Source organism: Ambystoma mexicanum, chromosome 1q, assembly GCF_040938575.1.
Source record: "Ambystoma mexicanum isolate Mex_15411 chromosome 1q, UKY_AmexF1_1, whole genome shotgun sequence".
Lineage (NCBI taxonomy): Eukaryota > Metazoa > Chordata > Amphibia > Caudata > Ambystomatidae > Ambystoma > Ambystoma mexicanum.
This window is the reverse complement of record NC_090922.1, coordinates 817379585-817667942: the sequence shown is the minus strand read 5'-3', so window position 1 is coordinate 817667942 and position 288358 is coordinate 817379585. Positions and strand designations below refer to the sequence as shown.

Genomic DNA, 288358 nt, shown 5'->3' with positions numbered 1-288358 from the left:
TCTAGGAATCCTGTACACTTCGGCCTTCAATAGTTCTGTCAATCCCCAATGAAATAAAGTAAGCAAGGCATCATTGGGCCATGCTGTCTCTGCGGATAGCTGTTTGAATCTTGTGATATAAGTGAGTAAATCTTGGTTCCCTTGCCTAAGGTCCAGTAAATGTTCCTGGGATGAGATGGTCACTTCTTGATGATTAAACATTTGTTTCAAGCTATTTACGGATGCTTGATAAGAGTTCAGAACGGCGTTTCCGGAGGTTACCAGAGGAGTGGCCCAGGCTAATACGGCTCCGGTCAGATGTGAGATTATAAGCCCCACCTTGTCTTTACCTGAAGGAAAGTACTTGGGTTTGAACGTAAACTGAACAGTGCAGCTGTTCAACAATTATTTTAATTTATGAGGGCTGCCATCATACTTGCATGTGGGCAAGGAGGAAGGGGGCAGCTCAGGATTAACTCGGGCTACCTATTGACGTAGATGAATATTTTCCTGTTTGAGGTTCTGTACCTCATGTGACATGGACTGCATGGCAGACATTAGCTGCTGCATCTGCTGTTCCGTGATCCTTGCTGAGTATGTAATGGGCATCGCTAACTGTAACAAGTATAGCAAAGATACACAGCAGTACCACTTACCTTGCATGCAGATTGTCCTTGATGACAGGAAAGATCCCCCTGGATGCCTTACCTCCATCTGCCTGAACTGTGACAGGAACCGGAGGGAAGTAAACTACCCAGGGAAACCCTCTGGGAAAGAAAACCCTGGTCGGGAATTGAGAGTGTGGGGGATGATGTCTTCTTTCCTTCGTTAATCACGATCGGGCTGAAACTGGTTCTGAAGTCTCAATGGGCCAGCATCGAACCTTGTCTACAGAAAGAAGGCACAGACAGTAAGTATTGATAAGAGTTGGAAACAGAATTATGAGGACTAGAGAGGGAATGGAACCGGCACCTGTTATTAGCATAAGATGTTCCCTGATCAGAAGTCTACTCAGGAAGAAGTGATGACACGTCTTGCTCACATATCAGGATGGATCCCTGGAACCCAAAGAAAGAATGAGAGGGGTCCCTAATCTAAAGGCTAATCTCGCCCTCTATATCCAATTTAATGCGGGAGAGTCGCAAACTTGACTAGTGGCTACCGTGCTGGAGGCGTGGAATTCGAGCGCCAATGAACAGTTCTCTGAGTACGGCCTCTGAAAGGAGACACAGGATTACAGTATGCGGTGAACAAGGAAAAGATTCCCCATTTGATACAGACTGAAGCCCGGACTCACATCCGGAACTGCTTGTGGGGAAGAGCTGCTGCTTTGATGAATGCTTCAAAAGGCTGCCGCGGACAAACACATGGAAGTAGAGGATCTAAAGATAAGAGAAGGTAAGTAATAGAGGAAGGATAGAATGTTTCAAATCAGAAATCCCTGGACCACAAACTTACAGAGCGTCTTCTAAGGGAGTAGTGACGCAAGTGTAACCAGGAACTGCCGGTATTAGAAGTGTCACATGACCCATGGTAGGCGGGACAGGCGAAAAGACTGGAGAGGATGCAAGCAGCAAAAAAGGACCGCGCAGGCCGGTGCCATGTTGGAATCCCTAATAGTGGCAGCAAAACTAACAAGGCCACGGTGCCACCAAGACCAGCGTCCGTAGAGAGATGTAACACATGTAAAGAACAGATGTAAAGAAATCAATAGACACAAAACCCATGTACATTTTGTATTGCATTATGATACCAAACACATTGTTTGCTGTACCTTTGCAACACTTGGGTGTTCTAGGAAACCAGAGAAACTTCCCCCACAATATAAGACTTAAACAGGATATATTAATACATTCCACATATTAAGACATTTGCATGACTTTATTAACTTTGTCATCTTTAATACCACCAAAGTGTGTGACACGTCTACAGATGCAGGTTCAATCTACAATCTCAAAAATGTATGCTATGATTATGGGAAAAATTCAGAACAAAAGGTATGGAGGAAAGTTGGATTTGAGTCCAAAATTGAACTGCACGGCCCCTTGTGACATGTCTAAAATATGTTGGTCCTATCAAATAAAGGGACGTTTTCTCTGGCAGTATCAACTTCTTAAGGTATCCAATGGAAAGACTCAATCAATCACAATTATGTCAGGTGACACTCTGTGGAAACATTTTGCTGATTTATAAGTCCAAACCAAGTAGCAAGAGTTCTGGTATTCTGTAAAGTTTGCAGACCGAGGAACCCTGCCAGAGTGGATGAGTGCTGAAGTGGGATAATACTTTGTGATGATGGTAGGTTTCACCATGGCCTTGTGCTGAGGAAGCCTGAAGTAGAACTTTGCCTGAATAGGACCTGATGCCCTGAGACAGATTGGAAAACAGAAGCCATAAGGTATTGCTGAATGGGTGAAGCTGTATTGAGCTAACAGATGCCATGCTGTTTATGTGCATAAATGACCAACCCAGAAGTGAGTATAAAATCCTGAATACAGTTAGATATATGTCCTCAGAAATAATTCCTCTGCTAGGCCACTAAAGGGGGTGGGATACCATTGAAGTCACTGGGGAAACTGGTTCAAAATGGAATGCTCTAATATTTTAATTGTTAAATGCACCTTAATTTCTGACCAGATTCAAAGTCGCTGGTCAACTGATTCAAAATAGAGGGTGTCATTACAAGTTTGGTGATATCTCGGAAGGAAGATCCACCAAGATACCACCAAATGGATTTACTGTTACTGCCTCTTGGTACAGAGGAATTACTGCCAGATTACAAGTGGTGCTATAGTGATTTTAGTACCCATTTACGGAGTCCACAGGGTGTCATGGGGATTTTGGGAGAATTGCCACTGGCAGTAATTCTACCAGTGGTAATTCCGCCAAAATAGCTTTTTCTTTGGTGGTAAGGTGGCAGAATCAGCTCCAGCACTTTGCTGGAGGTTTCTCCTGCACCCTACTGCCAAATCCATGGTTTGGTAGTGTGGTAATGTAGTGTGGTAATGCAATGGTAATGCGGCTGTCCGCCCTTTTGAGCCACACCGCCCAACTCATATTGAGTCTCAGAATACTGTAGCATGTGTACTGTAAATTATGCATTGTCTTTTGACAATAACTAAAGTGATTTAAACCCCATATTTTCACAGGTACATTATAAGACAGGAGCCGTGGACTGGTGTGCAACATTCCACAGTTTGACAATGTGTTAATACATTTCTACCTATGGAAGCCATAGTCAATTTAAAAAGAAATTCTGAGAAAACTCACACAATTTTAGTTTGTTGAGAGGGAGATTAGTTGGTCCACTTTCATTCCCAGAAAATGATGCAATTCAACATGAACATTGAAACTCTTCTAATGACATTGCAAAGAAAGGAAATTACCCTGAATTTAGGGGACTGGCAATGTGAAGTGGAATTGGGTTCTATTATCCTTTCAGATAGTCATATTTTCATGCTCCTATGCTATTTGATAAAACTCATATTTTGTTCTCTTCAAATTGAAAAAACAGATTCCCCAAACCCAAGTCTAAAGATTCTTAATGCAACCCACAATGGTTTGTATTTTACATACATGAATACAATTGAATCCAACAGCACCATATACAAATATGAAAATACTACATAAATGCAGAAATATATTTTGAATATCAAACATATATTTGAAGATTATTTTCTTTAGCGCCAATACTTATCAACTCCAATTGAATGTTATGTGAAAATGTACTCTTATTGCAACACTTGTCGATGTCTTTAAAACGTACACTGGCCCACAAGCAGCAATATAGTATATTGTTTATTATTATCCCGAAATTTAATTTAAGTAGATTTGATTTAGATGACTGGATGTTTGAGTACTGGTTGTAGGCCAACTGGTCAAAAGCAAAATGATCAAATGACCATTTGATTGAAGTCAAATGGTCGAAAAAAAAAGGTTGATTTTTTTTATTTTATTTTTTTATTTTATGGGGGGGTTCCCCCCCTAACCTCCCTTTTTCTTTATTAAAAATATTTTTTAACCAACCAAAACTAAAAAATATATATATAAATAAATAAATAAAATTGACCTTTTTTTTTTCGACCATTTGACTTCGATCAAATGGTCATTCGATCTTTTATTTTCGACCATTTGACCGGACAGCTTGAGTACTTTATAAATTACTGGAGAAAAACAATAGGCAGGTTAAATTCCTATTTGTAGACACACTGTATTTAAATTGTATAATACAGGTCAGCGACTTCCCAACCATAAAGTTAAGGCATTACCTTTGGTTGTGATTTACTGTTTTGATAAAAGACAATATTAAGCCCAAAATACAGCCAGAATTTTGCAGTGGGACTGTGTAATTCTTTTTCATTTGTGTACTTTTTTTTGTTCAAAATAACCTTCAAAGATCAATAAAAGGATAGTAAAGAAAATACAGAGACTACAAAGAAAAGAATACATATATATAAATATAAATTTACATAAGACATAAATAGTATAAAATCAATTCAAAAAATGAATTCTATCATCTTTTGATTAGCATGCTATATCTATATAAAATGTCAACATGGTTGGATTGTTAAATAACAGGCGCCTAATTCAAATTCCAATGACATATCCCAATTTGACAAAAGAAGCAATATATTACAGTTTTACATGAAAAGTAGAACAATAAGTGCAGATTTGGCAAATAAGATAGTGGGTTTCATTACAAGTTTGGGCGGTATCTGGGCACATATACCCGAGCGGTATTTGCATTAACGCAGTGAGTTGTGGCACAAACAACACCCCATCACAAGTTGGCGGGCACGCGCACATGGCCCTGGCATTAACGCAAATAGCGTTCGGCGGTAAAAGTGGCTGAAAACCCAAAAACGCAGCGAACATTGCGTTACCGTCAGCGTCTCGAGCTATTAGTGGCAGCCATTTTGGAAATCAGAATCCATCTAAAACCAGAGGCCTTGGAAGCAATCCATTCGAATAAATCTCAGAAAATCTCCCAGGACCGTGTGAGGTGCAAGTCTGCTCTTGACAGGGTGCACAAACCTATGTTCTCGGACTCAGAACTCACAGTACTAGTGGCAGAGGTTATTTCCCACCATGATGAACTCTATGGTCCCCAACAGAAAAAGACGGGCTCACAGCGGCGTAACCACATCTGGGCAGACATCAGTCAGAAGGTCACTGCGACGGGGCATGTCCCCAGAGATGGAGAGGACTGCCACAAGCGATTTAACAACCTCAAAGGTCAGTGTCCTGGGCCTCCTGGCACAGCACAGGAGTGAGAGAATGGTGACTAGTGGAGGACCACCACCACGGGAGCTGGCACCATGGGAGGAGCAGTGCACCACCCTTATTGACATGGCATCCATTGAGGGAGTGGAAGGAGCGGACGCAGGCACTGGTACCCAGGAGGCTGGTGGTGAGTCACCCTCCCTTGCAAATTGCAATGTAAATAGGCCACAACTCCATCCCCAGTGTGAATGGCCAAAGCCGGGGGGCATGTATAGTAACAACCCCCCCCACTGACTGCGGCATGCCAGCTGGGCATGTGCATCATGTGCATGAAAAGGCTATTCCAATAATTCCAAACTGTGTCCCCTCTCACATAGTATGCCCCAGTAATACCAACACCGGGAATACAAAAAAGGGCAGGCCCAATCATGATTGAAACTGTCCTGTAAAACCCCCACCCCCTTTAAGCACTGAAATGCATGAAAGTAATTTGAGGAGCCCTGTCCTCATGCCATACCTATGTTCCCTAAAGGTACGCAGGCATCATCCGAGTGCAACGTGGATGATGAGGAGGCAGGCCCATCAGAACGTCTGCCCAGATGTGCCTCCACCAGCATCCCGGCAGGACACGCCAAGGCAGAGGACCCACCCGACCCCACAGCAGCAGTGTCACACCACCTCGGCACACACAAGCCACCAAGGGCTCAACACCTTGGTGCACAGAAGCCACCAGGGGCTCACCACTTCGGCGCACACAAGCCACCAGGTGCACAGCACCTCGGTGCACACAAGCCACCAGGGCTGCCTCACCAAGCCCGTCCCAAGCCACCGGGGGCTCACAGGATGTTGAAGTTGCCAGCCCAGAGGAAGGTGCCTCATCTGGCAAAGAGCAGCATGCTGTACCTGTCATAACACCAATACACAGTCCAGTGCAGCAAATGGACACACCCAAAGGCACCCCTGAGCATGTGGAGACTCCCACCCACAGTCCAAATGTCGGTGCACGCCGCCGCGCACACACACTAATGGCGGATGAGGACACACCCTCATATGGGTCATATGCTGGCAGCCCCTCCATCCACAACAGCCACACCAGACAGCCCAGCACCTCAAGGGACAGCAGACCCACAACACCACACAGCCCTGCCAGGATCAGCAGCCCCACAACACTGCGCAGCCCTGCCTGGCACAGCAGCCCTAAAATACAGCATAGACCTGCCCGGCTCAGCAGCCCCACACTGGACACAGGAACAGATCCCGCTAATGCTGTTATGGCACGCCTGGATGTGATGGACCTGGATGTGATGGAGGCACGCCAGATGAGGATCGAGGGCATGGTCAGAGAACACAACTGCCACATCAAGGCCATCAGCAGTGTAATTAGGGGGGCAGCTAAAACCATGGCGCGTGACAATGCACGCACATATAAGGTTGTAGAGGCATGCACTGAGTCCCTCATGGGGTTTGGCCAGCAAGTACGTGAATTATGCGCGGGGCAATCTGCGCATGCAGAGCAGATGCGTGAGGCAAACAATCTCCGCCGCCAGCAACTGCAGTTGGCTGCATCGATGCCATCCACCTCAACCATCTCCACAGAGGGCTCCCAACAGGGGTTACCCAGGCGTAGGTCACTGTCTCATTTGCAACGCCGCTCACCTCAAGGCGGTGAACGTGTGAAGCGTCAATGCCCATGTTAGATGGACAATGCACTGCTGGCATGAGGGCCGGGCATATCAACCCATATGCACTGTGTTGGGGAGGGGGGCCTTTGTGTGATGAGGAGTTGGTGGGGAATGGGGGTATGGATGCTGGAGAGTTTGTGTGAGGAAGGGGGTTTGGGAACTGGGGAGCTGGTGGGGGGAAGGAGTAAGTTCCACTTTAATTAAAGTCTGTTCAAACATGACATAAAGCAAGGACATTCATGATTGTTTACAAGTGTTATTTATTTTACAAGTGCTCTTCGTCACATGTGCCCATCCACCATCAATCAACACCTGTCTGGCCAACCTCCCATCAGGGGGTAGTGGCACATTCCTACGGCAGCAGATGTTGTGCAGCAGGGCACAAGTGAGTACAATCTTTCCAACTTTTTCTGGCGCACAAATCTGTGCCCCTTCCAGTCCAGGCACTGGAACCGTGCCTTCAACAAACCAAATGTCCTTTCTACACATATGCGGGTACTACTGTGGGCATTGTTGTTTGCCAGCTCTGCCAGAGTTTGTGGATTCCGCACAGGGGTCATCAGCCAGGTGAGCTGCGGGTATCCTGAATCACCTTCATCGGATGAAATGTGTACATGAGGCCTAGGTCACTTCAATGGGTGTGCAAGGGCTAAGCATCAATAGACTATACACTGTGGTCATCTTTGTGTGTAACAGGGTCATGCAATGTGATTTGCTGATTGGTATACATTTATCATCTCTCAGGCTATGTATCATCTGACCCGTACATGCACCCTGTGTGATTGAGTGGGCTGTCCTGTGGCAGATTACATTTGCCTGCACATGGGATTACTGGACTCGCACCGGTGGATGATGGCCTATGTGTATGGGATTGTGTGTGACACTTATGCTCAACAAATACCGTAATGTGGTCCTTTGAATATGGTGTATTCATGTTCCACAGGTTTGCTCTGCAATGTGCGCCATGTCCCTTGTAGCCCACTTTCTACATGCAGCGCTCCCTGGGTTTGATTGGCACATTGGGACATCCATACCATCAGGATGAGGCTCCCTTCATGACTGGCTGTTCAAGGCTAGTGGTGATTTGGTTGTGGCTGTCTCAGTGGATGCTGGAGCTTTAGCTACATGCCACCAATTTTTGTTTCGTTTCACATTCATGTAAATGTGCATTCACGGGTCATTCTCTCAGGGATGTTCATGTTCGGGTTTGATCCTGATCATCTACAGTGGTTTAGAGGATGGTTATTACATTCTTCTCACTTTGCATTGCTGTGTTGTGCCCTGGGTGAGGTTACTCGTGTGTCAGGGTGTAAAGCAGCACTGCAACACAGGAAAGGTGCATTCTGGTTGTTGCAGCCACATGTATTATGGTGTTTTGTGAAGTGTGTGGCTGTCACCTTTTGTGGGTTCATGTGTGGTGGACGTGTGCAGGTGACCTTGTGTGCCACACGTATATGGTACTGGTGCTGTGATTGTGCTGGCTGTGGCTCCTGGTGGCATGCAAGGCTTCCTGTGGCTCTGCCCCCCACTACATTTGTTGTACTTTGGTATGCATTTCAGGCAGGGTTTGCACTCACCCACTATCCATGTGCTTTCGCCTCTGTGCCTCTCCAGTTAGGCTGGCAGTGTATTGTTGCGCAGCACCATGGAGTCGTGGGTGGATCCGGGGCAGCGAGTACAGCAGTGGCTGATGGTCAGGTCTGGGCTACAGGTCATCTGCACGTTCAATAAATGGAAATGCTTCCGATTCCTGTAGGCTGCCTCATGGTCCCGGGGAGCAACCAGTGCAACAATTGTGCAGTCTAAGGCTGCAATGACATTGGGCACCTGAGTAATCACATAGAACTGTGCCTTGAGTTCATTCACCTGTGCTTGGGTGGTGGGCAATGCAATGTGTTAGTTCAGATGGCGTAGCAGTGCATAGAGCACCTGGCCCAGGACTGCACTGAACATGGACTGGGCCATGCATCGTGGCAACTGTGTGCTGGAAGCTGCCCGTCCCAAGGGATTGCAGGACTGACACCAGCTTCACGTGTCGGAGCACAGCGGTGCTGATGGAAATCCTGCTACCAATGTCACCTTGGATTGTGTGCAGCAACTGGGTGATGGTAGCCCTGTCCAGCCTGTACTTGGCTACCAACTGACCCCCCCTTGTGCTCCCTGTGCCCTGGCCTGGTTGTCAGGCCTCTGTAGCTCCTGGCGCAGCATGTATAGGTCCATGTCAAGGCTCCCTGCTCCAAATGGCAACATGGTGTTGGGAAGTGTGTTTGGGACCTGGTTGCGTCTTTTGTAGGCCTCTAGTGTTCATTGATACCACCTGTGGCTTTGTTACTCTCACCTGTGTTCTTTTGTAGGCCTCTTGTGTGCATTGTTTGCACCTTTGCCTTTATTAGTCTCACCTCCCTGCTCCTAATAGCAACATGGTGTTGGGTAGTGTGTTTGGGGACCGGATGAATTTGTGTGCATTGTTTGCACCTGTGCCTTTATTACTCTCATTTCCCTGCTCCTGATGGCAACATGGTGTTGGGTAGTGTGTTTGGGGCCTGGGTGGGTCTTTTGTAGGCCTCTTGTGTGCATTATTTCCACCTGTGCTTTGGTACTCTCACCTGTGTTCTTTTACCTCCAGCATTTGGCCGGGGGTATTTTCAGCGCCGATATTCTACTTGTGATAGGTCTGTGACAGCGGGTTGTGTTGTCGGCGCGATTACAGCCGGTGCTATTACAGCTGGCTGTAATAGCGCCTGGCTGGAATATCGCCGGCTGGATTGCAGTCGTGATCTGGCAGAGCGGTATTAGCGGCGCTAATACCGTTGCCGCCGGATTCAAAATCTACCGCCAAACTCGTGATGAGGCCCAGTATCTAATGATTCAATGCAAGTACGATGACATAAATAAATATGATGCCATTCCACAATGAACCCTTGGTTAGAATAGGTAAAGGGAATTAACTGATCTACCTATTTGTGAGTTTCTAGTTTCAACTTGTCTTAAGTCGTTCCACAGATTTTTGCAAAAGAGGTCCATATACGATTGTGATGCTGGAAATGCATTGGAGGGACAGGGCCTCCCTGTCCTTGTCTGTAGTTCCTTTATCATATCTGTTCTGTGTTATTTTCTGCACAGGAGTCCATGTGGGACGCCTGGCAGAGCAGCTCTTCCTCTTTTTGGTTTGGTGAACAGACCCTTGGCATACCCTTATGGCACCCACGGGTGGGGCTAGAAGCCTGTACCCACAGTGTATGTTTTTGGACACCTGTGTATGGCCCACAGAGATGGGTATGGGCTGGTGGCAGTTCAATGCTGAATTTGAAAGCTGCTCTGAGTATCCTCCATTTTGGGATACCCAGGTCCCGCCATTGGAATCAGTTGATTCCTGATAGAAGACAAGATGGCCCCTGTGGCCTCTTGATTTCTATTGCCTGTTACCTTGTTTTCCCAAAGTCCTGGGAAGCCCTGAATCTGTCCCTTCCCTTGACTGGCTGTTGGGTGGAAGTTCCATATATGGTATTGTGGGGAAGTCCAGGCCAGACTGGCTGGAGCATTCCCTGCAATTGTATGTTGTGGGTACACCCTTTGGGTGGGACCTGGGTGAATGGAGTGTGTGACCAATGTAGATTTCATGTTATGGGTGTCTGGTTTCTGGTGTGTAACACAATGACTGAGACAACCCTGCCCAAAACGGGTATGAATGCAGTGTGGAGTTCTGAATGGCTGGGTGCGTGTCCACATTCCGTGTTGTTAGTGTCTGGATGGAGAAGAATGGCCTGAATGCACTGTGAGCCTGAATGGTTGCCTGCCTGCAGAATGCCCTTCTGAATGATTGGGTGCCTGAACCTGGCTCAGCAGTGTGAATGAGAGACAGAACATTATATCTAGGGACCTCTCACTTACTGGAATTGTTCAGAAGCTGAAGTCGAAACGTGATGCTTACCTTGAAGCCCAGCTGGAAGAAGAAGGCTTTGCTGCTGCTTTCCTTTGATGCAATCTGAAAGTTGTGTCTTCAAGAATCGATCCATGAGAGGACCTGGCTAGGAGACCTCTTCCCGATCTACGGGGAACATGGTGCACCAGCTAACCTTCACCAAGGCTCCCTGAAAGTCAGTCATCGAAAGGCTGCCGACCTGAGATGGGAACCGCAGAGGAATCTGAAGCAAAGCACCCGGATATTGAATTTCATCGCCTCCGACGATCATCATCTTTGCCCGGAGCTGCAAGCTCCATTGCCTAAGGCATTTGAATCAAGGACTCCCTTGCTCATCACTGTCGACTGCTTTGTCTTGCCAGAGAAAGTCAAGGCCGTTGCCGAACCGATGAGCATCCACCAGTGGGTTTCCCGCCACCCAAAGTCCTCAAAGATGCCAACGAAGATCTGAAAGCCAGCTGTGGTTCGAGTCCTGATTGCCGACACCAACCGTCGATGACCTGACACCCTTGCTGGGCCTACGTTCTTCATTGATCTGCTTTGTGGCAACAAACTATCGTCGTCGAGGTGCACCTCATGCCTCATCTTTGCAGGACATCCACTACCGATCATTGACGAGCATTTCAAGGACCGAAGCTGCTGCCTCGACAACATTGTTCACCGCTTTCTGCAAGGAATCTCGACGATCCATGGCTCCTGCCTTAAAGGGAGTGCACTGCTGAACCAAGTACATTGGCGTAGTAGAACATTTGTAGAAGGAAATAAGACTCTCCAAAGCAATATATGGACTGGACCTGTCAATATATCTTATTTACAGGTTGCCCAGGTGGGGGGATCCTCACACAAAACTGTGCCTAGTGGTGGAAGCCCAGTATTCTGCTAATTGTTTAACCAACTTGTTTTCCTCCCAAGTCTATTGTTAATACCTTTAGCTATTGTTTCGTATGCCATTTGAAACAATCAACAGTTGGTGCATTTTAATGGAGTCAAAGAGTAATTGTGGTACCACAAAGAAATGGTACATTTATCATTATAGTATTGCCTGAGCACAAAGTGTATTTTGGTCTCTGTCCGGCCTGAATCAGCTTAGCTCGTCCCTTGCTCTGAGGCTCGAGGCCTGCTGTCATTTTCCTAAACCTTATAATGAAGGTTCTACAGTGTTCATGCTACACTACATTTCCATGGGTTAGTCACACTTGGCTCTGTCAGGTCCCATAGGTGCTCCTGCAGTTCCATAGCGTTATTTGCATGTAAGCATCTGCCAGCTCTGCTTAGGATCACTTGTCTTTTTTTGTTTCTGCGTTGCTGCGTTTGGCTAATGGCAAAATAATAAAAGCAACAACAATATGTATATGTATCTGTCCTCTAATTTATAGAACTGTACGCTTGTTTTCTTCATGTATTCGAATGCGTGTCCTGAAGTGAGATGTGAAAAGTGCTTCATGTCTAATGCTGCTATGTTGTGGTGTTTCTAATAACGTCAGCAACATGGCTTCTTGGTGTCTAGTTCAAGCTGTTCATATAGGTGTCCTTAATCATAGCCTATGGATCTTCATTAACACATGGATAGATCTGTATGTCCCTTAAGTGGTATTGAAGGGGCCCCTGAGGGACCCTCGAATGTGGAAACAAGGCACAGTCACCACACACTAATAGATATGCCAAACACAAGGTTCTGTTCCCAAAATCTAGAGTTTATTGCAATACAAATAGTTCCAATTTGCCAAGTGGTCCCACGCCCCGCGACGTGTGTCTAACAGACCTCGGGGGATGCAAGTCAAAAAAGAGTTGTACATCAGTTACATATATACAAAAGGAGCACCTTACAATCAGCAATGACACAATTGATGCCGCCCCCAATTCATTTCCCTTTGAATTAGAGGCGATGATTGACCATCATGACAAATATGACACTTCAGACCGCCATATTTAGTAACAGGTTGCAATCTCCATTTTTACAGACACCATTCTTTGTTTGTGAGAACACAGCATTTCTGTTTTTCATAGGCAAGCTGTGCGTAGGAGACTGGCACATAGCAGGCCTCCCTATCTCTAAGTTTCGATTCTCGCTCTAGAAGTCAGCCCGCTCTCTGGGGCTTCACTGGGCTCAGGAAGGGGGGCCGTAAAGAAGAACATAATTCAACTCTTTAAATGCTAGATTTGTACATTGCTATTCTTTCAAGAGACTCACTGGCATTCATGTACTGATTAAATACCTTGCTCCCTGACCTCAAGGATATATGAGGGAGGGAATCGGACATTTCTGTCTGGTTCTCCAGCGTGATGTTTCAACATGTTTTCGTAGCCTTGGACCATTGAAGCGAAATAAAATCTACAGCAAAGCAGTTTTCCATGAGGCAAAGTGGCAACGTTAGAGAGAGCAGATAGAGAAAACAAAATGGCGATTCTGGTCATCTTAAAATGGCTTCACTCTAGTTAAACTAATAGCTACGTAATAACGAATGACTAATGAATATATATTCTTACACTGTAAATGAGGCGGTTGGTCTTCGGCCAACCAATTATCATTCATTTCTGGACCCTCAAGGGGTGCTTAGTTTTTCTGGACTGACAGTATAGCTGGCTGAGGGGATACCTCTCGACATATTTGTCAATTATGAGAATCCATCTGGAATAGAATGGGTGATTGCAGTGCTTTATGGCCTTCTTCCTTGTCATGAATCTAGTAGGAGGGGGCGGCAGGCTTCCCCATCCCTCTTCAGTCTCCCCCTTGTCAACCTGTCAACCACATCCTTATATAACAGTCCTTTTCTCTTGGCTGCAACATCTTTGTTATTCCGTCGAAAAGTAATTTGTGTGGTCATCGAACGACCAGTTCATGTAACAGCACACTCCTTTGGGGTTGCACCAACCCACTTCCCTTCATAGTACTTTGCATCAAATGGGTTGTCCAACTTCATTGATTCAGTTGGGCACAGTTGGCATTGTGCAAATCTTTCTGTTATCTTGTGCCTTTCTGCCACAATCTTGTCCTTAGCACCTCCTATATTTACATCCATCAGGATCTGCATCCCGATAGCTTCCTCTGCCGTTTTCTTGCACCTGGCCATGCAGATTTTGATCCACACATCGATGTTGCAGGCAGCACGAGGGCTCCCATTATCACCTTTAGTCCATCTGACAGCAATGATGGCATCCATGACCATATGTATTCTATTCAGCTCTGGTCCTTTCTTGTCCCCCTTGCTTCATCTTCCATCTTCCATCTTGGCATGCATTTGTGCCAGTTGTGCCACCGCAACTGATAGGGTTCCATTATCTTCATTGTTGGCAGGTGTGACTGTGCAACAGGTACTCCCAATCTTTGTGCAAACTCCTCCTTCCATAGCTGTGAGTAGATCCAGAATGTACCTATTCTGGAGCGCCACCAACCGTATTGCTCAGAGCTCTTCCTTTATTGCGTTGAACCCATTCACTGTGGAGTTCACTGTGGAGTTAATAGACACCATCAGCTCCCAGCGAGTGATTTGCAAACACTTTTCCTTTGTGTACCTCTGTACAGATGGTATTATTGATGCAAAGAACATTTGTGTCCTGTTGAAAAGCCTGTGCTCTGCCTGAACTTCATCAAGTGTGGTTTCTGATGCTCCTGAGACATTATTTCCTCCTCTCTTTACTCTGCTTAACCCTTCTGGCTTCTCTGACTTCTCTTCCTTAGTTGTTGGTACTATTTCAATCGATCTCTTCTTTCTTTAGTTATTGTCCATCTTCGGGAAGTCGTCAAGCTTAACATCCTTCCTTGGCAAAACCAACAAAGGTATGTTGATGTGTACCAATGAACAAACACCTCCCTTGTCAGGTGGCAGCTTCTCATATGCCTTCAATCTGCAATCTCAGTAATGATCCATCAGTACTGCTGTTCCTGCCTTCATAGTAGCGTGTTGTTCGATGTTTCTGCACCCAACATTCTCGCCAACTTCAAATTCACCATTGTTCTGATAGCACAGCGCTGGTGTCTTCAGAGGTATTATTGGCATTGGGCCAGCTTCAGTTTCTTCCCATTCCTTCAGGCACTTGTCATTTTCTTCCTGTACCTTGTTTGTATTCATATTTGGATTTGGGATTTATATAGCAGAGAACCACTTACCCTAAGGCTTAAGGGCACTGACAAGTACACAGAACAAATAAAACCGCGAAAAGCCACAAGAGATGAATACAGGTGCAGGAGATCTAATGTTCAGACCGTGATATTTTTAGTTAAACAAATAGGTTTTCAATCTTTTTCAGAAAATTCTGTTGGAGTCTTCAGTTCTCAATTTCAGGGGGAGATTGTTCCAGGCGACGCGATCCGCAGAGTAAAAGGCTCCCACCTTAGTCTGAGATAATCTGCAGCCTGGGACAATTAACTGGGAGTGACTGTTTGATCTGAGACTGTAATTACTCATCTTAGGCCTTAATTCCTCATTGAGATAGATAGGACCAGAGTTTATCATACAGTTGAAAGAGATAGACAGGAGCCAAAAGAGAATTTGTTTCTTAATAGGGAGCCAGTGAAGCTGCCTTCTCACCTTAGAGATATGATCTGATATCTTCTTCTCCAGGACAACCCTGACAGTGTTGTTCTGCACCACCTGCAGTCTGTTCACTTCGCAGTTTGGAAGACCGATAAGGAGACTACTGGCTATGGGCGACTGTGCTAGTGTCAGTACTTTGCTTCCCACCACTCCATCCTGCCATCCATCCTTAGTGTATACCTGCCATTAGACCAGTATCTGTGGTCTTTCCCAACAACCAGTCTCTCATCCTGTCTCCCTCATTCTTGTCCAGGAAGATGGTAGCTCCTTCAAAGTGATAGTCTTTGTTTCTCCCTTGTCAGGTCCATCAGTTATGTACTTTATGGCTTCATCTAGCTGCCAATTATTGTTCATCATGTCTAATGTCTTTATGTTATTATCTTCATACGGGAACGTTGCTTTAGACATCTCAACATGGCTGTCTTCCCTTGAAATCTTCCTTGAGTTTGCACCAGCGAGAGATACATTAGACATTGTGCTCTGGCTGCTGGTATTTCAGTTGCTATGAACATTCTGGAGCCACTCATTGCATAGGGGATTACGGAGCAAACATAACAGCTCTCCCCAGTGGTTTCCTTACCTAAATCTGTCATGTGTTTGAATCACATGTTATTAGACACTTGAGCAGTGTCAGTGAGATGCATGTCTACCCCCTTTCATGTATGTATCAACACTGCGCTTACCTGTCCTTACCTTATCAGCAGTGTTCTCCTGTCCACCTGACATGGTTGTTCCACCTGCTAGGGTTGGGGGAAGGTTAGTATCGGGTACCGCGGTAGTACTAGCAACAATGCATATTCGCCAAAATGTGAATCCCATCAACCCACTTGGAAATAATAGACACAACATAATAATAATGTTCTTTATTGTTTCCTTCATTTTCACTTGCGCTGCTTGATCCTTGCAACTTGAAGATATAGTTGCCTGCCTGAAATGCATGAAGAAATGTGTTATTTTGTTAGTTGTGTAAGTACTTCTTAAGCCCTGGAGACCAAATAATCACTGATGGCAAAGGCAAACACTTCTTCCCACAATTTCCTTACTGATGGGTCTCTTAGTGTGACGAGGACTGGGGGATACTGTGCTCAAGCTGTGGGAATGTCTAGCCCAAGATACAACAAAAGGTGTTCCCGTGTGCCTGAAGTTAGAAAATAGCTTAGGAAGCTATCAGTGATTATTCAACTGGTAGCTAAACAGAATAAATCATTCAGTTTGACATATGCACTATACCACCTGTCATGCTAAACTTCAATTATGCCTATTGTTGATAGCACATATCACAAAAAAACTCCAAAATATAGATGAAAATATTATTATTTATGAAAGTGAACATAAAGATAACAACTTGTTGACTTCGTTAATGAGAAAATATACAAGAATAAGTAAACATATATAGACAAATCTTCGAATAAATACAAAATACATTAAGTGTTTTTGGGAAGAAAAAAGGACGGGGGGAAGGAGAGGGATAGAAGGGGAGAGAAACAAACAGAAGCAATGAGTTTGACAGAAAACACTAGATCTAATAGAAGCCCTTATCTATCCGTACTGTTGAGTGAGCTGAGTTGGGCATGAAGCAGACTGTAGCTAACTGGCCCTAACTAAATCGAGGTTGTTATTTTTTGACCTTGAGATTTACACGGTAATTCATAGAATTCGGCGCACAAGTGGCGCATGCGGCTGGCGCGCAGTGTGCACGTGTGGCAGACTGCACCAGCCGCGTGCACCGAAACCCATGTCAGCGCACAGTGTATTCATGGATTCTAACATCCAAAACCAGCCTAGGCGCAGAGTGCCGCAGCGACCCTGCAGCAGCGCCAGTTACGCCCCCAACCCCGCCCCGTGCGCCATGAACAGCGCACAAATCCAGTACATGGCGCAAAGGCCAGTGGACCAGCATACAGCCCCCAACCACAAAAATGCGTGTAAAACACCCTGCGCGCCCCTCAGAATACATGTCTCCCTCTCGCACTAGCGAAATCGCATGTAAAACTCCCCGCGCACCGCTCAGAATACACATACACCCCTTGCGCTAGCGAAATTGCGTGTATAACTCCACCCTGTGGTGTGGGCAGCCAGTGGGGCATGCACTGGGGTGATGGGCTGCCTGTGGGGAATGTTGAGGGTGGATGGGGTGCATGCGTGTAATCCTGGGGTGCGCGCGGAGTTCCACACGCGATTTCGCTGTCTGAGCAGGGTATGTGTATTCTGTGGGGTGCGCAGGGATTTTCACACGCAATTTCGCTTGGAGAGCGGGGTAAGTGTATTCTGAGGGGTGCGCGGGGATTTTCACATGCGATTTCGCTTGGAGAGCGGGGTAAGTGTATTCTGAGGGGTGAGCGGGGAGTATCACATGCGATTTTGCTTGGAGATCAGGGTACGTGTATTCTGAGGGGTGCGCAGGGATTTTCACATGCGATTTCGCCTGGAGAGCGGGGTACATGTATTCTGAGGGTTGCGCGGGGAGTTTCACACATGATTTCGTTTGTAGATCGGGGTACGTGTATTTTGAGGGGTGCGCAGGGATTTTCACACGTTTTCGCTTGGAGAGCGGGGTACGTGTATTCTGAGGGGTGCGTGGGGAGTTTCACATGCGAATTTGCTGGCTGAGCGGGGTACGTGAATTCTGAGGGGTGCGCTGGGAGTTTCACACGCGATTTCGCTTGGAGAGCGGGGTACGTGTATTCTGAGGGTTGCGCAGGGAGTTTCACATGCGATTTTGTTTGGAGATCGGGTACGTGTATTTTGAGGGGTGCGCAGGGATTTTCACAGGCGATTTTGCTTGGAGAGCGGGGTATGTGTATTCTGAGGGGTGTGCGGGGAGTTTCACACACAAATTCGCTGGCTGAGCGGGGTACATGTATTCTGAGGGGTGCGCAGGGAGTTTCACACACGATTTCGCTTGGAGAGCGGGGTACGTGTATTCTGAGGGGTGCGCGGGGAGTACCACATGCAAATTGGCAGTGTGGGTCCTCCCAGGTGTGCCCTCTACCCCCTCCCCAGGCCCTGCAGGCAGGCCACACCACAGGGAACTACCCAGCACACCTGGCCATGTCCCACAGGCAGCCCATCCACCCTGGCCATGACCCGCAGGAAGCCCCTCCACTCAGGGCATGTCCCCCAGCCAGCCCACATGTCACCATGCACTAGTGAGAACTAACACGTGTCCCCCTGAACCCCCACCCACCCAGCATTGACGGGCAGGCCCCGACTCATGTCCCCCTGCACCCCCACCCACCCAGCATTGACGGACAGACCCCGACTCATGTCCCCCTGCGCCCCTACCCACCCAGCATTGACGGGCAGGCCCTGACTCATGTCCCCCTGCACCCCTACCCACCTAGCATTGACGGGCAGGCCCCGACTCATGCCCCCCTGCACCCCTACCCACCCAGCATTGATGGGCACCTTCCAGCAGGCCCTGACTCATGTCCCCCTGCACCCCTACCCACCCAGCATTGACGGGCAGGCCCTGACTCATGTCCCCCTGCACCCCTACCCACCCAGCATTGACGGGCAGGCCTCGGCTCATGTCCCCCTGCACCCCCACCCACCCAGCATTGACGGGCACCTGCCAGCAGGCCCCGACTCATGTCCCCCTGCTCCCCCACATACCCAGCATTGACGGGCAGGCCCAGGCTCATGTCCCCCTGCACCCCCACCCACCCAGCATTGACAGGTACCTGCCAGCAGGCCCCGACTCATGTCCCCCTGCACCCCCACCCACCCAGCATTGACGGGCACCTGCCAGCAGGCCCCGACTCATGTCCCCCTGCTCCCCCACATACCCAGCATTGACGGGCAGGCCCAGGCTCATGTCCCCCTGCACCCCCACCCACCCAGCATTGATGGGCACCTGCCAGCAGGCCCCGACTCATGTCCCCCTACCCAACCAGCATTGACGGACACCTGCCAGCAGGCCCCGACTCATGTCCCCCTGCACCCCCACCCACCCAGTATTGACGGGCAGGCCCGACTCATGTCCCCCTGCACCGCTACCCACCCAGCATTGACAGGCGGGCCCCGACTCATGTCCCCCTGCACCCCCACCAACCCAGCATTGACGGGGCACCTGCCAGCAGGCCCCGACTCATGTCCCCCTGCACCCCCACCCACCCAGCATTGACGGGCACCTGCCAGCAGGCCCCGACCCATGTCCCCCTGCACCCCTACCCACCCAGCATTGACGGGGGAAGGAGAGGGGTAGAAGGGGAGAGAAACAAACAGAAGCAATGAGTTTGACAGAAAACACTAGATCTAATAGAAGCCTTTACCTATCAGTACAGTTGAGTGAGCTGAGTTGGGCATGAAGCAGACTGTAGCTAACTCGCCCTAACTAAATCGAGGTTGTTATTTTTTGACCTTGAGATTTACAGGGTCATTCATAGAATTCGGCGCACAAGTGGCGCACGCGGCTGGCGCACAGTGTGCGCGTGTGGCAGTCTGCACCAGCCGCGTGCACCGAAACCCATGTCAGCGCACAGGGTATTCATGGATTCTAACATCGAAAACCAGCCTAGGCGCAGAGTGCCGCAGCGACCCTGCAGCAGCGCCAATTAGGCCCCCAACCCCGCCCCGTGCGCCATGAACAGCGCACAAATCCAGTACATGGCGCAAAGGCCAGTGGACCAGCATACAGCCACCCAACCACGAAAATGCGTGTAAAACACCCTGCGCACCCCTCAGAATACACGTCTCCCTCTCGCACTAGCGAAATCGCATGTAAAACTCCCCGCGCACCCCTCAAAATACACAAACACCCCTTGCGCTAGCGAAATTGCGTGTATAACTCCACCCTGTGGTGTGGGCAGCCAGTGGGGCATGCACTGGGGTGATGGGCTGCCTGTGGGGAATGTTGAGGGTGGATGGGGTGCATGCATGTAATCCTGGGGTGCGCGCGGAGTTTCACACGCAATTTTGCTGTCTGAGCAGGGTACGTGTATTCTGAGGGGTGCTCAGGGAGTATCACACTAGATTTCGCTTGGATATCAGGGTACGTGTATTCTGAGGGGTGCGCAGGGATTTTCACACGCGATTTCGCTTGGAGAGCGGGGTACGTGTATTCTGAGGGGTGCGCGGGGAGTATCACATGCGATTTTGTTTGGAGATCAGGGTACGTGTATTCTGAGGGGTGCGCAGGGATTTTCACATGCGATTTCGCTTGGAGAGCGGGGTACGTGTATTCTGAGGATTGCGCGGGGAGTTTCACACACGATTTCGTTTGTAGATCGGGGTACGTGTATTTTGAGGGGTGCGTAGGGATTTTCACACGTGAGTTCGCTTGGAGAGCGGGATATGTGTATTCTGAGGGGTGCGCGGGGAGTTTCACATGCAAATTCGCTGGCAGAGCGGGGTACGTGTATTCTGAGGGGTGCGCGGGGAGTTTCACACACGATTTCGCTTGGAGAGCGGGGTACGTGTATTTTGAGGGTTGCGCGGGGAGTTTCACATGCGATTTCGTTTGGAGATCGGGGTACGTGTATTTTGAGGGGTGCGCAGGGATTTTCACAGGCGATTTCGCTTGGAGAGCGGGGTACGTGTATTCTGAGGGGTGTGCGGGGAGTTTCACACACGAATTCGCTGGCTGAGCGGGGTACATGTATTCTGAGGGATGCGCGGGGAGTTTCACGCGCGATTTCGCTTGGAGAGCAGGGTACGTGTATTCTGAGGGGTGCGCGGGGAGTACCACATGCAAATTGGCAGTGTGGGTCCTCCCAGGTGTGCCCTCTACCCCCTCCCCAGGCCCTACAGGCAGGCCACACCACAGGGAACTCCCCAGCACCCCTGGCCATGTCCCGCAGGCAGCCCATCCACGCTGGCCATGACCTGCAGGAAGCCCCTCCACTCAGGGCATGTCCCCCAGCCAGCCCACATGTCACCATGCACTAGTGAGAACTGACACGTGCCCCCCTACACCCCCACCCACCCAGCATTGACGGGCAGGCCCGACTCATGTCCCCCTGTACCCCCACCCACCCAGCATTGACAGGCAGACCCCGACTCATGTCCCCCTGTGCCCCTACCCACCCAGCATTGACGGGCAGGCCCCAACTCATGCCCCCCTGCACCCCTACCCACCCAGCATTGACGGGCACCTGCCAGCAGGCCCTGACTCATGTCCCCCTGCACCCCTACCCACCCAGCATTGACGGGCAGGCCCTGACTCATGTCCCCCTGCACCCCTACCCACCCAGCATTGACGGCCAGGCCCCGGCTCATGTCCCCCTGCACCCCTACCCACCCAGCATTGACGGGCACCTGCCAGCAGGCCCCGACTCATGTCCCCCTGCACCCCCACCCACCCAGCATTGATGGGCACCTGCCAGCAGGCCCAGACTCATGTCCCCCTGCACCCCCACATACCCAGCATTGACGGGCAGGCCCCGACTCATGTCCCCCTGCACCCCCACCCACCCAGCATTGATGGGCACCTGCCAGCAGGCCCTGACTCATGTCCCCATGTCCCCCAACCCAACCAGCATTGATGGACACCTGCCAGCAGGCCCCGACTCATGTCCCCCTGCACCCCCACCCACCCAGCATTGACGGGCAGGCCCCGACTCATGTCCCCCTGCATCCCTACCCACCTAGCATTGACGGGCGGGCCCCGACTCATGTCCCCCTGCACCCCCCCCCAACCCAGCATTTACGGGCACCTGCCAGCAGGCCCGACTCATGTCCCCCTGCACCCCCACCCACCCAGCATTGACGGGCACCTGCCAGCAGGCCCAGACTCATGTCCCCCTGCACCCCTACCCACCCAGCATTGACGGGCAGGCCCTGACTCATGTCCCCCTGCACCCCTACCCGCCCAGCATTGACGGGCAGGCCCCGACTCATGTCCCCCTGCACCCCTACCCACCCAGCATTGACGGGCACCTTCCAGCAGGCCCCGACTCATGTCCCCCTGCACCCCCACCCACCCAGCATTGACGGGCAGGCCCCAACTCATGTCCCCCTCTACCCTTACCCACCCAACATTGACAGGCACCTGCCAGCAGGCCCCGACTCATGTCCCCCTGTACCCCCACCCACCCAGCATTAACAGGCACCTGCCAGCAGGCCCCAACTCATGTCCCCCTGCAACCTCACCGACCCAGCATTGACGGCTCCTGCCAGCAGTCCCCGACTCATGTCCCCCTGCACCCCCACCCACCCAGCATTAACGGGCAGGCCGCGTCTCATGTCCCCCTGCACCCCCACCCACCCAGCATTGACGGGCACCTGCCAGCAGGCCCCAACTCATGTCCCCCTGCACCACTACCCACCCAGAGTTGACGGGCACCTGCCAGCAGGCCCCAACTCATGTCCCCCTGCACCCCCACCCACCCAGCATTGACGGGCAGGCCCTGACTCATGTCCCCCTGCACCCCCACCCACCCAGCATTGACGGGCAGGCCCCGACTCATGTCGCCCTGCACCCCTACCCACCCAGAATTGACAGGCGGGCCCCAACTCATGTCCCCCTGCACCCCTACCCACCCAGCATTGACGGGCATGCCCCGACTCATGTCCCCCTGCACCCCTACCCACCCAGCATTGACGGGCACCTGCCAGCAGGCCCCGACTCATGTCTCCCTGCACTCCCATCCACCCAGCATTGACGGGCACCTGCCAGCAGGCCCCGACTCATGTCCCCCTGCACCCCCACCCACCCAGCATTGACGGGCAGGCCCCGACTCCTGTCTCCCTGCACCCCCACTCACCCAGCATTGATGGGCACCTGCCAGCAGGCCCCGACTCATGTCCCCCTGTACCCCTACCCACCCAGCATTGATGGGTACCTGCCAGCAGGCCCCGACTCATGTCCCTCTGCACCCCCACCCACCCAGCATTGACGGGCACCTGCCAGCAGGCCCCGACTCATGTCCCCCTGCACCCCCAGCAACCCAGCATTGACGGGCACCTGCCAGCAGGCCCCGACTCATGTCCCCCTGCACCCCTACCCACCCAGCATTGACAAGCAGGCCCTGACTCATGTCCCCCTGCACCCCTACCTGCCCAGCATTGACGGGCAGGCCCGACTCATGTCCCCCTGCACCCCTACCCACCCAGCATTGACGGGCACCTCCCAGCAGGCCCCGACTCATGTCCCCCTGCACCCCCACCCACCCAGCATTGACGGGCAGGCCCCAACTCATGTCCCCCTCTACCCTCACCCACCCAACATTGACGGGCACCTGCCAGCAGGCCCCGACTCATGTCCCACTGCAACCCTACCCAACCAGCATTTACGGGCACCTGCCAGCAGGCCCGACTCATGTCCCCCTGCACCCCCACCCACCCAGCATTGACGGGCACCTGCCAGCAGGCCCCGACTCATGTCCCCCTGCACCCCTACCCACCCAGCATTGACGGGCAGGCCCTGACTCATGTCCCCCTGCACCCCTACCCGCCCAGCATTGATGGGCAGGCCCCGACTCATGTCCCCCTGCACCCCTACCCACCCAGCATTGACGGGCACCTTCCAGCAGGCCCCGACTCATGTCCCCCTGCACCCCCACCCACCCAGCATTGACGTGCATGCCCCAACTCATGTCCCCCTCTACCCTCACCCACCCAACATTGACAGGCACCTGCCAGCAGGCCCCGACTCATGTCCCCCTGCACCCCCACCCACCCAGCATTAACAGGCACCTTCCAGCAGGCCCCAACTCATGTCCCCCTGCATCCTCACCGACCCAGCATTGACGGCTCCTGCCAGCAGTCCCCGACTCATGTCCCCCTGCACCCCCCCACCCAGCATTAACGGGCAGGCCGCGTCTCATGTCCCCCTGCACCCCCACCCACCCAGCATTGACGGGCACCTGCCAGCAGGCCCCAACTCATGTCCCCCTGCACCCCTACCCACCCAGAGTTGACGGGCACCTGCCAGCAGGCCCCAACTCATGTCCCCCTGCACCCCCACCCACCCAGCATTGACGGGCAGGCCCTGACTCATGTCCCCCTGCACCCCCACCCACCCAGCATTGACGGGCAGGCCCCGACTCATGTCGCCCTGCACCCCTACCCACCCAGAATTGACAGGCGGGCCCCAACTCATGTCCCCCTGCACCCCTACCCACCCAGCATTGACGGGCATGCCCCGACTCATGTCCCCCTGCACCCCTACCCACCCAGCATTGACGGGCACCTGCCAGCAGGCCCCGACTCATGTCTCGCTGCACTCCCATCCACCCAGCATTGACGGGCACCTGCCAGCAGGCCCCGACTCATGTCCCCCTGCACCCCCACCCACCCAGCATTGACGGGCAGGCCCCGACTCCTGTCTCCCTGCACCCCCACCCACCCAGCATTGATGGGCACCTGCCAGCAGGCCCCGACTCATGTCCCCCTGTACCCCTACCCACCCAGCATTGATGGGTACCTGCCAGCAGGCCCCGACTCATGTCCCTCTGCACCCCCACCCACCCAGCATTGACGGGCACCTGCCAGCAGGCCCCGAATCATGTCCCCCTGCACCCCTACCCACCCAGCATTGACGGCCACCTGCCAGCAGGCCCCGACTCATGTCCCCCTGCACCCCCAGCAACCCAGCATTGACGGGCACCTGCCAGCAGGCCCCGACTCATGTCCCCCTGCACCCCTACCCACCCAGCATTGACAAGCAGGCCCTGACTCATGTCCCCCTGCACCCCTACCTGCCCAGCATTGACGGGCAGGCCCGACTCATGTCCCCCTGCACCCCTACCCACCCAGCATTGACGGGCACCTCCCAGCAGGCCCCGACTCATGTCCCCCTGCACCCCCACCCACCCAGCATTGACGGGCAGGCCCCAACTCATGTCCCCCTCTACCCTCACCCACCCAACATTGACGGGCACCTGCCAGCAGGCCCCGACTCATGTCCCACTGCAACCCTACCCAACCAGCATTGACGGGCACCTGCCAGCAGGCCTGACTCATGTCCCCCTGCACCCCCACCCACCCAGCATTGACGGGCAGGCCCCGACTCATGTCGCCCTGCACCCCTACCCACCCAGAATTGACAGGCGAGCCCCGACTCATGTCCCCCTGCACCCCTACCCACCCAGCATTGACGGGCACCTGCCAGCAGGCCCCGACTCATGTCTCCCTGCACTCCCATCCACCCAGCATTGGCGGGCACCTGCCAGCAGGCCCCGACTCATGTCCCCCTGCACCCCCACCCACCCAGCATTGACGGGCAGGCCCCGACTCATGTCCCCCTGCACCCCCACCCACCCAGCATTGATGGGCACCTGCCAGCAGGCCCCGACTCATGTCCCCCTGCACCCCTACCCACCCAGCATTGATGGGCACCTGCCAGCAGGCCCCGACTCATGTCCCTCTGCACCCCCACCCACCCAGCATTGACGGGCACCTGCCAGCAGGCCCCGAATCATGTCCCCCTGTACCCCCACCCACCCAGCATTGACGGGCACCTGCCAGTAGGCCCTGCCTCATGTCCCCCTGCACCCCTACCCACCCAGTATTGATTGGCAGGCCCTGACTCATGTCCCCCTGCACCCCTACCCATCCAGCATTGACGGGCAGGCCCCGACTCATGTCCCCCTGCACCCCTACCAACCCAGCATTGACAGGCACCTGTCAGCAGGCCCCGACTCATGTCCCCCTGCACCCCCACCCACCCAGCATTGACAGGCACCTGCTAACAGGCCCCGACTCATGTCCCCCTGCAACCCTACCCAACCAGCATTGACGGGCACCTGCCAGCAGGCCCCGACTCATGTCCCCCTGCACCCCCACCCACCAGCATTGACGGGCAGGCCCCGACCCATGTCCCCCTGCACCCCTACCTACCCAGCATTGACGGGCGGGCCCTGACTCATGTCCCCCTGCACCCCTACCCACCCAGCATTGACGGGGAGGCCCCGACTCATGTCCCCCTGCACCCCCACCCACCCAGCATTGACAGGCACCTGCCAGCAGGCCCCGACTCATGTCCCCCTGCATCCTCACCCACCCAGCATTGACAGCTCCTGCCAGCAGGCCCTGACTCATGTCCCGTTGAACCCCCACCCACCCAGCATTGACGGGCAGGCCGCGTCTCATGTCCCCCTGCACCCCTACCCACCCAGCATTGACGGGCACCTGCCAGCAGGCCCCGACTCATGTCTCCCTGCACTCCCATCCACCCAGCATTGACGGGCACCTGCAAGCAGGCCCCGACTCATGTCCCCCTGCACCCCCACCCACCCAGCATTGACGGGCAGGCCCCGACTCATGTCCCCCTGCACCCCCACCCACCCAGCATTGATGGGCACCTGCCAGCAGGCCCCGACTCATGTCCCCCTGCACCCCTACCCACCCAGCATTGATGGGCACCTGCCAGCAGGCCCCGACTCATGTCCCTCTGCACCCCCACCCACCCAGCATTGACAGGCACCTGCCAGCAGGCCCCGAATCATGTCCCCCTGCACCCCTACCCACCCAGTATTGATGGGCAGGCCCTGACTCATGTCCCCCTGCACCCCTACCCACCCAGCATTGACGGGCAGGCCCCGACTCATGTCCCCCTGCACCCCTACCAACCCAGCATTGACAGGCACCTGTCAGCAGGCCCCGACTCATGTCCCCCTGCACCCCCACCCACCCAGCATTGACAGGCACCTGCCAGCAGGCCCCGACTCATGTCCCCCTGCAACCCTACCCAACCAGCATTGACGGGCACCTGCCAGCAGGCCCCGACTCATGTCCCCCTGCACCCCCACCCACCAGCATTGACGGGCAGGCCCCGACCCATGTCCCCCTGCACCCCTACCTACCCAGCATTGACGGGCAGGCCCTGACTCATGTCCCCCTGCACCCCTACCCACCCAGCATTGACGGGCAGGCCCCGACTCATGTCCCCCTGCACCCCCACCCACCCAGCATTAACAGGCACCTGCCAGCAGGCCCCAACTCATGTCCCCCTGCATCCTCACCGACCCAACATTGACGGCTCCTGCCAGCAGTCCCCGACTCATGTCCCCCTGCACCCCCACCCACCCAGCATTAACGGGCAGGCCGTATCTCTTGTCCCCCTGCACCCCCACCCACCCAGCACTGACGGGCACCTGCCAGCAGGCCCCAACTCATGTCCCCCTGCACCCCTACCCACCCAGAGTTGACGGGCACCTGCCAGGAGGCCCCAACTCATGTCCCCCTGCACCCCCACCCACCCAGCATTGACGGGCAGGCCCCGACTCATGTCCCCCTGCACCCCCACCCACCCAGCATTGACGAGCACCTGCCAACAGGCTTCGACTCATGTCCCCCTGCACCCCCACCCACCCAGCATTGACGGGCACCTGCCAGCAGGCCCCAACTCATGTCCCCCTGCACCCCCACCCACCCAGCATTGACGGGCAGGCCCCGACTCATGTCCCCCTGCACCCCCACCCACCCAGCATTGACGGGCACCTGCCAGCAGGCCCCGACTCATGTCCCCCTGCACCCCCACCCACCCAGCATTGACGGGCAGGCCCCGACTCATGTCCCCCTGCACCCCTACCCACTCAGCATTGACGGGCACCTTCCAGCTGGCCCCGACTCATGTCCCCCTGCACCCCCACCCACCCAGCATTGACGGGCACCTTCCAGCTGGCCCCGACTCATGTCCCCCTGCACCCCCACCCACCCAGCATTGACGGGCAGGCCCCGACTCATGTCCCCCTGCACCCCTACCCACCCAGCATTGACGGGCGGGCCCCGACTCATGTCCCCTGCACCCCTACCCACCCAGCATTGACGGGCACCTGCCAGCAGGCCCCGATTCATGTCCCCCTGCACCCCCACCCACCCAGCATTGACGGGCACCTTCCAGCTGGCCCGACTCATGTCCCCCTGCACCCCCACCCACCCAGCATATACGGGCACCTGCCAGCAGGCCCCGACTCATGCCCCCCTGCAACCCTACCCACCCAGCATTGATGGGCAGGCCCGACCCATGTCCTCCTGCACCCCTACCCACCCAGCAGTGACGGGCACCTGCCAGCAGGCCCCGACTCATGTCCCCCCCAACACGTCATCAAGATCCACAATCATGGGCCTCATGTCCACCAAAATCCCACTGCACGCCACCCCACTCTAAAGACCCAATCAAGTATTCCATCCACCCCACATAGAAATGCCAATTACATGACACAACCCAAATATCAAGTATGTACATCAACATATGTCCGTCACACACACACACAATGGGTGCCAGTGATTGCGAAAACCCACATTGTGACATGCATGAAACCAATGAGAGAATACCACACATCGAAGTAATAAACCAAAGTGTATTACACATAAAATGAAGGTAATGAAATGAAAACATAAAAAATTTCAAACAAGAAATGAAATGCAGCATGTCCCAAACAGAAAACAATGAACGAAGTCTCAATCCAAAATAATCCAAATGAAAATTTGTCCAAAGTCTCCGGTCACCAAAGCAAATCCAAAGGAAACGAAAATATTAAAATCCATTGCTCCATGGTGAGAAAAAAATAAAAAATAAGATAAATCCACTGTTCAACTATGTACAACGAAGAAATCCAGGGTCCATGAGCCCAACGAATGAAATGAAACCTATAAAAAAAAGAATACCTAATAAATAACTGTATACAAAAAGGTGGGGCATAGTCCAAGCACCCCAAATCAATGCAAATCAAAAATGAAACCTAAAACTACAAACTATATACAATGGCGGCGGGCAAGTCCTACGGCTCACTTTTCGATTTCCCAGGCCAGGGCATCATCGAACTCCTGGTCTATGTCCTGGAGGCGGGCCTGTTCCATGGCCCTGAGGTTTCGCAGGGACGATGCCATTTTCACGTCCAACTCCCTGCGAATTGCCTCGAGGCACTCGGCCCGCCTCAGCGGCCTGTGCATGGAGTTCCCCGCCCTGATCATTGTGAGCCGTGCCTCTTCCGCCCGCCGCCGCTCCGCATTTATCCGCTGGTCTAACCGCTGCCATACGGAAGACACTCCCAATCCAGGGTCCTCCTGCCCTCCGGCTGATGCCTGCCCCTCTGATGTTGTTGGCCCCGAGCCATCATCACTCCCACCTTGAGCCTGCTGCTGCTGTGCATGTGCCCTGCCTGTTGTTGCCTGCACGTCATCCTCCCGCTGGGGTCCAGTTGTTGGGGTGGCCACCCCTGCTGGACCTCCAACTCCCGACTATGGCAGGGATGTGTCCTCCACCAGCCTGGCCGCTGGGTCAGGGGCAGCTCCACAGGGCGCCCAGGTGACACTTGGGCAGGAAGATGGCACGGAGGACGACTGGCGCATAGAGGGTTCTGTTGAGGAGGGGGTTGGTAGAAGCTCCAGCACACAGAGGAACCTAGCGCTGGTGACCCCACCTAGTAGGTTGACGCGGTCTTCGACACATTCAAAATGACGTGCACTGTCCTCACAAGAACCCCGCACGTTATCCTGAATGTCACGAACACGCAACGCCACCCCACCCAGGACAGGCTCAAGCTGGTCCCGGATTGCCACGTCCACAGGGAGAGGAATGCCAGTTGTTGTGCGGCTATCCCCTCCCTGATAACGGGTCTGGACGAAAGCATCCCTGCTGGTGCGGGATGATGCAGTCACAGGATTGGGGACAGGATTACACACAGGCACCTCCGTGGCGGCCTGTGCTGCCTCCTGTTCCTGGCCCTGGACTGCACCACTGGCGCCAGTGGAATCCCCCCTCCAGGCCCTGTGTGTGTGACTTCCACGGCCTCCTCCTCAACCAAACCCCCCACCAACCTGGATGACTCCGTGCCATCTTTCTTCATAGGCCCCTATGGGGTCTGACCTGGCCGTTCTGCTGCCGAGGAGTCCACCTCCGACTTCCGCCTCTTGGACCTACCCCCGTCAGCTGCGGCTGCGGAGGCAGCACCAGACTCCTCACTCCCCGACGAGATGACCACCTGGGAGGGGAGCTCGGCCTTGCCTCTCCGGCTGGCGGTGGGATCCCTGCCTCTGTGCTCCACAGCACCGTCTCCGCCCTCTTCATCAGTTGACGCTGCAGACAGGGAGAGACAGAACACAGGCATCAGGGCTATGTACAATGGTATGATACACACATGACAGTTACACATGAGTGGCAGTTCCAAAATGCACACATGCCATCACACTCCCCAACCCACATATCATTTGAACACACACACATGCGCAATTTAAGAGGAATCATGCAGCAGCATCCATACACATACAGCAGCAAGTACATCCGCAGGTCAGCCTCACGTCACATACAACATGGGGACTGCCAAACACATGCACACACGTCACCAGACATAAATGCATCTGTACAACTCCACCACCTGTCACAGTGAAATCATCAGCATCCATGGCACATCTGCAAATTACTCCCCTACTTTTGGGTGTCACATGCATCCATGGTGTATCACAGTTGCACATTGCGCAAATACACACACATGCGCATGTGCATGGTGCAGATACATGCAGGTGGAACCAGCATCCTCGTGTGACACCACAACCATGGCACAGTACATATACCGAAATTCAAACATGTGTGCACCCACCCATGCATTTGGCCAGCAATCATTTCAACACATGCACCATTGATGTGTCTCACACATGACATGACTCACATGCGGCAGGCTCATTTCCCTGTACATACACATTCACACATGGCCCTACAAACACATTTGTCCAACATGCACACTCATGGCACACCTCTACATGCACAGTGTCCAATCAGTACGCATGTACACTTACCGCTCGACTCCGGATGGGACTGCCTCTCAAGGACCTGGATGTGGAGCTCTGGCCGTATACGTTCCAGGACCCTCATATGGATGTCGGTTAGGCGGACCCAGCACTCCTCAGCATCCGCTGCCTTCAAGAGGCGCCGGGCCTTGCTGAGGGTCCTGGACCTGAAGTCTTCCAAGCGCTTCCGGACGCGTTGAATGTCGCGGGCTGCCACCTCCTCCACGTTGATGGCAGCCACAATGTCCATCCAGATCCTCTTCTGTCCTTCATTGTTGGCGCGTGAACTTCCAAAGAGGGCATCATACTGCCCCAGGACTTGCTCCACCAGGATACCAACCTCTTTGGCACTGAAGCTGGTATCCCTCTGCCTCTCTGGCGGGGGTTGCCAGTGGTGTCCGATGGTGTTTGCCCCGACATGGCAACCCCCGAGGCAGGTGTGGGTAGGCATCTGGGTCCTGGGGCTGGGTTGTGGAGCGATGGTACTCCAGTTGGGAGTCTTCATTTCCAGCAGGGGTGGACCCCTGCAGATGGCTGATGTGAAAAAAGTGCATGTCAGCGTGTAATTTGAGGAAAACTCTTAGCGCGTAAGCGCGTCTGTGATGGGTGCATAGTGATTCAGCATGTGAAAGAACAGCATGCCCGCGTGTTAATGCGTGTAATCCGAGGAAAGGGCCTAAGCGCGTAAGTGACATGACGGGTGCAGGCGTTTCCCTCAGCACGGGTTAAAGGTGAGCAGGGCCAGCAGTTCGCTGTACGTGCCTTTCGTGGAGAACGACGTGTGTGTTGCTGCTTCATGTTGTTTTGCGCACCATCACAACTTCACAGCGGATCAAAGACGTATCTCTTCTTTTGGCTGGGGTATTGGCTACACGTGTTTTTCATTATCACGCTAGTCTGATAGTGAGTCGCACACGCTATTTTTCCCACTGCGGGTGCCCCTGTGTATCGCGTACCTGTTTTCGAGGTCATAGTAGCCTGCATGTCCCGCGCATATGTTTTGCAGGTGTAGAGGTGCTTTTAACATCTTGTATCCCACCCCCTTCACGCCAATTGCCCAGGACAATTGTCGTGTACACCTCCCATTGGCACTTCTCCATCTGTGCAGGCACTACTCCATCTGTGCCATGGTTGGGAGGCCACCAAAGGTGAGGGGCACCTCAGCTGGGTGTACTCCTCGTGGCGGGCATGGTCAGGGACGTGGCCGGGGTGACCAGGGAGTAGGGGGACTCCAGGGTGTCCAGGGTGGCTGCAGAGGGGGAAGAGGCAGGGGTGCGCCACTTTGGCATGATGTTGTGCCATGTGTTGGTGCAGTCATGCCACCACCCCCTGTGGTTCCGGGAGATTCAGTTTCTGCATCTGGTACTGGCGCCCATGTGACCCGGCAGTCCGTTTCATCGACTGCCACGGGCCCAAGGGTAGTGGTAGCTGCAGGTGCAGCTGTGGACACCACCACCCAGGCTCAGGGTCTGCCAGCGCAGGCTGCGTTGGCACTTGAAGAGTCCATGGGAGATTTCCAGCAGGTCAGGAGGAACACTGTAGGTGCACGCAGGGCTGCACTGACCGAGACACGTGTCCCCGGGGCAGTAATGTCATCTGCTGCCCCGACCAGCCGGGTGTTGGCAAGTGCAGGGGCAGATGCAGCCAACAACACCCCGGTTGTGAGTCTACCAACCAGGACAGTCGCGGTAAATGACCTCCTGCACGTCGAGGAAGAAGCCTTTCTGTGTGCAGGAACTGGACTTCCTCGTGGACTACGTGCGGGACCACAACCATTACATGCTAGTGGGGCCTAATTGTCAAACTACGGCTGCCCATCGTGATACCCACTGGAAGGAAGTTGCGGAACATTTGAGTGCATTTGGCAATGAGGTGCGCACGGCGCAAGAGTGCAAAAAGCATTGGAATGACCTCAAACGCAGCGCTAAGACAAAGCGTGCCTCAAATTACAACATGACTCTGGTGACTGGCAGTGGGCCAGCACCTGAGGAGGAAGACCTCACTCCACACGAGTCACTTGTTGCGGAGTTCATACCACCTGAATTGTTGGAAGGAGTGGGAGATATGCAGGACTTTGATGCCCAGTCCAGTGAGTGTTGCTGCGTGTTTGTCGAGGCCATGTGTGTTTTACTTGTGTGATGTGCTGTGCATGACTGCCACTACATGTCATGTGTACATTGTTCAGATGTGCAAGTAATACAATGCTTCACTGATGCATGGCTGCTCTGCAGGATGGTGGACATGTGGAGCAGACGGGCACTGTCCTCATCATCATGCTTGCACCCTACTCACATGCTGGTCACCTCGATGTCCCTCCAGTCCATGTACCAGCTCACTGGCCCTTCTGCATGTAGCCTGGGGTGTCCTTCCTCTCTGCACTGGGACTATGTCATGGCATGACTGAGGTGCATGTGTCCTCTGCCTGCATGCGGGTACTCCACGTAGGCATGCTCCCTTGCCCCTTCACCCCCCCCGCACCACAATTTCACCTTTGCACTGGTGTGCATAATTTTGCCATAATGCAATGGCCTGTTCATGCCTCCTGTGTACATGCTAACTTACACCAGCCAACCTGCCAGACACATGCAGTGGGGTACATCCTTTGTCCTTGATGCAGGGTGTCTCACTTGGACTGTGCAGATGGCAGATGCTCTGCAGGGACATGAGTGCCCATTCATGCTCCATGTGCATTCCATGCATGCCCCTATGTGTCCTTAGTTTAGTTTAGTTTATTCATTTGTATTGCGCACCAGACCCGAGGGTATGAGGGCGCATGAGCAGCAAGGTGATTCAAAGCTTGGTTACAGGATGCTTATACTTTACATTACATAATTATACTTTACATTACATAATTACAGTGTGACGATGAAGGAACATGTATACAGTTTGGCAGGAGAGAATGCAGTAGATGTATTTAAAGAATTACAAATATATACAAGTTTAGTATTACAAATTTACAGAATCTCTTAAAGCATGCAACGCGGAGAGCAGCCGTGTGGTGTTAGAGGTGTTAGTGGTTCGTGTTCTTTAACCAATGGATGTAGTTACGTCTAAAAAGTGAGTAAGGTTGGGGAGTTCTGAGCGATGGTGGTAGGGAGTTCCAGTGTTGAGGTGCTTTCACCTGGAAGCTGTTGCCACCCATTTTAGTGCGTTTAAACCTGGGGACGGTGAGCAGATTAGCATTGGAGGTTCTGGTGGGTCTGATGGGGGTGTGTTTGCATATTCTGTCTGCCAGATAGCGTGGGGCAGCATTATTCAGGCATTTGTGGGTGAGCGATGCTACTTTAAGTAGGATTTTGTCTGTTGTGCTGAGCCAGTTATGGGATTTCCTGATATTGGAAATGTGTTCCCTCCTGGGAATATTGAGTGCTGCCCTAAGGGCGTTGTTTTGTAGCGTCTGAATTTTGTTGGTGATTTGTTTGGTGGCTCCTATGTAGAGGGCGTTACAATAGTCCAGTTTGGATAATACCAATGCTCTGGCTAGTGTAGTGCAGCTGTGGGTGGAGAGGAAGGGTTTGGCTGCTCTTATGAGCTTACATGTGTAGGCCGTAGAGGATGCCATCGAGCTAACCTGTTTGTGGAAGGTTAGGGAGGAGTCGAGGTATATTCCTAGGGTTTTTACTTCTTTCGAAACCTTGATTAGGTTCCCATCTATGATGAAGTTGGCATAATTGTGGTCGAGTTTGGTTAGGTTGGACGTGGAACCAAGGATGATGAGTTCAGTTTTGTCATCATTCAGGCATAGACTGTGCGAAGCCATCCATGCCTGGATGATGAGATACACCCTGTTCACCAAGGCCAAATCCTGGTTGTAATCTCCCGTCAACGGGATGAGGATCTGTGTATCATCGGCGTAGTTAGTGTAGGTGATACCCAGGCCATCTAGATCATCAAACAGGGGCTTTGTGAACACGTTGTACAGAATGGGGGAGACGCACGAGCCCTGTGGGACTCCACATGTAATGGGGATGGGTTCGGCGGCGGCAGAGGAGGAGAAGACTCGCATGGATCTGTTGTTGAGGAATGACTCAATCCAACTGATGGCTTCTTGTGAAAAGTGGGCAGCTGAGTCTAAATGATTACATAGGATTTTATGGTCAACTAGGTCAAACGCTGCAGAGAGGTCTAGCAGGAGTAGTAATGCAGTTTTCCCGTTATCTCTAAGGACGTCTATTTGGGCTTTCAGATCTATCAGGGCTGTTTCAGTTCCATGTTGGGGTCTGAAGCCGGATTGTCTTATTCCTAGAAGGTGGTTTGTTTCAAGATACTTTTGAATTTGTTGGTATGCTGTCTTGTCTAGTATCTTGAGCAGGAATGGGACGGTGGTAATCGGTCTGTAGTTGGTTGGGATGGACGGGTCAAGGGAGGGTTTCTTGAGGAGAGGGAGGACCCAGGACTCTTTAAGGTTACTGGGGACTGTTCCTGAGGAAAAAGAGGCATTGATGAGTCTGGTGATGAATGGCGAGAGGTCTCGTGCCGCCTCTTTAATGATTTGTGGGGGGCAGAGGTCACCTTTGCAGTTGGAGGGTTTAAGGCCAAGAATTATTTTTTCTACTTCGAGGGAAGAGACTTTGGAAAAGCTGAAGCGAGCAGTGTTAGGTGTGTGGTGTGAGGGTGGAGGGCTCGAGTGGGCGTTGATGGGGTTGGTAAGATTGGTGAGGGAGTCTTTCTTATTTTTAATTTTTGATTGAAGGCCAGTGACTTTGTTGTTTAGTGCATTTTGGACACTGGTGCACCATTGTTTGTTTTTAACGCAAGTATCTGGGATTGTTACCGGGGTTTCCAATTCTTTCAGGATAGTAAATAATTCTCTGGAGCTGGAGTTGGATTGGGAGATTCTCTGGTTATAGGATTCTTGTTTGGCCGCTATGATTTCTTTTTTATAGTTGGCCGTTATTTTGTTAAGCAATAGTTTGTTGTGGTCAGTCGGAGATTGTCTCCAGACTTGTTCCAGTTTACTCTTTTCCAATCTAAGGGTTTTAAGATGGCTGGAGAACCATTGGTTGAGCTGCTTTTTTGGTTTGGATTTTCTAAGTTTCAATGGTGCAATGGCGTCTAAGGCTATGCGCATGGTGTTGTTATAGCCTTCTACGAGGTCATAGGGATTAGAGTCTTGGAGTTGGCTTAGTGTAGGAAGAATGAGTGGGATCAGTTTTTTTACTGTAATATTTTTTTTGCTTCTCGTGTGGATGGCTGGGGCTAGTGCCATGTTGGTTGTAGGGCTTGAGGCCTCAAGTGAGAAGGAGAGGAGGTGGTGGTCGGTCCAGGATTGGGGAGTGTTGTTAGTGATCGATACGGCACAGTTATAGTCTGCTATCCAATCAAGGGTTCTCCCTTTGTTATGGGTGGGGCTGGTTACTTTTTGTGTGAAGCCTAGTTCAGACAGGGTATTACTGATGAGAGTGGCTTGATTGTCTTTGGGGTCTTTGTAGCCTAAATTGAAGTCTCCTAAGAGAAGGCATTGTGAGGAGTTTTTTAGGTTGTCGGTAAGGATGGCATTGAGGTCTTCCTCGAAAGATCCCGGGGGTCCGGGCGGTCTGTATAGTAAGTGAATGGATATTGTTTGGGAGTTAGCGATGGGTAGTTTGGCTGTAAGTGATTCACATGATGGGAGGTGTGTGGCGGAGTTGAGTCTGATGTTAAGGTGGGTCTTGGCAATGATGGCCAAACCACCGCCTTTAGCTTCAGTTCTGTCCGCTCGGATGATGGTGTAGTCAGTGGGGATGGCTAGCGAAAGGGCTGGGCCTGCGGCTGCATGAAGCCAGGACTCTGTTATGGCTAGGAAGTCTAGATCTTCAGCTAAAATGAGATCAGCGATGTCCGTGGCATGGGCAATCATGGAGCGTGCGTTGATGAGGGCACCTTTTATAGGTAGGGTTTTGGCTTTGGCAGGGGTGGGGGTGGTAGCTGTGCTGAGCGCTCTATTGTTGATTGTAGTGGAGTTGACGGGTTTAGGTTCGGGTTTTTTTAGCGTAAGGTTAGCGCAGGAGCTAATGGATGTTCGGTGTGTGAGTATGGATTGTGTGGAGTCCCTGGCTCTAGGCTCGTGTATTTTGGGAAGTCTGGATAGTAATCTGGTCAGCCTGTCCGAAAGGCATGGGGGAGCGAGTAGGGTAAGCATGATTGTGGTGCTGGGCTCTGTGAGGGTGGGTGATGCGGTGCCTAGGCTGGTCAAGTTAAGGGGTGAGCTGGGCAGGCATGCGGAATTGGTGATGTGGAGAATGGTTCTCAGTAGTATAGAGTAAAGGCCCGGGAGGAACATTGTGTGAGGGGGGTAAGGTGCAGTGTGTGTCCTGTCTAGGGTCGAAATCTAGCAGTGGACAGTGCGGCCTGCTTGGAGTAGCCGAATACTACCTAATCCATGTAGTGCAAGGTTGCAGATTGGCATCTGACTCAGGTACAGGTAAGCAAAGTGGTCATAGTAAGCGTTTGTCAATTAGCACAGCATTAGGTTTAGAATTGCGCCAGTGTACCAATTAACATCTTGGATCAGAGTAGCATGTATTCAGAATAGCGCCTGAATTGGGAATAGCACCTAGGTTCAGAGTAACACTTAGTTCAAGATAACACCTAGAATCAGAATAACCCCTAACTTCAGAATAGCACTTAGAGCAGATTAAGCACAACATTGAGTTTAGTGGCTATAAAAGTATGTTGAGCGGGGACACATTGGGCTGCAGGTCAACAGATCTAGAGGCAATTGGTGAGCAGATCAGCAGAACAGAGCAGATGGTCACAATGCGGTTAAAAATGGCAACTAGAATTGCATAGGGTAGCCGAGCAGCAGTGAGGCACAGTGCAGTTATATGTTACAGGGATGACTAGCGACACAATAGTCTAAATACGACTGAGCACCTATGTACTGGTAATGGCAGCAACTTTGGGCACAGATACAGCATGCAATAAGGCCTGAGTGCACGAGAGTGGCAATAAGTAGCTTGTGGTAACAAAGCCTTTTCCAGAGTCTAGGCAGTTCAATTTAAAAGCGAAGTGGCGTTTACCGTTGAGGTTGGTCTGGAATCCGGCAGGGGGTCCGGGCGAACGGCGAGGAAGGCTGAGGACAGGTGAAGACAGGTATTGGCCTTATTATCCTGGGCCTTGCTGGGAGTGGGCCGGCTTCGCCTACCGGCTGGCGATAGGCTGCTTAAGGTGGCTCAATGGCCAATCGGATGCGAGGACAGTCGGCTGTGCTCAGTTAGGCACTGGGGTTCCTTGAGACATGGCGGGCGGCCATCTTGGAAGTGTAAAAACCTCGTGGTGGCTAATGGTGGCAGGGGCAAACACAGCAGCTGTTGGCATCAAGTTTAAAACATGCAGGCTGTGTAGATATTCTTGCAGGTCGGCGGATCACTGGTGCAATTAGCAGCGAGAAAAAACGAATCTCGCACGGAATAATGATTCTTACCCGAATTCGAGGGCAATTCAGGATGGATCCAGGAAAGGGAGACCACTGCTCCTGCAGGGTCCGGGGGAGCTCCTGCTCCTCTGGTGAAGGAGGGGGTCTGCTTGAGTGGATGATCATTGTAGTACGTGTCCAGGGTGACCTACATTCCATGGCATTTCATCAGCCTTCCCATGCCCACTGTGGCTCAGACCTGCGTCCCACACATGTTTAGGGTGTGGCAGTATGTGTGGCTTACAGGCATCACCATGTTTCTGGCCCACTGACTCTGTCCAACTGGTGTAGTGTCTTCTGCACACATGGGTGTACTACTGAGGGTTCATCATGTGTCCTGCTTACTGTCCCATCATCATATGCTGTGTTGTCAATTGACTAAGATGATGCAATTGATGCTAGTCAACACTGTCTGCCAATACACAGGTCTCTGGTCATCCTTTTGATACCATGCAAGGCATCCCTGCATTTCCACTTAGGGGGAGGGGTGGTTTGCTTGTAGCCATGCAACCCATTGCATGCACATTGCACGTGATGCCTGAACTTGACCTTGCACTGCCTTCACGTTTTCTGATACACATCATGAAGTACTTGTACATGTAGATAGTGAGTAACGTACACATGTTCTGCACTGCATCGACCCACTTCTGAGCCGTATAACACCCTTCTACATGCCTAATCACTGAAGCAATGTCAAGTTGACCCGGCATGCATGGCAGGTTCTCTTTTGTGTGAGACATGTCTGCTTCATGTGTTGGCTGTCTGTGTGATGTCTATGTGTGTGTGTGTTGTGTGCTTCTAACATGTGTAGTAATCTTTTTTCTCTGTACTTTTCAGATGATGATGCAATGGAGCCAGAGGATGGTGTTGCCATGCCAGGCACAGGGTTGTTATCACTACAGCAACCCGGCACAAGTGGGGGTCATGGGATGGTAGGCCACGAGAACACACATGTGCTACAGACCATCTTGTCTTTGGCTGGCCATGAGTCCAGCCCAGATGACCACGCTGACGTCCATGTCGAGTTGGATGTGCATCAGGTGCATACGTCAGGGGTGAGTGATTCTGATGTGGACACACCTCTGTCTGAAACACCTGCACTGAGGGGTCAGACAGTGGTGGGACCTCCACCTGTGGTGGATCGGGACGCTGGGTCACCCTCCACACCAGTCGCTGATGGGCCTGGGCCATCACGTCGACGGGGGCATGTAGTTGTGCTGCCGCGGGTGGTGCCAACCCAACGAGAACGGCCGGTCATTGGGTCCCGCAGGTGTCAAGCCCAGCAACGCGGTGGACGCGCGCCTCCGAGGTATACTGTGTGGGAGCAAGACATGACTGCCAATTCATAACGCCTGGGGGCAGCAATGGAAAACATCGCTGTGAGCATGGAGCGTGTGGCCCAATCCATGCTCCCCCCTGCTAGGCAGGTGCTTCTCCAGCAGCGGGCGGCACAGTCCACGGCCGCTCGCTCAGGCTGGGCATGGCGGCCTCAGACAGGGCACATCAGGCTGAAATGTTGTCTTTGTGTCAAGCAATTGCTGCTCATGCAGAGGCACACATGGAGGCCATGAGGGGTGAGTATGAGTCCCTCAAATCCACTCTGGGTGTCCTCTTGATGTCCCAGAGGGCGCGGTCAGAGGAGAGGTTTGAGCAGCTTGAGCGTACCATCTCGGCTGAGCTACGTGCTTGCCGGGAGGTGCATCATTTGTCCATCCAGGCCTTGCAGGAAGAACTCTGTGTTACACGTGTTACCTTGCAAGAGGAAGCACGCGTATCACGGGAGGTTCTGCATGCAGACCTACGTGACATCGCCACACAGAACCAGGCTCAACCGTCTGGCAGACTTGCTGCTGACGAGGGGCAAGCTGCAGCTAGGCGTGGTCAGGCTCCTGTGCCATGTCCTCCTTTTCAAGATGAGCCAGACTCGGACAAAGAGGTATCTTCCACACAGGTCGGACTGTGCAGGCGTTGAGCCCATGGAGGTTTTTTTTTACTCAACATCATCGCATGTGGGTGTTGAGCTGCACCCTGTACCTCCCTCCTCCTGGGTCCCCCCCCCCGGGTCGTATGTGGCCATTTTTGATTTTTCATTTTAGTTTAGTTGGTTCACATTCGATTTGATAGTTAGTTTAATTAGGTAATGTAGGTTTTTATAGTTAGTTTAATTAGTTAATATAGTTTTAACTTGCTTGTCTATTGTGCTTTCATGTGACGGTGTGGTGCTTTGTGGCTTTTGAAAGTATCCACTATCTGTTCCAGCTGGGCCCTTCAAGCTTGTCTCGTGTATGTGTTGGCAGCTTTGGGGTCCTGACTCACATAGGCCACTCCTGCTTCCCTTATCCATGGGCTTGCAAGGATGGTTCGGTGTTACAGTCAATTTCACAAGGGCTTTGGATTGTCATATCTGTGGCCTGTCTGCTGCTGTACTACTTGTGTTAACACTCCTAGTGGGGATTGTAGGGGTCTTATCGACAGCATTTCAGCATTAGAAATGGGTGGTTTCATGAATCAGGTGTCCATTAATTTCTATACATTGTGTTGTATGTTTATTTTCTTTACTGTACATGTGCTTGATGTACTTCATGCTGTAGAGAGTGTCCGCCACCCTTTGCCTGTCAAAGTCACACTGATGGTGGGATAAAATCTGATGTACGTCTCTGACATGGGCCAGTCACAACCAGCATGAGGAGACACACACAGGGGACTTTCCAGCATTAATTCTGTGTTTTCTGCACTTTCTGCAGGATAATGAGCCTCCAGACCACCTTTGCCGGCAGACATGGGCCAGTGCACGTCTGGCAGCTGGCCACGTTCGGTGGTGCAGACATGCGCATGTGTGCGCAAGCAGTGCCACAGGGCTTGTGCTCATACATCCAACAGAAGCAGACGTGTTTCCAGGAACTCCAGGCAAGGTGAGCAGCACAAGGGGCACACACCACAGCCAACCTTCCACCAGGCCTGTTGCACATGCATGCTAAATAGCACCAGTGACGGTGAGCTTGGACATTTATTGGTGTTGAAGCGCACAGTACAGCTAAAATGAGTTGGTGGACACATGGCAAGTTGCTTTCCAAGTTGTCAGGGGCACATGCAGGGGCTGTCACACATATCCTCCAGTCCACCATGCTCCATAGAAGCAGATGTATAAGCCCAGTAGCGTTCAAAGCCAGAAAAAGAAACTGCGCACAGGGACACCCAGCGAAGGACAGACTCATGTGCAGTGCATATCATTTGCATGTTCAAAATGACACATGCACTACCTCTTTTATTTGGGGGATGCCAGAACACTACTTGTACTGATGTCGTACCTCACTATATGCGTCTAGCTGCTTACCCAGGGACCATTGCATGATGTGTGAATCTTGACACATTGGTCTTCCATTTGCCACGCACCCACATGTGCCTGACTTACTGCATTGACAGTGTATGAACCATCAGGGGGGAATCTTACGTATGGGTACAAAGCAGCAGACAAGAGTGTTTGTTTGTGGAGGAGTTACTTGCTTTGGGGCATGTATGGTGTTGTGTGTGTGTTATAGACACACACAGATTATTAACTCTTACTATCTTTGCAGCATTGAACTGCTCCTGTTACCAGACCTGAGAGTGCGCAGGCAGAAGGCCAGCACTCACCCCAGAGATAAGTCTCTCTTTGACTTCCATTTGAGTCATTTGGTACAATGTGCATTATGTACATGGTTTCTCTGATTGAGTATGTGTTATTGTGAATAGTAGAATTTTGTCTTTTCCCTACTTTCCCTTGACAATCTGACTCCCCTCTCCTGCCCCTCTTTCCGGTTATCCTGAATAACAATGCCTGTCCAGACAACATATCCCTGACCCTCCTTTCCCACTGTAGTCTCAGAGGCTTGTGTAAGTTTGACCTTGCAGGTGCCCAGACCACGGAGGGGGTGGTTGGTTCGTGCCACTCCTGCTCCTGGACACTGGAGCAGTGACACTATCCATCAGTTGGTGCTGCATCATTGTATATTATGTAACAAACATGGTACACATCCTGTTGTAGCATTGTTTAAGTGTGCTAACTTGGTTGTTCCATCATTGTGCTTGTACGTGTGCTTTGGAATTTACTGCTACTTCAAGTCATCTACTGGAGACCCTTCAAGTGTTTTTTGCTGCCTACAGGCTTTTTGCTTGGCTTGTGTGTTTGGCTCCTTTGAGTTCTCTTCGATTTGGTATTTTTGCCAGTCAAGGTGGCCTCTGAGGGGTCTGGACACTATTTACACGCAAGGTGGGAGATGGAGAAAAAGGGGTAGGGTGATCCTGTGGCCAGGTAGACTTCAAGGAAGAAGGCTACATACCCCAGACACAGTTGTTCAGTAGGTCATGGTGATATGTGAATGAGGGAGGGTGTTTGGTGGTTGGACAGTTGTCTTGGCCTACAGTGTGATGGGCACCCTGACATTGTTATTGTGGTGTCCTATGTACATGATGTGTTCTGCTGGTCAATGCCTGTTCCTGTGTTGTGTTCAATTTTCAGGTGTGAGGGGATTAGTGTGGTTTGACATGCTGGGGTGTGCATGTGGGCAATGTTCACATGTGATGTTTAGAGGACACTGATGGTCACTTGATTGGACATGCATGTATTGAGTGCATGTCCCTACTGACACACACAGTCGCACTATGATCCACCACATGTACATCCACCCTTCCATGTCCACATGTGCACACAGTTTGCCTTCTGGGGACAACTGTGTCCCTGCAGCACATGATCTATGACCATTTGTGGATCCTGTACATGCGTCAATTGTTTATTTATTTGTTTATTTTGTCCTTTTCATGTGATGGTCAAGGTGTGTCTCTGACACAATGGCTGGTCACTATGATGTGTGCTGAGCAGTGTGTTGCAGGAGACGCACACAGCACATGGATTCAGGAGTAGGGATTTTGCCTTGCCCAATGTGCATGTGAACATGCATTGATTGTTATGTTCATGCTACAACTGTTGGAATGCATTTGGGTATGACTTGTTTTGTGTGGGAGGTTGTTGGTCAGTCATTTCATCTGATTCCATGACAGGCGTTATTGTCTGAAGTAACTTTCCATTTATCACATGTCACTTCGTATATTATTGGTGTTTGGCTTTTGCTATTGCTTGCCATGTCATGGTGTGTCAGACATGGGTGATGTGGTTTAGGAGGGTTTGGATGACATACCAGGGATTGTGATGGCCTGTTTTGCAGGGGTGTGTGATACACACCTTGCATGTGTTCCTTTTGGTCACACACAATTGTTTATGTTTAAGTAGCTAGGTGATGCACACAATGTAGCACTTCCATGGCAACATTCTCAGGGTGGTAAGGTTGTGACAATTGACTGTCTCTTTGTCATCATCGATTGTCACCTGTTATGTTCCAGGCCTGTGCGCACTCCGCAGGAGTGGGAGTTTAGGTGAAAAATGTAGCCACAAGCTGGGTATGGGCTGCCTCGCCACATGACCTATCCTCTCCCATGGGCAGCGCCTGTGCCTGTGGTTGGGGATGTGGGGTCACCACCATGTCCACCGGTACACTCTGCCGTGTAGCAACATTGTGCAGGACACATGCTGCCACAATGATCCTGCACACTACTAGGGGTGCATAGAGTAGCTGCCCACCAGTGTGGTCAAGGGAGCGGAAGCGTGACTTTAGCACTCCGAATGTGCGCTCCACTATGCCCCTGATTGCAATATGGGCAGCATTGTATCTTACCTGGGGTGGTGTGGTGGGGTTCCGGATAGGCGTCATCATGTGGTTGCTCAGAGGGTAGGCACTGTCCCCTGGAGAGGTGATAATGGTTGTGATCATTGGGGTTTGTGTATTTGTCTGTATGTGACATGCATGCATGTGCATGGGCATTTGTACTCACCTAGGAGTCATGTGTCGCCATGCTGCCCAGCTTCCAGGGCCCGGCTCAGGGCGGACATTCTGTATATGAAACTGTCATGGGTGGAGCCTGGGTAGTTTGCATAGACAGAGGTGATGATTCCCTTTGCATCGCATACCACCTGCACATTGATGGAATGCCAGTGCTTGTGGTTTCGATAGATGTGCTCAGTGGCCCTAGGGGGGAAGTGTGCCACCCTGTAAAAGTCATGGACTACGGCCTGCCTTTCTGTGGGTGTTCTGGGCATGTATATGTGCCTGCGGACTGAGGGGCGTGCAGTCATGATTGCCAACATCTGGTGTAGGCAGCGTGACTGCGTGGCCTGTGAGACCCCCCCCCCACTATGGCAGTAGTCCACTGAAATGACCCAGTGGCCAAAAAATGGAGGACATTGAGCACCTTCTCCAAGGGGCTCAATGCTTGGGAGCAGAGGGTGGGGGATGTAAGGTCATCTTCCCACTCCCTGACCAGGTCTAGGATGATACGAGGTAGAAACCTATACCTGCCGTAGACCTGGTCGTCAGGCATCCCAAAAAGGCTAGTCTGGGTGGAAGAAATGCGGGCCCTGGCTATTCTCCTCCTCCTGTGGTGTCCCACGATCAGTGCTGCGACAAATGGGGCATTCATCGTAGCTGGATATACGTGTTTGTTGTTTGTGCGCACTTTCATACTGTGCGTGGGGACGCTTATGCCTGCCTTCCTGTGGTGGATGTGTTGCCGCCTTTGCGCGTCTTTTTGTGTGCGCTTGTTTCCCATATTCGACTCCATGAATACGTGTTGCTCGCGTGCGTGTGGGCGTTCCGTGTATTTCCCTGCAGTTCTTCCCCAGTTACGCCTTCTTTTTCGCGGGTTGTTCCCCATTCCGTGTGTTACTCCCCGTGTCCCGCCCCCTTTTTGGTGTGTGCGCTGACGTTGTGCGCTTTCCCTGTGAGCGTCGCGCACGCCGTTCGGGTTGTTGCAATGACGTGTGCGCCCCTTTGCGCCACGCACAGATTTGGCGCACAACCAGTGGAAAACACACGCAGGCCCTTCCTTGAATCGCACGCATGCGTGTGCGCTTGCTTTTTCACGCTTGCGCCACCTTGCGCCAGCTTGCGCTAAGATTTTCGGCGCACATTTGTTCCATGAATTGGCCCCTTAGTTATAACATAGGTGGCAATTAAATGGTAGCCTTATTCATGGGAGGAAACAGAAAACTAACTGGAAAATTTTACAACAGGCTGAAATGATGTACCATAGCCTTATTGATGCGAAGAAACATACAACTAGAAGATTGTACAACAGACTGAAATGATGTACAAAGTGTCTTTTGATGAAACAGCAAACTAGAAGATTGTACAACAGGCTGAAATAAAGTCTGGGCCAGGCACTCTATAAAGGCAAGATAGTATACTCTGGGGGACCGGGCTCGGAATCTGCTGGGTCTCCTTGCACCGTCAACAAATTGGTTGGAGAAAGTATCTGGGTGACGGGTAGAGAGCAACATGAATATAAACAACTGTAACAGTTATATTGTCTTTCCCATAGATTGTGTGTGAAAAAGGAAAAATAACAAACAGACAGTTTACCCTAATCAATGTCAATGGGTATTCCAATCTCTACTTCAGCTGCTTGGGAGCGTGTGATCATTGGATGCCCTCCTCCTGGTCGTGTAAGTTCAGAACGCGCTTGTAGCTCTTCTAGGTGCTGAACATTGGCCCTGTCGGTTAAGGCAACCTTGTTGCCAGGTGAGGCCTCTGCTTTGTAGGGCTTCACATCGCCAAGTGGTTCCAAACTTTCTTCACCTCGAGTTTGACAGCACGGTCAGCCACATTATCCACTGCATGAGGGCCGGTGAACCTGGGCGCATTCCAGCACCTCGCATAGTTCCTGAGGAGGACAATGTCCCACACACTCACAGGGTTTTTAAACTCAGAGCCTTGTGATGCGCCGTCACAGTTGCTCTCTTCGCTGTCTTCTGGGCCTCCCCGGTGTCATTGTATCTGGCGACAGATAAAAGAAGCGCTAGCCACCAAAGAAGTAATATAGTCATTCATGTTCTGTCCTTACACACCTGCACTATTCTCACAACCTTTCAGTTCTCTTGTGAGAGGAGCCAAGGAAGATGCATGCACTGTCCCGTTACCACCTCATGGGGCATTAAATGGTGGTCGGACCCAGGCTAATTGTGCAATGCAAACAGTGCAAGAGGTAAACAGTGTAGCCAGTTGATTTTGGTACTCTGCTGTGTCTTGGCTATGTACTCTTTCAGGAGGCAGTTCAGGCGTTCACACATTCCATTTGCTTGTGGGTGGTATGCACAGGCAAACCTGTGTTGGATGCCCAACAATGCTGTAATGTGCTGAAACACTTTGTTGACCGAAGTGAGGCCCATTGTTAGACCGCAGGCCCTCACACACGCCCCATCTTGGGAAAACCATCCTGACTAGGAACTTGGCTGCTCTAAGGGCATCAGCATGTGAACAGGGTCAAGCCTCAATTCACCTGGAGAATGGACACACAACCATCATCATGCATCGGTATCCTTGGCAGACCTGGATCATGTCAACATTATCCATGTGTAAATGCTTAAAAGGGCCTACTGGTCTTGGTATGGCTCCTTTCACCACTCTGTAGTAAGGAAGAGAAGAGTCATCAGCTACCCCTTTACAACCGTGTAGGGGCGGTAGGCTTAAAGGAGGAAGGTAGCTAGTTTATACTCGTACTAGCTATGGTAGGTCACAAGATGATTTCGAGAGAGTTTTATGATCATTGAATTTATTCATAAACTCAGACACACATCTAAAAACTGTAGGTTCACAAAAGAAAAACAACAATTGAACCTTTAAAAACACATATAAGCCCAATTGAGCTTGACCACGAAATTGCAAACTGTTCCATATATCACAGTTGAGTGAGTGAGGGTTAGTAACATAAGTATATAGTGCGAATTTTGTGGACTAGTAGTATTTGTTGTCGACACAAAATTATGTTTCTGGATCGGGATGGAGTCAGCCTTCCCTTGGATTAAGCTGGTCACAGGTGAAGGGTCCGAACTGTCATCAGGACGTAATTCAAGGAGGTGAACGCCTAGAGGGACAGATAACACATGAGTGGGTGTGTGGGAGAAAGGGTGACCTTAAAGGAAAAATGTATTTTTCTTGTGTAGAAACTGTGTGCTGAAAGCCTACCTTGGTAGTATCAGCGGTTGAACTTGAAGTTGTTGAGTGCCTGCGCTGGTTGCTGGCAGGACGTCCGTAGCTACAATCTACAGGGAGGGGGTAACAATGAGTTACCTGGATAATATGGTGATTCATAGGAACTTAAGTGGGTAGCAAAAAAGGGGGGGCATACTTTAGGATGAGGGTATGTCCAGATCCAGTAGTTGAGGCTGGAGGGTGCACGGTCTTAGTGCCGGGATATCAATGACAGGCGTAAAGTTCATAGAGGATAAATCATGGTCACTGAATGGAGTGAAAAAATTGAGGAAAGAATTAGAATTAACTTGCTGATGGTGGCAGGGAGCCGTGGGGGTGCCTAGAGTGATAAGTACACGAAGGCTGTGCTAGAGTGATAAGTACACGAGGCTGTGCTAGATATTGACTAGCTGTAAATGGCAGGGAAGGCACCTAACCGTGGAGGTGCCTGGAGTATATGAGCCTAGAGTGATAAGTACACGTATGCTGTGCTAGATATTGACTAGCTGTAAGTCACAGGGAGTGCACCTAACCATGGAGGTGCCTGGAGTAAATGGGATGGAATTGTGCAAAAAATATATATATTGCAGTGGCTATGGAACTCGGCATAGGACCAGACACGGAATGAAGTGAAATACGGGTTGGAGATAAAAATTATAAAACCGCTGTGTAACTGTTGCCGCTGGAGAAATAAGCTGGTGAAAAAACAGAGCTAAGGTGGCAAAGCCGGTCGTAGTGAACCACTTACCTAGTGGGGAGTAATCACAACATCCAAAGCGAGCTGTGCGAGTAGGATGGAAGCTAATCTATATCGCAAACCTACAGTAAAAAACACCCTCCTGGAGTTCCACAGCTTCCATCGGCAGCCCTAAAGGAAAATTTACCCTTTGACCAGTTCTTACGCCTCAGGCGCAACTGCACCACCCGAGAGGACTACGATACAACCAGCAGAGACCTCTCTACAAGACTCAAAGAAAGAGGATACTCCAGTCACATCATTCGACGAGCTAGGAAAAGAGCTAAAAACAGAAGCAGAGAATCATTTCTTTCACCCACCCCACAGGACGTTTGCAAAGACAAAATCACCTGCGTAACGACCTTCTCTCCCTTAAGCAACCAAATCAAGAAAAGTATCGTACGACACTGGAATATTCTCCACACAGAATCATTTTAACCAACCAAACCACGTTTTGCCTTCAAACGCAGTAGGAATCTGAGAGACCGCCTAGTCAACACCTATACTGAATTCATCAAACCTCCCGAACGACAGAACACTCTGTGGAACCTACCACCCGTTAAAGGCCACCACAAATGCGGGCCGTGCTCAGTATGTTGCTTGACTTAAGATATGAAATCCATTGAATTGAACGGAAAAACCTGGCATTTCAACACATTTACAAATTGCAAAAGCAAATGGACAGTGTACGCAATACAATGCCCGTGCAAGCTACTATTCATCGGGAAAAGTAAGAGAGAAATACGGCAGCGCATTTGCGAGCATCGTTCATGCATTAAAAACGGTATCCCAGACAAGCCAATGGTGGCACATTTCCAAAAGAAAAAATACACCCACAACGATATGTTTTGGTTCATCTTGCAAACAGCCAGAAATCCATTCAGAGGCGATACAGATCTATCACTTTGCAAACTAGAGCAACAATGGATTTATCACCTTAACTCAGTCAAGGTCTAAATGTGGCAATCGAATAGAACATCTTGTTTAAATAAAGTACTATATACTCTCTCCCCCTTTCCCATAGTTTTCCTACAACTCTGTTAAAGACAGACAGCGCCCGCACCCTTATTATTAACTAGCCAGCATCCACCATGGATCAACAATAGTCCTGAGAGTATTTTGTGACTTTTGATGTACTGCTCTCCCGAAAATGCATGTGTCTTTTCCTTGAACATTTTTTCTTCAAGCAACTCTTCAAACCATGTACCTTAACCTCTGTATCCACCTAACAAGATACAAGGCATTTTTGAGTCAGCCTAACACACCCACTCAAATGAATTTTCGAGCATTTACCACTATGTAATTTTTCCGCCTTACAATAACCACACATGTAACCTTTTCCTTTCATGCATTTTGTGACTTGGGAATGTACCATTCTATGGTTTTTTGTCTGTAACTATTTGCCAACTGCATCATGATATAATCTCTGATATTAGTGTGTTCCACACATCTTGTCTGTACACTAACAAAGCTGTACTGTACACCAGGTCTCCCTGATTTTGAGACTTGACAATGTACCTATCTGTGTGTTTTTCTGTTTTGAAACTAATAGCCAACTGCACCACGTTATGATCGCTGACTTCAGTGCGTTTCTCACATTTTTCTGTACACAAACATAGCTGTGCCACTACCAGGTCCTCATGACCCTTGTGTTTTCCATGCAGACTCTTGCATTGATATGATTCACCATACAGACCATGCTGCCCTCTCAATATGCTGCCCTTCGTTCTGCTATTTATTTTTGACACACTACCCTCTAAGCACCTCCTGCAGCCACCAACGCTGCCCAATTACCCATGCGTGAGCTTGACCCAGATAGTGTTTCCCCTCCTGCATCAAACCACTCATGAGCAGAGTTCACCCAGGCAGTGCCTCTGCCTACATCCTACGCATGCGCGCGTACGATGACTCCGCAACCCGATTCCTTCTTTATTTAGTGCAGCTACAGCTTCCATCCTACTCGCACAGCTCGCTTCGGATGTTGTGATTACTACCCACTAGGTAAGTGGTTCACTACGACCGGCTTTGCCACCTTAGCTCTTTTTTTTCACCAGCTTATTTCTCCAGCGGCAACAGTTACACGGCGGTTTTATCATTTTTAACTCCAACCCTTATTTCACTTCATTCTGCGTCTGGTCCTATGCCGAGTTCCATAGGCACTGCAATATTTATATTTTTTGTACAATTCCATCCCATTTACTCCAGGCACCTTCATGGTTAGGTGCACTCCCTGTGACTTACAGCTAGTTAATATCTAGCACAGCCTTCGTGTACTTATCACTCTAGGCTCATTTACTCCAGGCACCTCCACGGATAGGTGCACTCCCTGCCATTTACAGCTAGTCAATATCTAGCACAGCCTTGTGTACTTATCACTCTAGCACAGCCTTCGTGTACTTATCACTCTAGGCACCCCCACGGCTCCTGCCACCATCAGCAAGTTAATTCTAATTCTTAATTCATAGAAAGTTACCATCTACACAGGCTGCGCTGAGTAAACCAATTTGAAAAAGCTTGCTGTGGCAAATTTTAAGCAAACGTAGATGGGGACGTAATCACAAATATGCGCATCTGATGTTTAATTCAAATGAAGTGGATTCACAAAAGAAGACACACATTTTTGAAAAAGTACATATGTTCAAAAATTCAAACAGAGCAAAATAACCAAGATGACTAAAAGGATTCCATTATGTCATATGGTGGACACATGCTAGGGTTCATGTGTTTGAAATTTGATCAAAACAAAATAGACACCAATACTAAAGAAATTCCATTATACCATGCAATGCCTCGAAATTTGATCAAAACAAAATCAACATCAATACTAAAGAAATTCCATTATGCCATGCGATGCCAACACGTGTTTCAACCTAAAAAGGCCGTCTTCAGGGCATACAAATACATTTCAAACTAGACCTGTAATATGTTTCTTGTAACATTCACTGTTATTTAACCAAAAAACAGAGTTGGGGGAGTTGGTCGGAGAAAAAAGGCATAAGGATGCAGGAGAGAAAAAAATAAATAAAAAATAAAAAATAAAGAATAAAAACATACCGTTAGAATAATGCATATAACTACTAACTCCAGATGTTAACATATTAAATAAATAAGACAGGGCATACCTTTTAGTGATAATGCTGGATTTGTTCTGAGTTGTGATTAGAAAGATTAGAAATTGGGAGATCCACGGAAACGTTTACTGGCCAAGTCAGTGGGCTGTAAAACCAATTAGGCAACTCATGAAGTCAAAAGTTCTACACTGCCAGTTAATTAGTGCAAATGTCGTTATGCTATTTTTGGAAAAAATGTAAAAGCTATAGTTACCAGACTCAATTCTAGCCGTAGTTGTATCACGAATGGTGTGCTGCTGATGCAGCAAGCGGTAAAATTGTGAGCACGTATTGAAAGTGCTTTCGCCTTTAATTTTAGCCGAAATCTACAAAACAAGCAGTACAACGTGTATGCGTTATTTGATATTGTATACAGCCTAAGCGAACTGGCAGGGCAAAAAGTGCGTAACTGGCTTACCGGCAAGAGCTCTGAATATGCGTGCACAATGGCGGGTTGCTTCTGGAACACTACGAGCATCGGCATTGACTGGGGGTTACAGTAGTAACCACCTCGGAGATAGTCAGGTGACGAGGTAACGTGACCTGGTTGCTTGGTAACTGGTGTCAAGCCGGAAGTAAAGGAAATGCTCTTTTAATGTGCGCTTGTTAAGACCATGCACATATTCTGTGTCTTGTAGTAGGACCGTATACTTAAAAGGTAAAGTACTAACTTATAGTGTGTCACAATTGGAGGTTTAAGGTTAACAGTTACGTACTGGCACGGTATATGACATGGAATGGATCCCGACTGCACGGAGAATACGCATTGTTAAGAAAATAAAGCAAACCATGAAAATATTCATTTCTTGGCGGTCCATTCGGGAAATACAGTGTTTTTTCTAAAAACGATTGCTATGGGCCTCATCACGACCCTGGCGGTAAGTTACCGCCAGGGCCGTGACTTTACCGCCATGGCGCTAACTACGTTTACGCCATGGCGGTAAGGGGATTTACCGCCCCATTCCGACCTTGGCGGGGCGGTAAATCCCCAATCCCCATTTACCCTTCCCCATTCCCATTTTTGCCCCATAGGGCATAATGGGAGTGGGGAAGGCGTTAATTACGCCACCGTAAATTACGGTGGCGTAATTAACACCAAGTTCCCTTACCGCCATGGTTTTTTACACCCGCTAAAAGCAGGTGTAAAAACCGCCATGGCGGAAAGGGAACTCATAATTGGCGGAAAGGGGTTGGCGCAGCTAACGCTGCCGCAAACCCCTTTCCGCCAGGGTCGTAATGAGGCCCAATGTCTTGTACGATAAATGTATATTACCTGAATGAGCATGATAACTGGGCTAATGTGTGAAAAAAAAGATAATTAGAATGTAGAAAAACAATTGATTGCAAAAGTGCACTGACCTATATATGGGCACCTGGGACTTGCCGGTACGTATTCCTATTAATCATGAGCCTGGTGGCGTGTGTCAGGGCATAAAACTGCAATATCAGCACAAACTGAAAGCCAAAATGGTTCGCATGGGAGCATGACAGATGCAATTTAGCACACATTGATAGACACTCATAAAAATAATGATCTGTTTCCTGTGGGAACCAGATGATATTAGTTAAGTTTACGACCAATTGGGCTATCATAGTTTATAAAAACCCATTCAGTTCATGGTCTTGGTTCAAGCCTAGTGACAGGCAACGAAGTTTGCAAATCATCCTTGCTTCCTGCTGTCGTAGGATCAATTCGCTGTTGCCACCTCGCTGATGTTGTTTAATGTGTTTGAGTCCGATGAATTTAATGTCTTTGGTATTGTCCAGTTGATGGTGTTTCTGCCAGTGGGAAGCCAAAGGTAGTCTGACGTCCTGACTGCTGAGATTGTTAAGGTGTTCTCGAATCCTAAAACGTACTTCTCTAATTGTGCTGCCAATATACATTTTCTGACATACACATTGTATACCATAGATGACGTATTTCGTTCGACAATTAATAAAATCGATTATTTTGGTTTTCAGTCCATTGTGACAGCTAAAGATTTTGGTAGGTGCTAAGGCATGCTGACAGAAATTACATGACCCACATTTATAAAAGCCTGCTGGTTTGGTACTTGCGGTGAGCCAATTTTCCTGTTCAATTGGGTCAGGTTTGAGGAAAGAGGGACTAAGGATGTTTCTCAAAGTAGTTGCCCTCTTAAAAATAATATTAGGACGGTCAGTAATATACGATGTCAAATCCGGATCTAAATGCAAAATATGCCAGTGCTTTTGTAATATGTACTGTATAAATTTGTGATCACTTGAAAATTTAGTGATGAAGTTAACATGCAAAGGATATTTCTCGATAGACAATTTTGTCTTTTCTATCAATAACTGCGATCTTGGTACTTTCTTCACCGAATCTGCGGTTTGCCTGATTAGTTGGATTGGATAACCTCTTTCCCGAAATCTGTGTCCAATAGACTTACATTCTGATTGGAACATGGTATCTTGGCTACAATTTCTCTTGGCTCTTAGCATTTCACCTCTAGGTATGTTTTGAATAACTTTGGGTCTGTGACTACTGCTGGCATGCAATATTGAGTTAACTGCAGTGGCTTTCCTGAACGTGCAGGTTTCGATAGTGTTAGATACAATATTGATTTTGAGATCAAGAAAAGTAATTGCTACAGCATCCATATATCCTGTGAATTTGATATCGAAAGTATTATCATTGAGATAAAGCATGAATGCTTCGAAATCTTCCCTGCTACCTTCCCAGATGGCCAGAACATCATCAATGTACCTTTTCCAACTGATAATATTATGATTGAACGGATTATTCTGAAAAATGTATCTTTCCTCAAAAAAGGCCATGAATAGATTGGCCAAAGAGGGCGCATATTTTGCCCCCATTGCAATACCTTTTATTTGCGAATAATAGTCTCCATTAAAAAGAAACTGGTTATGCGTGAGTGTGAATTCCAAAAAACTTTTGATCATCTGAACATGTGTATAGTGGGAGGCTGAGTAAGTTCTGAAACTGAAGTCAATCGTGTCCAAGGCTAGTTTGTGTTGAATTGATGTATATAGAGCTGCCACATCCAGAGTCACTAAATTGTAAGTAGGCTTCCAGATTATCCCTTGTAGTATTTGCAAAGCATGTGTTGTATCTTTGAGGTATGCTGGGATCTCAGATACCAGGTGTTTGATACTACTATCAATGTAATCAGCAAGTGCTTCTGTAGCACCTCCCAGGGAGCCTCCCACTATACACATGTTCAGATGATCAAAAGTTTTTTGGAATTCACACTCACGCATAACCAGTTTCTTTTTAATGGAGACTATTATTCGCAAATAAAAGGTATTGCAATGGGGGCAAAATATGCGCCCTCTTTGGCCAATCTATTCATGGTCTTTTTTGAGGAAAGATACATTTTTCAGAATAATCCGTTCAATCATAATATTATCAGTTGGAAAAGGTACATTGATGATGTTCTGGCCATCTGGGAAGGTAGCAGGGAAGATTTCGAAGCATTCATGCTTTATCTCAATGATAATACTTTCGATATCAAATTCACAGGATATATGGATGCTGTAGCAATTACTTTTCTTGATCTCAAAATCAATATTGTATCTAACACTATCGAAACCTGCACGTTCAGGAAAGCCACTGCAGTTAACTCAATATTGCATGCCAGCAGTAGTCACAGACCCAAAGTTATTCAAAACATACCTAGAGGTGAAATGCTAAGAGCCAAGAGAAATTGTAGCCAAGATGCCATGTTCCAATTAGAATGTAAGTCTATTGGACACAGATTTCGGGAAAGAGGTTATCCAATCCAACTTATCAGGCAAACCGCAGATTCGGTGAAGAAAGTACCAAGATCGCAGTTATTGATAGAAAAGACAAAATTGTCTATCGAGAAATATCCTTTGCATGTTAACTTCATCACTAAATTTTCAAGTGATCACAAATTTATACAGTACATATTACAAAAGCACTGGCATATTTTGCATTTAGATCCGGATTTGACATTGTATATTACTGACCGTCCTAATATTATTTTTAAGAGGGCAACTACTTTGAGAAACATCCTTAGTCCCTCTTTCCTCAAACCTGACCCAATTGGACAGGAAAATTGGCTCACCGCAAGTACCAAACCAGCAGGCTTTTATAAATGTGGGTCATGTAATTTCTGTCAGCATGCCTTAGCACCTACCAAAATCTTTAGCCGTCACAATGGACTGAAAACCAAAATAATCGATTTTATTAATTGTCGAACGAAATACGTCATCTATGGTATACAATGTGTATGTCAGAAAATGTATATTGGCAGCACAATTAGAGAAGTACGTTTTAGGATTCGAGAACACCTTAACAATCTCAGCAGTCAGGACGTCAGACTACCTTTGGCTTCCCACTGGCAGAAACACCATCAACTGGACAATACCAAAGACATTAAATTCATCGGACTCAAACACATCAAACAACATCAGAGAGGTGGCAACAGAGAATTGATCCTACGACAGCAGGAAGCAAGGATGATTTGCAAACTTCGTTGCCTGTCACTAGGCTTGAACCAAGACCATGAACTGAATGTGTTTTTATAAACTATGATAGCCCAATTGGTCGTAAACTTAACTAATATCATCTGGTTCCCACAGGAAACAGATCATTATTTTTATGAGTGTCTATCAATGTGTGCTAAATTGCATCTGTCATGCTCCCATGCGAACCATTTTGGCTTTCAGTTTGTGCTGATATTGCAGTTTTATGCCCTGACACACGCCACCAGGCTCATGATTAATAGGAATACGTACCGGCAAGTCCCAGGTGCCCATATATAGGTCAGTGCACTTTTGCAATCAATTGTTTTTCTACATTCTAATTATCTTTTTTTTCACACATTAGCCCAGTTATCATGCTCATTCAGGTAATATACATTTATCGTACAAGACATAGCAATCGTTTTTAGAAAAAACACTGTATTTCCCGAATGGACCGCCAAGAAATGAATATTTTCATGGTTTGCTTTATTTTCTTAACAATGCGTATTCTCCGTGCAGTCGGGATCCATTCCATGTCATATACCGTGCCAGTACGTAACTGTTAACCTTAAACCTCCAATTGTGACACACTATAAGTTAGTACTTTACCTTTTAAGTATACGGTCCTACTACAAGACACAGAATATGTGCATGGTCTTAACAAGCGCACATTAAAAGAGCATTTCCTTTACTTCCGGCTTGACACCAGTTACCAAGCAACCAGGTCACGTTACCTCGTCACCTGACTATCTCCGAGGTGGTTACTACGGTAACCCCCAGTCAATGCCGATGCTCGTAGTGTTCCAGAAGCAACCCGCCATTGTGCACGCATATTCAGAGCTCTTGCCGGTAAGCCAGTTGCTACGCACTTTTTGCCCTGCCAGTTCGCTTAGGCTGTATACAATATCAAATAACGCATACACGTTGTACTGCTTGTTTTGTAGATTTCGGCTAAAATTAAAGCCGAAAGCACTTTCAATACGTGCTCACAATTTTACCGCTTGCTGCATCAGCAGCACACCATTCGTGATACAACTACGGCTAGAATTGAGTCTGGTAACTATAGCTTTTACATTTTTTCCAAAAATAGCATAACGACATTTGCACTAATTAACTGGCAGTGTAGAACTTTTGACTTCATGAGTTGCCTAATTGGTTTTACAGCCCACTGACTTGGCCAGTAAACGTTTCCGTGGATCTCCCAATTTCTAATCTTTCTAATCACAACTCAGAACAAATCCAGCATTATCACTAAAAGGTATGCCCTGTCTTATTTATTTAATATGTTAACATCTGGAGTTAGTAATTATATGCATTATTCTAACGGTATGTTTTTATTCTTTATTTTTTATTTTTTATTTATTTTTTTCTCTCCTGCATCCTTATGCCTTTTTTCTCCGACCAACTCCCCCAACTCTGTTTTTTGGTTAAATAACAGTGAATGTTACAAGAAACATATTACAGGTCTAGTTTGAAATGTATTTGTATGCCCTGAAGACGGCCTTTTTAGGTTGAAACACGTGTTGGCATCGCATGGCATAATGGAATTTCTTTAGTATTGATGTTGATTTTGTTTTGATCAAATTTCGAGGCATTGCATGGTATAATGGAATTTCTTTAGTATTGGTGTCTATTTTGTTTTGATCAAATTTCGAACACATGAACCCTAGCATGTGTCCACCATATGATATAATGGAATCCTTTTAGTCATCTTGGTTATTTTGCTCTGTTTGAATTTTTGAACATATGTACTTTTTCAAAAATGTGTGTCTTCTTTTGTGAATCCACTTCATTTGAATTAAACATCAGATGCGCATATTTGTGATTACGTCCCCATCTACGTTTGCTTAAAATTTGCCACAGCAAGCTTTTTCAAATTGGTTTACTCAGCGCAGCCTGTGTAGATGGTAACTTTCTATGAATTTGTAATATTTTAAGGTGATAGTGGTAGATCACCTCACCACCTACACGATAGCAGCTAAACAAATATTTTTCTCATAGCCATTTAAACTATCAGGTGTGCGCATTCCTGAATAGGGCTCTACTCCCACAACTTCTTCATTAATTCTAATTCTTTCCTCGATTTTTTCACTCCATTCAGTGACCATGATTCATCCTCTATCAACTTTACCCCGGTCATTGATACCACAGCACTAAGACCGTGCACCCTCCAGCCTCAACTACTGGACCTGGACATACCCTCATCTTAAGGAATGCCCCCCCTTTTTTGCTACCCACTGAAGTTCCTATGAATCACCATATTATCCGGGTAACTCATTGTTACCCCCTCCCTGTAGATTGTAGCTACGGACGTCCTGCCAGCAACCAGTGCAGGCACTCAACAACTTCAAGTTCAACCGCTGATACTACCAAGGTAGGCTTTCAGCACGCAGTTTCTACACAAGAAAAAAATATATTTTTCCTGTAAGGTCACCCTTTCTCCCACACACCCACTCATGTGTTCTCTGTCCCTCTAGGCGTTCACCTCCTTGAATTACGTCCTGATGACAGTTCGGACCCTTCACCTGTGACCAGCTTAATCCAAGTGAAGGCTGACTCCATCCCGAACCGGAAACATAATTTTTGTCGACAACAAATACTACTAGTCCACAAGTAGTATTGAAATTCGCACTATATACTTATGTTACTAACCCTCACTCACTCAACTGTGATATGTAGAACAGTTTGCAATTTCGTTTTCGAGCTCAATTGGGTTTATATGTGTTTTTAAAGGTTCAATTGTTGTTTTTCTTTTGTGAACCTACAGTTTTTAGATGTGTGTCTGAGTTTATGAATAAATTGAATGATCATAAAACTCTCTCGAAATCATCTTGTGACCTACCATAGCTAGTACAAGTATAAACTAGCTACCTGCCTCCTTTAAGCCTACCGCCCTACATGGTTGTAAAGGGGTAGCTGATGACTCTTCTCTTCCTTACTACATAATAGTGCCTTTTTGAATCAAGCCCCCTATAACAAAAAAGAAGGCTTTCCTTTGCCCCACCTTTCTCCTTGTCCTTTCACCACTCTCAATGTATGCCCTGCTGTAAACTGCTGGCAAGTTAAACAGTTGCTTACAGATTCAGCCACATGTTCCACCAAATTAGGACAGAACCATGTTTCTCCAATGCGTGTAGTAATTACCTCCTTCCCTCTATGTGTTGGATAGTGCAATTGTTTCCATGCAGTGTTCAATAATGCTAGTGGCGTCACCACTTTCCCTGTGTTATCTTGCCACCATAGGGCATCTGCCTGAGACATTGAGCGTTCCCTCCTTACCCACAGCTCATTCTCTTCCTTGAGTACAGATCCCTGCAACTCCATGACTTGTGCTTCTGGCAATACATTGTACCCTTCCTTAAGTACCATATATCTTGTGCACTCTCTCACATTGGACGCTCCTCCTAGTTCCCATTGCTTCCCAAAATATGCTGCACACTTGGCCTCAAAGTCTGCTGCTTTGTTTCCCCTTGAGATGGGATCTTCCCCTTTTTGTGTGTGCTTGGCACTTCATTATCTCCACCTTGGTTGGATAAGCAATTACTTCAATCAGTCTGCTCAGTAAGAGTGCATGCTGTAGTGGAGTACCATCTGACATTCTGAATCCTCTCCTGAGCCATCGTGACTGTCCAGAGTGTACTGTGGATGTGACATAGGTGGAGTCAGAATAGATTTTTACCACCTTCTCAATGTTGTTTTCCAGTGCCAGTATTAAGGCCACTAGTTCTGCTGCTTGTGCTGAATAATGGGATGGCAGGCGCGCAGTGGCTATCACTTCACTTGTCCCGTCTTTCTTCAGTCTTACCACTGCAGTCCCAATATGTCTGACCCCATCTGTCTAGTCAATTGTTGACGACCCGTCAATGTAGAGCATGTCTCTCCCCTCAAGTGCATTCTCCTCTACCTTGAGAGTGGCACTAAACATCTCTATGATTGCTGTGCAGGCATGTGCATAGTCTCCTGTCTGTAGGACTGCTGCTAGAAATATTGCTGGGTTGATAATCCTGCATCTCACTATCTTCAAGCATACATTTGTTAGTATAACCTCATATCCTGATGCCCTTTGTGTAGTCAGAGTGCTCTTTGGCTTCTGCAGTATTGCAAAAAGGGAGTGCTCCATGTAAAGAGTGGTGGCTCTAAGCATTATGGCTGCTAACATCTCCACTGTGAATGCGGCAGCTGTCAAAGCTTGTTCATAGTGATAGGGCCCTCTCATTACTGGGTCGAGTTGCCCACTGTAGTAAGCTATTGGCTTGTGGCCCATGCTTGGCTTTTGTGTCAGTACTGCCTTCACTACAACGTCAGTGTGAGAGAATAGGAAGAATTCCTTGTTGTAGTCAGGGATCCTTAGCACTGTTGCAGTGCTTTTTGGTTCCTTCAGTTCCTCAAATGCCTCAGTCATCTCTGCAGTCCATGTCAGTGTCTTATTTCCTCTCTGTGCTATCTTCAGAGCGCCCAGGAGTGGCCTTGTGTATGTGCTGTAGTCAGAAGCCCCATGCTCTGCAGTAGTTGCATAACCCCAAGACCTGTTGCATTTCCCTCACTGTCGTGGGCTTAGGTGTTTTGCGTATTGTTTCTGCTCGATCTTGGTGATCTGTGGGCCATTTTGGGATATCGTCTGTCCAATGTATAGCACTTACTTCTGACAGTACTGTAACTTGGCTTTGTCCACCTTGTATCCCTTGTCAGCTAACACAGTCAGCATGTGTACTGAGTCCTCCCTATACTGATCTTCTGTCGTGCTGCAGATCAAAATGTCATCTACATATTGCAAAACTGTGCTTTCCATCTGTATGTTGCTCAAGCCCATCTGTATCTCTCTGTTAAAGATAGTCTTGTGAGTCTGGATGAGTGGTAGTGTGAAGAATGCATTCTTCAAATCAATGACCGTGAAGCAGGCAGCTGTATGAAACCCCATGACCCTCCTTTTGCCTGGCCACTGGGTACACCATGGTATTGCATGGGGATTCTGATGGTACAAGAATGTATCTCTCTTGATCAGGGCTGTGATTGTCTCATAAATGCCCTCATCTGCTTCTTTAGTGAGGGGATACTGCTTTACTCTTGGTAAAATTGCTCCTTGCTTTAGCTTGATTTTCACTCCCCCTATGCTTTTTATGCAACCCACAACATAGGGACTTGTGGTCCATAGGGTCTGGGTACCATGGCCATGTCCACCTCCCGGAACGGGTGCGGCGCCTCCAGCACCATTGCCATTCTCTGTAGCACTTCTCTGTAGTGGATTTGTATAGGTCACACTCATTTCGAACACCATCTCTATTTCTAGCCTCTCTTCCCTGAACAGCTCTTTGTCTGTCACTTTGGTCAACCTGCATCCCTCTGCCACTGCAATCACTGTCCTCCATGCTCGTCCTGAGTCATCCATCCCATGTACTGCAATCCAATCCTCTCTTGCAACCACTGCCTCTATTTCTATTGGCACTAAGGTTCCCTCTGCACCGTCCATTGGTTGCGCTGGCCTGAATAGGTACTAGTTTGGAACTCGCCACATCTTCCCTGCAATGCCTGGAAGCCATGCAATGGCAATGTCAGTTCTATACTGGAAAATTTCTGGGTCCACTGGCACCCCCCTCTGTACCTTGTGTATGCAACAGGCTTGAACAATCTGTCTTACATTGAGCATGTGTATACCTAGTGTGGAGCACACTATTCCCTTGTCTGTGAATGCGATTGTCATGTTCAGTCTGCTCATCCCAGTATGTTTACAGGTGTCTGTTGAGAGTAAAGCAAAGGTAGTAATAGATCATGATCGCCTATAGAAAGTGAGATATTGTCTATGAAAGGAACCTCTTTCCGATCCCAAGAGGATCCGTGAGCGTTCATGGCATCGCCTGACAATTTAAATGCTCCTTCCATAATGCAGGACCTAGTCGCACCTGTGTCAACAAGAAAGGAAAACGTTTCGTCACCTATCGCCACCCCCATGCGAGGTTCCTCCACAGGGATGGGTGTGATCGACAAGATGGGACACATTAAGTTTGTTTGTGGGCTGTCCTATTGTGGGTACAGGGACATCCCATAACCAGTAAAGGGGTAGTTCCCCACCATGGTAACTCCTCCGAGTTGCCTGTCAGTAACTGTCACCACTGTGTCCATGTGTGTTGGCGCATCATTGGTCTGTATCGTGTTAATTTCTGTGTATTCCTTCAAATCTGTGGCTCTTGTAAATACTGTGGTACTGGTGCTGGCATCTGTGGTACCTGCATTTGTGTCTGTGGGGCTTGTACTTGTGGCATCTATTTATATGTGCCCTGCATCTGTCCTTGCTGTTGCTGGTCCTGTGCATAGTAATCATCCTAGTCCCCCTGGTAGGGCTGCTGGTCTTGCCCTCCCCAATTCTTCTGCATTCCCCCATATCTACACACTCTTGAAATATGCAATGTCTGCCCACAGGTCCAGCACTGTGGTGGCTCGCTCCCTTGCCCCTGGAAACTCCCCAAAAAGTCCCCTGGGTTCTGCTGCATCTGTTGCCCATATCCTCGAAACCCCCCTGGAAAATCCCCTTGGTTGTGATGAATCTGTGGTCAAAGCTACACCCTCTCTGTTGCCCCCCCCTTCCTCGGAACCCTTTCTGTGGGCCACCCCACCCCATGAACCATCCTTGCATGGGCAGTGCAAACTGCTGTGGTTGTGGCTGCTGCTGCGGCTGCTGTGCCTGTGGGTAGGTCAAGTTATGACCGCCCCTTCCATCCCATACTTCAATAGTTTTTTCTGCACTAATTTTGCTTCGTTCATCTTCCTGTCTTCCTCCTTTTTCTTAATCTTCTCCTGCCATAGCCTGCAATGGTGAACTATCGTGAGTTGTACTTCAGGCCATCCCCTTGCTTCCATCCCTACCAGTTTTTGTAAACTCTTCTGGACAGGTTCTGGCAGCCCCTGTACCAGTATGTGATAAAATATTGCCACTGCTTAGTCCCAAGGCTCTTGAGTTTTGAAGCACCAGAGCTCTTGAATCTCCTGAATGTACTGAACAGGGTCTTCGCCTTCCCTCATTTTCCGTGACGTAATCGCCCCACTGTCTGACGTGTCTGGGTATTGTGTCTTCTATGCTTGCCATACTGTTACCTTGCAGTTTGCAAATGGTGAACCCTCATGTGCAGTGTTTTGTGTCGTCACCCCTAGGAACCCGGCCCATTTCCATACGTCATCATCTGTATCTCCTAAAATTGATACTAAAAGTCCCTTTATGGCACCGGCAGCTAACCTATGGCCCGCTGTCATTTTCTCCATCTCATAGATCCATTTCCCAGCCCCTGCACTCAACGACAGTAACCTACACTTCACATTCTCCTTGTCTGTGTGCTTTCATGGTGCATACTGAGGTTGCACCCCTCCTCTCTCCAGTAAGGGCATCTGTGTAAACGCTGTCTCCTCCTCATGCATCCTTTTAGTCAGCCTGACTTGTCGGTCCCCTCCCTTGCTCTTGATGCCTGCGCATACATCTATTGGCTCTAGTGTGGGCACTCTCCTGCTGTCGTCATACCTCCTCGTCAATCGTCCCATTGAACAAGCCATTGCTGTCTCCCCTTTTCTTTGTCCTGGGTGGTCTCTAAGCCTATATATATATATTTGTTTGTTTGTTTGTTTGTTTGTTTATTCATTTGTTAAGCGCACCAGACTCGTAAGTAAAAGGGCGCAGTGACAAGGAAATGCAAGGCTTACATGGTTACGCATACACAGGTTACAGAATTTACATATATCAAGATGAACAATATGCATGATTACAGGATATATACAATCTGAACAATAGGACTAAAGCAGGGTACATGCACTAAGGAAATAAAGCTTTTGTGGTTGCATATGCATAGGCTGCCATATTTACATAAAGAGAGAATATAGCAGGATATACTGTTTCTTAATTGCGGGATGGTGTCATCAGGGGAGAGGGTGATGGGAGCTAAGGATTAGTGGCAGTGATGTGTTTTATTAGGTTTTTCCTGAAGAGTGGATATGGTAGGTCAATTCTCAACTCCTGGGGCAGTGAATTCCAGCTTTTGGCTGCCTTAACAGTGAAGCCATTACCCCCAATGGTAGTAAGTTTGTATTTAGGGATATTTAGGCAATTGGTGTTCCCACTTCTAGTGGGTCTGAGAGAAGTTCTTCTCTGAAGTTTGTCAATACGGTAACTAGGGGCCGCATTGCTCAAGGCTTTGTGAGTCAGAGAGAGTGTTTTTAGAAGTATTTTATTGGATGTGGAGAGCCATTTGTGTTGGCGTCTCAAGGCAGAAATGTGGGTTTTCTTATTTATGCCAAGGGCTGCTCTTAAGGTATTATTCTGTAGCGTTTGGAGCTTATGAATGGTGGATTTGTTAGCCCCAATGTATAGGGCTTTGCAGTAGTCGATTCTAGAGAGTATAAGGGCTCTAGCCAGGATCAGACAACTATTGTCAGAGAGGAACGGTTTACCAGCTCTAAGAAGATTGCATGTATAAGACGTAGCCGAGGTAAGGGATTTGACCTGCTTGTCAAAGGATAGTGTGGAGTCCAAGTAGAATCCCAAGGTTTTTACTTCCTTGGAGACTTTAATAGTATTGTCGTCAATATTGAAAGATGAATATTCTTGACCTAGTTTTTTGATATTGGCCTGCGAACCCAGTATTATTAGTTCAGTCTTATCATCGTTCAAGCATAGACCGTGTGTGGCCATCCATGCTTGGATGATAAGGTAAACTTTGTTCACTAGGCCCATGTCCGTACCGTAATCCCCAGAAAGTGGTAGGAGAATCTGAGTATCATCTGCATAGTTAGTGTAGGTGAGACCCATCTTGTCCAGATCGTCGAATAGTGGCTTAGTGAAGATATTGTAGAGGGTAGGCGAGACGCAGGATCCTTGGGGAACACCACATAGGGTGGGTGTAGGATCAGCTCATGCAGAGGGGGAGAAGACTCTCATGGTCCTCTCGCTCAAGAAGGACTCGATCCACTTGATAGCGTCCGTGGAGAAGTGAGCTGCAGAGTCGAGGTGCTGACATAAGACCTTGTGGTTAACCAGGTCGAATGCCGCGGAGAGGTCAAGTAAAAGCAGGAGTACTGTCCTTCCTTTGTCTCTCAATTCGTCTATTCTGGACTTAAGGTCAATTAGGGCGGTCTCAGTTCCGTGCAGTGGAGGGAAGCCAGATTGTCTGCTGCCCAGGAGTTTGTGCAATTCTAAATGCTTCTGAATTTGAGTGTAGGCGGCCTTGTCCAGTATTTTTCTGAGGCTTGTTGAATCTGCTTAGATCACATGCTGTGCATAGGCCGACATCTAGTGGAAGCTGCAGAGTATTACAGTTTGTTTTTCGAAACTCGAAAATGGGCGTCGACACAGGGCGTGCCAGTAATACTATCCCTAGTGTGACGTCCACTGTACCCATGATCCCTCACGCGTCTAGGACCCTCAGATTGTTTCTTTCCGCCATACTGGTGGGAAGCATTCCGTTGAGTTCCCTGGCTTTAGCCATACTTTTGCTAAAATATTGTTATATTTCCCCATTTCTCCACCCCAACGTCAAGTCACCGAACATCCACTCTCGACACCGGCACGGAGAAAGAATCGCCGTCGAGAGCTGCACGACGGATTTGGGCCTCGGAAGGCCTCTGGCCTCAGCCTGAGCCTAGAAAGGCCTCTGGCCTCGGCCCTGCAAGTAGGGAGAGTGGGGGGTAGACATACTCTACACTCTTTTGGTATATAGGTACATTCTTATATATTCCTACACTTATTAGCCCGCTGCCACAAGGTGCGTATGGAGGGTACCCCTTTCCAATTTTGCCCCAAGTGCAACCGCAAGTACCCTTGGGTTGACAGGCACGCCACGTGCAATCTCTGCTTACCGAGGGACCACCCCGAGGCTAACTGCAGAGCGTGTAGTAGGTTCAAACCGAAAACACTCAAGGACCGTTCGATCAAGCGTTGGGCCCACCACGCCAGGCGTCAAGAGGCCATGGCAGCGGCAAGGCGGCAAGAGGCCGTGCTTTCGGACGGCGAGGGCAAAGTGGCGTCAATTCACAGCTAAGCGCAAGTCCCCGACCTCGGAAGGTCGTCCGGCAGGGCGGCTATGGGGAAGACCCCCGGCGACACAAGCGCTACTCACAAAACACACAAAGTCCAACCGAGACTCGACGCGCACGCCGAGTACTTGGAAAGAGGCACATACAGAACGGTCCGATTCAGTGTCCTCTGGGCGTTCTCGATCTAGATCGCTGCATGACTCCAGGCAACCATCCACTGTTGCCAGAAGTGCCTCGCTCCCCAAGGTAACAGAGGTTCGATCGTCAGAAGACGAAGCCGACCTCTATCCCCAGTCCGCACTCCAGGAGTCGGCGTCAACAGGCCACGCAACGGCTGCTCCAGAGTCCCAACCTCCACTACACAGATATAGGGACACTACTCCCGAACCTCAGCGCCAGGCGTCGAAGGACTCTATTCACTATTTCACACACTGGGAAGGTGAAAAACAACAGAGAAAGCAGTCTCAGCCTACTTCCACACCTCAAAGACTTTCTACCCCATGTAAACAGATGGACAAGTCTCGGTCTTCTGTTATCCCAAAGACCCCTATTCAAACCAGTAGGTCTAGTCTAGATAAGACAGCGAAAAGCCTTCAAGAAAGAATAATTCCCAGTTCAAGAGAGTGGTCTACTGATGACATAGACAGAGTAATGTCAAGGATGTCATCATTGGCAGATTTCTACGCCAAAAACCCTGAACACTTTCTCTCTTTTACCCCAGACGGGTCAACTCCCTCAGGTTCTAGGGAATGATACCCCCAAGTAAGAAGTCCCGGGTTGAAGCTCCTACTTCAGACCCCTTCAGTATACAGCCCTATTCTCAACATCAGGGAGATCCATCCCTTTATGAGGATCCAGATTTGGGCATGGTGGAAGAACAAACTGGGACAGGCTACTATGGGGATGACGAGGACCAAGAGGAGGAGGAGGAGGACAACCCAGAAACCTACAGGCTAGATTCCCCGGTAGATAAAGAACCCGCGGTTACCGACTCCCCTGTCGATAACCAGCCTCTTTTGAATGAAGTGCTGTTCAGAGCGGCAGAACACTTCCACATTGACACCCAGGGTGCACAAGAAGAGAGGGATTTTGCCGAGGAGTTAGTGGGAGAAAGGAGACCTGTTGCCCAGGCCATCCCTATCCTTAAGTCTATACAAAGGAGGATAGACCCTTCCCTTGTTAATCCCTATCTCACTAGGGCGGTAAACCCCAGAGTTGAGAAGCTTTTCAGGGCAGCCCAAACAGACCCACTGTACATAAAATGGCATCTGAAACCGGACTCCCTGGTAGTTACTAACACCCGTAAGAGGGCAGGAGCACCCTTCTCATCGTCGGAAGCTCCTCCCGACAAGGAGAGCAAGAATATTTATGGCTTGGGCAGGAAAGTAGCCTCCACTTCCGCCTACCAGACAAGGATTGCCAACTCCACCACCCTACTGGCGAGTTACAACTACCACCAGTGGGAAGAAGTCGCGGCACTCATAGATTCCGCCCCAGAACCCTTAAAAAGCCAATTGGCACGAGTTTCGGCGGAAGGAAGAGCCATGTCCGGTTGCATATTAAAAGCAACCTTGGATGCCGCGGATAACGCCGGCAGACTGATAGCAGAAGGTACTGTTATCAAAAGGCATGCTTGGTTGCGACAGTCTGGGTTCAAAGCCGAAACCCAGGCTTCATTGATAGACAAACCAGTGGAACCGGATCTATTGTTTGGAAAGGCGGTCGAGGACGCGCTGAAAAATGCCAAGGACGAGTATGAGACACTCAAATCCCTAGGCCAACTAACCAATAAACCCCCTAACCAGAGAGGGAATGGCAATTTTCGTCGCCCATGCGGACAAAGTTCCCAGAGAGGGTCTAACTATTCCCAGGGGCAGGGTACACAATGGAACAACAACAGCCAGCAGTCTACCCAGGGTAATGGCAGGGGTAATAAGAGAGGGCATGGTAAGGGTAGATGCAGCCACAGTAGAGGCGGCGGCACGCCTCCACCAAAACAGTGACGTGCCGTTCAGGGTCCCTTCTCACACATCCCCAGTAGGGGGACGCATTTCCAACTTCACCCAAGCTTGGGAAGGGATCACTTCAGACAGATGGGTGCTGTCCACAGTGTCCGCATGATACTGCATAGAACTGTTAGAGCGTCCCCAAAACCACCCTCCACGACAAAGAATACATTCTTTGGACCACCAGAAGATCCTCCTCGAGGAGATCGTCAATCTTCTAGCAAAGGACGCGATAGAACTCGTCCCGGGATACCAGGTAAACAAGGGTATTTATTCAACTTACTTCCTTGTGCCAGAAAAAGATTTAACAATGTGCCCAGTATTGGACTTACGGCCTGCAAACAAGTAAGTCAAGCACCAAAAATTTCGCATGACTACTCTCCAGGAGGTAATCCCCCTCCTAAAAAAGGGGGATTACATGGCAACATTGGACATGAAAGATGCCTATTTTCATATTTCCATGTTCCCAGCACACAGAAAGTACTTGCGCTTCAAGGTGGACTGTCGGCACTACCAGTTCAAGGTACTGCCTTTCGGGATAGCGTCGGCTCCAAGGGTATTCACCAAGGTACTGGCGGTGGCGGCACCACACCTACACAGGGAGGCAATCCCGGTGTACCCTTACCTGGACGACTGGCTCATCACGGGGGAGACCCCAGTAATTTGCAGAACAAACATTCAAAGGACGATCGACCTCCTCTTCGAATTAGGCTTCTCAATAAACGAGAAGAAGTCAAGTCTGGTTCCAAGCACCTCCAAACAGTTCCTAGGAGCTATCCTAGAAACTCAAGAGGGGTTGACCTTTCCATCAGAGGAACGAATTCGGAATATACTGCTGCAAATTCCGCAATATCAGTCCGGTCGCCAGATAACAGTACGCAAAGCAATGTGTTTGCTAGGCATGATGGCGTCATGTATTTATCTGGTACCCCACGCGCACCTGCGCATGCTTCCCATGGATGAATGGTTGGCGAAACAGTGGTCTCAGGCAAGTGGTCAGTGGGACGATCTAGTGGTCGTTTCGCCAACACTGGTACAAAGCCTTCACCGGTGGACAAGAGAAAATCTGTCCAAGGGGAAACCCTTTTACGATCCCGAGATACAGGCGGTAGTCACAAGCGATGCATGCCTGACAGGGTGGGGAGATCACCTCCTCCACCACACAGCTCAGGGTTTCTGGTCTCACTCAGTGCCCAAGAATCACATCAACCTGCTAGAACTTCTGGCAGTATTCAGAGCGCGTCAAGCGTTCGAGCCGAACCTGCTGAATCTGTCAGTGCAGATCCGGACGGACAGCACTACATCCATGTTTTACATAAACAAGCAGGGAGGGACTCATTCGCCAAATCTGTCCAAGCTTGCCCAGAAAATTTGGATATGGGCACTCAGACGGAAGATCTTCCTGTCATCTCAACATGTTCCAGGGGATCTCAATTCTCTGGCGGATGCTTTGAGCAGAGATCCCCTTCCAGAGGAACACGAATGGTGTCTACACAGAGAAATCGTAGAAGAAATCTTCTCTCAGTGGGCTTTCCCCACTATAGACCTATTCGCCACAAGCGAAAACAGACATTGCCCAGGATTTGCATCCAGGTTCCCCCAGCCAGACTCCCAGGGGAACGCCCTGTGGATGAACTGGTCAGGGATGTTTGCGTATGCTTTTCCACCAACACCTCTCATCAGGAAGGTGGTCAACAAGATGAACAGAGAGTCAATGACGCTTGTCCTAGTTGCACCCATGTGGGCGAGACAACCGTGGTTTCCACACCTACGCAGACTAGGGGTGTGCGAACCCATCAAACTCCCGGGCTGTTACAACCTACTGTCCCAGCACCAGGGTCAAACAGTGCATCCTCAACCCAACTCAATGAACCTAGCAGCATGGCTCCTGAGGTCATAGAGTTCGGACATCTCAAATTACCACAGAGATGTATGGACATCCTAAAGGAATCTAGGAAGCCAAACACGAGGCACTGCTACTTTGAGAAATGGAAACAATTTGTTAACTGGTGCCAGAACAAGCAAATCAACCCAGTTGATTGCACTCCCTCCACAGTTGTCACGTACATGCTCCACCTGCTGGATGCAGGACTGGTATTTAACTCACTGAAGGTACACCTGGCAGCGCTGTCAGCATACACCACATCCCATAATAAGGTGTCGTGGTGGAAGATACCAGTGGTTAAAGGTTAAAGCCTTCATGGAAGGAGTAAAGAGACTTCACCCTCCTATTTCAAACCCACCACAAGGATGGGACCTTAACGTGGTGCTATCTAAACTCATGGGCCCCCCATTTGAACCCATGCATAAAAGCAGTCTCAAACACCTGACTTATAAGACGGCCTTCTTAGTAGCAATAATATCTATAAGAAGGGTCAGTGAAGTTCAGGCTCTGTCAGTGCAGGATCCATTCTTTACAGTTCATAAAAATAAACTGGTTTTACGTACACACCCTAGGTTCTCACCTAAGTTTATTTCTAAATCGCCCGTGAAGCAGTCCATCGAGCTTCCGGCTTTCTTCCAAGACCCACAAAGCTCGGCTCAGGTGAAACTACACAGCCTAGATGTGCGTAGGGCGGTCCTCTACTATGTAAACAAGACCAGACCGCTAAGGAAAACAGATCAGCTGTTTGTCTCCGTAGCTACAGGCAGAGAGGGAGATCGTGTCTCTAAAGGTGCCATCTCTAAGTGGATTGTTAACTGTATCCAGCTGTGTTACTCTCTTTCTGGAAAGACTCTGCCTTTCACGCCGAGAGCCCACTCTACTAGAGGCATTGGGGCCACTTTGGCTTTCATTGCAAATGTACCCCTTGACACCATTTGCAAAGCAGCTACTTGGAGCTCTATTCACACTTTTACTCAGCACTACTGCATTGACACCCTTTCCAAGACAGATACTCAAGTGGGACAAGCGGTTTTAAGACATTTATTTGCTCATGACCCTTCTCACATCCCACCTCCTTCTTCTAACACTGCTCGCTAATCTATGCACAGCATGTGATCTAAGAAGATTCAACAAGCCTCAGAAGAGATACATTACTCACCATAATCATATTTCTGATGCTTCTATCTGCTTAGATTCACATGCGACCCACCCTTCCTCCCCTCTGAGAGAAGGCGCATGGATGCTTGTAGTCTTATCTATCTATCTATCTGCTTGGATTATCTGTACTCACGCTACTCCTCATGCTACCTCATGTCAGAAAAAATACAATCTGAGGGTCCTAGACGCGTGAGGGATCATGGGTACAGTGGATGTCACACTAGGGATAGTATTACTGGCACGCCCTGTGTCGACGCCCATTTTCGAGTTTGTAATACTCCACAGCTTCCCCTAGATATCGGCCTATGCACAGCATGTGAATCTAAGCAGATAAAAACATCAGAAATACGATTACGGTGAGTAATGTATCTCATATGTATTGGTGTCATGTAGGGTGTGCAAGTCACTTGTCAGTCGTGTCTGCTCACTCGAGCTGCACCCTCCTTCTCCCCCTGTGTGTGTCCTAAACACCCGTGGCACTCACTTGTCTGTTCCTGCCCCCATTGACTGGGGCCGGGACTGGTCCCCCCTCTCGTCCTCACCGTACCTGCCCTCTTTGTCAGACCCTGTGTCCATGTTACTACAGAAATCATCTGCGAAACTCAGCCTCCTCAACGACAAGTCTGTGTTAGGTCTTGTACTTAGGTCAATGTCCCTCAGATCGTACCTGCTTGCCCCTGCCCAAGCCCCTAGGCCTTCTCCTTCCTTGTCTACAGTGCTCCTGCCTCATAAACTAGTGCTGTCTGGTTCCATCTGTCTATCCTCCTCGAATCTGTGGCCTCCCTTTCTAGAGCTCCCTGTGTCTTTACCGCCCTTATTGCTCGCTCATCTTCCTCTTTGCACACTCGCTCTCTTGCCAACCTATCCAACTGTAACTTCCGCTGTTCCCACTCAGCTAAAGTGCGTCTTTCCCGCTCTGCTACTTCTCTTCGCCTTTCGATCTCTTCAACTTCCCTCGTCTTTCTATCCTGCTGCTCCTGCTCTGCCCTCTTCCTTTCCATGAGGTCTCCTTCAATCCTCTCCTCTTGCTCCCTATCCATGCTTTGCTTCGACTCCTCCTTCCTCTGCTCCCTATCCTCTTTTTCCAATCTCTCTTCTCTTCTCCTCTCCCTGTTCTCTCTCTTTCTCCTCTCGCTCCTTCTCCTTCTTATCTTCCTTATCAATTATCTCTGCCCAATCTCATGCTTCGCTGCTTCTCTTCAGACCCTCCATTGCCTTGGCCACTCCTTCTGCCTCTCCATCTGTTTTCCCTTGCAGTTTTAATGGTATCTACCCTCCTATCATTAATTCGTGGCTATGCTCCTGAGCCCCTCCTTCGCGTCCCCCTCTCGCTCGATAACCTGCTGTCCTGCACCTATAGGCCTTTCATCTTTAATGTATGGTGGTTGCTTATATTTCGGGTTTGAATACCCCTATGCTGCCCTTAATTCTTGCATAGGATGCATCCCCTGCTCATCTTCTGTGTTGTCGGATACTACACTTGGACTAACATGGGGAGGTGCGCAGGGATGAGTCCCTGGCTCTTTCACCTCCTGGTGGCTCAGCATCCACTGACGTCTCACGGCATCCAACTCGTCCTCCTGAAACATGTGCCAAAACTCAAATATAGACATGCACTTTGTTAATTTCTTCCCCTTATTAGTACCCTGTATGTCAATAGTGATTGCTGCACGTCCTTGGAGAAACTTTCACAAGGTGGCCATGGTTTAATTAACTTTCCCTCTGTACTTTTGGACCATTCTGTGCTATACTTGCAAATGTTTTCTTGATACGGCGCGAGTCTCTTACACAATTGCTGGAGGGGCGTGTCCCCCTGCATTTCCCCTGATACATGTTCAGCGCCTTTCCCTGACCTCATGTCGAGGGTTTCGATAGTCCGTTGTGTGGGGCAAAAGGTACAGTATAATGGCAATACCTTTCAGTTTCTACGAGCTTCTCCTGCTCCAGAACTGATCAGGAGTGCTCCGTGCACCGCCCCGCCTTTACAATTGCTGCCTCCTCAGGCACACCCACACTCTTGCGCATGTGCTGTCCCTGGACCTCCACTGGTTCACCTCGTCTACCAATCCCAAGTTTCCAATACTAGCTCCTCACTGTCTCGTGCTCTTGGTGTCCTATGTGCAAACCTACGGGTGACGTCACTGGTCTATTAGCCTAGGCAATGCAAAATAATCAAATACTGTGCACACACTATAATATCCTGTTACTCCCAACCCACACAAAACCCCACAGCTGTCTTCCTGCCTCCAGGAAGAGTGTACCAATATTCTCTTGTGATCGAACTGTACCCGCGGCATCGCCTCACATGCAAAACGTCTCACTCCTGGAGACTTAACCAGTCGACTCATCTTCCGCAATCTAGGCCAGCTCCCTTGCTAACCCTTACAGGGATACCGTCATCTATGACCTGAGCTAAAACACCCAACCCAAAGGAATACCACAATTTACATATCTTGTGTCATCCGTGCCCTTGAGTCAATAGTCTAGGTTATTCACCAAAACCTTTTACCCCTAAAACCGAATGTGCCCTAAGCATAGAAGAAGGACTTCTACCTCCGCTCTTGTCCCTACTAATTTGACAATGCTAAACAATACTTTGACAATACTCGACGATACTAAACAATACTTCACAGTACTCAATACCCTCCCTCAAACCCACAGTTGCCGTTAGATGGGGTCAATACTTACACTCAGTGGTTTGCTGGCACTGCTCGATGCCGACACCTCAAGGTGCTCACCTCCCCATCCTTGTCTGCCTGGACTATTCGCTGACTTTGGGCAGGATGATTTCCAAGGGGTTCCTGATGGCCTTTACACGGGCATGCGTTTTCCCATCTTCTCGAAATATGCAGGGGTCCTGTGGCCTCTCAGGTACGGCGGCGAAGGAGACGACCTGGTGCCAGGCTGGCGCAGCCAAGCATCACCTCTGCTACCAACCTGTTGGGGATAGACCCCCAGGTATGCCAGAGGGACACTGGAAGTCTGCAGACTTTGAGGGCCCAACACCGTCCCCCAGGATACACGCTGTACTCAGTCAACAGCAAGTTCAAACTGCGGTTTATTACAGGCAAAACCAACAGGGATCAGTACAGGAACAGGAAAAAGCCATGCACATCTCGCTCTACCTCAGCTCGCAGGCTGGTTTTGCTACCCGTTTTCATCAGCATGACGTCACAACCTGGGCGCTTCTGTAGAAAACCTATGGGACCAAAGGATTGGGTATTGAGCATTCTACCACATATAGCGGACATTTTAGATGTTACTCTACTGGCCCTCGCATGTCAGGTGGCTGGCCTGGTCCATCCCCATGTCACTAACTATAACATTGTTGCAGTGTTGTGTACTTACCACTGGTTCTTGCTACTCACCCCTATGGTACTAAACTCTGATGTGCTCTAGCTGACGTCCCCAGGGCTGGGATCTGCAAAGGTTCTCAGATCACTGTGTACCTCTTCAAGGTAATAAGAATGACTATGTGTCTGCGTTGTAACTTTTGTTTTGCACCTTAGCTCATGAGAGTGCTCTCCTGATCGGCGCAACACTTGTTGCATATTGTTGCATACTTGTCGCTGTCTGTGTCTGGCTGCCTGGGACCAGTTCTCCTTTCCCACCGCTGATCGATGTCCATTGTCTGCCTCGGCCACGTCACATGTTCAGAGACCACAAATTTGAGCTGTGCAACTCTGCATTATGATGATTATGAGGATTTATTAGTCTTATCTGCAGCTGGTCCCTTTGTCTTCTGGGGATTAGAATGTCATGCATATCTCTTGGCCTTGGCTGCGGGTCCTGTCTCATACGTCTTGCGCTCTGTCCAGCCTGAATCAGCTCCGCTCGTCTCTTTCTCTGAAGCTCGAGGCCTGCTGTAATTTTCCTAAACCTTATAATGCGGGTTCTACAGTGTCCATGCTACTCTACATTTCCATGGGTTAGTCACACTTGGCTCTGTCAGGTCACATGGGTGCTCCTGCAGTTCCATAGGGTTGTTCGCATGTAAACATCTGCAAGCTCTGCTCAGGATCTCTTGTCTCTTGCGGTTTCTGTATTGCTGCGTTTGTCTAATGGCAAAATAATAAAAGCAATGACAGTATGTATATGTATCTGTCCTTTAACTTATAGAACTGTATACACATGTTCTTCATGTATTCGAGTGTGCTTCGTGTCTAACGCTGCTATGTCGTGGTGTCTCTAACAACGTTAGCAACATGGCTTCTTGGTGTCTAGTCCAAGCTGTCCATACAGGTGTCCTTAATCATAGCCTGTGGGTTTTCATACACACATGGATAGATCTGTATGTCCCTTGAGCGGTATGGGTGGCTGAGGGGATACCTTTCAACATATTTGTCAATCATGGCTCCAATTGAACCACCAGATAGCTGTAGCTTTCAGTATAATTTAGTCTAGTCTCCCCAACTAACAATACAGTTTGGGCGATTTTCCTTTGATTGAATAGCATCAGTTGTGTCTTTTCCTGTAATCCAACCCCCGGGCTATGTGAGGGGGAGGTCTCCCCTCACTGCCAGGGGGCTGGTTTACCTTCAGTTTCACGTCGGCGTGCGTAAAGCACGTCGGCGTGAAACTGAAAGTAAAATCACAGCAGCAGCCATTTTCGGCTGCTGCGTTGAAGAGAGAAGGTAAGAGACCTTCTTGCTCCGCCTCGATCTCCGGCTGTATTTCAAGCCGGAGATCGAGAGGCGGGTATCGTTGGAAAGGGGAGATTCTCCCGTTTACAACGATACCCATTGTGTGGCATTGCTGCCGCGGATCGGGTGCAAGGTGCGCGATCCGCGGGCAGCAATGCCACCGGATCAATACAGATCCGTTTGTGATGCGGGGGAGGGGGGGCTGATTACTAGGTAAGCGGCTCCCTTCCCCCCGTGGCCCCAAAGCATGGGGCCACAGCACCAGAGACCCCTGGGGGCAGATGATCACTGCCCCCAGGGGTGAAAAGAAAAAAAAAATCGAGGGAAGGGGGGAGGTGGGCAGGGGTTTGGGGCCCTGGGGCCCACTAGACCACCAGGTATATGGCAAAAAGTGGTGTCCTTGGAAAGGGGAGGTTCTCCCCTTTCCAAGGACACCATCTACATGAGGCATTGCTGGTCACGGATCAGCGCAGAGCGCTGATCCGTGGCCAGCTACCCACTTGGACCACCATGGATCCGTTTGTGAGTTGGGGGGAGGGGGGCTGCTTCAAGTAAGCAGCACTCTCCCCCCTCCCGGCCCCCAAAGCATGGGGGCACATGCATGTGAACCCTGGGGAAGATGGCTGACCATCTGCCCCCAGGGAATGTAAAAGAAAAAAAGAAATGAAGGGAAAAGGGGGTGGGGTAGGGGTGGGGGACGGGGGCCACTAGCCACCATGGATTATTTACTGAATTGGGGCCTAGGGTGTCGAAGCCAGCAAGGAAAACAGGGAACCCCATGCATTTCCCAAAAGAGGACACCCGTGGGAATGCGCAGAGGTCTTACTTGCGCGAAGCGGCCCAGAATTTATTACCCAGAACCCCAGACAAAGTGAACATTGTGTTTTTTCCCCACCAAATATCACACTTTGTCGGGGATTGTGGCTAATAAAAACTGGGGCAATTTGTGCAAGGCAGACTTCTGTGGATTCCCACGGGTGTCCTCTTCTGGAAAATGCATGGGGTTCCCTGTTTTCCTTGCTGGTTTCGACACCCTAGGCCCAAATCTGTAGGTTGCCCACATGAACAAAATGGGTAGTGGCGAAAGGCTTGGGGTTACCAGTGGGTTACCCTTTTCCTTTTGCGCCCCCGGTAGGTGCACCCACACAGGTGAGGTACCGTTTTCATCGAGACACGTGTGGGGACGGGGGAAGGTAGGCCACGTGTTGTTGGCGGTGTGTTTCGATGGGTGGCCAGAGCGAAATGCCTGAGGATTGTCTGCATTTCCAGCCAATTTCAGAGACATTTCCCTGTGTCCACTCACCGAAACACGTCGCCAACAACAGATGTCATACCTTCTTGTGTTCCCACAGGTGTCCCGACGAAAAAGGTACCTCACATGTGTGGGTGCACCTACCGGGGGCGCAAAAGGAAAAGGGTAACCCACTGGTAATCCGAAGCCTTTCGCCACAGCACAATTTGTTCATGTGGGCACCCTAGAGATTTAGGCCTAGGGTGTCGAAGCCAGCAAGGAAAACAGGGAACCCCATGCATTTCCCAAAAGAGGACACTCGTGGGAATGTGCAGAGGTCTGACTTGCGCAAAGCGGCCCAGAATTTAGTACCCAGAACCCCAGACAAAGTGAACATTGTGTTTTTTCCCCACCAAATATCACACTTTGTCAGGGATTGTGGCTAATAAAAACTGGGGCAATTTGCGCAAGGCAGACCTCTGTGGAGTCCCACGGGTGTCCTCTTTTGGGAAATGCATGGGGTTCCCTGTTTTCCTTGCTGGCTTCAACATCCTAGGCCCAAATCTGTAGGTTGCCCACATGAACAAAATGGGCAGTGTCGAAAGGCTTCGGGTTACCAGTGGGTTACCCTTTTCCTTTTGCGCCCCCGGTAGGTGCACCCACACATGTGAGGTACCGTTTTCATCGGGACACCTGTGGGAACGCGGGACGGTAGGCCATGTGTTGTTGGGGGCGTGTTTCGATGGGTGAGCCGAGCAAAATGTGCGGAAAATGCGTTTTTTTTCCCACATTTTGGACTTTGCGGGGTGTCTGGGTAATACATTCTGTGGCGATTTGCCCAAATCATACCTCTGTGGATTCCCACGGGTGTCCTCTTTTTTGAAAATGCATGGGGTTCCCTGTTTTCCTTGGTGGCTTGGACACCCGAGGCCCATATCTGTATGTTGTGCTGGTCGGCAGAGCGTCTGAAATTCCGGTCTGAAAACAGACTTGGGGTTACTTATGTTTTAGGCTTTCCCCCTGGCGGCCAGGTAAGTGCACCCACACATGTGAGGTACCATTTTCATCGGGACACCTGTGGGAACGCGGGATGGTAGGCCATGTGTTGTGTTTGTGTGGTTTTCATAACGTTTTGACCCATTTGCTGGTGCCCTTTGTCACACACCCCTTTCATTTCCCAAATGTGACCTACATTTAGTCGCTGCTTTAGGCACCATACTCTTTTGTAACCTGCACAAGTCACCTACCCTTGAAAAGTTCTGTCTGTGCTCTTTCAAAAAATGTATGCTTGCCGTTCCTCACCACATTGGTTTGCCGATTTACACATGCTAAGTGCGTCTGTTCAGGCCGTGAGCGTAAAACTCCTGTGTACCATGGCTCAGTGTTTGGCTTGTGGTATTGCTTGTTTTGTAAAACACTACAAAAAATGTGTGCTGTCCTAACTGCAAGAGTCAGGGGAATGAAGCGGAGCATTGCTTTTCTCAAAATTCATAGAAGCCATTGCCGTACCAAGCCAACCATGTTCAACACATTCCTTTTTTTTCGGTCATTTTCCTGCTTTTCCCCCAATCTATGGCAGTTTCCCCTACCTAGTTGTTGTCTGACCTATGCAAATCACCCCTTCCTAAACTTGGAATTTTGTCTAGAAATATATGCCTTTCCGTCCTCCAAATCGGCTTTCCTACCCTTTTCTTCCATTCCGTCCATGCATGTCCAATTGGCCAAAATGGGCAAAATTGCCTACCTCTCACAAAACGGTTGATAACCACATCAAAATAATTGTTTTCCGTTTCCACTCAACCTGTTCTTGAAAGCCAGGAAATTGGGGAATTCAGCACAGCAAACCATTCGTTCCTAGCTCTTACAAGGAAAAAACCACAGGCTACTTTGTACATCAGTTTATTGGCATTTTTTGAAAAAACCCAACATTTTCCCCCTTTTTGGCTATTTTCTCTCACCCCCCTACAGCAACCTAGGATTCCTGGGTGGCCTTACGACCGACTACATGTGGGGAAAAAAGGAGCCATATTTGGCCGAGATATCTCATGTAACAAAAAAGTTACAAGCCATTGAATGGCCACATACTGAAATCACCAAAAAAGGACGTATAGCAGCATCCCTTTCTCCAGTTGTGCTGTCAGAAGTCTTAACTTTATTTCAAAGGCACAAACTGCCTCAAACAGATCAGATATTAGATTTTGGCTTCCTTGCAACTTTAAACATGAATCATTGAGTCTCGGGAGGATAGCTGAGGGGCAACGCACTTGCCTTGGAAGCAAGGCGACACGAAGCAACACAGGTTCGATCCCCGGGTCTGCGCGTAGAAACCTCTGCGTATTAAGCATGTTATAAATAACCAATCATATCACATCATATATATCATACCATTTCAAATGGCCAGTCAGGCAGGTCAGAAAAGCAAAGTCAGCTACCCAGTAAATATCTTTGCATTCGTTATTGACCCCCCCCCCCCCGAATTAAAATTAAGAGTTGGGCTGTGTCACTTGCATCTGTGCCCTCATCAAGAGCAGTTGAAAAGAATTTGATATCCTTACATTGCATTTTCAGTTGGCTGTAAAAATTGTCAGCCGTGTCTACAATAAGCCGCTGGATACTTATCCGTGAAAGGGGAACATTTGTAAAAGCATCTTTTTTTTCTTTACACACTGCCTCACAAATCTCCATCAGGCAGTCTTTTACGACTTCCCCGTCTGTGAAAGGACATGCTGACCTTGCAATAAGCTGTGCAACCTTATAACTCGCAAAGGTGGCACATTCAGATTCTTTTTTTTCTGTTGCTTAGTCAGCTGTGTTTTTAGCTCCCCAGCTTTCTTAACTCTCGCTTCCCCCTGCAAATCCTTATATTGTGAATGTTTTGCTTCACAATGGCGGCAGATGTTATAATCCTTCCTTGGGGACTGCTATGCGCTCGAGACAAATGAGACACAAGTACACATAAGGTATTTATTTTATTTCACATGCTTATCGAGTGCCGAAAGCCTGCGGGCATCAGGCCGCAAAACACAAAACATGTAATGAAGACAAGATTAAGACAATCTAGCAGAGTTAACAGGCTATCCGGAAGTCTGGTATTAAATATTTAAACAGGTAAGTTTGAAGGTGCTTTCTGAAAACCCAGTAGCTGGATTCAAGTCGGAAGGTTAGAGGCAGTTTATTCCAATGCTGGGCTACCAGCACGGGAAAAGCACTATCCAATCCAGTAACTTGACTGTAGGAGGGGACAGAGATCCGACCTTTTGCTTCTGACCTCAGTGACCGATTCAGAGTGTATCGTAGAATCTTTTCCTTGAGGTATACTGGCGCAGCGCCGTGCATGCACCTGTGCACTAGACTCAAGGATTTAAAGTGGACCTGACCTTGATCTTGAGCCAGTGCAGTGCTTTCCTTCCCTCGGAAATGTGGTCTCTTTTCTTGATACCTTTAATAATGCATACAGCATTATTTTCCATAATCTGGCATCTCTCTAAACATTTCTTCGTAGCCCCGAGCATAAGGGAATTGCCATAGTCCAAATGGGACAAAATGGTGGCCCTTGCAATGGTGGCAGTATTCTCTTCACTCAGCAACGGGCAGATGGATCTCAGTAGTCAGAGATAATAAAAGTTGTTCTTATGTAGTAAATTCACCTGCGCCTCTACACCCAGAGATGCCTCTATGATCATCCTGAGGGTTTTAACCTTCTCTGACACTTGTATATAAGTGTCTTTAATATAGAAGGACTCATAATCTGCCCCTAATTTAGCTCTTGCTTGACGGGTGCCAAAGATCATCATCTCCGTCTTTTTACTGTTTGGGCACATCCAATTGCCCTCCATCCATTTTTCTATAATGTTGTATAATGGTGAAATTTTAGCACTCCCTGTAAAATGGTCACCATCCAGTTCCATCACCAATTGGGTATCATTGACATAGTTTGTAAAAAATGCGCTGACGCTTTCCAATAACTCACACAGACATTGCATGTATAAGTTAAAAAGGAGGGGAGATAAGATAGCTCCTTGTGGAACCCCATAGCTTATGTGGGCTGCCTTTGAAAATGTTCCCCCCAATGTATTTTTGCCTTACGGTCAGCCAAAAAGGATGTCAACCATGCCAATGCTTCCTTGGAGCAACCAGCCATTTTATCCAGGACCTGCTGTAATAATTGGTGTTCCACTAGATCAAAGGCCGCACCTAGGTCCAAGAGCATTAGTAGCCCTGTCTTACCCCTATCGAGAATGCCAAGCATGAAAGTGTGGAGGTCCAGCATAGCGGTCTCCATGCTGTGTGCAGCACAGAAACCCGATTACTGGTCGTGCAAGATGGAATTAGCTTCTACATGTTTCTGAAGTTGAGTTGTTGCTATTTTATCCAGGACCTTAAGAATAAAATTGCAATTTGTAATAGGACGCAAGTTGCCTTGGTCCTTATGATCTAGGCATGGCTTCTTAATGAGGGGAGTGCTAGTGACTTCCTTAATGAACTTAAGTACTATACCTTCTTGAAATGAGGCAGTGACTATTTTGGTCAGAACTGGTGAAAACATTTCTTTTTTAGGGTTGGACTCGATTAAAAAAAACTTCTCAGTCCGCTCATCCTTAAATTGATGGTGCTCCTGGTCAATCTTTCCTTTTTTTAACTGCACTGAACATTGGCAGGGACGACTCTGGGGAACAAACAGTGATGCAATGCACCCTGGGACCTGTGTACTGAGATGGAGTACCAACAGTAAAGGGCAGGTTGAATGGTACTTCGGGGAAGATACAAACTCCACTGTTATGCTCGCACAACAACGGTCCAAGTCTAGAGTATATACAAATGATATACTTTTTAAAGAAGCCTAGAAGCGAGAAAGAACAAGATCAGATAAAGAACATAGCCTTGCTAGCATACCTTTTCATGCACTTATTAACAGATACATCCTTCAAGAATAGTGGGCTGCATAGCATATCAAACTGCTATGTTTGAGATTTAGGTGGTGAATGCAGGGATTGGCTGGCCCCACTATAGTAGCCATTTGAAATTGTGGCAGAGCTGCGCCATACAAATTCCACCTTTGAAACAAACATTGAGCCAGAGCACAAAATGTAGAAACCGGCACATATGCACTGTCAGAAGCCTCAACTTTCTAGAAAAGTCATTTTTGCAAAACTAAAACTGCCATAAGATGTACATGCCCTGGAAAGTTAGTGTTCAATATAGGAGAGCAGTGGCGGGGACAGTGTGGAGCAGCACTACCGCAGCCTTCTGTGTTAATGCTTCAAACTTACTTAGACAGTGTTCTTTCTATAGGGATGGATATTTGCAGTTCTTTCCATTTAGTTATTGCATTTGGTCTGTTTAATTAAAGTATTCATATTGTATTGACCCTTGATTGGACATTCGGTTATTTTGGACTGCGATACTTTGCTGTTTGGGTTGGCCATACTCTTGGGAGTGAAGCCTTTGTTGGGTCAGGTTTCAACAAAAGGTGAAGGAGGTACATCTCTTAACTTTGTCTGTTTTAGCTTTATGTTGTGCAAAGAGCCACGCAGAAAACCCAAGCTACTGTAGTGTCACAAGAAACAGATTTTACCTGGTCGGGAGTCTGAAGGCTACATTTTTCCCAGTTTGTAGGCTGACTGCATGAAGGTGGATTCAGGCACTTTCTTGATCGGTCCCCTGTCTGCTGCCTAGTCTATCTGAATTGGAAGTTGGGATCGCAACCTGGAGAAGCAGATAATAGCAGGAATGAGCTTTTGCTTCCCACACGAAGCTGGGCTGTTGCACATGGAGGCTTCAGCCATTGGCACTGTTCAGTGGGAAATGTTTTGTGAAGGATGAAACTGTCCCAGAAGGCATCTCCGGATAGGAATGGGGAATGTTATCATGTATGTAGATATGCGAAGTGATGCACCAGGGGAAACCTTCTGCCCAAAATCGTACCATTTGATGGAAGTGATGAACCCATGACTTAGTTACCCACTATCTCCTTCTCCATTACAACACATTTCCCAAGTGACCAGTGGAGAAAAAAAGAAAAGTACCGAGTATGCTCCATACAATGACTATAACATTTCTGAGAAATGGCATTGGCAGTGACCCTTGAGAGGAGGGGGGCATCATATGCACCTGCCTAACAATCCCTCCACCGCCTGAGGGTTAGTGAGTTGAAGTTTAAGGACACCAGAGATATTTTCTTCTCCCACGGTTACAAATCTAGGCCCCACCAGTAGCCATTTCCTGTGTCAAACACGCGCTTTACATTTGCAAGAACCTCCTAGCTATGGATGACAGAATGAAACAATACTCATACAGTTAAAGACTGTTTGTTTAAGTTAGCATGGTACAAGGATGGCCAAGGACTTCACAGATTTTTGTTACCAGGGCCAGAAAATGGGAACGGTTTGGATGAAAATGACCCGACCCCACCCCCCATATGAGCATACACGGGGCATACACAGATTAACAAGCATACATACATACAGACACGACCCCCCACATCCCGCATCTCAACATACACGGGCCATACACAGAATAACAAGCATACAGGCAGTGCAGAGAGACAGACCCAACAACCCCCCACCCCCAAATATGTACTTACCAGAGTGGACAAGCTTCAAGGCAGACGCAGGCAGGCTAGCTGGATTGCCTGGCAAGGTTTTGCAGTGGCAAGCAGGATTCTTATACTCCGGCTGGCGTGGCAGGCTGAAATGCCTTCCAGCATCAAGCCTTATTGACCACGCCAGGCGTAGTGCTGGCCATCCATTGGTTCGGCACACACGCACCACGTAAATTTGTAAGAGCTATGTGGTGTGTGTGCACTGAGCCAATGCTGGTCAGTGTTTCCTCTTGCCCGGAAGACGAACAAAGACTTTCCTAATGGAGGGCGGCCGATGCTGCTTGCAGGCCGCACTCCATTAGGAAATTCTTTAACCCTGGCGGACCGATTAAAACTGGCCATAAGTTGTGCACCCGCGATCTAAAGTCTACAAACAGTACACATAGGCCGGGTCTGGGTTCCTAGAATGGGGAAATACCGGGCCATTCCGACCTTGGAGGGCCCAGTATTTCCCCATTCCAGGAACCCATCCCCATTCCCATTAGAGCCGCCATAGGGCTCAATGGGAATGGGGAGCATGCTAACAACGGGCCTGTTAATGACGGGCCCGTTGTTAGCATGCTGGTCTGCTCGCAGGACCCACTAAGGATGCCTGGTAAAATCAGGCATCCTTGGCGGGTCCTGCAAGGAGAAATCGTAATGAGGCGGTAGGGAGTTAACGGGGCCGGCAGCTCTACTGGCACCATTAAACCCTACCATGAATCTCGTAATGACCCCCATAATGTCTTCTAGTGTGTAGCCATTTTTCCCAAGATAGATGCAATCAGGTGTGAAGAGAGTAGCAAATAGATGAAAGCATGACCAGTTCAGACAAACGCAGAAAACAAAAGTCAAATTGAAGGTGGGTAACCATTTTTGTATTTATGGGATTTCAAAGGGGGTCGACTTGGCGAGTGTATAAAAGTGTTTAGAATAGGCAAACAATGTAGTTTTATGATATAATATGAAGGCACATAGTAAGAATTGGTGTTATAGTTAGTCTAGAAAAACAGGGGTAGACTAGATTAAGTATAGTGAGATAAGGAGGAGATATTGTGCAGCGAAACGCTTCTGTTTGTCTTAACAGGATGAAAGCAAAGCACAGAAGAAAAAGACCATGGTCCAACATAATTGTGAGAAAGATGGAGAAGCAAAAGAATGAAGCATTTACAGCATAGCGGCAAGCATTTACAGCATAGCAGCAAGCACATGCAGCAAAGCAGAGAATTAAACATCAGTCCTAGCATCATATCAAATTAATGAGAAAATGTGATAATTTTGTGCACCAAGAAGTTAGGGAAAGCATGGATCCCTGATAAAAGATATCCTCTTCTGCTACGGATGCGCCGAGAAGATGTAGAAAAACAATGAGATGTTCTTTTATTATTATTTGTTTTAAAAAATGTGTTGTTCAATGTTTTCAGCACCTCTTCATCTGAAAATGTCGATCTAGAGGAAAGATAAAAAAGTCCCCTGAAGGGACAGTGATTGTATATATAAAAAGGAAGCCCTGAAGACATAAGGGCAGATAAAATAAGACAGACAAATACATTCATTGCCTAAAGATTTTATGACAATTGAATATGCTTATTGTAAACAAATCAGGTGCCAGCAGGCTGACCATACAGTAGAATAATTGTGAAAAAAGGGGAGCGAATTAGTAGGTTTGTATACACAGAACTAAATTGTCTGATATCTTTGTCTAGGAGGCAGGTATGTCCAGAAAATGTTTAATTATAGCTTTTTCTAGGAGGTAGGGTGTTCAGAAAATAGGATAATATAGATTGTTTAGAAGGCAGGTAAATTTCAATAGAACCCACTAAAAGGGATTTAAGGGGATGAGTTGACAAGAAATGTACTGATAAATAGAGACATACTTATTTTGCAATGAAAACTCATTCAGTTTTATATTACAGATAGACAACGAGGGACCTGTATGCCTCAGAAAATTGAAAAGGAGAGAAGTCACTGAGGAACCCAACGAAAAGCCCTGTTAAAGTAACCATTTGTCTGAATGTTTCTGCAAAAGACTCCCCCATCCTTGTGTTGCCTTGCTAAAATGCCCTCTCTTTTGGACTTATTCAACGAAAATCTGAACAATGTATATGAGTGCTCTATGGAAAGAAAAGACACTGAAATGCGAAAGGACTGGCCTTTTGAAATAAAGGGTCCAAGGACTTGCTACAAGGCATCCAAAAAAAAGAGGACAAAATCGACAGGACACAGATGGTCCGCGGATGCCAAACCGAGGTGAGTCGGGTGGAAGATATGCGAGGGGAAAATGTATTGATGAGAAGAAAAATACATTTTATGAACACTGAAAATATGCCTGGGCAAGAGAATGGAAGCAAGGGAAAATGTCATGGGGTGGGAGTAGCAGAAAGGATGTGGAATATGAGCCACGATATGGACAAAATGTATGAAGACAATGAGCTAATGGGTTACCTCAAAGATTGACCGAACTCTTGAGTCATAGTGGCTGTAAAATTATCTGAGGCATATAGTTCATTTTAAATAAATTGGGGAATAGAGGTGGGGCTCAGATAGAAGTAAATACAAGTAATTTATAGGGACACATACTTGTTTAGACTAGGAGAGTATAATGTGTTAGTACTGACATTGTAGAAATGTGTTAGGATACCTTTCAGATTGAAGGACATTATCTATGGAAAAGGGTAATTAGGTCAGAAATGTGTAGGTACATTGAAAATTGAGGAGGGTGGACATGGTGTAGTTGTAAGTATTGAGTAGATGACTAAATACTATACAGAGGGGGGAGTGTAAAGGGATGAGTACCCCCGCCCTCAAACTGAATGAGGAGTAGGTAGACCCCCTCTACCTCAAACCAATTGATGATAAATTATTTGGGTGATCAGTGACTCTAAATGGTGTAGAAATCAGAATTGTAGTGTTTCACAGGAAAGCTCTTTAAGGGATGATTTAGTTTATGAAGTCCGAAAGTTATGTGGGGTAGAGAATGTGTCAGGTAGTAAATGTTATGATATATTATTAAAGAATCTAGGTCCAAATCGGAGCAGGTCACAAGTTTTAGGCAAAATTGGGGATGGTCAGGTATTTCATAATTGATCCGCCATTTTGGGTTTTGTGACAAGGTCAGGCACTTTAAAATGGATACTTGCTTTAGCAGACAAAATGGTTGAGTTGTGCTAACTCATTATGACCTCACTGGACAGTTTTTTTTATAAAGGTTCATGTAGGGGGCACTGGTAGGGGGAATGGGTGAGTAGAACAGTCTAGACTAGGTCTGAGTGGCAGATAGGCCAGTGAATCACAAGTAGAAAGAGGAACAGCACATTTATCATGCCATATCATGCCATGTAAATCAATGAATCACAGACAGGAAAGGGGCTGTACTTATGATCAGGCCATTAGCTCTCCTCCCTAGAGTGTATATAAGGAGGGACATTTTATAACTTTTAGCAGCGTCCCAGAGATGTTTCTGATGCTGTATCCTGTGTATCCTGTGTCATGCCTTCTGTAAGAAACAAAACCTGATGACTTCCTGAAACCAGTCTGAGTGTCCTGCTTTGCTTCAGAGTGTCTTCATGACCCCGAAAATGCCAAGGCCCAGAGAGTGGGGCTGGTGGGACCCTCATGAACATTAATATCCTATTAACCAGAGAACAGCTCTAAAATCTCTTTTGGTCTTGGGGGTTGGTGTATCTAAGACAGCTTTTACCTTCTCATGTTGGGGCTGTACATTTCCATTCCCTAGAAAGAAGCCAAGGTATTTTACGGCTGACTGGGCTAATCTGCACAGAGGACTTTTATGGTGGTATAAAGAGATGGTCCTCCCAAGTTTTACCATAAATGATGATATCGTCAATATAAGCTCCACAGAAATCGGAATAGGGTTGTAGGATTTGATCCATGAGACGTTGGAAAGTGGCTGGCGTCCCGTGTAAATCAAAAGGAAGGACTTTAAATTGAAATAGTCCTATAGGTGTTGAAAACGCGTCCTTTTCCTCATCCGGGCCAGATACAGTTACTTGCCAGTACCCTTTGGTTAAATCTAGGGTAGATAGAAAGGTGGCTGCTCCGAATTTATCAATTAGCTCATCAATGCGTGGCATGGGATAAGCATCAATGTCTGAAATTACATTAACTTGATGGAGGTATATGCAGAATCTCCAGGAAAAGTCAGGTGACCAATATGATAGGAGAGGACCATGGGCTTGAAGAGGGCTCAATAATATTGTCTTTCAACATTTAGTTGACTTCCTCAATTATTATATGTTTTCAGGCTTCTGGAAGTCTATATGGTTTTAAATGAACCACTTTACCTTTAGGTGTTCTAATATAATGGTATGTGCCTTTAACTCTTCCTGGTTTTTCTGCGAATACATCGGAAATGAGACTACTACATCTTTTAGATCTTCTTGTTGTTGGATAGATAGCTTGGGAGTGATTAAGTTAAAGTTATCTATTTCTTCAGGAACCAGAGAGACTAGTACTTTGGCATGGGCAGCTGACAGGTTCTCTTTCCACTCTTTCAAGTGATTTACATGATACAAATGGACCTTCGGTTTTCTTTCCGGTAGGGCTACTTGATTAGTACAGGTTCCCTCCCATTCATTCTATTATCTTATAAGGTCCATGCGACTTGCAGACAAGTTTGTTTTCTGAGGTGGGTAAGAGGACCAGTACTTTTGGTCCTATGGAGAATTATCTTAAATTCACTTTTTTGTCATGAGTGGATTTGTGTTAGCTCTGAGCCTTTCCCATATGAGTACAAACTAAGTCTCGAACCAATTTCATATATTCTCTCATTCTGGTGGCGGTTTGCGAGATGGGAATGGGGACCTCCTCCCGTTCTTCTCAGGTTTCCCGGAGCATCTCCAGGACATCTCAGAGCAGTTCAAAGGAAGAGACCGGTGGAAGCCTGGGGGGTTTTGCTCACTGCAAATAGTGCCCACTGGATCATTCAGTCCCAGTCCTTTCCGTCCTCTGGTCTACCAATTTTCGAAAGATTAGTTTCAGGGTTTTATTGAATCTTTCTACCAAGCCATCAGTTTGGGGATGGTACACAGAAATTTGCAAGGTGTTAACATGGAGTAGCTCTTTAACTTCGGCCTTAAGCTTATTCATACAATTAGAACCCTGATCTGTTAGTATTTCCTTGGGAAAGCCGATCCTGGAGAAATACGGTCGAAGATTTTTAAGGATCTGCTGTGTGGTATTATTTCGCATTGGGAATGCCTCCGGATATCAGGTCATAATCCACAATCACAAGGACATATTTATTGCCTAATCTAGATATCTCTAGAGATCCAATTATGTCCATACCGATTCTTGAAAAGGGATCTTCTATGATCAGCAACGGGTTCAGAGGGGCAAGTAATGGGATGTGCATGCTGGTCTTTGACATATTTCGCACGTCTGGATGAAGGTTTTAATATCGGCATGGATACCTGGCCAGTAAACATTCCCACTAATATGTGCCTGGGTTTTAGATTGTCCTAAATGCCCCCTGGTAAAATGGGAATGCGCGATCTCCAGTACAACCTTTCGATGGCTCTTGGGTACTACCAACTGTGTTTTTACTAATCCTTCATAGATGTCTCTCTTCAGCAATCCTTATTTTAAGAAGAAAAAGGGACTTCCTTTCTCTAAGCCTTCTCCTTCCAGAATTACTTGTAGAAAAGCTTTAACGAGAGCTGGATCATTTCAATGAGTGAAGGCAGGAATAGATGGTGGGCTCTTCCCCCTTCCTTTCTTCAATGTTAAAAGATTTATCAGCTTTCCCAAAGCATAAGTTACCTCTTTCTGTTTCATCAAGTTCACTATCTTTAAAATGATGGAATAGAGCTCTTTCCAAAGTTCTCTGGGCAATTTGATCTCCATGACGTACCTCAAAAGGGATCGCGCCATGATTCTGTAAGAGAACCTTCACATTTCCCTGGAATTCGTAATCAATAATGCCTGCTAAAATGTCTATCCCAAATTTCCATGCTAGGCTTGATTTTGGGGCCAATCGTATGTAGCACCCCATAGGGGATATCAAAACCAAGTCCGTAGGAATCATTCCTCTTTTCCCAGGGGGTATAATAGCTTCCCTACTGCTACAGATATCAAACCCTACTGATTCCATGGTCGCGATGGAAGGGCCAGAGGCTCTCTGACTAAGAGTTGAAATTGTAGAGTGCCCCACTTAGTTTCAATTGAGTAACATTCCACTACTGACACCATGTATAAGGAACTCATGGTGGCAACAGTAAAGACAGACACAAGTGATCACAGTTCAAGTGTGTTTATTAAACTGTATAATAAGTAGGTTGGAAAAACACTTAATCTAAACCTAAATCTAAGATGGGAGTAAGCTATGACCATCAAATAATAAGGCAGTCCAAGGGGCTATTGTCAATCTTTATGACTAAATACAAAAGGGTATGGGATAGTGTTCACAAGAAAGAAAGTGTTCTCAAATGATAAGTCAGGATATGGTAGCTGGGGTCTGCCTTTCCCACGTTTCCCAGGCGGGACTCCAGAGCTCAGAAAAAGTCTCTTTCCTTCGAAGACCTGATGTGTTCAAAATAATAAACAGAAAGTCTGATTACACTAGGGTGATGGTTCTTCACCCCTCGGTCTCCCTCTTCCAGGCTCAGACCCCTCTCAAAAGTCAGCCCCCCTTCGTCGGGTTCACTATGGCTTTTGTTCACAATGTACATTGGGCATCATGCTTTGCCCCGTTCTACCGGCATCCCTCCGTCAGGCTCACGTTTGCCAGTATCTTCTACTTTCTTATTATGCAGGATTCACGTCCCTTAGTTTTCCAATGGTTTGTCGGTCAAAGACTTTTGACTGTATAGCCGATTTTGCTAGACCCCTCTATGACCCCTTTGACCTTTTCTTTCGGCTTTCCAAACACCTTCTGGTATCGGTAGTTTCAACAATGGGGGAATTAACCAGAATCTCTTGAATGAGCACCCATGTGGTTCTGGTCTCCTGTGCAGCTGGTTTTCTCCTTTTGGAGTTCTTTGATTTTCCCTCAATTTGCCATTTACAACTTTCGTTCAGCACAGTTCGCTTTCTTATCAGTTCTCCCCTCGACTCACCGGCTGTAATGAACCGCTTGGCATTTCGTGTCTCTGCAGTCAAGGACGGTACCACGGTAGCAAGTGTATCTCCCTGTCCTGCTTATCAGAGTAGGAGGACTTTGTGTACCGTTGACATGTGCTGCAACACACACTGGCTATTGTTTGCAGTCTTACGATTCCTTTCATGGAGGCTTCGCAGGTCTGGGTTGGAAAGGTCGCTTCTCTCCTTGTTGCCCCTTCGGTTCTAGCCACCTTTCTCCTCCTCTTGAATTGCCATACTGGGATAGCTGTGTCATCGTGCGGTCTGCCTTGCTCGTAGTGTGCTCTCGTGCTCCAACTTTTATGCCTCTGGAGAAGGGAAAGGGCCATCAGGTGTGTGTGATTCTGGTCAATTTCCTGACTTTGCCTGACACTTGTATTGGGACGTGTCACGTAAACAGCTCTGGTGTTAGTCCGTTGTATTTCGTGGTATGCAAAAGTATTCCTGTCAGAAAAGGGGGGTAGTGTTTCTAGTATCCTACGTGGTAGAATGGGGAAAAGCTGTTGGAAGAAGGGGGATACCGCGTCTCACCCGTCAGTGTCCCACTTCCACTCCCAACAACCCCCCCATACAGGTGATCCTCCCTCACTGCTGCACCCCCAGGAACTGGATCCAATAGCGATGAATGTGTCCTGGCCACCTGGATGACAGATCCCCAGGGACCAGTCAGGGAGACACCTTCAGGTTTCTCACACCACCTAGACACCCATAACAAGGAATGTGTATTGAGGTAAGCATCCAGCCTTTCAGCACACCACACTGCATTCATGTCAGTTACAGGTAGGGCTGGCTCATTCATTGTGTCACACACACAGAAACCAGACACTCATAACAGGGAATACATATTGATCACACACTCCATTCACACAGGTCCCACCCCAATGGTGTACCCACAACATACAGTTACGGGGAAGGCTCCAGCAAGTCTGGCCTAGACTTTCCCACAAGATCATATATGGGTCTTCCACCCAAAAGCCATTCAGGGGAAGGGACAGAGTCAGGGCTTCCCAGGACTTTGGGGAGTCATGGTAACAGGCAATAGACACCAAGAGGCCCCAGGGGCTATCTTTCCTTCTATCAGGAATCCACTGATTCCTATGGCAAGGTCTGGGTATCCCAAAATGGGGGATACTTAGAACTCCTGTCGCATCAGCATGAAGTTGCCACCAGCCCATACCCTGTTCTGTGGGTTACACAAAGGTGCCCACAAACATACACTAGCCCCACCCACGGGTGCCATAAAGGTATCCCAAGGGTCTTTGTTCACCACAAACATAAAGAGAGAGCTGATCTGCCAGGGGTCCCATCTGGACTCCTGTGCAGAAAGTAACACAGAACACACATGATAAGGGAGTAGAGGACAAGGACAGGGAGGCCCTGTCCCTCCAATGCATTTCCAGCATCACAGGCCCCCAACCCCAATCATCATAGCCCCAACACAGACCCAATCCCCAAAGCCCACCCAATACTCAAACCCTAGAGTATCCAGCAGGCCCAATCCCCATAATCCCTTCCAGATCCAATAACCATAGCCACCAAACCCTAGATCAAATCACAATAGACCCCCAGATGCAATCACCTTAGCGAAGTTTACTTAAGAACCCAAAGCTTCCCCAACCACCAGACCTGAACTCCATAGCCCCCAAGAAACAAGCATTAGTTAACTCAATATTGAGCTTTTATACTCTGCCAAATAACCATCATAGTGTTCTCAAGGTGCCTTTCCTGGTCCAAAATGTTAGGGTGTATTTTGTCCCTACACAGCGGTCATCAGATATTAGTCTGCTGAGGAAAATAAAAATAGGGGATTAGTGATAGACAAGGTATAGAACAAAGGATAGAAAGAATGGACGGGAACTTGAACTTAGGGAAAGAGTGAGTAGATAGATGAAAATAATGTAACTGTAAATGGACAGTCTGGTTGGATACACGAGGGGCTCCAGATGTGCTTGGGCTATCCTATGTTTAGTAAAGGGATGACTGACTGGGTAACCACTGGGACAGACCATGCCTTTTAAAGCTCTAGAGAAGTTGGATGGCAATGCCAAGGATGACAAATTCCAATATATATGTTGCTTATGCATACGAAGGCTTGAAAAAGAAGGTAAAAGCAGTAAAGGTTAGAGGTAGGAAGACAAGATAACAGAAGCCCAGTGCTGGATAAACATTTGAAAAATACTGACAATGTACAGAGAATCAGGTGAAGAGCAGTCTTCCAAATAGTAAAAGCTATAAAAGAAATCACAAAACATATGATGAATCAAGTCTGCACGCAAGAAACATTATGAATATGAAATTAGGAGTAGATATGGAAGTATTTATCTAGGCCTGGGCAAATAAATGTGTTCAAATCACCTGAACATTCCTTGTAGTCAGTTATTCAGGTTTGGCTGAACTATTAAGGGATTTGGGTGACAGATTCAGTTTCAGCTTATGACAATTTATGCTGATTTAATGTTGCTGTAAACATTTAGTTGAAGAGGTCAGACCTTTGCGTGCCATTACATGTTGAAGGTAAATAAAACATTAAATAAATCAAATAGGTCAGTAGTTCAGAACCTTTTCTGTCAACTTTCATTCCATTTAGTCATTCTTTTAGTATGTCCTTCTTTGGCACTTAATGATTGGACATAATTTCTGTTGTAAAGAAATAAAGTTGCCTGGTTTTGTTACCACCATCATCCGGTGTCAAGTGTCCTCTGTGCTCCGGTGAAAATGGATTATTCAATCATTATAGCCCCCAACCACCATAGCCCCTTAACCACAGAGCAAATACCACCAGCCCCAGGGAGACCCAAACCCAACAGGCCACAGCCAGAGCCAATGTCCTCAGCCCCAGGCAGACCCATTATCTTAACCCAGGCAGATCCAATCAGCATAGGCCCAGGCAGGCCCAATCTGCATAGGCCCCACAAACCCAAACCCTATTCATAGCCTGATCCATACCACCTCTGTTTATGCTTCAGTCCAGACCCAAGAAGCCTAGTCATCGTCCAGATCAATGCATCATAGCCCCCATCAAGATCACTCTTCTAAGGCCAATTGAGACAATCACTGTAGCCCTATTTTGATGCCACCACAAAGGACCAGCCAGATATAAATATTGTTGCCCTATTAAGACCTCCTTTGTAGACCCATGAAGACACATCACAGAGCCCTTTTCGTAGGCCCTGCTGCACTCAATCACGATAGCCGTATCCAGGACTCTTATATAGTCACCATAGCCCGCAGATCCAGTCAGAACATCCCCTCAATCCCAATAACCATAGAGCCAAACCCCAACACCAGAGCCCCAGACACATTTACCATAGTCCCCAGACACTTTCATCATAGCCCCAGAGGCCTAGTCACCATGATACCCCCTGATCTAATCGCCCCATACCCTCCCAGACTCAGTTCCCTTAGACGTCAGACTCAATGCCCATCCTGAAAATCCCACACTTAATTACCATACCACCCGACTCAATAAACAGAATCATAATAATAATAACTGGGTGATTTATATAGTGCCTCGTGCCAGATTCGTTCTGCTTCTGCTTTTAAGCACTTTAATAATTGGTGTCAACTCCTTACCTGTGGAATGATGGCATCTTAGACCCAATCACCATAAACCAAAGTTTGCCCTAGTGCTAACATGCGATGGTGGTATCACTAAGGCAAGGTTTGCCCTGATGTAAAAATCCATTGAAAGCATATGTTTTGTGCACAAGGGCAACGTTTGTTTTAGTGCTTATACCATGCAAAATTGCACTTGCACCACTGTTGTAATCTGGCACCTGTTGTTCCATACCTCCCCAGACCCAATCACCATGAATTCCAACCTCCATGACTCCCCACCCTCAACCACCAAAGCATCCACGCGCATCCCCCAATGCTCTCCCAACTTCAGACTCAATCCCCATAACCCACCCCAGACCCAATCACTATATCCAATGAAACTCACATCAAATCACCATATGTGTCAAAACACAATCCCCAAAGTCTGCCCCAGGATCAATCCCCACAGCTCCCTAATACCCAAGCCCTCACACTAAGCCCCTATTGACACATACCCAATGCCCAAAGCCCCTGAACACCCAGCTCCCCAGACTCAATCACTATAGCTCACTCACCCAAACTCAGATTCAATAACTATTATGCACCACAGATCCAATACCAGTATCCACCAATCCACACTCCACCTTAGTGTCCAATGACAATAGCCCTCTCAACCTCAGACTTAATCCCCAAAACCCACCACAAACCCTATCATGAGAGCTCTCTAGAGCCAGTGACCATGGCTCTCCAGATCCAAAATTATAGTCCCTTGGCCCAATCACCATATCTGACCATATGCAATCATAGTAGCTCCACCAACAGACCCAATCATTATAGCACCATCACAGGCCCACTCCCCACAGCCCACTCACAACCCAAATGTTAGAGTGTCTGGTAGAAACAATCTCCATAGTCCCAACCAGACCCTATACCTATAGCCCCGAAATTCCAGACTCAATCACCGCTGCCTCTCAGATGCAATCAGCTTAGCTGCCCAAATGAAAACCCTAAGATACAATCCGACCAAATCCCAATAGCCCAGTAGATCAAATACCCAAAGCTCTCACAACCACCAAACCCAATCTCCATGGCCCCAGACCTAATCATTATAGCCCCTTAACCACAGAATGAACCCTAATAGCTCTGACCAGACCCACATCCCCCATCCCCGCAATATTCAATCCCCACAGCCCCCACCAGACCCAATCCCCAAAGCCACCCACCAGACCTCATCTCCACAGCCCCTGCCAAGCCAATCACCATTGCTCCAGCCAGACCAAATTCCTTTTCAAGACCCCATCGATGCCACCTCTTTTTATTCCTCCATCCAGAACAAAGCAACCTTGTCTCTGACTGGGCCAAAGCATACTAGTCCCCATCCAGACCCTTCTTCATAGGCCCATCTAAACAATCACCATTGCCCCACCCAGATGCCGTTACACAGGGCAATCCAGACTCAGTCACCATTGCCCTATCAAGACCCATCTTTGCAGAATAATCCAGAAACAGCCCCTCTTTGTATGCCCAGCCACACACAACCAGGATAGTGTTATCCAGGCCTCTTCTCACGTGTCCATCCAGACAGTCACCTTAGCACTCAGTCCCAGTCAGAACACCATTTCAGACCCAATCCCCAAAGCCCTCAAAAACAATTAGCATAGCCCTCTATGCCATCATCATAGACTCCAGACCCAATTACCACATTATTAATACTTTGGTGATATATACAGAGCTTCATGCTGTATTTCTCCAGATTCTGCGTCCTGTAATAATTAGTGCAACCATGTTTACTCACCTATTGTACCATAACTCCCCATATGCAATCACCAAATCCTGCAACCTCCATGGCACCTCATCCCCAACCATCAAAGCTCGCACACCCAATGCTCTCCCAACTCCAGGCTCAATCTTCATAACCCACCACAGACCAAATAACCATGACCACCAACCTCCACTCCCAATTAACATTTTCCCCAACATGCAATCCTACAAAAAGCCCTCCTAAGAACCAATTGCTATAGGCACCCCCAGACAAATGCCCATAGAGCCAGAACCAATACCCATAGACCCCAGATTCAATGCCTACAGCACCCCCAGATACGGTCCCCGGTGACTCAGATTCAATACCCACAACCCCCAAACACCATAGCTCCACAAAGCCAATCACTATAGCCCATATTCTCAATCACCATAGCTCTTCAACCCTAGATTCAATATCCATAATGCACAACAGACACAATCACCATATCTCCCAACCCACCCCCATACCATCATAGCACCCAACCACTATAGTTCTCTCAACCTCAGACTCAATCCCCATAATCCACCACAAACCCTATTATCATAGCTCCCCATACCCAATCACTATAGTACCAAGGCCCAATCACCATATCTGAGCAGATGCAATCACAGTAGCACCCACCCCCAGAATCAATCATCATAGCACCACCACAAGGACACTCCCAAAGCCCACTCCATACACAAACCTCAGAGTGTCCAGAGGCCTAATCTTCACAGTGCCCACCAGACCAAATAAGCATAGCCCCTAGACCCAGTCTCAATCACTGCAACCCCCAGATACAATCACCATAATTTCCCAGATGCAAATGGAACCCCAGACCCAATCTCCATAACCCAGATGACTAAATACCCAAAGTTCTCCCAACCACCAGCCCTGAACTCCATAGCCCCCTGACCCAACTCCATAGCCCCTTAACCACAGTAGCAATCCCCACATACCTGCCCAACCCAAATCCCCACAATTGATTTTTTTATTGTGAATTTGTAAGGTGCTTGTAGATCAAATAAATTGTGTTTCAAATCACCCGCAGGGCAAAAGGGAGGGAACATTGGAATGAAAACAAATATAACAAAAGCCCCCCATTTCCATGTCTACTGACAAAGCCCCACAAAGGCACTCACAGGAAGCGACAGGCTCTGCCCCACATGAAGCCTTAACTAAACCTAACGATATTGCCCTTGCAAAATAACTACTGCATTGTGCCACCATTGGTACCATTGGTACTCACAATGGTACATGTGCTAGTCTTAGTTTACCTTCTCTACCCACATCCTCCTCACGACCCATCCTAGGCTCCCATAGGACTTTAAGATTAGCTGCACATACTAACTACTCCCACCGCCGTGCAACCAGCCTCAGCTTGCCTTTTCCACGCCCACCTGTCACACGACCCATCTCAGGTACCGATAGGTTATCTAGATTAACCTCACGTACCAGGTACGTACACTACCATAACACCACCCCCCAAGCTATCTCACCCTTCACCCGCACAGCAGGTTCTAACCACCCCTTACTCCAAGAACCAAACCGCGGTTACTCCTATTCTACAAGACGGCACATTCTCTATTCCAATCACTCAACTGAAGAGACCCCTAGGATCCCAGGCTACAGCTCTCTCACCGCTTACACCTGAACCCTCCCCTATTCTCAAAGGCACCCTCCTCAATGTGCGATCCCTAGAAGCCCACGCCATTGAGATACAGGACCTCATTATGGACCAGCAACTGGATTTTCTAGTGGTTACCGAAACCGGCTACATCGAGCTTCAGGTCCCCTCATAGCATTACCCATCCCCCCTGATTTCAACATATTCAGGGTAGACAGGCTAAACTCCATAGGAGGAGGTGTCGCTATCATTGCCAAAGAAAGTCTTCAGCTAAGAGTTTGTCCACTAGACATACTGGTAGGCTATGAATACTCCTCAAACTCGCAGCAGACCGTAATACTACAACCAATATTCTTATCATCTACAAAGCGCCTAGCAATACTAACCATCCAGAATCTCACATCCCCCTCATCATTACGCCTTACATCAAACCTAACACTAAATTCATTATACTAGGCAATATTCATCTAGGTTTCAATGATATACAGGACACTAAAGCTACTGCCCTTCCCTCGGCCCTCACTAACACGAACTTCACCCAATTTATTAAATCACCCACACATGCCAAAGGGAGAATTCTAGATTGGATGCTAGCCTTAAATGTCAACCTCGCTATTAGCTCAATCACAGAAATGAATTGATCTGGCCATCACCTCATCTGCTTTGACCTAATGACTAATAAACCCTCCCACCATACTCGATCCTATTGAAACTAGAAATACACGTAATCTCACAGCCGACAGCATCACCCCATCCTGCTGGAGGCCCTTTCATCCCACACCTCTACCAACACCAACCCAAATTTCCCTGCAGACACCAATCACAAGTGTCTCAAAATAACTATCGACACCTTAGCCCCAATCATAACCAAAACTCCACGCTTGGCTAAGCGTTCAAACTTTTGGTTTAATGAGGAATTGGTGGTACTTCGGTGAAACAAGAGATCGCTGGAACATATCCACAGAAAGTCCCTTACGGTTGTGTCAGCTAAATCTTTCCAAGAAGCTCAAAAATCTATAAATTGACTCTCATAGCTCATAAAACCAATGCCCAGAACACCTTGATAAACAATCCTACATCAAACTCTAAAGAACTTTTTACTATTCTCAGAGAATTGGAAAACCCCATCCCACCGACTACCACTATCAATTCCAGTAAAGCCTGGTGTACCACCATACAGGTTGGCACAAAAATAAGCATGCTCCAAGACTAAGTCTTGGCAAGCAAAGGTACTCCCCCCAAATTGTGAATAGAGATAGTGAAAATGTAGCTATTCAATTTAAATTCTCACAGGTCTGCCAAGACCAGGTTCTGGATACCATTTCCACCTTAGAACCATCTAAATGCAAAGGAGACTGCTTCCCTGCTCATCTTGTTGAACTATGCGCACCCTTGCTAGCTCCTATCATCACTAAATTTGTTAATGCATCCTTCAATACCAATGTTGTCCTTACCAGCATTAAAGAAGCCTGCGTCACAAAACCTTTGCTGGACCCTACAGTACCCACAAACTACCGTCCAATAACCACAGTGCCTTTTTTGCTAAAAATTATAGATAAAATAGCCTACTCCTAAATACAAACCATCTTGAACAAAAACAACTCCTTGGCACCAGACAATCTGGCTTCTGGCCAAATCATAGCACCGAAACAGCACTATTGGACCTTAAAATCCAGTTGGACTCAATAAGAGATTCAGGTAACATCTGTATCCCACTTCTTTTAAACTTGTCTGCCGAGTTCGACCTGGTGGACCACGATAAACTATGCATCACATTTTCAGAAAACTTCCAATTCTCTCATGAAGCTACTCTGTGGGTTAAATCCTTCCTCGCAGAATGCATATCAATAGTGACCATTGGAAAGGAATCAGCTGACCCAATATCAGTCCCTATAGGGGTACCACAAGGCTCATGCCTTTTGCCCACTCTCTCTAAAGCGTACACCAAGCAGCTATTTATAGCCCTGGACACTATGGGTGTTATCTACACAAACTTTGCAAATGACACTCAGATCTTCATACCCATCACTGGCAATCATGAGGAAAATACTATAAGCATGAATATGATCTATGCTATAATCCAAAAATGGATGGCCACGAACAGCCTATGCCTGAACTGTGCGAAGATAGAGATTCTCATAGTAGGTTCCCCAGCCAAAATTAAATCTCTCAATGCCGATTATACATCTATCACCATAGATGGAACACCCATACCAGTCCTCAAGCAGGTTAAAACCCTGGGTGTCCACTTAGATGCTAATCAAACATTGGCGAAACATGTCAACGCTCTCTCATTCGCCACCTCCTACACGTCCAAACATATTTCACTGAGCCACCAATTCCTAACCACGCAAAATTGCTTAGCTCTGGCCCGTGCACTGATTCTGTCAAAATTAGATCATTGCAACATTCTATTGTTAGGCTCCTCCAATGCTAAATTGGCCAAACTCCAACTATTACAAAATAAAACTCTATGAGCAGCCTTGGGCCTAAACAAATCTGATCACATTTCTAACACGAGGAGAGAAGCTCACTGGCTCCCTGTTAAAGCCAGAATCTTATTTAAAACCCTATGTGTCACCCTTGAATGCATTTCTAAGAAAGCCCCCACCTACCTCAACAAGGCTATTTCCCTTCATAAGGCCATGAGAACACTCAGATACAACAACAGTTCTCAACTCACAGTCTCACGCTACAAAAGCCAAAGATCAGGGGGAAGCAGCTTCACAGTATTAACTCCAAAACTCTGGAACTCGCTCCTCATTCACTCTAGAATCTAACCTTCCCACCAATGTTTTAAGAAGACGCTAAAAACGTGACTGTTCAACAAATACTAAAACCAACATCAAATCTAATGCTTCCATCTTTGGGGCTTGAATAAACTAGATATCCTCCTTTTCAGAATGACATGACATTGATTAAAGTAATATTGATAAGACTGTGTTTGAAGTACAATAGAATTATGTGAAATGGCTTTGACAGCAATCCTTGTAAACAAGCTATACTGTACATACTTCATTTGTATCAAATTGATATGCCATGTGACCAAACATTTATGAACATAATACCAAATGGACAGTACAAAATGTTGCCAAAGTATATCCTCCTGGACAGAATGTGAGCATTTCTTGGAGTGATAAACATCAGGATGATGCCCTATTAATCAATGAGACAGAATCACTAAACAACATCCAGTAACCATTAGCACATACCCATTTGGGTTCAATATAAATTGGAAATAGGTTCCAACATATCGGAAGATGTAATGAGTATTAGTAGAATTGAGAACATCAGATCAGCATCAAATTAGAGGTACATTCATTTTAACACCTTGAGCAGCAGTCTTGTACTCTAAGAAATAGAGGTGACACCAAGTTATGATATCACCTAAGTAACATATTACCCAAGGGGGTACATACTACCATGGCTGCAGCATTAGATAATAAAACAGAACTATGACCTCTAGAGGAAGCCGCTCCGCCTAGTATGTAGAGGACTCCTTAGATGAGCTGAAAATAATTAATAGAATTTACAGCATGAAATGACTGTCACAAAGATACCATTCAAGTTAGTCTGACATGGACTAGGGATAAGTTACAGAACAAACAGATAAAGAGAATTTTTTGATGCCAGCAAAGACGTTTATTTAATATAATGCTAATAGCACAAGAATGTCTAATACATCATTTACATGTAAGGGACCACGTATGCAACAAAAACAGCAACAAATCCCATTACGGATAATGATGATGTGACGTTACAATGTAAACAAACGTGACATCATGAGGCAGCGGCGTGATGATGCAGTAGTTCTTAAGGTGGCCATTTTGGGAAATGCGAATCTCGCGGTTCCAATAGAGCAACAGATGGGAGACAGATACACTTCAAAGAGGTGATAGCCAGCAAATACAAAGCTTAAAGCAAAGTAATCATTAGGGTCCTTGGACCTTTGAGCATTATATTTGAATATATTTGAATACATTCTTAGAAAACCTTCCTGGTTTACTTACAGAAGTCAGACCAATTGGGACTAATTGATTGCCTTTTGAACAGCCGAGGAACCCTAGAATAGACATATCTTTCATGGGTAAGATTTAATTATTCAATTTGATGAGTCCCAGTGAGATATGGAGCCCAGTGTCCTTGGAATTGAGAATGATACAGTTCTTTTTCCTGCATTTTAGGAAAAGAGCTGGATTTACAAACTTTGGAGTTTGATGAGTTTATTTACCAAAAAAAGACCTAATCAAATGGGATTAACCAATCAATTGAGTGTTTGAGTCATCTATTGGAAGGTACGGCTTAAAACCAATCAAACTTTTAAATATTAAATAGCTTCTTTATAGTTGTTATGGTACAGTCCATACTTTTAAATCACCATACACACTGTCCAATTCACAGGTGGACACATATTGAATTTGAACGCACAACAACTCATGAACTTTCGAATAACACCCAAAACATGAGAATTGGAACTACTTTGATCCGCATAGCATCATCCAGGTAATTAGTGATCCCTAATAATATATGACAGACAGAAACATGTTGAATAATTTTAAAACTACTAGATAACTCAAATATTATTTTATCTAATTGATTCTAGAAATGAAAGGAAACACAACAACAGGGAATTAGCAGCTCCTGAAGAAGGGAAGGTTTTCCCGAAACACATAGAGCAGAGCAAAAATTGTGGAGAAATTAAGAGTGGGTATCCATCACAAGCTGGACAATGAAACAAATTGTCCTGACTTGCTTCTATGATTGATGATATAATATGTGGAAACGTGTTTTCTCTAAATCAGCATATTTTATTGCTTTGATATGATTGGTATGAATTTAATATGCCTACATGAATATTATGATATAAAAAGAACAAAATTGCTAATGAGAGTGGTGTCAGAACTATTATTAGATATAAGATTGAAGTAGAATTCATTGGTTGTTTTTTCAACACACATTAGGAGTGTGAGGGACGGGAGGGTTCCACAAGATTGTGGACATCTGTTGTCTTTCAATGACATTTCATTTTGTTTCACAATCTACAGGCTGCACTGAAGACCCTATTGTAAGATTGTGAGCTGACGTTGAAAACACAAAATCATATCAACAATATGAGCATGGTGAATTTAAATTTAAATAGTGTGCCCCATTTCCTCTTTGAGGTTAGCTCTGAAAAGAGACTATTTTTGGTTTTTTGCAGATGCTTGACAGACCCCTGTTTTTTTGTATTTTTCTTTTTTTTCTTACTTTACTCCTAAAATCTTCACATAACCTTCTCCAAAGCAACCCTTACATTCCAGAACAGCATGGCATTTCCCATAAAAGATAAAGAAATGCAATCTTATTTAAAATAAACAGCATTACTGGAATCAATATTCTCATTATTACAGAAGAACATACCAGCTCTAAGCATGAAAGCACACATGCCTCGGTTGATTACACACCTAGCAATGTTTTGCTGAGGACAAAAAACAGTACTATTGTCCCATATTGCCCTAGGTACTAATCCAGAAAAAATAAGTTTGGCATTTGGAAGAATGTTCATTACTGCTTGAACCAAGTGTTCCAAATCTGCCAACAAAGTAGGGGCACCAACATAGCCCAAATGGAAAGCACCACAGTGCAAAACTACCACATGTGGACTGTTCATCCTGCCCATATCTTCCCAAACTTGTACAATTCCCTGTACATTGCAATCAGGCACAGTGCTACACACCACCTCCACTCTTTTAACATCAAAATTGTTTGACACATGACTGCATTGAGCATACTGCTGTAAACCATGCACAAACATATCTCCAAGCACCAACACCCTGACTTTCTCCACCTCTGTCATCTTCACTACACACAGCCTCTTTCAACACAAATCCACAACCTCAACACCTGATTGGGTAATCCCTACAGTCCCCTTTCCATGCTGGATTTGCTGGAAAACCCCGTATGTGGCACACCCTGCCCGCAGATAGCCGCGATGTCCGCGGGCCTCGTAACTCTTAGACAGCCCTTCTACCCTTTCCACTTCACTCTCTGTGCCATTCCTTCATTGGATACAGCTAAGCAGTCACACAACCATCCGCCAATCACATCCAAGACCTCTGCATCTAACTCCATCATCAGAGTTCAGCACTTCAAATGTACTGTTGATCACTCTGAGTACAAGTCTCATATCTCTAGCAGAATTTGTACAAAAAGTTCAAACAAAAGATCTAATCGAGTCATTAAGCGAAACAAAACAAGCTTCCAGTACAAAAACTTTGCCTCCTCTTTCAAAATGTAAAACAAAACAGAAAGTGATTAACAATAATTCAGCTACCACTACCGCTAACAGTGTTCCTATAAATCTTGAGGTAGTGGCAAGTAACCATACCAAAAAAAGTATTTTATAAAAAATGTTCCACCACAAAGTCCTTCAGAATCATTTACAAACAGGAGAGAAATCATGCACAACCCTTAAAACCTACCGTAGAAAATTAATCTTAGAAGCTCTCATAGACAGTGCAATCCTTCTCAAAAGGAAGTTATTTATTTTAGTGTTAAACAGAATTAAACCACTAAAAAAACTAACTACTAAGGGAGGTAATTCATAGAATGCAGCGCACAAGTGGCGCACGCGGCTGGCGCACAGTGTGCGCGTGCGAATCCCTGCGCCAGCCGCGTGCGCTAAAATCCATTTCCGCGCACAGCATATTCATGGATTCCAGCCACCAAAACCAGCCGTGGCGCACAGTGGCGCAGCGACCCTGCAGCAGTGCCATTTACGCCCCCAAGAACGCCTCTCGCGCAGGGAAAAGCCATCAAAATCCCCAATCCAGCGCAAAGGGCTGCACTAACCCTGTACCAGCACGTCAAGCGGGCTACATGTATCACTAGGGTGTGCGGGAAGTACCTCACGCGATTGGCCCCGTACGAGCAGGGTACGCGTATTTCAGGGGTACGCGGGAAGTTCCCACCCCCCCACCCCCAGCACTGTGGGGCACCTGCCAGCAGGCCCCCACCCATGTCTCCCACCCCCTCACCTCCCAGCACTGTGGGGCACCTGCCAGCAGGCCCCCACCCATGTCCACCTCATGTTCCCCACCCCCCCACCCCCCAGCACTGTGGGGCACCTGCCAGCAGGCCCCCACCCATGTCCAACTCATGTTCCCCACCACCCCCACCCCCCAGCACTGTGGGGCACCTGCCAGCAGGCCCCCACCCATGTCCAACTCATGTTCCCCACCACCCCCACCCCCAGCACTGTGGAGCACCTGCCAGCAGGCCCCCACCCATGTCCAACTCATGTTCCCCACCCCCCACCCCCCAGCAGTGCAGGGGCACCCTCCACCAGGCCCCCACCCATGCCTCCCACCCCCCCACCCCCAGCACTGTGGGGCACCTGACAGCAGGCCCCCCCATGTCTCCAACCCCCCCACCCCCCAGCAGTGCAGGGGCACCCTCCACCAGGCCCCCAGCCATGTCTCCCACGCCCCCACCCCCCAGCAGTGCAGGGGCACCCTCCACCAGGCCCCCACCCATGTCTCCCACCCCCCCACCCCCCAGCACTGTGGGGCACCTGCCAGCAGGCCCCCACCCATGTCCAACTCATGTTCCCCCCCCCCACGCCCCCCAGCACTGTGGGACACCTGCCAGCAGGCCCCCACCCATGTCCAACTCATGTTCCCCACCACCCCCACCCCCCAGCACTGTGGGGCACCTGCCAGCAGGCCCCCACCCATGTCCAACTCATGTTCCCCACCACCCCCACCCCCAGCACTGTGGGGCACCTGCCAGCAGGCCCCCACCCATGTCCAACTCATGTTCCCCACTCCCCCACCCCCCAGCAGTGCAGGGGCACCCTCCACCAGGCCCCCAACCATGTCTCCCACCCCCTCACCACCCAGCACTGTGGGGCACCTGCCAGCAGGCCCCCACCCATGTCTCCCACCCCCCCAACGCCCAGCAGTGCAGGGGCACCCTCCACCAGGCCCCCACCCATGTCTCCCAACCCCCCACCCCCCAGCAGTGCAGGGGCACCCTCCACCAGGCCCCCACCCATGTCTCCCACCCCCCCACCACCCAGCACTGTGGGGCACCTGCCAGCAGGCCCCCACCCATGTCTCCCACCCCCCCCCCAACCCCCAGCAGTGCAGGGGCACCCTCCACCAGGCCCCCACCCATGTCTCCCACCCCCCCCACCACCCAGCACTGTGGGGCACCTGCCAGCAGGCCCCCACCCATGTCTCCCACCCCCCCCAACCCCCAGCAGTGCAGGGGCACCCTCCACCAGGCCCCCACCCATGTCTCCCAACCCCCCACCCCCCAGCAGTGCAGGGGCACCCTCCACCAGGCCCCCACCCATGTCTCCCATCCCCACCCCCCCAGCACTGTGGGGCACCTGCCAGCAGGCCAAAACCCATGTCCAACTCATGTTCCCCACCTCCCACCCCCTAGCAGTGCAGGTGCACCCTCCACCAGGCCCCCACCCATGTCTAACACCCCCCACCCCCCAGCACTGTGGGGCACCTGCCAGCAGGCCCCCACCCATGTCTCCCACCCCCCCACCCCCCAGCAGTGCAGGGGCACCCTCCACCAGGCCCCACCCATGTCTCCCCTCCCCACCCCACAGCACTGTGGGGCACCTGCCAGCAGGCCCCCACCCATGTCTCCCACCCCCCTCCCCCAGCACTGTGGGGCACCTGCCAGCAGGCCCCCACCCATGTCCAACTCATGTTCCCCACCCCCCCAGCCCCCAGCAGTGCAGGGGCACCCTCCACCAGGCCCCCACCCATGTCTCCCACCCCCCCACCCCCCAGCACTGTGGGGCACCTGCCAGCAGGCCCCCCCCATGTCTCCCACCCGCCCTCCGCCCAGCACTGTGGGGCACCTGCCAGCAGGCCACCACCCATGTTCAACTCATGTTCCCCCCCCACCCCCCAGCACTGTGAGGCACCTGCCAGCAGGCCCCCACCCATGTCCAACTCATGTTCCCCACCCCCACCACCCCCCAGCAGTGCAGGGGCACCCTCCACCAGGCCCCCACCCATGTCTCCCACCCCCCACCCCCCAGCACTGTGGGGCACCTGCCAGCAGGCCCCCACCCATGTCTCCCAGCCCCCCACCCCCCACAAGTGCAGGGGCACCCTCCACCAGGCCCCCATCCCTGTCTCCCACCCCCCCACCCCCAGCACTGTGGGGCACCTGCCAGCAGGCCCCCACCCATGTCTCCCACCCCCCTCCCCCAGCACTGTGGGGCACCTGCCAGCAGGCCCCCACCCATGTCCAACTCATGTTCCCCACCCCCCCAGCCCCCAGCAGTGCAGGGGCACCCTCCACCAGGCCCCCACCCATGTCTCCCACCCCCCCACCCCCCAGCACTGTGGGGCACCTGCCAGCAGGCCCCCCCCCATGTCTCCCACCCGCCCTCCGCCCAGCACTGTGGGGCACCTGCCAGCAGGCCACCACCCATGTTCAACTCATGTTCCCCCCCCACCCCCCAGCACTGTGAGGCACCTGCCAGCAGGCCCCCACCCATGTCCAACTCATGTTCCCCACCACCCCCACCCCCCAGCACTGTGGGGCACCTGCCAGCAGGCCAAAACCCATGTCCAACTCATGTTCCCCACCTCCCACCCCCCAGCAGTGCAGGTGCACCCTCCACCAGGCCCCCACCCATGTCTAACACCCCCCACCCCCCAGCACTGTGGGGCACCTGCCAGCAGGCCCCCACCCATGTCTCCCACCCCCCCACCCCCCAGCAGTGCAGGGGCACCCTCCACCAGGCCCCACCCATGTCTCCCCTCCCCACCCCACAGCACTGTGGGGCACCTGCCAGCAGGCCCCCACCCATGTCTCCCACCCCCCTCCCCCAGCACTGTGGGGCACCTGCCAGCAGGCCCCCACCCATGTCCAACTCATGTTCCCCACCCCCCCAGCCCCCAGCAGTGCAGGGGCACCCTCCACCAGGCCCCCACCCATGTCTCCCACCCCCCCACCCCCCAGCACTGTGGGGCACCTGCCAGCAGGCCCCCCCCATGTCTCCCACCCGCCCTCCGCCCAGCACTGTGGGGCACCTGCCAGCAGGCCACCACCCATGTTCAACTCATGTTCCCCCCCCACCCCCCAGCACTGTGAGGCACCTGCCAGCAGGCCCCCACCCATGTCCAACTCATGTTCCCCACCCCCACCACCCCCCAGCAGTGCAGGGGCACCCTCCACCAGGCCCCCACCCATGTCTCCCACCCCCCACCCCCCAGCACTGTGGGGCACCTGCCAGCAGGCCCCCACCCATGTCTCCCAGCCCCCCACCCCCCACAAGTGCAGGGGCACCCTCCACCAGGCCCCCATCCCTGTCTCCCACCCCCCCACCCCCAGCACTGTGGGGCACCTGCCAGCAGGCCCCCACCCATGTCTCCCACCCCCCTCCCCCAGCACTGTGGGGCACCTGCCAGCAGGCCCCCACCCATGTCCAACTCATGTTCCCCACCCCCCCAGCCCCCAGCAGTGCAGGGGCACCCTCCACCAGGCCCCCACCCATGTCTCCCACCCACCCACCCCCCAGCACTGTGGGGCACCTGCCAGCAGGCCCCCCCCATGTCTCCCACCCGCCCTCCGCCCAGCACTGTGGGGCACCTGCCAGCAGGCCACCACCCATGTTCAACTCATGTTCCCCCCCCGCCCCCCAGCACTGTGAGGCACCTGCCAGCAGGCCCCCACCCATGTCCAACTCATGTTCCCCACCACCCCCACCCCCCAGCACTGTGGGGCACCTGCCAGCAGGCCCCCACCCATGTCCAACTCATGTTCCCCACCCCCACCACCCCCCAGCAGTGCAGGGGCACCCTCCACCAGGCCCCCACCCATGTCTCCCACCCCCCACCCCCCAGCACTGTGGGGCACCTGCCAGCAGGCCCCCACCCATGTCTCCCAGCCCCCCACCCCCCACAAGTGCAGGGGCACCCTCCACCAGGCCCCCATCCCTGTCTCCCACCCCCCCACCCCCAGCACTGTGGGGCACCTGCCAGCAGGCCCCCACCCATGTCTCCCACCCCCCACCCACCCCCCAGCAGTGCAGGGGCACCCTCCACCAGGCCCCCACCCATGTCTCCAACCCCCCCACCCCCCAGCAGTGAAGGGGCACCCTCCACCAGGCCCCCACCCATGTCTCCCACCCCCCCACCCCCCAGCACTGTGGGGCACCTGCCAGCAGGCCCGCACCCATGTCCAATTCATGTTCCCCACCTCCCCACCCCCCAGCAGTGCAGGGGCACCCTCCACCAGGCCCCCACCCATGTCACCCACCCCCCACCCCCCAGCAGTGCAGGGGCACCCTCCACCAGGCCCCCACCCATGTCTCCCCCCCACCCCCAGCACTGTGGGGCACCTGCCAGCAGGCCCCCACCCATGTCTCCCACCCCCCACCCCCCAGCACTGTGGGGCACCTGCCAGCAGGCCCCCACTCATGTCAAACTCATGTTCCCCAGCCAACATGACATCAAAATCTAGATCCCTGGTCCCTATGGTCAGCCTCCAAATGCAAAAGACCCACCCGAGTATTGCATCCACCCACTCATAATTGGCAATTACATGACAGAACACCGATTGCAAGTTCCGAAACAAACACATTTCCCTCAAATACACCCAATGGGTGTCAGTGAATCTCAAAACCCATATCATGATATGCATGAAACCAATGAGATGATACTACACATTGAAGTATGATAAAAAAATATGTATTAAAGGAAACATAAATAGAATAAAAAATAAAGAAACATAAATGTGAATGTACAAAAATGAAAATGTCCGTGAAAAAAAGCAAAACCAAAAATCAAAATCCAAAGTGATGGTGTCCAAAGTCACTGTCTACAAAACAAAATCCAATGGGAAATAAAAAAGAAAGCCATTGCTCCATGGTTAAAATGTGAAAGAAAAATACAATCCAACAGTGAACTATGTACATACGAACAAGCCAGGGTCCATTATCCCAACAAAAGAAAGGAAACCTATCTAACTACACTAACTAATAAAATAAACTATATACAAAAATGTGGCCAATGTCCGAAAGGTCCAAAATAAATCCAAAAAAAAATGAAACCTAACACTACCTACATAACTATGTACAAGGGCAGCGGGCTAGTTTGACGGCTCACTTTTGGATGTCCCGGGCCAGGGCATCATCGAACTCCTGCTCAATGTCCCGGAGGCGGTCCTCCTCCATGGCCCCAAGGGTCCGCAGGGCCGTCGACGTGTCCACCTCCAAACCCCTGCGGATTGCCTCGAGGCTCTCGGCCCGCCTCAGGGCCCTCCGCATGGAGTTCTCCGCCCTGACCATTGTGAGCCGTGCCCCTTCCGCCCGCTCCGCATCTATGGCGTGGCCCAACTGCTGCCACACGGAAGACACTCTCTGTCCTGGGTCCTCCTGCCCTCCGGCCGATGCCTGCCCCTCCGATGTTGAAGGCCCCGAGCCTTCATGGCTCCCACCACGTTGCTGCTGCTGCTGTGCCTCTGCCCGTGCACATCCTCCTGCTGCCTGCACATCCTCCGCCGGTTGGGGTGCAGTCGTTGATGTGGCCACCCCTGCTGGACGTCCGACTCCCGACTGTGGCAGGGATGCCTCCTCCACCAGCCTGGCCGCACCGTCAGAGGCAGCTCCACAGGGCACCCAGGTGACTGATGGGTGGGAAGATGGCACGGAGGACGACTGGCACATAGGGGGTTCAGTTGAGGAGGGGGTCGTAGCAAGCCCCATCATATGGAGGAATCCGGCCTGGGTGACCTGTCCCAGCAGGCTGACGTGGTCAACGAGCCATTCGAGATGACGTGCAGTCTCCTCATGAAAAGACTGCAGGTCACCTCGCATGGCCCGTTGAGGCAACGCCACACCACTCAGAACAGGCTCAACCCGGACCCGGATAGCCACGTCCGCAGGCAGAGGAAGGCCATTTGACGTGAGCTCATCCCCTGCCTGAAAACGGGTCTGGACGTAGGCATCCCTGCTGGTGCAAGATGATGCAGGGACAGGATCAGGGACAGGATTGCACACAGGCACCTCCACGGCGGCCTGTGCTGCCTCCTGTCCCTGGTCCTGCACTGCACCACTAGCACCAGTGGGATCCCCACCTCCAGACCCCGTCTCTGTTGCTTGCACGGCCTCCTCCTCCACCCAACCCCCCACCAACCTGGATGACTCCGTGCCATCTTCTCCTGTTGGGCCCTGTGGGGTCCCAGCTGCCCCTTCTGCTGCCGAGGAGTCCAACTACAACCTCCGCCTCTTGGACCTCCCCCCGGCAGCTGCGGCCTGGGACACGGCACCAGACTCCTCACTCCCCGACGAGATGACACATGGGAGGGGAGCCGGGCCTTGCGTCTCCGGCTGGCGGTGGGATCCCCGCCGCTGTGCTCCACAGCACCTTCTCTGCCCTCTTCATCAGTTGACGCTGCAGACAGGGAGAAATAAAACACAGGCATCAGGGCACTGTACAATGGACACATACACACATGACAGTTGTACATGAGTGGCATTGGCAAACCTCAGACATGTCATCACAATCCCCAACACACATGTCATTTCAACTCGCACAAATGAGCCATACCACAGCCATATCGCAACTGCCAGCACCATCCATACACATACAACAGCATGAGCAGGCAAAGGTGATCCAGACATCACATGCAACACAGGAAGTGCACCACACATGTACACACACCACCACACTTGCATGCATGTGTACACCTCTGCCAAGTGTCGCAGTGTTCAGATGGGCATCCATGTCACATCTGCCGATCAGGCTTCCACATACCGCTGTCACATGCATCCATGTTGCATCACTGTTGCACCCTTGTCAAATACACATACATGCACATGTACACAGTGCTGATACATGCAGCTGAAAACAACATACATGCGTGACATCACAGACATGTCTACTTACATACACATTCATCCAAACATGTGTGCCCACACAACTGCATTTGGCATGCAAACCTACACACACAAGCACCATCCATGTCTCACACATTCCAGGCCTCGCATGTGTTAGCCCCACGGCCCTGTACACCCCCACCCATACTCGACCCCATACAAACAGATGTGCAACCTGCACACTACTGAAAAATCACCACACGCACATCTCACAATCAGGATGCATGTACACTTACCGCTCGACTCCAGACGGGTCTGCCTCTCAAGGACCTGGGCCTGGAGCGCTGGGGATATGCATTCCAGGACCCTCATCTGTTCTTCCGACAAGTGGCCCCGGCGCCCCTTGGCATCCGCTGCCTTCAAGAGGCGCCGGGCCTTGTTCAGGGTCCTGGACCTGAAGTCCTCCCAGCGCTTCTTGACATGTTGTAAGTCGCGGACTGCCACCCCCTCCGCGTTGATGGCAGTCACAATGTCAGTCCAGATCCGAGTCCGTCCTTCCTTGTCGGCGCGGGAACTTCCGAAGAGGGCATCATACTGCCCCAGGACTTGCTCCACCAGGACACCAACTTCGGTGGCACTGAAGCTGGTGCCCCTCTGTCTCTCTGGCCAGGGGTTGTCAGTGGTCTCAGATGGTGTTTGCCCCAACATGACAACCCCAGAGGCAGGAGTGGGTGGGAAACTGGGTCCTGGGGCTGGGCTGTGGAGCGATGGAATCCCAGTCGGGAGTCTTCGGTTCCAGCAGGGTTGGTCACAGCAACAGCACCCCTGGCTGATGTGCAGGCAGTAAATGGCAGGGCACATGGGCAGCAGGCAGTCCGGCAGCAGCAGATGGCAGGTGGGAGCATTCTCGGGGCTCTGGGGGGCAGTAGTTCGGCCTTCTGGGCAGGAGCGTGGTCTTCCGTGTGCTTACGCGTGGCCAGCTTGATACGGAGTGATTTGGCATGTGAAAATTCGGCACGTCAGCGTGTAATTCAAGGAAAGGCCCTTAGCGCGTAAGCACGTCTGCACGCATACGCTTTTTCATTGGACAGAAGGCCCCTCAAGCGTAAGCGCCCCTGTGACGTGACGCGTACAGGCGTGCATGGGCATTTCAGCGCACGTGAAAAACTGCACGTCGCGTGTAATACGAGGAAAGGGCCCATGCGCGTATGTGACGTGACGCGCGCGTGCGTTTCCCTCAGCACGGGTTAAAGGCGAGCGGGCCCAGCAGTTCGCTGTACGTGCCTTTCATGGAGACCGACGTGTGTTGCTGCTTCCTGTTGTTTCGCGCGCCATCACAACTTCACAGCTATCAAGGACGTATCTCTTCTTTTGGTGGGGGTATTGGCTACGTGTGTTTTTCTGCATCGCGCTAGTCAGACGGTGAGTCGCACACGCTCTTTTTCCCACTGCGGGTGCCCCTGTGTATCGCACCCATTTTGGATGTCATAGTAGCCTGCATGTCCCACGCGTACGCGTTATTCGTGTTACTGGGTGCCACCGCGTACTGCAGGAGGTTGAATCCACGCACGTAGGCTGCAGGGTTGCGTGCACGGTTTTACTGCAGTTTTGGGGTGCCTGAGCATTGCGTGACCCGTCACCACATCACTGGGGTCACATACAGCCTTGCAGGGGGGCTGTTAACATCTTGCTTCCCACCCCCTTCATCCCAATTGCCCAGGTCAATTGTGGTGTACACCTCCCATTGACACCACTCCATCTGTGCCAGCACTTCTACATCAGTGCCATGGTTGGGAGGCCACCAAAGGTGAGGGGCGCCTCAGCTGGGCGTCCTCCTCGTGGCAAGCGTGGTCGGGGACGTGGCCGTGGTGACCAGGGAGTAGGGGGACTCCAGGGTGTCCAGGGCGGCCACAGAGGGGGAAGAGGCAGGGGTGCGCCACTTGAGCACAATGTTGTGCCATGTGTCGGTGCAGTCATGCCACCACCCCCTGTGGTTCCGGGGGATGCAGCTCCTGCATCTGGCACCCGTTCGGCCCGGCAGTCCGTTCCATCGACTGCCACGGGCCCAAGGGTAGTGGTAGCTGCAGGTGCAGCTGTGGACACCGCCACCCAGGCTCAGGGTCTGCCAGCGCAGGCTGCGTTGGCACTTGAAGAGCCCTTGGTAGATCTCCAACAGGCCCGGGGGGAAACCATAGGGCCAGGCCAGGCTGCTCAGACCAAGACACGTGTCCCTGGGGCAGTCATGTCATCTGCTGCCCCTAACAGCCGGGTGTTGGCAAGTGCAGGGGCAGATGCACCCAACAGCACCCCGGTTGTGAGTCTGCCAACCAGGACCGTTGCGGTCAATGACCCTGCCACAGCTGATGTTGCTGCGCAGGGTCCATTAGTGGGCACCCAGCTGCCACTGACACGAGTCAGGCCTTTGGTCATCCCTCCACCTGCCACTCCCTTGGCTCAATCCACCGAACCCACTGACCATACTGGTCAGGGCGGCATTAGCCAGTCCAAGAGGAGGAAGGTTGCACCTGCAGCACAGGCTGGGACCCCACACACAGCCACGACCTCCTGCACGTCGAGGAAGAAGCCTTTCTGTAAGCAGGAACTGGACTTCCTCGTGGACTACGTGCGGGGCCACAGCCGTGACATGCTAGTGGGTGCCAATAGTCAGACTACGGCTACCCAACGTGACACCCACTGGAAGCATGTTGCGGAACATGTCAGTTAATTCGGCCATGAGGTGCGCACGGCGCAAGAGTGCAAAAAGCGTTGGAATGACATCAAGCGCAGCACTAAGGCTAAGCGTGCCTCTAATTACAACTTGACTCTGGTGATTGGCGGTGAGCCTGCACCAGAGGAGGAAGAGCTCACTCCGCATGAGGCTCTCGTTGCGGAGTTCATACCACCTGAATTGGTCGAAGGAGTGGGAGAGATGCTGGACTTTGATGCGCAGTCCAGTGAGTGTTGATGCGTGTTTGGTGAGGACGTGTGTGTTTCACTTGTGGGATGTGTTGTGCATGATTGCTGCTACATGTGATGTTTACATGGTTCTGATGTGTAAGTAATGCAATGCTTCCGTCATGCATGTCTCCTCTGCCTGCATGCTGGACTCCATGTAGGCATGCTCCCTTGCCCCTCCTCCGCCACTCTGCACCCCAGTTCCACCTTTGCACTGGTCTGCTTCATTCTTGCCAATGTGTAGTTTCTTGTTCATGTGTCCTGTGTAGATGCTAACTTCCAGCGTAGAATCTGCCAGACATATGCCGTGTGGTACAGCCTTAGTACTCGATGCAGGGTATCTCACTTGCTCTGTGCATGGGTCAGATGTCCCGCAGGGACATGAGTGCCCATTCATGCTCCATGTGCATTGCACGCATGCCCCTATGTGTCCTTGACTGGATGATCACTGTAATATAAGTCCTTGGTTACATACATTGCCTACCATCTCATCAGCCTTCCCATGTCAACTGTGGCTCAGTCCTGCGTTGCACACATGTTTAGGCTCTGACAATCTGTGTGGCTCACAGGCCTCAGCCTGTTCAATGGCCAATGACTCTGTCCAACTCTTGTTGTGTCTTCTTCACACGTGGGCGGCCTCCGGAGTTTTCATCATGTGTCCTGCTTACTGTCCCAGCATCATTTGCAGTGTTGTCATTTGAATCACATTAAGCTGTTGATGCCAGTGAACACTGCCTGTCAATACACAGGTGCATGGTCAGCCTTTTGATACCATGCTAGGCATCCATGCTTTGGTACTGGGGTGGAGGGGTGCTTGGCTTCTAGATATGGTACACATTGAATGCACAATGCACGTGATGTGTGAATTTGACATTGCACTGCCTTCACATTTCCTGGCACACACCATGGAGTGCTTGTACATGTAGGTAGTGAGTGGTGTACACATTGTCTGCACTGCATAGACCCACTTCCATGGAAACTGCCACCTTTCAACAGGTCTGATCACAGAAGCTATTCAAAGTAGACCCAGCATGCATGCCAGGTTATATGTTGTGTGTCACATGTCTGCCGGATGCGTTTGCTGTTGGTGTGTGTGTGTGTCGCGTGCTTCTGACATGTGTAGTGACCTTTTCTCTCTCTATTTTTCAGGTGATGACGCAATGGAGGCGGAGGATGGTGTTGTCATGCCAGACACAGGGTTGGTAACACCACATCAACCCGGCACTAGTGGGGGTCGTGGGGTGGTAGGCCACAAAAACCCCCAAGTGCTGCAGTCCATCTTGTCTCTGGCTGCCTATGAGTCCAGCCTTGATGACGACTCTGACGTCCATGTTGAGTTGGATGAGCATCAAGTCCATGTGTCAGGGGTGAGTGATTCTGATGTGGACACTCCTCTGTCTGCGACTCCTGCACTGAGGGATCAGACAGTCTTGGTTCCTCCACCCGTGGTGGATCGGGACGCAGGGTCACCATCCACACCCGTCACTGATGTGCCTGGGACATCACGTCGACGGGGGCATGTAGTCGTGCAGCCGCGGGCGGTGCCAACACAGCGAGGACCCCCGGTCCTTGGGTCCCACAGGGGTCAAGCCCGGCAACGCAGTCGCCGCGCGCAACCGCTGTATACTGAGTGGGAGCAAGACATTGTAACGCTCACCTGATTCCCACGGAGGCGCAGTTCTGGCTTCGAGTGCTGATGCTTCTTCAATGGTGAAGCGCAGGACTCTGAAGATGGACAGGAAGGGCCCCTCTACTCTGGCTTCTCCGGCTCGCAGGAATATTCCCCTGTGCGTGAAAAGGGAGTATTACCTACTGACTGAGTTATGCTCAAGCCTCCCACTCTCTTCCAACCCTCCACGATACCCTTCCACGATTCCCTGTGAAGTCTCACCTTAGGGTCAGGAAGGATGAGCTCTCCATCCTGCTTCTGATGCAGGGGCGCGTTGAAACCCAGTTACTTCAGTGGATTGAGGATTATGGGAGTTCAGGTAAGCTTGACTATTCAGGTAAGGCTCTGTAAAAGTTCTGTTTGCAAGTTCAAAAGTCCAAGCTTAATAATAATGTTCATTATCTTTTTCCCCTTATGGGCCGGGGTGACCCAGGATACTGACAGGCGTGACTGAGGTCCAGATGCAGGAGCTGACACGGTGAGCGTCCAGCTGCGAGGAGCAGAACAACGCGAAGCGTGAGTTGCTGATCGGGTGTGGTTTAAATAGCTTTGGAAGAAGTTCCAAGTGTGTATCCTTCCTCTGATCAGGTATGTATCCTTCCCCGACCACACCCGGGTGGAAAGTAATCCCACAGGTAAAGTAGTTCCATTCAGGCCTCAAGAGGGCCTGGATGTGGCAGCATGATCTGCATCAGGTAAGTGCACATTAAAACACTTGAACACATGTCTAGCTTTATGAGCCTGGCGCCTAAGGCACCAGGACAGGGGTCCAACATGAGCCTGGCGCCTAAGGCGCCAGGACTGCATCCAAAGGGCCCCAGCTTGGGCCCGCTGGCACTCCCTTCGGGGAAATGATGCCTGCCTCTGGGGTTGCTGGGTCGGACCTGGCTCCTTGGAGGTAGGCATCATGACAGTATCCCCCCTCAAGACCCCTCCCAAGGTTCTTCCCTCAGGGGGTTTTGGCTTGTTCGGAAATCTCCGGTGAAACCTTTGTACTAATCGAGGTGCGTGGACATGTTTACTAGGCTCCCACGATCTCTCCTGAGGTCCATATCCCTTCCAGTCAACAAGATAGAAGAGTTTCGACTTTACCACCTTGGAGTCTAAAATGTCTTTAACTTCGAATTCTAATTCCCCTTCAATTTGAACTGGATCTGGAGGCTTGGACAATCGGGTTCCTGGTTGTACGGGCTTCAAAAGTGATGCATGAAAAACTGGATGTATACGCATGTTGGACGGTAGATCCAGTTTAAAGGCCACTGGGTTGATTGTAGCCTTGATGGGATAAGGTCCTATGAATCTGGGATTGAAGGTTTGCGGGCCCTTGAGGGATAAGTGTTTAGTTGCTAGCCATACCTGGTCTCCTACTTGGTAAGGCGGAGTTTTACTCCGGTGCAAATCTGCGTTTTTTTTAATACTTTTTCTTGGCTTGCTGTAAATGAGTTGCAGCTTCTTTGAAGGCTCGGGTTATTGTGGAATGCAGATGATTTACTGCAGGCATTTCCAGGGTCAGAAGTGGATCTAGGTCAGAGGTCCGAGGATGGTGACCATACAAAGTATAAAAGGGGGTTTGTCCGGTTCGCGAATGCACTGAATTGTTGTATGCATATTCTGCGATCCAAAGGATGTCTTTCCAATTTAACTCGGATTGGTGTAACATGCACCGAAGATATTGCTTGAGAGTCTGATTGGTTCTCTCGGTTTGTCCGTCGGTCTGGGGGTGGTGGCTGGTGGATAACCGCACATCTATTTGTGCCAGTTGGCAACACTTCTTCCAAAAATGGGAGATAAATTGACTTCCACGATCCGAGACTAATATGGAAGGGAAACCATGCATGCAAACTACATTCTCCAGGAATTCCTTGGCCAAGGTGGAAGCAGAAGGCAAACCCTTTAAAGGGATAAAGTGGGGCATTTTGGTGAATAGGTCCACAATTACAAGGATTGTGTTGTAACCAGCACAAGGAGGCAGGTTGGTTATAAAGTCCATTGACAGGGTGTGCCATGGTGCCGGTGGAATATCCAAGGGTTGAAGTAGGCCGGCTGGCCTTTTCTTTCGAGCCTTGTTTTGGGCGCAAATTCCGCAAGACAGAACAAAAGACTTTATGTCTTTTCTCCAAGAAGGCCACCAGAAGTGACGTTTAATTTTTTCCTCCGTTTTAGCGATACCAGGATGTCCTTCCATTAAAGATTCATGATGATGGGCAATAACAAGTTCTTGCAATTCTTTACTTGGCAGAAACAACCGCTCCTGGAAGTAGGGTAAGTCATCCTTAACGGTGTAATGAGGACACTTCTGACTCCATTCCAGTAAGGTTGAAGAGTCTAGAAGTTGTTTTACTTGCGTTTGGATGTCCTCAATAGTGTGCAATGAAGTTAAGCCTAAGATTCTTTGCTCAGGTATGATGGGCACAGGTTCTAAGCTCGAATTAGGTTCTTCCATGCCAATCCGGGATAAGGCGTCCGCTTTTCCATTCTTGCAGCCAGGGCGATAGGTAATTACAAAATCAAATTCCGCAAAGAATAGAGCCCATCGGAGTTGTCGTGAAGATTGAGCTTTGGCCGTCTTTAAATACTGTAAGTTTCTGTGGTCCGTAATTACGGTAATGGTGTGTCTTGCCCCGAGAAGATAGTGACGCCAAGCCTTGAAAGCAGATTTGATGGCCAGTAACTCTTTATCGGTAATTGCGTAGTTGATTTCAGGAGGAGAAAATTTTCTGGACCAAAAGGCCACTGGGTGTAGTTGGTTAGTTTTTGGGTCCCTTTGCGACAGGACAGCTCCCATGGCCGAACTGGATGCATCGGTTTCCACTATGTACGGGAGATCTGGGTGCGGGTGTTTCAGTACAGGTGCAGAGGTGAATTTGGTTTTCAGGTCCTGGAAGGCTTGTTCGGCTTCAAGAGTCCATTCAAAGCGTTTGTTTTTCTTTAGGAGAGCGATGATGGGTTGGACTGTTCGTGAAAATTCCGGGATGAATCTTCGATAGAAATTGGCAAAGCCGAGCGTGCTCTGAACTCCCTTCACCGAGCTAGGAGATGGCCATTTGAGGATGGCGTCCACCTTTCGCGAGTCCATTCAGTCTCCTTGAGGTGTCAGGATGAATCCGAGAAACTCAACTTCTGTGGTATGAAAAACGCATTTTTAGAGTTTTGCAAATAGTCTGTGCTGGCGCAATTTCTCAAGAACTGCCCTAACATGTTTTCTGTGATCAGATTCTGAAGAAGAGTACACCAGGATGTTGTCAATGTAAACAATGACACAGACATCGATAGGTTCCCGAAGAACATCATTCATAAAGTACTGAAAGGCGGCAGGTGCATTGCACAACCCGAAGGGCATCACCTGATACTCGAAGTGCCCAAATTTGGTGCGGAATGCAGTCTTCCATTCGTCGCCTTCTTTTATGCGCACCAGGTGATTAGCTCCTCGGAGATCTAACTTGGTGTACACACAAGCGTCTTTCACCTGGTCGATAAGCTCAGGGATCAAGGGCAGAGGATAACGATTCTTAATCGTTATTTGATTTAGGGCGCGATAGTCTATTCACGTTCTAAGGTCGCCTTCTTTTTTCGGCACGAAGAACAGAGCTGAAGAGACAGGAGACTTGGACGGGCGTATAAAACCATTGGCTAGGTACTGATCTAAATACTGACGCAAATGCAGGTTCTCAGGTTCCGTAAGAGCATAAATCCTACAACAAGGTAGTTGAGCATTGGGTACCAGATCGATTTGGCAATCATAAGACCGATGGGGAGGTAACGTGTTAGCCTGTTCTTTCTGAAAAACGTCTTGGAATTCTTGGTATTCTGACGGTAGCTGTGCAGGGGTGGAAGTTGCTGAGGCTAGACCCATAGCTGGATTTCTTGAATAACAAGTTGGTTCACAATCAGGAAAACTTATCTTCTTTGCTCGCCAGTCAATTTTGGGATCATGTGTTTCTAACCAAGGAATTCCAAGAATTACTTGAAATTGTGGGGCCTTGATCACATCAAACACGATTGCTTCCCGATGTCCATCCTGACCCACCAGAGTCACTTCAACAGTGGAATGCGTTACTGGCCCTGAGGCTATTTCGGTTCCATCTACTGTAGTAATGACATCTTGGGTTACTTTTGGGCGGAGAGGAAGCTTGATTCTGGAAGCCAATTCACGGTCTATGTAATTTCCAATAGCTCCACTGTCGATGTATGCTTTTATAGCATGCAACTGCTGAGGCTGTTTTGGGTTCACGAGCACCATTGGCATGACAAAATGCGAGGTCAAAGAGTTAGTTTTCAAGCTCGGCAAGTGGACCCCTACGCTTGTCGGGCTAGGTCGTTTCCCGAATCAGGGGTCAATAATTCGTTATCAGTAGCTCCAACCACCTTCTTAAGTGGTTTAACCGGACAATTTCGAAGAAAGTGACCGGAAGTCCCGCAATACAGACAAAGTTGCATTTGCCGCCTTCTCTCTCGTTCTTTCTGCGTTAATGGTCCTTAACACCACCGATTTGCATAGGTTCAGATACGTCGGTACTCTTGAAGTTAGCGTGGGTTTTGATCGGTACTCGGTTTTCATACTTGAACCAATCTGCTTTTCTATTTTGAAGTCTGTGATCAAGTTGAACCACCAAGTCTATGTAGTCTGCGCAGACCTGGGGTGGGTTTACTATCTGAGCTAGAACATTCTTTAGCTCTCCGCGCAGGCCTCGATGAAACAATGTGATCCTTTTGTTTTCTGGCCATCCAATTTCCACAACCAGTCTGTTAAAGGTGGTAATGTAGGACAGAAGATCCTGATTACCTTGTCGTAAGGATAGCAGTTCGTTATCAAGGGCCTGTCCTTGAGAGTGTCGAGCGAACAATCTTTCCATGCTGGCCTGGAAGCCCTGAAAATCCTGGAGAATGGGATCATCCTGATTTACCAATGGAATAGACCAATCGGCAGCACTGCCACTGAGGTAAGATAGTATAAAGGCTACCTTGGTCTGATCGTTAGGGAAGGCTCTGGGTCTGCACAGAAAGTGTAAATGACATTGGTTCATAAAGACGGCATATTTCTTGGGATCCCCCGCAAAACGTTCAGGCGGGGCCAAAGGCATGTGTCCAGGTAGATTAATTTGTACCGGGTTACTCAAACCCATTGATGTGGAAATGTCTCCGGAATTAGGTAAAGGAGTGTGCCCTGCCTGGGCCTGTAATAACCTTTTGGCTAGGTCATCTGTTCTTTCCTTGGATAAGATCAGTTCTCTTTTGAGAGCGTTAGTCTCCTGGCGGGCTGAGTGCACCTCCGCCCGTAATTCCCCCAAAGCTGGGCCAGCTGGTCAGTCTCGGAAGTCTCCATAGTGCCCGGGTGGGAAATTGTGGGTAGGCTTTGCGTTCTGTAACGCTCACCTGAGTCCCACGGGGGCGCAGGTCTGGCTTCGAGTGCTGATGCTTCTTCAATGGTGAAGCGCAGGAATCTGAAGATGGACAGGAAGGGCCCCTCTACTCTGGCTTCTCCGGCTCGCAGGAATATTCCCCTGTGCATGAAAAGGGACTATTACCTACTGACTGAGTTATGCTCAAGCCTCCCACTCTCTTCCAACCCTCCACGATACCCTTCCACGATTCCCCGTGAAGTCTCACCTTAGGGTCAGGAAGGATGAGCTCTCCATCTTGCTTCTGATGCAGGGGCGCGTTGAAACCCAGTTGCTTCACTGGATTGAGGATTATGGTAGTTCAGGTAAGCTTGACTATTCAGGTAAGGCTCTGTAAAAGTTCTGTTGCAAGTTCAAAAGTCCAAGCTTAATAATAATGTTCATTATCTTTTTCCCCTTAGGGGCCGGGGTTCGGAATGCCGGAGATATGGCGCCGACCCAAAGTGATACGTGCAATTCCAGTAAATGACAGGTAAGTTCTGGATGAGCGCTCGGGTAATGTCTTTGCATTCGCTCATTCAATGTCTTTGTCTTTTTTCCCCATAGGGGCCGGGGTCCGGATGCCTGGAAGCAGCAAGACCCGAAATTAAATGGGAATGACCCAACAGGTAAGACTTAGAAGGAAACTGAACTTTTCCTATTCCCTTCCTTCTCTCACCTTGTTCTTGTCTTTCTCTCTAGGTTCTGGGAAGTGGCTGTGGATCCGGATGATCGCTGCTGAAGATGGTGGCGTCCAGGAAAGGTGAGTGAAATGCAGCGCTGCAGCGATCGTAGCGAAATGCTTTTAAAATGATGTCTTCCTTTTCAGGATCGTCGGTGTGATGCCTCTGTGGTGCTGATTTAGCAGGTAAGGTCTTTTGTCTCCCTTTGCAGGTGACCCAGGATACTGACAGGCGTGGCTGAGGTCCAGATGCATGAGCTGACACGGTGAGCGTCCAGCTGCGAGGAGCAGAACAACGCGAAGCGTGAGTTACTGATCGGGTGTGGTTTAAATAGCTTTGGAAGAAGATCCAAGTGTGTATCCTTCCTCTGATCAGGTATGTATCCTTCCCCGACCACACCCGGGTGGAAAGTAATCCCACAGGTAAAGTAGTTCCATTCAGGCCTCAAGAGGGCCTGGATGTGGCAGCATGGTCTGCATCAGGTAAGTGCACATTAAAACACTTGAACACATGTCTAGCTTTATGAGCCTGGCGCCTACGGTGCCAGGACAGGGGTCCAACATGAGCCTGGCGCCTAAGGTGCCAGGACTGCGTCCAAAGGGCCCCAGCTTGGGCCCGCTGGCACTCCCCTGGGGGAAATGATGCCTGCCTCTGGGGTTGCTGGGTTGGACCTGGCTCCTTGGAGGTAGGCATCATGACAGACATGACTGCCAAATTCCGAACGGCAGGGGGCAGCAATGGAGAACATCGCTGAGAGCATGGAGCGTGTGGCCCGATCTGTGCTCCCCCTGCTAGGCAGGTGCTTCTCCAGCAGCAGGCGGCACGTCCACGGCCCGCTCGCTCAGGCTGGGCATGGCAGCCTCAGACAGGGCACGCCAGGCTGAAATGTCGTCTCTGCGTCAAGCAATTGCTGCTCACGCAGAGGCGCACATGGATGCCCTGAGGGAGGAGTATGCTTCCCTCAGCTCCACTCTGCGTGTCCTTATGATGTCCCAGAGGCAGCAGGCAGAGGAGAGGTTTGCACAGCTTGAGCGTACCATCTCGGCTGAGCTACAGGCTTGCCGGGAGGTGCAGTAGTTGTCCAGCCAGGCCTTGCAGGAGGAACTCCGTGTTACACGTGCTACCTTGCAAGAGGAAGCATGTGTATCACGTGAGGTTCTGCATGCAGACCTATGTCACATCGCCACACAGAACCAGGCTCACCCGTCCGGCAGACTTGCTGCCGACGAGGGGCAAGCTGCGGCTAGGCGTGGCCAGGCTACTGTGCCACGTCCTCCTTTACAGGATGAGCCAGACTCGGACGACCATCTATCTCCCACATAGGTCGGGCTGCGCAGGCGTTGAGCCCATGGAGGTTTTTTTTTGGCTCAGCATCATCGCATGTGGATGTTGAGCAGTACCCTGTACCTCCCCCCTCCTGGGTGCCTCCCCTCCCCCCCGGGTCATATGTGGCCATTTTTGATTTTTCTTTTAGTTTAGTTAGTTAAGTTTCTGTTTGATTGTTAGTTTAATTAGGTAATGTAGGTTTTCCATTGTTAGTGTAATTAGTTAATAGTTGATTTAGTTTAAAATTGCTAGTCTATTGTGCTTTCATGTGACGGTGCGGTGCTTTGTGGCTTTTGAAGGTATCCACTGTCTGTTCCAGCTGGGCCCTTCAGGCTTGTCTTGTGTATGTGTTTGCTGCTTGGGGTCCTTGACTCACATATGCCACTCCTGCCTCCCTTATCCATGGGCTCGCAAGGATGGTTTGGTGTTACAGAATATTACACAAGGGCTTTGGACTGTCATATCTGTGGCATGTCTGGTGCTGTGTGACTTGTGTTGACACCCCTAGTGGGGATGATTTTGGTGTTATTGTCCACTGTTCAGCTTTTGCTAGATGGGGTGTGTCATGATTAATGTGTACATTGATTGCTATGCATTGTGTAGTATGTTTCATATCTTTCCTGTACACGTGCTTGTTGCAATTCATGCTGTAGATAGTGCTCCACACTTTGGATGTGAAAGACGGACTGATGGTGTGATTTGTGATGTGACTCTCTGACATGGTCAAGTAATGAGATGCCTGATGAGACACACACAGATGACTTTGAAGCATTAATCATGTGTTTCATGCCCTTTCTGCTGGGGGATGTGCCTCCAGAGCACCTTTGCCAGCAGACATGGCCCATTGGACGACGGAATTCTGGACCCGTTTGTTGGTGCCCACATACACATGTGTGCACAAGCAGAGGCACAGGGATTGCAGAACCACATCCTAGAACTGCTGACATGTTCCAAGGAACTCCAGGCAAGGTGAGCAGCACAGGGGGGCCACGACACAGCAAAGCTTGCACCAGGCGAGTTGCACATGCAGGCTTAGTCACAGCACTGAGGGTGAGCTTAGACGAATATTGGTGTTGAAGCACACAATGCAGCTCAGATGTGTTGGTGGACTGATGGCTGTTGATAGAAGGGTTGTCTGGGACACATGCAGGGGCAGTGGCACTTACCCTCCGGTACACCAAGGTCCATTGAGGCACTTGTATCAACCATGTAGCCTTCCGAGACATGGAAAGGGGCAGCTCACAGGGACATACAGCAAGGGACATACTCGGGTGCAGTGCATGTCTTTTCCATGTACTTTATGATAAATGCACTGCCAACTTTGTTTCGGTCATGGTGGCACGCAACTTGCTCTGAAGTCATGGCTTGCTATATGGGTCTGTCTGCTTACCAAGGGAACATTGCATGTTGTGTGAATTGTGACACATTGGTGTTCCATTTGCCACGCACCCACCAGCGGCTGACTTACTGCATTGACTGTGTATGACCCGTCACAGGGGTGATGTTATATATGGGTACGAAGCAGCGACACCAGATTGTCTGTTTGTAGAGTAGTTTGTTGCTATGGGGCATGTTTGGTGTTGTGTTTTTGTTTAATTGGCACATACAGGTTGTTGACTGTGGCTCTCTTTGCAGCATTGCAGTGCTCCTGTAACCGGACCTGAGAGTGCGCAGGCAGGAGGCCAGCACTCAAAACCAGAGCTAAGTGTCTTGTTGTTTTTCTTTCGAACTGCTCTGCATAGGCTTGCTGGGGAGTGTACTAATGCATGGATGTATGTGTGGTTCAATTTGGTATGTTTTTTCTCCCTAATCACCCGTGATCCTATGCAATTTTGAACCCTGTACCCTCTACCCGTTGTTCCTGCTTCCCGTACCTATCCAAGCAACGTTCCCTGACCCTCTTTCCCCGCTGGGGTTGCGGATGCCTGTGTAAGCCCCGAACTTGCAGGCGCCAATACCCTAGAAGGGGTGGTTGGTTCGTACCACTCCTGAGCCTGGACTACAGAAGGACATGACAATGATGTCCAAGTTTGGTTGGATTGTGTATATGTTCATGCAGGTAGTACATTTTCGTGCATTCCCTAGTTTCATGTGTCATTCCTCCTCCCCTCTCCTGCCACTCATTCCAGTCATCCAGTCTGTCAACACCTGTCCCGACTGCATATCCCTGAACCTCTTTCCCCACCAGGGTCTCAGGGGCCTGTGTGAGTTTGACCTTGCAGTCACCCGGGACATGTTGTGGGTGGTTGTTTCGTGACACTCCCGCGCCTGTACAGGGGACCTGTGACAGTACACATCCGTTCATGGTGCATCATCCTATGTCATGTACCACACATGTTTCACATCCTGTCGTGACATTGTTTTGCTGTGCTACCTTGGTTGTTGCATCATTGTGGTAGTACTTGGCCTTTGTGAGGTACTGCTACGTCAAGTCATCTACTGGAGGGTGTTCTGGTTCGTTTTTCTGACTTGGATTTTGTGATTTTGGACATTGATTATGAGGGTGCAGGCACCTTTTTACACACAAGGTGGGAGATGGTGACAAAGGGTAAAGGTGATCCTGTGGCCAGGTGGAATTGAGGTTTGAAGGCTCCATGACCCAGGTGCAGTTGTTCAGTGGGTCATGGTCATTTGTGAGGGGGAAGGGGGTTGTTGTTGATAGTTGCCTTGCCCTGCAGTGTGATGGGAACTCTGACATTGTAATGGTGGTATCCTATGTACATGTTGTGTTCTACTGATTGCCTGTTCATGTGTTGTGTTTTCCTTTCAGGTGCGAGGGGATAGTTGTGGTTTGACATGCTGGGGTGTACACATGGTGAATGTTCACATGTGATGTGTAGAGAACACTAATGGTCACTTGAGTGCACATGCATATGTAGAGTGCATGTCCTTGCAGAACCACACACTTGCACTCTGATGCACTACATGTACTCCCACCCTTGCATATCCACGTGTACACTGTTTGCCTTCTGGTGCCCACTGTGTCCCTGCAGCACATGTTCTGTGACCGATTATGGATCCTGTACATGCCTAATTTGCTGTTTGATGTGGTCTGTCACTTAGATGTGATGCTCAGGGTGTGCATCACACACAATGGCTGTTCACTGTGCTGTGCGCTGAGCAGTGTGTTGCAGGAGTAGGACACTGCACACATGAGCTGCAGTGTTGATTTTCCAATGCACAATGTGCATGTAGACAGGCATTCATTGTTATGTTACGTCTACGACTCTTCTAATGCATTTGGAAATGACTTATTTTGGGTGGGAGATTTTGTTGGTCTGTCATTTCATCTGATTCCGAATCAGGCATCATTGTCTGATGCCACTGTACATTTAGGACATGGCAATGTGTACCTTATCGTTACTGTGTTGGTGTATGGGTATTGCTTGCCATGTCATGTTGTGGTTTGGGAGGGTTTGAGTGACATGACAGTGATGGCCATGGCCTGTTTTGCAGGTTTGTGTGATGCACACCTTGCATGTCAGGGTCATCCGCTTCTCAGAGCAACTAGCTGGGGGTAGATCTCTCTCCGCGGCAGGGCCCTCCCTCTGGAACAGCCTTCCTGCCTCACTTGAACTTGAGGGGAACCATCTCCAGTTCTGGAAGCACCTCAAGACCTTCCTCTTTGCTTCTGCTTTCTCTCTGCCTCTCCCTTGCAGAATTCTTCACTGGAACTGCACTGGAGCTGCAACTGGGCCACTCTCACCTACCTCGGTCCCTGGCCCAGCCACTCTCCACTTGCACTGCCTCCCTGGCAACCCCTGCACTGCGGTACTGTCTCTCTATCCCTACAGCCCACCCTTCCCAGCACTTGTCTGCACTTACCTTTGCAGTTGCCACCAGCCGACCTATGTATTTTTTTTTTGGGCTACTTCCCCTGTACTGCACTCCCCCCCCTTCCCCTTGCACTTTTCCCTTCTCCCTACTCCTGCACTTGCACAATCTCAATGACACCTGGCCTGGTAGTACCGTTGTCTGTCTTCCCTTGTTCCCCCCTCCCTGCCTCATCGCGCCTTGAAATACTTGTGTATAGGCCATATCATGTCATATGTCATATGTGTGCCTTTTGGTCACACAGGATAGCTTGTGTTTAAGTAGCTAGGGATGCAGACGATGTGGCACTTCCATGGCAACTATCTCAGGGTGGTAGGGTTGTGACAGTTGACTGTCTCTTTGTCATCATCGATTGTCACCTGGTATGTGCCAGGCCTGTGTGCACTCCGCAGGGGTGGGAGTTTAGGTGAAAAATGTGGCCACAAGCTGGGTCCGGGCTTCCTCGCCACGTGCCCTGTCCCCTCCCATGGGCAGCGCCTGTGCCTATGGTTGGGGATGTGGGGGCACCACCATGTCCACCGGGACGCCCTGCCGTGTTGCAACATTGTGCAGGACACATGCTGCCACAATGATCCTGCACACTACTGGTGGTGCATAGAGTAGTTGCCTACCAGAGTGGTCAAGGGAGCGGAAACGTGACTTGAGCACTCCGAATGTGCGCTCCACTATGCCCCTGGTTGCAATATGGGCGGCGTTGTATCTTACCTGGGGTGGTGTGGCGGGGTTCCGGATTGGCGTCATCATGTGGTTGCTCAGAGGGTAGGCACTGTCCCCTGGGGAGGTGATAATAGTTGAGATTATTAGGGTTTGGATATTTGTCTGTGTGTGACTTGCATGCATGTGCAAGGGCATTTGTACTGACCTAGGAGCCATGTGTCGCCATGCTGCCCAGCTTCTAGGGCCCGGCTCAGGGCAGACATTCTGTATATGAAACTGTCATGGGTGGAGCCAGGGTAGTTTGCATAGACAGAGGTGATGATTCCCTTTGCATCGCATACCACCTGTACATTGATGGAATGCCAGTGCTTGCGGTTTCGGTAGATGTGCTCAGTGGCCCTAGGTGGACATAGGGCCACATGGGTGCAATCTATGGCACCGAGCACTTCGGGGAAGTGTGCCACCCTGAAAAAATCCAGGACAACGGCCTGCCTTTCTGCGGGTGTTCTGGGCATGTATATGTTCCTGCGGACTGAGGGGCGTGCTGTCATGATTGCCAGTACCTAGTGTAGGCAGCGTGACTGCGTGGCCTGTGAGACCCCCCCCCACTATGGCAGTTGTCCGCTGAAATGACCCAGTGGCCAAAAAATGCAGGACATTGAGCAGCTTCTCCAAGGGGCTCAATGCTTGGGAGCAAAGGGTGGGGGCTGTAAGGTCATCTTCCCACTCCCTGACCAGGTCTAGGATGATATGGGGTGGAAACCTATACCTGCCGTAGACCTGGTCGTCAGGCATCCCAAAAAGGCTTGTCCGTGGTGCGAAAATGCGTGCCCTGGCTATTCTCTTCCTCCTGCGGTGTCCCACGATCAGTGCAGCGACAAATGGGGCATTCATCGTAGCTGTATATACGCGTTTGTTGTTTGCGCGCACTTTTATGCTGTGCGCGGGGGACACTTCCGCCTGCCTTCGTGTGGCGGACGCGTTGACAACTGTGCACATCTTTTGCCGTGCGCGGGTTTCCCGTATTCGGATACGTGGTAAAACTGTACATCCGAGTGTCATCGCGTGTAATCGGAGGGAAGTGAGCGTACACGCGATTGGCCTGGGTATGTGTGTTTTGGGGTGCGCGGGAACTTTCACACGCGATTGGTGGAAATCCACGTGTGCTCTGTCATCACGTGTAATGAGGGAAACACCCGCGCGCGTCACGTCACAGACGCGCTCACGTGCTGCCGTGCATACGCGCTAAGGGCCTTTCCTCGAATTACACGCAAACCTGCAGGATTTTCACGTGCCAATTCACTCCGTATCAAGCTGGCCACGCGTGTCATGATCTCTGCTTCCAAAAGATCAGGACTTGCCCGACTCCCTTGGAAGCAGACCCATAACCCCGGTTCCGAGTGCCAGCCAGTCCCAATTGGGACCTTTTGGACCCTGTCCTGGCGCCAGTGGCACCAGGCTCATAAAGATGCCCAGTCCCAGCGCTGGAAGCGCCGGGCTCATAATTCTTGGGTGGATTTACCTGCAGCAGACCATGCTGCTTACTTACCTGCCAGTTGAACCCCTGATCCTCTTCTGTTTGGGACTACTTTTCCTGTTGGGTGGGGCAGGAGCCACTCCCTAGGTTCAGAACACTGGAACTCTTCTGGAAAGCAGGAACTCTTTTCTTACCTAGGCGTGGCTGTGGAAGGAGACACCTAAGCACTACAGGAGGCTATTTAAACCACACCCGATGGATGAATCTTGCTTTGCGTTATTCTGCATTCTCTGCAGCAGAACGCTCATCGTGTCTTCTGCTTCTAATCCTGGGCCTAAGGGAACAAAGGCTTTCCATCCTGGAATCCAGTCTTCAGCAGCACCTGTAAAGACAAAGAAAGAACAGGTTAGCACTACGGTCTTCAGTGGCAGCGCATCTCTTACCTGGTCCATCGGCTGTCACCAACGCCTCGCGCTGCATTCCGGCATCTGAAAGACAAAGGCTTACCTACTCTTCGCATGCTCCGGAGGTCTTCGCACTGCATTCCGGCATCTGAAAGACAAAAGATTACCAGCTCTTCGCACGCTCCGGAGGCCTTCGGCGCTGCATCCCGCATCTGAAAGACAAAAGAAGGTGCGTTTAAAGACATTGGGCAACTTTATTACTCACGTGCCATTACTCCTTCCCACGCCGAATCCAGTGGGTATTCCAGCATCCTTCAGCTTCTCTAAAGCTCCGAACTTGTACCTGCAAGATAAAAGGGACAGTTAGTGCGCATCGTGAAGCAAGCTACAAGCGCTTACTTACGTGCTTCCAGGCGCTGCTATTCCTCACGCGGGTTCGATCCTCAACTCTCATCAGCCCGCCATCCGCCATCGCCGGAACCCTGCAAAACAAGAGATATCATTTCAAAAGACTTTTAAGACATTTGAAGTGCCCAGAACTTACCGTTCGTGCAGTTAACGACGGAGAGCAGTCATCTGAGGTCAAGAGGCCTGCACCCTTATCCAGTGAAGAAACTGGTTACGGCACCCTGCCCCGAGGCAGATGGAGAGCTCGGCGTTCACTTACCTAAGGTGAGGGTGTTAACCTTTGGGGTTCTACAGGAGAAGAGAAAGGGAAGAGGAGAGAGGCACCCAATAACCCCAGTTCATTAATCCCATATTTTCTATCTGCAGACATCTTACTCTTCGAGTCAGACATACAGTGCACAGAGGTCCAGCCCAAAGAGCCAACCGTGTGTTACACATCACCTTTGAAGATACGGCATTCACCCAGTCAAGACCGGCGCCTCTGAGGGAATCAGGTGAGCGTTACAATGCGTAAGCACACGGAAGACCACGCTCCTGCCCAGAAGGCCGAACTACTGCCCCCCAGAGCCCCGAGCATGCTCCCACCTGCCATCTGCTGCTGCCTGACTGCCTGCTGCCCACGTGCCCTGCCATTTGCTGCCTGCACATCAGCCAGGGGTGCTGTTGCTGTGACCACCCCTGCTGGAACCGAAGACTCCCGACTGGGATTCCATCGCTCCACAGCCCAGCCCCAGGACCCAGTTGCCCACCCACACCTGCCTCTGGGGTTGTCATGTGAGGGCAAACACCATCTGAGACCACTGACAACCCCCGGCCAGAGAGGCAGAGGGGCACCAGCTTCAGTGCCACCGAAGTTGGTGTCCTGGTGGAGCAAGTCCTGGGGCAGTATGATGCCCTCTTCGGAAGTTCCCGCGCCGACAAGGAAGGAAGGTCTCGGATCTGGACTGACATCATGACTGCCATCAACACGGAGGGGGTGGCAGTCTGCGACTTACAACATGTCAAGAAGCGCTGGGAGGACTTCAGGTCCAGGACCCTGAACAAGGCCCGGTGCCTCTTGAAGGCAGCGGATGCCAAGGGGCGCCGGGGCCACTTGTCGGAAGAACAGATGAGGGTCCTGGAACGCATGTCCCCAGCGATCCACGTCCAGGTCCTTGAGAGGCAGACCCGTCTGGAGTCGAGCGGTAAGGGTACATGCATCCTGATTGTGAGATGTGCGTGTGGTGATTTTTCAGTAGTGTGCAGGTTGCACATCTGTTTGTATGGGGTCGAGTATGGGTGGGGGTGTACAGGGCCGTGGGGCTAACACATGCAAGGGCTGGAATGTGTCGGACATGGATGGTGCTTGTGTGTGTAGGCTTGCATGCCAAATGCAGTTGTGTGGGCACACATGTTTGGATGAATGTGTATGTAAGTAGACATGTCCGTGATGTCATGCATGTATGTTGTTTTCAGCTGCATGTATCAGCATTGTGTACATGTGCATGTGTGTGTATTTGACAAGGGTGCAACAGTGATGCAACATGGATGCATGTGACAGTGGTATGTGGAAGCCTGATCGGCAGATGTGACATGGATGCCCATCTGAACACTGCGACACTTGGCAGAGGTGTACACATGTATGCAAGTGTGGTGGTGTGTGTACATGTGTGGTGCACTTCCTGTGTTGCATGTGATGTCTGGATCACCTTTGCCTGCTCATGCAGTTGTATGTGTATGGATGGTGCTGGCAGTTGCGATATGGCTGTGGTATGGCTCATGTGTGCGAGTTGAAATGACATGTGTGTTGGGGATTGTGATGACATGTCTGAGGTTTGCCAATGCCACTCATGTACAACTGTCATGTGTGTATGTGTCCATTGTACAGTGCCCTGATTCCTGTGTTTTATTTCTCCCTGTCTGCAGCGTCAACTGATGAAGAGGGCGGAGAAGGTGCTGTGGAGCACAGCGGCGGGGATCCCACCGCCAGCCGGAGACGCAAGGCCCGGCCCCCCTCCCATGTTGTCATCTCGTCAGGGAGTGAGGAGTCCAGTGCCGCGTCCCAGGCCGCAGCTGCCGGGGGGAGGTCCAAGAGGCGGAGGTTGGAGTTCGACTCCTCGGCAGCAGAAGGGGCAGCTGGGACCCCACAGGGCCCAACAGGGGAAGATGGCACGGAGTCATCCAGGTTGGTGGGGGGTTTGGTGGAGGAGGAGGCCGTGCAAGCAACAGAGACGGGGTCTGGAGGTGGGGATCCCACTGGTGCTAGTGGTGCAGTGCAGGACCATGGACAAGAGGCAGCACAGGCCGCCGCGGAGGTGCCTGTGTGCAATCCTGTCCCTGATCCTGTCCCTGCATCATCTTGCACCAGCAGGGATGCCTACGTCCAGACCCGTTTTCAGGCAGGGGATGAGCTCACGAGAACTGGCCTTCCTCTGCCTGCGGACGTGGCTATCCGGGTCCAGGTTGAGCCTGTTCTGAGTGGTGTGGCGTTGCATCAACTGGCCATGCGAGAGTGACCTGCAGTCTTTTCTGAGGAGACTGCACGTCATCTCGAATGGCTCGTTGACCGCGTCAGCCTGCTGGGACAGGTCACCCAGGCCGGATTCCTCCGTATGATGGGGCTTGCTATGACCCCCTCCTCAACTGAACCCCCTACGCGCCAGTCGTCCTCCGTGCCATCTTCCCACCCATCAGTCACCTGGGTGCCCTGTGGAGCTGCCTCTGACGGTGCGGCCAGGCTGGTGGAGGAGGCATCCCTGCCACAGTCGGGAGTCGGACGTCCAGCAGGGGTGGCCACATCAACAACTGCACCCCAGCCGGCGGAGGATGTGCAGGCAGTAGGAGGCAGTGCACGGGCAGAGGCACAGCAGCAGCAGCAACGTGGTGGGAGCCATGAAGGCTCGGGGCCTTCAACATCGGAGGGGCAGGCATCGGCCGGAGGGCAGGAGGACCCAGGACAGAGAGTGTCTTCCGTGTGGCAGCGGTTGGGCCACGCCATAGATGCGGAGCGGCAGCGGGCGTAAGAGGCACGGCTCACAATGGTCAGGGCGGAGAACTCCATGCGGAGGGCCCTGAGGCGGGCCGAGTGCCTCGAGGCGATCTGCAGGGGTTTGGAGGTGGACACGTCGACGGCCCTGCGGACCCTCGGGGCCATGGAGGAGGACCGCCTCTGGGACATTGAGCAGGAGTTCGAGGATGCCCTGGCCCGGGACATCCACAAGTGAGCCGTCAAACTAGCCCGCTGCCCTTGTACATAGTTATGTAGGCAGTGTTAGGTTTCATTTTTTTTTTGGATTTATTTTGGACCTTTCGGACATTGGCCACATTTTTGTATATAGTTTATTTTATTAGTTAGTGTAGTTAGATAGGTTTCCTTTCTTTTGTTGGGATAATGGACCCTGGCTTGTTCGTATGTACATAGTTCACTGTTGGATTGTATTTTTCTTTCACATTTTAACCATGGAGCAATGGCTTTCTTTTTTATTTCCCATTGGATTTTGTTTTGTGGACAGTGACTTTGGACACCATTACTTTGGATTTTGATTTTTGGTTTTGCTTTTTTTCACGGACATGCTTCTTTTCATTTTTGTACATTCACATTTCTGTTTCTTTCTTTTTGATTCTATTTATGTTTCCTTTAATACATATTTTTTTAGTGAACTTCAATGTGTGGTATCTCATTGGTTTCATGCATTTCATGATATGGGTTTTGAGATTCACTGACACCCATTGGGTGTATGTGAGGGAAATCTGTATGTTTCGGAACTTGCAATTGGTGTTCTGTCATGTAATTGCCAATTATGAGTGGGTGGATGCAATACTCGGGTGGGTGTTTTGCATTTGGAGGCTGACCATAGGGACCAGGGAACTAGATTGTGATGACATGTTGGCTGGGGAACATGAGTTGGACATGGGTGGGGGCCTGCTGGCAGGTGCCCCACAGTGCTGGGGGGTGGGGGTGCAGGGCTACATGAGCTGGCCATGAGTGGGGGCCTGCTGGCAGGTGCCCCACAGTGCTGGGGGGGTGGGAGACATGGGTGGGGGCCTGGTGGAGGGTGACCCTGCACTGCTGGGGGGTGGGGGTGGTGGGAGACATGGGTGGGGGCCTGCTGGCGGGTGCCCCTGGTGGCTGGGGGGTGAGGGTGCTGGGAGACAGGAGTGGGGGCCTGGTGGAGGCTGCCCCTGCACTGCTGGGGGGTGGGGGTGGTGGGAGACATGAGTGGGGGCCTGGTGGAGGCTGCCCTTGCACTGCTGGGGGATGGGGGTAATAGGGGACATGAGTGGGGGCCTGGTGGAGGCTGCCCCTGGTGGCTGGGGGGTGGGGGTGGTGGGAGACATGGGTGGGGTCCTGCTGGCAGGTTCCCCACAGTGCTGGGGGGTGGGGGTGGTGGGAGACATGTGTGGGGGCCTGCTGGCAGGTGCCCCACAGTGCTGGGGGGTGGGGGGTCGGAGACATGGGTGGGGGCCTGCTGGCAGGTGCCCCACAGTGCTGGGGGTTGGGGGTGCAGGGGAACATGAGTTGGACATGAGTGGGGCCCTGCTGGCAGGTGCCCCACAGTGCTGGGGGGTGGGGGTGCAGAGGAACATGAGTTGGACATGAGTGGGGGCCTGCTGGCAGGTGCCCCACAGTGCTGGGAGGTGGGCGGGTGGGAGACATGGGTGGGGCCTGCTGGCAGGTGCCCCACAGTGCTGGGGGGTGGGGGTGCAGGAGTTGGACATGGGTGGGGGCCTGGTGGCGGGTGACCCTGCACTGCTGGGGGGTGGGGGTGGTGGGAGACATGGGTGGGGGCCTACTGGCAGGTTCCCCACAGTGCAGGGGGGTGGGGACCATGAGTTGGATATGGGTGGGGGCCTGGTGGCGGGTGACCCTGCACTGCTGGGTGGTGGTGGGGGTGGGACGACATGGGTGGGGGCCTGGTGGAGGGTGAGCCTGCACTGCTGGGGCTTGGGGTGGTGGGAGACATGGGTGGGGGCCTGTTGACAGGTGCCCCACAGTGCTGGGGGGTGGGGGGTGGGAGACATGGGTGGGGGCCTGCTGGCAGGTGCCCCACAGTGCTGGGGGGTGGGGAACATGAGTTGGACATGGGTGGGGGCCTGGTGGCGGGTGCCCCTGCACTGCTGGGGGGTGGGGGTGGTGGGAGACATGGGTGGGGGCCTGGTGGAGGGTGTCCCTGCACTGCTGGGGGGTGGGGGTGGTGGGAGACATGAGTGGAGGCCTGGTGGAGGCTGCCCTTGCACTGCTGGGGGGTGGGGGTAATGGGGGACATGAGTGGGGGCCTGGTGGAGGCTGCCCCTGGTGTCTGGGGGGTGGGGTGGTGGGAGACATGGGTGGGGGCCTGCTGGCAGGTGCCCCACAGTGCTGGGGGGTGGGGGTGGTGGGAGACATGGGTGGGGGCCTGCTGGCAGGTGCCCCACAGTGCTGGGGGGTGGGTGGGTGGGAGACATGGGTGGGGCCTGGTGGAGGGTGACCTTGCACTGCTGGGGGGTGGGGGTGGTGGGAGAAATGGGTGGGAGCCTGCTGGTAGGTGCCCCACAGTGCTGGGGGGTGGGGGTTATGTTATGTTATGTTAATATATTTGTACCGCGTCAAAGCCCGTAGGCATCCAGACGCCGAGAGCAAGAATACTGTAGCAAGAACTACCACGGGATTACTCTAAAAGAAAGAGATAGGTTTTTAGTTGTTTGCGGAAAGTAAGGCGGTCTGAAGTTTTACGCAAGAATGTTGGCAGAGCATTCCATGCTTTAGCTCCTTGGAGGTGGAAGGCTCTACCCGTACCTCGGGTGCGTTTCACTCGATGTTGTATAAGGAGATTGGCGTCTGCTGACCTGAGATTTCTCTTCGGCTGGTAAATGCCAATGATATCTTTGAGGTATGCCGGAGCGCTGCCAAAGATACATTTGTGGCATGTGGTCATCAATTTAAATTGGATTCTATTTTTTACCGGGAGCCAGTGTAATTTTTTTCTGGCTATCGATGTGGGTTCGGAGTACTTCATTTTGAAAATGACGCGAATAGCCTTATTTTGGATTTTTTGTAACTCTTGGATGTCTGCATTGCTTGCTCCACCCAAGAGTGCATTACAATAATCAATGTGAGGCAAAATAACGGCTCTCACAAGTTTCGTGCGATTCTCGACCGAGACTAGAGGAGCGATTTGCCTAAGCACTTTAAGGTAGTAATTGGTACTGATAGTAATAGCTGCGACATGGGCTTGGCAGTCGACTTCGCTATTCATATATGTACCCAAAGTTTTCACTTTCCGAACCGTATTGATAAAACTACCATCGATAGTGAAACCCACGTACTCTTGTCCCAGCTTAGTTTGTGTCTGTCGTGAGCCAAAAATCATAAGCTCTGTCTTCATAGCGTTCAGGCATAACTAATTGGTGGACATCCATTGTTTTATCGATTGGTAGACTATGTTTATTGCGCCTTGATCTAAGTCATAATCTCCAGTGATGTTAAGAACCAGTTGGAAATCATCTGCGTAGTTACAAAAGAAGGTCTGTAAGAGACCTAAGTCGTAGCAGAGAGGGAAGATGTATATATTAAACAGCAATGGAGATAGACAAGCCCCCTGGGGCACGCCACAAGTAATGGTTTGTGGCCCAGAAGAGCTGTCTCCCCAATGTACCCGTGACTGACGACCCTCAAGAAATGCTCTCAACCAAGTGGTAGCATTCTCAGAAAGGCCCCCAACAGACTTCATTCTGTTAAGTAAAATTTTGTGGTCAAGCAAGTCAAAGGCTGCCGATAGGTCTAACAACATCAGCAGCCCTGACTTGCTACTATCCAGTCTTGAGAGCATATGCGTCTGCAAGTCCAGGAGCGCACTTTCAGTGCCGTGGTTGCTTCTAAATCCAGATTGCTTAGGGTGCAAGATGCCAGCCATCTGGACGTGGGCTTGAAGCTGGATAGTAGCTATTTTATCGATAAATTTAAAAAAAAACAGGGTATTTGTGATAGGCCTTAAATTGGCCGCATCCGTGGGGTCAAGGCCTGCTTTCTTCAGCAGAGGTGAGACTGCTACGTTTTTTATGGTTTTGGGAATTACGCCTGTTCTAAAGGAGGCATTTGCAAATCTACAAAGAAAAGGAGCAAAAAGCTCCTTATATTCCAGGATGAATTTGGACGGGAGTAGTTCGCCGGGGCAATTGGTGGGGTGCATTGACTTCAGAATATTAAGGATATCAGCCACAGAGGATGCTGTGAAGGAAAAACCCAAAGTGGAACCTGATAAAGCATCTCGGCTAGATGTAAAGCTGAACTGAGTTTGGGGTGATTGTGCAGAAGCATAGTATGTCTCGGTGGGCATAGAGGGCGAGGTCACTGATGTCTCGGATTTAATTTTATCTTGGGCTTTCAAAAGTTTGGCTGCGAAGGCCTTTTGTACCCGTTCGCAGTCATCATTAGTAGGATTTATAGGGAGGCAGCAGGCCTCTAGTTTCTCCCAGGATTTGAAAAGACGAAAAAGTTCCTTCGTCTCATCTCCGGCTGAACTGATTTGGTTATTGTAAAAAGTTTTTTTAGCCTCAACAATTGCTGCCTTATATTGTTTCTCTTTTTGTTTCCAGATCGCCAAATTGATGGAGGATCGGTCTTTTTGCCAGGTGTGCTCGGCTTGTCTGGGGGTGCAGGGGAACATGAGTTGGACATGGGTGGGGGCCTGCTGGCGGGTGCCCCTGGTGGCTGGGGAGTGGGGGTGCTGGGAGACAGGAGTGGGGACCTGGTGGAGGCTGCCCCTGCACAGCTGGGGGGTGGGGGTGGTGGGAGACATGAGTGGGGGCCTGGTGGAGGCTGCCCTTGCACTGCTGGGGGGTGGAGGTAATAGGGGACATGAGTGGGGGCCTGGTGGAGGCTGCCCCTGGTGGCTGGGGGGTGGGGGTGGTGGGAGACATGGGTGGGGGCCTGCTGGCAGGTACCCCACAGTGCTGGGGGGTGGGGGGTGGGAGATATGGGTGGGGGCCTGCTGGCAGGTGCCCCACAGTGCTGGGGGGTGGGGGTGCAGGGGAACATGTGTTGGACATGGGTGGGGGCCTGGTGGCGGATGACCCTGCACTGCTGGGGGGTGGGGGTGGTGGGAGACATGGGTGGGGGCCTGGTGGAGGGTGAGCCTGCACTGCTGGGGGGTGGGGGTGGTGGGAGACATGGGTGGGGGCCTGCTGGCAGGTGCCCCACAGTGCTGGGGGGTGGGGGGGTGGGGAACCTGAGTTGGACATGGGTGGGGGCCTGGTGGCGGGTGAGCCTGCACTGCTGGGGGGTGGGGTGGTGGGAGACATGGGTGGGGGCCTGGTGGAGGGTGACCCTGCACTGCTGGGGGGTGGGGGTGGTGGGAGACATCGGTGGGGGCCTGGTGGAGGGTGCCCCTGGTGGCAGGGGGTGCAGGGGGACATGCGTTGGTGGGCAGTAGTGCAAATTGACATGTGGGTTGGCTGGGGGGCATGGCCATGGTGGATGGGGTGCCTGCAGGACATGTGCAGTGTAGGCTCCTGTGGTGTGAGCTACCTACAGGGGCCGTGGAGGGTGTAGAATGAACACCTGGGAGGACCCACACATGCAATTCACGTGTGGTGCTCCCGCGCACCCCTGTAATACACGTACCTTGATGAGATCGCGTGTGGAACTTCCCGCGCACCCCTGTAATACACGTACCCTGATGGAATTGCGTGTGGAACTTCCCGCGCACCCCCGAAATACACGTACCTCACTCAATCGAGTGTGTAACTTCCCGTGCACCTCCGAAATACACGTACCCCGCTCAATCGCGTGTGTAACTTCCCGCGCACCCCCGAAATACACGTACACCGCTCAATCGCGTGTGTAACTTCCCGCGCACCCCCGAAATACATGTACCCCGCTCAATCGCGTGTGTAACTTCCCGCGCAACCCCGAAATACACATACCTCGCTCAATCGCGTGTGTAACTTCCCGCGCACCCCTGAAATACACGTACCCCGCTCAATCGCGTGTGTAACTTCCCGCGCACCACCCGAAATACACGTACCCCGCTCAATCGCGTGTGTAACTTCCTGCACACCCCCGAAATATACGTACCCCGCTCAATCGCATGTGTAACTTCCTGCGCACCCCCGAAATACACGTGCCCCGCTCACACAGGCCCAATTGCTGTATGTTGCCACTTTTGTAATGCGCAGGGACGCTACCGCCTGCCTTCGTGTGGCGGACACGTTTCAGCTTGTGCGTGTCTTTGGCTGTGCGTGGCTTTGCCCTATTCGATTCCATGAATACGTGTGGTTCGAGTGCGTGTGGGCATTCTGTCTGCTTCCCTGCAGTACATCCCCAGTTAAGCCCTTATTTTCGCACGTTGTTCCCCATTCTGCGCGTTACGCCCCGTGTTCCGCCCACTTTCTGATGTATGCGCCGAGGTTGTGCGCTTTCACTGTGCGCGTCGCGCACGCCTTTCGGGATGTTGCAGTGACTTGTGCGCCATGCACGGGTTTGGCGCACATCCCGAGGTAAACACCACCAGGTAAACACCACCAGGCCCCCACCCATGTCTCCCACCACCCCACCCCCCAGCAGTGCAGGCTCACATCCCGAGGTAAACTCCACCAGGCCCCACCCATGTCTCCCACCACCCCACCCCCCAGCAGTGCAGGCTCACCCGCCACCAGGCCCCCACCCATGTCCAACTCATGTTCCCCACCCCCACCCCCCCAGCACTGTGGGGCACCTGCCAGCAGGCCCCCACCCATGTCTCCCACCACCCCCACCCCCCAGCAGTGCAGGCTCACCCTCCACCAGGCCCCCACCCATGTCTCCCACCACCCCCACCCCCCAGCAGTGCAGGGTCACCCGCCACCAGGCCCCCACCCATGTCCAACACATGTTCCCCTGCAATCCCCACCCCCCAGCACTGTGGGGCACCTGCCAGCAGGCCGCCACCCATATCTCCCACCCCCCTAACCCCCAGCACTGTGGGGCACCTGCCAGCAGGCCCCCACCCATGTCTCCCACCACCCCCACCCCCCAGCCACCAGGGGCAGCCTCCACCAGGCCCCCACTCATGTCCCCTATTACCTCCACCCCCCAGCAGTGCAAGGGCATGAATCGCACGCGTGCGCGTGCGCCTGTTTTTTTGCGCTTGCGCCTGCTTGCGCAAAGATTTTCGGCGCACGTTTGTTCCATGAATCGGCCCCGAAATTACAAAAAATACTTCTCAATTAACGGAATGTCAACAAGCACAGAACCATATTTCAATGAAGAAGCATACAAACAAAAGCAAATAAACACAATTGCCATGCATAGCAGGGGACAAGGGTATGAAAAACGTAATAATACCATTGTGGAACAAGAAATGCTGCTCACAAAAATATCCCCAGAAAGTTCAGTATCACCTCTCCATCAGGCTGAACCAAAACGTCCAGTGTACAAATGGCTGTGCAATTCAATGTGTAACATTGACAAAAACGCTTTCAAATCTTTACGCCAGTTCCTCAATCAATATGTAAGAGGCAAAGACAAATTCAAAATGAAACTTCTACAAAATATGGATACCTGTCCAGTGCGTAAACACACAGGACGACAAGGACATTCATTAGCCTGCATTTCAGGACCTAATTGCAAAAGCACCTTCCATCATATCAAAATGATATCAACACATCATTCAACTATAAGTAATCTAGTCCATAAACTGTACTATGCTAAAAGTCCAGCTTTAGCATTATACAATTTAAATAACAATCTTCTACATGGTACAGCCAAAGACCTACTCAAAGAAATAGAGCATAGCCAGAGAAAATATTTTGGTAGTGAAAGCCACTTACAAACTGCAATAGCTTTACAACAGTCTAGGAACAATTCTACAAATGGCAAACTTCTACTACACACTTAAAAAAAAGAAATACTAAAATTTAAAAGTACATCCACTGAAGTACCAAACCGTGGGTGTTTGTGTTGCCGCAGACCTTTTTATAAAAGTAGCACAAAAACTGTAGAAATAACATACAAAATAGAAGACAATGAAGATTCCAAATGGTTTGAATTAGCTCTCTACCTTATAACAGAAAACGAATACAAAATAAATGACCCCTTAAAACTTTGCAGTTACTGCACTGCAAAACTTGACAACCAAACTCCTTCACGTACTATCACAAATAACTTGGAATTATTCCCACTACCAAAACCCTTGCAACAACTCAATTTATATGAGAGCATCATAATTCAAACAGTGCATCCATTTCAAGCAATAACACGCCTTCAACCAAAAACAGCAAAATTGCCTCCCTCAGAATTAGTGAAAGGCATTTGTGGCAAAATAATTTATTTACCATTAGATCTAAAAGAAAATGTACACACTCTAGGAGTGCAACGTCCAATAGAGCAATCTTTAATTGTCTTAGTAAATAGTGTACCTACAAAAGACAAAAAAAATTGGCAACAACTCGTAGACTTACATAAAGTTACACAAGCCTTACAATATCTAAAAGACAATAATGAATACTACAAAGAAATGAATATTGAAGAAAACCTGAGGGTAACCGCTGAAATAATTCAAGAGTCACCAGAAACTGGTCAATTTGAACTTCTAGATCCTGCTACAGTATCCAATATTTTAGACCATTTTACAATTCATCCATTGCACTCTAAAGACACCATAGATGATGCACTAGAAACGTACCAAATGCGACAAACCAAAGGATCACCAATCAACTTATGGGAAAAAAGTATAGAAGCATGTGCTTTTCCTCTACTCTTTCCTACTGGGAAAGGAGTAAGGTACGATGATAAACCCCCTTAGATAGCAGCATCCGAATACCGCTCGTTACAAATGTATTCTGAAGATCCCAGATTTAGACAAAATGTGGAATGCATATTCCACCTACTCTTTGAAAGTGAACTAGCAACTCTATTCTGCGGAGTTGCACATACATTGAAATCAGGTACCTATTTTCAAAATATGTCAGCTACGCAATTACTACTAAAAATGCAAGAAAAAGATGAGGTTTTACAATCAAGCATTACAAATCTGTTAGTAGACATGCGTGGTAGTAAAGAGTACTGGTTCTGACGTCACAGAGATGTACGTTGTATGATAAGAAACCTTGGCCCACCCACTTGGTTTGTTACATTAAGTTGTGCAGAATATGCATGAGAAGATTTACATGATTTCCTACGCATATCAAACAAAACAAAACAAACATAGATATATTAACACCTGGAGAACTTTGCTCTCTAGATCCTGTTAATGTTTCAAGATATTTCCATCATCGCTTCATTGTTATTCTACACTTTATTTGTAATAAAACTGTTCCTCCCCTCAGAGAAGTGCAACACTTCTTTTGGAGAAAAGAATACCAAACCAGAGGAGCACCACATATCCACATGCTTTTATGGATTAAAGATGCTCCTAAATTTAGTCAAGACAGTGATGCCACTGTTTTACAGTTTATCGAAAAATATGTCACTTGTGAAATTCCTTCAGAAGCAACAATAAGTGATCTTCATGCACACATTTTACAATTTCAAAGACACAAATGTGGGAAATATTGTCGTCGCAAATACAAAAACAAAGGGAAATACTACACCAAATGTCGCTTTGGTTTCCCTAGACCAGTTACAGCAACAGGTCAAGTAAACAACTTCATGTCTTCAGTTAGACATAGTGTTAAAGGTAAATCACCTAAGAACACATATTAAATAAAAAGAACAGAAGAAGCAAAATATATCAAATATTACAATGCAATCATTGCCTTCTTATGGAATGCAAACATAGATGTGCAGTACATTGCAGACAATTCCACTTCAGTTGCACGATATGTTACAGCCTACTTAACCAAAGCAGAAAAAACAGAGCTTCAAGACCTCTGGGAGGACCTATCATCAGACAAAACACTATCTCAGAAATTGTACAGCTTAGGCATAAAATACTCTCTCATAGAGAATGCGGCTCCTATGAAGATGCAGACCGTTTAACTGGTACTGCTTTGTATGGAACATCTGAAAATATAGTATGGCTCAGTCTTGGTCCTGCTAAATCTAGAAAAAGAGTTCTAAAATCATACGATGACATAGAAACATTAGCCAAAAATGATCCCAACAGCCAAGACATTTTGAGAAACAATTTACTAGACACATACTACCCAAACAGGAGTACCACTTTGGAAACCATGTGTCTATACCGTATAGCCCAAAACTTCACATTCAAAAATAATATAAAACCAGATGAAAACAAAGGTAGATACAGAGTGACAAATTGTGAAGGCAGCTTAGTGAAAGTTACCAAACAAAGCTTAATTAATCATATCAAATTGTCATTAAAAACTCCTCAACATACAGAACTACATTACATGTGCCTGCTACAACCTTTTTAAACCGTAGAGAAAAGAAGAAGAGTTACTAGATATCTATGACTCCTACGAGACACTTACAAAGCAAATGAAAGCACTTTAACCAATGTTATCTTTACACAGTACAAAACAATGTTGCTATTACACTGTGCCCAATCTGAGACAAAACACGTTGTGCAGTTTCACTAACCTGGGCAGCGGGCAGACTTCGCATCAGCAACAATGCAGAAAGTGAAAGCTTCCCGGGAAGCCCTGCTCCATCCCAGCCGTTAGTTATTTCAGCTGCGGAGGAACCACAGTCCCCAGGGAAAACCCTCCGGGGAAGAAAAACCCTGTGTTGCTGTGACGGTATACTGTAGACTCTCGGGACGAATCTGCCAGGCTTCCTTCAAGGAGTCAGGTGTGGTCGAGGCTGGTCCTGGGCGAGAGAAAGGAGAGGTGAGTCTTGTCCACCTTCGGTAGTCTGGAGTCTTGATTGAAAAGTTATGACTAACTTACTCCGGGTACGGAGTCGAGTGGCTCGGGAATGCTGTATGAAGTCTTCAAGAAGGGGATGAGTCCTATAGAGATAGTTAAGAGTGTTTCCGGAAATCAGAAGCAGAGGTTAGTGTAAGTGCTAAGATTAGGGGTGACAAAAAAGGGAACTATAAACCCCCGGGAACTCACTGTTCAGGCTGACTTCGGAACCTATCGGAGAGGTGACAAGTGGACTGACGAGAGGAAAGAGCCTAAGGGATAAAAGGGCAGAAAGAACAGGATATTTTAGGTTCAGAAAGCTAAAGATAGGAGGACGGGATATGAACCACTTTCCCTAGGAACGAACTTACGAAGCGCCGTTCTGGAGAGTAGCGACGCATCTGCTGAACTTCCTGTTTGGATTATATGGAGTCACATGATCGTCGCGGCGTGAAGGTAAAGAACGTGCAACCTCTGCACCGTGGCCCGCACAAACGGATTCAGAGGCGTCGGCCATCTTGGGTGAGTAATGCGGCATCGTATTATACACACGATGTTGTCGCCAGAGCGACCATCGGTGCAAAGGTGTAACAGTATGCCCCCTCCTACGGGGCGGATAACCCGGTTTCCCCGGGTGCAGCATGAAAAAGCGTCGAACTAATGAGGGAGCATGTACTCCTGATGCCAATTCCCACGGCCGTTCGGCAGGAGAATAACCCTTCCAGTCCAGTAGGAATTGCAAGCGACCCCGGTGATATCTGGAGTCGCAAATCCCTGCCACTTCATATTCCGGACCAGTATCGGTCATTATTGGAGGGGGACGAACTGCAGAGGTGCGTTGAAATCGATCCTTAATGGATAATTTGATCTGGGAGACATGAAAGACCGGATGAAGACGGGCCCAAGAAGGAGGCAACTCCAATCGGACTGCCACCGGACCGACCAATGCTATTACTTGAAATGGTCCAAAATATTTGGGCGACAGTTTGGACGGCACCAAATGTCTCGGGAGAAACCGGGCCGATAACCAGACAGCGTCCCCGACTTGAATGGAGGGCAGATCTTGTCGATGGCGGTCTGCTACCCTCTTGGCTCGATCTTGGCCAGCTAGCAGCGCTATCCGAGCGAGCTGTTGTCCCATCTGAATACCATCGATTAGACTGTCAATTCCAGGACATCTGGAGGAGGACTTTGAGATAGAAGGTTCAAAGGATGGATGGTAACCATATGAACAGTAAAAAGGACTGGTTTTTAGCGCCGAATGGCTGGCATTATTGTAAGCATATTCTGCCAAGGGTAGGAGATCTGCCCAATTATCTTGTGCTGCAGAAACAAAACAACGTAAATAAGTTTCTAATGTTTGGTTAAGGTGCTCAGTATGTCCGTTGGTTTGAGGATGATATCCTGAGCTCAGGGCTCTATCGATCCCTAATGCTTGACATATACCCTTCCAAAATTGCGAGATATATTGGGGACCCCGGTCAGACACAATAGTGTTAGGAAGACCATGTCTGGAGAAGATTTCTGATATAAAGATCTTTGACATTAGAGGAGCCCCTGGGAGTTTCTGCAGAGGGGTGAAGTGGGCCATCTTTGTGAAATAGTCGATAGTCACCATAATGGTGGTGTAGCCAGAGGACAACGGAAGATCGACAATGAAGTCAGTAGAAATGACTTGCCAGGGTTTGTCCGGAATAGGCATGCAGGTGAGTAAACCAAAAGGTGGACACCTTGGAGTCTTAGACTGCAGACAAATAGTACAAGCTGATATATAATCTTGAATATCCTAAGTTAGACCTGGCCACCAGAAATGACGAGTAATTAGCTCAAGGGTGTTTTGATATCCACGATGCCCTGCTGCCTTGGAGTCATGACACATGAACAGGACTTCTCTCTGAAGGGTTGGGGTCGGAATGAACACTTGATTCTTGAAAAAGTAGTATCCTTTCTCCTGGGTAAGCGAATGAGTCTTTTGTAAGTTCCTGCAGATCGGATCCAGACGTGCAGTTTCCTGTTTGACTGTATGTAGAAAATCAGTCACTGTTGCCAGAAATTTAGCTTTAGGAAAGAAAGGCTCTGGGTGGAACTTTTTAATTGGAGGATCCTTTCGTGAAAGTGCGTCGGCTCGGAGATTTTGATCTCCCGGAAGGAAAGTAAATTCTATCCGAAATGGTAGAAAAAAGTGAGCCCAGCGAGCCTGTCGACTGTTCGTGGTGTGGGCTTGTTGCAACACTTTGAGGTTGTGATGGTCGGTTCGAACTTCGACCAGGTGGGCCGAGCCCAGCAAAAGATGTCTCCACTCCTCAAATGCACGCTTAACTGCCAGCAATTCTTTCTCGAGGACCGAATAATTTATTTCCGAGGAGGAGAAGGTTTTGGAGAGATAAGCAACTGGTCTTTCTTCTCCTGACTCTTCTTCTTGCAAAAGAACTGCCCCTAGAGCATGGTGAGACGCATCAGTCTCAACAATGAATGGTCGAGACTGGTCCGGGGTGAGCAAGATGGAAGCGGACGTGAAAAGGCTCTTCAGTTCCGAAAAAGTTTTCTGCGCAGAGTCATCCCAAACGAAAGTCTTCCCCTTCTTCAGAAGACTGGTGATGGGAAGCACGGTCTTGGAGAATCCTGGGATGAACTTTCTGTAAAAGTTTGCGAATCCCAAAAATCGTTGGATCTCTTTGACGTTTGAGGGTGAAGGCCAATCTAAAACAGCCGAGATCTTCCGAGGGTCCATTGAAATACCCTGGGCAGACAACACGAACCCTAGATACGTCACCTGGTTCTTGTGAAATTCACATTTTGCTAGTTTGCAGTATAGCTGGTTGTCCTTAAGACGGTCTAACACTAAATTGACATGTCCGATGTGTTCCTCTATACTCTGTGAAAAAACTAGAATATCATCCAAGTAGACGATTACATAGTGAAGGAGTACATCGGCGAATAGATGGTCCATAAAACGCTGAAAAACAGCGGGAGCATTAGCTAATCCAAACGGCATCACCCTATACTCATAATGACCGAATGGCGTCCGAAAGGCAGTCTTCCACTCGTCGCCAGGGGCGATGCGAATCAAATGATATGCCCCTCGTAAATCTAACTTGGTATAGAGAGAAGCCCCTTGGACGGCTTCAAGAATGTCAGGGATAAGCGGCATGGGATACTTATCCGGCATGGTAACCTTATTAAGCCCTCGATAGTCTATGCATGGCCGTAGTTCCTCTGTATCTCTCTTGGGAATAAAGAACAAAGAGGCTCCGGCTGGTGATTTGGACTCAGTTATAAGACCGTTTTGAAGATTAGTCTGAAGATAGTCTTTGAGAGCCTTTTTCTCCGGCTGTGATAAAATGTACATTCGGCCGAAAGGTATCGGTCGATCCGGGAACAAATCCAAATGACAGTCATCCCGACGATGAGGAGGTAATTTAGGGAATTCTGGCTGAGAAAATACGGACTGGAACTGTTGATGACACCTCGGGATCTCACTGACCATCCCAATCGATGGGCCTTCAGTCGGTTCAACCATCATGGAAGGAGCTTGAATCCCAACAGAGGATTGAGCAAGACAATGGGAGACACAATATTCGGAACCCAAAAATAAGGTTCCCGCTGCCCAATTTATGAAGGGATTATGGGTTCGCAACCATGGTAACCCCAATATAATGGGAAAATGAGCAGTCTTGATCAAGTCGAATACTAAAGTCTCCTTGTGGGCGGCAATCTGGCATGTAAGAGGGGTTGTCTGTTCTCTAATAGGTCCGGAACTGAGGGGGCACCCATCCACCCCCTGAATGGGGGTTATACAGGTCTTGGCGGATCTAATGATTCCATACTTTGCAGCCCACTGGTCGTCTAGAAAGTTGCCAGCTGCTCCACTATCGATTAATGCTGGGACTCCTCACAGCTCCAAGTCTGGTAATTTCAAGAGCAGGGGAAGTACTAACATAGTGTGTTCCGTCATCTCCTCTTTAAAAGAAGTACCAAGTCTTTTTGGGGAACTCCGTTCAGGACCTCCTGCCGTGGTTCCCCTTACGACAGGGTCTTGGCGTTTCCCTGCATCGGATTCCTGGTCCGACGAGGAGGAACGATGGGACAATCCCTTAACAAGTGAGATGAAGCCCCACAGTACATGCACAGGCCCTGACTCTTTAGTCTTTCTTTTTCTCCATCTGACAAGGGGCCTCTGGCCAATCCTATTTGCATAGGTTCGTCGGAAATCTGTGATCGAGATAAAGGGGAAGGAGAACCGCAGAAGGGTTTAGAGGGTTTCCCCTTTCTTCTTCTCCTGGAAGCGCTCATGGAGACGGTAGTCTATCTGCATCGTGAGCGCAATCATCTCGGCTAAATTGGCGGGACGAGGAACTTTTGAGACTTCGTCCTTCAGCTCCTCGGAAAGACCTCTGCGAAACAGCGTGAGGAGACCATCATCTGGCCACTCTGTTTCGGCCGATAGCTGTTTGAATTGAGTCACGTAACTCATGAGATCCTTATTGCCCTGCTTTAAATCTAGTAATTTTTCCTGAGTAGAAACTGAAATTTCCTGCCTACTAAACATAGATCGTAAACTATTAGTAAAGGCTGTGTATGAGTCTAGAATGGCATTTCCCGAGGTGACTAGGGCAGTCGCCCAGGCCAATGCAGGGCCTGTCAAGTGGGATATCAGATAACCTACTTTGTCCTTATCGGACGGGAAAAAACGGGCTTTAAAGGTAAACTGAATCATACAACTATCAAGGAACTCCTTGAGTTTGTGAGGATCCCCGTCATACTTATCGGTATGCAAGGCATAAGGGGGAGTCTCCGAAAAAGCTCGAGCGACCTGTTGTCTTAACTGAGCATTGTCTTGTTTCAGAGATTGCATCTCCAAAGACATAGACTGCATGGCTGCCATTAATTGCTGCATCTGTTGCTCCATCAGAAGTCTACCGTCTGCCCAGGAGCCTTGAATCGAATATTCTCTTTATTAGGCGTCGCTAACTATTACACTGTGCCCAATCTGAGACAAAACACGTTGTGCAGTTTCACTAACCTGGGCAGCGGGCAGACTTCGCATCAGCAACAATGCAGAAAGTGAAAGCTTCCCGGGAAGCCCTGCTCCCTCCCAGCCGTTAGTTATTTCAGCTGCGGAGGAACCACAGTCCCCAGGGAAAACCCTCCGGGGAAGAAAAACCCTGTGTTTCTGTGACGGTATACTGTAGACTCTCGGGACGAATCTGCCAGGCTTCCTTCAAGGAGTCAGGTGTGGTCGAGGCTGGTCCTGGGCGAGAGAAAGGAGAGGTGAGTCTTGTCCACCTTCGGTAGTCTGGAGTCTTGATTGAAAAGTTATGACTAACTTACTCCGGGTACGGAGTCGAGTGGCTCGGGAATGCTGTGTGAAGTCTTCAAGAAGGGGATGAGTCCTATAGAGATAGTAAGAGTGTTTCCGGAAACCAGAAGCAGAGGTTAGTGTAAGTGCTAAGATTAGGGGTGACAAAAAAGGGAACTATAAACCCCCGGGAACTCACTGTTCAGGCTGACTTTGGAACCTATCGGAGAGGTGACAAGTGGACTGACGAGAGGAAAGAGCCTAAGGGATAAAAGGGCAGAAAGAACAGGATATTTTAGGTTCAGAAAGCTAAAGATAGGAGGACGGGCTATGAACCACTTTCCCTAGGAACGAACTTACGAAGCGCCGTTCTGGAGAGTAGCGACGCATCTGCTGAACTTCCTGTTTGGATTATATGGAGTCACATGATCGTCGCGGCGTGAAGGTAAAGAACGTGCAACCTCTGCACCGTGGCCCGCACAAACGGATTCAGAGGCGTCGACCATCTTGGGTGAGTAAGGCGGCATCGTATTATACACACGATGTTGTCGCCAGAGCGACCATCGGTGCAAAGGTGTAACAGTTGCACAATGAACAGCAACACAGAGAAGAACACCAGGCCCAACTAGATAAGGACACTCCCGACAATAGTCAACCTTTTGTAACAGGAAGCCAAGAACCACTGGGACAGCCATTAATAGCAAATGAGGCAGACTTAGCAGACTTAGCTATGACAGAAGTAGAAAACACCATGTGTCACTATGAAGAAGATACAGAAGACTTAACTGTACTGCAATCAAAACTGAACAATGAGCAGCGTAGCATTTTTCAAGAACTAACAAAAGAAATTGCACATGGTGTACAACATGAAAATAAAGAATGTACCTGCCAAAATTATAAACCTATACTACTGTACATCAGTGTCAAGCTGGTTCAGGCAAAACATTCTTAATCAAAATCACCAGCAAGTTCCTTCAACAAGTGACAAACAACAAACTGTCAGCTGTTGTAACTGCTCCCCACAGGTTTAGCTGCCTACAACATAGGCTGTGTCACTTTACACTGATTACTACTCCTCCCAGTAAAACACCAAAATAAATTAGAATATTACAAACTTTCTACAGAAGCTGCAATGGAACTACACAGAGTGTTAAAACAAATGAAAATGCTACTAATAGATGAAGTGAGCATGGTCTCCAACCTAATGTTGTCTTTGATTCCCCTCAGATTACAAGAAGTACTCAAAACAAACTACAAAGAGCTTGGAGGAAAACACATTATTGTTTTTGGAGATCTTCTTCAATTGACACCAGTGAAAGGTGAACCTATTTTTAAAACCTTAGGACACAAACCCTGCCGTAAAACTGTTGACAGCAAAGGAAATGTCAACCTTTGGCAACATTTCTAATACAAGGGATTAACAGAAAACATGCGCCAGTCTGCAGACCTCACATACGCCAACATTTTAAAAAGTAGTAGAGTTGGTGTACTATCTCAAGAAGGCCAAGCAATATTAAAAACCTGGCACATCCATGCACTCCATGGTCATAACTTCATGTGCTACTGATGTCATGGAACAATTAGCACACAAAAATGTCAATTGTATGTCCTTGATGCCAACTCTTGCAAGCTGTTCCAAATTCAATGAAAAAAAGTTGAAAAAAGAAATGCAACCAATAATTGAAATTTGCTCCACAGACAAACTGGACGTACATGGTATGACACTACCCATGTGTCAACAAGTCACAACAAGACTAAATACCTTAGAAAACTCTATCTCCAACACAGCTGGTTTGGAGAAAATATTGAAATTATCTTTAAACTGTGAAGTAATGCTTAAACGTAACCTTGACGTGGAACAAGGACTAGTTAATGGAGCACTTGGTACAGTTGTTGGCTTTCAAACATACCCACGTGACAACAACATTCAGTTTGTCAATATTCTCTTTGACAAACTATCAGAAGTAAAAAGGAGAGGATGCTCAACAGCTCAATTCCTTCTTTTCAAAGACATGTATGTACGCAGAGAACAATTTTCTCTAACTCTAGTATACGCAGTCACCATTCAGAAATCACAAGGTCTTACCCTAGATAAAGCATTGATAGATATTGGGAACACAGTCTTTAAAGAAGGCATGAGCTACGTAGCACTATCATGCTTACGTACACTTAACAGTCTATTTCTAGTAAACACTGATATTCCTTGCATTTTACAATACAATAGACTACGTTCACTATACACCCCCATCTAAAAACCTATCCTGTTCCACAAAAACCAAAACGTTGTAAAAGAAAACTACTTCAAACAGAAATGCAACAGGAACTCACTGCAAATTCTCCAAAGAGAGTAAAAGAAGCTAATACTTCATCAATTAATACAACCAAAGAAAAAACTACTACTCAAAGTAACTCAGGTACTTCTTCAAAGAAGCAACACACACTCCGAAGAAATGACTTGGACACAGAACTATCTGGTCCATTCAAATTTTCAAATATAACTGGTGTCAATTGCTACGCAAATGTAGCAATACATATTCTATTGCAATTACCACCAATTGTTGACAACATTTACTTACACAATACAGACCAATTGTGTTTGCAAATGTTAGTCCTTCAAAGAAATGCAAGCAACAATCCTGACAACACATACAGTGTTCATGGAATAAGACAAGAATTGGACTACTGTGCTGGAATGGCGAAAATCAGTATAAACTCACAAGAAGATCCACAAGAATGTCTAATGTACTTACTACAAGTACTGGAAAACAAAAACATACCTATAAATGAAATCTTGCAGATTTCATACATGTGGAAACATACATGCACTCTCTGCAACAATATAGCACAGGAACAAATCTCTAATGAACGCTTCGTGTACGTATCCATACCTAACTGTGAATCCGTTCCATTTCAGCAACTTGTACAAAATGCAAACCATGGCAGATTATGTACTACCTGCAATTCAGATAATCACTCCACCTTACAAATACAAAAACATAGTAAATATGTAATACTAATGCTTCTATGTTACAATGCAGATGGTACCAAAAATCAACTGCAAGCTGACTGGATTCACACATGGTCAAGTATCACTTGGTAAGAAAACCTTCACAACAATAGGTATAATCTAAGACACAGGAGCCACAACCAATGCAGGTCACTGCACTGCATATATAAAAAAGAATTGTGGATGGTTTGAATGTAATGATAATACTATGACTCTAAAACAGAGATTACCAGCAAATCTTATAAATGCTTACTTAATATTCTTAAAACCAAAATTTAATAACTAATCTGTACATAAACAATAATGGAACTTCAATTAGTAAACTATAAACAGTTAGAATACGCCAACAGGTATCTAACTGCCCCAAGATTCTGCAACAACCAAACAGATAAATCAATACCACTAAATTATAAGAAGAAATAAACAGTGAGAATATGACAACAGGTATCTAACTGCCCCAAGATTTTGCAACAACCAAACAGATAAATCAACACCACTAAAATATAAGAAGAAAAAACAGTTAGAATATGCCAACAGGTTACTACAGGCTTCGTGCCGCGTTCCGCACCATGTTGCCCTCCTTTCCGGATGAGCCCCCAGATAACTCGGCAAAAGCCTACATCGCCAACTCGGGCGGTGCACGGGGCATTGTCTCTTCACTGTATCAAATGCTACAAGACATCATCCCCACTCCGGCTCTTGGGGCGCGCGACGGATGGTCGGCTGAACTGGGTCTAGAAATACCTGATGAATTGTGGGAGGACATGGGCTGCCACATACAAAAAGTTTCCCGCAATTTCCGTTTTTGTGCCATGCAATATAAGCTTCTGAATAGGCTTTACTATACACCACGCAGGACATCGGGGTTTGCTCGCTCTGAGGTGCACCTCTGCCCGCGCTGCAGAGCAGTGGATGCTGATCATTTACATATGTTCTGGACCTGTAACAAATTGTCTGATTTCTGGGACAGTGTCCTTCATACACTAAGTGCAGTAGCTGAAACTGTAATTGATCCTGATCCTTTGGCAGTTCTGTTTGGGGTCTGGAGGTCTGACGAAACTAAGCGCTTGAAAAAGTTTTTGAATATAAGTTGCATGATTGCCAAAAAATGTATACTTCAGAACTGGAAGCGCTCCTCCCCACTTGCCTCTCAGAAATGGCTGGGTATGCTCACATGGTCGCGGAACTGTGAGGAGGAATACCTGACAATGCTGCCCGCCCAATCTCGCCCCAGGAACATCTGGGTTTTTTTAAAATCCAGCATGGATTTTTTTTTCCCACAGACCCAATGATTTAAGAAATAAACACAGAAACTGATCAAATTGCACAGTACACTGGTTTGTAAACTACTAAATATGAGGGTCAAAATAATGCAAAAATGCCTATTATGCAATACAATAACTCATTATAAACTACCTACACTAACATGATCTTTTCTTTTATCACAGAAATTGAAAAAAAAATCTGCTCCAGTTACCCAAGTCATGAAAAAATATATCCAAACACAAAAAATCAAACAGTAAGTATATTACAATTCAACTCACAAATACTGCTCCATAACACAACCATTGAAGCAAACATCTAACCATACACCACAATTCAAAATGTTTACTTCCATGGATATGTTATATTGCTGTGCTTGTAACCAAACCATATAATCTTAATTACATGACGTAGCCAAAACTTAACATACAAACTATACAAATCAAACTGTACACAAACTGTAGATTTGTGGATATTTGATGGATGTTTGATTCTATGGGTGTGTTATGCTGCGGTCATGCTGGCCAGGGCCACAACCACCGCAGCATAACACACCCATAGAATCAAACATTTTAACTATGCTATATGGGCATTTTTTATGTTCACGGACAGCCGCGGTGACCGCTGACATGGCGAACACATCAGGGGAACCTGCCACCTAAACAAATACAGCATTTGACCCATCTCTTACTCCCCCACCCTCCCCAAGCACTCTTACACACTAACACACTACCCAAACTTGTATTTTTCCCCCGTTCGTTGCCGCGCTGTCTGCGGATGTCAGCTAATCCAAGATCGCGGACACATCAAAACAATATGACGCAGCTCACGCTTCATACCAGCCAATCAGGGGACACGTCGCATGTCCGTGGACATGACACAAGCCGATTAGCCAATCGGTGTCCTGTCTGCGGAGCGAACAGGGAAGTGTGTCCGTGGAGCGGACATAGATATCACACATTTTTTGACACCTACTTTAGGTCGTTTTTAAAAAAAACTACTGGACGGATTTCCACCAAATTTACAAAATCACGCTTTCGGGACCAAGCCGCTGCTCCTGCCGCAAATTTGGTGAAAATCCGTCCAGTGGTTTGGGCTGTAGGCATGATCAAAGTTTTTTCCCCATTCACTCTATGGAAAAAAAAATGTTTTGGGACCCCCCCTATAACTTTGCTCCCCCGGACCAAACCTCACCAAACTTTGCAAAAAATTCAGAGTGGGCCATATACTTTTTTTGCAAAGTTTGGTGTGGATTCGTCCACGAGGAGCGAAGTTATAAGCTGCCCAAAAAGTGTTCTTCCTATGGGATTAGCAACTTAACCATAACTACACGGCCACTACCGTGGGCCGTGTAATATATATTGGTGAACAAGCGCTGTGGAAAGCGCGAAACGCGTCCATCCTGGACTGTTCTTTTGGTGTCCTGCCTCTGTTGTTTTTGTTAATGGTGGCTTTAAAATATATATTTTTTGTACACAATAAACTTGCAAGTATTTATACTTCGAGTTTCTGGCTCACTTTTTCGAACAAACGGGGCTCTCTGGTTTCTTGTTTCATGGCCTGGAGTGCGGGCTAAACTGTTCCATCCTTGATGGCAGTCCTCTTGTTTGCTTTTCTGATATATATATATATATATATACACACACACACACACAGATATATAAATATATACTTTAATCAAACACACCACCTGCAATAGAACAACATAGAAACCACTGAACAATAACCCACCCCTGTGGAAGAACAGAGTGAAATCAACAGACTGAAGAAAGTAGCCCTCTGAGCATGAGTACAGGGGTGCTAGGCAAATCCCAACTACAAAAGGATATGTCTTATGTAGCGGGGTGATCATATTATGCACTTTATTGGGAGACAGGTGTAGGCGGCACATAATATAAATCTTGTGCCTTAACTTATAGCTTGTCTCACCTCTTACCTGTCTCCAAACCCCGCTTCCCTGGGTTTGAATACACCCCGGTAAGCCCCAATGGGAATGTGGAGAAGATAGGAAAAATCTGAAGGTGAGCACAGGATCCCCAAATACCCCTAAGGAAAATTACCCACGGTCAAAGTAACTGGTCTTCAAAAAGAAAGACGGACAAAGGAATGCTCGTGTACAGTTCTTTTAGTTGGATATGTTCACTTATGCCTTTCACTTCCAGTACACCAGCAGGGTTTTGAGAGTTTTTTTTTACATAAGGGGAAATCACAAGACACTAAACAATATCCTAAGCAGCGGCATAACTAAACAAAATAATACAAATAGTCCTTTAAATATTAAAAATATAGAAAAGTCATTAAAAATATGTACAAAGTCCATACAATACACTGTATCAAAAACTATAAACACCTTAATTCTGAGACAACCTGGGAAGGGCTGTCTCAAGGCCTTTGCTGCGGGTTTAGCAATGTTCTTCTTGGGCTCAGTCTTCATGCTCTCTTAAAACGGTCCTGGCAGTAAATGGGAAACAGCACCAGCAATGTGTGGGGCCCCCCAAAGTCTTTACACAGGCTGGGTTGCATGTACAAGATGCAGCCCAGCAATCAGATGCAGCGTGGTGCAGGGTGTAGAGTTTTGGTTTTCCCTGGGGGAACCGGGGGGGAGCCCACAGTTAAAAAAACAAAAAACATCCCTTTATAATTATAGGGACTTGACAAAAATAGCCTTTGGAGCACCCACGTACTCAGAGCCCCTGGCATGGTGGACCCCAGAACTTTCTTACATCTGGACCACATCTGCTAGTTGTGGCCCAGGTAGTCTTGGTGAGCCACCTGCCAAGGGGGGCGGCACCTTTACTTATAGTAGAGGGGCCGGAAACATTTGGTGCTCCCCTGCTGTGGGGAGCATCATTCATTTAATACATTCCCAGTGCCTGGCTGTGATTGTGGCCACCAGGGGGGTGGCGGTGGTCGCGGCGCTCCACTCCCTGTCAGGCGAACGCTTACAGGCCCGGGTACTGGCAGTAAACCGGGCACTGAGTGGAGAGTCTCCAAACCCTTAGGTTGCGCCTGCAACCTTTTTTTCTTTCCAGAGTAAAGGATCCCACATATGGGCATGTGTGATGGTCCTTTACTCTAACCCCCCCTTTTTTGTTTCATTTACATGTCCCCTGTGCTGGGATCTGATTTTTTTCTTTTTTTTTACCCACACATAGGGATTTACACTTCGTCGAAAGAAGGTGCTGAGATGACCTAACAATTCTCTAGGTTCCCAGTAGACCAAGGGCTTAGTTTGTGGTCCATAGTACCTAGTTTCGGTTCTTTGAAGGGTTGATGATGTCGAACCCGTGTTGGACTTTGACGCTAGAGGATCAAGCTCGGTTTGGGCATGTGGGATTGTGTGGGCCCAAGCAGCAAGCAGTCTCTGAGCAGGGGTGAATTCAGTCGCTCTGTGCTGTTGAAGGGGGGCTCTCACAGATGCAGGTCGGGCGGGCCCAGGATCTCTTTGCAGTTGGGCCGAATTGGGTTGGGCTCTAGCTGTTGGGAGGGGGTGATGCGTTCAGCGGTTGGAGTCAGCGAGCAATGGTTGTCAAACTGATGGTGAGGCGGCCGTTCGAGGGCTGGATGGGACGAGCCGTGATTGTAACCCCTGGTCGTTCAGATCGGGTCCTGGCATCAAGCAGTCGATTCGGGCCTAGCAGGTGACAGGCTCTGCCCCTCCTCTCCACATCTCTTGTCCTTGATCTCTCGGCTAGTTGTGCCATTCTTCAGGTGTTTCTAAATAGCCTGTTGCATTTTCATTTAGTTCTTACTTAGTTTTTTTCTAGTAAATGTAACATGCTTTTGTCCTTTGCAGTAGCAGTGCTTTTGATCTATGCCTTTTACTACATGAATAATTCCTAATATCAAATCAAATTTTAAAAAATGAGTATACATATTTAGTTTGTCAGTCATGCCATGTTTGTGTCCTCTACCCACCACACGAGAGGCAGGAGTGCGATTTTTCCACAAATAGGCACATGCGCGCATATCTTCTTTTGATAATTTCCCTTTATGTGCCTATCAGACTATTTCCATTTTCTCATCTAGTTAACAATAGGTCTGACATACGTTGAGCGCCTTTTTACAATGTCCACGCTCTACACATTTGTTTGCCTTTAAACGAAAGTGCCCGCTTGCCTCAAAGTAGGACTTCTATTTGAGGTCAAACCTAGCGCTAGATACATCCGCATATGCTGCATCTAGTGCGACCTGCACAAACCTTTGAGGGCCGATTCATGGAATTAATGTGCGCTGAAATTTTCGGCGCAAGCGTGCAAAAGCGTGCGAATCGCAGTGCAAGTGCGAAAATTGCAGCGAAAACCACACACAGCAATTCATGGAAGTCTGTGTGCGTTTAAATCCCTGGATGTGCACTAAAATTCTGCGTGGCGCACACGTCTCCAAACAGCGTGCGCTAAGCGCACAGCGAAAGCGCACATAGCGCAGCGCACACAACAAAAGTAGGCGGAACAGAGGGCATAACACGGGGAATGGGGAACAACGCGTGAAAATGTGGGCGTCACAGGGGAAGTACAGGAGGGAAATGCACGAAACACATATTCAGGGAATCGAACGGGGCTAATGCGTGCACCAAAAAAGACGCACTAATCCTGAAACACGTATGCCAGCAGGAAGCAGGCGTACGTGGACCCACGCAGCATAAAAGTGTGCGCAAACAACAAACAAGCTCAGACGCCAAGATGAATATACCATTCCTAGCAGCAGTGGTCGTGGGATACCGCAGGAGGAGGAGGAGGAGAATAGTCAGGGCCAGAATTTTTACAAACAGAACCAGCCTTTTTGGGATGCCTGATGACCAGGTGTATGGGAGGTACAGGTTTCCACCTCACATAATACTCGACCTGGTGAGTGAGTGGGAGGATGACCTCACATTACCCACCCTGTGCTCCCAAGCACTCAGCCCCCTGTAGACGGTCCTCAATGTACTGCACTTCTTGGCCACTGGATCATTTCAGCGGACAAGTGCTATAGTGGGGGTGGTGTCACAGGCCACGCAGTCACGCTGCCTACACCAGGTGTTGGCCATCATGACTGCACGCTCATCAGTCCGCAGGCACATATACCTGCCCAGAACACCTGCAGAAAGGCAGGCTGCCGTCCAGGATTTCTACGGGGTGGCACAATTCCCCAAAGTGCTAGGTGCCATTGATTGCACCCATGTGGCTCTACGTCCCCCCAGGGCATCTGAGCACATCTATAGAAACCGCAAGCGCTGGCATTCCATCAAGGTGCAGGTAGTATGTGATGCCAAGGGAATCATCACCTCAGTATATGCCAACCATCCAGGGTCCACCCACGACAGTTTCATTTACAGAATGTCAACCCTAAAGCGGGACCTAGAAGCTGGGCGGCATGGCGATACATGGCTGCTTGGTGAGTATAAATGCCACTGCACATGCTTGCATGTCAGATACTGAGTAATGTCACAACCCCACTAATGATACCCATCACCACCTCCCCAGGGGACAGTGCCTACCCTCTGAGCACCCACATGATGACACCAATTCAGAACCCCACCACGCCACCCGAGGTAAGATACAACACAGCCCATATTGCAACCCGGGGCATAGTGGAGCGCACATTCGGAGTGCTCAAGTCACGCTTTCGCTCCCTTGACCGCTCTGGTGGGCAGCTGTTATATGCTCCCCCAGTAGTGTGCAGGATCATAGTGGCAGCATGTGTCCTGCACAACGTTGCAACATGCCAGGGGCATGCCGGTGGACATGGTGGTGCCCCCACATCCCCAACCACATGCACGCCCACTGCGCATGGGAGGGGAAAGAGCACGTGGTGAGGCAGCCCGTACGCAGCTGGTGGCTAATTACTTCACATAAAATCAAACCCCTGTGGAGTGCACACAGCCCTGGCACATACCAGCTGACAATCAATGATGATGACATAAGGGACACTCAACTGTCACAACCATACCATCCTGAGATTGGTCACCTGGAAGTGTTACATTGTGTGCATCCCTACCTACCCAAACACCACCAATGCTGTGTCATCAAAAGACATACATCTATGCTGCAAAATCCATTACCCCCTTGCTAAATACAACATGAGAACAGCGCCATGTCACCCAACCCCTCCCCAGCTCTACCACCAAACACACCATGGCATGTCATGCAATGTGAAAGCAAACAAAGCAATGCACAAGACCTGACACAAGTGTCACAAAGTACACGGTCCTGAATGGGAACTGCCCACACACAATATGCTCCCAGTAATGTATAACTAACAGCACACATTACCAAATACTTACCACCAACACAATGCTGCAACTCACCAGGGAAAATTGCAAAAACATGACAGTACTAACTTCAAGAAGTGGTAGTCTTACAACCTGAATACGCCAGCACATTGAACCCCTTACAACTGTAGAGTGTTGCTGCCACGCAAATGTCTCAGTGTACTGCATACAACATGAACTGCATCTGCAAAGTAGACGGCCTTGTGAAGACATGAGGAAGGAACCTGCAGATTAGGAGGAAGACATGGATGCACAAGCACATATCAATACACCATGCAGTGTACAATACAACAACAATATCCACTAGGGATGTCTACACAGTATTGACTACAGACAGCCCACACAGCTCATGGGAGCCCAACGTCACTGTGTAATTCACTGTCACTTGGTCACACCCTTTGCAAGCCCATGGAAACGGGAAGCAGGAGGGGTGTGTGTCTCACGAACCCAAGCATCTAACTCAAACTCAGGACAAGTCTGCATATGCCCATCCGGAATACAGTGGATGCCCACGGGAGCCACACAAGGCAACACACTGTAAAAAAAAAAATCAAAAATCAAAAATGGCCATGTGTGGGCCAGAGGGTTGGTGGAGGCCACCCAGGAGGTTCGAGGACAGGGTGCACACCAACACCCACCTGCGTGGATGTTGCAGAAAAAAAAATACCTCCTTGGGCTCATGGCCTGCACGGCTATGCCATTGTGGGAGAACTGCTGTCGCTCTGCTCATCCTCTGTTGCTGCATCAGGAGGCAGTAGCACTCTGGGAGGCAGCCCACGCAAAGCCCTAGTATGGTCCTCCATGGCAGCAAGCTTGCGGGTCTGGAAGGTCTGATTCTGGAGGATTAAAGTGCGGAGATCCCCATGCAACACATCACGGGTTGCCTGCATTTCTGCACTCATGGCCTCGCATGATGCCCGGATCTCCTCACGTGTTGCATGCAGCTCAGCTGAGAGCGAACGTGTGAGCTGCTCCAGCTGCTGTTCTGCCCTAACATTTCGGGAAGCCTCAAGTTCAAGCAGACTCTGCCTGAGGTTATGGAGTTCTACCCTCAGGGCTTCCCTGTGGCCCTGGGACCTTATTGATATGGATTTGCGCAGAGTCTCCAGTGCCGCCCATCTCTCCCTGTTGGACGCCAACATGTCTTCCCTGTGTGATTGGCAAATGGAGTCTGTTGCCTGGTGTTGTTGCTCCATCTGCCTTTCAGGGGGGATAATGGAAGTGGCCACCCTCTCCATTGCCTGAGCCATCATTTCTACTGATGCTGCCTGTTGGGTTGCCATACCGTACATGGAGTTTTCCCATACAGTATTGCCTGGTGGCGCATGGCCACCGCGTCGACGGGCACCAGACCTGTTTGGGGCAAGGCGATCTGCACCTTGCTGTGCTGGCACTGCCTGAGGCTGCAGGACTGCATTCCCCCCCCCACTGATATGCTGGCCCAGGAACAGGATCAGATGCTGTGGAGTGTGACCCTGCATCTGTAACCGCCAAAGGTGGACCTACCAACACTGACATCCCCATAGAGGGTTCTACCCCTGGTCCAGGTGGGTTGGACAGAACAGAATCCCTGCCAGAACACTTACCTGCGACTGCACATAAGTCTCATCATCTGACTCAGCACCTGAATAGAGGTTTGGGGAGGTGCACCCAGAGGCACCCCTGGACAGTATGGTCTGCAGTAACATTGGGTTTTTACCCACCACCACACCACGTCCCCCACTGGTGCCCGGTCGTGCCTGAGATTCCTCCTGGGTCTGCACCATCTCCTCAACCTCAACAGCACCAAGTGCGTCATCACCTGCAAAAACATGAAAGACAACAAATGGAAACATGCATGAGCACCATAGCACACACATAGGTCGTGACAAGCCAGAGATCAAGTACATGAATTACACATGTCCTACATGACTATAACCCTGCCATGCGTGCATTGTCAAAGAGTTGTAAGTGGAGTCAAAAAGGCAGACACTGGGGAGAGTAAGATGGATATGCAACACATTTGCAGCATGTTGGGTAGCAGTGGCATCACACTTCAGGCTGTGAGTGGCATGTCCAATACACATACATGACACATGCCACCACACAGATGTCAAGTAGCATAGCCACGGTAAATTACAAAACTACAGCAATATGTCAGTGAATGAGTACAGTCACACATCCATGTCACATCGACATGATGCGAAGATTGATGCTGAATGGTGTTGCAAAATATGCATGTGCCACACACTGAAACACATCCAGTGTACAACAACACAGTCATTGTGGGCTGATCAATGGTTAGTCACTTTAACATTGCAGGAAACATCTGTCATCTTCCACATGCAAACAGGCCCTAATAAAATAATTCTGCAGCCCAATACTCCATCGGCCTGAATGGTGTAATCATTAACATAACCAGGTAAAAATAGAGGCCCAGTGTGGGCTGTAAACAATGACTGAAGCATATCACATATGTTGCAGTAGGGCAGAATAATGCGTAGCAAAAATGGGAGAGTGGAAACAATCAGCCTGAATGAACACTTACAAAATCTGAATAATGTAGTTGCAAGATGACAGTTCAAGATAAAGTGCACTAATGTGGGCCTAATTGGCAACTGTGGGCAGAAGGGATACAGTCATACCAAAATCCAAGGCACGTGAATGGTATGTCTGGGTATTCCGGAGGCGGAATTCGGTAAATCCCCATTCCCATTGAGTCCCACAGGACTCAATGGGAATGGGGACCATGGAAACACCGGCACCATCTCGTGATGGTGCCGGTGTTTCCACGTCCACCTGCAGGCGGGCAATGTTAAACCCGCCAGGTCAGACCTGGCAGGAATGACACCTCCGCCTGCAGGACTCGTGATCACCCGGTATGGAAACAACGGTGGTGGGTTTACCGCCACCGTTATTTCCATACCGTGTGACATGTAATGAGGCCCACTGTCTTTTATTTTGCTGTTACTAGCAAATTATTGTTTTTTTAATTTATTGCTTAATGTTTTGTTGCATCATTGTCTAATTCCAGATTTGTTTAATAATTGCAAGATTGTTTTCATTTTTTTATTTATGTTTCTTGTCTAAAATCTTGAACTTTGAAACACAATACTCACCAAAATAAATGTTGTTCTTTTTTATTTATTTTTTGATACCGTCTCGATTGCTTTCAGAGTCTGACACAGCCACCAATTTGTTGTTCAAGTGATATCGCTAATGATACACTCCTATATGCAAACCATTATTCTAAAATAATTTAGAAATCAGATTATCGGCAGCTTGGATTTCATTGTTATTGAGAGGCTCTGCTACAGCACTATGCAGCATCAAGCTGGCTCGAAATGCGAGCAATAGAATGGTTTGTTGGAGGAGCGCAAAAGCTAGCGCCAGCATCTACCCTTCCGCTCAAGGTGTGGTGAAACTGGTGCGGCAGAACAGGAAGCTTCAGCTGGTCTGGTTCCTTCGGACACTGTGAGACCCACTCAGAGGGACTTGAGGACATGATGGTTCCGTTCAGGGTCTGCTTCCCCAGGTTTAGGAGATTCCGGTACAGAGTGGCAGGTTCTAGTCGATAGCAAAGGTGCACCTGCATAGCACCCTGGGAATGGGTATGGACAGATCTCTCTCCCGCCTTGGACAGCTCTTTCTTCACCTCAGGCTGAGGGCTTTGGAAATTATGACTTTCCCAAAGGTGGTCCAGTGAGCTCTTCTCACGTGCTGTTCCAGAGCAAATCTTAGAAGTGGTGGGAGACCCCTTCCTTTAAAGGCAAAGCCCACAGATAATTGGACTAAAGCTAGCCTGCCTTAGTGGTCCAAGCCCTGTTCTGGAAAGAAGTGGAATTTGCCCTTTTGCCATCAAACCCAAAGTGCTTTGCTCCAGAGAAAGTGGAGGGTCAAGAAGGAGGGAGAGGCAGAGAGAAACAAAAGGTTTGAAGTCTTCTTACACAGAACGGATTGCTCCTGACTACTCATTTTGCACAAAGCCTTCTGGGGCCTGCAGCCTCACTTCCTCCAACTCTCTATTCATAAATACCTTCCTACTCAAACTCTTCACTCTTCCACCTCCAACTCCCTCAGGGTCAGACGCTTCTCCAAGCAGCAAGTTGGAGGTAGATCTCTTTCTTCGGCTGAGGCCTCCCTCTGGAACAGCCTCCCTGCCTCTCTGAAACTTGAGGAGAGCCATCTTTGGCTCCGGAAGCACCTCAAAACCTTCCTCTTTGCTTCTGCCTTCCCTCTTCCTCTCCCCTGCTGATCTCTGTTCCGGCGCGGGCACCTGGCTACCCTCTGATTTTGGGCCACATCCCTGCCCACCCAGCCACACACCAGCACTACCTCACGGCAACTCTTTCACTTAGGTCTGTATTTGTAAACCTACAGTCCCTTTCCTGCACTTATTAGACACCCATTGTCTGCGCCTTATTCTTTCACTTGCCACCGCTGGCCACACTACCTGTTATTGTTGATCACATGTTCAGCACTTTTCCACTCCTCCCCTGGCCCTTGCACTTTCCTCCCCTTCCTCTCTCCTGCACTTGCATGTTTTCAATGTCACTGGGCCTAGTAAGATTGCTGTTTTGTTCCTCCCTTGTTCCCCTCCTTGCCCTGTGTATGGTCGCAATATGAATAAAATATCATATCATATCATATCATACTTTAACCCCACAACCTTCTCGTCTCACTAGGATCAAAGGCCTTTAGAAGTTAGGCTACTCCCTATGCAGATGTCAAATGGGCAACTGTGACCTCTGAACCTGCCACTAGTAGAGCAGGTACTGCAAATCAGGCTACCGATGCAGCAGGACACAGATACACACTGCTTTTGGCTGGGAGTTCATGAAAGGGGAATCTCATCAGCGGATTACCCTTTAAGAGAAGGAGTTCCGCACAGCATTTTATGATTTAAAAATAGAAAAACAGGGCTTTCACACCCTTGCCAGGTAACAATTCATCAAAGTAATCCCCTCAGCCTTCAACCATTCAATTTTTCCAACGCCGGACCCCTTTGCTAAAACTTGAATGGCAACAAATCAAATGTGAACAAATATTGCTTTTTTCCACATACTTCCTCAAACAGTTTTTTGCCTCCGAGTGAAGAACATAGTTTAGCAAGGTGACTCCATTTGAGCATTTGTTCCACAGCTGGGCTGTAACAGATCAATGCATTCTGGGAGCTGTAGTCCATTGTTTCAGCAGGACTGACATATCAGAACACAATGAATTAAGAAACCCAAGTGGTGTTCAGATGACACTGAGTCACTCATATGATTGTGCTAAAATATCCCAGAAACAAGAAAATAAACCCAGTCACCTGCTAAAAAGCCATAAATGGTATGCTTATTACGCTTTCATTTGGACATTTAAATTGGCCCCACGTTCCTGCCCACACAACCACCTTCTCTCGCAGGCACCCTCGGGTCCTTCAGATAAAGCCAGCAAAAAAAGTAACCCCTTCTGTAAAATAAATGGCTAAAGGAAGGTGCAATATGAGGAGGGGAAGAACTGCCATTTATGATCTTTAAGCAGATGACTAGGCTAATTATCTATATGAGGGACTGTGCTATCTGCCTCTCAACATGGACGGGGGCATGTGCTCTCGCTAAGCTTTTTTGTATCATAGTGGCAAATAATGTGAGCCAGCGGAGCGTCCGAAAACTGGCCGTGCCAGCTCTCATTGTAACATCAGCAGCGTTGACACCATGCCTGACGGGAGAGGAGGCCTCTCTTGTCACTCAGCATGTTTACATTGCAGAGTAATGTTAACTTTTGCATCAAGGGTAAACCAAACATGACAAGTGTTAATGCTTGGTACACTAACCTACCTCGGTATAGCCAGCTTGGATATGGCTTCTTTCTGTGGCATGACATGTTTTACTGGCTGGGAGTAGTCATATGGTAATACTGGCATATATTGGTGCAGCAAGCATGAACATATATGGGCACTGCCAGCATGACTTTGTTTTTATATACTAGCATATATCATGGGCAAAGGCATAATGAAAATACATTGGAAAATGATCATGTGTACTGTTGGTAACTTGCATCTATTGGGTTTTCTCATGTGCTACCATGCAAAAGTGATTACAAGCTGTGTGGCTTTTTTCCCAATTTTTCACAGAAAGTGCGGTAAAATGGCCAATTATAACCCATTATTATTTACAAAATCATGTGGTTCAAAAGTGCAAATAACTTTTCATACCAAAATATCCACATACAAAATGCATCGTACAAAATGCATACAAAATATCCACATACACAATGCATTATCACTGGTAACATTTGCATTCCTTACTTCAAATCAATTTTTATTCAAATACACCATCTCTTTCCTATTAACTTTCTTTGTCTCACATATATACTCTTTTTGTTGTGTCTCTTATGAAAACTTTCCTTTCCCTATCTCCACTGCTCAATGTGATGAGAATACATTGGTCATCACTTCTCCCCCACAGGGTAAGGCCGCTACCTGTTAGTCCCCCCTGGGTGTGGTACTCAGCCGGAGGATCCCATGGGAGGCAACCCCCTCTGTGGAGGAAGGAAAGACTATCAAGGGAGAATGCTGTATAACAACTATCACTCTAACCCCAAAACGACATCCCCCCCACACTGTTAGAGCCAAAACACTCCCATCCGCTTTACCTCCTCTTTCTACTCATAGTTACTTTATGCAGAGTAGACCTGTCCAAGTATGAGGAAAACCATACTCTGACGTGGAAGAGTGAGGAAAACCTGGAAAGTTATGGCTCTATAGATACTGGCACGAGGAAGAAGAAAAGAGGATTAAAGAGCCTTTTCGCAGAACCAAAGCAAACATACTAACTTTCAACCACACACGAGCCAGCCAAAGATAAAATAGAGGAAGGACTTATCTTGTGTTTTGATCCTCCATGGAGGAACGGCGAGCTAGAGGGAGCTACAGTGCGGAGAACAGGGACTGAATGAGGCCGGACGTTGGGCAGTGTTATGCTTGAGCTAAAACATGGCGCTGGTGCGCAGTGGATTCTGGGGGCACTCAGAGCCATAATGGATATTTATTCCATGCCTCAGTGAAAAGCTGTACTTACTTTGCTGGGAAAGCTGGTTTTGTTATGTCTTGCTATGAGTTATGGAATTGTGTTCTGTGGTGTTTTAGAAGAAAAGGGAAGCTTTGCTCCTTGAGGTTATTGTCGGTTGACCCGGCCGGCAATCAACAGTCACTCAGCAATGCACAAATGCTAATGTCAGAAGGTTTGAGAAACTGCCACCCCTTTTGAGGAGGGCACATATATGCGGAGCTATCGGGAAGGTCAGGGTAAACCACAAAAGGCCTCAGTCGGAGGGGGGATGCCTTGTTCCGACCTTCCTGTGGGCTGTTGTGCTCTCTGCCTGGCTGTTACCGGGGTCTTCCAGCTGCTTCTGGTGAGATGAGGGATTCAGTTACGCCCATGGTGATGTATTTTCTTTTGAATTCTCTGGGCCTCATTCCAAGTAAGGTTGGCGGGGCGGTGATTCCCCATTCACCAAGGCTCTTCCCCATTCCCAAATGAGCCCCCATAGGGCTCAATGGGAATGGGGAAGATGCAAATAATGGTGACCGTTCATTACGGTCACCGTTATTGGCTTGCAGGCCCCTTTGCGCCCTCGACTTTAACACCTGCTCAAAGCAGGCGTTAAGGGCGAGGGCGCAGAGGGAACTCGGAGTATGGCGGTAAGGGAATACCGCCACCGGTCTCGTTACCGGTGGCCGCTATCCCTTACCGCCATACTCGGAATGAGGTCCTCTCTCTTTTCTGTGATTTATTTCTGTGTTATCACTTGTTGCTTCCAAGCTATGAATAAATAGCCGTATAAGTGTTCATTGGTTCACTAACTGCGTATTTGGCTGGGAGTTATTGCTTCGCCTACCTGTGTTCAAATTATTTTTCTTTGCTCTACACATGTACTGGTGATGAAGTGTCATTTGGAGAGCAAAACATTTTGGCGCTGTGAGCAGTGTATTTGTGATGAATTGTTTCCAAATATCAAAGAATCTGTTTAAACGCAGATAGGCTTTGCTTTCATTGCAGGCAAAAGATTGTTTTCAGTTGGCAGTGAGTGTTGGGTTGTGTTAATCTGTTTTCTTTTTATTTTTGTTTAGTGTGTGTGCGTGCCTGCGCGAGTAACTGCAGTGTTGAAAGGAGAAAGGAAAAAGAGGTTTTGCCAATTACTGTAATGATGAATATTTTGTTCAGGAAAAAGGGCCTTCCCGCTGGTGGTGAATGTCCAGATGTTATCATTCCAGGTTGGGCTAACGGCCCATATGATAAATTAGCCCAGGTGTGGGCTTGCAGAGCGGGACTTTGTGAAATGTGGGATGATGGCTTGGGGGATGCTGCTCCATCAGAAGTAATGTTTTGTTTAGAACAGATTTCAGTAGAGAAAGGGAAGGAATGTGCCACACTCGGCACGCAGGGTTGGGTCCTCCTGCATGCCTATAGGAAAATGCATCAGAAAAATTAGGTAATGAAAGAGAATATTTCAAGATTAGAAAAAGAGTTGGCTGAAGAAAAGCAAATTGCATTGATGCAGCAGATTCAGATGAAACTTTGTATAGATAAAGCTGATAAATATCAGGCTGTGGCAGAGAGGGCAGCAGTCAGAGTAGCCCGGTATAAGAATAGGAAAAGACAGGGAGGGGTCAATCAAAGAAAAGTGGCAGCTGTAATCGCTACCGCAGGTGTGGATTGGGACCCTAATAAGTGGGATGGAGACATTTTTGACTCAACAAGCCCAGAGAGCAGCTCGGCAAATGAGTCATATCCCAAAGCGGAATTTAATCAGAAGACAGTGGTGGCTAAGCCAGTTAGAAGACGGCGAGCCGGACCCCACCCGCAGAATCCTGCGGGCGGGGTTATAGATTTAACCACGCTGGAGGATTACACCCTGCAGGAGGTTGGAGAAATCATTACTCGTTTGAGGCAAAAATCAGGGGAGCCTTTATTGACATGGATGGTGAGATTGCTAGATGGGGGGCTGCCGGGTTGTTGCTAGATTCCACGGACTCACCCCATTTTCTACTTGTCAACTGACACCAATGTACAGGAGTTCTTAAGGGCAGGGCCGCCCCCTGATGGTAATGGGCAAGATTCACAGGTGTCTTTGTTGCACCTAGCAGCCCAAGCATGTAACCGTAAGTATCCCATTGCCACAGATTGGCCTAGCGAGGAAACAAAGTGGTATACTTTGAAAGAGGCGATTCAAAAGGTCAGAGAGCATGCTATGAAAGAGGCTATTCATGTAGATGCTCCAGGACACATGGGGGCCGTGCCGCTCTCAGTTTCAACCAGAAATATGGTGATCAGAACTGCATCACCCGCATAAAAAAGTGTCATTATGACTATGCTCGTAGGTATGACGGGCTAACCCACTGATGAAGTAGTGGATGCCATCCGGCAATTGGCAGATTTAGGAGAGTGGGATAAGAGTGATGACAAGCCCCGAGAGAGAGAGGGGCGTAGTGAGAGGAGAACTGAAGGCAGAAGGCAAGATAGTAGAGACTCCCGAGAGTCCAGAAAGGACATGTTTTTGGCTTTGTTAAAAGATGGTGTGCCACGAGAAGAAATTGATGGCATTGAAACTAGAGTAATGTATGAACTATACAAAAAGAGAGGGCTTGCAGCCAAAGAGCGCTATAAACAGGTTAAGAAACAGTTAGTGACTAAGCCACAGGGGGACACCTCACCTTCCGCTCCTCCTGAGGAAGAAAAAGAAGAAGGATCTATGGGGACACCTTCCCCATACCAGCCAACATATGCTGATTTGAGAAAGGTGGTGAGTGCAATGTTAGAGGCAGAGTCAGGTTACACTCATTCAAAATCTGACTAGAGTTATGGCCGAGCCCCGGTGGCGTCCGCTCACATAAAAGGTGATAGGTGGCCCCATGTTAATATTAAGATTTTTTGGGGGCCGGGAAATACACAAGGGGTGCGAGCATTGATAGAAACCGGGGCGGAGGCTTCTCTGATTCATGGAAATCCAACACGATTCAAAGGTAGAGGCTTTACCATTACTGGGCTAGTGGGGAAGGAGACCCCTGCCGTACAGACAGAAGTGGATATGAAAATATGCAATTTCCCTCGGAAGAAATACCAAGTGTTGATTGTCCCGATACCCGAGTACATAATTGGCTTTGACATTCTAGAAGGATTGACTTTGGGATTAGGAGGTAAAACGGATCAGTTTGGGGTGAGTGCATTGACCTGCACACTCATTACCGTAGGACAATTGAAGATGCCCCCAGTGCAGGTGCCTCTGGTGACCAAGCGGGTAGCAATGAAGCAATACCGCATTCCCGGGGGGCACAAGGAAATTTCAGGTACCATCATAGAGTACATAGAGGCGGGTGTGTTATGCCCTGTTACCACCGTGTGGAACAACCCACTCTGGCCTGTCAAAAAAGGGGACGGGTCTTGGAGAATGACATTGGATTACCGCAAATTAAACCCTTGGTGCCCGCAGTCCCAGATGCCATTACCTTGATTGAGAATGTCGAAAAGTTTGAGGGGACTTGGTATGCAGTGATAGATCTAGCCAATGCCTTTTTCTCTGTACCAATTGCTGAAGAGTGCCAAGAGCAGTTTGCATTTTTATGGAGCGGGCGTCAGTACACAGTGACGAGGTAACCTATGGGGTACATACATAGCCCGACTATCTGTCACCGGCTGGTGGCAGAGCACTTAGACAAGATACCGTGTAAACCTGACATACAAATCTCTCACTACATTGATGATATTTTGATTCAGGGTAAGGATGAGCAAAGTGTGCAAAACCAGTTAGAAGTCATTATGGAAGGATTGAAGAAGGAAGGGTGGGAGATTAACCCGAACAAAATTCAAGGGCCAGCTGAGACAGTAATATTCCTAGGGATTCAGTGGCATAATGGGCATCGAGAAATGGTGCCGAAGGCCCGACAGAAGATTCTTGAGTTTACCACTCCAATGAACAAAAAGCAAGCTCAGCAGTTCATAGGGCTGTTTGGGTTTTGGAGGCAGCACATTCCCCATTTAGGGCTGATACAGGCCCCCCTCTACAAAGTAACACGAAAGAAATATGAGTTTCAGTGGGGGGAAGAGCAGCAAAAGTCATTTAATTTGGCAAAAGATACCGTGCAGCAGGAACTTGATCTATGGCCATTGAACGAAGGCGAAGTGGAGTTGAGTGTGTCTGTGCAAGACAATTATGCTAACTGGAGTGTGTGTCAGAAACAAGACAGGAAACGTGTGCCATGGGTTTTGGAGCCGTAAATTACCCGATGGTGGTAACTCATACACTCTGTTTGAGAAGCAGTTGCTGGCATGTTATTGGGCCCTGGTCGATACTGAGCAAATGATGGTGGGGCATGATGTGCTGATGAGGCCTGAAATCCCGATTATGCAATGGGTGCTGAGCTCTCGTAAAACACACAGAATTGGACACGCTCAAGAAGCCAGCATAATCAAATGGAAATGGTACATTCAAGACAGAGCTAAATCAGGGAAGGGTGGGATTGCCAAATTACATGAGCAAGTGGACAACATACTACACTCAGATTACATACCGCCGGAAGTGTCTGAAAAACGCAAATCTCCCGTGAAATGGGGAGTATCTTATGGCGATTTGACCGTAGAGCAGACAGAACATGCCTGGTTTACAGATGGCTCGGCCCGATATGTGGGAACCGTGCGATACTGCAAGTGGTGTCTTACAATCCCAAGACAAAAAAGATTTTGACCACATCAGGGAAAGGGAAGAGCAGTCAGTTTGCAGAACGTTACGCAGTTTACCAAGCATTGAAACAAGAGACCCCTGGTCGATGTCATTTGTACACAGAATCATGGTCAGTGGCGAATGGATTGGCGGTGTGGCTGCCAACCTAGCAAAAGAATGGGTGGATGATTCATTCAAAAGAGTTGTGGGGAAAAGAACTGTGGCAAGATATTGCTGAGATTTTATCACAAAGTGAAGTCACTGTGTATCATGTGGATGCGCATTGTGCCGCAGATTCATTAGAGCGTTGGTTTAATTCTGTTGCAGATGAACACACCAAGATTTCATCTGTGGATGCGGAGGCTCAGGAAGACGATTTGGAGGGTTTGGCCAAGTGGGCTCACCAGAAATTTGGGCACCTTGAAGAAAAGGCTACTACCAGGTGGGCACAAGCTTGAGGAATCAGTATTCCTTTAGAGGTAGTGAAAACAATCATTTTGCAATGTCCAGTGTGCCAACACCAACTGCACAGGCCTATCCCTCATATTGTCCAGGGTACCTTGCGAAGAGGAAAATTACCAGGTCAAATTTGGCAGATTGATTATATTGGACCCCTGCCAATCAGTAGAGGTTGTCAGTATGCATGCACTATTGTGGATACATACTCGGGATACATGATGGTTTTACCGTGCAAGCGTGCCACACAACTGAACACCATTAAGTTGTTGGATCAGATCAAGTTGCATTATGGGGTGCCTTTGCAGATTCAAAGGGAGAATGGGTCACACTTCAAAGGCAAATTAATTCAAGAGTACTGTCAGGAAAAGAGTATTGAATGGCTCTATCATGTGCCCTATTACCCTGCAGCTTCAGGATTAATTGAAAGGATGAATGGTTTGTTGAAAGAGCAGCTGCGCAAATCCGGAGATAGCAGTTTAACAGGCTGGCATGATCGTGTGTTTGATGTGGTGCAAGTGTTAAACAATAGGCCTGTGAATAATCATAAGACTCCTTTGATGCGGCTAATGACTCCTACTTTACAGATTCAACCTAACTCAGTCAGAGAAACTCTATTGTATTGGGAAATTACCCCGGGTTCTTTAGCTCCCTATCGGGCGACTCCAGAGTCAGCAGGGGTAGACTTGCATTCTCATGAAGAAATCAGATTAAACCCGAGAGGGATTGTGATTGAAACAGGGATTGGAATACAAATTCCCCCAGAGCATATGGGATGGATTGCCCCTAGATCTGGATTAGCATTGAAGGGAGTCCAAGTGTTAGGAGGGGTCATTGACGCCGATTACCAAGGCAAAATCAAAGTCCTCTTGATGAATAGTGGGGACCAAGTGTTACCGATTCATAAGGGCGATAGAGTAGCCCAGTTAACTATCATCCCTGTTAAGTTGTCCATGATTAAAAAGAGGGAGCCTCCCACAGTGTTAACTACCAGTGGGGATCGTGGTTTTGGCTCTTAAGACAGTATGATACCGGGTGCAAAGGTGTGGGTCCAAAGACCAAGTGGCCCGCCAGTAACTGCAGATGTTATTGCATCAGGCAAAGACCAGGTAGTCCTAGTAATGGAACCCGGTAAAGAAAAATGGCAGTATGTGCCCACAGACAAATGTTACCTAAGAGAGTGATTTTCAACACTGATATCTCTTTTCTGGGATTGCTTTGTAGATTCTGTGCCTGGTTGGTGTAATTGTGGGACTAAATGGACTCCATTTGGAAGAGTCAAAGGGCATGTTCCTACCAATGAAAAATGTCACATCTGTGCCAGCGATCCATGGGAAACCGATGATGATGAGCAATGACATCCGAAAGCAGCACGTTACCGATGCCGAAAAGCCAGCCAGACCGAAAACATGGAGTCGTGGAATGCGGCGAACAAGTCAGGTGCAAGCGAAAACAACATTGATGCCAGCTATACAACAGATATCTTTAGGACGACGAAAATATTCCCCGATAATTGAACAAACTGAGAATATGTGGACGTACTTGGCACCGCAAGTACTCAACATTACGCTCTTTTGCCTTACTGACGTGCAACATGCAGAAGCTTTGTTAACTACATGTTTAGTAGCGGTGCCAACGCCAGTTCCAGTTCTAAAGCACATTTTCGGCATCATACACAATGACTATTTGGTTCAAGATTCCGATATCAGACAATCCTTTTCTGTCTATGAGTACTGCAGGTTTTGCCAGGAAACAGATCGCAAATGGAGAAACTTGACACGTATTATGACCTACAATGTAACTCAAGGCGATGTGTGTTAGTTTATGAAATGCAATGTTAAAAAAATTGGCAAATGCCAACAGCTCAATTTAACTAAACAGAAAAATCAAACAATGTTCGAGAGAAGATTGTGTTCACAAGTTCCAAGCACATGTACCAGTGTGAATAATACTATGTCTTGTAATCATACAGAGATAGCGGCCAGTCATTTGAATCACGTGAAACTTCCAACAGGATGGCTCTTTTCCTGTGGCAACATCACATACACTTACATTCCAGCTAACATTTCCGGAGGTTCATGTGTCTTAACTCGATTAGGACTAATGATGTTCCCTTTACACCCAGCAATATCTCGAAGCAAAAGGTCAACTTTCGAGTCTGTAGGTCTATCCCCAGATTGTGATTCACATGTGCATTTGCTATCAGAGACTGAAGATCTCGTGTTAGCCCATTCATTAGTGGGAGTCTGGGGTTTAGCTGCTGGGGGTTACAAATCTTTGATTACACTAGCATGTTTAGTGGTAAAAGGTCTGAATCATACTTCTCAAGCACTAGAAGAGTTGCTCCTTCATAGCAAAGTTATTAGAAAAGCAACATTGCAAAACAGGGCCGCCATTGATTATCTCTTGCTGAAACATAATTTGGGCTGTAACGCAGTGGAAGGTATGTGTTGTTTTAATCTAAGTGACCATTCACGATCCATTGAAAGTCATATTAGAGGTTTGAGGGACCTCATTTCCCAACTTTCTCAAAGTTATGCTGGGAATTGGTGGGATTGGTTATTTTCATGGATTCCTGACATTGAGGGTACACTGCGTTATGCCTTGGCCTGCATTTGCATTATTTTAGCTAGTATAATATACTTGGTTGTTGTTGTATTCAATGTATTCCTAACTTGGTACTAATGTTTAGTCGGTTCCAGAGCCCGGCTCCTCTGCCACTGGGCTATGGAAGATAAATATCCAAGGGTGGAATTGTTATGCTTGAGCTAAAACATGGCACAGGTGCGCAGTGCATTCTGGGGGCACTCAGAGCCATAATGGATATTTATTCCATACCTCAGTGAAAAGCTGAACTTACTTTGCTGAAAGCGGAATTTGCTTTGCTGAAAAACATGCTTTCCAAACCTGGTATGCAGCCAGTCAAGGACATTCTGCTTCGAAAGCTGGTTTTGTTATGTCTCGCTATGAGTTATGGAATTGTGTTCCGTGGTGTTTTAGAAGAAAAGGGAAGCTTTGCTCCTTGGGGTTACTGTCGGTTGACCCAGCCGGCAATCAACAGTCACTCAGCAATCCGCAAATGCTAATGTCAGAAGGTTTGAGAAATTGCCACCCCTTTTGAGGAGGGCACATATATGCGGAGCTATCGGGAAGGTCAGGGGGAAACCACAAAAGACCTCAGTCGGAAGGGGGACGCCTTGTTCCGACCTTCCTGTGGGCTGTTGTGCTCTCTGCCTGGCTGTTACCGGGGTCTTCCAGCCGCTTCTGTCGAGATGAGGGATTCAGTTACACCCACGGTGATGTATTTTCTTTTGAATTCTCTATCTTTTCTGTGATTTATTTCTGTGTTATCACTTGTTGCTTCCAACCTATGAATAAATAGCCGTATAAGTGCTCATTATTTCACTAACTGCGTATTTGGCTGTGAGTTATTGCTTCACCTACCTGCGTTCAAATTATTTTTCTTTGCTCTACACATGTACTGGTGATGAAGTGTCCGTGCACATTTGGAGAGCAAAACAGCCAGACAGGAGACGCATCCCAGCGGAGCATGCCACTTAGACACAGGGACTACAGCACGAGAAAAAGGTATCCAGGAGCGAGCTACAGAGTGAAACAAAACCTGCTGTACCTGTGAGGGACCCAGGGCTATGGAGCCGCTGCACAACTCCCAGGGGTGAGAGAAGTCCAGAGAAGCTGGGAGCCTGTGAGAGAAGCAACCCATGGGGCAGGGGTAAGGAGCAGTGTGGTTGAAAAAATCTGTAAAGAGAACCGTGTTGATTAATTGGGAATTGTGCTACAAAGCAGTGGGCAGAGCAAATACCCTGTTGAGACCCCTAGGGACAAAGTTGAACCAAGTTGGGGTAAAAGAGAAATCCTGGGGTGAAACCAATTATTGAGAACAATCAATCAGAGTAGAAGAGCAGTCATCTTCCTCATACCAGGACTTGGAAGTATCATATAGGACATGAGAAACAGTGTCTGGCAGGATAGTGCACTGGGCCTAATTAAGAGATTTAAAGTTGAGTAAGGGGTTGGGGACCCGAATACTGAATGGATTGAAGAGTTGTATATGCAAAACCATGCCTGGCAGGAGAGTGAACCAGGCCTGAGTGAGAGACATTATAAGTCTGAGAAAGGGGTCTGGGGCCAACATACCTGGAAGAGAAGCCAAGGAGAGAGAGAGCTATCCTCTGGCAAAACCACTGACATCATTGGGAATATTAAAAGAGAGCCTAAGAAAGGCTTGGGGAGAGGAGATATTTTGCCAACATCTTTGTGTATCTCAGTGGCGTCACTAGGGAGGTGCAGACCAGGCGGTAACACCAGGGGCACCGGGTATGCCTCCCCTTCCCACTACTGAAGCCACTGCAGGTTAGCACATTTCACCCAGTGAAGTAAACATCCCGGCCCGGCCTATTTCACGGGCTGGGAGGGGATGTTTACTTCACTCAGTGGCACCGGCCCGACAGTGAAACGTGCTAACCTGTTAATGAAATGTAGCAGCAGAGGTCGGCCGGGGCTGCAGAGGTGTGTACACACTTCAGTTGCCGCCTCTGTGGCCCCGGATGACCCCTGCTGCTACATTTCATTAGCAGGCTAGCACGTTTCACTGTCAAGCAGCGCAGCAAAGTAAAGTAAACATCCCAGTCTGTGACTAAAGGACACGGGCCGGGCTGGGATGTTTCACTGTGTGACACCCGATGCGGTAACATGGGGTGTCACCATGAGGTGACACCCTGAGTTACCAAAGAATTGCCTAAGAAGGCCTGTGGAAGGGAGCCCTCCTTCTCCATCTGTGTGTAACCATATTGAAATGCCTAAGGTCGGCCAGGGGAAGAGGCCTAAAACCATCCAGAAGGAAGGAACCACCTTTCTGGAGTCAGGGTGGAGCTAGTTATATAATTTCCTTTTGAAGTGTAAGGGACGGAAATAGGTTTGGGACATAGGACAGTGGACTATATTTCTTTTGACGGGCACTCTGACAGCATCCTTAGTTTTGTTTGAGGCAGGGAAACCCCTATTAGTTATAGGGACAGATAGGGGTTTTCCTTACTTTCTATTAAATAAAGGTTTATGCAAGAAGTGTACAACCTATATGTCCCAAGTCTACTTCTGCACACTTGCATCAACCAATATTTTTATTTTATTTATCTGTTTAACAGGCATTTAAATCAAATAATTGTAGCCCAATTCATGACACCAACAGACTGCATTGGGAAAAATAATGTACCCGATGCGGGAGGGATGGCTCTGCATAGCAGCTGGGGTGAACACATATGTAATGCAAAGTGAAGTGAAATGTGAAAGAAAAATGCCCTTTGGCAGACACTGTTTTATGGTTACCAGCAGGTGCAGAAAGCATTCAAGAAGCAGATGTTTTAAATTTGTAAATGTGTCGCTTGTACTGCTTTACATACATAGGAAATTACTGTCTTGGAATTTAAAGCACCGTCATGATGACTATTTACATCTTCAAATGGAAATCCGATCAGTGTTTGAGAACTGCCCGGGTGGATGATGCAACATCCAGTCGCACTGTTCTGGAAGGGGACAGAAGGTTTGAGGACTGGAATTCACCTGAAAAATGTTACACTTTTGAATGTGCTTCAGCCAAGTGGACGGAGGCCTTAAAGGCATACTCTACTAAAAAATGTTATTGTCCCTATAGTTCGGCCATGTTTTTTTAAGGCTAAGTGGCTCGATTTTAGAAAACTTTCCTATGGACCTTACCCGAGTTTTCGTCCATTAAACGCATGCGAAAACAAGCACCTGGGAGCCGCCATTTTCTGATAATCCTATCTTTTCCCCGATCGCCCTGGCGGACCTGCTTTTGCGGCACTAAATCAATTCCCCCTCCCCTGAGCCTGTCATCAGCAGACTCGTACCACCCATTTCCCAACGCCAAAGCACGTCTCGTGCCAACATTCGCTGCGCTTCAGCTAATGACGTGTCGCTATGGAAATGGCAGGACGCCTCTTTCCTCAATAAGTATAAACAGACTGTTTCACAACACACAGCAGCCGATTATCGATTCCATTCCTCTCTCTGTGTTACTTTGAGTAATCTGTGACTCGTTTCAGTGCTCTGGTCAGCTACCTTCGCCGCTTGTAGCCCGTGTGAACACCTGTACCATCTCGGTAAATTATTTTACTCTGTTTACCACACAATGGCTACAATAATGCCCTACATGTACGAGCCTGAGTATACCGAGGAGGAACTACTGGAAAGGGAAGCACGCGAAAACAATGGGGATTCGGACGGCAGTTGGGAGGACGATTCAACAGATGAAGAGCCTGGGCCTAGTTGCATGGACGGCGTCTCCACCTGGTGCACATGCAATCGGTGCAAGCTAATGCCAACCGAGGAGGAGAACTGCTGCTGCCAAGAAAACTCGGGATGCCTGGCCTACATTTCGGAAGGCGAGCTACGACCGCAATGCATCACCGAGCTGGCAGACTTCAGGGCAGCCTGCCTCACACGGGCCGTGTTGAGAATAATGATGGTGCTTATGCACGAACTTCGAGCAACTGTTTGTCCTCGTAATCCGAGTAACGAGTAAGTATACTCTGCTTGTCATGCCACTCCTACTTCATGTTCTTCTACTATATCCAAAATTACATCTACATATCATTGTAACGCATATAAGTCATTCAATAGTGTGCATTGTCTAGATAGCATTTGTCCGTGTAAAATGCCATTAGTTACAAGAATTGTCATTGACAACAAACTTTTATTAAACTTATCTGGGTCGTTTAAAAACAGTTTGTTTCATTCCTTTTCACAGGTGGTACAGGCTGGTGGCCTATCGTTCCTATATATGGTGGCTTCACGGAAGGCTTGGACACCGCGTTCGAAGAGTGATACCCGCCTGTGCCGTTCGTGCCATTAGAGAAATGTTCCCGAGTGACAGCGGTCAGTACAGGGGATTTTCTCTCGCTCTGCTGCAACCTGACCTGTATAAACTTTAAAGTCTTGTATTTTTGTGTCATGAAAATAAGATACAAAATAAAACACCACATTTATTTTAACCACGTTTGTCTCGATTTTTTAAATGAATCACATATATCTATACTATCAATTACCATTGGATTATACAGACCTTTGGGTCTTGGCCACTATAATACACTGGTTGAAGTATGGGTCTGGGCTTACAAGAATCTGCGGTATGTGGAATTTGTTATTGATAAGCAACGATATACTATCATTCATATAAAGGCGATATACTGTATATTGATATAAAGGCGGTTCGCGCCGGTGGATGCTCGCTGGCATGGGGGGGGCTGTCAGGGGCGTGAAAGGCCAAGGTGCCAAACAACATGTACATTTCAAAAGGTGTCCCACGCCAAGGGGCCATCGGTCACATGGCCTCCTCAGACCCCGTGTCTCCAGCCAGGCCTCCCCTTGAAGCAGGCCGCCCCCCTGCAATCCACATAAGTGTGTCTCCATTCAGCAGTCTTCCTGTGCCTTATCTGCACGCCCCAGGCCCATCCATCCCACCCCCTCTATCAAAGGCGGTTCGCACCCGGGGATGAGTGCTGGCATGGGGGGCTGTGACGGGCGCAAACGGCCAAGGTGCCAAACAGCATGTACACTTCAAAAGGTGTCCCACGCCAAGGGGCCATCGGTCACATGGCCTCCTCAGACCCCGTGTCTCCAGCCAGGCCTCCCCTTGAAGCAGGCCGACCACGACATACATACGTCATTCATTCACAAACACACCCCTGTTCCAAATACTTTATAAACCACTTGATATGTCTCATGAGAACATCTTTGTGCTTTGCAAGTCAACTCCTGAACGTTTTACCTGGCAACCACCGAGATCTACGCTAATCTGGTCGTCGTCGTGCTATCCGTGAACTTCTGTGACCGCTTAGAGCAAACCCATCAGTGTGCTACCTGTGGCCACCCACCTATTCTCCTGCAACATACTGCTCTGCTTGCTGAATCCGACTGTTTGTTGGTCAAGGTAAGGCCATGTATCCTAGTCATATTTCGCAGATTTTTAAATTTCTATCTATTTGCGAGTAGAGTACACAATAGTGCTATGTTCATTGGTCTCATTGCTATTGACTATAGTTTCCATTGCTATGCTATCAATAGATCCATTTATTTTCATCTGTGTCTATTGTCATCGAATTGCATTCTTCGGGGATCCAGTCTATGATGTGAGCATGTTTCCTTCTCGTGCAATACAGAACATCCAAGGGATGAGTCACATGTTCAGATTTTAGTCTCATCATTTATACATTTCTGCAATTTATGCAAATACTAAGCTGCACATAATGAACTGGTACAGTTCCTGCGACCAAAACAAACCTTGCATTGATCATTGTATGATTCATTTACTTTTTTATCAAATCTTTATTCTTGAAGATTGTATAATAATGTTATTTACTTTTCAGATTTATCAACAATGCCTGCCTGTTCGATTAGCGGTTGCCCTTCGAAGACCCATGCGAAATCTGAAGGAACTACAATGCATGTATTCCCGAAAACTGTCGATCGAATAAGAGAATGGGTCAGACATTGCGGATATCCACTGGATGAGCTGGAAAGTAGAGTCCAACAAGTCTTAGAGGACAAGAGGGGCGATCGATACCGCATCTGCAGCTGGCACTTTTCCTTGGACATGTACACAACTTCTTGGGTAACAAAGAAGAATAAACGGCGAACAACACGGAAATTGCTCGAAAACGCTATTCCCACTCTATTCGTCCACATTCCACAACTGGTGAGTCAAGTGTCCGGATTTAGCTTTAGGCCTTGCGGTAGTGTGTAGGTAGCCGAATGGATTAATTGATATTGTAGGTGTTCTATCCCTTGTAATAATTTCGATATTGATATGAGTGTATAGTTTTTGGAATAATGACATTTATCAATATATTCTTTTTCGATTTCATAACCCACAAACGCAATGTATATATATATGGGGACAGCGAACTGTGCTGTATTGAGCTTTTTTCAAGAATTCTGTCGGCTTACATGGCTATTTTTAATATTGGCATTTCATTATCAATCATTAATTGACATTTACAACTTCTTGACTATCCCTTCAATCTGAAGCAAGAACAGTCTACATCCTTGACGTGGTCGCAGTTATCAACCACTTCTAGCGCGTATCAGGTAATCTTATTAGGCTAATCCGCTACATACTTGTTTCATGCATGTCAAGTAATAGTTTTATTCTATCGTGTAATTATTTTACCGAATGTTTGGTTACTGCTTTCCAATTGATATACACCTTAGTTATCGTCCACTGGTGTTTGTTTTCAGTTATAATTAGTGTTATCCATACTAATGCAAGTACTGTCTTTCAGGGAGATGCTGAAGCGTCCGCCACATCTACAATATTTCTAGATGTTCCTCACCAGCAGGAGGTATGGATACTGACAGCTCCATCGAGCATCATCATCAGAGCTGGAATTCTTGTCGTTTCATTGTTCTACACAATGTTTCATTCGTGGTTAGCCGTTGATATGTACCTGTGCTGTCGACCCCAGGTGTATGTTATGTTTTCACAATTGTAATCCTCACTAATGCAAGTACTATGTTTCAGGCAGTCGATGGAGCGTCAACCCCTACACTTGTTGCAGAGCCTGACATTCAAGTATACGAATCGGCGCAACAGCTTTCGGAAGTGCGCACTACATTTGCAACATCCATAGATATTCTTCAGCAGCACGAGGTATGGATACTGACAGCTCCATCGAGCATCATCATCAGAGCTGGAATTCTTGTCGTTTCATTGTTCTACACAATGTTTCATTCGTGGTTAGCCGTTGATATGTACCTGTGCTGTTGACCCCAGGTGTATGTTATGTTTGCACAATTGTAATCCTCACTAATGCAAGTACTATGTTTCAGGCAGTCGATGGAGCGTCAACCCCTACACTTGTTGCAGAGCCTGACATTCAAATATACGATTCGGCGCAACAGCTTTCGGAAGTGCGCACTACATTTGCAACATCCATAGATATTCTTCAGCAGCACGAGGTATGGATACTGACAGCTCCATCATGGGTGATCATATAACGTGATTCCATTTGCTATACTTTCTTCCCTATAAACGCAGGTGCTGTGTTTCAGGGAGACGACGGAGCTTCCACCCCAATCACAACATCTCATTGAGATGATGCAGATGTAAAGGGATCGTTGAAATAAGTCGATGAAATGTGATCATATTTGGATTTTCCTTGATTCTTTTGGACAATGCATCTTTCGCGGTTATCTCTTTATATGTACCTGTGCGTTCGACCCCAAGTGTGTGTTATGTTTCCAATATTGAAAACCATACTAATCCAAGTTCTGTGTTTCAGGGAGACGACGGAGCTTCCACCCCAATCACAACATCTCATTGAGATGATGCAGATGTAAAGGGATCGTTGAAATAAGTCGATGAAATGTGATCATATTTGGATTTTCCTTGATTCTTTTGGACAATGCATATTTCGTGGTTATCTCTTTATATGTACCTGTGCGTTCGACCCCAAGTGTGTGTTATGTTTCCAATATTGAAAAGCATACTAATGCAAGTATTGTGTTTCAGGGAGATGCGGAGGCCTCCTCTCCAATACAACCATTCATGGCTGTCCGTGCAGAGCCAGAGGTATGAATACTGACAGTTCCATCGAAATAGATCATCACTGGTCGAATACTTGTCGTTTGATTGTTGCACACAATGTTTAAATCGTATTTGGCTATTGAGATGTACCTGTGTGTTCGTCCTCACATGTTTTATGCTAACAATATTTTGATACATAGTAATGAAAGGTACTATGTTTCAGGGAGACGATGGAGCCTCATTCCTTGCTGTCTATGCGGATACAGAAAATATACTCGTTGCAGCGCAAGAGGAAGGGAGGACATGCGAAAACGAATCGGAGCTACAGCGTGCAGATGTTGAAAGTCGAGTCAAAAAAGTTGCAAAGAAAAAAAAACAAAAAAAGGTTAGTTACAAACAGTTAATAACTTTAAAAAAAATGTTGTGGTGGGGACTATTTTATGTTTTTTTCTAGTCAATTCTACTACACTCCATCTTGTGTTTAAACTGAACATCCCTGTTCCAATCTCTCCTCCAGTTACCCGTGGGCGTCAGAACTATACACACACAGACAGTGAAGCGAATGAGAGATGTGGCTTGCCAGACCATGTACACTATGGAGGAACTATTAATTGAGGCGAGGCGTGTTCAGGCTCGAGATGCTCATGTCCAATGGCCAGAACATGAATTAGCTCTGATTGGAGACTACAGCAAAGTTGCATTGGACCATAGCTACTGTGCGACCGGACCACCACAAGAAGATGTTATTGAATGTATTGGAGATAGCTCTGAAGTAGTTTCAGATCAATTTACACAATCTACACCAGCCAAAAAATTGCCACCACAAAACATGTCGACATTGTTGTGTTCTCCCATCAATGTTGAATTAGCAGATGTTGAAATGAGAGAGAATGAACCAGCCGCAGCATCCATAGACGCAACAATACTTGATAGCAGTGATAATACTTTCCAATGTGTTGACATCTCCACAGCGTCAACAGCTGAAACAACGTTGATGCAGGATGATAGTCTAATGAAAGAGAGCAAATACATAGTATTCGACAGTTGTTTGATGGATATTATAAGTATGCTGAAATGTGGGCATTCCGTTAGAGGGAAAGTATGTGGGAAGCCATTGATTAATGTGGCTCGTAAAATGAAAGGCACTAACGTCAAAATAAATGCCGCCTGTAGATTAAATCATAGGTTCTCATGGTCTGCACAACCGATGCTGGGGAAACTGCCAGCAGGCAATCTACTGTGTGCAGCTGCATCACTTTTTAGTGGCTCCAGTTTTAGGAAGTTAGAGGCTTTCTTTCAGTTTGTGGGACTCCATTTCATTTCTAGTGCGCTGTACTACACATACCAACGTGATTATCTGTTTCCGGCCATTAGTGATGCTTGGAGAATTGAACAATTGTCTCTAGCAAGTACATTCGAAGGCAAACGATTCAGGCTAGCCGGCGATGGACAGTGCGATAGCCCTGGATTTTCTGCCAAGTACTGCACCTACCACTTTCAAGACATGGAGAGTAAGAAAATTGTGAGTTTGGTGGTCGTGCAGGTAACACAATGTACATCCTCAGTGGCCATGGAGAAACTAGGATTTATAAAATCAGTGCAAGATCTACAATCGAGGGGGATGGACATCGAGCTCATAGCCACGGATAGACACGTTTCAATTGCCAAGACAATGAGAGAGCAGTTCCCACATATTAAACATCAATTTGACGTATGGCATCTTGCTAAATCTATCAATAAGAAAATCTCGGCTGCAGGAAAAAAAAAAGGTTTTGAAAGTATTTTGCAGTGGTCACATTCTATCACCAACCATCTTTGGTGGAGCTCAAAAACTTGCGAGGGGTCAGTGGAAATACTACTAGAAAAATGGCGGTCACTGATGCACCACTGTACCAACGTTCACCGCTGGACAGCAAATGAACATTTCCACCAATGTGAACATGGCCCTTTGTCCCCAGAGGAGGCACGGAAGAAGAAGTGGTTGATTCCATCATCACCGACACACAAAGCCATCGAGAAGATTGTTTTCGACAAAACTCTATCAAGAGATTTGAGAGGACTGACAGAATTCTGTCACACAGGAGATTTTGAGGTGTTCCACAATATGTGCCTAAAGTACAGGCCAAAGCGCTTGCATTTTAGCTTTCGGGGCATGAAACATCGCACTCTACTAGCCGTCTTGGCCCATAACAGCAATGTCGGACGTGAACAATCTAGGACTAGGGGCAAAGTAAGGATGCCTCGCTACACCAAGGTGTTTTCAAAACGAAGTAAGCAATGGGTGATCAAACCAGTCTATGATGAAATGCAGTTCGACTTTGTGAAAGGCCTTATTGTTGCTGTGTTAGAGAAGCACAGATATGGAATTTTGGACGTTTCTGTACAGAGCAGTGATCCATTGCCACCAAACATTGCGACTGTGCCATGCCCACCCGATGCACAGCTGATTGTAAAGTACAAATCGCTGTTTAAATAATTGCAATAGGATTGTATTTTTGGAAATAAATGTTATTGTACAGTGTACCAGTAAACCTAACCACCAACTTCACCATCATGGGTGGCGAAGGAGCTGGGTGTCATCTTTGAATTCTCTCTATTCACCTCACATATGTGTATGTATATATTTTTCTCATGTCTCATCTCATGTAAATGTAAATGCTGTGCACTGTTAACGGAGGGGAGGCTTGCGTATTGCAAAAAATAAAACAAACAAACAATAAATCTCACTTTTAACTCAACTCCTGTTGTACTTTATGCTTTCCCTGACCTTCCGCAAAAAATTAAATGTTTCAATTTGGGCTGCAAAGCTCGCAGACAACGGGGACAAAATTCGGGCACTTTGAACGCGCCAGCCAAGCAGGCCGTGGCATTTGGTAGAGAAGCCAGTTTGCATTTGCACATTGAGGCGCACTACATAGACGGATTCTAAACTTGAAGTTCTCACAGATGCCTATACTACGTTATGTTGCAAATAAAGAATGCGAAGGACAGTGCGCAGATGAGGCCCACAAGTCGCACTGGAAGTATAAGGGTCTATTGTTTTTTGACCTTGAGTCAGGGACCATGCCGAAAGAACTACATTTGAAGGGAGTGCGCAACAACGTAAGAGACGATAACGCAGAAAATTCAGAAACTAGAGTTTCAGTTTAGTTCAGTATACGAAAAATCGTTGTCAAGAGCACGGTCCGTTTTACAGACTGCATTACGAAGAGACACAATGGAAATTTCAAATATAATGTAAGTAAATCTCTACACGCTTTTATACCGGAATGAAGATTTAGTGAATGGATGCATGAATAAATGAATGAAGACTGTAAAAGATGTTAACACTGTTCGTAGTGGGCACATGGGCATGCAGGTTCACTGGTGTCACCGATCTCGCTCCTTGGCCCAGCCACTTTTCCCTGCACTATGGGACTGTCTCTGTATCCTTCAGCCCCTTGTCCCGGCATTTACCTTGCACTTGCCAATAGCTGGCCCTATTATTTAATTTGTATTCAACTATCCTTGTACAGCCCATCCCCATGCGCGATCAGTATACACTTGACACTCAGTATCACTATACACTTGAGTATACGCACGTTAGAAATGCCATATCATATATCATATCATTCCTCATGCATGTAGAGTGTCGTTTATCATTGTGTGTTGCCCTAGATTTATCTCGTTACTTTTCGCATTTATGTTAGAGAAGAACATACTCCATTGAACTACCCTTGCAAGCAAATAGTTTCTGATCGGCCGTAATGAATGAAATGAGTAATATTAATGAAGTTCGGCTAGCGAGACTAATTATCATTTATTTGTTTTCTTAACAGGTATTTCATCCCGTTCTGCAACTGCCACCTGTTTCAGACACCGGCGGACGGATTCTTCAGCAGACACCTGCAGCTTCGTGTCAACAACTGGAGCACGATCACCATATTATGGGACGATCGCCAAGGGCCCACATGCCCTTACGCTGTACTAGTGGCTAGAAGCAACATACCAACCTTTAGGCTGGACTAGTGCTTAGTTGATGGAACAGCCTTGCGGTTCACCGTGCTTCCAAAGTGATTCTTTTTACGAAAATGAACACCCTGTGTGCCATAATGGAACAGCGCGTGACCCAAGATGAAACGGAACAGTTATTGCGGATACAGATAAAAGAAAATAAATGTCTTCCGGAGTTCATAAGAATATTCTCTAAACATTTGATGCCAAATAAATGTACTTTACCAAATGTACCGTGTTGCTGTTTCATTGTAAAGTACAGTTTCATATTCCGAATTGTGGCGCGCTGTGTTGTGAGTTGATCTGTGTTGGTTTCCGGGTTCTGTGTGGAGTCGCGCAGAAGACGACTGGGCGCGTTTGCCTACGCAGCACAGTAACGTCACGGGGAGAGGCGGGGAATATGAATGTTTTGATAATGTCAGGCTCAGGGGCGGGGGAATTGATTTAGTGCCGCAAAAGCAGGTCCGCCAGAGCGATCGGGGAAAAGATAGGATTATCAGAAAATGGCGGCTCACAGGTGCTTGTTTTTGCATGCGTTTAATGGACGAAAACTCGGGTAAGGTCCATAGGAAAGTTTTCTAAAATCGAGCCACTTAGCCTTAAAAAAACATGGCCGACCCATAGGGACAATGAAATTTTTTACTAGAGTATGCCTTTAAAGAGGGGCACTGCACATGTTTTAGCTCTCTCTTGGTTTCAACTGATTCGACACAACAACACCCTTTTATAGGAACTGAGTCACATGCCACTATCAGCCTCGACCTCGTTTAGGCCGGGACAAGGGAGATGATGTTGGGCAAGGGAGGGGGCGGGAGGAAAGGAGAAAGTTAGTATTACGAATGACGGCGTGCACCAGCCATTGTGTTTGCGCCTTATTTAAGTATTGTAGGCCTCCCTGCTTTATCGGTCCTCAGAGCAGGCAAGGTGTTACTTTACATTGCCAACAAGAAGGTCCAAGACAGGATGCATGCCAGGACAACCATAGAACCCTGAAGCGCCGGAGTCAGCGTGAACAGCACACGCGCGGCTAGGGGTGAACAACACGCACTGCCTGTAACCCTGCAGCCCAGAAGTGTGCCGTCAGGCACTCGCACCGCACATCGACGCGCCTTTAATTGGGACACACAAACCACCATAAGGTACGGAGGGGGTAGGGGAAGCACGCGCACCCACAGGCAGGCCCACACTTATAAAGTGGGCGGCTGCTAAGGAACTGTGAGGTTCAGCAGGGGCACAACCCATAAAGGAACACCCCCCCTAGCAAGCACTACTTGTCTGCCGAAGGCCACAGCACACCAGAAAATGAAAAGGGTGCAATAGGCCCTACCAAGCACAGGCAAGACAGACAAAAGACCACACCCTGCTATAAAGGGGTGGGCACACTCAAGGAACAGGAATCAAGACAATAAGGATGGTAGAACACAGTCACTGAAGTGGAACAGTGCGCTCAGCGCAACACCTACACCACATCATGTCAGGAGACGATGTAGCATCCACGTCAGGTGGAGGCACAGTGGGACCCACCCTTCCTTCGGGCACAGGATTCTAAGTCTACTAAATGCATTAGACCTGTGTGACACCAGTAACCTAGGGCCATGATGGAGAATCTGGCTAGGAGACGTATAATTTTACGTAGGAGCCATAGGGCTCTCAGATGACGAGAGACTAAAGAACACACTATCCATCGCAGTGGGACCAGCAGTCAGGGATATTGCAGGTGAACTACTAGACCTGGAGAGAGCATCATTCCAGGCCATACACACAAAATGGTCATAGTACTTCGCACCCCACACAACATCGACTATGAAAGGCACATCTTTCATACAACGCTCCAGAACAAACAACAAAAAACAAAGGGGAGTCTCTAAACAACTTTGTCATGAGGTTGAAAATAAAGTTGAAACACTGAATTCCACACCTACTCCAACGAAGAGGCCCTAAGATCCCAAGTCATAGCCGGATGCGACTCTCAAGAGTTCAGGAAGAAACTCCTGCAAAAACAAAGATCCCTAGAGGAACTCCTGGCTTTAGTTCACATGGAACCTGAAGTCCATTCCCAGCTAGACAATTTAGGCAAAGTAACGATACAACCCAACCATAATGAACCTAGTGCCGTCAACAAACTAAACACCACACCCAACCTCCTGTCTAGACAAACAGAAGCCACGTGTTTCAAATGCGGATATGAATATCCTCATATTGGAGAATGCCCAGCACTCGGTCAGAAATGCATGGCGTGTGGAGGCGATGACCATTTTAGGGCTGTATGTTAAAAAGCGCTGCTACCCCCGGCCAGCAAAAGATTGTTTAGGGAACGAAGGAGGACGACACTGACAAACCCCCTCGAGCCCGGACCCGACAGTGAATCTCGAAGGCCAAGACAAGAGGAGCATGAATATCACAGATCACATGCACGAGAAGACCAGAGAGCACGCAAAGGCTCCAGACCGAGTGGCTCACAGATGTTATGTCCGGTACATTGAGATGAGATCACCCTCCAGCAGTGACTCACCCTCATCCGGCGATGACCAACACAAGAAAGGATACATGTGGGTGCTGAACAACAACACAGCAATGCAACACAGTCCAGTCTTTATGCTCAAAGTCAATGACACACCCCTCAAGTTCCTGATCGACGCAGGGGTGGCGGTCAACATAATCAGTGAGGAAGCTTACAATGCATTCTCCAGGGCCCCAAAACTCAAGAGATCCACCATTGACATTTTCCCATACGGATCCACCTTGCAACTTCTGTGCAAAGGAGTCATCACTGCGACGTGCACTCACAAGGCCCACACAGCAAAGGTACGGCTACATGTCCACAAAACCGAAGTGAATAGAGGATGCATCCTAAGCTTCAAAACAGCGGTAGAAATGGGCCTTGTAAATATATACTTCCAATTTATGACCCGCAAGTATTTTGCAAGGCCAGAAGACATCAAAGCAGCTTTTCCGAACCTATTGAAAGGCTGAGGAAAAGAAAAACAAAACTGAAATTTCAGCTGCACATCAACCAAGATATCAAGCCAGTTGCCCAACACTACAGCGGCACACCCATCAATATATAACGACAATTTGAAGAAGAGATCAGCAAACTTCTCAAGCAGTAAGTCATCGAGTTGGTGACAGGGCCCACCCCATGGTATCACCTATAGTCCCAGTTCCAAAAACATAACCAGACAGCTCCATCAGACTATGCGTGGACATGAGCAGAGTGAATGAAACAATTGAGCAGGAAAGACACCAAGCGCCCAGGATCACTGACATGATCCACCTACTACACGGCGCAAAATATTTCTCCAAATTGTACCTCATGAAAGGCTATCGCCAGCTCGAGATTGCCCCTGAATCTAGATATATCACAAACTTTCTCAACCACATGGGTCTCTTCCAATACAAGTGGCTCAGTTTCGGCATCACGTCTGTGGCAGAAATATTTCAAGCGGAGATCAACAAAGTCATTCACCATGTCCCCAACTACTTCAACTATTTCGATGACGTCCTCGTGTTCGGCAAGTCAAAAGAAGAACATGATGCTGCCCTGCACCGAGTGTGCGCGCCTCTCGAAGCTGCGGGTTTGACTCTCAACAACAGCAAATGTGAATTTGGGAAAGGTACGGAGGGGGTGGGGGAAGCACGTGCACAAGTACCTCAGCACATTTGACCTAACATCAGGCTATTGGCAAATAGCCCTGACAGACCATGCCAAGGAGAAAACTGCATTCTCCACCCCAGCTGGCTTCTACCAATTGAAGGTAATGCCTGAATTACAATTAAAAATTGTTATTATTTTTATTAACAATTATTATTATTAAAAATTGAAAGGGTAGCTCAGATTTTTCAGACATATCTTCTTGGAGAAAGGAATGTGACCTGCCCCGGACATGGTAGCAACATTGAACACAGCACTAGCGAGGACAGACCTTTGTATGTAGGCGAACCTGTCTACTTTGTTTGCGGTAATGTAGCATTTGCATGGTTACCCAGGGATTGGCAGGGAACTTGTTATTTAGGGATTCTGTTACCTGGGGTATTCATTGCAAGTACTTTAGAAATCTCAAAGGCTCGTCCGCGGCGAGATGAGAATGGTGACACTTCAGCACAAGTTTTGGTTGATGTAGCTAAATCCTTTGTGCCATTTTGGGGACAAATAATGAACTCTGAAGATGTCAGGAGACTTGCGAGAGTACTGGAGAGGTCCATCAACCAGACCACTGACATACTCTATAATATGACTCTAGAACAGAAAGTAATAAGGTTAGTAGCACTTCAGAACCGGATGGCACTAGATGTCATCCTGGCTGAGCGTGGTGGGATATGTAAATTGGTGGGGTCCACTTGCTGTGCTTCAGAAGTGCATCTTCCCGAGGGTAACTGGGATCTTAGCGCTTGGTTCTGGGATTTCTTGCGTTATTGGGGATGGAAACTACTTTCAGTCTTGCTGATCATTTTAGGTATTTTGTTGTTTCTTTGCTGTTGTATACAATGTCTTCCTGGTATGTGTTCGATGCTAGGGGGATGTTGCGCACAAGTGTGAAGACTGGAGGGGGGGTCTGCACTTCCGCTCTCTATATGGTAGAGGGGAGGCACAGAGATCCCTGCCAAGATTCTCTATTACGGTCGCAATGGACGAGCAATCAAGGTCTAGCTTCTCGGGAGGTGATGCGAGCTGGTTCTTAAGTACAGTGTAGTCCCCGAGCACCCACGAAGTAATGTCCACACAATGTATCGGTTAAAACGCAGTCTTTATATAATTAATATTCAAGGTCATATACACAATCATGATAACTCACAAATCAACAATGGTAAATATGTACAGTTCTAAAGTGGTACCACTAACACTATTAGATCTTATTCAAGTGCATACGGTCAGAATGATACACAGATCAAAATAAAGAGGAAACCAGCAGTAGAGAGAGGAAGGAAAGCAGGATGGTTGAGCAATAAACAGAATACTGGGAACTACCGTTAAACACAGCTCTGTGTGGAGATCCCCCGCACCTGGGCAACCTGTAGAAGAAATATACAAGCCCAGTCCATATATTGTTCACCCTTAGACTTTCCCAATAGTTCTGCAACCCCAAAGTACCTTGGTGTTGTAGCTTTCCGCGTCGGGGAAATCGACAACCCTTCTTGAGTGTCCTCCCTTTCAGGCAGGAGTCACGGGTCGTCGAACGTCCGACGGAGAACGGGTCGAGCTACGACAGTGAAGTGGCTGTGTTGTTCCCAGCGCTCGTTGACGGGGAAGCGTAAACGTCCTGCCAGGAAGAGGCGTGCGGGGCACCTCGGTGTCGATACTTCTGGACCACAAAGAGTTGTAGAACTGTGGCCCAGCAAGGGCATCGAGTCGTCGGTGTCTCTGTGGTCTTTGGGTGGCGGGAAACCCACCGGTGGATGCTCCTCGGCGCGTTGACGGTCAGGCCTTCTCCCGCAGGATACAGCGGCGACGATGCGGACGAGAGCGTCCATGGATCAATGAAGTTCTTAGGCAACGGGAGCACAGCGGCTCCGGTCAGCGACGGCGGTTGGTGACAGTGGCGGACAACAGTCCGGATGCTTCTCCTTGGAGTTCCGCAGCAGTCCCCGTATCAGGTCGGCAGCCTGTCGAAGGTCTGTCTACCAGGGAGCTTTAGGCAAAGATCAGCTGTGCATGGTGGTCGCTCGTGGCTCGGGAAGAGGGCGCCTTACCAGGTCCTCTCTGGTCAGTTCTTGAAGCGAAGCAGCTTTCAGATTGCGAAGGAGAGCAACAGCGATTCTTCTCGTCCAGCAGGGCTCAAGGTTAAGCTTCACTCCAGTTACTCATTGTAGTGGACTTCAGCTTCTGAACACGATTCCTAGCAGTGAGAGGTCCCAAGATATACTGTTGATCTCTCATTCATTCCGCTGAGTCATACTCAAACATCCAATGACGACTACGGGCATTCATGCAGGCAGCCAATCAGGCACACGAGGTATTCAGGCCATTCACTTCTCTCCAGACACTCACAACAAGTTATCTGTATTGGGACAAGTACCGAGCCATTCAACACTCCAAGCTGCATTCATACCGGTTTCGGGCAGGGCTGTCTCAACCATTGTGTCAAAACACCAGATACTAGACAGTCACAACATAGAATGTATATTCGTCACACACTCCATTTACCCAGGTCCCACCCACAGGCGTACCCACAACATACGGTCGTTGAGAAGGCTCCAGCCAGTCTGGTCGGCACTTCCCCACACTACCATATACGAGACTTCGATCCCAACAGCCAGTCAGGGGGAAGGGACAGAGGCAGGGCTTCCTGGGACTTCGGGAAGATCAGGGTAACAGGTCAGGGAAGCCAAGAGGTCATGGGGGCCATTTTGTCTCCATCAGGAATTTACCGATTCCAATGACAGGGCCTGGGCATCCCAAAATGGAGGACGCTCAGGGCACCAGTCATTTCAGCACGGAGCTGCCAGCAGCCCGTACCCTGCTCTGTGGGTCACACACAGGTGCCCAAAACATACACTAGGGGCACAGGGTTGTACCCCTACCCATGGGTGCTATAAGGGTATCCCACAGGTCTGTTCACCAAATCAAAGGAGAGAGAGCTACACTGCCAGGAGTCCCACATGAACTCCTGCGCAGAAAACACGACAGAACATGATAAAAACAGCAAAGGACAAGGATACAGAGGCCCTGTCCCTCCGATGAATTTTCAGCATCACAGTCACCCCCCCCCCCAGACTGAGGTAGAGGGTGCCTAATCTCCCACGGGATAGACACCCTCGTCCAGATGGTCAACATACCTTCTCGAGAGGCCATCTGCATTATTGTGACTCTTCCCTGGTCTGTGCTCAATGGTAAAGTCTAGTCCTTGCAGACTAATGGACCACCTGAGCAGTTTCGGGTTTTCATCCTTCATCTGCATAAGCCACTTCAGGGGCTTATGATAGGTTTGGACCTTGAAAGTAGACCCGGTAAGGTAGGGACAAAAAAGCCTAAGGCTCCAAACAATACTAAAACATTCCTTTTCAACAGTAGCCCACCTAAGTTCCCTACCCTTAAGTTATCTACTGATGAATATGATCAAATGTTCTCTTCCTTTGTCATATAACTGGGACAAGACAGCTCCAATTCCGGTGTCGCAGGCGTCAGTTTGAACGATAAAGGGCTTACTGTAATCAGGCGCACACAGCACGGGTGCCCGACACAGACTTCCTTTCAAGCCATCAAAGACCCTCTGACAGTCTTCAATCCAATTAATCTTTCTAGGTTGTTTTGGCAAAGTCAACGCTGTCAGGGGTGCAGCTATGGTTCCATAGTCTGCCATGAAATTTCGATAATACCCAGTGAGGCCCAAAAAGGCTCTCACCTGGGTTTGAGTAGTGGGAGTCTCCCAGTCATGTACATCCTGTACTTTACTGGGGAGAGGTTGGATTTGACCCCCTCCTACCTCATGACCAAGATAGGTGACTTTCCCTTGAGCTATCTGGCACTTGGTGGCCTTGATAGTGAGGTTGGCCCTTTTTAAAGCCTGCAACACTTTATCCAGATGAGTCAAATGCTCTTCCCAGGTGGAACTGTAGACAGCAATGTCGTCCAAGTAAGCCACACAAAAGGCTTCCAGCCCACTGAGCGCATGGTTGACTAATCTCTGGAAAGTGGCAGGGGCGTTCTTCAGTCCGAAAGGCATGACTCTAGACTGGTAGAGTCCCTCTGGTGTTGAGAACGCTGTCTTTTCCTTGGCATATTCCATCAGAGCTATATGCCAATAGCCTGAGGTAAGATCGAAGGTGCTCACAAATTTGGCAGCACCTTTGGTGTCCACAAGCTCATCAGCCCGGGGCAAAGGGTGTGCGTCAGTTTTGGTGACGGCATTGACTCCTCGGTAGTCCACACAGAACCTCTAATCCTTGGTACCTGCCTGGGAACTTGCCTTGGGGACAAGGACCACGGGACTGGACCAGGGACGGGTTGAGGGTTCAATAACACCCAGATCCAACATCTTGGCGACCTCATTCTGGATGTGGTTCTTGACGGTATCTGACATACGGTAGCACCTGCTTTTGACAGGCACACTGTCACCAGTGTCAATCTCGTGCCTACACCACAGTGTAAGGCCTGGTGTCATTGAAAACAGAGAGGCGTATTGCCAGAGCAAAGCCCGGCAGGCCTTCTGCTGCTCTTTCATCAGATCGGGAGAGAAATGAACTCCCTCCACTGAGCCATCCTGAGGGTTGCTATGCAGCAAATCAGGAAGGGGCTCACTCTCATCCTCTTCTTGCCCTAAAGCTAGCAAGAGACATGAGACTTCGGCCCGCCTGTGGAAAGGCTTGAGCCTGTTAACATGGAATATCTGAGGGGCTACCCCAGAGGCTCCCATGTCAACCAGAAAATTGACCTTGCCCATCTTGGAGATTATCCTGAAGTGTCCAGTCCATTTATCTGCCAAAGCCCAAGGCTTGGTAGGCTCCATCACGAGGACCTCCTGTCCCGGGGTCCAATCCACTTGCGATGCTTTAAGGTCATGCCAGTACTTATTCAATTCCTGGCTGGCCTTAAGATTTGCTGTTGCCTGACCCATCATCTGTGTCATCCTCTGTCTGAGGCCTAACACATAGTCCCCCACTTGCTTGGCGGGACCTGGAGGGGTGGCCTCCCAACCGTCTCGGATCAAGGCGAGGGACCCCCTCACGGGATGTCCAAAGAGTAACTCAATGGGGCTGAAACCAACACCCTCTTGAGGTACCTCTCTGTAAGCAAACAGCAGGAATGGCAGGAGAAGATCCCACTTCTTCCTGAGGGGCTCTTCCAAAGCGCCTAACATGCCCTTCAGAGTTTTGTTAAATCTCTCAACCAATCCGTTTGTCTGCGGGTGGTAAGAGGTGGAGAATATGTAAGTTACTCCGCATTCTTTCCACATGGTTTTTATGTAACTCGACATGAAGTTGGATCCTCTATCAGAGACAACCTTCTTAGGGAATCCAACACGGGTGAAAATGCCCATGAGAGCCCTGGCAACCACCTTGGCCGTAACCGTCCAAAGGGGTATAGCCTCAGGGTACCTGGTGGCATGATCTACTAAAACTAGGATGAACCGATGTCCACCCGCCGTGAGAAGGTCAAGGGGACCGACGATGTCGATGCCCACCCTCTCAAATGGTGTGCCAACCACTGGCAACAGTTGCAGTGGGGCGATGACTCTGCCTCCAGTCTTGCCAGATAACCGACAAGTTGGGCAAGTCCTGCAGTGGGACTCCACTTCTACTCCCATCCGGGGCCAGTAGAAATGGGCAGAGAGCCTCTGCTTAGTCTTTTTGGTACCAAGATGACCAGCCAAGGGCACCTCATGCGCCAACTGCAGCAGGAAGGGCCTGTAAACCTGGGGTACCACCAACCTCTTGAGGGCACCATGTTCAGACTTAGTGGGCTCACTAACAAGGAGCTCACCCTCCCAATAAATCCAAAATGTCCTAGGCACTTCTCCTTGTGCCTGGGACAGGGCCTGTGTTCTCAGAACCTCGAGAGAGTGGCACTCTCTCTGTCCCTTACAGAAGTCTGCCCGGCAGGTCCCCCTTCAGCAAACAAGCATTGAAGGTCGGGATGATCCTCTGGGTTAAGAGCCTCTCCCAAAGGAAAGTCTTCTTGCTCGTCTCCTACAGGAGTTGAGACGGGATTTGCCACTGGACCCAGCCTGTCCAGAGCAAGGATCCCAATGGGTGCTGTCGGAATAGCGGGAGGAGTAGGGGCTCCCTCCACAGAGGCGGCCTTCTTACTCCTCAGTGTCTTTTGTGTCTTGGGTTTCCACGTCGACAAGGATACCAGGCTTGCAGCCGGACCCTGTGCGACCTGAGATCGGGTGACTGCCACAGCAGCCATGTGTAGACCATCCGTGATCATCCCCAATTCGACAAAATCGTTTCCCATCAAAATATTCGCAAGCACGTTGTTGTGAACCAGGACCGGAAGCTTTGCTGTCTTGTCTCCAATCGCAATGTTGACTAAGGCTACAGGCGATAATCTGGGAGGCCCACCAGCTAATCTGGTGGTTCTCAGAGGAGCACCCACATAGTCCTCTGGCTTGAGCAGGGTCCTGTCTACCACTGTCATGCTTGCCCCAGTGTCTCTCAAACCAGTAGAAGGCTGGCCATTCAAGAGGACACTTCTCACAAACCTACAAATGTTTTGCGGGATAGTCGCCAGTACTTCTGCGTACTGGTCCCAGGGCCCAGGCCCCAAGGGACACTAAGGAAAACTCTACGGGAACACCAAAGGTGATCTCAGTAGAGGAGGGGAGGACGGTGGCCTCCACCTCAGGTACGGAGTAGGGATAGGTCAGGCTGACCGCCTGGACTCTAAGTGCATTACCCTTACACTTGGGGTCACCCCTTCAATCATCCAGAGCCCCACAATCCCAAAATGTGCCCGGCGTGCGGGGTACGGTACTGGAACCACTGGGACCCTGCTTTGCAGCAGGCGGACCACTACTCTTACTCCCACCCACAACAGACTTATCCCCACAAGGTTTTTGGGTCTTCGGTGAGGAAGGTTTTGGTTTACCTGACTGTGACTGCTTTGGGGACTCCTCAGCTTTCTGAGAGGCCCCCTTTTCTTTGTCCTTGTCCTTCCCACTGGAGTCCATAGGGGACACCCGGTGGAAGACCAACTTGCCAGCCAACCTAGCCAGCTTAAAGGGGTCAAAAATGTTCTGGTCAGCAACATACTGACGCAGCTCTGGTGAACAGGCTTCCGAAAAGTGCTAAAAAACCAGGAGGTGAGACAATTTGACAAACTTTTTCACTTTGTAACCATCAATCCACCCCATCATGTTCATGTGCGCAGCTCTCACCCAGTCAATCCAAGACACATTCTCTCATTTCTTAAAATCCCTGAACCCTTTAAGGTATTGGGTAGGCGTTTTGCCAAACTTGGAGATTAAGGTGCCAGGAAGAGGCGTGCACGGCGCCTCGGTGTCGATAGATCTGGACCGCAAAGAGTTGAAGAACTGTGGCCAAGCAAGGGTGTCGAGTCGTTGGTGTCTCTGTGGTCTTTGGGTGACGGGAAACCCACGGTGGATGCTCCTCGGTGCGTCGACGGTCAGGCCTTATCCAGCAGGATACAGCGGCGATGGGACAACGGGAGCACAACGAATCCGGACGGCGACGACGGTCGGCGACAGTGGCGCACAACAGTCCGGGCGCTTCTCCTTCGAGTTCTGCAGCAGTCCCCATGTCGGGTCGGCAGCCTGTCGAAGGTCTGCCTACCAGGGAGCTCTAGACAAAGATCAGCTGTGCATGATGGTCCCTCGTGGTTCGGGAAGAGGGTGCCTTACCAGGTGCTCTCTGGGTCAGTTCTTGAAGCACAGAAGCTTTCAGATTGCAAAGGAGAGCAACAACAATTCTTCTCGTCCAGCAGGGCTCAAGGTTAAGCTTCAGTCCAGTTACTCGTCGTAGTGGACTTCAGCTTCTGAACACGATTCCTAGCAGTGAGAGGTCCACAGATATACTGTTGATCTCCCATTCATTCCACTGGGTCATACTCAAGCATCCAATCATGACTATGGGCATTCATGCAGGCAGGCAGCCAATCAGGCACACAAGGTATTCAGGCCATTCACTTCTCTCCAGACACTCACAACAAGTTATGTGTATTGGGACAAGTACCGAGCCATTCAACACTCCAAGCTGCATTCATATCGGTTTCGGGCAGGGCTGTCTCAACCAGATACTAGACAGTCACAACATAGAATGTATATTCGTCACACACTCCATTCACCCAGGTCCCACCCACAGGCGTTCCCACAACATACAGTCGTTGAGAAGGCTCCAGCCAATCTGGTCGTCACTTCCCCACACTACCATATACGGAACTTCCACCCAACAGCCAGTCAGGGGGAAGGGACAGAGGGAGGGCTTCCCGGGACTTCGGGAAGATCGAGGTAACAGGTGATGGAAGACAAGAGGCCATGGGGGTCATTTTGTCTCCATCAGGAATCTACCGATTCCAATGACAGGGCCTGGGCATCCCAAAATGGAGGACGCTCAGGGCACCAGTCATTTCAGCACGGAGCTGTCAGCAGCCTGTACCCTGCTCTGTGGGTCACACACAGGTGCCCAAAACATACACTAGGGGCACAGGGCTGTACCCCTACCCATGGGTGCCATAAGGGTATCCCACTGGTCTGTTCACCAAACCAAAGGAGAGAGAACTGCACCGCTAGGCGTCCCACATGAACTCCTGTGAGGAAAACACAACAGTACACATGATAAAAACAGCAAAGGACAAGGATACGGAGGCCCTGTGCCTCCGATGCATTTCCAGCATCACAACAAGTGATGGATACATTAGGACATAACATATAGGTCTCAGATAAGAACTCCAACGAATATGTGCCGAAAGAGATCTTAGTAACTGATCTTATACCAAATGACATCTCCGATAGTGATTCAGGATGTATGGACATTGAGACGTGGAGTTACTCGTAAAGTGACTACAAGTAGTTCAGCGCTTGGCTTAGGTCAAAAGGAGGGTTTGTTAAACGGGATATCATATCGTGCATCCTTTTTTGTATATATTGGCCTAAGCCTAGTTGCTTTGCGAAGAAATCCGCATTGCAAGGTTCTGACCTTAGATCGATTTAGTCGCCATTTTAGGTTCATCCGCCATTTTGATTCTCACTTCAAAGTCACCCTGTGTTCTAAAGTTTGGACAGTGTTCTTCTGTTTGTAACATGGCCGCGTTGACCTCTGCATGCAAGTTAATGCTTAAACTGCCCGCAGGCCAAATGTTAGGGTCTTGTAATGAGACCTTGTCCTTTGTTGACCTGAAGATCAAGGATTTCCTGTACCAACGAAACTGATCCGCGAGCATATATTAAGCAAAATGCTGTTTAAATACTGAATGTGAACACTTGGTTGACTACATTGTATAAAACATGTACGAAGGCTTAATGTTAAATCCAAAGAATACACTGTTGCCATTGTGACCTATTTGTGAATATACTAGGAATAATCCATATGCCTATATATGTATAAATTAGAAGCAAACTCGGCATGAACCCCTAGCCCGAGAAATGGTTAACCTGTAAATGGGCTGGACATCATGTTACAAAATTGTATAAAAGAGCGAATGTTCTGATGTACAGTCCCACTCACTTCTCACACCGAATGGGCTGGTATTCGCTGTGATGTACTGAAGGCCTGATAGCTATCTGATACTTTGTTTCTTTGATAACTGTTCAGTTGTAGAATAAAGATCTGTGTATCTTTGTAAACCCGCATTTGGTGCATTTCCTTTTGTGGTACTCAGCCTCGATATTTCCGTTTGCTTTCACAACGCTGTACTGGGATAACCAGGACTAAACTGTAGATTGTTAACACGGAATACAAGGAAATGTAACTCTGGACTGGAATAACAAGGGCAGGACTGCAGACAGAAAAATAAACTCAGGAATGGAATCTAGGAAGCTAAAGTCAAGCAACACACACTACTGGAACAGAGCAAAGAACTGCAGGCAGGGAACAAGAGAATTGGCAATAGAGAGCAAAGGGCTGAACACAGGGAACAAATGACTGCAGACAGAGGAGCTTGGGAATTGCAGGCAGTGTGGTCAGGGTTGCAGGGCAGAGTGAACAAAGTTGCAAAGAGAGCACACAGGACTGCAGGCAGGGAAGCAAGGCTGCAGGGCAGGAAGAAGGGAGTGGCAGGGAGCAAGGCCGCTGGAACTGCAGAAGGTTCTGGAAACAGCAGCAATAGGACACAGCAGAAATCCAAAGTTAAAAGCACAAGGGTCTGGAAGCGAACTCAAAGCAGGAGCGCTCTGCTCCTGCAGGCAGCTCCTAAAATACTGACTCAACCTATGCTGAAGCAGGCTCATTAACAGCACCTGGAGCACCACACCTGAAGGTAATCTATCTCCTTCCTCTCTGGACCTTGAAAAATATAAGCAGCACTGATCTCTAGGGATTCTGGGGATTGTAGTTCAAAGACTGCTGCATAGGAATATACTTGTAATGAGAACTACCAAAAGGTGCATTATGGGATATGTGGTTTGTGAAACGAAATAGGGACCTACCAAAGTGTTGCAAAGGGAAAGTAAAGATAGAAATATGAATACATATTTTCAGGGGCTGATTATGTTCATGAATTTTGAAACCCAATTACTCTACAATGGGTGCCACTTGGTGTTCCAGTGCCATGGACGTGACCCAGCACAGCAAACAAGCTTGTGGGCCCCTGGATATATTTGGGCACTGCACCAGCACCAGCAAGCCACTTCAAGTAACATGGGGAGCAGGGAGCCAGCCAGATGTGCAAAGGTTCAGGAACAGTCAGTGGTTGGTAGCTGAACGTGTTGCCCAAATCTTCATCAGCCTAGGCTGTGTAGGTGACACCATGTAGTGGGCCTTCGGTGGTGGTGGGTCTGAGCATGGCACAGGCGGGGCGGATGCAGGAGGTCAGGGTGGTGAGGGCACAGGGAGACCGAGAACTTGGCACTTGGGGAGGTGGTGGGCAAGGTCACCACGAACGGCGCAGCTCTGAAGCAGGCAGGTAAGGAGGTGATACAAGGACTGGGATTTTTGGTTCTGGCCAGGAGGGTGTGGGAAGTGGAGCGGTGGGAGTGAGGGAGTTTGGGGGGCTTTAAGCGGGTCTCAGTCAAGCACCGCCACACCACACGGGCAATGTGCGCTCGAGGATAAAAGGAGATGGAGTATGCAGGAACACTGGAGAGCTGTCTCCAGGTAAAAGGGGGTAGGCAGTGATCCCTTCAAGTCCAGGGTATCCACGGGAGCTCTGCCAGACTGCTGGGATCATAGTGGGTGATTGTCGGGGGATGGGGCTTCATGGCCCAAGGTGTAGCTTCCTGACTCAGGGAGAGCATAGAGGATTGAACAAAAGGTTCCTATTTAAGGTATGAATGGGTAGCATTGCAGCACCCGCATGGGGAAGGTATTTTTGGGGTGGATAGCTAGGTAGGTGTAGTCAGCCCCCTTTGGGTGGGAAGTTGAGCAGCTTTGGGATAACAAGCAGATGTAGGGCGGTTGCACGAGGAGGACCTCGGTTTGATAAGCAGGGCAGGGAAGGGTAAACTAGCTGAGGTAGTGGCAGGCATCATGGGGCAAGAAGGAGGTGAGGGGGAAGACCACAGAGACAGGTGGCCTCGGATGGGCCATTGCTACTGTGGCGGTAGATAATCCATGGGTGGGGGAAGGACAGCCCAACAAGGGTGATGGCAAACTGGGCAGGTTAAACATGGGAGATATCACCTAGAGGTCAGTGTGGGTGAGAGGTTTTAAGGGGACTTAGAGGGGAGCAAAGGGGTTGGTCAAGTCCTAAAAAAAGTGTGGTTGAATTTGGTTTCACCAGAAAGTAGCATATCAAGATGCCCTCTGAAAAAAGTGGGGGGACTTCTGAAAAATGTGAAGGGATCTGTACCCTCAACTTGAGCCCAGGGATTGGGGCCAGGAGAGGTTCAGCAAGGTGGCAGAGGAGGTTTGGGCTGGATAACTATGGGATTGCAGGCGCTGTCAAGGAGAGGGTAGTGGTGGGTTAGGAAGAGAGGGCCCGGGCTCAGGTTCCCCAGGTCTCCATGGAGGGTGAGCAGTGGGTGGCCCTGGCATACGCAAGGAGAAGGGGTACATAGACGAGACGCCATCACACACAGTAGGACGCAGAAACATACATGCTGCGGCAGCCCCACTGAGGTTGGTGGCAGTTCAACAGGGAGCGTGCGGAACGGCCATGGGCCAGGAGAGAGAAGTACGGGGAGCTGGCAGTGTGCCCTAACCCTCCCATAGCAGTGGGAAGGTGGCAAGGCCAGCTTCCCCAGGAAGGAGAGCAGAAGTGTGGGGGTGGACACCCACTGGTGGGAAGACCTGGAGCAGCTGGGTACAAGCGGCATGGGGGATCTGGATTGGTATAACGCATGCCAGGAGGAAGTGATGGAGGGGGCAGTGATGTAATGGGAGGATAGGCCAGGATATGATTGGGAGGAGCATAGTATTGGGGAGAGGGAGATAATGGAGCTGGGGCTCGGGGTAAGTGAAGCTACAAGGTGACTGGAGGGTGGGTGGCCGGGGCAGAGGGAGGTTGGAATGAAGAGGGGGATGAGGGTCATGCACAGATGCTCGGCAGATGCTGTTTCTTCTGGGAGCAGGCAACAGGAGTCCGCACATGGAAGGAGAGAGGATGAGGGGAGCTGAACCAGCTCAGATGGGTTGGTCAATGGCAGTGGTTGTGACCGGGGTAGGTTTGAGGACACAGAGGGCATGAAAGGCAGTGGGGGAGCTGCAGGGAATCTGTGCAAAAAGAAGGAAGATGGGGGTAGAGATGGAGGTCCAGACATGGGAGGGAGTGTGAACGTGGTGGTGAGTACTGGGGGTGAGCCGGAAGGAGTGGTTGAAGGGGGAAGATATAAAAGAAAGTGGGGGATGTGGGGGACAGGAGCAAAGGGGAGATGGGTCAAAATGCAAGCAGTAAGCAGGAAGGTAAGAACATGAAAATGTTGCCGTATCTGTGTATAAATAAGCCATAGGTCGCATTTAATACAGGCATTTAATGAAAAAATATCGAACATGAATTTGTTGTTCAAGCTGTTCCTTAGGGAAGTAAGTGTTTAGGGGGGATTTAAGGAGGAAGAGAGGGAATTGGCACGAAGGCAGAGGGTTCCAGTGTCTATAGAGAATTGGATGTCGACTTTTATCATTGATGCCAATGTGTATTCTGAAAAATATCCAGAGAGGTGCGTTGCACTATTGAAATACACGGATGCGATCCGGAAGGTGTTGGTGAATTCTGGGGGCTTTTCCTGGGTTAGGTACAATGAGGAGTTTAGGGCCAGAGTGTGTAATGGTGGGAAATTGATACAGACCTTTGGTTACAGTGGATGGCGCTGACACACCTTGCCCCTGCCATGTGCACTGCATGTGGATAGCTACCTTTTTCTAACTGCCACACCCCTAATGGGGTGTGGGCAATGGTTGGAGAACAGCAGTCTATGGTATGATGGGCATGTAACAAGGAGGGGTGTTTATTTTGGCATCATCGCACAGTTGGAATCCTGAAAGGCGCAGGGTGAGAATGGGAAAGGTTGCAAAAAAGGATTGCAGCTGAGAACTAAAACCAGGCAATAGTTAGTCAGCGAGGGCAAAGAGAAGACTTTGCATAGAGGGGTGGGGACACAGTGGTATATTAGTGGCTTGGGGGCCTTGCCTGAAGTAAAGGAAGATCATGTTCTCCAGTATTGGTATGTTTCATAGATTCAAATGCTGTTTGAATATTTCCCCGCTGACAGGCTCGTAATCCTCGTTAACATTAAACCAATGTTATCTGAAATGAAGAACTGCAATTTAGTGTTCTTCAGTGTTGTTTTGGATCATTTACCCATCATCCAATAGGCAGTACATCCCTTAGCTCCTCCCCTGGAGGCCATTTTCATATTCCTACAACGCACATGAATGAGTCAAAACCAGTCAAGATGAGCCCATGCGAGGTTGGTGGGAGGGTCACATGTGAACCTATGAAAGATACCAATGATGGAGAACATGAGTTACATGTAAGTAATGTATTCCTTCTTCAGCATTGGATACATACATTCATGTGCTGTTTGAACAGATTGCACATCAGTACATACATACACATCTATGCATACAATGCTTAATCTGGAAGAGGAAAGAAAGGCTCACTTTCAGGATAAATCTCACCTTAGGTGAACAGATGTCGATTGTCCAACCCCTCCATTGACTCCTTGTTGGCACAGTAGTACCTGTTGAAAGTGTGAACAGAGCTTCACATCACTGCCATGCAGATGTGCACAAGGAGAACACCAGAGAGGAATGCAATGTTAAACGAAATATCCCTCTTGGAATGTGCCAGGAAGTGGCCTGTCGGTTAGTTGATGATGAAAGGAAATACATACCGAAAGCCATCGGGAGGTGGAGAACTTGGACAGCCTATTGCCAATGGCTGTGGGCCTAAACACTATGAACAGCTGCTAGGACGTGCAGAACAGCTTTGTTCGGGTAACACATATTTTAGCGATTGCATAGCATCCAAAGAGTGGAGGGAGTACTCAGAAGGCATGGAAGGAGAGCCAAAGAATACTGGCAGAATGAAAGGCTAATTGAGGTCAAATAAAGAGGACACTTTAGGCATGAATGAAGGATTCACCCTCAACAAAACTGGATTATTGGAAGACAGAATTTGGCGGCTTAGCAGAGTGCCTGGATTTCACCAGCTCATCTAGCCGAAGTGATGGCGACCAAGAAGGCCTTCCATGTAAAGTATTTCATTTCTGCCTTATGTAGGGTGTCAAAAGTATGCCCCTTCAATTTAGAGAGCACAAGGTCACGTTCCAAAGCCGGAGCCAGAGCATAAACTGGCGGAAAACATGGAACAGTCCCTTAAGAAATTCCTTAATGAGTCGATGAAATCACAACGGAGTAGCAGAAGTATGTGTAAAGTCAGAAATTGCGTCTAAGTGAACCTTGGTTGAGGCGTGGGCTAGGCCATTGTGTGCCAAGAAGAGCAGATATGGCAGAATTTGTAGAGGCTGGAAGTGGAAGGCATCCACTCTGTGATTGATACACCATACTGAAAAGCGTTTCCATTTGTTGTTGTTGCAGGATAAAGTAGCAGATGCGTAAGCCTTCGCCAGGACGTCCCTGCAGTCTTGGGGCATGTTCTACATGACTGCACTCTAGTGAAGCCGTAGCCAGGTCATCAGGTTAAGCAAGACTGGGTGGTGATGAAGAAGTGTGCCCCTGTGCCTGCACAAGACACCGTACTTGAGTGGAAGTATGTTGGGTGGAACCCATGAAGAGCGAGGTGTTCCCGAAAACTCAAACTGCCTCAGCCACATGGGGGCTATCAGGATCATTTTTCAATGCTGCTGCCTTAAAACTGACAGGATTCTTGGCATGATAGGAAATAGGGGACAGGCGTACAGAAACTAGTTTGTCCACGGGATCGCAAAGGCATCTCCCAGGCTTCCCAGCTGCAGGAACCTGCTTGCAAATGCAAGGCACTTTGAGTTGTCCTTGGTGGCAAATAGGTCTATATCGGTTGTCCCCCATGTCTGAAAGACTTACAGAGCTTGACTGTGGTGGAGCTCACACTCGTGGCAGGAATGGAGTCTCCTGCTGAGGGAATTGTCCACAGAGCTGTGGATGCCTGGTAGCTGGAAAGGGGACAATAACAACCTGTGAGAAAGAGCCCATTTCCAGAGGGATTGTGCTTCTACCGACAAGATGGGAGATCTGATGTCACTGTGCTTTTGGATATAGATACATGGTGGTTGTGTTGTCTGTGAACCCACAAACCACTTTCCCTTGGAGATGAAGGTGAAAGCATTTCAGAGCCCAGAAAACTTCCCTCAACTCCAGGACATTGATATGTGAGGGATTTTCTTCTTCCAACCATAGACCCGTGGTGTGAAGATTGCTGGTATGGGCTCCCGAGCCCTCCATGGATTCATCAGTCTGTAAGTGGTTTCAACCCAGCACTCCACCTAAGTCAGTGCCCAGCTGGAACCCTTAATTATATATTTTTATGTCTAAAGATCTTTTATTTCTGAATGATGTCCCCTTATATCACGCCCCTCTCTTTGAATCCCCCCCGGTCTCACTGAACCAAGAAGAAGGTTGTTTTGCAAAGTTAAAGATTTATTTTATGGATTGAACACAATATATATCACACGTTTACGAATTTGAACAATATCTAGATATCACACTTATTAATTATTAATGGGTGTTATTACAATCAACAATCACTTTAATCAGTAGGAGTATGGATGAGAAGAATAATGTAGCATAGAATAAACTTTGTGTGGGTTCAATGAAATGCAATGATAGGAAATTAATACAGCACAGAAATAATACTTTTGTGTGTTCAATCAAATGCAATGTAATCACTCTTTCCCCCTGATACTACTCAATCCCCCCTAATATGCAAGATGAAGATGGAAGCAGAGAATACAGGTTTCAGGAATAAACACTCAACAAATGCAGTTTCAATCCCAATTCCCCCCAGCAAGCTTAGTGGGAGAGACAGGAATGATTTCAAAACAGGTCAAATGCTTTTGAATGTGGTTTGGAATGAATGGGAAAAACACTGAAAACTGAATTTTATTCTCTAAATTGGATTCACACTAGCAATGATGGTTGAATGACTAGTGGGTTGGAAACTGAATTCTGAGGTCGGATGCAAGAAATAGCCATTTTAAATGTGTTGAAATTGAGCCAAATGCAGAATCGCGGCAAACTTTTCATTGCGCGAGAAACGCGATTACAGAAAAACTATAAGGAGTTGGAATGCGCCCCCAGATGGTTTCTATCTGCCAAGACGCTTGCCTTTCTTCAGTAAATATGTTAGCGCAAAGATGATATTATCACTACAATTATCAAAGGACTATAGGGGAGAGGGAAAGATTCAAGAAAAGACAAAAGAGATTCTACAATGCAGTTCTGCATATGTTAGAATGGTTTTGGATTGGATTACTTAAGGCTAAGAGATTGGCTATGGACAATTCTATGCTAGATACTCACAACTATGGTTTTGGAATAGGCCCCTCAGGATCTGGTCAAAGGTTTTGGACTGTAATTCTGCTAGTCCCACGGGCCGGATTCAGGCACCCGGTTCCGCACTCAGCACGGCACTCTGGACACTGCACGGCCTCTGGTTTTGGATCTGATGGGTTAGTTCTGGGTTACAGCTCTGCTCTACTGGTTTGGATCTTTGGGTTCTAGCAAGAGTTCTTGGCAAGAAAGCAGAAGCAGCATGCCCGGCTGTTCTTTTTGTGGAGTTCCCCTTGGAAGGCTGGGGTTAAAATTAGGTTGCAAGGTTTTAAAGGTCAGCTGAGAAGGGTTCAGCTTTGGAATTGGGCCTTCTGCTTTCAGAGTTCTGGAGTCTTGGATCTGGGTTCTCCAGCAGAGCGCTTCGCCAGTAAATCAGTTGATGGGTGAATGTGTGTGTCTCTAGGTCCTAAACAGTCCCTATTTATGTATTTCCCAAAGGGGTGGGTAGGCTGATTATACTAAGCCCACCCTCTAGAAATCCGATTGGTCAGAGTATTTTCCCTCTCCTGATTTGAGAAGGAAATCTAGTGTCATAGTGATGCTCCAATTTACAATCCAGGGAAAAACCTCCCATTTGTTTCTACACAGAAAATCTATTTTTCATATACAGCTTATTTACAATATCACCAACTTGCTAACAATACATATTCACATCACAGCTTTAATATAGCACGTGTCCGTCCGAGTCCCATCTTCTTGAGAGTTTCGGTTCAAAACGGACAGTTTTTCGCATTTTTGGTTGGTTACCCAGTGTCAGATCTGTACACATTTTGCCACATACATGCGCATGACATCTGGGCATAATGCTGTACATTTTCATATTCCTAGCATTATCAAAATTGCTACAACATCAACATTTTAGTGGTCCGATCTCTGAATATCGCACAGGGTTCAGAGTAGTTTCAAACTGTGAGCAGCATTTTCATATTAACAACATATAAAATACAGATTTTTTTTAACACAGTTTTTTTCCAAAAAGATATTTCCTTGGAGTTTAAGATACACATATTTGTCTAGTCCCGCCTCCAAGGTTGGGCTGGGCCAGAGCACTCCCAGGCTTTACTTCTTTTGGCAGTTGGTTTCTGTTGACACCCAAATTTGCATTTCCTTTCAGTGAAGGGAGTCTTTTGTCTCCACTCAGAGCAACAGGCCAAAATCTCCTCCCACCCCATTAACAACTCAATGCCAGTTCCTGAGCAGAGAGCAGGAGGAAGATTCCTTTGTTTGGGAGCAGCTGTGGAATGTCTTTGAAGTCCAGTGGGGCTGACATTAGTTCACTTTTAAAACACTGTTTAAAATGGTCTTTTCTAAAATACAATTTACATTTTTTACAAATATACACATAGATCTCTTCATTCCAGTCTTTTTAAAACATAGAAATTGAATACTAGCAACCCATATTGCTTTTCATGGCTAGTCTGTTCTTTCCTACAACTTGATTTTAAGACACAAGTTTTAAACTGACAGTATAGGTAGATGACAGCTTGGATACAGGCGAGCAGCGGTTCTGCGCCCATATCGGACATATTTTTCCCATGCAAGCAGCTTTTGAATGTGGATTTTTTTATGATGAAAGGTGCTTCTCCTGACATTGTGCTAATGGGGATTCCTTAAATAAGGTGACGGTGAACACCCCACAGGGATGTTGGATCTTCTCTGCTGTTTGGGAACCATGAATTTGCGCTTTCAACAGCCAAGGAAAAATTGTCTTTTAAAGCACTTCTGGATTTTCCTGGCAATGCAGCACTGCCTTTTCAAGTAGTTGCATTTCACTCTGCGGGCAGCACAATGATGGGTTTTGACAGTGTGGTCTCCTGTTTTTACCACTTACATAAGCAAAATGGATTGGCAGCCTATTTTTCAGGTTTCCCTGCGCACTTCTCAGAGATGTTTAGCGCATATGGCTTTTTGGCAGCCATCCTGTTGTTTTTGATGAAAGCAGCACACAGTGATGTTGCAGGGCAGAGCCAGTGGGTCAGAACATCCCACAAGTCGTAACTGTGACTTGATGACTGGGTGTCACAAACAGAGCTTTATGTGTGAGTTTGGTGCCTATCATCCACCTACCTGTCGTCCCAATGGCTGGTGATTTGTTTCCAGCGGGCATCCAGGAACTTCTGGATAGGTCACATCTGAAGCCAGCAGTGTTGTATGAGAGGGAAACAAGATGAGATCCTTCCCAGGAGGGACTTCAAAGAGCGGACTGATGCAACTTGTCACTGTGATAGTACGGGGGTCATGGAGCGGATGGTCTTGACCCTCTCGGCAGACAGGGTAGCAGTGCAAGAGGCTGTGTTCAAGTTCACTCCCAGGAATAGAATCTGTTGGGAGGGAATCACAAAGCACTTGCTGTAGTTGATGGTGAATCCCAACTAAGAGTAGTAGGTTATTGTGGCCTTTGCATGCTCTTGCACCAAGGGCAAGAAAGTAGGCCCTGACCAACCAGTTGTCGAGGCAATGGTAGAGATGTATATCCGGCTTCCGGAGGTGAGCTGCTGCCAGAGCCAGGCATTTTGTGAACACCCTTGGGGCAGACTTGAGGCCAAAGGGCAGGGCTTTGAATTGGTAGTGATGTCCTGGCACCGTAAATCTGGGGAACCTCCTGTGGCGGTAATGGATGGGGATGTGGAAGTATGCGTCCTCTAAGTCCAGGGATTATAACCTAAGAATGTGTTGAAGTGTGACTATCCAAATGTTTAGGAATTAAATGAAGTGGTTTAGAAAACCGAGGTCCAGTATGGGCCTGCAGCAGCCTGACTTTATCTTTACGACAAAGTACGGGAGTTAAGACTCTTGCACCCCTATGCACGCGGGATATGGTCTATTGCTCCTTTTCGAAGGGAAGCACAAACTTTGTATTGTAGTGTACAAAGCTGTTTTCCATCTTTTTTTGAAGGTGGAGTGGTGGGCGGCCTTCATGTAAACTTCAGCGTATGGCCATGTTGTAGAAGAGAGCGCACACGTTTGTCCGTGGTGATCTGCCGCCATTGGTGGTAAAAGTGAGAATACACCCTCCCACTGGGGAGCATAAATGGAGTTGCAGGTCTGTGTTGTGGGCAGGCCTGCTTGCTGGGTTGGCCTATTGACTGAGAGCACTCCAACATCGTTGGCTGCCTGTATACAACTCAGACCTGACTTTGAAGTTGTCACTGGAGGCATAGGTAGTGATTCTCTATGTTTGGGATTGATAGACCAGTCGATAATCACATCCCGATCTAGGGAACCAGCACTTGCTGAACAGAAAGGACTGGTACGGCTGATGTTGTTGCAAGGTGACCCAGGACCGAGCGGTAACAGTGTGCGTCTTGTTTGTCTCAAAGGCGTGTCTACCTTCTTCCCAAAGAGGTCCTCACCATTGAAGAACATATCTCCGACCTGGTCTTTGACGTCTGGGTAGATGTTTGTGGCTTTAACCCACCTTTGATGACACCGCAGGCACCATTTCCGATCTGGCGAAATCCATTAATGGCGATCTCAGCCCCCAGTGAGATGACATGGGGAGATGCAGCCTCGTCCCACATGGAATAGCACAAAGGCTTCTTCATTCTTCTCATCCAGCAAGGAATCTAGGCTGGGTCCGATCTTGTACCAGAGCTCCCGATTGTATCCGAACAAAATGGCAAGGGAGTTTGCGGCCTTGATGGTAGTGCCGCAGTTGATATGATCCGTTTGCCAACAGCCTCCAAATGTCTTCCTTCCTTGTCAGAGGTACAACACACTGAGAAAAGGGGTTGGCGGATCACCTGCAGGCTGCAGTGGACACCACAAAATTAAGACTGGGCTGGATACAAAGGCATCTGGGGCAGTGTCGTGTGCTCTATATTTCTTATAAAACCTGTCCTTTTTAGAAGGCGCAGTAAACAGGTTTTTCATGGTAAGCAGACTGCCCTCCCCAATGTCATCCAGAACAGGGACATGACAGTCTACCAAGCTTCTTCCCTTGATAGAGGAAACCCTTGTTCCACTACTCAGTGGGGAGGAGGTCAAACATTTTAGCCACCTTGGACATGATGTTCTGAAATGCCCCAACTTCATCGGGGGGAGAATCCCTGGTTCGAAGCTCCTGAGGTTCACCATTCACTGATATTAAATCATCAAATTAATTCAAGGAATAAGAGTGAGTGGATGACACGTACTGGGGTGAGACTTTCTGTGAATCACAGTCTGACAGATTCTCTGGAGGACAGGGTGCAAAGGAAGGATACAATGATGGTGTCTAGGGGAAACAGGATGCTGATCTTGTGGGGTAGGAATGGGGGGAACTTGTGTCTACATTTCGGACACCATTGTCTGTAAGGTGGACAAAATGACCATTGAGAGGTAGTGAGCTTCTTGAAGAAGGGGTGCAGTTGCAGGTTGTGCATGTTCCCTGCGCAGGAGGCAAGATTAAATGGTCTTCCTCTTCTGAAAAAAAACCTTTTGGGAACTCAAAATCAGTGTCAATCACGTGTTCCAAAATTTCCTCTGGCGGAACATTTGATGGACTGGGCAAAGTTGAAGGAACATAAGACTTGAAAGAGAAGAGTGACTCTTAGGCGACCCGAGCACAGTAGGCAATGCTCGTGGACGTGCAGACCCCTCGATGAAGCCATGGATCGAGTGGTATGTTCCGGAGGATATGTAGTCATCAACTAAGATGCGATCGTTGATGGGGACTTTCTATCTTCATACTTTGAATCTTAGCAAAGACAATAGTATTGGATGTACGTTTTGTAGCGTTTGGCAATAGAGTGCACAAGCAACCTTTTTTAGTCCTCTTTCTATGCCCATTGAATCTGCTGTGATTTGTGTGACGGCGGGTGACGCTGCGAGTATTAGGCTTTCCTGTGCGTTGTGGTTATTATAGCATATCAACAGGTGGAAAGTGCCAAATACGCCTTGTTTTGTGTCGAACAACAGACCCCTTAGGAGTCTACACCTTGGTTCATAGTGTCTGTTTCGACAGTCACATTTTTGAATGACAAAAGTTCTGACACAAAAGTGTCGAAAAAAAAGTTTCAAATGTATTTATTATTTTTCTTTTATAGGGGGTTCCCCCAAACCCCTGTTTTTTTTTGTAAAAACACTTATTTCACTATACAAATTAAAATAAAGCCTTTAACATTAAAACAAATACATTCAACACTTTTTTTTTCAAAACTTTTGTTTCAGAACTTTTGTAATTCGAAACTATTGTTTCGAAACTTTGCCTGGACACCCTACACCTTATCAACAAACAAGAGACAGTAGATTCAAATAAATCATTCATGATACATGTTACATGACATACTCTGCATTGACACTTTCAGGTTGTACCCTGTACAGTGTTCAGTTCAAAAGGCTCATATGACATCTTCCCAATTCTGCCAAATTTATTCTGCTTTCTCCGGGCAACCTCGAGCCCTATATATTCTATGTTCTATCGCAATGCATATCTGCACGTCTGTGACCCATTGTTCAACTTGTGGCAGCTCTGTAGACCCCCATAATTTTGTGATGTTCTTCTTAATTACTGCAGTAGCGGTCGAGAAGCACATCCTCTCATATCGGGACATGTCTCTCTCACCCTCTGCTCCCAATAGCATTATTTTGGGATCTCTAGGGATCATCTACCCCAAAACCCTTGACAGTACATCACAGCATTACTGCTAAAAATGGCGTATATGCGGGCATTCCCATAGTATATGGAAAAACGTTCCGTCTTCACTTCGGCAACGCAAACAATTGGGTTGTGCCACTTTGCCCCAGCGGTATGGTACTACCCTCGGGTAGTACATTCTGTGCAATATCTTTAGTTACACCAGCCGCAGCCTAGCGGAAATGGCGGTCTCTCATGGATAGATTAGGATCTTAATCCAATCTTCTGGCATAATATCTCCCACCTCCCTCTCCCATTTTGCCTTCAGGCTCAACAGTTCAGGGGTAGCAAAGGCGGTGATAGCACCGTACATGACCGTAATGACTTTAGTATCAATTTGTTCCACGACTATGTTACGTTCTATAGGGGTGCAGTCTGGCATGTTGGCTCGGGCTGGTAAATGCTGCTGTAATGCATGTCGAAGCTGTGTATAGTGGTACGTCTCCATTGTTGGGAGATTAAACCTCGATGTTAACTAGTATCAGCGATATATTGTGTATTAGTGTGGCCAGCAATGTAGGTGGAGAGTAGATCGCCATCAGGGAGATTGTTTTATCCCACAATGTGTCTGTGACATATGTGAACCTGCCTCTAGTGTCTTGTATTACCTTCAATAGGCTAAAAGGGAGCCTCTTGTGCACTAGTACGAGCACCCCTCTAGAGCCTGTTATAAAACCTGCCTGTATTGCCATGCGGTAGTTGGTGCGTTTGAAGAGGGTGTTGTTTGTGCCCGCCAGGTGGGTTTTAGTTAGAAAGACTACATCAGGGGTATGTCTGTTTAGGAACTGCAACACCAGTCTACTGTTTAGACTGTTTCCCAGCCTATTAACGTTCCAAGTTAGAAGTTTTAGGGCCCGGATCACAGCATTACGTAAGGTCATCGAGTGGCTGTAAGCATGAGTGATGGTCGAATCGTACAGGGTACGTACAGTGTGTCTTATTTGGCGGTCAGTGCAGAGTTATGACCAAGGTGCATCTGTTTGGTTTTGTTCCGGTGTGTGTTTGTCTCTGTAAGTTATTCCCTCCTTCCCAACTTGTAACACGCATTCCAAAAATTAAAACATCATAAACTTTCCCCTCCCTTTTCCCCACCCCATACTCTGCTCAAACTCGAAGCATCTGTCACCCGAACTTTAATCGGAAGACAAGTATCTACCTGCTTCCGACTATAATTATAACATCAACAACACCCACTCGGAGCGAAGCTCCCCTTGCACATTCACCACAAGCCCTTCCAACAGAGGTGAATCACCCAAAGAAACGGGTTTGTTGCACAACAAACTTTGTGGGCGGGTAGTTCTCCTCTCTGCCGCACTGATTCTCATGAACAGTATCTAGTGCTGTAGGTGCAGTATCTAGCCTGTTCTCACATCTGTATGTAGTGCAGCACAAAAAGGGGGGGTGTTTAGGATGTAATGTCCAACATGGTCTAGTATTCATTCCATCGCTGCCCCGGGGGGGTCAGCCACCATCAGTTGTGGTGCTTGTTGCCCTCGATTCGGACGATTGCGTTGATTCCCATTTCTATTGTTCCGTGCAGCCTTCCACTCGCCCTAAATATGGTGTTCTGCTAATTTTCATGCCTCCTTTGGATCAGTAAAATGGACTGTTGGTAAATTTTGAGCTGGGCCGGAAATAGCAGGCCATATTTGACGTTGAGCCCTTGTAGTTGCCTCTTGAGCTGGTCCAACGATTGTCTAGCTTTCTGTACATCTCGTGTGTTGTCGGGGAAGAAGGCAATCCTGGAGCCATTGTAGGTCAGTGTTCCCTTAGCTCGTGCCCTTTGTAATACCGCATCTCGGTCCTTGTAATTGAGGAATTTTCGCAATTACTGTATGCGCAGGTGCCCCAGGGATCAGTTTGCCCATGAACATTCGGTGCGCTCTCTCTATGGAAAAGAATTTTGAGAAGGAGTCTGGTTCGAACATGTCCATGGTCCATTTTCCAGAAAAAGTTCCATATTAGGACCTTCAGCGTTTTCCGGTATGCCTAGGATCCTAACATTATTACGTCTGGAGTGTCCTTCTCCCTCGTCCACCCGGTCTTTTTCAGCTTTGATTTGACGCCCTCTAGCTGTTGTCGTAGTTCCTGTATCCCTACTTCTGCATTAGAGATACGGTGCTCGGCTTCCCCTGTGCAAGACGTCAGTTTCTGTAAATCATGGAGGACGAGCAAGACGTCCATGCTTAGTCTGTCCATTTTTTGCTCCATAGAGGCTCCAGAGTCTGCTGCGGCCACCATAACGTCTTTTAAGGATAGGGTATTGTCCATGCTGGTAGTGCAATTATCGAAGACAGGCCCTTCTCGACTCAGCGATGGCTGTATCGTAAACTGGTCAATTTTGCTTTGCAAGACAAGTTTCTTCTGTTTATCTTTGCCCATGATAATTGGAGACGACCAGTGTAACACCTATTTTGCCCCGAGACAGGGTCCTGGTATGTGTGTATATGGCACGCAGGGTAGCGACCACAGACTGCAACGCACTGACAGCAAGGTGTTCCGCACTGTGGGGCTTCAGCAGTGTTTGTTGAAGGTGCTGCTCCGATCGTGTTCAGCAATTGGAGTCGTCAACGGTGGGATGAGGCAGGCGCACATGGGCCGATAACTTTTCACAGGACAGAGCGTCCATCCAGCCCTAGATGCTTGTGGTTGTGGCCTATCCGAGTGCCCACAGCAACCTTGCTTTGTGTTGGTGAATACGAAAGTTTCCCTCTGTGTATCACTGTGTGCTTTCTCATTGTAAGGACAGTGGGTTCGCATCAATCAAGACTCTTGTAGTTTCCGGCTCAATCAGGCTCCTCAAGACGCGGTGTCATTGTCTGGAGTTGGACCTTCCAGCTCTTTTAGGCGTTCTCGGGTTTACCTTCAAGCATCTGCTGGGCACACTCTGTGGCAGTGCTATATTACATGTGATTGCCTAGGCACATTGGTATGGTTGCACCTCCTGTACAGGAAACAGTACCGTAACATTTCCTCCTACAGGTCACCACACAGGGCACAAGAGCTCCTACAGGTCGGCTCAGTGGGATATGCATAGGCCACGACGCTGTGGCGGACACAGGTGTGCTATTCGTTGTTGAAATTTGCAAGTTTCCCCTCCAACCTTCCGGATAGGCAGTTGTGCAGCTAAGGGGCTTCCTAATATGAGAGCGCTTTTTGTGTTCACAAGTGTTGGTCAAAGCCGTATTTCTTAGTTTCTCACCTCGCTCACCTGACACCTTTTGTCGCACATCTGTGCGTCCGCTTCGACTCTTCACCTGTTACTCACCAACCAGGATGAGGATAAGGAGGTGACCAGGACCGGGATTCGCAGGGTTTGATTGAAGAGCTCGGATGGGGCCTCCAACCGAGCCTCCTCTCTGTGAGGGAATAGATCTTTAAAATGATATGACCCCCTACTGATTAAAACAGTACAAGAGCCCGATCACCCAAAAGAGCGGGGAGAACACACCGCCACGGTTTACCAGCTGTAAAAATAAAGAAGAAGAGATGAGTTCTATAATTGCAGACCGGGGATGGATTATTTCTACCTCAGGATAATATCCCTGTCAAGACTATTCAAGGAACTATGACAATAGGTTGGAATAGGAAAGAAACACTCCTTACCACTAGTAGTGTTGGGATAAATCCAAGGTGAAACAAACAGCAGTGTAAAATAATAAATTGGAATATTAGTGAGGGTTCTAACCCGAACGGCACAAGGAGCGCACTAGTTCCGGGTTGGTGCACACTCTGCGCAGCGTCCCCCTGTGCACTTGTCGAAGAAAGGTAAACACAATTCCCAATGTCCGATATCAGACTTGATAGAAATGTCAATGAATCCCAGACGGTAATCCTGTTAGATGTGCAGTTCGGGGCTAGGAGCAAGATTTGAAAGGGTCCTGTTAACGTGCGGGCAGCAGAAGTACAAAATCGATTTGGCAAGGCAGTCCGTGAAAACAAGAAATAGGTCCTGGTACACCAACCTGGCAGTAAAGTACAAAGCAGCAGACAAGACGGTCCGTTAGGCAGGCAAAGGTCAAGAATTCCAGATATTCAAGAAAGGACGAAGACGAAACTTCAAAGGCGTCAGCAACTTCAATCAGAAGCAGCGAGCTGAATGAAGAGACTGCATTTATCCGAAAGAGAAAGCAAAACATCAGAGCATGGTGATTGGAGGCGCAGGGCACATGATAGTGCAGTGGAGGATCATGGTACTCGTAGTTTGTTCAACCCCTGCCGCAATCTCCATTGTGAAAGGAATGGGGGAATGAAGCGCCGCATACCATGAGGAAGGAAAACATGTTTGTGCGTACCTTTTAAAGAACAAGCCCGTCTTCTGGAGTGATGTGCACGGCGGGGTGTAACAGTATCCACCCCCAAAAACGGCGCCAACCCCCTACGGGCATGGAAATGGCGCAAAAGGGCAGGCGCATGTATATTGCACAAAGGCTCCCAAGACCGGTCCTCGGGACCATAGCCCTTCCAATCAACAAGGTAGAAGGGACGACCCCTGTGCAGACGATAATCCAGTATGCCAGCCACTTCATATTCCAGGTCACCATCCACGTGCACTGGAGAAGGACGAGCCGGCAGACTGGTGGAGGCAATACATGGTTTCAGCAGACTCACATGAAACACGGGATGCACTTTCCACAAAGAAGGCAAAGAAAGACGCACCACTGCCGGGTTGATCACGACCGACACCGAATATGGACCCACAAATTTCGGAAGGAGCGCACGTTTGCCAGGTATGTTCAGATTGCGCGTGGCGAGCCATACCTTCATGCCTACCGTATAATCGGGTGCAGGGATCAGATGCTTATCGGCATAGAATTTGGCCCATCTCTGAGCCTTCAATAGGTGTCCAAGATCTGAGTCATGCACCGTCTGCATGTTCCGGACGCAATCCAGAGCTGCCGGTTTATCAATTGGAAGAGCCGGATCCAGAGGCAAGGAACGAGGGTGTTGCCCGTATAAAGCAAAGAAGGGAGAAACACCAGAAGAGGAGTGTAAGGAATTATTTATGCGAATTCAGCCGGTGGGAGCATCACCAACCAATCCGACTAGAACTGAAGACAGAGACACCTGAGATACTGTTCCATGGTGGCATTAACCCTCTCTGTCTGGCCATCCGTTTGTGGATGAAAGGCCGAACTGAAACGGTCCTCGATCTGAAGCGACGCCGTTAAGGCTCTCCAGAAGCGTGACGTAAATTGGGACCAACGGTCTGAAACGATGATAGAGGGAAGGCCAAAGAACCTAAAAACGTTCTTAAGAAAGAGGGACGCCAATGCTGGGGCAGACGGGAGACCGATACAGGGAACAAACAAGGCCAGTTTAGTGAAATAATCAACCACAACCCAGATGGTGTTAAAGCCGTTCACAGGAGGTAAGTCCACTACAAAGTCCATGGATACCATATACCACGGCTTATGTGGCACAGGGAGCGGTTGTAGGAGGATCATGGGCTTGGACCGAGTAGTTTTGCATTGGGAGCAGACTGAACAGGAGGCAAGGTAGTCAATGACATCTTTAGACATCGAGGGCCACCAAGCCCAACGGCGAATAGCCTCCAAAGTCTTCTGTTGACCGGGATGAGCTGCCGAAATCGAGTCGTGTGACCAGGTAAAAGCACAAAGACGTGCTTCTCCGGGAGGTAAGTATAGCCGACCCTGGATGTAAGGCAACCCCTGAACAATGTCAAGATTGAGGTCGAGGCATTCCTTTGCATGAGTGGCAACCCATTCCGTAACTATGGAACACAAAGACGAATGTGGGGTGCATCCGCAGACCACCCTGCAGGGTAAAACCAAAGGTCGGTCAAGAATGGTACTCTGAGGATCTTGAGGCAGGCGAGACAAGGCGTCAGCACATGTATTGAGACGTGCCGGACGATAGGTGATAGTGAAGTTGAACTGTGAAAAGAAGAGATGCCAGCGGGCCTGACGAGCAGTGAGACCTTTCATGGATTTGAAAGCCAACAGACTGCGATGATCTGAGAAAACCGTAACAGGATGCTGTGCACCCAGCAAATGATGTCTCCATTCTGAAAAAGCCTCCTTGATGGCCAGCAATTCCCTTTCCGTAATGGGGTAATTCTTCTCATAGGGAGTGAGTTTCCTAGAGAAATAAGCTATAGGGTGTATTTCACCAAAATCAGAACAACGCTGAGACAAGACGGCCCCAACAGCGGATCCCGAAGCATCCGCTTCCACCAAGTATGGTAACAGTGGATTAGGGTGCTGTAGTACCAGGGCAGAGGAGAAGGCCTCTTTTAGAGCATCAAAGGCCTCTTGTGCCTCAGGAGTCCAATGGAAGGGTTGCTTGGAACTAGTCAATGCTGTCAAAGGAGCTGAGATGGAGGAGAAGGAGTGTATGAAACGTCTATAGAAATTTGAGAAGCCCAAGAATGACTGAAGTGTTTTGACTGAGGTGGGAATAGGCCATTCTAAGACTGCCTTAACTTTCGAACGGCTCATTCTGATACCCTGATTAGTGAGATCATAACCAAGGAATTCGACCTCAGTGGTATTGAAGACACATTTCTCGGCTTTAATGAATAAATGGTTCTCTCGCAGTCTCTGCAGAACAGAAAGCACATGTTCCTTATGTGCCTGCCTAGATGAAGAGTATATAAGGATATCATCCAGGTAGACTACTACGAACTGGTCCAAACAGTCACGGAAGATATCGTTCATAAAGGCCTGAAACGTGGCCGGAGCATTGCATAGCCCAAAGGGCATGAAAAGGTACTCAAATAATCCGTACCGGGTTTTGAACGCCGTCTTCCATTCGTCCCCCTTGCGTATACGTACAAGATTGTACGCTCCCCTCAGATCCAGTTTGGTAAATATAACAGAAGTACCTAATTGATCCAGAAGAACAGAGATTAACGGAAGAGGGTACTGGTTTTTTACTGTGACCGAATGTAAGGCCCTATAGTCAATGCAAGGGCGAAGATCACCCTCCTTCTTAGGAACGAAGAAGAGCAGAGAGGCTGCAGGGGACCTGGACGGCCTGATGAACCTGTTGCTCAAGGCTTTCTCAATATAGTCTTTTAATATCTTATCCTCTGGTAACGTAAGAGAGTACACTCTGCCAGTTGGAATTTTGGCCCCAGGTGTTAAATCAATAGGACAATCGTATGGACGATGTGGTGGTAAGTGGTCGGCTCCACCCTTGTCAAAGACATCACGGTAGGCCTGATATTCCAATGGAATAGTTATATCGGGAGCAGTGGTAACGGCCCCGATAAGGGCTGTGGAGGCGACTAATGCCTTACAGGAAGAATCGGGTGACACATTAGTGCTTAGAAAGCATTGTTCATTGCAGAGCGGGGATGGAAACTGAACGACCCCCTTAGCCCAGTCAATGGCAGGGTTATGTTGTTGAAGCCAGGGAACCCCTAAAATGACCCGGAACAGGGGGGCCTTGATCAAGTCGAATGTTATGTTCTCAGTATGCCCTTCTTTGGTTTGCATTCGAACCAGAGAAGTGTTTTGGGTGACCAACCCAGATACCAAGGAGGTACCGTCCACTGCATGAACGGTTTCTGGATGTACCTTAGACACCATAGGCACATTATGAGAACTAGCATAGTCATAGTCCATGTAGTTCCCTGTGGCGCCGGAGTCAATAATGGCTAAAGAAGAAAAAGAGATGTCAGGAGTCGCTGTAAAGACCACAGGTAAACTAACAGGGGCAGAGGTGACCCCGTGTGAGTCCAAAGAATGTATCCCCGGCGTAGGGACTCTTACTAGCGCCGGGTTTTGGTGTTTCCCGCCTTCCCAACAGGTTTCTTTGGACAGTCCCTAAGTAGATGGTCCGCCGAACCGCAATACATACAAAGATTGTTAGATCTGCGGTGTTCCCTTTGGGCTGGAGTAAGGGGTCCCAGTATAGCCCCCACTTGCATGGGTTCAGGGGCGGACAAGGAAGTACTGTCGGATTCCAGCAGTGGAGGGGTCATACCTGCTGGTTTGCGTTCCCCTTTTCTTTCTGCTCTTCGGGCGTCGATCTGCAAAACCAAATCCAGGAGTTCACCAAAAGCCGTGGGAACTGTAGGTACGTTTGCTAATACATCTTTTAATTCCTCTGATAGCCCTTTGTAAAAGACTGCTGATTTTTTTTCTTCTGGCCAGTCCGTTTCGGCTGCCAGTTGATTAAACCTAGTAAGATAGGTAAACAGAGAGGATGTCCCTTGGCGTAAGTTCAGGAACTCAAGGTCCGTAGCCTGGGATTTGTAACGAGTGTCAAAAACCCGGTTCATAGCTGCGATGAGGGCATCGCAGTCATATAGCAGGTAGCTGTTTGACTCGAGTAGAGGGTTAGCCCAGGCTGCAGCGGTTCCACCAAAATTGGAAAGGATAAAGGCAGCTTTTGTCGTTGAATTAGGAAAGGCCGTAGGGCGACAAAGAAAGTGCAGCTTGCACTGATTAATAAAGGTCCTATAATTTTTTGGGTCTCCAAGAAATCTCTCAGGAGGAGCTAAAGGGAATTGGGAAGCCACCAGTACTGGGGCCGCAGCAAACCCCGATGTTGAGGGATTAGAGACCCCTGAAGTCGATGCAGAAGCGTTTGAGACGTCTATCCCCAAAGACTGCGGCTGCGGAAATCTTTGTAGATTATCAAACCTGTGACTCAGAGCATCATGAGCTACTGAAATCTCAGCCCGGAGTTCTGCCACCAGATGTACCATGGCGGCTAAGGGGTCCTCTCCTTCCATATTAATAAGGCTTCTGATTCTGTTACTCACCAACCAGGATGAGGATAAGGAGGTGACCAGGACCGGGATTCGCAGGGTTTGATTGAAGAGCTCGGATGGGGCCTCCAACCGAGCCTCCTCTCTGTGAGGGAATAGATCTTTAAAATGATATGACCCCCTACTGATTAAAACAGTACAAGAGCCCGATCACCCAAAAGAGCGGGGAGAACACACCGCCACGGTTTACCAGCTGTAAAAATAAAGAAGAAGAGATGAGTTATATAATTGCAGACCGGGGATGGATTATTTCTACCTCAAGATAATATCCCTGTCAAGACTATTCAAGGAACTATGACAATAGGTTGGAATAGGAAAGAAACACTCCTTACCACTAGTAGTGTTGGGATCAATCCAAGGTGAAAAAAACGGCAGTGTAAAATAATAAATGGGAATGTTAGTGAGGGTTCTAACCCGAACGGCACGAGGAGCGCACTACTTCCGGGTTGGGGCACACTCTGCGCAGCGTCCCCCTGTGCACTTGTTGAAGAAAGGTAAACACAATTCCCAATGTCCGATATCAGACTTGATAGAAATGTCAATGAATCCCAGACGGTAATCCTGTTAGATGTGCAGTTCGGGGCTAGGAGCAAGACTTGAAAGGGTCCTGTTAACATGCGGGCAGCAGAAGTACAAAATCGATTTGGCAAGGCAGTCCGTGAAAACAAGAAATAGGTCCTGGTACACCAACCTGGCAGTAAAGTACAAAGCAGCAGACAAGATGGTCCGTTAGGCAGGCAAAAGTCAAGAATTCCAGATATTCAAGAAAGGACGAAGACGAAACTTCAAAGGCGTCAGCAACTTCAATCAGAAGCAGCGAGCTGAATGAAAAGACTGCATTTATCCGAAAGAGAAAGCAAAACATCAGAGCATGGTGATTGGAGGCGCAGGGCACATGATAGTGCAGTGTAGGATCATGGCACTCGTAGTTTGTTCAACCCCTGCCGCAATCTCCATTGTGAAAGGAATGGGGGAATGAAGCGCCACATACGATAAGGAAGGAAAACATGTTTGTGCGTACCTTTTAAAGAACAAGCCCATCTTCTGGAGTGATGTGCACGGCGGGGTGTAACAGTTTCCACCCCCAAAAACGGCGCCAACCCCCTACGGGCATGGAAACGGCACAAAAGGGCAGGTGCATGTATATTGCACAAAGGCTCCCAAGACCGGTCCTCGGGACCATAGCCCTTCCAATCAACAAGGTAGAAGGGACGACCCCTGTGCAGACGATAATCCAGTATGCCAGCCACTTCATATTCCAGGACACCATCCATGTGCACTGGAGAAGGACGAGCCGGCAGACTGGTGGAGGCAATATATGGTTTCAGCAGACTCACATGAAACACGGGATGCACTTTCCACGAAGAAGGCAAAGAAAGACGCACCACTGCCAGGTTGATCACGACCGTCACCGAATATGGACCCACAAATTTCGGAAGGAGCGCACGTTTGCCAGGTATGTTCAGATTGCGTGTGGAGAGCCATACCTTCATGCCTACCGTATAATCGGGTGCAGGGATCAGATGCTTATCGGCATAGAATTTGGCCCGTCTCTGAGCCTTCAATAGGTGTCCAAGAACTGAGTCATACACCGTCTGCATGTTCCGGACGCAATCCAGAGCTGCCGGGTTATCAATTGGAAGAGCCGGATCCAGAGGCAAGGAACAAGGGTGTTGCCCGTATAAAGCAAAGAAGGGAGAAACACCAGAAGAGGAGTGTAAGGAATTATTTATGCGAATTCAGCCGGTGGGAGCATCACCAACCAATCCGACTGGAACTGAAGACAGAGACACCTGAGATACTGTTCCATGGTGGCATTAACCCTCTCTGTCTGGCCATCCGTTTGTGGATGAAAGGCCGAACTGAAACGATCCTCGATCTGAAGAGACGCCGTTAAGGCTCTCCAGAAGCGTGACGTAAATTGGGACCCACGGTCTGAAACGATGATAGAGGGAAGGCCAAAGAACCTAAAAACGCTCTTAAGAAAGAGGGACGCCAATGCTGGGCAGACGGGAGACCGATACAGGGAACAAACAAGGCCAGTTTAGTGAAATAATCAACCACAACCCAGATGGTGTTAAAGCCGTTCACAGGAGGTAAGTCCACTACAAAGTCCATGGATACCATATACCACGGCTTATGTGGCACAGGGAGCGGTTGTAGGAGGCTCATGGGCTTGGACCGAGTAGTTTTGCATTGGGAGCAGACTGAACAGGAGGCAAGGTAGTCAATGACATCTTTAGACATCGAGGGCCACCAAGCCCAACGGCGAATAGCCTCCAAAGTCTTCTGTTGACCGGGATGAGCTGCCGAAATCGAGTCGTGTGTCCAGGTAAAAGCACGAAGACGTGCTTCTCTGGGAGGTAAGTATAGCCGACCCTGGATGTAAGGCAACCCCTGAACAATGTCAAGATTGAGGTCGAGGCATTCCTTTGCATGAGTGGCAACCCATTCCGTAACTATGGAACACAAAGACGAATGTGGGGTGCATCCGCAGACCACCCTGCAGGGTAAAACCAAAGGTCGGTCAAGAATGGTACTCTGAGGATCTTGAGGCAGGCGAGACAAGGCGTCAGCACATGTATTGAGACGTGCCGGAAGATAGGTGATAGTGAAGTTGAACTGTGAAAAGAAGAGATGCCAGCGGGCCTGACGAGCAGTGAGACCTTTCATGGATTTGAAAGCCAACAGACTGCGATGATCTGAGAAAACCGTAACAGGATGCTGTGCACCCAGCAAATGATGTCTCCATTCTGAAAAAGCCTCCTTGATGGCCAGCAATTCCCTTTCCGTAATGGGGTAATTCTTCTCATAGGGAGTGAGTTTCCTAGAGAAATAAGCTATAGGGTGTATTTCTCCAGAATCAGGACAACGCTGAGACAAGACGGCCCCAACAGCGGATCCCGAAGCATCCGCTTCCACCAAGTATGGTAACAGTGGATTAGGGTGCTGTAGTACCGGGGCCGAGGAGAAGGCCTCTTTTAGAGCATCAAAGGCCTCTTGTGCCTCAGGAGTCCAATGGAAGGGTTGCTTGGAACTAGTCAATGCTGTCAAAGGAGCTGAGATGGAGGAGAAGGAGTGTATGAAACGTCTATAGAAATTTGAGAAGCCCAAGAACGACTGAAGTGTTTTGACTGAGGTGGGAATAGGCCATTCTAAGACTGCCTTAACTTTCGAACGGCTCATTCTGATACCCTGATTAGTGAGATCATAACCAAGGAATTCGACCTCAGTGGTATTGAAGACACATTTCTCGGCTTTAATGAATAAATGGTTCTCTCGCAGTCTCTGCAGAACAAAAAGCACATGTTCCTTATGTGCCTGCCTAGATGAAGAGTATATAAGGATATCATCCAGGTAGACTACTACGAACTGGTCCAAACAGTCACGGAAGATATCATTCACAAAGGCCTGAAACGTGGCCAGAGCATTGCATAGCCCAAAGGGCATGACAAGGTACTCAAATAATCCGTACCGGGTTTTGAACGCCGTCTTCCATTCGTCCCCCTTGCGTATACGTACAAGATTGTACGCTCCCCTCAGATCCAGTTTGGTAAATATAACAGAAGTACCTAATTGATCCAGAAGAACAGAGATTAACGGAAGAGGGTACTGGTTTTTTACTGTGACCGAATTTAAGGCCCTATAGTCAATGCAAGGGCGAAGATCACCCTCCTTCTTAGGAACGAAGAAGAGCAGAGAGGCTGCAGGGGACCTGGACGGCCTGATGAACCTGTTGCTCAAGGCTTTCTCAATATAGTCTTTTAATATCTTATCCTCTGGTAACGTAAGAGAGTACACTCTGCCAGTTGGAATTTTGGCCCCAGGTGTTAAATCAATAGGACAATCGTATGGACGATGTGGTGGTAAGTGGTCGGCTCCACCCTTGTCAAAGACATCACGGTAGGCCTGATATTCCAATGGAATAGTTATATCGGGAGCAGTGGTAACGGCCCCGATAAGGGCTGTGGAGGCGACTAATGCCTTACAGGAAGAATCGGGTGACACATTAGTGCTTAGGAAGCATTGTTCATTGCAGAGCGGGGATGGAAACTGAACGACCCCCTTAGCCCAGTCAATGGCAGGGTTATGTTGTTGAAGCCAGGGAACCCCTAAAATGACCCGGAACTGGGGGGCCTTGATCAAGTCGAATGTTATGTTCTCAGTATGCCCTTCTTTGGTTTGCATTCGAACCAGAGAAGTGTTTTGGGTGACCAACTCAGATACCAAGGAGGTACCGTCCACTGCATGAACGGTTTCTGGACGTACCTTAGACACCATAGGCACATTATGAGAACTAGCATAGTCATAGTCCATGTAGTTCCCTGTGGCGCCGGAGTCAATAATGGCTAAAGAAGAAAAAGAGATGTCAGGAGTCGCTGTAAAGACCACAGGTAAACTAACAGGGGCAGAGGTGACCCCGTGTGAGTCCAAAGAATGTATCCCCGGCGTAGGGACTCTTACTAGCGCCGGATTTTGGCGTTTCCCGCCTTCCCAACAGGTTTCTTTGGACAGTCCCTAAGTAGATGGTCCGCCAAACCGCAATACATACAAAGATTGTTAGATCTGCGGTGTTCCCTTTGGGCTGGAGTAAGGGGTCCCAGTATAGCCCCCACTTGCATGGGTTCAGGGGCGGACAAGGAAGAACTGGCGGATTCCAGCAGTGGAGGGGTCATACCTGCTGGTTTGCGTTCCCCTTTTCTTTCTGCTCTTCGGGCGTCGATCTGCAAAACCAAATCCAGGAGTTCACCAAAAGCCGTGGGAACTGTAGGTACGGTTGCTAATACATCTTTTAATTCCTCTGATAGCCCTTTGTAAAAGACTGACGATTTTTTTTCTTCTGGCCAGTCCGTTTCGGCTGCCAGTTGATTAAACCTAGTAAGATAGGTAAACAGAGAGGATGTACCTTGGCGTAAGTTCAGGAACTCAAGGTCCGTAGCCTGGGATTTGTAACGAGTGTCAAAAACCCGGTTCATAGCTGCGATGAGGGCATCGCAGTCATATAGCAGGTAGCTGTTTGACTCGAGTAGAGGGTCAGCCCAGGCTGCAGCGGTTCCACCAAAATTGGAAAGGATAAAGGCAGCTTTTGTCGTTGAATTAGGAAAGGCCGTAGGGCGACAAAGAAAGTGCAGCTTGCACTGATTAATAAAGGTCCTATAATTTTTTGGGTCTCCAAGAAATCTCTCAGGAGGAGCTAACAGGAATTGGGAAGCCACCAGTACTGGGGCCGCAGCAAACCCCGATGTTGAGGGATTAGAGACCCCTGAAGTCGATGCAGAAGCATTTGAGACGTCTATCCCCAAAGACTGCGGCTGCGGAAATCTTTGTAGATTATCAATCCTGTGACTCAGAGCATCATGAGCTACTGAAATCTCAGCCCAGAGTTCTGCCACCAGACGTACCATGGCGGCTAAGGGGTCCTCTCCTTCCATATTAATAAGGCTTCTGATTCTGTTACTCACCAACCAGGATGAGGATAAGGAGGTAACCAGGACCGGGATTCGCAGGGTTTGATTGAAGAGCTCGGATGGGGCCTCCAACCGAGCCTCCTCTCTGTGAGGGAATAGATCTTTAAAATGATATGACCCCCTACTGATTAAAACAGTACAAGAGCCCGATCACCCAAAAGAGCGGGGAGAACACACCGCCACGGTTTACCAGCTGTAAAAATAAAGAAGAAGAGATGAGTTATATAATTGCAGACCGGGGATGGATTATTTCTACCTCAAGATAATATCCCTGTCAAGACTATTCAAGGAACTATGACAATAGGTTGGAATAGGAAAGAAACACTCCTTACCACTAGTAGTGTTGGGATCAATCCAAGGTGAAACAAACGGCAGTGTAAAATAATAAATGGGAATGTTAGTGAGGGTTCTAACCTGAACGGCACGTGGAGCGCACTAGTTCCGGGTTGGTGCACACTCTGCGCAGCGTCCCCCTGTGCACTTGTTGAAGAAAGGTAAACACAATTCCCAATGTCCGATATCAGACTTGATAGAAATGTCAATGAATCCCAGACGGTAATCCTGTTAGATGTGCAGTTCGGGGCTAGGAGCAAGACTTGAAAGGGTCCTGTTAACATGCGGGCAGCAGAAGTACAAAATCGATTTGGCAAGGCAGTCCGTGAAAACAAGAAATAGGTCCTGGTACACCAACCTGGCAGTAAAGTACAAAGCAGCAGACAAGACGGTCCGTTAGGCAGGCAAAGGTCAAGAATTCCAGATATTCAAGAAAGGACGAAGACGAAACTTCAAAGGCGTCAGCAACTTCAATCAGAAGCAGCGAGCTGAATGAAAAGACTGCATTTATCCGAAAGCAAAACGTCAGAGCATGCTGATTGGAGGCGCAGGGCACATGATAGTGCAGTGGAGGATCATGGTACTCGTAGTTTGTTCAACCCCTGCCGCAATCTCCATTGTGAAAGGAATGGGGGAATGAAGCGCCGCATACCATAAGGAAGGAAAACATGTTTGTGCGTACCTTTTAAAGAACAAGCCCGTCTTCTGGAGTGATGTGCACGGCGGGGTGTAACATCACCTCCCGTTAGTTGTCGTCTCTCTCTTCTAGTGAACAGGCAATGCGCAGTAAGTTACCAACAGTATGCCTTTTTAGCTCGTCTGGTTGCACAAATATTGTCTGTCTTCCGGGGAGTCCGCGCCTGGCTGATACCTTAAAGCCAATTGCCTAGGGCCTATTACGGTCACCTTTTTGCATTTGCTGCCTGGGTCTTCTCTTCCCATGTGCATTGCTCCCACACAGCGGTCCTCGGGTAAGTCAGGTGATAGGGGCTCCTCCAGGGGCCATGTCTTGTCCCCTTTGTCTGTGTACATAGAACAATTTTGGGATCACTTTAGCAAAAATGGCCTTGGCTCCGTGCACACTTTTAAGCATAAGACTATGCAAAAATGAATACTGTGTTTACTTGTGGTTTTACACCAGTTTTAATTATTTAAACAAAGTTTGTTTTGGTGGTAACTAATGTACCCCATTCATTTTCTAATTTCTTCAATGTTCAAAACATAAATTATTGCACACTTTTAGCATTACTTCATGCTTGACAGTATATCAAAGTAAAGGATACTTGAAACATTTCCATATAAATCACAATTCAAACAACAAAGTGTAACATTTTCTTCCTCCGTGGGTACATTTCCTATTGTTTTAAGAGAAACGTTAGTCCATATATCAAACTTGTAACTGGCTAGCAAGCCAATAGTCCTTTTGTTTGAGGGTTTCTCTAATTCACTACGCATTTCGGGCTCTGAATGCCCTTCATCAGGTGCGGATCAGTACTTTGTTTCAATGGTTTTAGATTCTGAAAGTTAAAAATAACATATTTCTGTTCAGTTCCTTAGTCATTGTTTGCTCAGCAAATATTATCATCATAATTACTCTTGTCATTTTTTATCAGTATAAATTATGAACCTCAAATACCTTTAATTCTGAAGATTTTATCTTCTTAAAAACATTCTAAACGATTTTTTTGCAATTGAATCTGGCTCTACGATTGTTCTTCCTTAAAGCACCAGAGAATGTTTTGGTCTGTGAAAAAAACGAAAAATGTTTTTTTTTTTAGGATGTCTGTGACTTTATTGTTTGTGGGTTTTGTGCTGGGAACAGTCGCTAGATAATAGCGCTGTGTCCCAGTCACAAAACCCTAGTTAACTGATTCTGGAATATATTGCATTTTACTGTGTCCATGCGGTTAGCGCTGCTCACCTGTGTCTAGTCGTCTCCCGGGGTAGCTTGGTTTCCTTTCACCAATCTGTCTGTCGTCCTTGCCTCCAGTCTGATGATGTTTTTCTCACTCCTTATTATGTTGTCCTTTTGTGGCTGCTCCTGGCAGCGGAGGATGGATTCTTAGTATCGCCCAGGTTTGCAAATTGTTGGTTGTGATGGCAACCGTGTTATAATTAGTCCTTTCTCTCTTTCCATGTAGACACAAATGATTATTTCTATGGATTTTGCTGCGCGCCATCTTGTATAAACTACTGATGACACGTTGCTGTGTTGAATGGCACTGATTCTTACTCCTAGTGCGTTTCTGTAACTGACTCATGATATTTGTCAAGTTGTTTATGAAATTGTCCACTTCATTCATCTGTTGATGTGTTTATGGAATTTCGAAAACCAACTACTTAGAGTGGCGCTCATTATTCAATTGACTTGTACTTGCCGTACATGGTTCAATGTACAATTGACTGTATTAGCCGTACATGGTTCGGTGTATTAAATGGGCTCCATCTTAAAGCGCTCATGCTGTGGTTAGAGAAGTGTGCATTTCAACAGTCACAAGCTGTATTGCAGTAATTTTGTTCAAACTTCTTTATATGTTATAAAAAACAACTTAGGTCCCAATCAGCGTTCATACCGTTCGGCTGCATGGAATTAAATTTTTCAATCCAGTATGTTTCTTTCTGCAGCAGCATCTTGTTAAGGTTTCCCCCCTCTCCTTGGTACTTTTATTTGTTCAAAAATAATAAACCTTATTTGGGCAATGTTGTGTCTCTCTTTTTTGAAGTGTTGAGTTACTGGAGATTTTATGGCGCCTGTTCTTATGTTGGACTTGTGTTCTGACCATCTTGTTTTCACTTTCCTTGTTATCATTCCCAGTCGAGAAAGCTAATATAAGAAAGGTGTGCTCCTCTACACTACTGTTCCCCTTGTCTGTGTAGCCAAGCTCCGGAGCGTTCGTTCAACACACCCCTCAGTGTCCAAGTTTTCGGCCGTGCAGCTATCGACCGGGTGGCTCACCTGATTTGTGCTGTGGTGCTGCCTGGGGGATGGATCCTGGGTCGCTGGTCTTCTTCCTTGGCATCAGGAGCAGAGTAGTTTTTTCCGGCCGGTCCACCAGATGCTTCCGGACCAAGCCCATAGGTCGTTCAATGGCCTCCTAGCATCTATGGGGTTCCGCTCATGTTGTCCTGGTGTTTTGCCAGCGCCCTGCTGCACAACGGGGCCGAGGTGTCGTTGTGTCCCGCCTTTCCGCCAAGCCCCCTGAGACGTGACAGCGATTTCTGCTACATGGATGGTGGCGGTGCCCAACATGCTCCAGTTTCCAGCAGGTGTGCATAAGGATTTGCTGCCATCCGCTTCTTGCCAGGTAGTTGAGGCCCCGACGTTCGTCACGCAGCACTTGCAAGCTCAGGGCCGTAGTTAGCAGTTACTCAGCGTGTCCATTTTGGATTTTCCTTCTGCGATCGTCGTGAGATTTCAACTGCCTCTAATTACAGGTAGGAGCCACGATTTGTCTCCATCTTTCTTTCTCTCGTGCCACAGGATCTTTAGTGCTAGGTATGGTCTTTTTGGAATCAGCAGGAGATGAATAACAGGCTGGAAGAGCAGGATGTATGCAGGGGCCATGGGAGCCGAGGAAACTCACGTCCACATCGTCACGATGCTAGCCACACGCCCCAGGTGTAGCTGTTATTTGAACGAAAGTATTTTTGAGGCCACGCATGTTATGCTGCTGACTCTTGTAGTTACATAGAGTCTAGCGATGTGTGTACATTTTCTAGAGAGGCATGTGAAAATTCAAATGTTTTTTTCATATTAACTAAATAGCTGTTGACCGAGTGAAAACATTACATGGTTTTTTGAGACCTGTTTATCTGGTTATGTTGTATGCTTTGGAGCTAGCAAGGTTGAGAAGCTAGAAAGAGCGTTCTGAATTGTTGAGACTTGGCATCTAAGATGCTGTCGGTTCATGGTATACGGAATGTCACATTGGTGAAGGTATGACATTTTGTCATGAACTATAGTAGGTCAATAGTGGTTTTTTGGAAGTGCTAATTGCAATGGAAGTAGGATATATCATTTTGTTTTTTTGTGCAGTGTATCCACCTTGGACCCCTTTAAAGGGCTGTTAGAAGAAAATATAGAGTCCGACTGAGAAGGATTCTTTGCAAAAGTCTTTTCCCATTGAATGAAACTTTGAAACGCAATTTCAGCAGGTACTGTCTAGCAGAAACCTTGTGCTCGTATGCTTATTAACACATATGTGGGTGCCTCATTAATGAGGTCATGCCCTTATTGATTGATTTATGGATTCATTCCGTGGTAAAATTTGGTTGTGGTGACTTAGTGTGTTTTTAAATATTTTTTAATCATAGTGCTCAAAAAGAATAACTCCCACCAAGATTCGAGTGTTCGAACACGGAATACAAGCCGGAACGGGATATTCCCCTGTTGAATGTCTGACGCAAATGGTCTTTTGACAGAAAAATGTTGGGTTTAGTGTAAACACAACAAATAGACCGGTTCGATTTGAAATGTGGGCTCTGTTGTGTGTGAAGTCAATTGTTGAATGTTGTCTTTTCTAGTGTGAATTTATGGTTAGAATATGTCTGTATTTCTGACCTGGGAAAAAGGGTCAAATCAGAGAAATCTTTTTAGTGAAATTGTATTTGTTTATTCTATTGTATACTAAATGAATTACAATATAAAGTGTATATTTTATACTGAATATAATGTTTGTGTACATTGTCTTTCATTGAGAAAAAAAAAGTAAGTGGTCACCATTTTTAAAGAACAAGTATGAGATATTGATCTCCTTCGTTGACTATACTGTATATTGTCTTTTCCCTAGACAGTGGAGTCAATAAGGTCTGGCAATAGACAATTTTTAGAGAACTCGCTTGTTACCTATATTGTATCGGTATCATTGATGAGGATGTCATTGACAGGCTTTTTTCATAGACTTGGATGTCATTGTCAGAGTCATGGGTGATGTGGATTTGAGAGAATTGTCCATCATTGATGAGGAAGGAGTTGAATGCGACATCGATTGTTTGAACTTAATGGATGAATGCTTTGTGGATGAATGAAGGACTTGTCATAGATGATGGTGCTGTATATCTGAACAGCCCATCTGACAGAGTAATTGAAAATGCTGTTGTCGTGGACTTTGAGAATTTTTCCGGTAGGGCCACATAATCTGGGGCAGAAAGAGTATGGGTGGCATATACTTTCCTCACCATTTTCCCACAAAAAGCCTACGTGTGGTACCTCAACCACCTGGAAGAGGGAGCCGCTGTTGGGGCTGGCAGTGGCGAAGTCAAGAAAGGCTCCTCACATATGCTGAGTCCAAGGCAATGGACCCCTCATCCAGCCAGACCACTAGTCTCCTATTTCAGCCTTTCAAGTTTTTTTTTTTAAAAAAAGAGTGGCGAATGGAGCAGGAGTTAAAATGGTGAACTGGGTAGAGACAATACAGACACTCCTCATGATGTTCCCCAATGTAGAGGTTTTTAAGCTGGCAGGTGGAACATGGCTAAAAACGACGTTTTTTAGTCTTGAATTCAGCCTTAGGGGAGGGGGACACAGCGATCTGTGTCCAGTAGGGGAGCATCGATTGGGTGTAGAATTTCTCAAACCCCAGATGAGCAAGGTACTTACCTCATCTGTTCAACAATATGAAAAGCAGTCTTGAAAGTAGTACAATTCACAGAAAATCATCGAATTAAAGTAGACAGCCTGAAGAGCACTCCAAACATTTGAAAATAAGGTTTACAAAATGAAACTTATAACTCATGTATGGATTTTCTCAACTCTGCTGTTACTGATACATACTGCTTCAGACAGGACACCACACACAACTGTGGGATAGTGGAAAAGGCTGGCAACTCAATTACCTTGGAACGTGTCTTGGTGCCTCTTGAAATATGAAAAGGTACTTCTTCAGCAATAAACACTCTGCGGGCCAGATCTAGGGTCTGGGGATCAGAGACCCCACCAAGTGCTACCAAACACATTAATGTGACCAATTTGACAGAGACATATTTGAGTGACAATTCACAATGTGGCCAAACCTGAAATGGGGACAATACCACATTCACATCCCATAAATTAGATTAATAAGACAAAGGGGGAACTGACACACTTTACAGCTTTTAACAAGCTGTTAAGAATGGATATTCACTAACCGTCCAAAACCCTGCTACGTCAGGATTTGTAGACACTGCAGATCTATATAAATTCAAACATCCAATACGATGACCTCTAAGCTAAATCTTCCAGAAAACAGCCACCACCAACTGTCTTAGAAGAAAGAACTCCAAAAGGCATTTGCCAGATCGATCAACCTCCTGGACTACATTCCGCTAATGGTTTAATTTACCAGACAGCGATAGAGTGTCCAAGTCTGATTGTACACCTGACCCTTTCCTCTGCAGAACTCCTTAAGACCGAAGACCAGACAAGAAGCTATAACCAGTTTAAATGCAGTCAGGATATTCTTCTTTGACCGTTTCATGCCAGTGAAAACCCCACTGCACTGAGCTCCACCCAAACAGACTGGCATCGGATTTTATTGGAGACCTGGCAATGATCCAAATGTGATTTTCCATTCTAGGCCTCCATGTGTTGTAGGTGATGCCTTAGTTCTATATTCACTTCTGAAGAAAGCAGGACTCAGAGTCTGTTTTCTCCACATTTCCTTAAATGCTGAATTGCAGGGGACCAGAAATATTGCCTGTATCAAAGCCGACAATAGCCACCACAACTCTCACCAGCTGTTTTAAAGGTACCCTATGTAGAGACACCACCCCAAATGTTCTTTTTATGATGGCCACCAATCTGCCTTGAAGCAACTGCAGGGTAGAGTATAATCAATTCACCATGAATCCCAGAAAACGAAATCTAAGAGACAGATGTTTTTATAAATTCTCCCAATTGATTAAAAACCATTATTCAAATATAGATACATTGTTAAATCTCTGTTTGTCTGAGTTGTGAGTGGATCTTGACCCCCCCCCCTTTCGCTTAAGATTCTCAACACTGGCCTTAAGAGGACTGTAAGACATTAAGAGACAAAGGATAATCCAAAAGGCAAAGAACAGAACTGAAATATATGCGTGTCTCATTGAAAAGAAAGAAACCACCTTTGTTCTGGGGCTATTGGGATAGTCAAATCTGTATTATTGAGATTTTGATATATTAACCAATCACCTGGCCACAATATCTTTTGTAACAATACAATTGTCGCCATATGGAAATGTCTGTATATCACAAACTGGTTCAGAAAATTCTGAACCCCTGTCGTTTTTCTTTACCAGGAATATGTTCCTCAAAAAATTCCTTATTAATGCCATACCAGCTATCTTTCTTCCCCCATTCTGATATATCTAATGATGACTCAAGTGAGTTTGCTCCATTTGTCCAATATAATGGATATGTGAGATTTGTTATAACCATGAGTTTCACAAATGCTGTCTGGCAGCTCTGTGACTAGCATCTATTGATCTTTTAAGCTATATGTCCAATTTATTTTAGGAAAAAGTGAATGTGACACTCTACTGGACAATCTCTGAAGGCAAAACTCATCAATCTCGCTTCCAAGGTTAAAGGCTGCATCTCCCTCTCTTCTGGGGCAACAAGCTCTCTGCCATTGTCTGTCAAGAGGGAAGAAAGATGGCCTAACCCTGGTATTTGAGGCATCCTCCTGAAGAAGAGTATTAACTCGAAACACATAGAGGCATTTTAGTGACTCAGATTCAAAGAAAAAAAGATGACACTATATATTTACTATATATTTACAACAAATGATTTAATGTTCTAAATTGTTGTAAAATTGAATGGTTACAGAAGATTGGAAATGATAGAAATTCTGAAAAGTAATTACTACTTGAATATATTATGCTTATATATGTTTACCTTAAGAAAATTGTGTGTGTTAATGGAAAAGAATACTATTAATACTATATGAATTTTGCTGACTAAAATATTAGAACCATTTGTTAAAACCATTTGTTAAGTTTCTAGCAATCCCTGTGTTGGACACAGATTTACAAAGTGCACGGGTTAGGACGGAAGGTTTTCCACTGAACTTTATTATTTGCACAGATTGCCTCTGCAAGCAGTCACTGGCGGTTGTTTATTTACCCGCACACCTTATAGAAATATTGCAATGCTTAAAGATTTATAAGTTGTTATATTAGTGTTTCTATGATGATAGTGCGCTCACAAACTGCAAGTTTATTTGCTCTAGTCTCTAGCCTGTAATGGTACACACTAGTGAGTAGACACATTATAAAGTTTCTCGTATATAACTATGTCATTTTTTTAAATAAGAGCCTTAACTGACAAGAAAGCACAGACTTCAGGCTTCTCAGAAGTGATAATCCTCAAAATGTAGAGAAGCAGTTAGAATATCTTATTATAAAAGAAAGAAATCGGAAACTACATGCTTGCAATCTAAGTGAATATTATAACGTTCAAAGGATTCTGCACGGTCTGGGGGTAAATCAAAGAGCAACCGTATGGAAAGAAGATAAAGAGTTTGTACAAAAAAGGGAAATAATGATCAACAAATGCTCCCTTGATCTTATCTTGCTTACTATAGAAGAATGTGCAAAAAAACTAGCAAACTGAATATGAAATAGATGAGCTGAAGACTCAGTTGGGATCCTTAACAAGTATTGAACTGAATACAACTTTAGAGTCTATAAACTTAACTAGAAGGATACTGCAAGGAAATGTCATCTAAGTAATTGAGAAAGTTTCATCGACATATGTACGATTATAAAAATGATAATGTATATACTTGGCAAGAAATGTATTACAATAGGAATAAAGTAAATGAAAATATATCATCTGACATATCTAGTTCAGACTAAGAAAAAGCACTAAAAAGTAAAACATTTCAGAAATGCATCCACATGAGAAAGGACAAGTTGAGATACTTGAAGGGAATGATAACTCAGAGACCCTCACCTCAACCTCTGTTGATGGCTCAGGCAATACTGTTTAAGAGGTGGCATTATCCAAAGTACAAAAAAACAAACACAAAGAGGACAAAAGAAAATGTCTGCCCATACATTGACACATTTCTACAACTGCTCTTCAAGAAAACTAGTACTTATGTTAAGGATGCCGGGAACATCCTACAGGTTATTGGATATGATTGTAACCTGTTGGAAACTGATATACCATTTACAATGGCTGTACAATGTGTATATACATCTATCCCTCATAATGAAGGGTTTGAAGTGGTGGAATGGTTGCTACTTCAGGAAGATTACACCATAGGAGTGAATAAACTATTAATCGTAGAACTTCTTCACATAGTTGTGTGTCATTTATTTTTTAATCTGACAAAGATTTCTATCTACATTTGTCTGGAACCATTATGGGAGCTCCTTTGGCTTTCTCTTATGCAAAGGTGTTATGTATCTGTTTGAACATACAAACATTACACACAAGTGTCAGGTCCTAAAAAGGTTGGGGACTCATTAACTTACAGAATGGGATTGGACATCACCACATCTTAGTACATCAAGGTGAAGAATACAAACGTAATTCAATTGGCTTTGCATAACCATGCAAATTGCAGAGGACACATGGGCATTTTCTTCTTACAGGATTTGAACATTTTAAAAAGTGTGCACGATTTAAACAAGAAGAATCAATGCCAATGTTTTCCCTGGAGAGTGCAGCCCCAAAATGTGATATTTCACCTTTAGTTGTTCCTTGTTGTTCTCCAGGTTATATGATATAGTGGTGAAGTGCCTGACATCTGAACCTGGCCACCGCATTCGAATCCGCAGCTTGCGCTTAAAATCATAATTTCAAAAAAGACTGTGAAAGTGTCTTGTTTACACACAGTATCTAATATATCCTGGGGGAGGGCATTCACCCTCTAAAATCAGTGGGGCTTGAGCCTTGATTATACATAACCCTGATTGGTCTAATTTACCAAACAAATGGATCAGATATATAAATTATGTTTTTGAGATTTGGAGAAGAAGTAAAGCAAACCTTTTGAACCTTTTTGAATTTGTAAATAATATCCATGAGATGATATAATTTACACTTAAAACCTTTAATAATGGAACACATCTCTTGGATGTTTTCCTCAAATGGGACAATGCTAGACTCACCAATGATATCCGTAGAAAACCTACGGACAGAAATATTTTGTTACATGCTTTAAGTTTTCATCCAAAAAGTACTATCGTCAGTCTTCCTAATAGCCAAATTATTAGAATCAAAAGAATAGTATCTGAAGAAAACAGGATGGCAACACGAATCAAAGTGTTGTCTAATAAATTGTTACGCTCACCTGGTATCCACGGGGGCACCACACGATACTGGATGGAGGTCTAAGCGCTATCCCGAACCCCTCTCTACTTGGTTATGTGCCAGACGTTGGGTAGCGCCTATAACAGGAGAATGGAGGGTTAAGATACTGGTTCTGTGATGGGTGGACTCCCACCTCCCTCTGGTCCAAATCTCTTCCCTTGGGGTTATTGCTCCCCTTAGGTTTTTGTGTATTGAACTCTACGTCGTGTGTCTCTCTGCAGGGGCGAATGATTGGTGAGGGCGTTCCGTGGACCTAGTTGCTTCACTGGTCCGTGTGCCCTTAAGTCGGATCCAGACCGGCTGTGACTCCAACTCTGCTTGCTGTCTTCCAGGTGAGTTATAATGTCTTTTCCGTCTTTATTCTGTCTCTTTTTTTCCCTTCGTTTCTCTGTCTTCTCGGCGTCTTGCTCCACTAGGCTGTTCCCTAAGAATGTCTCTTTTTGTTTTCACAGGGATGGTTGCGATCTTGGAGTTGCCACGCCGATCGCGAAGACCACAGTGAGTTATTGATGAGCGGAGTGCTGCGCTGTTTATTGGTGTTAATTGCTAACCTGTGTTCTCTTCTCTTCTTTGTACAAGTTGCAGTGTTGTTCCGGAGTGATGAGCGATGCTTGCCCAGGTAAGTGCTTTGTTAATGCTGTCTTTGTTTCTTTACCTTTGCAGGTTGCAGCGAATTCCGGAGATGGGCGAGGTAAGCGAAGCGCATGATGGATTCAAGACCGGTTACTTTACAGGTAAGTGTTCTTGCTTGCTAATGCTGTTCTTGTTCTTCCAGGTTATTAATGGAATCCAGATCTAGGGCTTCAGGATTGGGCCGCCGGAGAAGCAGATGAGCAGGAGCTGGACACAGTGAGTGTTATGCTGCAGGATTGCAGAATAACGCAAAGCGTGTTCTGCTGTTTGGGTGTGGTTTAAATAGCCCAGGTAAAGTAGCTCCAGGCCAAGTAGTTCCAAGCCCAGCCACACCCAAAACACTACACTGCATGGCTTGGTTCTATAGAACTGAGCTGTGTAATAGGCCTCCATGTTGGATTAAGGTCCAAAACTGGTATTGCTTTATTCCTGATAATGAGCCTGGTGCCAAAGGCACCATGATTGACTCCATGTATGTTTCTGATGGAGTTTTAAGGCCCTTGGGGCCAGTGTGAAGGGCCTTAGCCCCACTGCTGCCAGGGGGCTGTTATACCTGAGGGGGTCAGGGGCATGGATCGTGACAGCACTCCCCCCTAAGGCCCCTCTCAAGGTATTTCCTCCGTCTGGCCCTGGGATGGTCGGATGGTTCCAATGAAATCGTCTTACTAGGCGTGGTGCATGGACGTGCTCGCTAGGCTCCCATGTCCTGTCCTGAGGGCCTTATCCCTTCCAGTCCACTAATTATTATAACTTGGACCTGGTGAGTTTAGAATCTAGGATGTCCTTGACTTCAAATTCGGGTTCTCCGTGTACCAGTACAGGAATTGGTGGTGTTTTGACCCATGTTCCAGGCTGAACAGGTTTTAAGAGTGACATGTGGAATACGGGATGGATCTGCATATTTGGTGGTAAAGTTAGTTTTACTGCCACAGTATTTATAATAGCCTTGATGGTTTAGGGCCCTAGATATCTAGGATGAAATGTTTGAGTTCCTCTTATGGGCACGTGCCGAGACGCCAACCAAACTTCATCTCTGACTTGGTAGTGTGGGGCTTTTCTTCGGTGTTGATCAGAGAATCTTTTCTGTCTTTCCTTGGCTTGAATCAAGTGTTCTGCTGTCTTTTTGAAGGCTTAAGTGATGGTCGTATGCAAAGTCTTCACCATGGGCATTTCCAAGGCCATGGGGGTATCTAATTCGGAAGTATGTGGGTGCCTTCCATATACGGTATAGAATGGACTCTGTCTGGTACTGGTGTGTAGCGAGTTGTTGTAGGCATATTCGGCTATCCACAGCACATCCTTCCAGCTTTCTTTCACATGATGTAACATGCACCGTAGGTATTGCTCTAGTGTCTGATTCGTCCACTTCGTTTGGCCATCACTTTGGGGATGGTGACTAGTGGACAGACAAATTTCGATTTGGGCAATTGCACAACTCTTCCTCCAGAAGTTAGACACAAACTGACTCCCTCGGTCAGAAAAATGTACGGATGGGAAACCATGTAATCGTACGATTTGCTTTAAAAACACATTTGCCAGAATGGATGCGTTTGGTAGACCCTTAAGTGGAATGAAATGGGACATTTAAGAGACTAGGTCAACAACCACTAGGATAGTGTTGAACCCTTGACAGGGAGGCAGATCTGTGATGAAATCAAGGGAGAGTGTGTGCCAAGGTGCAGGTGGAATTTCCAGAGGTTGAAGAAGGCCCACAGGTCTTTGTTTCTGGGATTTATTCTGTGCACAAATGCCACATGACAGAATAAACTGCATAATGTCCTTTCGCTAGGTCGGCCACCAATAATTTCTTTTCACCTTGGCTAGGGTATTGGCAATTCCTGGATGTCCTTCTATCAGGGGGTCGTGATAACCAGAAATTACTTGTTCTTGTAGTGCCTTATTCGGTAGATATAAATGCCCTCTGGAATATGGGATTTGATTCTTTTTTGTATAATGTTCACCTTGAGTGGTCCAATCTTGTAGAGCCTCAGTGTTCATCAGGAGCCGAATTTCCTTTTGGGGTTCGTCCAGAGATAACGTTGTTGTAAGTCCTATTAGTTTGTCACCTGGAATAATGGCCACCGGGTCTGGAGTTGAATATGCGTTCTCATTAATACCCATGCGGGATAGGGTGTCAGCTTTTCCGTTCTGGACTCCAAGTCGGTACGTGATTATGTAATCATATTTTGTGAAGAATAAATTCCATCGGAGTTGACGGGATGATTGAGCCTTTGCCATCTTGAGGTATTGTAGGTTGCGATGGTCAGTGATTACTGTGATGGTATGTCTGGTGCCTAGGAGGTAATGGTGCCAAGCTTTGAAGGCTGCTTTGATTGCTAGGAGTTCCTTGTCTGTTATTGCATAGTTAAGTTCAGGGCTAGTACATTTTCGCATCCAAAAGGCCATGGGATGTAATTGCCCTGTTTCGGGATCCCTTTGGGAAAGAACAGCCCCCATTGCCATGTTTCCACTACATATGGGAGATCTGGCCGGGGGTGTCATAGCACCAGGGCTGAGGTAAATCTTTTCTTGAGTTCTTGGAAGGCCTTCTCTGCCTCTTCTGTCCATTGGAACAGTTTGTTGTTTTTTCGTAATAAAGAAGTGATCAGGTGCACAATCTGGGAGAAACCCGGGATGAATCGGCGATAAATGTTCGCAAAGCCAAGCAAACTTTGGACACCTTTGACTGAAGACGGTGATGGCCAGCTAAGTATGGCGTCTACTTTGTGCATATCCATCCGGACGCCTCTGGAAGTGAGGACAAAACCAAGGAACTCGACTTTGGTGACATGGAAGGAGCATTTTCCAAGTTTGGCGTATAGCTGGTGCAGTCGGGGTTTTGCAAGGACGGAGCGAACATGCCTGACATGGTCCTGTTTAGAAGAGGAGTACACCAAGATGTCGTCGATGTAAACTAGGGCACATACGTCGATCGATTCCCATAGTACATCGTTCATGAAGTACTGGAATGCGGCGGGAGCACTGCAAAGCCCAAAGGGCATCACCTGATATTCGTACAGCCCATACTTAGTACGAAAGGCGGTCTTCCATTTGTCTCCTTTCTTTATCCGCAAAAGATGGTATGCCCCCCTGAGGTCCAATTTGGTGTAAATGTGGGCATCCTTGACTGGGTCCAGCAGTTCTGGGATAAGGGGTAGAGGATAACAGTTTTTAACTGTTATCTGGTTTAGTGCGCGGTAGTCGATGCACGTTCTCGAGTCCCCCTCCTTCTTGGGTACAAAGAATAGGGGCGAAGCTGCCGGGGATTTGGGCGGGCGGATAAAACCGTTTGCCAGGTACTGGTCCAGATATGATTTTAAGTGGAGATTTTCAGACTCGGTGAGTGCATAAATTTGACTACACAAGATTTGTGCACCAGGTACGAGGTTGATCTGACAGTCATATGGCCTGTGAGGGGGTAAGGTATTAGCCTGTTCTTTTTGGAAAATGTCTTGGAAATGGTGGTATTTGCTTGGTAGTGTACTTTTTACACCTAGTACCAATGCCTCTTTATCTTGGACAGGTGTCTCTGGGTCAGATGATGGCATTTCCACTTGGTAGCATGCATACACTCATTGGAGAAGGCTAATTTTTTGGCTCACCAGTCGATGTTAGGATTGTGAGCCACCAACCACGGCATCCCTAGAATCACCCAGAACTGAGGGGCCTTGATATGGTTGAAGGCAATGGCTTCCCGATGTCCGTCTTGGCACAGAAGGGTCAATTCTGCTGTGCATTGAGTTACAGGTCCAGAAGCTATCTCCGTGCCGTCGACAGTGGTGACCTTCTCAGTTGTTGTTTTCTGACAGAGGGGAAGCCCCATCCTTGTTGCCAGGCCTTGGTCTATGTAGTTACCAACGGCTCCGCTATCTATGTATGCCTCCACAGCATGCAAGACGGTTGTTGGTGACTGATCAAAATCACAGGCAGGGCAAAGTGTGAGGTCTGTGGCTCTTTTCCTTCACTCGACAAACGGACCTGCACGCTTGCTGGGCCAGGAAGTTTTCTGACTCTTGTTCTCCTCCTTCTTTCTCTGTAGCTCCAACTGTTCTCCTAGGGTGTTTTACGGGATATTCTCTGAGGAAGTGACCTGATTTCCTGCAGTACAGGCATAATTGTTGTTGTCTCCTTTTGTCTCTTTCGGCCTTGGTTAATGGGCTCTGTACCCCCCAAATTTGCATGGATTCCGAAGTGTTTTCTGATGAACGTGGACTGTTCTCCTTTGAGACAGTCTGATTCTGTGTTCTGGCTCGATATGTCCTTCGATCTTGCAGCCTGTGGTCTAGCTGCACCACTAGGTGGATGAGCTCTGCACAGTTTTTTGGCGGGTTTACCACCCGAACTTGGATGTCTTTCAATTCCCCCCGTAATCCTTGATGGAATAATGTTGTTTGTTTCTCCTCAGGCCACCCAGTTTCAACGACACGTTTGTTAAAAGTGGCCATATATGTTAACAAATCTTGGCTGCCTTGGTGGAGGGACAGAAGTTTTTTATCCAGAGCTTGGTCCTGGGTATATCGGGCAAACAGCTTCTCCATCTCCTGTTGAAAGCCCCTGAAATCCCACAGGAGTGGGTCATCCTGGCTTACTAACGGTATGGACCAAATCCGTGGCACTGCCACTCAGATATGACAGAACAAAGGCAACCTGAGACTGATCGATAGGAAACCTCCGGGTCTACAAAGAAAATGGAGGCAGCACTGGTTCATGAATACTTCATATTTTCTTGCGTCCCCGTAAAACATTCCGGTGGGGCCGAAGGAACTGACCCAGGGAGGACCACCTGCACTGGATTGACGGATGTGGCTGGAACCGATGGAATACTTCCTGGCAACGGAGCCTGCCCGGCCTGTGTTGGGAGCAATTGTCTGGTCTGACTAATTCATTGGTGCGGTCCTTGGTGACAATCAACTCCCTCCTAAGGGTGTTGGTTTCTTGTTGGGTGGAGTGTACCTCGGCCCGTAATTCTCCCAGTATCTGGGCTAGTTGGTCAGTCTCTGATGTTTCCATGATGCCCAGGTGGAAGTTTTGATTAAGTCTTTGCGTTCTGTTACGCTCATCTGGTCCACAGGGCACCACACGATACTGGATGGAGGTCTAAGTGCTATCCTGGACCCCTCTTTGCTTGGTTATGTGCCAGACGTTGGGTATCACCTATAACAGGAGAATGGAGGGTTAAGATACTGGTTCTGTGATGGACACCTCCCTCTGGTCCAAATCTCCTCCCTTAGGGTTATTGCTCACCTTAGGTTTTTGTGCGTTGAACTCTCCGCCCTGTGTCTCTGTGCGGGCATGGTTGGTGCGGGCATTCCGTTGACCTAGTTGCTTCAATGGTCCGTGTGCCCCTATGTCAGGTCCAGACCGGCTGTGACTATGACTGTGCTTGCTGTCTTCCAGGTGAGTTATTATGTCTTTTCCGTCTTTATTCTGTCTCTTTCTTTCCCTCCATTTTCTCTGTCTTCTCGGCGTCTTGCTCCACTACGCTGTTCCTTAACAATGTCTCTTTTTGTTTTCACAGGGATGGTTGCGATCACGGAGTTGCCGTGCCGATGGCAAACACCACAGTGAGTTATTGATACGCGGAGCACTGCGTTGTTTATTGGTGTTAATTGCTAACCTGTGTTCTTTTCTCTTCTTTGTACAGGTTGCAGTGATGTTCCGGAGTGATGAGCGATCAAAGCACTGCTTGTCCAGGTAAGTGCTTTGTTAATGCTGTCCTTGTTTCTTTACCTTTGCAGGTTGTGGCGAACTCCGGAGATGGGTGAGGTAAGTGAAGCGCATGATGGATCCAAAACCGGTTACTTCACAGGTAAGTGTTCTTGCTTGCTAATGCTATTCTTGTTCTTCCAGGTTATCCATGGAAATCGGATCAAGGGCTTTAGGATCGGGCCGCCGGAGAAGCAGATGAGCAGGAGCTGGACACGGTGAGCGTTACGCTGCAGGAGTGCAGAATAACGCGAAGCATGTTCTGCTGTTTGGGTATGGTTTAAATAGCCCTGGTAAAGTAGTTCCAGGCCAAGTAGTTCTAGGCCCACCACACCCAAAATACTAGACCGCATGGCTTGGTTCTAAAGAACTGAGCTGTGTAATAGGCCTCCATGTTGGATTAAGGTCCAAAACTGGTATTGCTTTATTCCTGATAATGAGCCTGGCACCAAAGCCGCCAGGACTTACTCCATGTATGTTTCTGATGGAGTTTTAAGGCCCTTGGGGGCAGTGTGAAGGGCTTTGGTCCCACTACTGCCAGGGGGTTATACCTGAGGGGGTCAGGGGCATGGATCGTGACATAAATATCAAGAACGAGGCTATAATGTACAACATTTTAATGAAGCCATGAATAAGGTATCAGCAAAATGTAGTGAGGAACTTCTTGACAACATACCTACATACACTAATCCTACATTTACATCCATTGCTACCTTTTCTAAACAAAATCCAAGAATTTGTAATATCAAAAATAATAGGGAATTATTTAAGTATGATGCCATAGACTGATGATGAATGATGAACACCGCCAGGACTTTAAATGACAAAAAGAATATTGAGGCCCAGCAGGGAATGGCACCACTTATGTAGCAACTAGGTGAACAATGAGCAAGTACATTAGAGGCCAGAACTTTTGAGCCCTGTCTTGATGAGGACCATATGTGGTCGAAACACGTGTTGACATAGGGGCAATTAATAATAGTATTGAACCTCAAATATTGAAGTGGACAGGCGCATGACAAAGGGTGACCTATTATATAATATTTCTACTCTACGTCTTTGAGGATACCCTTTGTCATCCCTTCAAGCGACAGTCCCTCATATGTAAATACATTACATTTGTATTCAAGTGACAAGCACAGAGTGGTGTAATATCCTACAGGTCGTATTCTCTTCATGATGCCATTCCAGACAAACTTTTTCCAGAACCTCCTACAATGACATAGAAAGAGTAACTATTTGAGGAATCTGATGGTTAATGCCGATATGCCAAATGCATCAATCACAATATTAACGACCAGGCATATTAAAAAAGGAGGAACGTTTCCATGTTGTAACTGTTAACACAGTGGCAACATTATTAGAGGAGAATCAATGTTACATCCACACAAAGGTAAAAAGATCTGGCTTAATGACTACAATTGATTCAATTAATGTGATGTACAGCATCAAATGTCCATGTGAACTGTACTACATTCGCAAGAGCAATAAGAAAGTGAAGATCCGCTGGACGGAACATAAGTCCAATATTAGGAAGGGTAATCTAAAATCACCAATCACAAGACAGGAACATAAACATAACATCTCACAAATGAGGTTTGTTATGATAGAGGTTCTTAAACAACCCATTAGAGGAGGGAACCTAGCAGACTACTGATCCAAAGAAAAGCATTACGGATAGGCAAAATTGATACAGTAAATCCAAGAGGTCTCAATGGGAACTTAGAATTAAACTGTTTCCAATAATTGCCTCTGTTTGTAATATATGGGCTGATGGGAACTGCTTTTATCAGTATACTCAACGTTATCATTGAGAGATTTCACCTAAGATTCTAAAGAGTGGTATATTGATATATTGTACACCCGGATGAGAAGCACTAGGATCCTGTGAATTTGATCTAAATCCATTACCCATGAATGCACTTAGCTCACAATATTTAATATATTACTGCATCACAAATCTTGAACCAACTTGATGAATATGGAAGTTAGTTTATCTAACTGACACTCGTTTTATTGTTGGAATGAGAATATTTTTAAGTTGTTACTGCCAAAGGGACCCTGTGGATTGCGATTTAAGTCTATAACCTACTGTTGTTTTAACTATTTAACACTTTTATACATTAGCTATTTTAAATCATGGTGATAAAAATATAAGTTATGTGACACAACTGATACTATCTCCTTTGCAGGATTGATAATGGTTTTGAAGTGGTTACAGGACAAATTAATTGCTCATAAATGAGAATCTCATTTTCAACGAATAGAAGATTATTTGTAATTTTTATTTTTATTTTTTTTAATCTTGGTTTAACCATATGAGCGGTTTTTACAAGATGGATCCACAAACTTTTACTAGAGTCTCTGTCTTGTTATAAATTTCATTTTCTGTAGTCGTGCTTTTTAAAATCAGTTCCATGATTTTAGCCGTGGCCGTCACCCAGGCTGTCTTCTCTCCTCCAATCAGCCGTGGCCACCAAAAGTTCCTGGTCTATGTGGGTCGAAGCTAGAATATTTTCTAGGTATGGTTTCCTGATATGGTTGACCCCTGGGCATGATATTAGCAGGTGTCTGGTTGTTTCGACATCATTTTGTTGGTTGCAGAATCTGCATTTGTTTGAAGTGGACTGACCTCTAATTTCCAGAATTTCGTTGGTATGAAGGAGGTTCAAGCGAGCTCTCAGGAATGTGTTTCTGAGCTTTCTGTTTGGATATTTAGCCACAAAGGGTTGTATTTCGTGGAGCTTCCATACCTAGGGTGGCAGGCGCGCTTCCAGTGTGTATGTTGCAGCTGTGTCCGACGTTGCAATCCAATCGGGTTTGTTCGTTTTCTTTTGGATTTTTGTTGGGTTGTCGATCAGGTCTTTTTTCGAGCTTGGCATCTCACAAAATTTGTCCTCCTATGCTTTTTTCCACATGTTTAGACGGTTGCAACGATTGCCTGTTATCTCTTCATGTATGGCCTCAAGTAGCTTTGAGCGATTTTCCAGCAGGATTTTTCTATACAGCATCATTGCGTTACGCTCTACCATTGCCTCCAGTGACAACTGGCTCAGTTTGCGCCTTATCAAGACAACCAGTGTTGAGTTTGGCAAATTAAGGACCTTTCCCCAAAAGTAGCTTTCTAGGGGGTTCCAGATCATTTTGGGCAGGATAGGCATAGCTTCAGCTCCATTGCAAATCAATGGTACAACTTTGGCTTTGTAGAAGTTTATGACAGGCAGTAATGAGAAGCGGCCAAATTCTTTATCGACTGCTTGTGCCTAGGATGTTAAGCTTCTCATTTTTTCTTGTAGGGTGTTCTGCGTGGCCTTGACCTGCTGTGAGTTGTCCAAGGTAACTCCAAGATATTTGAATTCTGTTACTCTTTCAATTGGAGCGCCGTCGAGCTTCCATTTAAATTTTTCAGATCTTGCTCCGCCTTTACCCAATAACAGAATTTTTGTCTTGCTCTTATTAATTTCCAGGTGGTTGGTGGCAATATATTGCGTGAAGTTGGACAGCTGTCTCTGCAGACCAATCGCCGTTTGGTCGAGGAGTATAACGTTGTCCGCGTATAACAGCCTGGAAATTTTTTCTTGTCCCATTGGTGGGGGAAATGATCTGACTCTTGTCTCCACACCTCTGTAATCACCCATGTAAGACAGGAAGAGTGCCAAGGCCAGCGGGCATCCCTGTTTCACTCCTTGGTATGTTGGTATTGCTTCTGACAGTGTTCCTTGTTTGTTTAAGCAGACTTGCATTCTGGTGTTGTTATGCAGAGCAACGATTGGTGGAAGGAGTTCTTCTGGGCATTTCCATGCTCGTAGTTTCTCTCACAGGCTTGGTCTATCCACTTGGTCGAATGCCTGGCTTAAGTCTATGAACGCCAGAAATATTCTTGCTCCCCCTGCCAGCAACTTGCTTTTGAGAATACTCAGAGTCAGGATGTTTATGCTAGTGCCAACGTTCTTCCTAAACCCCGACTGAACCAGATCATTGCATACTGCGTCTTGTGTCTAACTTTGAAAGCGGCGTAGTAGGAGCCACCCGTAAACTTTTCCAATTATGTCCAGTAGTGCAATAGGACGAAAGTTACTTGGATCGTCTCTGCTCTGTGGCCTTTCTTGTAGATTGGGACTATTACTGATGAAGTCCAGGATTCTGGTAGTTTCTGTGTTTTAGTGCATCGTTCAAACACTAAACTGATGAATGACGCCCATTCCTGCGGATGTTTTTTCAGGTCGATGTTTGTCCGTCAGGACCAGGTGCTCTTGAGTTTTTGAGCTTTCAGAGGACTTCCAGGATTTCCGCTCTGTCGTGAAGCTCCACCCAGGTTGACTCTTCTGTGGGATTTGTAGTATATGTTGCCCGAGTCGGGGCATAGAATAGGTTCTTGCAGTGAGTCACCCAGACGTCTTCGCCTATGGAGTTTGTTAGTGCGTCGTTTGTCTGGCGTTCTGTTGACCTAATCGGGGACCAGAATGTGCGTGAATTTTTCCCACAGATCTGTTTCAGCATTTCCTCAGAATCATTTTGGTAGGGGGTAATGCAGTAGTTTTTCAGCCATGCCTTGCAGTTCTTAAATGATGCCAATAGTGCTTTTCTATTTCAGTCCGTGTTATGTCGGGTTGCCACTCTTTTTAATCTTCTTAATGATCTTCTTTTTAGGACCAAGGTTTTATCGTACGTTTGGGAGGTTTTTTCTGATCTCACTCCAAAGTTCAATTTGGGTTTCTTATATGGGATGAGTAAAGGGCAGTAGTCCAATTTGATGTCTGTCAGGCTGGAAGATCCGAGCTGGGAGAAGTTGTTAGTTAGCCAACAGAAGATTATATAGGTTCACTTCTTAATATTGGTTAGTATTTGTCCTATTACACATGTCACTTTGTTGAAAACATCAGGTTGCTTAATGATACCTAACAATACTTCATATAGATGGAAAGAAATATATTTATTTTTTAACTTATTTATTTTTTCATTTGTATAGCCACACAAGCCCTCAGGCATCAGGGCGCAAGAGTGAACCCGTCTATGTAGGAGGATATGAATATATGATACTTTTACATTGTAACACTTTGTAAATAACAGCGGCCATGTTAGAATGGAAATTGACACAATGGGAAAGGTTAGGTTTGTTTTTGTCACATTAGATACAATGTCAATACTTACCAGTTAAATCCTGACATCCATATAACAACGTCTAAGATGTAGAATTCTTCAGGATATTATTCCGAATTGGCATAGAAAGCGAATATAGCATATTTTAAAAGCTCAAACTATATAACGAAGCATGATTGATACGTCAGCCTTTTTTTAAACGCACTTTTAGTGCAATACATTGGCAGGCATTGGAGCAGTGAGCGCTTGAAGGGATGACTTGTCACAGCTCAAAGCTTTGATCTTCTGAAGTAAGGTTCTCTGAATGTTTGCATATAACAGCAATATGAGGTATGAATGTAGAATAGCAAGTAATTATTCTATTGGTTTGCAGGACTAAAGCAAGATGATGTGTACACTTATCTGCATAGTGTGTTCTAACAATAGGTAGAACACGGACCACATGTGTGTTACCAAATATTCCAAGCGTACCATCAGGAAGAGGGACTACTAACTTTACACATGTGGACCTTTATTAAGTGATGAGTCTACCTTTTATCATCACACCTATTTTAATTAGCTTCCTTCACATTCATTTTCTAATATCAAGGGTGCAGTCGAGTGTTCTGTGTGGACTTTTGTGGTTGCAGTCTTCTTTTCCTTTCACGGCAAGTGTTTCCTTATTGCCTGCAAACGTCACCAGACCTGCTGCTTAAAGTCTGCACCCACAGCGGAGCGTAGCGAGTGCAGTCAAGTGTTCTGTGTGGACTTTTGTGGTTGCAGTCTTCTTTTCCTTTCACGGCAAGTGTTTCCTTATTGCCTGCAAACGTCAACAGACCTGCTGCTTAAAGTCTGCACCCACAGCGGAGCGTAGCGAGTGCAGTCAAGTGTTCTGTGTGGACTTTTGTGGTTGCAGTCTTCTTTTCCTTTCACGGCAAGTGTTTCCTTATTGCCTGCAAACGTCAACAGACCTGCTGCTTAAAGTCTGCACCCACAGCGGAGCGTAGCGAGTGCAGTCAAGTGTTCTGTGTGGACTTTTGTGGTTGCAGTCTTCTTTTTCTCTTATGGCGAGTGTTTCCTTATTGCCTGCAAACGTCAACAGACCTGCTGCTTAAAGGCTCCACCCCTAGCGGAGCGAAGCAGAGTGCAGTCAAGTGTTCTGTGTTACGTGGCTCCGTGGGACAAGGGGCAGAGCTTTGGACTTGTAACATTCTACATGACCACCGTGAGCAAAAGCATTTCTTCACAGTTTTCATAATTATAACGCGCAATGCTTGGCGCAAATCCTTGACATTTATTTTTTGGATAGGCTGCTCTGCAAAAGTGCCACAGAGCATGGACTATGGGGAGGTTTCCCCTTTGACAAACGGATCGCCTGGCTTGCCTGCTTACTCAGATCCCGGCATGAAAGGAAAATCTACAAGCAACTCAAAGCCTACCATCTACGGAGCTCAGTGCAATTGCCAGCGGACAAGCCCCTGGAACAAGGGCCCGCGGCTGTGGGCTTCACAGGGGAACAACGGCTCAAGGAAAAATAACAAAATATTTCCCCAGAAGAAGAAAAAATGGTACAGTCAAATCCTCTTATCTGAAGCCTCAGTTCAAGATTCATCGAGGTTGAGGTTGGGGAAGGTACGCATGAGGATTGCGACATTTCGAGAATAGTACTCTCGCAATTGGAAGTGGATATAAGCATGCCCCTGACTGATGTATGTCTCAGCCTGGAAAATGAAATCAGACCAGCAGACAGCGCCTACGAGTGACTAAGGATTTCTCCTGCACTCTCCAAAATGCAACAGGCGGTGGTGAATGTTATCTTTAACACTCACTCCTCTTCGAACTTCCAGGAAGAGACCTCCATTGTAGAGAATAACCAAGCTTCTCTATCAATTCAGGGTGGTGAGACCAGCAGCCAAGCCCCCCCCTCAGGTGGGGTAGGGGGGCAGCTCACTTGCAGCCTTAAACATTGTTCTGCAAGCTTTCAACAGACTGCATGACTAAATCGCCATTAAAGTGAATGCCAATACTCTTGCCTTATCTCACATCAACAAACAACTAGCAGAGTGTAGGCTCTTTACCACCCAGGGCACATTAAGGGGGGCTGCAACGGAGAGACAACCAGTCCAGTACGAGGCAGATGCTCCACCGTGTCAGGGCTCAAACTTTGACGAGCAAGCCCCTCTGCCTTTGAAAGATCGCAGGAAAATTCCTGACCCCACAAACAACCACGAACCACCTTCTGTGAGGAACTCAACACCGGCCAAGAAACCAAAAAACATAAAAAATTGGGTGACAGACCAGGGGCTCATGTACATTTTTGCAGCATATGTGCCTTTGGTCCTTGAAGAGGAACATGAACAACATTGGGCCCGCTGTAAACAAGGAGCAGAAAGAGCCCATTGTGGTTCAGGATGATTCCAGACATGATGGGAGAATGCCCAGACCTTCAGAAGCCACAGTGACGGAAGTCAGGAAGAGTACCAAAGAGGAACCAATTCCAGTAGTTGGATCAGGTAAAAATGGCAGCAGTGCCCACATCCCTTTAAAATGAAGTCACCGAAGAGCAAGAAGGTCACCACCATCGGTGCTGAGCTGCCTGCAAAACCCAGGCCAGGCGACCCAGGCCTGACCCCAGTAAAATTATCAGGTCTTTAACCAGTAAATACAGATAATAGAAAGCACTTCGAGCCACATGTGGAGCTGCATATACATAGACCTGCCGAGGAGTACCTGCTACCGGTAAGAGTGCGCTTTGGGAATCGAGCGTTTGTGAAGGCTGTTTTCAACACTGTGAGCCCAGCAGCATTGCGAGCAGGAGCTCTTGCTGCTCTCCGCTTCCTGAAGGAGGTGGGGCTCATCACGCGCACGTGACGTATCACGTGACCGCATCTGAACATAAATTGCTGGCCAAACCGCCCGAGGGGCGAGTACCTGCTACCAGTGAAAGTGCGCATTGGGAATTGAGCGTTTGTAAAGGCTGTTTTCAACACTGTGAGCCCAGCAGCATTGCGAGAAGGAGCTCTTGCTGCTCTCTGCTTCCTGGAGGAGGCGGGGCTCATCACGCGCACGTGACGTATCACGTGACCGCATCTGAACATAAATTGCTGGCCAAACCACCCTCGCTGGTCCTGGGCCATAGCCACCAGCATATACCCGGCCACAAGTTGGTGTCCCTGGAGAACCAAGTAAGTTTCATATGATACAACTCCACTTGATCCAAAGTACATTGACAATACTACGGAATAGAAAAACCCAATAATACCAACAAAAAGAACCAAAAACAAAAAAAGGCTGGGGTGAGGAAAGAGACCTTGAAACACGCCTGTCACAGGTCCAAAGACCTGCAGGTAAAATTTGGCTCCATTTTAGAGATAATGGGAGACTGTTGGGGCCTTGACCCCTTTCATCCCGTCAGGCACTTACATTTGATGCCATTCTATTTAAAGCAATTGTGAAACTACATTGTCATTGAGATACAATTTGAGAAGTGGACCGTTGGTAGAACCACATACGGTCCAGGAGGGGGAGATCTCGTTAAGTCACAATGCTCCATTACAGCATGATGATATCAGGCATGATTTGCAAACGAGTATTCCCGCTGGTCAGACTGGGCTCACTCATGTACAAATTCATAATCCCGTTACAACATATCATAGTGGAAGAGAGGACTCAGGAAATACAGTTTCCTCCTTGGTATCTACCCTCAAACGAGGAAAGGACTATACACTCACAACCACAAACATCAAGGGGACTATAGACCAATAGTTTAAGTCAAGAGGTCATAGGAACCTTCTCAATGGCGGAGAGGGCTTACAAACCCCCTTGCTTCACAAAGGTAAATCTGTAGAAGGGATGGGAAACACCACCCTCCAAATTGAAAACCTAGACCTTTCAGAAGGCAGCAATTTGTCTGCCATTTTACCACATAACATTCCAGATTCTGGCTCTCTTCTGAATGCAACAGAAAATACAAGAAGAGAATCAAGGGATCATTCGGCTTTGAGCCCTCCACCAAACACACATGATGAGCCCCCTATGAGAAGACCACCAGCAGCGGAACCCATGGCTAGCAAGATAACTTTAACAGCTTTGAACTTTGTTCTGAATTCATTGGTGGGGGTATTTGAGGCAACAAAGGGAGACATCCAGGTACATACTGGAATACTGTTGGAAATATCTTAAGATTTTTTACTTGTTTGAAGCCTCAATAGTGGGACTTGCCAACGCCATAAACAGTGCAATTCTACCATCAATAACATCACTGGCAGGAGATCTAGCTTCACAAAAATCAGAGATAGCAGATATCAAGTCTATGCTTCAGAATATAAGTTTGGAAAGAAAAGAAACCAATTTAATGTTACAAAACCTCATTCAGACCCAGGGAAACATCAAGGGTCCTGAGCAGCCCTCATTGGGTGATCCCTCCAAAGATCGATCCCCCTCCACATGGGATGATACTCCACTATCCTCATCAGTGATGGAAGAGTTCTGTCGTTTAGCACAGCTGGCAGAGGCTAACATACAAGACGAGGTGATCTGCATAGAAGAAGACCCTTCCCAGAGACAAGGGGCCTCATTACGACACCGGCGCTGGACCATGGTGCTACTAGCACCATGGTCCATGCCGGAGTCCGGCATGGTGGATGGCGGAATTACCGCCCCATTCCAAGGTGAGTGGGGTGGTAATTCCCCATTCACCATTTTCCCTTCGCCATTCCCATTTTTGCCCCATAGGGCATAATGGGGATGGGGAAGGCGCTAATTACGGCACCGTAAATTAAGGTGCCGTAATTAGCACCAATGTCGCTTAGCGCCTTGGACTTTAACGCCTGCAAAAAGCAGGCGCTAAAGTGTGAATCAGGCGTTAAGGGTTAACGCCGCCGACGGCGCCGTTAAACCCTTAACGCCTGACTTGTAATGAGGGCCAAAGTATGGTTGAGGAGGAAGGGAGCCCTGCAGAGGAAAGTGCAGGTTAACCATCTCAAAGGAGGAGGAGGGTGAGGAAAAAGAAACAAAAAAATGCAAGACATAAATCCCAACAGAAATCTAGACAAGAAAAGAAATTCAAAAACATGAAGGCAAAAAAATCAAATAATGCTGACACAAACAAGCCAAGGCATCAAAAAACCCTAATAAAGAGAGGAAGAATAAAGGAGAGAAACTTCGCTCAGAAATGGAGATGGAGACACGTGAAGTGCAGGAGCCGGGAAAGAACAAGAAGAAGCTAACCACCATATCAAGATCTGATACCCAAAACGTCTCTAATAAAACAGTAGGAATACAAACAGAGCCAACAGACAGCAAAAATCTGGAGAACGCAACAGGCCCAGTGGTGGGCATCCTTCCGCCATTGATTGTGGGGAAATCAATAAAGTGGGCTCCAATCTTTCTCCCCAGAGCCAAACAGGCCTCAACAAAACTGCCCCACTTTGGAGCTCCTGCCTTAAAAATAGCTCCAATATTTCTCCAAGGACAGAAAAAAAAACAGTAGAAGCCCTGGCTAAAGGAGTTGAAAAAACTAGTGAGAGCCTACCACCAACTCAGGATCAAGAAGAGCTGTAAACATCGCCCTTAGTGGTAGAAGACTCAACACAGAATACTCTGTCAGAACAAGTAAATCACAGAGTCACTGGATCCAGAAAGGAGGGGGAGCAAAACAAAAGGACAGAAAGAAATACATCACCCGGTAAAACAAATCCTTTTGCAGCCCCGCGGCTTTGGCTTATAGGACACAAAGACAAAATTAATTGTAAATACTTAAATAGAGGGTCACTTTTGAAGCTCTTTTCATGAAATGATATTGAGTACGTTACATTCCACGAGCGACAGGCGACCCATTTAGTGGAAGTCGGGTTTACATCCAAAATAGGGGCAAAGACAATCTTAGATGCAGCAGGCCCTTTACAAAAACAATGGATAACCATACATGAAGACATGCCCTCAGACATCAGGGTTGGGGAAGAAGGGCAGGAGGAAACAAAGGAAGGAGGCAAAACAAACACCCAAGTAAAGGAAATGTCAGCTGTTGCACATGATAAAATCGAGGGGGACAAACAGACAATGTGGGCGCTCCTCCCGGAGATTATAACACAGGTCTGTCAGAAACTGGGCGTGGGTGAGACATGTCTTTAGTTGGGAGAGTATGAGGGTGGCAAGTTGGAACACGCGTGGCTCTAGCTCCTTTAGGAACCTAAATACGAGATCAGAGGTATTTGGCAAGAATGATCTAATTCTCGTACAGGAGACATGGTTAGTTAATGCACCAGAGCTAGAGGGCTTTATAATAACTACACAAGCCGCAGCAACAGTGGGGAAAGGAAGGCCAAATGGTGGGCTACTACTTGCTTGTAATGCCACTCGCTGTAATGAGGTGACAATAATCTCAAATGAACAAGAGGGGATCTTGGCAGTAAAATGTGTGGTTGCCACATCTAAAGGGTCAAAACAAATAGTAGCAGTAAACTTATACTGGAATCTGGCATCTTCAAAGCCTGCCATATTTCTGGATGCCTTGTCTAGTGTGCTGACTGAAATGCAATTGTCCCACCCTGACGCATATGTGTTGGTGGCAGGGGACCTAAATTCCCAATGTGTTGAAAGTGGGAAAGGGAAAGGAGCACGGAAACACAAAGCCATCTCCTCAAATGGAAACATTTGGGGATCTTTTTTTAAAAGATTGGGACCTAAAAATGGGGAATGGATCTCTGGAAGGAGACATTCCTCCTGCAAGCACATGGTCCCGGGGAGCATCAGAATCCACTTTGGACTACATGTTCATGTCTCCTAGTATGTTTGATCAATGTGAAACTATGAATATAAAAGAAGGAGGCACAAGTGACCACAAACGACTAGAAATGTCAGTTAAATGGCAAAATGTAAGGGTTGTAAAGAGGTTGACAGAGCACATCACAGTAAATAACCAAAAAATGTGTTTGGTTAAATATAACAGGGACGGAGAGAAACTGAATAAAGCCCTGGAAAAATACAAACATGATTTAAGTGATAAAAAACTGAAAGATATGTGCAACCCTTATGATTTCCATGACTTTTTGTGGTCAGTTGAGGCCCCCAGTTTTATGGTGGGTCAAATGAGGAAAACCTATAGACACGCATTTGACGAACACACATGGGAGCAGAAACGCGAGATGCGGCGGTTGATAAGTGCCATTAGAAGGGAGGAAGCTGTTAAATCTATCAGAGAGACCAAAATAAAGTCCATTAAAAATGAATACAAACAATGGTCAAGACAACAACGAATGTCCCGGGCCCAGAAGGATGGGGAACCCATACTCAAGGCCGTCCTAAATAAGAATTCACAGAACTTTTGGTCTTTAATAAACCAACAATCTACCGACCAAGTTGGAGCCTTGTCAAACATGGTTACTGAAACAGAGTGGATAGAACTCCTGTCAAAAAAGTATGCACAAGTGAAGGGGGAACCTCCTTCTCTCATCTCTGGTGGCCAGTGGTACTTGGATACAACGGAAGAGGATATCTACGCCTTAATAATGAAATCTTCGGGCTCCAGGGCGGCAGGCCCCAGTGGCCTAACATACCAAGTCCTGAAGGGAAACCCTAAAAGGTGGGCCCGCCTTCTAAACACATTGCTCCAGGGGATACTGAGGCTCAAAACGATCCCGTCATCGTGGAAGTCGGGAATCATTGTCCCAATATTTAAAAAGGGGGATCGAAGAGACCCTTTAAGTTACAGACCAATCACTCTCCTCGATGTGGAAAGCAAATTGTTCACCAGCCTAGTACTAAGAGACTTGGAATCTTGGGCTGAGTCAAACAACATCCTCCCAAAACAACAAACAGGCTTTCGAAAGGGACATTCCACCTCACTTAATGGCATAGTACTTTCCACCCTCTGTAACAGCAAGGTGGGGGGGCAAGCGTCACGACTATATGGTGCTTTCATAGATCTATCAAGTGCCTTCGATCTGGTGAATCGGGACAGACTATGGTCCAAATTGTGATGAATGAGATTAAAAGTGCCTTACATGAATGGCAAAAAGAGGGGGGCGGGCGTTTCCATCATCTTAGGAGGGGACTTCAATTGTAATTGTATAGTGAGAGCCGATGAGTTTGCTGAGCTTGAAGGAAGGGAAAAGAGTGGGCTAAACGTAGGGACCTCGAGAAGGGCCAACATTGGGAGGGAATGGTCGCACTTCCTATCAAGATGGGGCTTCACCCAATCTAATTTGATCGGGAAAGGATGCTAAAAGATACCCCAACCTGGGCCAACTCAATGATATCGTCAACAATTGATTACATCTTCAGGACGGTAAGATAGCTCATCGAGTTGAGCGCTCGCTGCTGCGATCTGAAGGTGATTTGCAGGTGATCTGCAGGTCGCAGGTTTGAATCCCGGCAAGGGCAACTCAGTCTTTCATCCTTCCAAGGTCGATAAATGAGTACCAATTTCGGTTAGGTGATATTGTATGTATACATGTGCTCTGTAATGTGCTTTGTCTTGTATGGAGGCGAGCTGACTAAGGGTAAGAGTAGGAAGTGCCTGGATATGCGGGAAGGGAGGATCCTTAAGAGAGTGTTGGGGCTCCCGACCTCCGTTTCAATGAGTCTAATCAGACCGGAGCTGGGGTTGGTGTCATGGTGGGCACAAGTGATGATGGATAGCCTGGCACTGTTCTTTAAATGGCTAGAGCTGAACGACCACAGATCGACCATTATCTGAACACCATCATGGGGAAGGGTTTCAATCACTTCTTGTGCACATTTAAGAATAGGTGCGAGGCATTTATGGAACAGCTGGACCTGAAGGGCCTGGTTTCAGATGACCTATTAAAATCTAAGATAAAGAGAGGGAATATCATAGCGACCTCCACGATTTAGGGCGGCTTAAAAGGTACGCTGGGCAGGAAGCTTGGTATTTGCCCCAGAGAGAGCTCAGATTGGTATCTCAAATTTAGACTGGACTATCTGCCGACCCTAGATGTGGTGGGGCCTAAATTGGGGATCCCTGCAGAGCTAAGACTCTGCAGACTGTGTGGAGGGGAATTTGAGTCGCTGCAACATTTGGTGATGCAATATCCCAGGGTATTGAAGGAGAGGATTGCAACATTCACTTCCTTCATCAAGTCCACGACAGGTCTTATGGCATCTGACCTATGGCACAGAGTTAAGACAACTGCTCACCTGTCACTCACTCTGGCTCTGGTAAAGTTTTTGATTATTATCTTTTCCAGACTGAGTAGGTGATGAAGGAGCTCACCTAGAGGAAGAGGAACTAGTGTGTACTGGGTAGGACTTTCTGCACCAACTGTGTTACGTACCCTTTCTTGGAGAGGGAAGGATGAACTGGAGAGTCGAGGTGTGTATGTCTAGATGCTAACATTGAAAGCACTAGCGTTTAATTCAAAGAGAAAGGCTGGCCCATGTGTGTGATAATTTAGAGATGATGATCTGTGTGTACCTTTAAATTGTAATAAAAAATGAATTGTATTTTGATATTACGTTGTTAATGTTATGTACTTAAATATTATGTAAAAGTACCTTGTGTACTGAAAACATTTGTATACAAAAATTAAAATAAAAAAATAATAAAAGAAATGATTAAGACTGTTCCTTACAATGGCATTATAAATGTAGGTTTAGTTACAGAACCTACCAATAAAAGGTGGAAGATTAACTACACATTTATTTGGACATTTTTCTTTGTGCATGTTCATGATAAGCATAGAATTTGTACTAATTGATTCTTGACTAAATAGAATTATATATCCCTTAGTTTAAATAATTTGAGGCTTCCTCCTGAAGAAGAGTATTAACTCTAAACGCATAGAGGCATCTTAGTGACTCAGATCCAAAGCAAGAAAGATGATCAGAACACTATGTATTTACAATGTTATTAATGTTGTGAAATTGAATGGCTACAGATGATTGGAAATGTTAGAAATTCTGACAAGTGATTGTCATTTGAATACATTATGTTTATATTTGTTTACCTTTAAAATATTGGGTTGAATGGAAAATAATACTATCATATACTATATGAATTTTGTTGATGAAACCATTAAAACCATGTGTTAAGTTTCAAGTAGTCCCTGTGTTGGACACATATTTACAGGGTGCATGGGCTAGGACCTTGGAAAGTTTTCCAAGGCAACTTTATTATTTGCACTAACCCTGGTATGACCCATATTGATTGAGTGATAGTTTATTTATATAGTGCCTATACACAACGTGTTTCAAAGCGCTTCAAGGCAAGGGAGAGGGCAATGGAAAAATACAATAACATTCTTACAAGGCCTTGAGACATTAAGAATGGGAAATAACTATTGTACTAGGCCTGACAAGGAGAGCAACAGACAAGCGACTATCGTACTGGGCCTGACCACCTTTCTGATAGTGCGTGGGGAATGACAATTGTAAGGGAAAGGGAGGGGGGGGGGAGAACGGAACAACAACTATCATACTAGGCCTGACGACAATTCTGATAGAGCAAGGGCATAGAGTATGGGGGAAAGGGAGGGGGGGAGAGGAGAGAAGGTACAGACAAGGGAGAGGAAGAGAAGACTGAGGAACAGTGAATGAGGTGAAAAAGAAGCAAAGCCGGCGTAATACAGTGTTGTAGAGAAACAAACAGATGGAGTGATTACCAACAAGATGCAGAGGTCAAAACTGAACACCTTATGTTGCAGAGTCCAGCAAGTGCAAGTCAAAATTCAAGTCGTTGATGGGCACAACAAGGATCGTGGCCACCAAGACTGTATAATGTTTCAAAGAAGTCCAGTAAGAGAAACGACGAGAATCAAGCTGGGTGAACCAACAAGAGTAAAAAAGTAAATTCAAAGCATCTGCAACAAGGTGGTGATGGTACCAACATAATGTGGCAATCTGACTGTGGGTAGGGCAAGATTTTTGAAGCATAGGAGGCATTAAAGTGAGGGGTGCCTTCAAAGGGAGGATAGCCAAATACAGGAATCAGGAATATAGGCACATACATACACGGGGGGGAGGAAAATACAAGAGTCAGGCATACAGGCACATACATACACAGGGGGCAACAGCGGAATATAAGAGTCAGGCATACAGGCATATACATACATGGGGGGACAGCAAAATACAAGAGTCAGGCATACAGGCACATACATACACAGGGGGCGACAGCAAAATACAAGAGTCAGGCATACAGGCACATACATACACAGGGGGGACAGCAAAATACAAGAGTCAGGCATACAGGCACATACATACACAGGGGGCAACAGCGGAACACAAGAGTCAGGCATACAGGCACACACATACACGGGGGGACAGCAAAATACAAGAGTCAGGCATACAGGCACATACATACACGTGGGCAACAGTGGAATACAAGAGTCAGGCATACAGGCACATACACACACAGGGGGGACAGCAGCATACATGAGTCAGGCATACAGGCACATACATACACAGGGGGGACAGCAAAATACAAGAGTCAGGCATACAGGCACATACATACACATGGGGGGACAGCAAAATACAAGGGTCAGGCATACAGGCACATACATACACGGGGGGACAGCAGAATACAAGAGTCAGGCATACAGGCCCATACATACACAGGGGTGGACAACAAAATACAAGAGTCAGGCATACAAGCACATACATACACAGGGGGGACAGCGGAATGCAAGAGTCAGGCATACAGGCAAATAAATACACAGGGGGGACAGCAAAATACAAGAGTCAGGCATACAGGCACATACATACACAGGGGGGACAGCAAAATACAAGAGTCAGGAATACAGGCACATACATACACAGGGGGGCAACAGCGGAATACAAGAGTCAGGCATACAGGCACACACATACACGGGGGGACAGCAAAATACAAGAGTCAGGCATACAGGCACATACATACACGGGGGCAACAGCGGAATACAAGAGTCAGGCATACAGGCACATACATACACAGGGGTGGACAACAAAATACAAGAGACATGCATACAAGCACATACATATACAGGGGCAACAACGGAATACAAGAGTCATGCATTCAGGCATGTACATACAAAGGGGGGACAGCAAAATACAAGGGTCAGGCATACAGGCACATACATACATGGGGGGACAGCAGAATACAAGAGTCAGGCATACAGGCCCATACATACACAGGGGTGGACAACAAAATACAAGAGTCAGGCATACAAGCACATACATACACGGGGGGACAGGAGAAAACAAGAGTCAGGCATACAGGCAAATAAATACACAGGGGGGACAGCAAAATACAGGAGTCAGGCATACAGGCACATACATACACAGGGGGGACAGCAAAATACAAGAGTCAGGCATACAGGCACATACATACACAGGGGGGCAGCAAAATTCAAGGGTCAGGCATACAGGCACATACATACACGGGGGGACAGCAGAATACAAGAGTCAGGCATACAGGCCCATACATACACAGGGGTGGACAACAAAATACAAGAGTCAGTGTCATGATGCCCGCTCCCGGGGAGCCGGTTCAAGCCCTGCGTCCCCGAAAGCGGACATCCAGTCCCCAAGGAAGGACCCAGCAACCCCATATAGGGGCCCTTTGGACAGTGTCCTGGCACCTATGGCGCGAGGCTCATAAAAGACATCAGTCCTGGCGCCATAGGCGCCAGGCTCATTATGGAAGTGCTTGGGTGCACTTACCTGATGTAGACCACGCAGCAGGATCCCGGCCTCCTTGAGGCCTGAAAGGAACAACTTTACCTATGGGACTAATTTACCATCCGGCGTGGTCGGGGAAGGATACATACCTGATTGGAGGAAGGATACATACCTGGAACTTCTTCCAAGGCTATTTAAACCCCACCCGAACAGCCACACGTGCTTCGCGTTGTTCTGCATCTAGCAGCTGGACGCTCACCGTGTCTGCTCCTGCATCCTGACTTCTGCCATGCCTGCCAGCATCCTGGATCATCTGCAAAGGAAGAGAAGAAGAGAACAGAAGAAGGAAAAGTCCTTACCTGCTAAATCCGCATCCCGGAGACATCTCGCCGACAATCCTGCAAAGGAAAACTTTTATTTAAAAGCTCATCGCGTCGATCGCTGCAGCGCCGCATTCCACTCACCTTTACAGGGCGCCTCCATGTTCAGCAGCGATCATCCGGATTCGCAGTTACGCCCCAGCGCCTAGGGAGAAAAAGACCAGAACAAAAGGTGAGAGAGAGAAGGGAATAAGGAAAGCTAAATCTCCATGTTAAGACTTACCTGTTGATTCATTCCCTCTTCATTTCGGGTCTGCGCCGCATCCTGGCATTTCCGGACCCGGGCCCCTAGGGGGAAAAAAAGACATCAGCGTTAATGAGCGAATGAAAAGACATTACCAAAAAACGCTCATTAAAGACTTACCTGATTTCTACAAGGATTTCTCCTCTCATCTCGGGTCGGTGCCTGTTCCCCGGCATTCCGTACCCCGGCCCCTATGGGGAAAAAGACACTAGCATTAGTACATTAATGCATGGACACAAGGGGAACCTCTTATCAAAAAACTTAACTGGAAGCCAAGCAAGTTTGGTTCTCACCAATCCGAAAATCCAGTGAAGTAATTGGATACCAACGCGCCCCTGCATCAGAAGCAGGATGGAGAGCTTGTCCTTCCAGACCCTAAGGTGAGACGCTACGAGGATTCACAGAAGGGTTTCGAGGAGGGTGAGAGGGGAAAGTGGGAGGCTGATTGCATTACCCCGCAGACAGTTAATCCCCTATTTTCGCCTACAGAAGGATACTTCTGCGAGCCAGACAAGCCAGATTTGGAGGCCCGGTCCAGTCCGTCTTCCGAACCCTGCGCATCACCTTAAAAGAGGTCACAGCAGTGCGAACCAGTCCAGCGCCTCCGTGGGAGTCAGGTGAGCGTTACAGAACGCGAAGCCTTCCTACAAATTCCCACCAGGCGCTATGGAAAGTTCTGAGACTGATCAGTTGGCCCAATTACTGGGGGAATTACGGGCCGAAGTACATGCCGCTCGTCAAGAGACTAATGCCCTCAGGAGGAAATTAATAATATCAAAGGAAAGAACAGATGACCTGGCCAGACAGCTTTTGCAAGGTCAAGCTGGGCAAACTCCTCTACCCGGTTCCGCAGGGAACCCCGCTCCTGTGGTTTCCAGTAACCCTGTGCAGATTAATCTACCTGGAAACATGCCGCTGGCCCCACCCGAACGCTTTGCTGGGGACCCCAAACGATTTGCCGTATTCATGAATCAGTGTCGTTTGCACTTCCTATGCAGACCTGGGGCCTTCCCTAATGATCAGACCAAGGTAGCCTTTGTATTGTCATATCTCAGCGGCTGCGCTGCCGATTGGTCAGTTCCACTGGTTACTCAAGATGACCCGATTCTCTGTGATTTTCAAAGGTTTCAAGCAAGCATGGAAAGGTTATTTGCTCGACACTCTCAGGGGCAGGCTCTGGATGACGAACTTCTATCCCTGCGACAGGGCAATCAGGACCTCCTATCCTATATTGCAAACTTTAATAGACTAATTGTGGAAACGGGATGACCAGAGGATAAAAGAGTCACGTTGTTTTATCGAGGCCTACGCGGAGAACTTAAAGATGTCTTGGCCCAAGTTGTAAATCCGCCCCAAGAATGCACAGAGTATACAGACTTAGTGGTCCAATTGGATCACAGACTTCAAAACAGAAAAGCAGATCGGTCCAGGTTTGAGACCCGGGTGTTGGTCAAGACCCATGCTAATCCCAAGGGAGTTGATGTCTCTGAGCCTATGCAAATTGGAGGGGTTAAAGGTCCCTTAACTCAAAAGGAACGTGAAAGGAGGCGGCAGTTAAAATTATGTCTTTATTGTGGGAATTCTGGACACTTTCTACGAGATTGCCCGGCAAAATCGCCCCGAAAGGCGGTGGGAGCCGCTGATAAAAACCATGAAGACTCTGTTTCGTGAAACGACTCTGCCCGACAAGTGTAGGGGTCCGCTTGCCGAGCTTGAAAACTAACTCTCAGACCTCGAATTTCATTGTGCCAATGGTTCTCGTAGATCCAGAACAGCCTAAGCGGTTGTATGCAATAAAGGCATACATCGATAGTGGGGCTATTGGAAACTATGTGGATCGTGAATTGGTCTCTAGGATTAACCTCCCTCTCCGTCCTAAAACCAGCAAAGATGTCATCACCACAGTCGATGGAACTGAAATTGCCTCTGGACCCGTAACACATTCCACTACTGAGGTGACTCTTATTGGTCCCGACGGCCATTGGGAGGGTATTGTGTTTGATGTAGTCAATGCTCCACAGTTTCAGGTTATTCTTGGAATCCCTTGGTTAGAGACACATAATCCTCAAATTGATTGGCGAGCTAAGAGACTAACCTTCCCGGATTGTACACAAACCTGCTACCCAGAAAACCTGAAGATTAATCTAGCATCTGTAACCTCTGCCTCCATGCAACTACCTCTGGAATACCAAGACTTTCAGGACGTCTTCCAAAAGGAACAGGCCAACACGTTACCTCCTCACAGATCGTACGATTGCCAAATCGATCTGGTGCCCGGTGCACAACCCCCTTGTAGCAGGATTTATGCCCTTACCGAACCTGAGAATCTGCATTTGAGACAATATTTGGATCAATACCTAGCTAAAGGTTTTATTCGCCCGTCAAAGTCCCCGGCATCCTCGGCTTTGTTCTTCGTGCCCAAAAAAGAAGGCGACCTTAGAACTTGTATCGATTACCGCGCATTGAACCAGATAACGGTTAAAAACCGTTATCCTCTGCCCCTGATCCCTGAACTCCTTGACCAGGTGAAGGACGCTTGCATATACACCAAATTAGATCTCTGGGGGGCTTATCATCTGGTACGAGTTAAAGAAGGCGACGAATGGAAAACTGCCTTCCGTACTAAATACGGATTATTCGAGTACCAGGTGATGCCTTTCGGATTGTGTAACGCGCCGGCTGCCTTCCAATACTTCATGAATGATGTCCTTCGGGAACTCATCGATGTTTGTGTTGTCGTATATATCGATGACATTCTGGTGTACTCCTCTTCGGAATCTGATCACAGAAAACACGTCAGGGCAGTACTTGAAAAACTGCGCCAACACAAACTATTTGCTAAATTGGAGAAATGTGTTTTCCATACCACAGAAGTCGAGTTTCTAGGTTTCATCCTGACACCCAAAGGAGTCCGAATGGACTCAAGAAAAGTGGATGCCATCCTCAAATGGCCATCACCTAGCTCTGTAAAAGGGGTTCAAAGCATGCTCGGCTTTGCCAATTTCTATCGCAGGTTTATCCCGGAATTTTCACGCGTGGTACAACCCATTACTGCACTCTTGAGGAAAAATAAACGTTTTGAATGGTCTGAAGAAGCCGAGCAGGCCATTCAGGATTTAAAAGCTAAGTTTACCTCCGCACATATATTGAAACACCCGCGTCCAGATCTCCCTTATGTCGTCGAGACTGACGCATCCAGCCTAGCCACGGGAGCTGTCCTGTCCCAAAGAGATCCCGAGACCAACCAACTGCATCCCGTAGCATTTTGGTCCAGAAAATTCTCGGCACCCGAGGATAATTATGCAATCACGGACAAAGAACTGTTAGCCATTAAGTCCGCTTTTAAAGCCTGGCGGCATTATCTGCTTGGCGCTCGACATACCATCACAGTGATCACTGATCACCGGAATTTACAGTATTTGAAAACCGCCAAGGCTCAGTCATCACGGCAGCTCCGATGGGCTTTGTTTTTCGCTGAATTTGAATTTGTGATTACCTATCGACCTGGCTGCAAGAATGGCAAAGCAGACGCCTTATCCCGAATTGGAATGGGAGAATCTGATACAAACTCAGAACCAGTACCAATAATTCCCGAACAGAGGATTCTAGGCATGACTTTGTTACAGACGCTTGAAGACATTCAAGCCAGAGTGAAACAACTCCTGGACCCTACAACCTTACAGGATTGGATACAAAAGGGATCAGACTTTACCATAGATAATGGTTTACCTTATTTCCAAAGACGCTTATTCCTGCCACATAAGGAATTACACAAACTAGTTATTTCCGGTTATCACGATGCATTAATAGAGGGACACCCTGGTATTGCCAAGACAGAGGAAAAGGTGAAACAACAATTTTGGTAGCCCTCTTGGCGAAAAGATGTTAAATCTTTTGTGATGTCCTGTGGTGTTTGCGCCCAAAATAAAAGTCAAAAGAAAAGACCAGCCGGTCTCCTTCAACCTCTAGACATACCGCCAGCACCCTGGCCCACCCTATCAATGGATTTTATTACGGACCTGCCTCCTTGTTCGGGGTATAATACTATTCTGGTAATTGTGGATTTGTTCTCCAAAATGGCCCACTTTATTCCTTTGAAAGGTTTACCTTCAGCTTCTGTCCTAGCCAAAGAATTCCTCGAAAATATTGTTCGGCTACATGGATTCCCATCTATACTAATCTCTGACCGGGGAAGCCAATTCATTTCCCACTTCTGGCACAAATGTTGTCAAATGGTGCAGATCAACGTAAGATTATCGACCAGTCACCACCCTCAGACCGATGGTCAGACCGAGAGGACAAATCAGACCCTTGAGTCTTACTTACGGTGTATGTTACAGCAATCTGAAAGCAACTGGAAAGGCATTCTTTGGATAGCCGAGTACGCATATAATAATTCGGTACACTCTGGAACTGGCCACAGTCCTTTTTATACTTTGTTTGGGCATCACCCTCGAACCTCAAACCTTGACTCACCTCAGAACCTCGGACTGTCTGCAGTAGAACATCTGCATTCTACAATTACCCAAGCCTTCAAAGAGGCAACTACGCATTTACAACAAGCCAAGAAAAAATACAAGGAGAATGCTAATCTACATCGGAGTGAAGCACCTCCGTATCAGATTGGGGATCAAGTGTGGTTAGCTACCAGACATTTACCACTCAAAGGGCCTCGAACTTTTAACCCAAAATATCTGGGACCTTATTCTATTACGGCAATAATTAACCCAGTGGCTGTTAAACTTGATTTACCAGCTAGTATGCAAATTCACCCTGTTTTTCATTTATCACTTCTGAAACCAGTGGTACCCGGAACCCGACTACTCAAACCTCCAGAACCTATTCTAATAGATGGGGAGCCCGAATTCGAAGTGAAGAACATTTTAGACTCAAAAATGTTTAGGTCAAAACTGTTCTATCTAATTGATTGGAAGGGGTACGGACCTCAGGAGAGGTCGTGGAAACCCAGCGACCATGTGCATGCACCTCGATTAGTCAGGAAATTCCACCGACTCTTCCCAGACAAACCAAAACCCCCAGAGGGAACAACCTTGGGAGGGGCCTTGGGGGGGGGAGTGCTGTCATGATGCCCGCTCCCGGGGAGCCGGTTCAAGCCCTGCGTCCCCGAAAGCGGACATCCAGTCCCCAAGGAAGGACTCAGCAACCCCATATAGGGGCCCTTTGGACAGTGTCCTGGCGCCTATGGTGCCAGGCTCATAAAAGACATCAGTCCTGGCGCCATAGGCGCCAGGCTCATTATGGAAGTGCTTGGGTGCACTTACCTGATGCAGACCACGCTGCAGGATCCCGGCCTCCTTGAGGCCTGAAAGGAACTACTTTACCTATGGGACTAATTTACCATCAAGGCGTGGTCGGGGAAGGATACATACCTGATTGGAGGAAGGATACATACCTGGAACTTCTTCCAAGGCTATTTAAACCCCACCCGAACAGCCACACGTGCTTCGCGTTGTTCTGCATCTAGCAGCTGGACGCTCACCGTGTCTGCTCCTGCATCCTGATTTCTGCCACGCCTGCCAGCATCCTGGATCATCTGCAAAGGAAGAGAAGAAGAGAACAGAAGAAGGAAAAGTCCTTACCTGCTAAATCTGCATCCCGGAGACATCTCGCCGACAATCCTGAAAAGGAAGACTTTTATTTAAAAGCTCATCGTGTCGATCACTGCAGCGCCGCATTCCATACCTTTACAGGGTGCCTCCATGTTAAGCAGCGATCATCCGGATTCGCAGTCACGCCCCAGCGCCTAGGGAGAAAAAGACCAGAACAAAAGGTGAGAGAGAGAGGGGAATAAGGAAAGCTAAATCTCCATGTTAAGACTTACCTGTTGATTCATTCCCTCTTCATTTCGGGTTCGCGCCGCATCCTGGCATTTCTGGACCCCGGCCCCTAAGGGGAAAAAAAAGACATCAGCGTTAATGAGCGAATGAAAAGACATTACCAAAAAACGCTCATTAAAGGCTTACCTGATTTCTACAAGGATTTCACCTCTCATCTCGGGTCGGTGCCTGTTCCCCGGCATTCCGTACCCCGGCCCCTATGGGGAAAAAGACACTAGCATTAGTACATTAATGCATGGACACAAGGGGAACCTCTTATCAAAAAACTTACCTGGAAGCCAAGCAAGTTTGGTTCTCACCAATCCGAAAATCCAGTGAAGTAACTGGATACCAACGCGCCCCTGCATCAGAAGCAGGATGGAGAGCTCGTCCTTCCAGACCCTAAGGTGAGACGCTACGAGGAATCACAGAAGGGTTTCGAGGAGGGTGAGAGGGGAAAGTGGGTGGCTGATTGCATTACCCCGCAGACAGTTAATCCCCTATTTTCGCCAAAAGAAGGATACTTCTGCGAGCCAGACAAGCCAGATTTGGGGGCCCGGTCCAGTCCGTCTTCCGAACCCTGCACATCACCTTAAAAGAGGTCACAGCAGCGCGAACCAGTCGAGCGCCTCCGTGGGAGTCAGGTGAGCGTTACAGTCAGGCATACAAGCACATAAATGCACAGGGGGGACAGGAGAATACAAGAGTCAGGCATACAGGCAAATAAATACACAGGGGGAACAGCAAAATACAAGAGTCAGGCATACAGGCACATGCATACACAGGGGGGACAGCAAAATACAAGAGTCAGGCTTACAAGCACATACATACACAGGGGGGCAACAGCGGAATACAAGAGTCAGGCATACAGGCACACACATACACTGGGGGACAGCAAAATACAAGAGTCAGGCATACAAGCACATAAATACACGGGGGCAACAGCGGTATACAGGAGTCAGGCATACAGGCACATACATACACAAGGTGGGAAAGCAAAATACAAGAGTCAGGCATACAGGCACATACATACACAGGGGTCGACAACAAAATACAAGAGACAGGCATACAAGCACAATCATACACAGGGGGCAACAGCGGAATACAAGAGTCAGGCATACAGGCACATACATACACAGGGGGGACAGCGAAATACAAGGGTCAGGCATACATGCACATACATACACGGGGGACAGCAGAATACAAGAGTCAGGCATACAGGCCCATACATACACAGGGCTGGACAACAAAATACAAGAGTCAGGCATTCAAGCACATACATACACAGGGGGGACAGGAGAATACAAGAGTCAGGCATACAGGCAAATAAATACACAGGGGGGACAGCAAAATACAAGAGTCAGGCTTACAGGCACATACTTACACAGGGGAGACAGCAAAATACAAGAGTCAGGCATACAGGCACATACATACACAGGGGGGCAACAGCGGAATACAAGAGTCATGCATACAGGCACATCCATACACGGGGGGACAACAAAGTACAGGAGTCTGGCATACAGGCACATACATATACAGGGGAGATAACAACATACTCGAGTCAGGCATACAGACACATACATACATTTACAGGGGGGACAGCAAAATACAAGAGTCAGAAAAGGCGCATACATACTTAGGGGGGACAGCAATATACAAGAGTCAGAAAAAGCACATACATACACAGTGGGGACAGCAAAATACAAGAGTCAGGCATACAGGCACATACATACACAGGGGGGACAGCAAAATACAAGTCAGCCATACAGGCACATGCATACACAGGGGGGCATGAATGAAAGGTGTCTAATGAGAGAGCGACACTGAGCGAGGCACCCCAGGAGAAAAAGGAGAGAGCAAGGTCAGGGTGAGCGAGAGCTGAGTGTGAGAATAGGAGACGGAGCAGTGGAGTACGGAGTTCATGTTGACCTCAAGGGCCCGGCGTGGAGAAAGGAAGTGATGAGGGAGGCGATCACGCATTGATTCCTGGAACTGCACGGCAGGGATCTTGTTTACGTCTCCACTGCCCGGGTGGCTGTAATCAAACCCAGTTGGGGCACTGGGAGCAGTACATGATGAGAAGCCTACGCCTTGTCCCCTGTTCCCCCTTCGGGTTTGCTACTACGAAAACCTGTTGCACAAGGTCCAGGTTGTTTACAAGGAAAAAGCAATCATATTGCTTTTCTAAGCTATGTCTGCCACCTGCCGGCTCTGTATGGTATTAAACATTGTTTTGTATGAACAGAAATGCAGGCATGTTGACTGGTCTCATGTGTTTGCAAATGTTTCTGTTTTCAATCTATCTCTGCAAGCAACAAGTAGGGAACACTTGTTTTTAGCGTAAGCGTCACGAGTCATATTGTGTTGATGCCATGCTATGCACAGTACGCCTTTATAATTTAAAGCTTTGGGAACAAGACGTGTAGTCCTATCACGGGTAGTGAGTGATATGTGCCTTTGACAATAGGCTCAAGGGAGGTTACATTCGAAGAAGTTGCCATGAGTAAGCCAAGAAGAAACAAACGTTATGCGGCGCAATTTAAAATATTATTATTATTATTATTATTATTATTATTATTATTATTATTATATGTGACTTATCAATATTTTACAGTGTGAACTGAAAAACTTCTTTAATTTTGGTAGATAAGACACAGTGAAATAAAAAAATGTGCACAGGAGCCCACACACAAGTGGTGAAGCCGGGATTGGAGACACGGCGGCAATGGCACGACTGTCTGTAGTGTAATAATCAGACCTTCTTGAGAGTTGGTTAGTTTCTTTATTGGTTGCATGTGTGATGTTTGTAGACACCCGTGTCACGTCGGCGAGGGGGAGTCCGCCTCACGTGCCACCGTACGAGGAGCGGAAATGAAGCCATGAAGCCCCGGAAGGTATTCCTGGTGACTATCTGTGCCGGCTGGCACATAGTGAACAAGTGCGATCCTGACGCTGGGGCGCCCACCGGAGGTCGGCACATCGCAAAGCATTACACTGGCGATGAAGACACGATGCACCCGCGTGGGCACTTGCTATTTTCACTGGGCCCGGTAACAGACCGTCAGAGCTTCACGGACCATCCATGAGACGGGGTGAAGAAAAAATAAATAAGCAAACCAGAAAGAACTGCGGAATGGCAGTATTAGGCACTGGAACGTTGTCTCCATTCGCATGGCAAAACAGAGTTGAGAGTGCATTGGAGAAGGGGCGCATCTTCCCCCACGGTGAAAGAAAAAAAAAGAGAAAAAGATTATAACATAGATAACACAAAATAGAGTCACACCACACATGGCAAGAACTCAGAACATCCCAACAGACAGCTCAGTGGGACTAGGAGGCCTAGACCCAGAAGCCACACAAGCAACATTTATGGCCTTTTGACCCATACGCCTCAGGGTTCGACCAGATATGACACTGTTTGAGCTCAACATACAAGCCAGAGAGATAACAGAGGAGAAAGGACAATGCACCCTACTATTTTCTAAACCTGGGTGCCCTCGCGCTACGGCTGTTCAACACCCTACAAAATAGAGGAATGACGGACAACTATGATGCTGCAAAACTGGTGCTCAACAACAAATTTAAACTGGAATTGAACCCTGATTCTGATCGGTTCCAGTTCTGCATGTCCAGCCAGAGAGCAAAAGAAAATATCGACTTCCACGCTTGACCCAGAGAACTAGTGCTAGGCTGCAAATTCCCAGATGAAGAGGTCGCCATCCGCCTGCAGATTATCAATGGAATGTTATTAGACAAATTACACAAGACAGTGCAGTCGGAGAAAAACATCCCATTGGACCGCATCCTGGCCATGGGCAGACTAAGAGAGCGTACAGATGAACAAGTAGCTGTAATGGAAGCTGCCATGTAATGACTCCCACTTGACAAAGTCCAGAAGGATGAAGAAATTGCTGCAGTTAGAGGGAGACGGGAAGGGAGACGACCCACCAATACTGCAGCAAGGCAAGCCCCAACGCGCCGGGTGTCCTGCAAGCGGTGTGGAGGGGCGCAGGGGAGAGCCATGTCCAGCCTTAGGGGTTGCCTGTAGAAAGTGCAAGAGGATGAACAACTTCAAAGTGGTGTGCCTCAATCCCCCGCCCCTCCGAAAGGAACTGACCAACCAGAAGTACCAAACCCCTGGTGAAAAGGAAAAGACAAAGCAAGTGCCATCACTGCTGCTTGGTGATCACCCAGCAGTAGCGACACCGAGGACTCTTCAGAGGAAGAGACAGTCACAAAAAGACACAGCAGGAGACATAAAAAGAACAGTGAACGGGTCCACATGATCTCCGCAATCAAGCCAGGGAGGAGCCATCAGAATAAGGAAATATCAAAATGACCCCCATGAATCATCATAGCAGATGGGGTACCCACCAAAGTTGCAGACACCAGAGCAATGGTAAACGTCATACCCCGGCGAGAGTTCAAGAACATCGAACCAAGCCCACAACTCCGAAGTAAGCCGATACAACTATTTGCGTATGAATGTAAAAAAAGCCACTACCCATAACAGGATCTTTCAGCTCCATCCTAACATACAACGGAACAACATGTTGAGCAGGAGTATATATAGTGGACGCAGGTCTGGAGATGCTAGTCAGCTGCCGAAGAAGCAGAAAGTCTGAAATTAGTTCATTTTGCGTTCAGCATCAACACCACTGATGAAATCATAAAAAAGCATAGCAAAGTATTCCAAGGAATCGGATGCCTCAAAGGAACAACAGTGAAGCTACACATCGACCCTACAATTGAGCCCAAAGCTGTGAGACACCTCAGAGTTCCCTTCCAAATGCGGGAAGCAGTCGAGAGGAACTAGAAAAGCTAGAGCAACAATGGATTATCGAAAAGACATCCAGACCAACACCATGGGTATCGCCCATGGTCATAGCACAAAAACCACGTCAACCCAACTTAGTGAGGATCTGCATCGACATGCGTTTGCCAAACGTGGCTATAGGCCGGGAAACACATGTAACACCGACAATAGATGAGCTGATTGTAGATCTCACAGGGGCGAAGATCTTCAGTAAGTTAGATCTACACTCCGGGTTATCAGATACGCCTGACCCGCGCGTCACACTACATAACAACCTTCTCTTCCTACCTGGGACTCAGGAGATACAACAGAATAACTTTGGGATATCACCAGCTGCTGAAGTTTTCCAAAACAAAATACGACGTGTATTGGATGGCCGAGCAGGTACCACAAACATCAGTGATGATATCCTGCTCTACGGAACAAGCACAGACGAACACCATGAATGGCTGCCAGCAGTCCTACAATGCCTAGACCAGTCTTGTAGAGGAGCAGACATACACATCCACAGGAGATCCTACCTCCTTACCTCCCCTGTACTGGAGACATGAGACCGTGCCCTGTCTAACACCAGCTATTGTACCAATATTGCAGCAAGTATTTGGAAAACGGTATCCCTTAAGACGACCATATCGATTGTATCCTTGAGTTGATGATAGCCTGCAGGAGGAACTCCCTGAAGGAATATAAGAACGAGCTAAGAAAACGGACTGATGACATCATAAGAAAGGTTGCATAATGTCTTGACATTCTGAATGAAGATTATGTATGGATCCAAGAAAATAATTGACGAAGTAAAGAATCAAGTGATCCCTAAAGTGTAAAAGAAGAACATTGCACAGTAAAAAGTGTTGCACAAATCAAAAGTTAAAGAATGTACATATGCTGAAACGCAAGATAGATCAAGTCATCGTATAGGCTAGCTATAAGTAGTGAATATAATGCAGGCAGAGCCGCCATTGTACAGAAACTGGTCATTGGTATCATGAAATAGTAAGCCAAAGAATCATGATGAAATAATGAAAGGCTGTGTCGCAGTGGAATAGCAGGTTGTTGTAGCTTCGTTGGGAGGTTGTCTGGCCTGAAGTCAAGAACTGAGAAGTCGAGGTCAGCTATCGACGCTGAAGAGGAGTGTGTGTGCGGAAAATGAATCCTCTCATGTTAAGGTGCAAGAAAGAACAGAAAAGATGCCAAGTCTCAATTCAATTAAAACATTTAAAAGGTTGCAGAATGAACAGAATCGTGGTCTCTTGTCACGTGAGTTGAGGAAGGAAATTTCGCTTGAACTTGGGGTTCCAGACACGATAGCGGGTGCCCTCACTCCAATTGCATTCCCAGGACAGTAATACTCTTTAAGGCCAAGTACAAAGAGAATTTCATGGCATAAGCCATGGGTGAAGAGAGATGTTGGGCTAATTGGGTGCTAGGGCAGTCTCATGTCCAATCTATTTGCTCCTGGGTCTTGGCTTACATGCTGCTAATTGAACCGAATGTTCCAGACATGGCACAAGCGTGCCAAACCAATTGTGTTAGCCCATATAACGAGGACTTTATTGCTTAAGAAACCAATGAAACACTGTGTAACTGATTTTCTTAAATGACACGTATGAAGAGGTAATCATGAGTTGTCCACCTCATATCGGACAGTCAATAATAGACAGAGCTCCTACATAATTGTATATCTAGATGTGTCCCTTAACCAATCCCAACCCTTGATAGGTTTTTCACTATCGCCATGTAGCATGACGTCATTCTGGCACATAAAGAAGTATATCATTGTATTTGCCGTGGAAATTGCGTGGAATGAGCGTACATCCGTTGATGTTCGTTGTAAACTCCCTGTTTTAGATAATTTCTAATGAAACAGAAACTTGCCATCTTCTTCAGTTTGTCCGGTTATTTGGACTCAGAATTATTCTGGTGTAATCCCATCCAGTAACAGATGCACGTTCCAAGGGCCATATGCTCATCTGGTAGTGGTGCAGATGGTTTCAGATCTTAACTAGTTTGACTTCAGAGTTTTGGCCGATCGGGCATCCTCCACCATTAGCTGGAAGATCGTGGAGTTCTGGTGGAGAGAGGCCAATAGAAATAAACTTGCAAGTGAAATCGAGACGATGGGCAGGCCCCTCTTTGAAGAAATCCATGCTCGAATTCCTTTATGTGCTCCCCGGATGGAAAGTGAAGTGGTCATATTGGAGGAGGAGTAGATACCAAAGGCCTCGAGTCGATTAAACGGATGTAAGTAGACTAAGGGAAATGGCAATATAAAGGTGTGGGATTGCACTATTTTATGAAAATCATGGGTAATGGGAATATTTTGTGTGGATAAAAGAATGCCTAGGTAATCCTATTTCAAGAGAAATAGAAGAAGGCGCCTCAAATTCCAGTCTGAATATTAAGAGGGAGAATACACACGGTCAGGACCGTGGAAGGTATCGTCTTAAATTCTGTACGGGATAATATAATTGGAGGCAAAAAAAGAACACATCTTACTATAAATGATTATAGGGAGAAGGGAAGGTGATCACAGCAGATATTAATCTGTGTTGTTGTATTATTTTGATTATTAGTTGATGTATGAAGTTCTGAAAAATGATACAATTGAGAAATGTGGAAGTGATGTTGTAGATGAGCAGCTGAATGCCTCTGCAGGAAGTCCCGCCCCCCTACTTCCGGTATGTTGGGAGCCTGAGATCTTGCCATGCCTGACACCAGCAGTTGTGACCATACCACAGAGAAAGCCTTATCAAATGTATTCCCGAAGAGATGATAATCTAAAGGAGGAACCCCTCGAAGGAATATAACAAAGAGCGAAAGAGGGACTAATGATGACACAAGAGAAAAGCATGATGCACTAAGAAGACTGGCTGAAGAGAATGTATGGACGGATGAAGTTAAGAATCGAGTAAACTTTCATGTGCGAAATGAAGATTGCATGTGTGTGTGATGCACTACAGAAAATGCAATCCTTTTAATAACTGTACAGATGCAGCAACGCAAGTAGATTATGTGATCTCAGAAGTTGGCTATGCATAGTGAATAGACTGCAGGTGGAGCCACCATTGTATAGAAACTAGACATCAGTGTCATGAATTAGTAAGCTCAGACCCATGAAGAGGAAAGGGCGCGAACTATGTCACAGCAATGAATTAGCTGAGATTGCTGACTTGAATGGTGACGTTGCTTGGCCTGTTGTCAAGGCTAAAGGCAGCCTAGACTGGTCATCTATTCTCGAAGGTGGCAAATATGTGAAACTGAATCATCCCTTGTTAAGTTGTAAAAAAAGAACACAAGTGTGCCACAGGTCATTCAATTAACACATTTAAAGACTGCAAAATGGTCCGAATTGTGGTCTCCTGTCACATGAGCCAAGGATGGAAATAGAGTTGGGCATGGATTTTCAGAACTATGATAGTGCATGCTGGCACTCCCTTATATTTCCAGAGACACGAAAACACTGCAAGGCCAAGTTCAAAGACAATATTCATGGAAGAAGACATGGGTGATGAGACGTTGGGCTAACTGGGTGGGGAGGTAAAGTCATGTCTAATTGTCAACCTCTATTTTAACCATTCAAATACCAACATGGCAGAACTTCATCAGGCACTAGAAACATTGCTTACGGATTTGCCAGGGAGGGGAGACAAAGAGCTTATAGTGGTGGGGGGGAATTCAACTTTGCCTGTGCAATACCATAGAGCAGGGGGGGTGGCAAAACTTGCAATACGCCCCACTCACTCTGTACAACAGGGTGTGGCATGGAACAACTACCTAGAGCAATGGGACCTTCAGATTTGCTTACCAGTGGACCAAGAAGTGAGGGCTTCTATACATGGAGTCGGGGGGAGAAAAGGACATGGATTGATCACTTGTCGCTGAGTATCCGGGACATCTCTGTGATCCAACAGCAAAAGGGAACGGTCATGGTAGTGACCATCTCCCCTTAAGTATGGCAATCAGACTCCCATTGATAGTTAACCATATACAACATGAAACTGCTTTGATTTCACTGGACAGAGTGAGGGAGGATGGTAAAATGGAATGCAAGTTCATACAGGACTTTCAATATTTTGTGGGAAAAGGTGTTGTCAAAAATCGAGTTGGGAAGACAGTGTTTGAAGGTTAATAACTATACTTTTACCTTGTTGAATTGTCTAAAGACTCTAACCAATAGGGGTCAAATTGTCGGAGGGAAAGAATATAACCGTCCCTTTGATGTCAAAGTTACACTAGCGAAACAGGCAAAGAGGTCAGTCATTACAACCCTATTTAAAACAGTTCCTGATAACCCAACCATTAGGGTAGAAAAGAAAGAATAGTGGGCCTTCACAAAATTGCGCTTAGACAACAGGCAGGGAAAGATTGATCGATCACAATCAAATGTTGATCAAGACTCTTATCTAGAATAATACAGCCAACTTCTGGAAAGTCTTGGGGGGTGTAATGAAAGATGCTCACAATTCCCTAGAGTGTAACATCACTGGCCAGGAATGGGAAGCTTACATCACTAAGAAATATGCTAAGCCCCCTGAAGAGTAGAATCTTTCTAATCCACACATAATGGTCTTGCACAGGGGGTCTTGCAGTGGCAGACTGAGGATATCTTGTGGGCATTGATAGGCCCAAGCATTCAGGGGCTGATAATATACCACCAGCATTGATTAAATCCAACCCAGAAGTATGGGCTGACCCTCTGAGCGACTTGTTCATTTGTGTGAGTAAAACTCTCACAGTCCCTGATACATGAAACAAATCCCTAATAATCCCCATAAACAAACAGAAGAATAGGGGGAAACTGAACAACTTTAGACCAATAGCCTGGCTGGACTGTTCCAGCAAGAATTTGGGAACTCTTTAATTAAGAGAGCTTAAGGGACACATAACATAAAAGGGCTTGTATTCTCAGTTCCAGATTGGGTTTCGCACCATCATGGGAACTTCCTTGAATGCCTTTGCTATGTCTCATCTTCTAACAGCAGTTAAAAAATCTAAGGTAGGGATGGTCTACATGGCATTGATAGACCTCTCCAGTGCCTTTGGTACAGTTTGTAGAACAAGACTCTGGATGAAACTGTTGGGTATGGATTTCCCTTTAACGCTGGTGCAGCTGCTGGCTTTGCTGCATACAGATGTGACGGTCAGAGTGAGGTTGACGGGGGAGGGAGTCATGACAGACTCCATTGCTACGAACGTTGGTTTGCGGCAAGGATGCGTAGAGGCCCCCACCCTCTTCAACCTCTACCCTTCTGACTTACCTTGTGTGTGGGAGGGGGGAACTACTACTCATGTGAAGCTGGGCTCAGTGTCATTAGACATATTTGCTGATGACATGGTCTTGTTCGATCTGACAGTGATGGGGCTCAAGAGGAATCTTACACTGTTCTTTGAATATGCGGTAGAGAACAACCTCAGAGTAAATGGCCACAAGTTGAAGGTCATTCTTTTTATGAATAAGAGAGCCCCGAGAAAATTATGATATGGAAGGTGGGTGGAAACCCCCTAGTAAAAGTGGAATCTATTAAGTATCTTGGGTACCATGTCACCAACACACATTCCAAGGGGAGCAAGACTCTCCTAGTTAGGGGCAAGACTATACCACTGTTGGCAAAAATGAAGATGGTTTACACGCAATTGTGTCACTTCTGTTTAAACCCTCTTCTTCAATACTATCTCTCCACTGTGGAGCCTACCTTACTTCACAGTTTGGATTCCTGTCTCTTTGAACTGGGGGACTTCCTTAACACCATTCAGGGAATGCTGTTTAAGAAAACACTAGGCCCGTATATGTCCATTCCAAATGCTGTCATAAGGCAAGAGTTTGGGTTGATCTCACTGGGGACAAGAGCCAAATGGAGAAAAATGACAGAATACACCAAACTGCTAAATCCTCCTGCTACGTTTGTTTATCAGAGCTGGGGTGCGGAGCAAACTAGAGCATAGGGGGCCACGATCCCAAAATTCAAGGAAGAAATGACCGAACTTCTTACCCTGATAGGGTCATCCAACGGAGAGCTTTATCATAACGGTGGCACTGTTAAGAACAAAGTACACAAACATGATTGGGTGATCTCCTCAGAACCTGTGGGGACTTACAGTTTGTATGCTAAATACAGCAAATTCCTCACAAAAGAAGAGGTGCTCCCGAAGTAAGTCTGCATCTTCCCTTGTCCTAAACATAGGAGTAACTACCTACGCTTCAGTTTAAACCAAATTCCGACTTTGGAAAGGATGTGTTAATGGGGGCTGGGCACGACTGACCAGAGCTGCAGATTTTGTAAGAACTTGGCTACTAAAGAAACTATTAAGCATCTGGTAGCAGATTTCCCGGCTCTGCAAAAAGAAAGGGATAAACACTTGGGAATGAAAAATGTTAATTAATTTGTGTGGTCTAGCCTGATGACTGGCCAGGGCCAGACTCAGATACTGTCTTTAACTGGTTTTCTTGATCAGATAGTAAACAAAGGATGGAGTTACAATGAAGGACACTGACTGACTTTCCTGCTTTTCCTTCAAGTGACGTTTTATGTAAATTATTTTATGAAAATTGTTTTAACACTTCAATGTTTGTTTTGCATGAAAATGTTAACTTGATTTTCCTTTTTTTCTTTATGTTTTTGTATGAAGTGAAAGGTTTATACTTTCGTCTGAACCATAACACTTAATATATCAAATAAAATTTAAAAAGTCATGTCTACCTCCTGGTACCTGGTTATGAGCTTACGTGCTGCTAAGTGAATCGAATGTTCCAGATATGGCACGAGCGTGCCAACTAATTGTAGAGGGCCATATAACGAAGGGCCTTATAGTTTAAGAGCCAATGATATACTGTGTACTTAATGATGTTGAAGATAACTTGCACTAGAGGTGGGCACAAGTTGTCCACCTGACAGTAGACACCCAGTCACAATCCCACCCACTATAGAAAGTATACTTAGATGTTCCCCTTGAGCGTATCACAATCCTTCGTATGTTTTTCTTATTTGCCACGTAGTGTGACGTCACGTATGTTACTATATAACTGTGATTTTTTAGGAAATGTATGAGAGACTTGAGTGAACATCCGTTGATGTCCTTTGTAACTCCCTGTTTTAGACAATTGATATTAAAACAGAAACGTTTTGCCATCTTCCTGAGTTGGTTCAATTATTTTGTGTCAGAGTTATTCTGCAACCCATCCATTGCATGTGTGCTATCTAAAGAGCTCTAACGCTCACGTGGTACATTGTGGATGGTTAAAAGACCCAAACTAGTTTGTCCCCTGTCTTTTGGACGATCGAGTATCCTCTGCCATCTAGCTGGAAGGTTGTGGCTGAATAGAAATAATCTTAAAAGAAGAACTGAGACATAGGCAGGTCCCCCTTTGACGAAATCCCTGCCCGTTTCCATGGGTGCTCTGCGGATGGAAGGCCAAGTGGTCAATTGGAGGAGGAATCAATACCAAAGGCCTCAAGTCAATTAACAAACGAATGGTGAGTAGACGAAGGGGAATGGCAAATTAAGGGGATGGGATTGTGATAGTTTTTGAGTAAACGGGAAATATTTTGTAAAGAAGAGATCAGCCTAGAGTCCTAAATTCAAGAGAGTTTCAGAAGGAGACATCTCAAATCCAAACAGGGTAACGCATGGACAGGTCTGTGTAAGGGGACGTCTCAAACCCTATACAGGGTATAAGAAAAGTCGTGAGAAAGGACAAAGTGTGATTATAATGTTTATAAATGTGCAAAGTCAACCTGTTTGTCTGTTTGTTTATTGAGTAAGAATATTGAAGATCGTTAGAAATTGAGACATTTTAGAGAAAAGTTGAGGAGCTATAGTAACTACCTAGTGAAGGAGTTAGTATGAATCCAGAAGTAGAAATAGCTAATTGAGAAATTAGAGGCTTGAGCGGCGATTGATGGAGCACGCTCATATTTGTTGTTTTAAAGTGTTGAAAAGAAGGTAATTTAAAGGTTATTTTAATAAATCTTGTAAGTATTCACAGTCAATTAAGACTTGTCACAATGGGAGACACTCCTCTTATGCACTTATGGAAGACACTGCCAAAGCACATGCCCAAGCTCAAACAGTATAGTCTGGAGTGGGTGAAAGGCATAGCAGATAAAATGTTCATGCCATGGCCACAAGGTGGATCACTGTCAAAAGCAGTATTGCAACACATGACCACATACTTGCACGCTGCATACACGGGGAAGAAATTAGAGAAAAGTTTAGCTATTCTAGAGCTCTAGAAAATGTACCAGGAAGAGAGAGAGAATCCGCCAACTGAAGAGTGGATGCTTAATCAGCGAAAGGAGGAAGATGTTGAGACCTCAGCTCCCCTTAACTAGCTTGAAGTAAAAGAAGTTAGTATGGAAGACATAGGGTTGCATCCTTTAAAGGAATTGAAAGCAGCGACAGGGTATAGCAATCCAATATACAAGCCACACGCTCATAGCAGTGATGATATTCCAGTGGAGAATAAGAGAAAAGAAGAGATCTGTAAAATCATGCAAGACAACGAGGAAAGGAGTGAGCAATCAAATATATCAATAGAAAGAGAAATTAAGAGATAGAAAGGAGAGAAGGATAAAGCTGATGAGATAGCACTCTTGCAGAATGAATGGATGGGTGGACAGATATTACTTAAAATTGATGGGAAAAGCAGTGAGGAAGTTAGGCAAAGAGAAGATAAGGACGAGCAAGATAGAAGTGACAAGGAAAGAGAGAAAAGATGGATGACCAGAAAAGAAAGAACAGGGGGAGACGCAAACAGATGTATCAGCAACAGAAAAAGGATGACAATAGGCAGAGAGCAATGGAAGACAGGCATAGAAGAGAAAGGAAGAGAGAAGAGGACGAAGCGCAGAAATTAAGGGACAAAAGAATAGAGAGGTGAAGGGAACAAGAGGAAAGAAGCGAAGGAGTAAGGAGGGAAGAGCGAAGGGAAGAGGAAGACAGAATTAGATGGGAGGCGAGAAAACAAAGAGAATTGGATGAAGGAATAAGACAAGGGTGAAGACAGCAGGGTCTTGATGCCAGTGTTGTTCGTAAAGAACCAGTGAGGCCAAGCCCAGCAATACGATGGGATAGGACAGACAAGTTCCTTCCGATAAAGAAAGCAATGTCAGGGGCATCTAGAGTAGTATTGGAAGAAGAAAACTTTGATATAGGAAGCATTGGAGATAGGATCGATAAGGCCTATCAAGAATTAAAAGAAGGTAGCAAGTATGAAAGTCGAGGGAGGAGGAATAAATCCCTAGCATTTCAGTTATGAAGGGAAGAACAAAATCTGTTCTGTCTCGAACATGAAGCATTGTGTTGAAGCAGACTGAACCTAGCCAAAGCTCAAGGGGAGGATAGTCACACTTCTTGGGGACAAGACATGTCAGATGAGGAAAGGGAGTCCATCCTCGAAGCAGGAGGAGGGGGCACATGTGCACCCGAAGGAAGCTTGCAATTAGATAAAGAAGTAAGATGGTTGGATGTGCAATTACCTAAGGATAGGACGCCAGAACCCGCACCATATCCAGAACATTCCAGAGGACAATCACATAGTGAGAGAGGGAGAATTGCTGCCATATGTAAGTAGATTAAGGTCACTACCAGCAAGGAGACGGTCAGGGATAATCGTCCCCGCCATGGATAGACTAACGATGGGAATTGACTCAGGGTTGGGGTTCATGCAGTTTCCCATATTGGAAAAAGGAGGAGCAAGGCTACAGTATATTCCATGGCTGCTGATGGATAAGGATAACTTAAGGTGTAAGCTCCTGAGTTTGACTTCGTGCGCTGGGAAATGGATATACGAGTTAGAAAAAATGACAGGAGGAAACATGCTGGCCATAGGGGACATTAAGGGTGTCCTGGCAGCTATTCTTGGGGAGAGAACGGATGACATATGGAGGAGAGCGGGGTATCCAAGTGTAACAGCAAAAAAAACAGTGCTTGAAGGAGCGCCGTTTAATAATTGTAGTGCAGATGTGTGGAGGGCTCTCAGGGTGCAATATCCCGATACATCAGATATGGGTGCAATTATGACATGTAAGATGAAGGAAGATAAAGACCCTGCTGCTTACATTCAGGATACTCAAGAGAAATGGCAGCTTGAAACTCGAGAGCCGTGGGATAAAGCAGTGGCATTATTTTACCACATTTTAGGTCAGGGGCTGCCTGAGCCAGTACAGAGGCAAATAAAGAAACAGGTGGGGATGGACGCAAAACCATGACCGTAGATACAGTTGACGATAGTGCATCACTGTCTGCTATTGCAGGAGAAAAATAGAAAGCAAGATGAGGCTAGGAAAATCGAGAAAGCCAAGTTAGTTCAGAAGAAATTGTCAAACTACACCATAGAAGGGGCGGTAGTGACAAGCAGAGACGGATTGGGAATACAGGAAGCAATGGGTACATTGCAGGCGAATAATCAGCCCCCGGTGGACTAAGGTGGATATGGGTTCATTCCACGAGGCAGAGGTATGGGTTATAGAGGAAGAGGAGAATTCCCGAAATAAATCGTGGTGGGATTCAAAATACACAGAATGAGAACCAGAGCACCCAGGGAGGACTTGTTAGGCGAGCACCCCCAGTATGTTGGCCTTATGGGATGACAGGGCACATTGCACGCATATATGTGAGCCAAGGGAATGTAAAGAACATCCAATTCTCAAGAGGAGGGGACAGCGTATCCTCCACCATATAGCACACAAACTAGGGAAGGGATTGACCAAGATCACACAGTATATAAGACACAAGCGCCACAAGTACAGCAGGTACAACAGCCAAAGCGAGAGCAAATGAATCCACCACAAGGGCAGTCGCAAAACAAGCCCCCATGCAAACACAGCAGTATGCAAATACAGGACAAATGCTGACACCCAAGATAGGAGATGTCATTGTGGTAGGAGGAAATCCTTTCACAGAGATGGGGATGAGCCATTACCCACAATAGGACAGCCCACAGGGTGAACTGATGTGTTCAGTAGTATACGTGATGCCAGACCCCCAAGAGGAACCAAGGATCGATGTGACGATAGGAGGCAAATCCTTTTCTTTTCTGTTAAACACTTGGGCTACTCGTTCATGTATAGGAGAGGGAACATATCCAATGTTGAGAATTGCCATGAATGTTCAAGGGTTCTCTGGAGCTACAAGCTGAGTTCCTTTTACTGACAAATTTCCAGTCTCTATAGGAGAGTGTGACATGTCTGTTCATTTGTTATACTCACGACAGACACCAGTTAACATTTTTGGAAGAGATTTGATGACAAAACTTAACATGAAAACTTCATTTACTGATCAAGGGATAGTATGCTCCACTCCAGGAATACACTATTTAAACGTTGGCACATTTAAACTGACATTTACAGAGAAAGTGACTCTGCGAGGTGATCCGGTAGATCCAGAAGTTTTTCTGTATGGGGTGAGCATCCTATGGACATGGCTACCTGGCTTAGTGGGGGAAATTGTGAGAATATCTGATGAGTTCTTGTTCAGACCACAAATACCTATGGACGAAGAGGGGGGGACACACTATCCCTATAGAATTAGAAGCAGCAATATTACAAAGGGAAATAGCTATGCTTGAAGGAATGGATGATGAGGGTAGACCATGGAGATCATTAACAGCTCTCGAGGGAGGGTACAGATTGACTGACATCACTGATGACGACATGTTTAGGGAAGATTGATCAGACGATGAAGTGATGTTCTTTATGAGCATCACATATTGAATAAGAATAGAAAAGAGGGAAGTCCCACAGCGAATGGCGATAATGCTTCAGCGTCTAGAATTTTTTCAGGAAGACTTGGAAAAACTACCAAGTGTCCTTTGGACCAAAGGCCCTTATGACGTAGGCCTATTGAAGGGAATAGGTGAAGTCAAAATAAAACTGAAGCCAGGGGCGATTTTACCTCAAGCAAGACAGTACCCCATGTCTAGAGAGGCTGATGAGGGTATATTTCAGACTATCTCAGCACTGAAGAAGCAAGGTATTCTGGTGACATCAGAATCGTTGTATAATACCGCTGTGTATCCGATAAAAAAATGTAAAGAAGGGTTGGGGAGATTTATACAAGATATGAGACCAATTAACCAGATTGTAGAGGCAGAGTTTCCTTTAGTTCCTAATCCGACAATGATACTATGTACTATTCCAGTGGAAGCTTGATATTTCACGGTGATCTATTTAAAGAATGTGTTTTTCTCGATACTGCTGCACAAAGACTCGCGACTTGACTTCTTTTACATTCTGCCAAACTCGACTGAAACATACTCGTTTGCCCCAGGGGTACTGTGAGTCCCCATAAATATTTAACAGAGGCCTACCTATGGATCTAGGCAATATTGATCTTAAGAGTACAGTGATACATTACGTAGATGACATTTTAATTTGTACCACCGCAGAAGATGAGTGCAGACAAGATTCTATTCAGTTGATAACTATTTTAGCAGATAAGCGATACAAGGTAGGCAAGGAGAAGTTACAATATTGCCAAGAAGAGGTGTTATACATAGGGCAATTGATTTCACATGAAGGACAGAAGGTGACACCTGAATGGGATGAGGCAATTATGAAAATCGCAAAGCCAAATACAGTGAAACAAATGTAAAAGTCTCTGGGGCATGCAACTATGTTAGTGCCTGGGTGTCTGATTACAGTTCATATATGAGACCCCTTTTGTAAGCTTTAAAGAAAGCACACGTGAATAAGATAAAGATAGAATGGACTGAGGAAATGGGGGAGGGGTTTGAGGAGTTGAAAAAAGCAATCTGTACAGCCCCTGTTTTAGAAATTCCCAATTTTGCCGAGGAATTTTATCTTTTTTTGAACATGAATGTGACAGTCATTACAGCAGTGCTTACACAGAGGACCACATTGGGGTACAAGCCTTTAGCATATTTCAGTGGGATTTTGGACCCAGTTATGAAAGGACACTTTCCTTGCGAACAGTCATTGGCAGCTGCCACATCTACAATTGAGAAGTCTTCAAGTATGGCGATGGACTGCTCTATGACTCTCTTCGTGGAGCATGCTCTGTTTGCCATTTTAGAAAAACCCAAAGGTTCATTGACATCTCAAAGAGCTCAGCCTATGAAGTATTGATTTTGAACCCAACGATTAAAATGGTAAGATGTAAAATAGTATCCTGCTACGTTTGTAGCTGAGCCAATAACAGATGTCGATCATATGCATGACTGTGCTAATTATGTTGAATTTTATGATGATATAGCCAGAGTGAAGGAAAATGCTTTAGCAGGAGCAGAGATTCTCTTTATTGATGGTTCTTTGAAAATTGATCAGACTAGTGGGCAGAGGCATTCAGGCATAGCGGTAATGAGACACAGATTAAATGAGAATTTTAAGCTATAGCAAGTGCCAGGCCACCATCTCACTTTTCAGCGCAAGCAGCAGAATTGGTAGCGCGTATTGTTGCGCTTGAGAAACACGAAGGGCAGGAAGTGATGATATACAGTGACTCCGCCTATGTGACCTCAACCGTACACGCAGGGCTAGCACGTTGGAAAAGGAGGGGCAAGCTCTGTGCGGATGGCACTCCAGTACATCACGCATCCTTAGTGTACAGGCTTATTAAGGCACTACAGCTCCCAGTGGCCATAGTGGTCGTTAAGTGCGCAGCTCACACTAAGCAAACACATTTTATTTCTGGCGGGAACAAAGCCACATATGTAGAAGCCAAAAGGGTTGCATATCCTCATGATATTTCGAGTTTTCATACTCCGAATGATAAAGAAAAGGTAGTCACAACCATGGTAATACAAGATGGGTTTCATAAATTGTCAATGACTCAATGAATGGAGATTCAAGGAAGCACACCGCAGGAAGAGCAGGAACTGTGGAAGCAAAGGGGGTGTTCTTTATCCCCCACAGAAGCATTATGGTGACAAGATAGCACTGGAAATCTGTTGATGCTGGTAGCATTTCTGAATGTAGCGCTTGAACAACTGCATTATCCCACGCATGTAACTAGGGAGAGTCTTGCTGCAATGATTGCAGAAGACTAGTTAATTCCAAATTTGTTAGAACACGTTGCATTCTTTATGGTGAACTGCTTTGTGTGTCAAAAGGGTACTGCTGGGCATAAACTGAGGACAATTAGAGGGGTAATACCTTGACTGACTGGTCGTTTCAGCATTTACATATCGACTATGTTGATATGCTGCAGGTGTGTAATGGATATCAGTATCTATTAGTGGTGGTGTGTCCCTTTTCTAGGTCGATCGAGGCAGGTCCATGTACACACCCTGATGCCACTTGCACAGCAAAGATTTTAGTGCGAGAAGTCTTTCCAAGGTGTGGTGTGTGTGAAGTGCTGATATTCAACAATGGGCCACATTTTGTTAATGAGGTGTTTGAAAAGATAGGGCTCTTATTAACACAAGTTTTCTTCTGCTTATCACCGGCAAGCAAAAGAAAGGATTGCCAAGATTAAATTTACATTGAAGAAGGGATGGCTATATTGCCTACCCTTAGCTTTATATGCCCTTTGTAATCAGCCAAGATCAGACCACCACCTCACTCCTCATGAACTAGTGACAGGACGGCGAATGAGAATGCCTCTTACACCTCTGTCTAGAAGTAGAAGGGATGCCCAGAGCGTAGCTAAGAATTTAAGTGATGAACTGCATGATTATTTGACATAGATGACCTGTGGAATCTCTCCCATTTCAGATCAACTGAAGCATCACAGGGGTCGGTCTTAGAACACAGATGAAGACAATTCAACAACCTGATCACGTGAACCTTTATCAGCATCCAAGCTATTTATTGGAGATTGGATTTTAATAAAGAACTTTACCCGGGAGTGGCATGAGCCACGTTTACATGGCCCCTTTTGTGTTGAAAATATAACCCCTCAGCTGTAAAGCTCCAAGGAAGATGAACTTGGGTTCACTTGGGTGATATAAAGGCATATAAAGTAGAAAACCTTCCACCAACCCACCGTTGACGATCCAGAAGCAAGACGAGAAGAAGAACTTCAGTTTGTGCAAACTCGATAGATGACAAAGAAGAAGGGCAATAAGGTGACTGGCTGATAATGCAGATTTTGCATTTGGACTAAGGTTCAAACGGACACTACTTATAGATATTTTAACAGGAGTGCAAACTCTTGCTGAGAGCCTTAGGAACTCTGAAAAATGAACTTTAGAGATACATTGAAACATCAGAACTATGCCTAAATGTCAGTTCTTGATCAGAAATTGGAATTGAGCTCGGTGTCCAGATTCATTTCATGGTGCATACTTGTTCTAAGAAGGTTAACTTCTATTGTTTTCACTGACAATGATGTGCATAGGCTTCTGTTTGCTGTTTTTGTATTTATACTTCAAGCTTATCCTACTCTTGTCAGAAGAGATGTTGATATTCACACTTTTTTACAGGATCCTAAAAATGGACCTGTGATCAGAAGGCTCCTTATCGATATTATCAAAGAGATTTTGCACTTGTGAATCTAAAGAATTTTGACAAATTGTATTAAAAATGAGAAATTTGGAAGCTGGCATAGTCTTAGAGGAAGAAAAACAAAGACCAAAATGTCACAAAAGGTGGTTGCTTATGGTTTGGCATATTATGTGCACCTGCACGATCACACTCTTTGGGCCTCATTACGAGGTGGGCGGTATGGGGTTAACGGCACCGGTAAAGGTGCCGGTGCCGTTAACCCCATACCGCCCTATTACGATGAACCGTCTGGACCGCTCTGGACGTCTGGTTTTAACGTGAGCGGCCCAGCATGCTAACAATGGGCACGTCATTAACAGGCCTGTTGTTAGCATGCTCCCCATTTCCATTGAGCACTATGGGGTCTCAAATGGGAATGGGGATGGTCTGGGT

General features: G+C 47.6%; 1 long non-coding RNA gene across 2 annotated transcripts; it reads left to right on the top strand.

Annotated features, from left to right (window-relative positions):
- The first annotated feature begins 50107 nt into the window (after positions 1 to 50107).
- On the top strand, positions 50108 to 287739 carry LOC138521881 (uncharacterized). Of its 2 annotated transcripts, none has more exons than XR_011283153.1 (3): positions 50108 to 50205; positions 85215 to 85548; positions 287195 to 287739. It is a non-coding gene; the product is annotated as an uncharacterized lncRNA (long non-coding RNA). The 2 variants fall into 2 exon arrangements; XR_011283152.1 differs by lacking the exon at positions 287195 to 287739 and adding an exon at positions 186057 to 186432.
- The last annotated feature ends 619 nt before the right edge of the window (positions 287740 to 288358 follow it).